This window comes from Notamacropus eugenii, chromosome 3 (genome assembly GCF_028372415.1).
Source record: "Notamacropus eugenii isolate mMacEug1 chromosome 3, mMacEug1.pri_v2, whole genome shotgun sequence".
Taxonomy (NCBI): Eukaryota; Metazoa; Chordata; class Mammalia; order Diprotodontia; family Macropodidae; genus Notamacropus; species Notamacropus eugenii.
This window is the reverse complement of record NC_092874.1, coordinates 384,999,036-385,287,393: the sequence shown is the minus strand read 5'-3', so window position 1 is coordinate 385,287,393 and position 288,358 is coordinate 384,999,036. Positions and strand designations below refer to the sequence as shown.

At 40.8% G+C, this 288,358-nt stretch overlaps 1 protein-coding gene across 4 annotated transcripts; it reads right to left on the bottom strand.

Moving 5' to 3' along the window:
- Positions 1 to 130,415: 130,415 nt before the first annotated feature.
- Positions 130,416 to 262,012, bottom strand: CARD11 (caspase recruitment domain family member 11). Of its 4 annotated transcripts, XM_072597687.1 has the most exons (25): positions 261,484 to 262,011; positions 224,477 to 224,579; positions 183,229 to 183,441; positions 181,053 to 181,190; positions 178,678 to 179,003; positions 177,256 to 177,435; positions 173,583 to 173,735; positions 172,668 to 172,793; positions 171,882 to 172,079; positions 168,497 to 168,673; positions 166,762 to 166,813; positions 162,421 to 162,488; positions 160,867 to 160,967; positions 158,919 to 158,971; positions 156,334 to 156,466; positions 155,120 to 155,321; positions 154,487 to 154,613; positions 149,466 to 149,706; positions 147,972 to 148,068; positions 146,334 to 146,429; positions 145,233 to 145,368; positions 143,082 to 143,261; positions 140,077 to 140,201; positions 136,347 to 136,462; positions 130,416 to 131,302 (listed from the first exon to the last, which is right to left on the bottom strand). In XM_072597687.1, the coding sequence occupies exons 3-25, from the start codon at positions 183,425 to 183,427 to the stop codon at positions 131,098 to 131,100; spliced, it is 3,429 nt and encodes a 1,142-aa protein (XP_072453788.1). In that variant the 5' UTR covers positions 183,428 to 183,441; positions 224,477 to 224,579; positions 261,484 to 262,011; the 3' UTR covers positions 130,416 to 131,097. The 4 variants fall into 4 exon arrangements, with proteins under 4 accessions (XP_072453788.1, XP_072453785.1, XP_072453789.1 ...); XM_072597684.1 differs by lacking the exon at positions 224,477 to 224,579 and having other exon boundaries at positions 261,484 to 262,012; XM_072597688.1 differs by lacking the exon at positions 261,484 to 262,011 and having other exon boundaries at positions 224,477 to 224,805.
- Positions 262,013 to 288,358: the final 26,346 nt, after the last annotated feature.

The window sequence follows — 288,358 nt, the reverse complement described above, 5'->3', positions numbered from 1 at the left end:
TGGCTCAGGAGAAGAAAGTGAGGCTGGTGACCCTGCACAGTCCTCACTCACTCAAAACCAAGTCAAGTTCATGTCATGTCATCATTTCTCTGATGTCATGGTCTTCTTCAAAAATGAAAGACAAACACAATTCCTCTATAAAATGAGTACAATAGTAACTATTTCACAGCCTTATTATGAGGATCAAATGAAATAACACGTCAAAAGACTTTCAAACCTACAAGGATTCTATAAATGCCAAATACTATTATTAATACATACATGTATATATATATATACCCTTGAAATTCATGTTAAAAAGGATCTATTTGCACAAAAATATTTATAGCAGCTCTTTTTGTGGTGACTAAGATTTGGAAATCAAAGGGATGCTCATCAATTAGAGAATGGCTAAGCAAGCTGTGGCATGTGATTACACCGGAATATTATTATGCTATAAGAAATGGCAAGCAGGATGATTTCAGAAAACACTGGACTTATATGAACTGCTGCACAGTGATGTGGATAGAACCAGGGAGAACTTTGTACACAATAACAGCAATATTGTTTGATGAAGAATTGAGCATAACTTAGCTGCTCTCAGCAATACAATGATCTGAGACAATCTTAAAAGACTAGTCATGAAGCATAGTATCTGCCTCCAGATAAATAACTGATATTGCTTGAATACAGACAGAAGTATGCTATTTTTCACTTTCTTTAATTTTTTGCATTTGAGTCTCCATGTACAAAATGACTAATATGGAAATGTTTTACATAATTGCACATGTATAACCTCTATTTGATTGCTTACTCTTTCAGGGAAGGGGGAAGGGAGGGAGGGATAGATTTGGAACTCAAAACTTTAAATAAAAATGCAAAAAATTAACTGCTAATAGGCAAAAAGGAGAGATCAATGGGTTAACAGACATGCCAGATGTTACATCAAATATAGATAAAAGATTAATGTTTAATAAGTCTATCAGAAATAAAAAAAGAAATTCATGTTGAAGGGTGTAACTGTGGAAGTGAACCCCTAGTTTTGAGAAGTTGGTAAGTGGAGGAGTGGTAATGGAGGCCATTTCCACACCAAGGAAATCCCACGCTTTTGAAGTATCAGAAGCATGAGAGGATAACAATGAGTAGGATAGGTCTATGTTGCCTTTCCCAAGGAAACAGAATAGAGGACAAGAGGATGAGTCTATTTGGGGATGTAGCAAGAGGGGATTGAGTTGTGTACCTGAGATTAGGACAAAATGTGCTTTCGACAGAGAAGTGTGATTGAGAAATTAGTTCAAAGTAAGATAGGTGGCGTCAGCATGAGGATTGTGCATGAGTGGCTCTCTAACATCGACAACAGCCCAACCAGAGAAGCAGCTCCCCTGTTTACTTTGGAGGGTCATTGAAGGCTTGAGAGAGCTTCCAGTGTTCATTTTGAAACTCTCTAGGAGTTGGGTATGAGAACTGCTTCCCCAATTCTATTATCCTGTCACGAGCTAGAGATCTTCTCTCCCTCCCCCAGAAGAAACAGGATCCAACATTGGCAGGGGTAGCTTGGTCTGGAATCCATGTGGCTGTGGTCCATTTGTCATGCATTGCAATCCCAGTACAGGCACTATAGGGCATGCAATATTTAATGCATCTGGTGTAGTGTGCTAAGGCATTAGGCCCTCCAGTGAGCTTGAAGTGAGATTCCAACTGAGAGAGCTATACTGGAGACTAGCTAGGAGATTTCTGTGAGCTGGCCACTACTGGGTTAGACAAAGGCTTGAGGTCATAGGCCCATACATTTAGAGTTGGAATGGATCTTAGAGGCAATCTGGTCCAACGCCTTCATTTTACAGATGAGGAATAATGAGAGCATAAAGTCAAGACAGATGGTAGCACCTGGTGGACCTTAGGAAACAATGGCAAAGAAGACATTAAGGTGTAGCTGTCCACCATCTTACTGAATAGACTGTGGTTACAACTTTCTTCTAATTCAAGTCCTTCTGGTGGGCATGTAACTAACCAAAGACTTTCTGGAAGGGGATAGTGGCCTCAAGGGTTGGATGGGAGCAGGGCTCTAAGTTACTTCCAGAGGATGGTGGATTGACTGGGGGTGGCATCCAGAACCCGGTAGACAATGAGAATTGGAATGGGAGGTGGAAATGGCAAGGGAGAAAAAGGTTCCCTGCAGCCTCTTAGTAGTGGACAATTCATAAGTGGGTATCACAAATTGGTAGAGGTAGCAGAGCTGGGATTCCAAGGAACAATCTTTTTAGACTAGCTGAGGACAAGTTTTCAATGTGGGAGACTAAGGAATTTAGCTTATTGAAGCAGGTCATTCTATCTCCACCTTGGCAGAAGATCTTAGCAATGTTCCTCTCTCACACCATGCTTAGAGAGGTAGAAAGGAGATATGGCCCCTGTAATTCTCCCATAACAAATGTAGCCCAGTTCCAAAGTCAATGGAGGGAAGAGGTTACTGATACCAGAAAGAGGAACAGAGGGTAGGAAAGAGTGGATTAACATCCTACTGCCCTGAGAAACATCTTGCATGTTAAGTGGAGAGACTTCAATGATTCCCCAGTAGCAGAAGTAGAGAGAACTGACGGAAAGTTTGGGGCTACTTTTTAGCAACACACAGTAAGAGATTGGCCAAGATTTTGAGCATGAATTCTTAAATTGGAATTAGTGAACTTTGATAATTGTATTTCAATAGAATTGGTTTTCTTTGTAATCCAATGTATTTTATTTTATGCAATTAAAAATATTTTTTTCTGAGAAGGGGTACACTGGCTTTACCAGCCTGCCAAGGGGTTCATGACAAACAAACAAGAACTTCAGAAGTCCTGAGTCTGAGGATGTCTTAGCAAGAAAACTGAAGATAAAACTTTGAGGAGAAGCTGCTGCTGAAAGGATGCACTGACAGAGGAAACAGAAAGCGGGATTGGAGGAGTAACCACAAAAACAGAGATAAGGACAGAGAAAATAAAGATCAAGGAATAGAATGGAATAAGGTGGAGAAAAGAGGGAATGGGAAAGAAAAAATTAAGTTTAGAGGAGGAAGAGAAAAGGCAGAGGTTGTCATGGGAAAGTTGAGGAACCCCCAGAATGTGCTGAATGTTGGAAAACTTTCACCCAGAGCAAAAGGTTACTTCAGCATTTTAAATTTCACTGGGAAGGGGGTGAAAATGGTCGCAGTTCCCTCTCCAGGGCCCTCATGCTGCATTCACCCATATCTCTTCTGTCTCTCCACCTAGGAGGTGAGGGAAGGGGAAGATACTGTGAGAACCTAGGAATATAGGCAAAGGGTGTGGACTTACATGCCAAGGACTGATAATAAAAATAATATTTATACAGCACTTACTACATGCCAGGCACTGTGCTAAGTACTTCACAAATATTATCTCATTTGATCTCACAACAGCCTTGGGAGGTAGGTGCTATTATTATCCTTGCTTTACAGAGGAAGAAACTGAGGCAGACTGAGATTAAGAAATTTTCCTAGGGTTTCACAGCAGGAAAATGTCTGAGATCAGATATGAAATCTGCTTTTCTTAACTCCAGGCCCAACACTCTCTCCACTTCCACTGGTGCCCCCAAATGCTAATTATTTCTCTAGAGCTATCCTTGAAAATGGAGGTGGAAGGCCCCTATGGGAGAGAGCCTTGGGTGTGTTAATGTGGAGAACATATAGCACACTGCCTGGAGTATAATCACTGGTACATAAATGTGAGGGAAAGGGAGTGGTCATGGGAATGAGTCAGTTTAGGATCTGAGAGAGTGTTTGGGAGCGTGGAACACCTTGGCAGATGACCTATGTGCACAGACAGCGATTCCAACTGAGAAGCAATTATCTGCAGAGACCCACCCACTGAGACTCCCACACTTGCCACCCTCTTACTTCAGCTTGCAGAGCTGAGGCTCCATTGGAGGCCTCAAAGGTGCTAGGATTCCATGCTTCCAAACACTCTCTCACAACATACAATCTAGTAGTGAGAGAGAAGCCACATACAGACAAAGAAATAACTAACTCTTTAAGGTAGCATGTATTGAAGTGAAACATGGTGATAGAGCACTGAGCTTGGAATCAGGAAGACTCATCTTTTTGAGTTCAAATCCAGCCCCAGATGCTTACTAGCTTTGTGACCCTGGGTAAGTCCCTTAATCCTGTTTGTCTCAGTTTCCTCATCTGTTAAAAGGAGCTGGAGAAAGAAATGGTAAACCACTCCAGTCTCTTTGCCAAGAAAACCCCCAATGGGGTCAAAAAAAGAGTCTGAAAGGACTGAACAACCACAACAAATTTAAGTGAAAGGCAGTGTGGAAGAGTCACTAGAGAGCTGGCCTGGGAATCAGGAAAGCCTGGGTTCAAGTCTCCATTCTGATGTTTGCTGGTTGAGTGACCCTGGGCAAGTTCCTTAATCTGTCGATATTCAGGTCAAATCTCTGGGACTATACATTATAGAGAAGGTGTTGCCTTGTATCCTTTATACCTGTGAAATCTAACAGCCCAGTACTTTTCCTTATGCATGTCAATGCTAAGGTATAAGCATTAATTGGTGATGAGTAAATGAGTAATAAGTGATCAGTTTAGGTTGGGATAGAAAGGGAAGGCTTCATAGGATGATAGATTTAGAGCTGGGAAGGACCTTTAAAGTTGTCAAGTAAAAGACCCTCATTTTGCAGCTGAGGAAAGGGACATACAGAGAGGATGTATGACTTTCCCAACGGGCACACAGCTCATAAATGTTTGAGGCAAGATATGAATTCAAGTATTCTTGATTCAAATCCATTCCCCTATCTAACTGACTACAAATGAAAATAAACATGTCATTGTACCCAGGATTTTAAAAGAGATCAGGCAGGAGAAGTGAACCCATTCTTCCCAAATTAGGCATTAGTATTATTAGCTGACATGTATACACATCTCCTTTGAACCTCAACCCTATGTGGTAAGTATTAAAGATTTTATAATCCTGCTTTTTTCAAGGAAGAACTGGAGCTCAAAGAAATTAAGCAATTTATACAGAGGTGGATTTGAACTCAGGTTTTTTTCACACCAACTCCAGCTCTCTGGCCACATACTGCTTTTCCTAAGCAATGAATATGGAACAGTGTACCCTTGGCTTTCTTTTCCATTCTGTTAGAGATGGGGATGAGGAGGAGTGGCTGAGGGAAAGAGTGAGATTCTGAGCACAGTAACATAATTTAAAATCCAAATCCTTCCAGGTTCTTCCTCTTCCAGCCTTCCTTATAACATTAGGAGTATGAGGGGGCTGTCAAATCTTTGACAAGAAGGCAGTTCCCCTCAGATTTACCATTGTAAAAGAGAAAAGAACTTTATGCAGACTAGATTTCTATGCCATATGGACATAACATATAAATGCCAAAATGTTTGCAAGGCATCCTTGGTATAATAGAAAGAGCACTGCATGGCAGGAGTCTTGAACATGGGTGTATGCTGGTAAAATGTTACCAAACCAACTCTTTGAAAGAAAATGTACATGACACACTTTCAAGTTTCCTCTGCATTGTTAACATTTTCTCCATATTATTAAGTCTAGCCAACTGACAAGACAATAAATTATACCTGAATTTGTAACATTTTCTGGTTTCTGATGTGCATAAATATTCACTCTCAAAATAGGTTCTTGTGAGCTGGTTTAAGCTGGCTCTGGCACATCAGCTTATTTATCTATAGTATACTGCTTTGCTTCTCAGAGTTCAGAATAGATAGCTGAGAAGTGAGTAGCCAAAAAGTCGATTGGCACATAGAAATTTGTATCCTTTCAGCCTATACTGTACATTTGTGCATTATCTTTGGAGACAAATGTATTAGACATTTGTTCAGCTCCTTTCCAGGGTCATTTACTCTGGGGTTTTATCTGAGGCAGCTCTTGAGTCTAATTCCAAGTACTACATCTGGAAACTGTTTACCAGTCAACTGGTCCATTGATTACCTTTATGCTATCTCCCCTTGGATTTTTCTGGAAGAGCCAGGTCTCTCAAGCCATAGGGCATCCTAGGACTATTTCCTAGTTTAAAGGTTTGAGTGGGTCATTGTGAACCCAAAGAGTTATTTCAAAGTCCTTAGATACCTCCTTGTCCCCTATCCTTAATAACCTCTCTCACTTGTCACTTAGAACTGAAACTTTAAAAGAGATAACAAAGCCTTTTTTTCTGTAGTCAGAAATGATGTGTTATAACCCTAAGGGAGGGGACTGAAATTCACATTAAGGTAGAAATGAGAGATATAAAAACTTTTCCTGACAATGGATTTTGATAGGAGGAAGAGAATGTATTAAGCACCTCAAGGGGGCAGGGATGCCCATTTGGTGCAGCTTCCTCTCAAGGAGAATCATAAAGAGGAAAACGGGTGAAGAAAACACTATGTAGTGGAACTACCAGTGACTTAGAAGTCAGGGGACCTGAATTCAAATTCTTCCTCTGTACCCTTAATACCAGATGAGATTGGGCAAGTTACTTAACCTCTCTGGGCATAGTTTCTTCATTTGTAAAATGAGGGGGTTAGGTTAGAAGAGGGGCTCTTAACCTATTTGGTGTCATGGACCCCTTTGGCAGTCTGGTGAAGTCTGTGGACTCCTCAGAATAATGTTTTTTAAAATAGTATTTTATTTCCCCCCAATTACATGTAAAAACAATTTTTAACATTTTAAAAAAAGTTTTGAGTTTCAAATTCTATCTCTCCCTGCCTCCTCCCACTCACTGAGGCAGTAAGTAATCTGAAATAGGTTATACATGTGCAATCATTTAAAACATTTCCATACTACTCATTTTGTTCAAGAAAACTCAAACAAGAAAGGAAGGAAAGAAAGAAGAAAGGAAGGAAGAAAGAAGGAAGGAAGGAAAGAAAGAAAATGAAGAATAATATTACTTCAGTCTGTATTCAGACAACATCAGTTCTTTCTCTGGAGGCTGATAGCATTTTTCATGAGTCCTTTAAGATTGCCTTAGATCATTGTATTGTTGAGAATAGCTAAGCCATTCACTGTTGTTCATCATACAATATCACTGTTATTATGTGCAGTGTTCTCCTGGTTCTGCTCACTTCACTTTGTATCAGTTTATCTAAGTCATTTTAGATTTTTCTGATATTGTCCTTCTTGTCATTTCTTATAGCACAATAATATTCCATTACAATCATATACCATGACTTGTTCAGCATTCCCCAATTGATGGGCATTCCCTTGATTTCCAATTCTTAGACACTACCGCAAGAGCTTGTGTAAAGATTTTGAAACTAATAGGTTTTCTCTCCCTCCCCCTTTTTTTAAAAAAAATATCTTTGGGATACAGGCTTAGCAGTGGTCTGAATAATGTTTTTAAATGCATAAAATAAAATGCATAGGATTATAAGGAAAACCAATTATATTAAAATACAATTTTCCAAATACATATATCAATGTGTATATCTATCTATCTATCTCTCTGTATAGTCATAGATACCTATGAAGATTTACGTGAAAATGAGGTTTATGGATTTCAGGTTAAGAATCCCTGGAGACAGTCTTTAAAGCTATGATTTCTAAGGTAGGGGACAGAAGAGACTACAAAAGATAAACCATGGGTTTTTGGGTTGGCCCTACCACTAACTAGTGAGATTAGGAACTGGAGAAGACATTGAATCGGGCTGACCTGGCAAGGAAAACACGACTGGTGAGTGTCTGGAAGGCTGAAGTGAATTCTAGTAACCTAATGATTTCTAGAAATCTAAAACTAAAATTCTACAAATTCTAAAACTTTCCATCAAGCACACTCAGCATGTCTGACCACAAGTTCCAGAAGGCCTTTTGTGAAACTGTGGTTAAAGATATTATCCACTAATGTCACTCAGTGTACTTTATCCAAGGATTCTCATGATAAATTGAGTTTTAGTTTCAGGGAAAATCAGGTCTTTGGATAGTACTACTCTTTGGATATGATTCTCCTCTAGTCAGAAAATAAAAACAATGTAACCCTTTTTGCTTAACTGATAGCTATCAGAGGAACATTTGGTGCTTACGTGTGGCATAGTAGATAGAGCATGGAACTGGGTATCTGGATAGACTTGAGTCCAAGTCCTAAATTAGATATTTACAGGGCAAATTACTTCCCTTTTATAGACCTCAGTTTCCTCATCTGTAAAATTCAGGGTTGGGATGCAATGGCTTATAAACTCCCTTCCTGCTCTAAAATCTATGCTCTATGTAGTAATTCATCCCATGCTGGTGCCTGAAATGATCTATTCTTTCAGCTTCCTCTAGATGGACTCCATTCTTTCTTATCTTAAAATGTCTTGTCTTTTGTGTTTTAAATTGTCAACTCCTATCTTATCAGAAACATCAAGGGAACAAAGCCTAAACACAGTCATTGGCAATCAGGAAGGTGGTCAAAGACTGGGCTCAGCACATCTGTGCAGATAGAATAATGCCATTCTAAAGGCTTGTTTCCAGATTCTGCATCAGTCATCTTGAAAATGAAATCTGCCCAGTGTACCAGGAGGACATGTGACTGAGCAGGAGATGCAAACTGGTTATTTAAAGACACAGAAAACATCAGTTCTGAGTAGTTTTTCCCCTTTCCCTGCCTCATCAGCTGTAGTTAATGGAATTTCAGAGAGCTGGAGAACACCTTAGATACTATCTCTACCATGTGTTGTGTACAATTCACATTGAAATATAATATTGTGCATTATGATTATCTGTGTTCAGTTTTATAGTCCCCTCCATTAGACTATAGACTCCATGAGGCCAGGGACCATAAGCTTTGTGTTGGCTTCAAGTATCTACAGTATCTGTTCTACATGCAATAGGCATTAATGAATGTTTCTTTTTTCCCATCTCTCTCTGTCTTTCTCTTTCTCTGTCTCTCTGTCTCTGTCTCTGTCTCTCTATTTTTTAGTTTTCAACATTCACTTCCACAAGATTTTGTGTTCCAAATTTTCTCCCCATCGCTATCCTCCCCACACCCAAGACAGCATGCACCCTTCTCCCAATCTGCTCTCCCTTCTATCACCCCTACCCCTTCTCTTATTCCCTACCATTCTATTTTCTTATAGGGCAAGATAGATTTCTATACCCCCTTGCCTGTGTGTCTCATTTCTCAGTTGCATGTAAAAACAATTTTTAACATTATTTTAAAAACTTTGAGTTCCAACTTCTATCCCTTCCTCCCTCCCCACCCACCCCTATTGAGAAGGTAAGCAATTTGATATAGGTTATACATGTGTAGTCATGGAAAACACTTCCATAACAGTCATGTTGTGAAAGACTAACTGTATTTCCCTCCATCCTATCCTGTTCTCCATTTATTCTATTCTCTCTTTTGATCCTATCCCTCTTTAAGTGTTTATCCCCTCCTCCCATTTGCTCTCTGCTGTCAATCCTCCCCATCCCCTTCCCTCTACTTTCTTGTAGGGTAAGATAGATTTTCATACTCAATTGATTGTGCATATTACTCCCTCCATAAGCCATATCTGATGAGCATAAGGTTCACTCTTTCCTTCTTATTTCCCCCTTCTTCCCTTCCATTGTAAAAGCTTTTCCTTCTTTGTGAGAAATAATTTGCCCCATTCTATCTCTCCCTTTTTTCTCTCAACATATTCCTTTCTCATCCCTTAATTATGTTTTTGTAGATATCATCCCTTCATATTCAACTTACTCTGTGCCCTCTGTGTATATATATATATATATATATATATATTACATATATACAATATTACATATATACAATATATACATATATATTATATATACATATATGTATGTATAATCCCTTCAACTACTTAATATTGAGATAACTCTCAAGAGTTACAAATAATATCTTTCCATGTAGGAATATAAACAGTTCAATATTAGTTGGTCTCTTATGATTTCTCTTTCCTATTTACCTTTTCATACTTCTTTTGATTCTTGTATTTGAAAGTCAGATTTTCTATTCAGCTCTTGTCTTTTCATCAAGAATGCTTGAAAGTCCTCTATTTTGTTAAATGACCATTTTCCCCCCCAGAAGTATTATACTCAGTTTTGCTGAGTAGATGATTCTTGGTTTTAATCCTAGCTCCTTTGACCTCTGGAATATCATATTCCAAGTCCTCTGATCCCTTAATGTAGAAACTGCTGGATCTTGTGTTATCCTGATTGTGTTTCCCTAATACTTGAATTGTTTCTTTATGGGTACTTGCAATATTTTCTCCTTGACCTGGGAACTCTGGAATTTGGTTACAATATTCCTAGGACTTTTTCTTTTGGGATCTCTTTTAGGAGGTGATCTGTGAATTCTTTCAATATCTATTTTACCCTCTGGTTCTAGAATGTCAGGGCAGTTTTCCTTGATAATTTCTTGAAAGACAGTGTCTAGGCTCTTTTTTGATCATGGCTTTCAGGTAGTCCAATAATTTTTAAATTGTCTCTCCTGCATCTATTTTCCAGGTCAGTGATTTTTCCAATGAGATGTTTCACATTGTCTGTTGTTTTTTCATTCCTTTGGTTTTGTTTTAAAATTTCCATCAATTCCAACAATCCATCAAAATTCCAACAATTATAATTATTTTATAGTTTCATAAAGATGAAAAATTTTATACTTTTTCATAAAGTCATGAGTTTCCACATGTTCCCTTCTAATATTTAAGGAATTATTTTCTTGCATGAGCTTTTGGATCTCCTTTTCCATCTGGGCATTTCTGCTTTTTAGGGCCTTCTTCTCCTCATTGGCTTTTTGGATCTCTTTTGACATTTGAGTTAGTCTATTTTTTAAAGTGTTATTTTCTTCAGCATTTTTTGGGTCCTCTTTAGCCAGCAATTGACTCAGTTTTCATGATTTTCTCACATCGCTCTCATTTCTCTTCCCAATATTTCCTCTACTTCTCTAACTTGATTTTCAAAATCATTTTTTGAGTTCTTCCGTGACCTGAGACAAATTCATATTTTTCTTGGAGGCTTTGGTTGTAGGAGCTTTGACTTTGTTGTCTTCTTCTGTTTGTATATTTTGATCTTCCTTGTCACCAAAGTAAGATTGTATAGTCTGATTCTTCTTCTGTTTTTTGCTCATTTCCCCAGCCATTTACTTGACTTTTGAACTCTTTGTCAAGGTAGTTCTCTGTTTCCAGTGGGGTGTACTGTCAGCGGCTCAATCTGCTGCTGCTGCTGCAGTTGCCATGGGCTCCTTCTCCCATTCCGCTGCCCTGGGATGAGGCTAGACCACACTACTCTCTCACACAAGTTGAACCAATTTTTTCCACTGACCTTTCAAGGTGTCCACTATCTTTGCCAGTGATTCAGTCCCCCTCCCCACCAGGCCTACTCAGGCCCTGTCTGTGCCAGTGCAGCCCATGCTGAACAATGCTCTGTTCCTAATCCAGTATGATAGATGTTTCTGGTAGGCCTTCCAAGCTGTCCATGGGGTGGAGATTTGCTTCACACCATCGTTTTGTGGGTTCTGCAGCTCCAGAATTTGTTTAGAGTCATTTTTTACAGGTATTTGGGGGGTTTTGGAGGAGAACTTAGAGCAAGTCTTTTACTCCGTCATCTTGACTCCACCCATCTAATGAATGTTTCTTGCAAGAATGGGTAAATCTTACATATGAAAGAAATGAAGTCTAGTGAGTGACTTTCCCAAGGTCACCTGGTGAGTTAGTGGCAAAATCTGGATCAGAATCTAGGATGTCTAGTCTAATTCTCTTTTAAGCTAGATCTCTATACTGAATCCAACTCTCTCTCTCTCTCTCTCTCTCTCTCTCTCTCTTCTCTCTCTCTCTCTCTCTGTCTGTCTTCTCTCTCTCTTATCCTCAACAGGTTTTACTTGTTTCTGTTATTAGAAGCAGGCAGCTAAAATTGAAATCATTCAAATTCCCTCATAATTATGGAAACAGAGTCACCAATAAGCAATCTTGTACACTATGCAGGTTTTGTCTTTAATCAGGGATTTGCATCTTTTTAAAAGCTATGTGTTGATGTGCATACCACCTTTTTCCTGGGGTACTAGGAGAGGTACTGACTATGCATATTGATCTTATCCAAGATTAGAGGGATCTGAATTGAATATACACTCTATATTGAGTGTTATGGCTTTTTAAAGAGAAATAGAGGGGATTTGTGGTAATTAAAACTGGCCCAGATGCTGTATTTAAAAAAGGCATCATAGTCCACCATCCCTGTCTTAGGCAGTTCTTGTGGGACAGAGGATATATCTCATATTCTGAACTTCCAAAACCTTAACAAAGTACAGTATCAGGAATAAATAGGAAAGTAAAACATGCTTTTTGGATAATGACAATTATCAATCATAATCTCTGTCGAGACTTACTAGGAACCAGTAGGCATCTTGATGGCATAATAGATAGAGTGCTATGCGCAGAGTCAGGAAGATCTGAGTTCAAATTCTGCCTCAGACAGGATTTACTAGTTGTGTGACCCTGGGCAAGTCATTGAACTTCCATCTACCTCAATTTCCTACTCTGTAAAATGAGGATAATAATAGAAATTATTTTCTTAATAGTTATGTGAGAAAGTACAAGTCACTCCTTATCAGTCTCCATTTCCTCATTTGTAAATTGAAAATAACAATAGTACCTACCTTACAGAGTATGATGAACTAATCAAAGGAGATAATATTTGTAGAGAGCTTTGCAAACCTTAAAGTACTATACAGAGTGTTCCAAAAATCTTAGTGTAGTTTTTGCTAGCTAATGTTAGTAGCCAAAACATACCTGATAAACACTATATTATCAATTCTGTGCCAGACTTCAAGCCTGTGAGTTGGAAAGCAGCTGGCTCTTCACCAACCTCAGTCTAAATGGCCAGTGAAGTTCCTTCCACTTCTGAAATTCTGTGATTCTATGTGATTATTTAATTTCACTGACATGGCACCAGAGGGGGAGATGGGAGACATACCAAGACCCTCTTTACTTCATCCTTTTTAACGAAGCCTGATATAGAACAGGGATATAGGAGAATAGAAAAATCTAAAAGAGAGCTTCTAATTATTTATTTATATTATATATAATATATTACATAACATATTATAATATAGTTTATATTATTTATAATTATTATAAATTATGATTAAAGTCTGCTTAATGATTCATGGTGGGACCTTTCTAGGTTAGTCTAAGAGGATTTGCCAGTTTAAAATGTAAGTTTCTAGTTGGAAGGAACCTTAGGGATCATCTTTATAGAGTGATCATAGGATTTAGAGCAAAGAAGAGACCTTAGAAGTCAGAAAGCTCAGCCCTCTCATTTTATAGAGGAAACAAATGAATCACAGAGAAGTTAAGTAACTTACCCAAGGTCACACAAGTAGTAGGTGGTGTCTGGGATTCAAATTCACGCTCTCTGACTCTAAATTTAGCATTCTTTTCAAAATGCCACCTTGTCTTGCCTATCCCCACATTTTGATGAGGGCACAGTAGCCCAAGAAATGAAGCAGTGTGCCTGGAATATCTGACTTAGTGACAGATGCAGGATTAACAAACTAGGCATTCCAACTCTTGGCTCAGTACTATCTCCATTGTATCAGGCTACTTTTCTTCCTTCCACCAAAGGTACATCCCAGCATCCAAGAGCTTAGTAGAGTGTATTGACTTCTTTAGAATGTTGCCATAGACTAGCAAGACTCATGAATGTCAGCACAGTGGAATATAAGGGAAAAATCACATCTGTCAACCTTCTTACTGCAGGTTCCAAGCTGCATGAAATGTTTTACTTTAGCTGTAGGTACCAAGCAATTATTAGTTTCCTCATCTGTAAAATGATGGTCTGGTCCAGATAATCTCTAAGGTCCCTCCTAACTCTAACTCTATGAACCAATGATCCTCTGGGGTTTGGCATCTAGTAATAGGCCATCTTTATTAAAATGATCTGAGATCCTCATCCTACATTTCCACTCACAGTAAAATATGAATTCAACCAATCTGCCCCTGCTTATGGGAAAGTATGAAAGCAACTCATATCTGTAGCAGCCCCTTCTTAACCCAGGGCAAACTTGACCTAGCTGGCTTCCAAAGTGGTTGCAGTAGGAGTAGTAGCTTTACCCTATTCTATGTGAAAGTTATGTCAGTATTGAGGTGGCACTATTTACTAATAGAGCACCAGGCCTGGAGGCAGGAAAATTCGAGTTCAAATCCAGCCTCTGATACTTACTAGATGTGTGACCCTGGGCTAGTCATAGCCTCAGTTTCCTCATCTGTGAAATGGGGATAATAATAGCAACTGCCTTCCAGGGTTGTTATGAATATCAAATGGGATAATAATTGCCTGGCACATAGTAACTGCCATATAAATGGTAGCTAGTTATTAATATTGTGTGAAGCCATTTCCATGTTTGAAAAAAAATTTATAGTCTCCTTTCCACCTATAAATACATACCTTTTCTTATCATGTAGAATAAATTGAATTATAGAACAATGAGTTGGAAGCTACTCCAACCAAAATACATTATCTCTGGAAAAGCATCCTACAATGCATGAAGACTTTTAGTGACAGGAAACATATAGTCTCCAGAGGAAGTTTATTCTACTTTTGGACAGTTCTAATCACTCAGTAAGTACACATCTATTGATTGAGCTGGATTCTTCTTCCCCATACCTTCTGCCCACTGTTCCTGCTTTGGCTGTCTGGGAACAAGTCTAGACTCTTTTCCACAGGACAACCCTTGAAGAGTACTTGAAAGTAGCTGTCCATCTCCATCACCCCTAGATCTTCTCTTGCTGACCACTTGCTACTGATGACACGAAGTAACCAGCAAGGCACTATGAGGGAGAGATGGGAGGAAACACAGGCCAGCCAAATCAAATCACCAATACCACTTTAGTCATCACCTTCCCTCGGACCCTAGTGGAGACAATCCAGGATCCTGAGCCCAAGAACCCAGAAACAGCAATATCTTCCAGAGCACTAGATCTACTTCCAGCCCAACCCTAGCATCCACCTTTGTAGAGATGAAAGTTGGGAACTGCTTTTACAATTATGGGCCTTGACTTCACAGCCATGATTACTAGAGATGCAGAAAAGAAAGTTCTCACCACCAGAGTCCTTGGCACAGACAAACATATCAACATCACAAGTAGAGAATGGTTTTTATTAGTGAAAATAACATTAAAGATGTATTACCATCTGCTTTTCTGCTGTGCTCTGAAGACCACAGACCCTTTCCATCTAAATTGCTACAGAAACCTCCTTTTGTGCATTGTTTCCCCTATTAAAGGGGAATCTGGGATCTAGGAATTTAAGTATTTTTTTTTGACAATTATATTAAAAAGTAGGTTTCCTTTATAATCTTATGTTCTTTATTTTTTATGCATCTAAAAACCTTATTCTGAAAAGGGGTCTCTATGTTTTACCAGATTGTCAAAAGAGTCCATTAAATAAAAAAGTTAAGAAAACCTATTATGAATTTGAATTCCTTGAGAATAGAGCCTGTCTTTTCTATTTGTATTCTCAGTGGTATCTCACTCAAAGTGAGAATGCTATAAGACCTTAGCCTTAAAGGGCCAGGGTCTCATATTGCATCCTGGGCCATCTCCAGCCATCCTGATGAATATCAGGCCACTGGATACAGATGGTTCAGGAGGAAAAAAGTGAGGTTGGTGACCTTGCCCAGCCCTCCCTCACTCAAATCAAAGTCAACTGCAAGTCATGTCATTATCTTGATGTCATGGTCCTCTTAGAGAACAAAGGACAAACACAACACTCCTCAATATACAGTACAATGTTTTACACATGACAGATACTTAACAAATGTTTTTTTTCATCCATCCATCCATTCATCGATTCTCTTGTCCAAGTCAAGTAATCCTTGATCATGTATCCTGGTAGTGAGTTCCCTCAACATACCATCTTTATTTTTGACCAATCTTCACTGGTCCCCATCTCTGTCAAATAGTAAATGATCTGTAAGTAGATCCGTAAGCAGTAAGGTGATGTTAGGAGAAAAGATATTTAAAGGAGGACCCTATTAAAAGCTGTAACAGTAGAAAGATTTTGGAGTTAGAGGACCTATGTTCAAATCCTTACTCTGTTCTTAATACGGATATGACCTTAAGCACGTTCCTTGGTTTCTCTGGGACTTAGATTCTGATCTATAAGATGAGGGGGTTGGGCTAAATAGGTTCTAAGTTCTCTTGTGCTTTTAGATCTATGATACCATGATCCCAGGATCTTTCTTGGAGGAGATGGGCAGTAAATCTGATTTCTTAACTACCTGTTGTCATTCTTCAGTTGTGCCTGATTCTTTGTGACCCCATTTGGGGTTTTCTTGTCAAAGATACTGGAGTGGTTTGCCATTTCCTTCTCCAGCTCATTTTACAGACAAGGAAACTGAGGCAAATAGGGGGAAGTGACTTGCCCAGGGTCACACAACTAGTAAGTGTCTGAGGCTGGATTTGAACTCAGATCTTCCTGACTCCAGGCTCAGTACAACTATCCACTGCTTAAATAGTGATGACAATATAAACCACTATAATAATCATAACATATAACCAGTTATATTAAAATTGGGGTCTAAAACTTGGGAGGTGAGTCCAGGTTGTTTGATATTTAACATCACTTTATGACCATCTGTACATATTTTGTATATCTAGGAATTACACCAGAACTGCTTTACTGTGCAGCATCTAAGGACTCCCTAACTCAATTGTTTTGAGTCTTTCTGTTATTGTTATAAAATAGTTATTTCTCTTGCCTTTGACAGGTGAACCAGATCCAAGACTTGCTATCTTTGTATTATTTATATGTAAATCTTGTCTTATTTACTCCTACAAGTAATAGAATTTGCATGTAATTTGATCTTCCAAGGGATAATGTCAATTTAAATAAGTAGAGAAAGCTAGGGAGGTGATGAATTTGGCCTAGCTGCAGAATGTGGTACTATGCTTTATGGTCTTTTTATGGAATAAAGAGATGTCATATGGATAATTCATTGGGGGAACTGGGTATGTTTAGTCTGGAGAAGATTTAGAGGGATTATGGTGGTGGTCTTTGAGGATTTAGATGGCTTTGAGGTAGCAGAAGACTTGTCCAGATTAGCCTTAGGAGGCATCTAAAGGATGCAGTTTAGAAAGAAGCAAATAGAGGCTGGACAGAGTTGAATTTGCTAACATTTGTAGCTATCCAAAAGTGGGAAAGGGCCTTAGGAGATAATGGGAATGGAGGCAGGCCTTGGAGCTTTTCAAAGGAGACTGAGTGCCCTCTTGTTAGTATTTCAAATCAACAAACATTTATTAAACAGCTATTAAATGTAGATCCAGGCACTACCATCACTGCTAGGGATACAAAAAAAGGCAAAAAACAAAAATAAAAAATCACCCCCTGCTCTCAACGAGCTCACATTCTAGTGGAGGAGACAATGTGCAAACAGCTATGTCCCAAAGAGATATATATGGGATATGAATTGGAGTCATCAACAGAGGGAAGACAGTATGTTGTAGGGGGAATTTTCATTCAGGTATGGGTTGGACTAGATGGTCTCTGAGGCTCCTCCCTCAGGGGAGTGCAGTGGATGAGTGCTGGACCTGGAGTCAGGAAAGAATTCAAACGTGACCTCAGACATTTACTAGCTGTGTGACACTTTACCTCTGTCTGCCTCAGTTTCCTCAAATATAAAATGGGAATAATAGCACATACCCCTGAGGGTTGTTTTGAGGATTAATTGCAATAATGTTTGTGCCCTTGTGGTAGCACAGTACCTGTCAAGCACACTTACTAAATGCTTGTTTTCATCTTTTCTTCAAGTTCCTGAATTTGGTGATTCTGATCACGAAATCTAAAGTTCCTTTATAAAAAGTGATGCCTAGAAATGACCACATTCTATTAGGAACATAAGACCAGAGACAGAAGGGAGCCAATTCTGAGGCCATCTAATCCAATTCCCTCATTTTACAGATGAGGAAACCGAGGACTAAGGAAGCGAAATGACTTACCAAAGTCATAAAGATAATATGCAGAATTTGAACCCAGGTTCTTACCATCCTCCTCTAGCTGTGGGTTGAATGGAGTGGAATGAAGTGGAATGGAGTGAAGTGGAATGATCATGTCTCTCTCTCATTCTGGATATGTAGCCCAGCTTTTAGGGAAGTCATGCTTCATTATGAAACTATGGGCTGCAAACTATGGGTCTTTTTCACATGAACTGCTTTCTAGCACAATTTCACAATCATGTGAGATTAGTACTACAGGTACTACCCCAATTTTACAGAAGAAGAAACTGAGACTGAGAGAGGTTAAGCGACTTTGACCACAGTTATAAAGTCAGAAAATCACTTGAAAAGGTGAGTCATTCTCTGGGTAACAGTAAGTGCACCTGTGGGTAAGGATGGAACCGGCAGGTTTTTTAGAGGTTCTATTATAGTATCAAAGTTGGTAAGGACTAGAATAAAGAGCTGTGGACAAGTGTCCTGGCCAGACCAGGAGATTAAACTCTACAGGGTAGTGTTTCCTAAAGGCTGGTTGCCGGTTAGAATCAAGAATTCTCTCTGTCTCTCCCTCTCCCTCTCCCTCTCCCTCTGTCTCTGTCTCTGTCTCTGTCTCTCTCTCTCTCTGTCTCTCTCTCTCTTTCTCTCTGTCTGTCTGTCTGTCTGTCTCTCTCTCTCTCTTTCTCTCTGTCTGTCTGTCTGTCTGTCTGTCTGTCTCTCTCTCTCTCTCTCTCTGTCTCTCCCCCCTCTCTTTCCTTTCTCTTCTTGTCTCTGTTCCTCTCCTCCTCTTCCTTCCTCTCTATTTCTCTCCCACTTCTCTCTCTGTTTCCCTCTCTTCTACCCCCCTCTTTCTCTCTCCTTCTGTCTATCTTACTCTATCTTTCTTTCTCCCCACACCCCTCCTTTCTTTTCCGCTTTGTCTGCTTCCACTGCCCTGCAGCCTGTTGGGTCCCAGCTGCTAGCCAGCAACAAGCCGATCCAGAACAAACAAACAATCTTCTCCCCTCCTCCACTCTTGGAGCTCTGACAGTATACACCAGGCTCATTATCCTCCCAAGCCAGTATCTGTCCAGCTCTTAAGTCAGTATAAGGTGCTCACGCTCTCTGACCTGGCTTAATGGGAACAGGCTAGGGAAGCCTGGTTAGACTGCTATCTCAAGTTACCTTTGTAATTAGGGAAACCTAGCCACCGGGGGAAGGAGAACTGCATTCCAAATCATTATGCCACCATTCTAGCATGTGGGGTTGTATTTAGCTGGAGTATTTAAAGAGAGGAAGAATTCTTACTGGTGGTTTTAGATGGTTGCAAGATTGGCTACAGTCCTGTGGTTGCTTGTAAAAAGAATGGACCCATTATGACTCTGGAGTGAGGAAGACCTGAGTTCAAATGCCATTGATGACACTTAGTAGTTTTGTAATTATGAGCAAACTCACTTAATCTCCCTGAACCTCAGTTTCTTTATTTGTCAAATTGGGATAATAAAACATATAATACTTACCTCATGGAATTATTGTGAGACAATAATGAGATGCTATATGCAAAATGCTTCGGCCCCCACAGAAGTCACTTAGAGCAGGACTGAGGTGCATGAAATGTGAATTCCCCAACATGAGAGGAGACTGTGATAGTTTTGAGGCCAGTCCCTAGAGAAAGTATTATCAAAAGGAAAGGAGTCAGAAAGTGAGCAATAGGGAAATATAAGTGGGAAAAGAAACTGAAATTATGGAAGATCTCAGGAGGAAGAAACTCAAAGACCTTGAGCACAAACAGCTAAACCAACAGAGAAGATATTAGTAATAGAAGGGAAAATAATAATTCTGGAACACCTATGGGGTCATAGGTGCTTTTAAAAAGGCAATCATGCATACCAAATTTTCTTTTCAGTAAATAGCTTCTGGTAATAATCATAATAGTAGGTGACATATTTACAGAACTTTAAGGTTTACATGTTGTTGGTGAAAAACTCTTCCTGACCCCATTTGGGGGTTTCTTGGTAAAGACACTAGAGTGGTTTGCCATTTCCTTCTGCAAAAGAGTTGCATAGTGCTTTACACACATTATCATAAGTGACTCTCCCAGATGACATATAGCATTTTATACATGGTTTTTCATTTCATTCTCACATCACCAACTTAGTGTAGTAGATAGAATGCTAGATATCAGGAAGTCTTGGATTCAAGTCTTACTTCATATACTAGCTGTGTGATCTTGGGCAAGTCATTTAACCTCTCTGGGTCTCAGTTTCCTCATCTATAAAAGGAGGCAGTTGGATTAGATGACCTCTGAGGTCCTAAATCTGTGATCTTATAATCCTTCTGATAGCATTGCTGACAATTACCCAACCTCTTCATGAACCTATTTTACCAAACTGTTCCATTGATGAACAACTCTAATTGTTATAAAGTTATTTTGTTTATTGAGATGAATTCTGATTCCCTGCAAATCCAGCTAGTCCCAAGTACTAATTCAGTCTTTTGGATCAATCAATGCCTTTCAAGCATTTGAAGATGATTGCCACATATCCACTTAGAGTTTTCTTCAGGCTAAAAATCTTCTTCTATCAGTGAGTGAATCACCAAGTATTTTTTAAGTATTTACTATGTGCCAGTCACTGTGCTAAGCTTAGGAACACAAAGAAAGGCAAAAACAGTTCTAGCTCTCATTCTAATAAGAGAGACGATGTCCAAATGATTATATACACTAATTTCTTGTGATAGATGTCTTCAAGAATCTTTCCGATCACTTTCCTAGTCATATTTTATTATATTGACATTGGTTGACCAGTGTCTTATTTAAACTCTGTGCAGAAATGGACAAGAATTATATAGGATGAAAAGATAGAAATGAGATGTGATCACCACAAGTGAGAGAATGTCCATCTGCATCTGTGAGATCACTGTTCTACCAGAATGGAGAGCTCAACAAAAACTGATTGATTGATTGACCACCTTAGGCTTGGTGTTAAGAGTTCTCCAATGAAATTCAATAATATAGTTTATTATCCATTCAGTCAGTAAATGTGTATTGAGAACCTGTATATGAAGGCAAAAAGTGGGACTTTTTTTTACCTGCTCTCAAGGAGCAAACAACCTACAATTAGGATGTAAATATTAAGATTTTAATAATCAAAGCTGTCATTTTTTGTTACAAAATAAAGTTTGCAAAGCCCTTTAAAATCATTAAAAATTTGTTGTTTTGACAGACCAAAAACTTTTACTTGCAGTTCACTTCAAGCGTCAACATTTAAAAAATGAGGTTTTATGTTCCTTTGGTTTGGGGATCAGGTAAGATCCTCAGAAATATCCTAGCACATGTACTTGTACATATTTTGGGAGACTGCTAGCTTCAGAGTCAGGAATCTCTATCTCTAACTCACACTGGCTGTCCCAGTATCATTAGGGAATACAGTTTTTATTCAATCAACTGTTCTGGCTAAGAAGGAATTACCACATATAACTACTCTATATTATTAAATTTCAAAGAATTTTTAATGCAAAAAAAAATACATTTAATATGAGAATGGCACAGCCAGTATTGACTCTTCCTTGGACCATTGAAGATCTCGCAGTGCCCCAGGGTCTTCATTTTGAACACTGATTTTCATTGTACCATAAATGTACCAAAGTGCCTCTTAATAGAGAGCTCTAGTTAATAGCTGTTGTCTTATAACAGAGGCCCACTGTCTTAGAAATCATTCATGATCTTTAAAGCAGCAGCAGAGTGCTAAAGAACACAGGACATGGAACCCATCCCCATCCCATGGTGAGATCTCAACTCCATCAATTACTAGCTGGGCAAGTCACTTAATCTCTCTGAACTTCAGCCTCATAGTTTGGTCAAGTGCAGTATAGCACAGTATTGTTGAGGGGATGTATTTGATCCCCTCCCCCCCATCTCCCAATTCACCCACACGTACATGGTAGACTAGTCACAAATAACAAGTAATGAGGTGTTAATATGTTACTAGGGTCTTACTACCCAGTGATTAATTTACAGTGTGAACATATTTTTTCCTAGTGAATCAGAAAGGGTAACATGATTAGTTGGGCTAAAAATGAACCACATCTTTGGGAGCTTTAAGCTGTAGGGAGAGTTTGCTAGTTTGGAGAAATGTAGGCTACCTGGGGAGAAAATTTCTGTAAGAATTTTCTGTAAACTACATTGTGGTTGCTGAGTTGTTTTTCAGTTGTGTCTGACTCTCTGTAATCCCATTTGGAGTTTTCTTGGCAAAGATACTGGAGCAATTTGCCATTTTCTTCTCCAGCTCACTTTACAAATGAGAAACTGAGGCAAAACAACGTTAAGTGACTTGGCCAGAGTCACAGAGCTAGTAAGTGTCTGAGGCCAGATCCGAACTCAGGAAGTGGAGTCTTCCTGATTCCAGGTCTGACACACTATCTACTGCACCATCTAGCTGCCCTGTGAAATACTTTATACTCTAAGATGAAAACTTCAATCCAAGGAGATTTTTATTTTGTCTTATACACAACCCCACCCTGGAGGATTGGAGTGACTCCTTCAGAAAAAGATACCTTAACCAACATCTGCAGTCAATTCCAGAGAGTCCTAAGCAGGTGAGAGATCTGAGACACACATACTTCAGAGAGACAGAAACATGGAGGCAGTCATTAAAAGGAAGAAATAACATTGAGGAATATGACCTCTGACAATAGAAAATACTCAACAGAAATTGCCCTAGTGATTGAGAATCATTATGGAGAGGAACAGATGGGAGCCCACCCACCCAGTAAAGGCTTAGGGGGCAGCTTCAAGAAGACTCCTAGGAGAAAAAGGGCCTTTGGGCCGTGGAGTATGGGGTAGTGAGAGATAATCTAATCCCCCTTATTTTACTGAGGTCAGTCCAGGCCTCTTTCTACTAAAAGAAATAAGATTATGGTCAAGTAAAATGTTAATAAAAAATTGAAACTAATGCTCAAGTCCTCAGGCAACAGAAACTTTCTGCTAGCAGATGCTGCCTCCTTGAAATGGGCAAATGTGGAGAGAGTTAGGGAACATTTGGTGAGCCAAGAGAACATTTTGTAGGCAGATAATTTTAAGCTGCCCTGGATGTAAAAAAAACTCTGAAATTTTATCTGGAAGAAACTTTCAAGGTTACCTAGTCAAAATCCCTCATTTTATAGACTAGGATGCCTAGGTTTAAACAAGATTGTATCCAAATCTTGCAGTTAGATAGTGACATGAATAGACCCCAGATCTACCAACTCCCAGGCCAGCAGGGCCCCTTCCCATCATACGCAGATGCTTCTGATAAAGTGAAATTGACCACCATGGTTGACGAAGACGCAAAACAAATAGATCTTCCTGGGTTGGGCTTGGCATCGCTTCCCAGTTCTCTCATATGAAGACTCTTTTTTCCCTTAGGCCTTATGACTTTAAGCTGGACAAGGGCAAAAGGGAATAGATAATGCTCACTCCTGGAAGGGTGAGTAGGCCTATTTAAAAATTGCTATTAGGGCCTTAAGTTCAATTGAATAAGTTTCCGGGTGCTAATAGTGAGTCAGATGAAGATACTTGTTTCTTGGCTGTGGGAACATCCTGAATATAACTCTTCCTTTTCCTCCTGTAGGGCAGAATAATTCTTTCTATTTTAAATTTAATGGACCAGAACCTCATTCTACCTAACTCTGTGGGGCATCTATGGAGAAAATTGAACATTGGTGCTCCAGTCGGTTGCCCCAAAGAAGAATGATTGTAGCAGTGGAAGTCTGTGTTACTCACAAGAAATCTTCAAATAGCAGACACATTTTGGCTTCTACACAAAATATGCCTCTCAGAAACATGATTCCTGACCCTGGCTTTTCAACATACTAGGTCATACGTTCTTAACCTAGGATAACTTGTTTTAAAAAAAATTTTGGTAACTATATTTCAATATAATTGGTTTCTTTTGTAATTGTATGTATTTTATTTTGTTTGTTTAAAAACATTATTTTGAGGAGGCTTCCACTGGCTTCAGTAGACTGTTGGGTCTTTTGTCTCTTTTTATATCCCCAGTGTTTGGCTGATGCTTGACATACAGTAGGTGCTTAATAAATGTTATTGACTGACAAAAAGGGATTCGGAACACAAAAATCGTTAAGAACCCCTGATCTAGGCCTTTGCAGGATAGCTCAAGGGGTAGCGTGAATTTTCACCAAATCTCAAAACATATATTTATATTTAGAATTTTAGAGTTAGAAACCAATGAAATGAGTTCAGTTCTAGATAGCAAAGAGTAGAAGCACAGCTGCAGGTTCTTCACATTTAAAGTAATGGTGCTTATTGATCATATGTAAACTTTGAGGGCCTTCCACTCTGAGACGGATATTTTTGTAACAATGAACTAAGCCATATTTTGTCTCATTTCTCGCTCAGCCCTTAGTCATTGAATGGGAATAACCTCAGTTAAACTGAGATCTGGGAAAGACCTTAATTGAGAAAGGTCAAGGCCACCCATTGCATCCTGGGCCATCACCAGTTATCTTGACTTTGTCTTGCCACTGGACTTTGGTGACTCTGGAGGAGAGAGTGAGGTTGATGATTTTGTACAATTCTGTCTTTCTTACATCCAATTTGTACTCAGGTCATGTCATGGATCCTCTTCTAGAATGAAGGATCAACGACCACCACCACTACAAAGTGCCAGTGGGTACACACCAAGAAGAGACAAAACATACACACAATAATTAGTGCCATGATCACTCAGTTTCTCAACTATTTTTTCTGATTCCTGAGATACAAAATAACACAACAAGGAGATAGTTTTGGGGAAATTAAACCTGTTTAAAACCACAGTCTAGATCTGAGTGGCCCTAGGAGATAAGGGAGATGCTGTTTTATACTTAAGAGCAAGAGAACTGGAATTTTTTTCAATTGTACCCATCCAGAGCAAAGAAACCCATTAGGAATATATGAATCAAGACCAAGGTAGATAAGGATGTATTCAGGGTGTGATAGACCAGGGTCCATCCCCTCCTTCGTCCCCTTGTAGATTAGGCTAGTTCTTTTCCTAAAGCCAACTAATCTCCCCCTGAGATTTGATCAGTCTGAGGTGCCAAGGCTAAAACTGCCCAGATATTGAAATGGCTTCCTCGTGATCTTAGGATATATTCATGTGAATTTCTGTACACCTAAGGGCATAATAAGTCCACCCACATAGGGTCAGTGCCCTTTGGGCTTGGTGGATGTCCCAGGACCTCTCAAGTCACCATCCCCTGACTTCTTGGCCATTTGTCATATGGGGATGAGGGGGGCCAGATCAACCCCAATTGAAGAGCTGTGTGCTTTCTGAGTATCCCTTGTATATATGATATAGTAAACCTCTTTTTAACTATCAAATGGCTTATAAGCATAGTCAGTCCAGCTACAACTTGTGTTTTAAAAGCATGAATTTGTTCCAACCTAACTGATATGTTAGGGAACACAATGTAAATTTAGAGAATAATGCAAATTTCAAGAAACCAAGCCTGATTTCTTCTAGGATAAGTGGCTAGAATGCAGAAAGCAGCACAGCTTCACAATAACTCATTTGCTGCAGGCAACTCTTCTGAATCTCATTTGCACAGAAAAACTTCAGGTCTTTGTCAAGGTCAAGGGTCATGGTTTTGTGGATCTTCTGGTGCACTAGGAGCAGTGTGTGGAGAAGGAATGGGGCACCCGGAGAGGTAGCCCATTCCTCCTGTGGCCTGCTGAACTTGGATCTCGGGGTATAGAACCTCTGTTTATTATAGCATGGTGCTTTTTGGGAAAGCATGTGTTGCATTATAGTAGAAACGACTATCTCATTTTGGTCCAATGTTGTATCTCAACTACAAGGGGACTAGCCACTCACTGCATGGGGTGGGTCGAATTTCTTTGGTATCATATAGGGACTGTGTTTCTGGAGCTATCAGTCATTCTAGTGAGTGGATTCTTAACAAGGACTACATGAATTTTTAAAAATATATTTTAGTAATAATATTTTGATATAATTGCTTTCCTTTGTAATACTATGTATTTTTCTATTTATCTGTCATCTATCTTTTTTCCCCTGTCTATCCATCTATCTATTGCTTATTTATTTTAAGTCTGGAGCTGGATTCATTTCTGACTCAGGCCAGTTCACTCCTCCTTAGACAATCCACTGGCTACTGTTGGGGGTTCATCATTTCGGTGACAGAAAGTTTGAATGCCTCATTGGCATGGCTCTGAACTCCTGTGCTCAAGAGATCCACTGACCTCAGATTCCTCAGTCAGTCAGTCAATAGACAATGACGAATATCTACCATGTAGGTACTGTGGTAAGCGTTGGGGATAAAATGAAAGATAAAAGGCAGTTTTTACTCTCAAGGAACTCACAATCTAACTGAAGCAACTGTGTACAAACAAGCAGTTTGCATTATAACATAGGATAAATGTGAAATATTCACCAGAGGGAAGAGTTAACGTTGGGACATGCTTCTTATATGTACAAGGTTGTATTTTGGCTAGGATGTGAAGGAAGCCAAGGAAGAATGGAGGTGGAGATGAGGAGAGAGAGAATTCCATGCATGGAAGGCAGTCAGTAAAAATACCCAGAGGTAGAATATGGAGTGTCTTGTGCAAGCAGCAGGAAGAAGCCCAGTGTCACTGGATGGCAGAGTATGTGGAGGCCTATCAGGTATTAGAAGACTGGAAAGTAAGGCGAGACCAGGTTATAAAGGACTTTGAATGCCAAAGAAAGGATTTTATATTTGATCCTGGAGGTGATAGGGAGCCATTAGAATTTATTGAATAGTGGAAGTGACATGATATTTACTCTTTAAAATCACTTGAGCAGCTGATGAAGGTATAGATTGGAGTGGGGAGAGACTTGTGGCAGGCAGGCCCACCAGTAGGCTATTGAAATAGTCCAGGGTTGAGATGATGAAGGCCTGCAATGTCAGATGAAAGAAATGTTATGAAGGTAAAATTGACAGGCCTTGGCAAAAAAACTGGATGTAGATGTGGGTCAGAACCCTGGGGGTTGATTACAGGTGAGTCACCATGTCTGGCTGTGTTTTATTTTATCCATTTAAAAACATTATTCTAAGAAGAACTTCAGAAGCTTCTCTCTACTGCCAAAGGGGTTCAAGATACAAAAATAGTTAAGAACTTCTGTTCTAGTGGTTTCTGTCTACCTGTTGGGGGAAGAAGCCCTGTCTGTTCAGATTGTATTAGGACTTTAGAGATCAATTCACTCCACCTCCTTATTTTTCAGACAAGGTCCAGAGAGAGATCAGAGTCCAAAGTCACAAAAGTCATAAGAAGTGGAGTCAGAATTTGAACTTGGGTGTTTTGACTTCCAAATTCACTACTTTTTATACTACATGGCATTGCCTGGGTATATCGATTCCTAGACCTCCTGCAAGTGCTTCTTCCATGTCATCTTAAAAAATAAATTCAGGAACCTATAGCTGATTGCTTACCATCTCAGGGAGGGAGGAGAGGAGGGAGGCATAGAATTTGGAACTCAGAACTTTCAGTAAAAATGTTAAAAAATTGAAAAAAACCAAGCCTATTGGGTGTTTGGGTTTAGGAGAGGCAGAGTAGTACATTGAAAATGGTAATGAATTTAGAGTCACAGGCCCTGAATTCAGATTCCACCTCAGACACTTTCTACTTAGGTGACTTTAGGAAAAGAATTTTTCCTTTCTCGGTCTTCGTTCTTCATGTGTAAAATAGGGAGGTTGCACTATATGTCTTCCAAATCTAGGTTCATGCATCTGTAATTCCATGAGGGTTGCGATGCTGAACAAATTCTGCTCCCTTCCTCTGGCCCTGGCCCTATCCTTTCCTTGCCCCTAAGGAATGTGGATAGTCTTTTGTCCTTGTCATGAGAGAGCGATTTTAAATAGATCTGATACCTATTAAACACCCTGAACACATTACCTATAGAATATTTCCCAGATCTTCCTTCCAGAAGTTTTCCTGCCTGGCTGCTGAGGGGTGCTCTGAGGGCCTTGGATGGAATGCTAACAAAGGCACCATCAGCTTCTAATATAAATAAAATAGCATCATGTATGAACACATGAGGGTTGAATCTTAACCAAATCAAAAACAACGCCCAGCTAGGCCATCCTGCTGACACAGCGGCTCAGAACGGGCCCTCCTAGTTTCCAGAAGATGTGTTAATGACTGGGAGGAAGGTGGCCTCCCTCCCCCATCCCCCAGAATGCAAGGCTTGCTTGCATCACACCACTGCTTCTTCCTTAAAATTATGCTGACTTTAGAGAAGCTGGAGAGCCTCAGCAGCAGACATTGCTTGCAGCATTACATAAGCATCCCTCTGCTCTACTTTGGTCCAAGAGGGAGAAGTGGGGGCATGCTCCAGGGTTTCTGTGTTGCAGAGGAGGCCCCTCTGACAACAGTCCTAGTCCCTTCCCAAAGGAAGGAATGTCCAGCAGCCTTTCCCTAGTAGTCTTGAACAGAGGTTAGTAACCTTTCAGACACACTTTGGGTTTATTTTTATTTTATATTTTATAAAGAATTTGACAGACATCAACAAACCTGATCATTTCTGTATAAAAAGAAAAACAGAAAAAGAGTTGTTTATGAAGTCATAAATCTCAGTTATCTACAGCTTGCTTTTAAAAGAAGTATATAATAAATTTACCATGGTAATTCCAAAGCTGACCTGTTTGCCTGAGCTTCCTCCTTCTCTATTCTGTGTATTTTATAAATGTTTCCTTCACTCTCTTTTCTTTTCCTTCTCCTGTTCCTCCTCCTCCTTCATCATCATTATATCATCACCAACTTCATCTTCTTCTTTTTATTTTGGTGTCATTAAACCTTTCCTCCCCTTCTCTCACCAATGTTTCTCTCCTAAAGAAAACAAATAAATGCCCTTATTTAAACAAATAAATACAGTCAAGAAAACAGCTCCACATGTTGGCCATGTCAGAAAATTCATGCATTGTCTCTCTTGGCCATTATCTCTCTGCCAAAGGTAAGAAGCATGCTTCCTCCATCCTTGCTCTTCTTTCTTTGCCCATATCAGGCACACCTTGTTTTGCATTCAGGTAAACACTAATCACACAGTAGCTGCCTTCCACGAAGTTATTTCTTCTGATATCCATCACAGCATGGAGGTGGCCCTGGGTTCTCCTAGACTATATCTACATTGCATAAACTCTGGATGGTCCCTTCATTTACAGGACCAGTGACTGCAAGTCTATTTTTCAAGGATCACTTCGGTTAAATTCAGAGAGGCTGATAACTGGAAGGTTCGCTACTAGGGCATGGCATTTTTCAGTTTCATGAATTCACAAAGATTAAGACTATGAGAGTTAGTTTTTGTCTTCAAGTCAAAGACCTAGAGTCATAAGAAACCTTAGAGGCCATTTAATTCAACTTCCTTTTCTTTTTATTGGAAACTGAGGCTTAGGGAAGTTAAGTGGCTTGCCCTATTTTACATAGGAAGTGAGGATCAGAGATGGGATTTGAACTCAGGTCCTCTGATTTTTTTCGCCATATCTATTATTTTATTGACATAGGAAATGCTACCAATGGCGATGCTGCTAATTGGCAACCTGCAGAGAGTTGCCTGGGGTACAAGAGTCAAACAACTATTCTGTGTAAGAAATAGGATCTGAACTAGTGTCTTCTGGTCTCTGAGGCTGGCTCTCTAGGTAGTACTTTCTTGACAATACTCATGATGGGCAGGTAGTTCGAGTATTATTGTCCCCATTTTGCAGAGGAATATATTTAGTCTCAGAGAGATGAAATGATTTAGCCAAAGTCACAAAATGAGTATATATTAGAGACAAGATCTGAACCAAATCATTTCGGATTCTATGTCCAGTGCGGTTTCTGTGATGCTGCGGAGAAGTGGGCATGGTTGTAGTCTGTTCCAATAGAATATCTGCCCACCAATGAAACCAGGAACCTTAATGTATTAAGACAAATGTATTTATGTGTCTATGTTTTCTCTACCTTTTAGACTGTAAGCACTGTGAAGGTAGGGACCATGTCTTCTTTAAACTGTCTATCTCCCTCAGTACCTAGGACAGTGCTCTTCAGGGAACAAGGAATAAACATTTATATAGTGCCTAGATGGCTCAGTGGATAGAAGGTAGGCCAAGAATTAGGAAGATCTGAGTTCAAATCTGACCTCAGATATTTACAAGCTACGTGACCTTAAATAAGCCACTTTAACCTCTGGTGGCTCAATGGATAGAGTGTTGGACCTGGAGTCTGAAAGACCTTAATTCAAATCTGGCCAAAGACACTTTTAGCTGTGTGACCCTGGACAAGTGACTTAACCTCTGTTTTCCTTAATCTACTAGAAAAGGAAATGGCAAACCATTCCAGTATCTTTGCCAAGAAAATCCAATGGACAGTATGGCCCATGGGGTCACAGTGTCAGACACAACTGAATAACAAAACAGTAGTGTCTGCTACTGTTGGGCAACCGTACTAAACATGTAAGAAATAAACCAAAACAAATGTGATCTCATTTTATTTTTGCAACAACCCTGTAAAGTGGGTGCTACTATAAATTCACACTTATAGCTGAGGAAACTGAGACAGACAGATGTTAGGTAACTTGCCTGAGGTCAAACAGCTGTTAAGTGTCTAATGCTAGATTTGAATTCTTGACTCCAGGCCCAGTGCTCTAACTGCTGTGCCACCAGCTGCTTCTTTACATAATATACTTCAATATACAATACATCTCATGTGGGGTACTCCTTCCAAAGACGCAGGTTGAGATTAAGCCATACCTGTCCATCCTATGAGGATCCTATCCTCCCAAAATTTCATCACAGCAAGTTCATCCAACCTTTTGGGGACCTAACTCATGTTCTCTGAACATCTCTAGATACCCTTAGAAGAAATGGGTCCATCTAGCCTGTCTTTTTTTTTTTTTAATCTACATTGTTTTGTTCACATCCTGTACATCACTTCTTCTGCAGGATGACTTGTTTGTAATGTGTAGAAGCCTGCTCCTACCCACCATATGGTATGTCTTCATTGGCCTTGAATGCTTAACTTCAATTTTTTGTAGAGTATAGTGTCCCATAACACATAGCTATACATCCCTGAAAAAGAACAATGTTAGAAAATATAGGCCTTGTATCAGGGAGAATATTAGAGTCATTAGAAAGAACTGGTCAATTTCCCAAAAGCAATGTGGCCCATTCTCCTATTTAATTCTGGGCCCAGATCATTGGACATTTGCAGTGTCTGTCTGGTTGCCCATCCAACTGTGGTTTAGTCATACTTGAGCTGAACTGAGCCCAAGATTCTGACTCTTTTTCTTCTGACTCTGAGGTCTGGGGAGGGGAGGATAAAAACTATATTACCAAGTCTACAGAGGTTCACTCTTGTGAGAGTGGCTGATGATAATTCATTGAGAGTCATGAGTAAGATGAATGATTAGGTGCCAGTCATTAGGTCTCCTGAAGAAGAGCTGTTACTATGCCAACTCTAATGACAAGTAGGACTCTTGGAAGTAACTGGCAGGGGGTTGGGGGACAGCAGCTGATTTACATGCTCCTGAAAACTGGTTGGCATCCCATTTCCCTAATTTATGCCCTAGGTCCCTACCTTTTATAGACCCTCTAGGAATCAGAAAGAAAAGAAGGAATCAATGCATTTATTAAGTATCTACTCTGTTCTAAGTACTTTATAAATATTATCTCATTTCATCTTCACAACAACCCTGGGAGGAAAGTGCTATAATTATTCCTATTTTACAGTTGAGGAGAATGAGGCAGATCATGGTTAAGTGACCCACCTGGGGTCACACAGCTAGTAAGTGTCTGAGGCTGGATTGGGAATCAGATCCTACTGACAGCAGGCTTAATTCTCTGTCCTCTGCATGTTACCTAGCTGCCTCAAGGGTGTTATAATTCAAAAGCGTACTGTCTCAATTCCTTTCCTCTATCCAGCTACTCAAGTCTCATATTCCCCCAGTTTTTGCCTTTGTGTGTTCCCTATGTGTATGTCTGCTTCCATGAATGTTCACAGATCATACATGTTCTCTATGCATGTAGCTTCACATATTGCTTCTCCAACCAGTGATCAGGGAATCTTCAGAAAAAAGTATACTCCTCTGTGTAAGGAAGCATTTTTCTTTTGTTATTTCTTTTGAAATGTCATTTGGTGTCCAATGAAGGCACCTATAAGTAGTATCCTAGTATCACTCTGTGCTAAATATGTAGAAAAATGTCAAGGCCTTTCTCAAAAATAGGACATAACTGGACAATGGGAAATAGAGACAAATTGTCAGGTGTGGCCTTACACAAAAGGGAAAAAAAAAGTGGTGTCAAAAGCATCCTTTCTCCCCAAACATTTCTGCTATTGGCCCGTTACAATTTCTGAAGTTCACACCATCTGAATCAGTCCTTTGGATGAAAGCATGAGGGATTATGTGTTGTCTGGGAGGAAGAGAATGTCCTTGTAGTCACAAACACAATAGCATGGGTTACTTGAATAGATTATGATATCTCAGGGACTTGGTCTCCTAATCTGTAAAATGGGAACAGAATATCCTAAACTTGATTCAGATAGCAGAATGAGATCAGAGAGTGGCAGTTGAGGTAAAATAAAAGGAGCTTGTAAGATACTTTTAATGTCTAAGGGTGTCTCTGGTTGAATGCAGTATAGTCTGAGTCACAAGAACTCAGATCATCAGTTCAGGCATACCTTGGAGATATTAGGGGTTTGGTTCTAGACCACTAAATTATTTGGTTTCCCAGTGCATATAAAACTTATGTTTATACTATGCTGCAATTGATTAAGTGAACCATGGTGTTATTGTCTAGAAAATGTACATGCCTTAATTAAAAAATACTTTATCGTTAAAAAATGCCAACCATCATCTGAGCTTTCAGGGAGCTGTATTCTTTTTGCTGGTGGAGGGCCTTGCTTCGATGTTGATGACTGCTGACTGACCAGGGTGGTGGTTGCTAAAGGTTGGAGTGGCTATGTCGATTTCTTAAAGTAAGACAGTGATGTTTGCTGTATTGATGGACTATTCCTTTCACTTGAACACTTAGAGGCCATTGTACAGTTATGAACTGGCCTAATTTCAATGTGGTTGTGTCTCAGGGAATAGGAAGGCCTGAGGAGAGGCAGAAAGACAAAGAACAGTGGAGCAGTCTGAACATATACAACATTTGTTGATTACTGTCTTATATGGGCATGGTTTGTGGGGTCCCCAAATGGTTATAATAGTAATGTCAATGATCATTGATCACAGATCACCGTAACAAAAATAATAATAGTGAAAACGTTTGAAATATTGTGAGAATGATCAAAATGTGACGCAGAGACACGATGTGAGCACATGTTGGAAAAAATGGTGCCGATAACCTTGCTCAATGCAGAGTTAATATAAACCTTGAAGTTGTAAAAAATCAAAATATCTTTAAAGCATGATAAAGCAAGGTATGCCTGTAATAGAGAGCAGTTCCTCGAGGAAAGACACTGCACAGCAGATGGAGACAGCAGATGGCGGCAGAGAGCAAAAAATGGTTCATGAATGTAGCAGAGAAGCCTTGCCTAGCATGCCCACTGCTGAATGACATCATCTGGTCAATATCAGACATCATTACCTCTATGGGAACCCCAGCAAGGGATGCTAGGAGTGCTAGGAGCATGAGTTGTCTTGGTTGCATGTGTAACCATTCATATTCCCTGACAATACTTATTCCCTATGCAACAATATATCCCTTCTCTAACTGGGGGTATAAAAATCTTTATGCAAATGTACCTTCTGTGTATGAGGAAAGGTATGGATTTCCCTTGTCATTTATTTTGCAATGCTTTTATTATTATTAGCTTTGAAATAATTGCCCTCTGGTTTGGCTTCGTGAAAGAGACATCAGTTATGTAGCTGTGGCTGTGATATTCAATAGATGTTGATTCAAAGTGTACTTTGAATTTAGGGTGGCTTTTAAAGGGCCCTCATGTTAGGGGGCAGAGTCCCAGGCTAAGTATCCTTTAGGCAAAAGGATCCACTGAAGGGTTTTTGAGCTACCTTTCACACTCAACTGTTATTGTAAAAACCTGTGGCCCAGGGAGAAGGATGCCCTCTCACACTCAGGGACCTCAGTCCTAGGCTTGTGCCAACTGGAGTAAGTCCTGGGGGAAGCTGACCCTCAAAGAGAGGGATTAGACTTTCTTCTGCACTCTCAAGTCCCCACTCCAGAGAGCCTTGGAAAATCTCTTGCCTCATGACTAGAGTTTTCTCAAAATAGGTTAATACCATCTCTTCTAGAAAGGTATTTTATGTGTAAAGTAAATTAGGTATAGGATGCCAATTTACTTCTTTTACCACAAAAGAAATGCTTAAAACAAAAGTCTCATAAATAAGCGTTGACAATATTAAAGCACAGCACAGTGGCCCACAATACCTATTGTACTCTCCCAATAGCCAGGTCATTAAAACACTAAACATTAAGCACTTTGTGGGACTGCTGTACAGACATTTCACTCTCACCTCAGACCTTAACTGTCTGAGTAACTCTGCCAAAGCCAGTATCTTCTGTCAAGCCAGGTAGGCAAGGTTATTCTCCGGTTGATGATCAGTGTCTCCGAGAAGTGTTGTGGTAGCAGGAAATACCTCCTGATGTCAGCAGCCCCCCAAACCAGAAGTTTCCTACCTGTTAAACTCACAAGGTTGACACCATGGCTGGAACATCTGTCTCAGGATCTCTAGTTAGTCACCTGTATTAACTCACCAAAAGAAACACAAAGTAGCCCGTCCTGAAAGGTTACACGTTATTAAGGATACACAGAAAAATAAATAAAGATAATTCGAGGAGGGTAAGAATACTGGCAGTGGGGGTGGGATCAGCAAAGACTTTGCCCAGGTTAAGGTGTCTGAACTAAGTCTTGACGAAAGCTAAATATTTTATCATGTGGTGAAACTTCTTCACATCCCAGGTATTAGGGATAGCCTGTGAGAAGATGCTGAAGAGAGAAATATAACAGGTTCAGGAAAGAGCTAATAATCTATTAGGAATAAGTAAGTTTGGAAAGTACATTGTGTAGGATCTTGAAGGCCAGGATAAGGAGGTTGTATTTAATCCTAGAGGGAGTGAGGAGCCTTCAAAGACTTCTAATTAGGGGAATGACAGAAGAGGCAGAAGAATGAGTCTAGATAACTCCAGGTTTTGGAAATTGGGTAACTGAAAGGGTAGTGGTGTTGTGAACAAAAATTTGGTAGTATGGAAGGGGGTAGGGAATAGTAAGCTCAGTTTTGGACAGGTTAAGCTTGAGATGTGGACTGGACATCCAGGTAGGGATGTCCATTAGATAAGCTGATGGTTCAAGACTGGAGGTCAGCAAAGGGAATATGGCTAGATGTACAGATTGGGAGACATCTGATTGGAAGCTTGAACCTTGAAGAGATGAGAGAGAGAGAGAGAGAGAGAGAGAGAGAGAGAGAGAGAGAGACAGACAGACAGACAGACAGACAGACAGACAGAGACAGAGAGAGAGACAGAGACGGAGAGAGACAGAGACAGAGACACACAGAGAGAGACAGAGAAACAGAGAGACAGCTTTGCAAAGATGGGCCATCTAATCCTTTAAGAGGACTGGTAAAGACAAAAGTTCTGTGGAGTAGAGATGAGAGATAAGGGAACTCTAAGATTTCATGATTTATTTTTTTGCATAGGAACTCCTAGTGAAAAAACTCCCTCTGCCAAAGCAGACCTGCCCTTGCTCTGCAGCTTGCAATCTTACCTGGAGAGTAGGGAAAAGTTAAATGATTTGCCCAGGGTCTTATAGCCAGTACGTGTTGAGGAAGGACCTGAAGCTGCGTATTTCTGACTAGTTCCATCATGCTTGGAAAGCAGAGACCTAAGAAGAGATTTGAGGGAATGGAACAAGAAACATGTAAGGCTAGAGGTGAGGGATGTAGAAAGGAGCTAAAAAATTTCACCTTTTTTTAGTTCTTTAAACCTTACCAAATATTTACTTTTCAACAGTTTGCCTGTCAATAAGTAGAACGACTATTATCCTATTATCATCCATGTTTTAGGTTAGGGATGGAATCTATGGTTTCACTGATATGAGAAAATCTCAGATGAGGTAACTTCTACCAATGCAGATTGGAGCCTTCTCTTAACTTATAGTCTTAGAGAATTATCAAAAGGTGAGGAAACTGAACTTCATGGAGGTAAAGTGATTTGCCCAGGGTTACACGCACAGTTGGCAAGTGCCTTGAATGAAACCCAGATGACCTGACTTCAAATCCAGTGTTCTATCTCCACCACCATAGCCGTGGGGCACTGCCTGGGGTGGGCAGGTCTATGTGTGTCACCCCCACAGGTGATCCCAGATGAGGTCAGTGGTTGGAGAGGATCAGAGGTGATGTGGAAAGGAGAGAGGAAGCCCTAAAGACAAATTCTACCTAATTAGCAACTTTGTCCACAGCTGACCTTGAAAATCGTTTAAAGAAAAAAGAAATTCTTTTGCTTGGTCTCAGAGGGCAGAACTGTAAGACAGTTACAGGAGGAAGATTTTTGCCTGATAGAAAGAAAAAATCCTAATGAATAGAGTTGTTAAAAAATAGAATGAACTGTTATAGGAGGTTGGGTCCCTCACCACTGAATCTCTTCATGTAGATGCTGAATGACTGCTGGCCATGGATTTTGCAGAAGGGATTCTTAGGTCAGGTGTGAATTGGACCAGATGGCCTGGGGAGAGAGGGAATTTCAGTTCTAAGATTCCATAGATGCAGAGGCAAAGGGATACAGAGGCAGATGTGATAACTCAGATGCACACACAAACACAGGAAGAGATCTAGACAGAGCTCTGGTGCAATATTATTTGCTAATGTAGTTAGGCCTGTAGGTGGACAATTAGGGACCTCTTCCTGATTTGCCCAAAGGTTGCCAGGGGGTTGATGACAGGTTAAATGAGTTGCCCAGGGCTCTGCATCCGGTATTTGTTGTAGGTAGGAAGGCTTTTAAACCCAGGTCTTCTTAACACTGAGAGTTCCTTTCCATTCTATGATTAAAAACTTGGGAGGTGAGTTTTCATCATCATCTCCAGAAAATCTTTGATCTTCCTCTTCCCTTGACCTATCCTAGGTAATCATTTAAAATGGTGAGGTACTCTCTTGATCCACAGAACCCCACAAAATCATTCAAGTCAAATCTCTGGGTCCACTTCAAGAGCACCCATGAAACAGCCCAAGCTACCAAGGGCATGCATATTCTGAAAGCTATCAAGTATTTAAAAGATGTCACAAGAAGAAACAATGTGTTCCCTTCTTTTGATGTAATAGTGGAGTTGTGCCTAGGCTAGGCAGTGGGGTTGGACACAGAGTCCCTGGCCCCAAAAGAGTGCTTTTGAGCATATGCTCAAAAAATGCCGAGAGTAATGCAGAACTGAAGGGTTTGGATGTGGATTCTCTTGCCATTGAGCATATCCAGCTTAACAATTTTCTCAAAATGGTTCTCCTTGCCCATATTGAGATGATTCTTACTGAAAAGGAATGAATTGTTCCCAAACCAGAAGAGGAGGTTGCTGAGAAGACAAAGATATCCCAGAAGCAACTGAAGAAACAAAAGCTTATGGCATGGGAGTAAATATGACTTTAGAGTACAAATAAAAGTAAAATGAAAACAAAACAAAACTTGGAAAGCAGAGGACTAGTATGTCACACCCATTGACCTTTTCTCCTTTTCCTCCCTTCAACATTTAACAATGATGACTATTCACTTTTTCCTCGAAACTCTCTCTCCCTTGGCTTATATGGCACTGCTCTTTCCCTCTTCCAGTCAAATACTCCTTCTGTCTCTTTTTCCTCTTTCCCACCCCACCCTCTAATTGTGGACAGCCCTCAAGGCTGTCTTTAGCCCTTTGCTCTTGTGTCTACAATCAATTAATTCATACACTATCTTGGCTTCAACAAACGTCTTTATGTCTATCAGTCACAGAATCTTAAAGTCTGAAACTTCCCCACACCCTCTAATTCAACCCGTACTTTACTGAGAAGCAAGAATTCTCTCCAGAATTGCTGACAGGTGAAGGTCCAACCTTCTTTTGATGACTTAATGAATAGGGAACTCACTTTTTCCAGGGACATTTACTTTTGGTAGTGCCACATATTCAAGGGTCTCTGATACAAACTGGTTGTGTGACCTTTAATGTCTCAGTATTCAAGGCAACTCTCCAAGACCAAATTTCAGAGAAGGTGCCAACCTAGATTGGTAGAGGGAGTTTCTTCCCTTGGGAGTTCCCTATACCAGTAAAATCACAGCTCCATGTTCTATCGCTGTTCAGTGCTCTATTGATTTGAGGCAGCTAGGTGGTACAAGGATAGAGCTCTGAGTCAAGAATCTAGTTTTAGACACTGGCTGTATGACCTTAGGTAAGTCATATAAACTCTGTCTCCATTTCCTCATCTGTAAAATGGATACTAGCACCTACCTCCTAGTTGTATTATAAGAATCAAATGAAACGTGCCTGACACAAGCTCTACATAAATGTTAACAATGACCATTTTTATAGGTTAAGAATTCCTCTCCGTGCAAATGACTCCGAAATTTTTTATCTCCCACTCTCACCATTTTTTTGAACTCTAGTCCTTTTCTAACTACCTGACCAACATATTCATCTAGATCATTCTTTTTTAAAAATTTGGCCCAAGTCAGCATTTCTGTTTTTTAAATATTTTACTTTTTCCAATGACATGCAAAGAAAATTTTTAACATCCATTTTTTAAAAAGTTGAATTCCAAATTTTCTCCCTCCCTCCTTCCTTCATCTAAGATGGTAAGCAACTTGATATGTTATATATGTGCAATCATGTAAAACATATTTCCATATTAGTCATGTTGCAAAAGAAGATACAAACCAAAGGAAAAGACCACACATACAAATGAAGTAAAAATAGTATGCTTCTATCTGAATCCAGACTCCATCCGTTCTTTGGATGTAGATAACATTTTTCATAATGAGTTCTTTGGAACTGTCTTGGTAGATCAGAGATTCTTAACCCAAGATCTGTAAGCTTAAAGCTAATTTGCAATAACTGTATTTCAATATAATTGATTTCCTTTGTAATTGCATATTATTATAACATAATATATAAAAAATGAGATATATATGAAATATATTTTATGCATTAAAGAACATTTTTCTAAGAAGAGTTTCCGTAGGCTTCACCAGATAGTCAAAGGGATTCACACAAAAAATAAAGACTAAAAATCTCTAATCTAGATGTCCTACTGTCACTTCAAATACTTCCAAACACCAAAGAGGACCTTAGAGATCATCTAGCCTGACCCACTACTTAATTTTACAGATGAGAAAACTGAGAATCAGGGAGGTTAAATAATATGTCCAGGGTTACATCGGTATTAAATGACAAGAAACCTAGACAGGGACTTGAGTTCTCTGAAACCAAATCCAAAATTCTTTCTAAATTTCTTTATATTCTGCTTCCTCCCTCCTCCCCTATCACACAAGGTAAATTCCTTGAAGTTAAAGACTGTTGCCTTTTTGGTTGGTTTTATTTTCTGTCTTTGTGAGCCCTGGTATCCTAGTTCTCTCCCTTGCACATTGTTGGAGCTTAATAAATTCTCACTGATTTGAATTTAATGGATTTTCCTTGAAGGTTAGATCCCCCTGTCTCCTCTCGCATCCTTTTTTTCCCTTCATTCCTTCTATTTAGTCTCTCATCACGTCCTGTCATGCCTTTTGATTTGTTCCTGACTTTCTATTTTTACTAATGAAATTTATTATGCCATGCCTTTATTAGTGCAGTAGACAGTCCCTCATTGTTCTTCTGCCTTTAAGCCTTCCCCAGTCAATCTTTTGTACCCACACTAAGCTATCTGAGAGGCAATGTGGCATAGAGGGTAGAGTGTTGGATTTGGAGGCTAATAATTAGATACTTTCTAGCTATGTGATCCTGGGCAAGTGACAATCTTTCTCAGTCGCAGTTTTCTTCATTTGTAAAGTGGAATAGGGGCATCTACTTCACAGGGTGGCCACATGTGGAAAGAACATTTCACTCTGGAATGTGGGTTCAAATCTTGTTTCTGACAGTTACTACCTGTAAATTTGTGGAATTTTAGGCATCAGTTTCTTCATCTGTACAGTGAGGGGTTTTGCCTACATGACCGTTGAGTTCCATCCAGCTCTCTGATCGTACGTTTAGGGTTATTGTGTGGATCAAGTGAGATAATGAAGGCAAGCCTAGATAAATGTCAATTGTTCTAAGACATTACTTTTAGCTCAAGGATCTACAGTGGTTCTCCTCCCTCATCAAGATCAAACTCTTCTGCCGGATGTGATGTGCTCTGACCCTCACTCACAGTCAGGTGGTTGTAACTGTCCTTCTGATGTTCCCTGAGGGATTGAGTTGGGAGATATGGATCCAAGTCAAACTCTTTCACTTACTGGTCATCTCAGGAAAGTCACTAAACATCTTCAAATCTCATGTCCCTCCTCCTGAAAATATGGATAATAATGCATCTACCATCTCCTTACAGGGTTGTTTGGGAAGATCATAAATATAAAGCCAGACTAGACTGTAAGAATCATCTAGTCTAGAGGCCTCAAAGCCACATGTGGTCCTCTAGGTCCTCAAGTGACACTCTTTGACTGAATCCAAATTTCATAGAACAAATCCCCTTATCTAGTCCAGTGCCTTTATAGAGGAGGAAACTGAGGCTTTGGAAGTTGAATGACTTGTCCAAAGGAACACATAGCAAAAAAGAGCAAAATTGGGATTTGAATTCAGGTCTCTTGACTCTTGGCATTCTTTTCTCTTCACCAACTGCCTCTGGCTAAATGTTGTTGTTGTGGTGTTCATCCTTCATTGCTGAAGAAGACCACGCCATCAGAGAAATGATGATATGACTTGTACTTGACTTTGTTTTGAGTGAGGAAGGGCTGTACAGGTCACCAGCATTACTTCTCCTCTAGAGTCATCTGAATTCAGTGACCAGATATTCATCAGGATGACTGGAAATGGCCCAGGATGCAATGGGAGACCTTGGCCCCTTTAGGCCAAGGGCTATTCAGTACATGAAGCAACTCCCTCTACTCCTCATCTAAAATCTCTAGTTTTCTTCAGAACGCAGCTTTGACACTACTTCCAACATAAGACTTTTCTTGGTTTCCCTTGGCAGCCATTGCCTACTCCCAGAATTTTCTTTCATTAATTTAGCATATATTTAGTATATAGTTAAATGTGTGCATATTGTCTCCCTTCATAGAATGTAGTCTGCTTGAGGACAGGTATTCTTTCATTTCTGTCTTAGAACTTCCAGTGCCTAGTATATAATGTTGTTCAGTTATTTTGGTTGTGTCTGACTCTTTGTGGCCCCATTTGGGGTTTTCTTGGCAGACACACTAGAGTGGATACAGTTCCTTCTCCAGCTCATTTTGCAGGTAAGGAAACAAAGGCAAAAAGGGTTAGGTGACTTGCCCAGGGTCACACGGTAAGTGTCAGAAGCTGGGTTTGATCTCAGAAAAGATGATTCCAGACCCAACACCCGACACTGTGTCATCTAGCTCCTCTTATGTGTAGTAGGTTTATTATTAATTTGATCAATTATTATGTATTATTTAATATTCATTATTAATATCAAATTAAACATTAATAAATGTTGATTCATGATAAAACCATAAAGTACGAGACATCATTGTCTACCATTATTATTATGAACAAAGGTCATAAGCGCTGCTTGAGATTATAAGTCAATTACTAATTAATAACTGGTCATTCATAAGTAATAATTCATTGACTTGCTTTAGCAGCTGGTGACCTTTAACTCTGGCTATAGTCTGTTACTGTACCTCACAGTGAAATGGGGTCTGTTGTTTATGCTTTGACCACAAGGTGTCACTTGTGCCACATACAGAAATAGTCTAAAAGAAAGATGGTGCACACCCTTCCCCCTCAACCCCACACTTGAGTCATCGGCAAATGAACCGGCTATTTCTCCTCCTTAGTAACTGTATTTCCTCCTCTAGGACAACAGATAGTCCCCCACATCTGGCTACAGATTTCCTTGACTGGTTGTAGTCATTCTCTCGGCCTTCCCTGAAAGATCCCTGGAGACATTCCCTAGCTGGTCAACTGGCTGCTGTGGACGAAAGACCCCAGCCCAACAGGCATCTCCTTCCACACTCAGCTTAAGTCTTCTAAGTACTGTTCCGGTCTCTCTGTCTTGACATATTGCAGTCAACCATCCACTTTCTCAGCCAGTTCCAGTGGCTGTCCATCTGCCACCTCTAGTCCATTAGAGGGGAAAGACCTATCTAGCTAGCCTCATCACTGACACTGCCTATTCATTCATTCATCAGCCTCATTCTCCTGAGGGATGGGAATGAGTTGTGGAGGACTGAGTGAAGGTCAGTTCAATCTCTCAGCTCCTTTAACACACACACACACACACACACACACACACACACACACACACACACACACACACACACTCACCCCAAAACCTGCTCCTGATAGGGGTTATGGATTCGAGGAGCAGAATAATGCAGAATGTTTTGGGCATGACCAACGTGAAAATTTGTTTAGTTTGACTGCATATTTGTTAGGAAGACTTTGGCTTTCTTTTCTTTCTCATTGAGGGGTGGGGAAATGGAAGTAAGGAAATAAATGCTTCTTAAATGAAAAAACAAATAAACAAATAAATCTGCAGAAGCTAATGTTATGCTTCCCTGCTTTCTTTCCCATCTCCTGCTTTAGAAAAGCAGAATTTCAGAAGGGACCTCAGAGACCATCCAGTCTAGGGTGGGGAACTTGAGGCTTTGGGGCCACATGTGGCCCTCTAGATCCTTGGGTGTGACCCTTTGATCCAGTTCAAATTTTATAGAACAAATCCTCTTATTAAGGAGATTTGTTCTGTGAAGTTTGGATTGCCAAAGGACCACACTTGAGGACGTAGAGGGCCATATGTGGCCTCGAGGCTGCAAGTTCCTCACCTTTGATCTAGTCCAACCTAAACCTAAAAAGGAATCCCTTCTACGATATTTCTAACAAGTGGTTGGTCATCCAACCTTTGCATGAAGATCTCCATTACAGATGACCCCATTGGGGCAGCCCATCCCCTTTCTGGACAACACAATTCTTTCGGAGGTTTTCCCCTATATTAAACCTGTATTTATCCCTTCATAAATTCCTAGTTCGGCCTTCTGGGGCCCCTCAGAACAATGCTAATTCTTCTTTCATAGGTTTGTTGTTGTTGTTGAGTTGTGTCTGACTATTCTTGACAAGACAAAATGGGAGTGGTTTTGTCATCTCCTCTAGCTCATTTTACAGATGAAGAAACTGAGGCAAAGAGAGTTAAGTGACTTATCCAAGGTCACAAAGCTAGTAAGATTTGAATTCAGGTTTTCCTGACTTCACGCCTAGTGCTGTGTCCACCTAGTGGTATCCAGTACTGGATCAAAAACTGCAGAAGTTGTTGGACCAGGGCAGGGTACAGTTGACCTTAGCCCTGATCAGCTCGCCCTTTAGTGCAACCCAAGATTGCCTTAACTTTCCTGGATGCTATATCACAACATTGAATATAGAGTTCACTGAACTCTCCGAATATTAGTAGTCTATGAATTTCCTATCTTAAATTCATGGAGTTGATTTTTTAAATTCAGATATGAGACTTTCTACTCATCCTTCTTAAATTGCATCATTTTTGACTTCCCTTGATGCTCTGGCCTGTCATGATCTCTTTGAGTTTTGCCATTTAGCCTCAAATAGAAGCATGCCACCCAAGCTTTTATCCAAATCACTGATAAAAATGTTACATTTATTTCATAGATCCTTTAGGCACTCTACTAGAGACTGTCTTCCAATGGAGCATAAAATTTTTAATGGCTATTCTTTGGGTTCTGCCATTCAACTAGCTCCAGATCTACCCAATGATATTATATCATCCAATGTACATCTCTCCATTTTTTCCCCAGAACAGCATGATGAGCTTTATCAAAGGCCTGGTTAAACTCTAAATTCAAGGCTCAACTCAGTTATCCCCTTCAAGAAGAAACCTTTCCTGATCCTCCCTGTCGTTAGTGTGCTTTCTCTCCCTTTCTCTGTCTCTTCTTGTCTCTGTCTCTTTTGCTCTCTGTGTCTGTCTGTCTCTATCTCTCTCTGCAAGCCAGTCTAGCTGAAGCAGCAAAGCACCGTAAGAGAGAAAGGGGAGGTGATATGTACCAGGCAAGTCAAACCACTACCACTACCTTGACCTTTTTCTACCTTAGACTCTGCTGGAGAGACCAGAACCCTAAACCCAAGAGCCTTGGGAATAGTAATATTTCTAGCCTAGCATCTGCAGCCATCATTTTGGGAAGCAATCCCTGCGGAGATATAACCGGGCAACTGCTATAGTCATAGCTACTGAAGAGACAGAAAAGAAGCTTCTAGTCATCAATGTTCTCAGCACTATCAAATAGGTCAGCATCAGAAAATGATATGATTTTATCAGTAGAAATGACAGTAAGGAAGAAACATTACCATCTGTTTTGCTACTGCACCCTAAGGACTATGGGGCCTTTCCATCAGACTCCCCGTGTTTCTCTGTAACATGGATTAGGTTCACTCCTTCTTCCCTCTTATGATAGAAATCAGTTTTCTCTAAAAGGAGATAAAACAGTCCTCAGGACCTGATTGGCTCCTGTTTCCCCGATACAGCTTCCTGGTCACATAAGGGGGTCACTTAAGGCCCAGGCAGAAGGAGTCCAAGCCTCTCAGACTCTGAGTCACCACTCTCTGCCCTGATGACCTGCTGACTGGACAAGTTTCCCTAAGGAGGAGAAGGAAGCTTCATTTACTCAAACTGAGGCTTGCCCCTATCCAAGTCCTGTCTTTCAGACATCTCTATGAAGATCACTGAGGGCCACATGGTAATCATATTCACCATTCCTTCTAGCACCTGAGGAGGAAATTCATTTGACTCAAGTCACTTGGAAATTTCCAGGCCCCTGTTTTTTTCCAGTCCAAAGATCATTCTCTCCTTGGCAGAGGAAACAATGATGTTTCATAATAATAATATGTTATTCGTATATATAATATATGAACATAATATATTCATGATCTATATGAATAATATATTCAATAATATATGAGTTGAGCAGCAATGCCTTTTCTCTAGGTGCCCCCAGTGCATAAAGTGCTAGACTTAGAGTCAGGAAAAGGTGAATTCAAATCCTGCCTTAAACATTTACTAGTTGTATGACCTTGGGCAAGTCACTGAACTGCTGTTTGCTTCAGTTTTCTCTTATGTAAAATAGTGACAATAACAGTACCTACCTTCCAGGGTTGTGAGAATCAAGGAAACTAACCAATGTAAAGTGCTTATAATTGATAAGTTACTATTATTATTATTACTATCTGCTAAAATTATTCCACTTGAGGAAGTTAGGTGGTATAATGGATGGGATACCAGGTCTGGAGTCAGGAAAACCCAAGTTCAAATCTGACCTCAGACATTTACTAGTTGTGTGACCCTGGGCAAGACACTTAACCCTGGATTGCCTCAGTTTTCTCATCTGTAAAAAAAGGAGCTGTAGAAGGAAATGGCAAACCACTCCATTATCTTTACCAGTCTGTCTGTGTTGGTCCTTTGTTTTCGAAGAAGACCATGACATCAGAGAAATGATGACAAGACTTGCACTTGACTTTGTTTTGAGTGAGGGAGAGCTGTGCAAGGTCACCAACCTCACTTTCTCCTCCTGAGCCATCTGGGTTCAGTGACCAGATATTCATCAGGATGACTGGAGATGGCCCAGAGTATCTTTACCAAGAAAACCCCAGAGGGCATCATGAAGACACAATTGAAGTGACTGAACAACAAAATTATTGCATTTACCCTGAGGAGCAGTTTTATCTCTTCATATCAGAAAAAGGGTAAAAGTTCAATAACACCTTTCTACAGAAAGATTTATGAAGCATTTTCTAACATCCTTTGCTTTTTTCACATCACTATCTCTTCCCATTGACTACTCTCTTACTCCCATACAACTTTCTCATTACAGATAACAATAGACAAGCAAACAGAAATCAGCACACTGGCCATATCTGAAGACATGTGCCTCATTCTGCACAAATAGTCTGTGATGTCTCTGCCACGACGGGTGACAGGCTTAACCAGTGATCCCTCTGAATTCTAGGGCAGTCACTGCAATAATCAGTGTTCTCAAGTCTTTCAATGTGATTTTCCTATATACACTGTGTAAATGCTTAGAACTGCACTAAGACTTTTGGGATACTCTGCATTAAGGTTATTGTGGTACATTGTGGTCTGGGTTCTCCTTAGTTCACTCGGTACATACTAATCTCCCAGTTTCCCTGAATTCTTCATATTCATCATTTGGCTCAGTGATATCCCTTAGTTCACATTTATTATTCACATTAGTTCCCCCAATTTATTCAGTCATCCCTCAATTGATGGAAATCTATTTTCTTCCCATTCCTTTGTTGCTACAAAAAAGTGTTACTCTATCTATTTTTGTAGACATGACATCTTTCCCATTATGAAGGTTCAAGTATCATTGACCTTATTTTATAGTTGAGGAAGCCAAGACTCAAAGAGTTCAAGTAATTTGATCTTGGTCACAAACCTAGTCAGTTTTTTAAATTTAAATTTTATTTCTATTTGCAGTTCAGAATTCTCTCCCTCCCTCTACCCCACTCCTATCCATTGAGAAAGTAAGAAATATAATTGTTGTTGGTTCTATTCATTTGTTTCAACCATGTCTAACTTTTTGCGATCCTACTTGGGATTTTCTTGGCAAGTGGTTTGCTGTTTCCTTCTCCAGCTCATTTTACAGATGAGGAAACTGAGGCAAACAGGGTGAAGTGACTTGCCCAGAGTCACTCAGCTAGTAAGTGTTTAAGGCCAGATTTGAACTCAGAAAGAAGAGTCTTCCTGACTGCAGGCCCATCTCTCTATCCATTGCACCACCTAGCTGCTCCTTAAGACATACACTATACATTATACATATGTAGTCATATATAGTCATGCAAGCATATTTCCTCATTAGAGCTAGTCAATTTCAAAGCTCAAGTCTGAGTCCTAGGTTAAAGTCCAGCACTTTCTACTATGCCAATAAGCCTCTCAAGCCCTTGAAAATGTAAGAACTAGTGTTTGGAGTATTAATTAAATTCTTTAAAAAATCAGTGATTTCCTTGGTTTGAATGACTCTTTCTTCACCTCCATCTTCACCAACATAGCTTGCAATGGTTTTGTGCCCCTGTAGATGCTTTATCTGTGTAGCTATGGCCAAAAGAAGTCATTACTTGATGGTCAACTTTGTAGTGATGACTCTCTAAATTTAGTTTGGCTGGTTCTCAAATCATAGACACACAGGCTCATGCTGGGTCCATATGCAAAACCTTCTCTGCTTGCTAGGCCCTGCCAGGGCTTTTCCCCTGCTAGCATAGCCAGGGTCACTTGCATGCCATCATGAAGCATTGAAGAAGGACATTAATGGGAGACCTTAGTTGGGTCCTAGCCATAATTTAGTCTCTGTTAATAGGATCGAGACAGATAGGTGGCTAGAGTGGATAGAGTACTGTGCTTATAATCAGGAAGACTCATCTTCCTGAGTTCAAATCTGGCCTCAGACATTTACTAGCTGTGTGACTGTGGGCAAATTGCTTAATCCTATTGGCCTCAATTTCCTCATCTGTAAAATAAAGTGGAGAAGGAAATGGCAAACTACTCTAGAATCTTTGCCAAGAAAACCCCAAATGATGTCAAGAAGAGTCCAACATGACCAAAATAACTGAATAACAATTGCATCAAAGCAAACCATCTTTGATGAAGTTAAGGAATACTCTCCCTTCTGGCTGATTTGCTTCAATAAAAACTTTGATCTGCAGTCTCTGAGTTTAACTAAACATCTTCTTGGAAGTTTAAATATTTATATTTTCAGTACATAAACAAGAATTCTGTAAGTTTTACTGTGTGAAGCAGACTAATCTTTTCTTTTTCTTTCCCTAAATTTAGATTTCTGTAAGTGTTACAGGGATATGAAGGAGACTATATTCTGAAGGATGCCTGGGCCCAGAGTGGGAATACTCAATGAGAGAACAAGAATTCCATTCCCATGAGGCCATGGGTGCCCACAGTGCAGGCAATTGTATGGACAATCACAAGGTAAAGGAATAATAGATATTTCTTCTGTGGTTTTGGATGATAAGAAATGAGATGAACAGGCTGTGCATGGAAATGACAAGTGGGAACAACTTTGGTACTGCTGCCTGAGGGAAGTCTATCTAAAAAAGAAGAGTGGGGAAGGTGAGAGCCAATTTATTAAGCACTATGTGTCAGTCACAACAGCCAAATGCTTTACAAAGATAATCCCATTTGTTCCTCACAAAAACCATGAAGTAATATTATTATCCCATTTTACAACTGAGGAAACTGAGGCAGACAGATTAAAGTGACCACTTAGCTAATAAGTGTCTGAGCCTGCATTTGAACTCATCTCTCTGAATCCAGGATCAGCTCCCTATCCACTCTGCCATCCTGTTGTTCAGTCATTTTTTCAATCATGTCCAGTTCTTTGTGACCCCATTTGGGGTTTTCTTGGCCAAGATTCTGGAGTGGTTTGCTGTTTCCTTCTCCAGTTCATTTTACAGGTGAGGAAACTGACTTGCCCAGAGTCACATAGCTAGTAAACATCTGAGGCCCGTATTGAAGCCATGAAGATGAGTCTTCCTGATTCCAAGCCCAGTGCTCTATCCATTGTGCTGCCAAGATGCATCTAAAACCTTTATTAGGAATGTTAAGCTAAGTAATATTTATTTAATAGAAGATACTAGGGAAAAGTTTTGAAAGTAGTGACACCATAGATGTTGGTCCTAAAGGGGAAAGGAGAAAGGAATAAGCATGATTAAGTGCCTGCTTGAAGGGTAGCTTGCCCTACTATATACTGCTTCATCTCAAGCCAAAGTCTAACAGCCCATTGCCAGGGATTTTGTTGAAAAGACATCTTTCAGGTGGGAGTTTAATGAGATGACCTGAAAGGTCCTTCCAATCCTGAGATTCTGTGGTTTGCTTCATTTAAGAGACACCAAGGTGGGGTAGTGGATAAAGTGTTGGGTCTGGCGTCATGAACACTTGAGTTCAAATCTAGCCTGATAGGTCACTTTGCCTCAGTTTCCCCATGTGTAAAATGGAGATAATGGTAGCATCTCCCCCTCAGACCTGTTGTGAGGATCAAATGAGTTAACTGTAAAACACTTCACACAGTACCTGGCACATAGTAAGTGCTATATTAATGTTGGATAGTACTATTATTATTGGGATTGAATAAGACATCCTTCTAACCCTGAGATTTTGCAGTTTACTTAATTTACTTAAAAGTCACCTAGGAGGGGCAGTGGATAGAGCATTGGGCTTGGAGTCAGGAAGACTTGAGTTCAAATCTGGCCTCAGACATTTCCTAGCTTTATAACCTTGGACCAGCCATTTTACCTAGGTCTGCCTCAGTTTCCTCATCTGTGAAATGGGGATAATAATAGCACCTTCTTCTCAGGGCTCTCTTCAGGGCTTTCGTGAGGATCAAATGAGATAATATGTGTCAAGCATGATATAATTGCTATCATTATCATTGATGTTAGCACACTCACAAATTCTCTGATAGCTTAGTTCTCACAAACTGTAAGTTAGATTCTGCCCGAGGGGCTCCCATCTTAGCATTCAGAGGCACAACTCTTGCTGCCTTCCCATCATGCTCTGCCTGGATAAGGACCTTCTTCCCTTCCACATATAGCAGCACTAATGTTAAACAATGATATTCCAGTGAAAGGCTCCCAGTTATGCCACTCAGAACCTCTTTGTGGTACTCAGACAAAGGTTGCTTTGTAAGTGTGCAGAATTATTATTATTGTCATTAATTTAACATGATATCAACACCCCAGGCCCTTCTATTCTGACCCTTTCAAATTGCCTGAATAACTTCAGGCATAATAGCCTCAGCCCATCACATTTCCCAGGTAACTGTGAAAAGGTGAAAGTGAGCCAAGAGATCTGCCCACTCCTTATGATACCCAGCTCTGAGAATGGAATGGGACAATGATGATCATAGGCTCATAGCTCTCAAGTTGGAAGGGACTTTAGAGACTGTTTAGGCTAATCCTCTCATATTACAGATGAGGAAACTGAGATCTCATGATTTACTCAAGGTCACAGGATTGTGACCCAAACATATATTTGGGTCTGGAATGAATCTTAGAGGTCATGTAGCTAACCCCCCTCCTTTTTACAGATGAACATACTGAGTCTCAGTGACTTGTCCAATGTCACCTGGGTATTAAGTGTCAGGGGTGAGATTTGAACCCAAGTGTTTGACTCTATAGCACCTACTCTTTCTTTTTTAAAAAATGTTTATTTATTTATTTTTAGTTGTCAACATTCATTTTCACAGAATTTTGAGTTCCAAATTTTCTCCCCATTTCTCCCCTCCCCTCCCCTCCCCTCATAATGCCTTGCATTCTGATTACTCCTTCCCTCAACATGCCCTCCCTTCTATCAGACTCTTCCCTCCCCATATCCCCACCTTCTCTCTTTTCTTGTAGGGCAAGATAGATTTCTATACCTCATTATCTGTATTTCTTATTTCCCAGCTGTATGCAAAAACAATTCTCAACATTTGTTCTTAAAACTTTGAGTTCCAACTTCTCTCCCTCCCTTCCTCCCCACTCATTCCTGTTGAGAAGGCAAACAATTCAATATAGGCTATATGTGTGTCATTTTGCAAAAGACTTCCATAACAGTCATGTTGTGTAGGATTAACTATATTTCCCTCCATCCCATCCTGTGCCCCCCCCATTTATTCTATTCTCTCTTTTGACCTTGTCCCTCCCCAAAAATGTTTACTTCTAATTACTCTCTCCTTCCATTTGCCCTCCCTTCTATCATCCCCCCACCCCACTTATCCCCTTCTCCCCTACTTTCTTGTAGTGTAATATAGATTTTCATACCAAATCAAGTGTGCATGTTATTCCCTCAAGCCAAATGTGGAGAGTAAGCTTCACTTTTTCCCTCTAACTCCTCCCCTTTTTCCTCCATTGAAAAAGCTTTTTCTTGCCTCTTTTATGAGAGATAGTTTGTCCCATTCCATATCTCCCTTTCTCCTCCCAATATATTCCTCTCTCACCCCTTAATTTTATTTTTTTAGGTATCATCACTTCTTATTCAAGTCACCCTGTGCTCTCTGTCTATATATATATGTGTGTGTGTGTGTGTGTGTGTGTGTGTGTGTGTGTGTAATCCCTCCAACTACCCAAATATTGAGAAAAGTCTTAAGAATTACAAATATTATCTTTCCATGTAAGAATGTAAACAGTTCAAATTTAGAAGGTCCTTTATGATTTCTCTTTCCTGTTTATCTTTTAATACTTCTCTTGATTCTTGTGTTTGAAAGTCAAATTTTCTATTCAGTTCTGGTCTTTTCATCAAGAATGCTTGAAAGTCCTCTATTTCATTGAATGGCCATTTTTTCCTCTGAAGGTATTATACTCAGTTTTGCTAGATAGGTGATTATTGGTTTTAATTCCAGTTTCTTTGATCTCTGGAATATCATATTCCAAGTCCTCTGATGCCTTAACGTAGAAGCTGCTAGATCTTGTGTTATCCTGATTGTATTTCCACAATTGTTTTTTTCTAGCTGCTTGCAATATTTTCTCCTTGACCTGGAAACTCGGGAATTTGGCTACAATATTCCTAGGAGTTTCTCTTTTCAAATATCTTTCAGAAGGTGATTGGTGGATTCTTTCAACATTTATTTTGCCCTCTGGTTCTAGATTATCGGGACAGTTTTCCTTGATAATTTCAGGAAAGATGATTTCTAGGCCATAATTTTTAAATTGTCTCTCCTGGATCTGTTTTCCAGGTCAGTTGCTTTCCCAATGAGATATTTCACATTATCTTCTACTTTTTCATTCATTTGGTTTTGTTTTGTAATTTCTTGGTTTTTCATAAAATCATTAGCTTCCATCTGCTCCATTCTAATTTTTAAAGAGCTATTTTCTCCTGTGAGTTTTTGAACCTCCTTTTCTGTTTGGCTAATTTTGCTTTTCAAAGCATTCTTCTCCTCATTGGCTTTTTGGACCTCTTTTGCCAATTGAGTTAGCCTATTTTCAAAGGTGTTATTTTCTTCAGCATTTTTTGGGTCTCCTCTACCAAGTTGTTGACTTGCTTTTCATGATTTTCTTGCATCTCTCTCATTTCTCTTCCCAATTTTTCCTCCACCTCTCTTACTTGATTTTCAAAATCCTTTTTGAGCTCTTCCATGGCCTGAGACCATTGCATATTTGTTTTTGAGGTTTTGGAAGCATTGACTTCCTCTGATGATATGCTTTGTTTTTCCTCATCCAAAAGGATGGAAGAAAATACCTGTTCACCAAGAAAGTAACCTTCTGTAGTCTTATTTTCCCCTCTTTTTTGGGCATTTTCCCAGTCAGTTACTTGAATTTTGAGTCCTTTGTCAAGAGGAGGGTATACTCTGGGGACCTGTAAGTTCTCAGTTCCTCCAATAGGGCACAGTCCTGGTCTGTGCACTCATCTGGGAGCAATCAAAAACCTTTCTGCCCAGAATCTGAAAGTAGAATTCCCTCTCCACAACCACCTCTGGCTCCACCATGCCAGTGCTCCTCCTCCTCACCCCAGGGTCTGTCTCAGGGCTGAGATTGAGATCAATGGCTCAATTCCCCCTGGGGCTTTTGGTAAAGGGCTTCAAAAATGGACACTGTCACTGTAGTGGCTGCTGCCAGCAGTCCAGACCACGTTCCTTTCTCCTGGGTGAAGGAGCTTTCTCACTCACCTTTGAAGCTGTCTGTGGTGTTTGTGGGTTGAGTGATCTGGGAACTGCTGTTGCCAGTGGCTCCCTGAAGGCTGTTCTGGGGCCTGTCCTTGCTGTGCTGCACGGCCCACACTAGGCTGTGCTATGCTCTGCATCTGGTGTCAGCCTTTCAGGCTGTCTTGGGATGGAAATCTCTTTCACTTTGTCATTTTGAGGCTTCTGCTGCTCTAGAATTTGTTTAAAATCATTTTTTACAGGTATTTTATGGGCTATGTGGGAGAGCTCCTACAGGTCCATCTTTCTACTCTGTCATCTTGGCTCTGCCTGTACCTGCTCTTTCTACTGAACCATACTACCTCTCTTCCTTGTGTAGGGCCTATCCCTGGCAGTACAAATCCCAAGCTTTTCTATTTGGTGCTTTAGAAATGCATAAATTCATCTTACAGTCTGAACTTCAGACATACTTTGTTAAAACTTGCCTCCTGAGAATACAAAAATCACAGAGACTCAGAGTTGAAGGGACCTCAGAGATCACTTAGTCTAATTTATACCACAATGAGAATTCCTTCAATAACACCCTTTCCATAGATTTGGAGCTAGAAGGGATCTTCAAGGCCATCAAGTCATTTTACAAAAGAGGAAACTAAGGCACAGAGGTGACCCAGGGTTACATAGCATGTAAATGTCTAAGGTAGGATATGAACTGAGCTCTTCTTAACTTCAAGTTCCAAGTCATTATTGCAGACTGCCACTCATCTCTCTCTCAACAATCTGTGTTAATGGCTAGCCCAAAGGCACACAGCTGGATTTGAACTCAGGTCCTGTCTACTTTAGGGCTGATGCTCGATCCACTGCACGATTTAGCTGCCCATGCTGCTAGTCTTTAACAAGCGGTCACCCAGCTTCCACTTTAAAACCTCTAGCTGCACTATCTTTTGATGAAAGCCTTCCACATCTGGGTAGCTTGTTAGGAAGGTATTCTTTACCTTAATCCTAAATCTGTCTCTGCAACATCCATCTAGTTCTTCACTCTGAGGCAAACATAACAAGTCTGAGAATCCCTCTTCCACATGACAGCCCCTCAAATACTTGAAGGCAGCTATCAGGCCTCCTCTAAGTCTGCTCTTCTCTGTGGTGTCATGACAGAATACTTGACAAGGAAGTCCTAACAGACCTCTTCCTAGTCTTTCCATTCAGTATCCCTATGTGTCATATGCTGGAGAGCATAGAAAGAAGCTTGTCTGACTTCAGTTCTTGAGCTAAATACTATAATACTGAAAAATTTAGGACCAGACAAGGCCCTTTGCTGGGTCCTTTGGCTATGGAGAAGAAACTGACTGGACCACTGATCTCAAGCTGCACTGTTCTCTCTTTCCCCCCAGAAAACATCTGACTCCTTCTGTACCAGAGGTTCTTAACCTACCGTCCATGAACTTGTTTTAAAAAAAATGTTCTGATAACTGTATTTCAACATAATTGGTTTCTTTCTAATCCCATGTGTATTTTATGGATTCAGTAAATGTCTAAAGGCAAATAGGTGGTACAGTGGCTAAAAGGCTGACTTACAGAGTACAAATTTGGCCTCAGAGACTACGTGAATCTGGGCAAATCACTTAACCTGTCTGCCTGATTCCACAAGTATAAGATAGGAATAATAAAGCATTTACCTCTCAATGTAGTTGTGAGGATCAAATGAGATATTTGTAAAACACTTAGAGTGATGAGCGCATAGTGGGCACTATATAGATGCATCCTGCCCCTTCCAATGACTGTATTCTGGATGGACTACTCTCTAATTGAAAGGTTGAATTAAAAGCCATATTCAAATTAAGCTCTGCTCTTATTACCTTGGAATTTTCTCTCCACTGATGAAATTGTAACCCACTTGTGCTTGCTGGTATGATGTGACTTGTGCCTATGTAATCCCAGAAATTGGCCCAATCCATGCTAACTGCTGAGGAGGCTGAGTCCAGTGAATTTCTTGAGCTCAGAAGTTCTGAGCTGCAGTAGGGTTAAAGCTGCTCAGGTGTCCGCCATAAGCTTGGCATTAGTATGGTCAGAATCTCTAGAGTGTAAGGTACACCATTCTGTCCAAAGAGGGAAAAGAAGGAAGGAAGGAAGGAAGGAAAGAAGGAAGGAAGGAAGGAGGGAGGGAAGGAAAGAAGAAGAGGAGAGAAGGGAGGCAGGAAAGAAGGAAGGAAAGAAAAAAGGAAGGAAAGAAAAAAGGGAGGAAGTCATTTGCCAAGTATCATATTAAGTGCTGAGAATACAAATACAAGCAAAAGGAAAGACTCTTCTTGCCTTCAAGGAGTTTACATTTTAATGGTGGAAGAAAATATACATAGGGAAAATCAGTGAGGTGGGAAGGCAGGGTGAAGAGGAGGAAGGTACAGGCAAGGTGGCATAGTTTTGGAGTCCCAAAAGTCTAGAACAGGACTGGGAGGAGAGTGAAGACAGGTTGTTCCAGGGCAAATCCCCAGGCCCTGAGGGAAGTTCCAGGATGAGCCAATAGTAGAGAAGATAAGATTTTGAAGTTTGGGGCAGAGGAAGAATTGGCTCATCAAAGCAGAGCAGATCAAAGCTCCCATGCCCATCAGACCTGTGAGTAGTTCTTATACTTCCAGCCTGAATAAAATAGGCAAACTCAGACTTAAGAAAAGAAAAAGAAAATGAGTGGGAAAGGTAGAGTTTTGCTTGACCAAATCAAATATTTTTTTCCATAATCAACAAATAATAAGCACTGCAGGATTTTATGCTCTCTAACACTTTTATTCAGTTATGAAGTGGTATAGATGTGGTCCATTGTTGACTATCACTTACAAATGCCTACTTGTTCTCTACCAAGACCCTGATCAAGGATATTCTCTTCATAAGAGTGATGGTAGAGCAGGGAGGTGATGGACTAGAGATGCAGAAGGAGACATGTATTTAAATATGTGGTTAATATAAATTATTTTTCTTGCTTGTTTATGCCTATTTGTTACAAGAGAGGGTTTCTGTTGTTGAGGGTGGGATGGGGTAGGACAGAAATGATGGTAAGAATGATGCCCCTTCAAAAGAAGAGGAAAGAAAGGGGAGTCATTGAAACATTAAGCAAATATTCAGAAAAGAACACAGACAAGCCAGGAAATTCTGTTACTCTTGTGTTAAGTTCAATATAAAGTATACATTTAAAGTGGTAAATTGTAGTTCACAATTATATGTACAATTCTCTTTTCCTGTTCCTTTTTTGTATGCTGAAAGATATTCATGGACATAACAGACGATGCAATTCTGAGCTGGAGGAGAATTGGGCAGGAATGGGGTAGGATGGGCTTACTCAGTAAGAAGGTACTTGCAGACCCTTGAGAATGAAGACCTAAGGTTCTCCAAATCTAGAGCAAATGGCAGTTAGATGGCGCAATGAATAGAGCTCTGGGCTTGGAGTAAGGAAGATCAAAGTTCAAAATGGCCCCAGAAACTTACTAACTGTGTGACCCTGAGCAAATTACTTAACCCCGTTTGTGTCAGTTTCCTCTTCTGTAAAATGAGCCAGAGAGGAAAATGGCAAATCACTCCAGTATCTTTGTTAAGAAAACCCCAAATGGGGTCACGAAGAGTTGAATATGACTGAAATGATTAAAAAACAACAGAGTAAACAGAAGGGAGGCAGTGAATCATCTTCTCCACCAACACATTTCTTACCTTTCCAAGCAGTAACTGTGGATCATTCTTCTACTTAACTTCAACTTCCTTCTATATTCTGATTTCATATATAGCAAGAAGGTCAAAGTTGATATGACCCAGCCCCTAAAGAAATCTGTCCACTTATAGGTCATTGGGCAATTATTTCGTACTTAGAATATAAATAGTCAAATTAAAGCTCAAGGGAGCTGAAAAACTGTGCAATTTATGCTCTTTATCTTTTTTCCTGCAGCTCCACCATGATCTTTACAGAAGTGGAAGGCAACTGCATTCCCTGAGGGCTATTTTGTAATTTTATTTGTTCATTTTGTGTATTGCCTTAGTAAAAAAAAAAAAGTCATCACCAGGTTGTGTCTCTCCGTATTTATTCCTCCAAAGACGGATGTGGTCTAATGCTGACTATGTGTCTATGGCTGTCTAAGGCTTCATATGTGAAGCCTCCCTAGCTGAGAGGTATAACTTCTCAAAGCTTCTGTTCTGCAGACATAGCCTTTGAGAACTCACCGGCACCTTTATGACATGATGGAACATAGAAATTAGATTTTGTAGAGGAAACAGCTATACTTGAAGATACAATTACCAGTGTTAGAGAGTAAATCTATGAAGTTAGATTCCCAAAGAACCCAAGCCACTATTGGTGGACTCGTAGGCATTGTGTTTTCAAAGGTTGTGGCTTTCACAGTTGTACATGCCATCTAAAAAGATGACAAGAATGCAGCACATACCTTCATCCAAATAACTGGTAAAAATATTAAATAAGGTCAAGGACAGACCTTTGTGGGATTTCCAGTTAAGACCTTTCTTTAGGCTGATTTTTTGGCCCATTAGTGTCTACTCTTTGCATCTAGTCATTCAACCAATTTTAATTCCTCTAAAATTCTTATTATCTAATCCAATCTGTCTATCTTATTCATAAAAATAGCATGAGAGACTTTGTCCAATGCTTTGTTAAAACCTAAGTATGCTATTTCTATAACATTTCCCTATCAAAAAAGGAAATGAAATGTCTGTCATGTATGTTCTTGAAGTAGTTCAAAATGAGCAGAGCCAAGAGAACATCGTATATCATGATAGCAATATTGTTTTAATAGTGACTTTGAATGAATAAGTTATTTTGACTATTATAAATAACCCAAATTAAAGATAAGGGACATATGAAGAAAGATACTGTCTATGTCCAGAGAAAGAACTGATAAATAGAAGTATGTATAGCATGATTTTACATATATATACATACACACACACATTCACACACATATATGCATACATATATACACATATGTGTGTCTGTGTCTATCTATCTATCTGTTTTTGTCTAATAGTAGCAATCTGTAGGTCGAGGGAAGGAAATAATTTACATAATTTTGTTTTTTATTTGAAAGGCATAGCAAATTCTACATAGTAGATTTATGGTTTCATATACAATCATATTTTTTTTTTACTGAACTATGTTTTGGAAATGCTTGTTTTATTCCATAAATTAAAAATAAAATTAAAGAAAAAGTTCATGACTGTTAGTGATCACTGCTTCCCTTTCCATGCACTTTAGTAATACTTCCTAGAATTTTGTTAGGAACCTAAGTTGAGCTTATTGACTTATAGTCTGTAGATGTCACTATTTTCTCTTCATTTGACAATCAGACCATTTGCCTGTCCACTCAGCACCTGTCCCATTCTCTAAGATCTTTTACAGATAAGCAACCATGGCTCAGCAAACACATCTGCCAGTTCTTTTAGTATCCTGAAATGTACTTAACCAGACCTCGTGACTTAAACTCTTATTATCTCATCACATACCCTCAGTTTTAACCTTCTGTTAACTATTTTTGTGTAGAATAGAGAATGCAGAAATAAAATAAGAGGTGCTTCCTTCTCCCTATTATCTATCTGCTTCATCTCATCCTTCCTAAATAAGTAGTCTTATTCCTTTTTTTTCTATCTCCCTCTTGCCCTCAGTATAGATTTCAAAAATCTCCTTTGCTGTTCTTAGCATTTATTGCCACTGTACACTCATTTTGCTGTTTAGCTCTTCTGACACTTCTCTTATGACACATGGCTACTCTTTTCTACATATTGCTCATGACCTGTGTTTGGTTGCCTCTTTTATATTCAGCCAGAAGGTGGCACTGTTAGCCACTCTCCTGGCCCTGTTCAACAAGAACTCTCAAACACACTTCCAATCCAATCCTCATTCCGGCAGTTATGGGACTCCAACTCATTAGGCAGAAGTGCTAAGATCTTTGTGGTTCTTGGAAAGTCTGTGATCATCTGCTCTCCAACTGCACCTCTGTGTGTGGCCATTCTGACTCTTCATCAAAGAAGTGTGAATTAATGTGGATTTATTCCACTCAGAATTGGTGCTTGAATCTCCATCCTGTAGCAAAACCCATTTTCTTTTTTGAACTTGCTATATTTCACTGAGTTCTAATCATGTGACTTTGGCAAAATGAGCTTGGTGTCCCATAGGAAAGGACTGACCTTTTTGGACACTGAACACAGTATTTTACTCTTAGCATTGAATTAATACAAGCAATAAAATCATTCAAAGAATGCATCTATTTTGCAGCTACACTCATAGTTTCTTCCAGACCCTGGCAATTTCCAGATAATATATGGTCTTCTGTGAAGCCAAGAGTTCAAGGAAATGCACACTTCAGTTTGTTTAGCTGCCAAAACCACACCTCCTATAACTGGGCAAAGCAGCATGGTCATGATTCTATGCACAAGTGATTCCATTTCACACCATCTTCTGCATCAGATTGCTTCCACTGTCATTCCTACTCTCTCACTAATCTTCAGTCTCCCCTTGATTACTGGCTGCTTCTTTATTGCCTGCAAACATGCCCATGTTGTGACCTTGGGCATATTATTTAACCTCTCTTTGCCTCAGTTTCCTCAACTATAAAAATGGGAATAATAAAGCACCTGCCTCTCAGGGTAGTTGTGGGGATAAAATGAGATATTTGGAAAAGAACAGTGCCTGGCACATAGTAGGTACTATATAAATGCTTATTCCCTTCCCTTCTCTCTTTCCCATCCTTGCTATCTATTGACCTAAATCTCTCCTCTATTTGTTGCTAAATTCCTTGTTATCTACAATTGGTGCCTGTACTTTCTTTCCTCTAACTCTGTTCTTAGCTCTGCAGTCTGGCTTCTGATCTCATTTAACTGAAACGATTCTCTCCAAAGTTACCAATGATCTCTTAATTGTCAAATCTAGTGAATCCTCATTCTCCTTGACCTCTCTGAAGGCTTTGACATTGTCAATTACTCTCATCTCCTGGATGCTCTTGTCTCTCTAGGTTTTCATGACACTGTTGTCTGACAACTCCTTCTCCAGGCTCTTTGCTGGCTCTCCATCCACACATCTGCTGGCCAGGGATGTCTTCCTTCCTTCCTTCCTTCCTTCCTTCCTTCCTTCCTTCCTTCCTTCCTTCCTCCCTTCCTTCCTTCCTTCCTTCCTTCCTTCCTTCCTTCCTTCCTTCCTTCCTTCCTTCCTTCCTTCCTTCCTTCCTTCCTTTTTTCCTTTCTTTCTTTTTCTTTCTTCCTTCCTTCCTTTTTTCCTTTCTTTCTTTCTTTTTCTTTCTTCCTTTCTTCCTTCCTTCCTTCCTTCCTTTCTTTCTTTCTTTCTTTCTTTCTTTCTTTCTTTCTTTCTTTCTTTCTTTCTTTCTTTCTTTCTTTCTTTCTTTCTTTCTTTCTTTCTTTCTTTCTTTCTTTCTTTCTTCCTTCCTTCCTTTCTCTCTTTCTCTCTTCTTTTCCTTCCTTTCTTCTTCCTCCTCCTCCTCCTCCTTCTCCTTCTCCTCCTTCTCCTTCTCCTCCTTCTCCTTCTCCTTCTCCTTCTCCTTCTCCTTCTTCTTCTTCTTCTTCTTCTTCTTCTTCTTCTTCTTCTTCTTCTTCTTCTTCTTCTTCTTCTTCTTCTCTTCTCCCTATATGTTATTTCACTTGGTAATCTCATCATCTCCCATGGATTCAATTATCATCTCTATGCAGGTGATTCTCAGGTAAGTTTGGCTAATTCTAATCTCTTCTCACATCACTAATTACCTATTGGACATCTTGAACTAGTTATCCTGTAGACCTCTTAAACTCAGTATATTCAAAGCCAAACTCATTCTCTTTCTCCAAACCTTTCCCTCTTTTGAACTTTCCTATTACTACTAAGGGCATCATCCTCCCAGTCACCCAAGTCAGGATCTAGTTGCCATCCTCAGTTCATTTTCTCTCACCTCCCCCTCCCCCTCATATCCAATCAGTTGTCAAATCCTTCAAAATATTTCTCAGGGAAGTTAGATGGCACAGTGGATAGAACATTAGCCCTGGAGTCAAGAGCACCTGAGTTCAAATCCAACATTTCTTATAGCACAATAGTATCCCATCACAATCATGTACCATAATTCAAGACATTTTTTTTGTCCATACCTCTTTCCCAGTACCATATTAATCTCTTTTGCTCACAGACTTCCTCTTTTGATCATCATAAGGAGTCAAAGCCCAGTCATACTATGTAGTAGGGGAAGGGAAGAAAAAGCAATATGCTTTTTAAAAGTGTTAAACTAGATTTTTTAAAAAAGGCATATAGGCATAAAACCTCTCTTGCTCAATGAATTTCTTGTTTGGCCACATTACTCTCTGTACATATCTCCACTTCTTTTTCCTCAATGAAACCAGTTATAGGAGTCATTAGAATTTTATTCTTGGGAACTTGCTATCTCTTGATTTGCCTTTCTCTCTGTATTAGAAATTTTAGCTATCTTTTCTCTGAGCTCTTTGAAAATGTTCTTCCAATATCTAGAGCACCTATGATACTGTGTCTGATTTTTCTCTCCTTCCCTAATATGAAATTTGAGATCAAGGGGTCATTTTTCTCAGGGTTCCCATAATTATCAATTAGTTTCATCTTATTTGTCTAAAATAGTACTTACCTTAGTTAATTCTTCCACCTTTTGAAGATAAAATTATCATTAAGGCAGGGCAAGAATGTATCAGTCATTTTACTTTTGGCAGAGAGAGCTCTAGCATATGTCTAGATAATTTGCACTATGTATCTGTCCAAGTATATAGTTGTCCAACAAAATAGTATGGGGGCATGTGTATGCATATAAGTATATCATGTGTTTCATCAAATTTGTGATCTGTTTCTTAAGTGCCTTATCTATCTCTTCCTTCTGGTCAGGTAGGCTATAGTATACTCATAGGGTAAAGCTGTATCTGTTTCTCCTTCCATATATACTTACCCAAATATTCTCCATTTTGTTTTCCCTCTCTAGTTCCTAGATCTCCTTACATGAATATATCTTATAAATTAACATACTATTCTACAAACTCTTGTACTTATTCTGTTTCTTTTGAATAAGACATACCTTTCCATAGCTATATCCAGGTTTTGTATCCCATTCTACCAACTCTAAGTAATTTTTTTTTTGAGACTGGGCCTATCTTGAGCAGGCTAGCAGTGCAGAGGCTGACCATGGGTTCAATCCCAATGCTAATTTTCATGGAAGCTTTAACTTGTCCTGATTTTGTGCAGGCTGGTTCATCTCTTCTTAGTCAGCCTTGTGACCTTCTAATCCAAGGGGCTCATTATATTGGTGGCAGATTTAGTATGGACATCCAATTGACTTTAGCCCAATATAATTGAGAAGACCAGAGCCCATATGTTCTAATATCCCCAGTTTCTTCTGTATCAGCAATTAGAAACATATACCACCTTTCCTCCATGATATTTATTTTACCTTATTCCTCATACTTTCTGTATGTGTGTATAAGCATCTGAGGCAAAGCATTTTATTGTTGGATTTCTTTTTTGATATTGTCTCTCTTGAATTACTGGTCATCTCTACTAATTTTATCCTTCCTATGCTGATAATAATAAGAATAAATAGCTAGCATTTATATAATATCAACTATGTACCAGTCACAATTATTATCTTATTTGATCCTCACAAAATCCCTGGGAGATAGATGCTATTATTTCTCCCATTTTACAGTTGAGGAAACTGAGGCAAACAGAAGTAAAGTAACAAGCCCAGAACCAGAGAGCTAGAAAGTATCTGAGGCTAGATTTGAACTCAGGTCTTCTTGACTCCAGGTAATAATAATAACAGCTAGAGGGGTGGAGATAAGATGGCAGAGTAAAAGCAGGGACTTCCCTGAGCTCTCCCCTAATGCCCTCCAAATACCTGTAAAAAATGACTCTAAACAAATTCTAAAGCCATGGAACCCACAAAATGACAGAGTGAAACAAATCCAGCCAAAGACAACCTAGAAAGTTGGCAGGAAGGGGTTTTTGCACCAGGGAAGGAGCAGAGCACAGTCCTGCATGGGCTGCATTGGCACAGACCAGCCAGAGCAGGCCTCAGGGGACTGGGTCATTGGCAGCAGTGGCAGTTTCCAGACTTCTCAACCCAAAAATGTCAAAAAGGTCAGTGGGAAAACTCTGTAGGACCTGGGTGAAATAGGAGCTCATGATCTGGCAGGATCCAACACTAGCCCCAGGGCAGTGGGGATGGTGGTGGGGGCAATAGCAGTGGCAGTGGCAGCAGTAGGAATAGCAGAAGCAGCAGAGGCTGCTTCCAGAGCTCTGGGCCCACAGATGGTGGAGGATTGAGTGGCTGATACAAAATCTTTGAAGCTTGGGACAGTACACCCCCCCCCCCTCCCCACCCTGCACTGGAAGCAGAGTTCTACCTTGACAAAGAGTTAGAAAGTCAAGTGTTTGGTTTGGTGACAAGAAAGATCAGAGCATGCAACCAGAGGAGGACAGCAAAATCAAAGCTCCTACATCAAAAAGCCTCCAAGAGGAATATGAATTGGTCACAGTTCATGGAGGAGCTGAAAAAGGATTTTGACAATCAAGTAAGAGAAGTAGAAGAAAAATTGGGAAAAAAATGAGAGCAATGCAAGAAAATCATGAAAATCAAGTCAAAAACTTGCTAAAGGAGACCCAAAAAATACTGAATAAAACAGCTCACTAAACAAAAGCTCACTAAACAAAATAATTCCTTCAAAATTAGAATGGAGCAAATGGAAATTAATGACTTTATGAGAAATCAAGAAATTATAAGACAGAACCAAAAGAAGGAAAAAAAATAGAACACAATGTGAAATATACCTCACTGGAAAAACTACTGACTTGGAAAATAGATCCAGAAGAGATAATTTAAAAATTATTGAATTACCTTGAAAGCCTTGATAAAAAATGTGAACCTAGACATCATCTTTCAAGAAATCATCAAGGAGAGGGGGGGTGGGGCCAAGATGGTGGAGTAGAAAGACACACATACATAGGGTCTCTCCACACAGCCCACAGAATACCTGTAGAGAGGGACTCTCAACAAATTTTGGAGCAGCGGAGGTGGAGAACAACAGAGTGGAGGAGATTTCCAGCACAGGGTAACCTGGAGGGCCCATGGGAAACATCAGTTGCACCTGACACAGAATGGAGCACAGGGCCCAGCCCAGCCTTGGCCGCGTGGCGAGGGCTCATGAACAGCCCTCAGGGTGGAATCTCCAATTGTGGAATCCCCAGTCCCAGGAGCAGTGGTTCCCAGATCCCTCAACCCACAGGTGCCAAAGGTCAGTGATGGGGGTTTTTCAGCTGGCCAGGAAGGGAGAAGGGCCTTCCATAGCTCTGGTAGCAGGCAGTGGCCACAGAGGCTGCACAGCAGCCCCTACAGATCCACTCCATTGTAGGAGCCTAAAAACCTCTGGGGGCACTGAGAAGCTGATTCTTGCCTCTGCCCTGTGTGGAGGCCCTTGGGGAAGCTGGTCTTTGTCTCACACTGAATGGTGGCCCTGCCCATCCAGCTTACCTGAAAATCAGCCCCTGGTGCTGACTTAGCAGAACTGGAGGCCAGGTGGCTGTGGAGAGGAACCTCTGCTAAGATTCTGGGCACAAAAATTCCTCTCTGTGCCCAGACCAGTACACTCTTGATTGTGCCACCTTGGAGGAACTGAGATCTTACAGATTCCTAGAGTATACCCTACTATTGACAAAGGACCCAAAATTCAAATAACTGGTTGGGAAAATGCCCAAAAAAGGGAAAAAAAATAAGACTATAGAAGGTTACTTTCTTGATGAACAGGTATCTTTTCCCATCCTTTCAGATGAAGAAGAACAATGCTTACCATCAGGGAAAGACATAAAAGTCAAGGCTTCTGTATCCCAAACATCCAAAATAAATATTCAATGGGTTCAGGCCATGGAAGAGCTCAAAAAGGATTTTGAAAATCAAGTTAGAGAGGTGGAGGAAAAAGTGGGAAGAGAAATGAGAGAGATGCAAAAAAAGCATGAAAAACAGGTCAACACCTTGCTAAAGGAGATTTAAAAAATGCTGAAGAAAACAACACCTTTGAAAATAGGCTAACTCAATTGGCAAAAGAAGTTCAAAAAGCCAATGAGAAGAATGCTTTCAAAAGCAGAATTAGCCAAATGGAAAAGGAGGTTCAAAAGCTCACTGAAGAAAATAGTTCTTTCAAAATTAGAATGGAACAGATGGAGGCTAATGACTTTATGAGAAACCAAGAAATCACAAAACAAGACCAAAAGAATGAAAAAATGGAAGATAATGTGAAATACCTCATTGGAAAAACAACTGACCTGGAAAATAGATCCAGGAGAGACAATTTAAAAATTATGGGACTACCTGAAAACCTTGATCAAAAAAAGAGCCTATGTTGGGGGACAGCTCTGGACCGGGGTCCCCCGTGAGGACCGTGAGACTCCTGAGGGTCCGAACCTGCCCCCTTGTGGGGTACTGGGATGGCCCTGGTAACAGGCTGGCTCCACCCACGGGGAGGCACTTGGGAGGAGCTCGCCCGCCCATGGGAGGTACGGGGGAGGAGACAGGGGATAATAAAAGGGGATGACCACGAGAGCTGGGAGAGAAGAAACACAATAAAGCTTGCTGGCTGCAACTCCTTTCGGGTGCTCTGCCTGTTTATTCCCCTCCCCCAACAGGGAGAGGGAATTCCCCTCCCCCAACCAGGAGAGGGGCCGGAGACGTCCGAAGACCGGGGATAGGTAAGTAGAAGGCGAAGGCCCGGGAGTCGCCCCGGGCAAGCCTAGACATCATCCTTCATGAAATTATCAAGGAAAACTGCCCTGAGATTCTAGAACCAGGGGGCAAAATAAATATTGAAAGAATCCACCAATCACCTCCTGAAAGAGATCCAAAAAGAAAAACTCCTAGGAACATTGTGGCCAAATTCCAGAGTTCCCAGGTCAAGGAGAAAATATTGCAAGCAGCTAGAAAGAAACAATTCAAGTATTGTGGAAATACAATCAGGATAACACAAGATCTAGCAGCCTCTACATTAAGGGATCGAAGGGCATGGAATAGGATATTCCAGAAGTCAAAGGAACTAGGACTAAAACCAAGAATCACCTACCCAGAAAAACTGAGTATAATACTTCAGGGGAAAAATTGGTCTTTCAATGAAATAGAGGACTTTCAAGCATTCTTGATGAAAAGACCAGAGCTGAAAAGAAAATTTGACTTTCAAACACAAGAATGAAGAGAAGCATGAAAAGATAAACAGCAAAGAGAAATCATAAGGGACTTACTAAAGTTGAACTATTTACATTCCTACAGGAAAAGACAATATTTGTAACTCTTGAAACTTTTTTCAGTATCTGGGTAGTTGTTGGGATTACACACACACACACACACACACACACACACACACAGGCACACACACAGATAGAGAGCACAGGGTGAGTTGAATATGAAGGGATGATATCTAAAAAATAAAATTAAGGGGTGAGAGAGGAATATATTGGGATAAGGAGAAATGGAAAGATAGAATGGGGTAAATTATCTCACATAAAAGAGGAAAGAAAAAGGTTTTACAATGGAGGGGAAGAGGGGGGTGGTGAGAAGGAGTAAACCTTACTCTCATCAGATTTGGGTTAAGAAGGGAATAACATACACACTCATTTGGGTATCTTACCCTACATGAAAGTAGGGGGGAAGGGAATGAGAAAGGTAATGATAGAAAGGAGGGTAGATTGAGGGAGGGGATAGTCAGAAGCAAACACTTTGGAAAAGGGACAGGATCAAAGGAGAAAATAGAATAAGTGGGGGACAGGATAGGATGTAGGGAAATATAATTAGTCTTTTACAACATGACTATTATGGAGGTGTTTTGCTTAACTACACATGTATAACCTATATTGAATTGCTTGCCTTCTCTATAAGAATGGGTGGGGAGGGAAGAAGGAGAGAATTTGGAACTCAAAGTTTTAAAAACAAATGTTGAAAAATTGTTTTTACATGCAACTGGGAAATAAGATATACAGGCAATGGAATATAGAAATCTATCTTGCCCTTCAAGAAAGTAAAGGGGAAAGGAATAAGAGGAGGGGATGATAAAAGGGAGGGTAGACTGAGGGAAAGGGTAATCAGAACACATGCCATCTCAGGGTGGGTGAGAGGGGAAACATGGGGAGTAAATTTGGAACTCAAAATCCTGTGGAATTTAAACATAAATAAATAATTTTAAATCTTAGAAAAATTAACAATAAGGGCCAGCATTTATGTTGTGCTTACTCTGTGCCAGGGACTGTGTTAAACTCTTTACAAATATTATCTCATTTGATCCTCACAACAACCCTAAAAAGTAGATGCTATCATTATCTCATTTTACAGTTGAGGACACTGAGGCAGACAAAGGTTAAGTGACTTGTCCAGGGTCATACAGCTAGTACATATCTGAGGTTGGATTTGAACTCAGATCTTCCTAACTCCAGGTCCAGTTCTCCATCAACTGGGTCACCCAACTGCCTATGTTGTACTCTCTATGGTTAACTTTCTCCCTTTGCTTTTCTTTTCAATTTCAAGTCCATTTGATAAGATTTTCAAGACTTTAGGCAAATACATTTTTAATAGCCCTTGTTAGGTGCTTGACCAAAAGCCTGACATGTTTGAACTTAAAATCATATTCCAGGAATCCAAATCTTATTCTCAGGTATGATCTTCTTAACCAGTTGTTCACTTCTTAAAGCTTTTTTTTCTCATCAGAAACCCTTGTCTTCAAGCAGTAGCAGTGATAAAAATAACCACTTGTCCCCCTAAAGTCTTTGGTTTCTCACTCCATACTTCACCATCTCTGGCAATGTTTTTGCTTCCAAGTTTCATCTGCAGATAGTCCCTTTAGTTGAATCACTAGGAATAAGCAATGCTTGTTAAGTATGGTGAGAGTAGGAAGTCTCTTTGTTATATCCCAGGTATATGACCCTGTGGAAGGAGTCTTTTTTTCTAGCCCTCAATACTAGTGTTTTAATCCACATTATAGACAGATGTATGAATTGCTTAACAGAAGTCCTGAATAAAGGTGAATATGTTTACTTTACCCATATGGCATGCTTTAGAGTTTGGAGACTGACTCAGGAGAGTCAAGAGTCAATTCATATACACAGAGAGTACATTAGCCCATGGAGAGATTTAAAGGTACCTTTTTTGGGGTTGTGGGGGTAGGAAGGAGAAGTGGTATTTGCTTTTCTTTTTCTATTTGTTAGCTTTGAAAGCCTAAACTCTGAGGTCTCTTGTTTGAACTCTCAAGGAACTACAAATATATAGATAATGGCCATCTGTATGGAGGTGTGTACCTCTTAGCTTGGAGAACATACAGATTAGGGTGAATCACAGATTCCAGGCAAAAGTCTTAGAAATGAGTTAAAAATTCTGATCCTGTGTTCAACTACTTCTCTTTTTGTCAATCATTGCCTTGAGAGGCTTAAATTACACAGTGGGCTCTGAAGAGGAAAATATTTGAGGAACATCATAGCCTATGTGGGGAAATGAGACTTGTCTTGCATGTTAGTTACAGAAACTCCAACCTTGGGCTACTGTTTTCCTTGTGAACCTGAGTCTTAGCTGGTAGTACTTACAGCAATAGGATTAGTAGCTTCCCAGAAGCCAGGGAACTGTACATATTTGGTGGAGTGTACTACTAAATGGAAGCATCTTGGGGGCCATTTCAGTAGACATGTTTCAATATCTTGCCATAAGACCAAGATTGAGTCTACTGTATCCCAGAACTTCATCCTAAAACTTTTTACTTCCGATATATAGACTTTGTGTATGAGCTGGCTCTCTTTCTTTATTTCTTTTTTTTTAGTTATGGCTTTGAAAACAAAGGATGAACAACCTCTATGACTTACCATAAAACTTTCCATTTAGAAAGCATTTACTGCTGGATGTTGGGGCAAAGAAAGTCACTTAATGTCTGTGGGACATTAAGACACACCGACATACTGTTGGTTGATGCATGAATTGATTAAGTCATTCTGGAAAGTTTTTTGAATTACATGTAAAAAGTCTCTAAATTGTACATGTCCTTTGATCCAGTGATACCACTTGTTGTTGTTAACTGTTTTCAATTGTGTCTGACTCTTGATCACCCCAGTTGGGGTTTTATTGGCTAAGATACTGGAGTGGAGTGATTTGCCATTTCCCTCTCCAGCTCACTTTACAGATGAGGAAACTGAGGCAGAGTTAAGTGACTTGCCCCAGGGCAAGTTCAGCTAGTAAATGTCTAAGGCTGGATTCGAACTCAGGTCTGGCACTCTATTCACTGAGCAGTAATAGTATTACTAGTTACATACCCCAAAGAGATCAAAGAAAGAGGGGAATATAGCAATATATTTACAAAAATATTTATAGTAACTCTCCTATTATAGTAGTAGAGACAGACAGAGAGAGACAGGAAGTACCCACCAATTGAAAACCCGATGAATAAATTAGGCCACAGAAGCATAATGGAATATTATTTTGCTGTGAGAAAGGACAAAATGGATGGTTTCAGAGAATCCTAGGAAGAATTACATAAGGAGATACAAAAGGAAATGAGCAAAATCAGGAGAACGATTTATAAATTTATACATTTATACATATATACCTTTATAGCATTATAAAGGAAAATATCTTTGAAGCATTTGAGAAGTCTGGCTGATGTAATGGCCAATCATAGTTCTCAGGACTGATGCTGTTGCTTGATACCTACCTCCTGACAGAGAGTTGATGGGCTCAGGCTGTCAAAGAAGACAAACACTTTCAGAAACAGATAATGTGGCCATTTATTTTGCTTGACTATGAATATTTGTTAAATTCAAAAGGTTTACTTTCTTCATTTTTTGCTCCACTGATTGAGGTGGGAGGGTGAAGGAAGATAAGGATAAGGTAGAAAAAAAAGAGAGATAAAGTCACTTGAGGTATGAGAAGAGAACAGGAGACAGAAAGGAGCACAGACAAACAGGACAGCTTTGAGAGCTACAGGTTGAACTTATTAAATACTTGGGAAGCACTGTACATAATAGATATCTGCAGTTACCAGTACAGTTCTCTTTTTTCTCTTCTGCTGTGTATATGGAAATACTCATTCTATTCAGTTTGTTAAATTGAGAATAAAATTTTCCCCCAATATATTTATTTACTTGTTTTCAATTTACAGGAATCACTTCCATAAATTTTAAATTTTCTACCTCTTTCTCTCCCCTCCCTCCTCAAGATGGCATGCAAACTTGTATGGGCTCTACATATACATTCTTATTAAACACATTTTCACATCAGTCATGTTGCACAGAAGAGTTAAAATGAATGGAAGAAAGCATGAGTAAAACTAAACAAAACCAAACATAACAAAAGAGAAAATAGTCTGCTTCATTCTATGTTCCAACTTCATAACTGTGTCTCTGGAAATGGATAGCATTTTGCATCACAAATCCTTTGGGAATGTTTTAAGTCCTTGCCTTGCTGTGGAGGACTAAGTCTATCAAAAACAGTTCTTGCATGCTGTGACTATTAACTGTGTATAATATTCTCCTGGTTCTGCTTACTTCACTCAGCATTGGTTCATATAAGTCTTTCCAGGTATTTCTGAAGTCTGCCTGTTTGTCATTTCTTATAGCGCAATAATATGCTATTACATTCATGTACCACAACTTGTTTAGCCACTCTCTAATTGATGGGCATTCCCTAGTTCTTGGTCAACACAAAAAGAGTTGCTATAAATATTTTTGTACATGTGGGTCCTTTTCCCCATTTTTATGATCTCTTTGGGATACAATCTTAGAAGTGGTAGAGTCAAAGGGAATGTAGATTTTTATAGCCCTTTGGGCATAGTTCCAAACCGCTCTCTAGAATGGTTGGATCAGCTCACAGCTCCACCAACAATGAATTAGTGTTCCAACTCTCACACATCTTCTCCAACACTTATCATTTTCCTGTTTTGTCACATTAGCCAATCTGGTAGGTGCGATGTTGTACCTCAGAGTTGTTTTGATTGCTGCATTTCTCTAATCAATAGTGATTTAGAGCATTTTTTTCGTATGACTATAGATAGCTTTAATTTCTTCCTCTGAAAACTGCCTGTTCATAACCTTTGGTCATTTATCAATTGGGAAATGACTTGTATTCTTATAAATTGACTCAATTCTCTAGATATTTTAGAAATGAAACCTTTATCATAGACACTAGGTGTAAAATTTCTTTGTCAGTTTTTGATTTCCATCCTAATCTTGGTTGCATTGGCTTTGTTTGTGCAAAAACTTTTCAATTAAATGTAATCAGAATTATCCATTTTGCATTTCGTAATGCTGTCTCTTGTTTGGTCATAAATTGCTTTATTCTCCATAAATCAGACAAATAAACTATTCCTTGATCCCCTAATTTGTTTATAGTATCATCCTTTATACCTAGATCATGTTCCCATTTGGACTTTATTCTGGGATATGGTGTCAGGCGTTGGTCTACGTCCACCTTCTGCCACACTATTTTCCAGTTTTCCCAGCAGTTTTTGACAAATAGTGAATTCTTATCCCAGAAGCTGAGATCCCTGAGTTTATCAAACAGTAGACGGCTATAGTCATTGACTAGTGTGTCTTGTGTACCTAATCTATTCCACTGATCTACCCTCTATTTCTTAAACAGTACCAAGTGGTTTTGATGATTGCTGCTTTATAATACAATTTAAGATCAGCTATGGCTAGGCCACCTTCCCTAGCATTTCTTTTCATTAATTTCCTTGACATTCTGGATGTTTCGTTCTTCCAGATGAATTTTGATATTATTTTGTCTAGATCTATAAAATAGTTTTTTGGTAGTTTGATTGGTGTAGCACTGAAAAAGTAAATTAATTTAGGTAGAATTGTCATTTTTTATCATATTAGCTCAGCCTACCCACGAGCAATTGATGTTTTTTCAGTTATTTAGATCTGACTTTATTTGTGCAAAAAGTGTTTTGTAATTGTGTTCATATAGTCCCTGGATTTGTTTTGGCAGGTAGACTCCCAGATATTTTATAGTGTCTATCGTAGCTTTAAATAGGATTTCTCTTTCTATCTCTTACTGTTGGGCTTTGTTAGTAATACATAGAAATGCAGATGATTTATGTGGTTTTATTTTGTATCCTGCAACTTTGCAAAAGTTGTTTATTATTTTGAGTAGTTTTTTAGTTGTAGGATTCTCTAAGTATATCATCGTATCATCTGCAAAGAGTGATGACTTAGTTTCTTCTTTGCCTATTCTAATTCTTTCAGAATAAAAATTACTTAAAAAAAGAAATAGGAAAATAAAAAAGAATCACCTACCTTAGCCTCAATAAGTATTAGATGGATTTTTTCCTGGTACCACCTGTATTTTCACATTTAGATTTCTTGGAGTTCAAGAAGTTGCTTCCTCTTCAGAGGACCCAGGTCCCCCCTCCAGAGGAGGAACATTATATTTTTTACATCTTGTTTTGTTTTTCAGTCGTGTCTGAACACTTCATGACCCCATTTGGGGTTTTCTTGGCCAAGATACTGGAGTGGTTTGCCACTTCTTTCTTCAGTTCATTTTACAGATGAGGAAACTGAGGCAAACAGGGTGAAATGATTTGCCCAGGGTCACACAACTAGTAAGTGTCTCAGACCAAATTTGAACTTAGGAAGGTGAGTCTTCCTGACTCCAGGTCTGGTGCTTTATTTACTGTGCCACCCAGCTGCCCCTACCTATTTCATAGAGACAAGTAATCAATGACCCTTTTTCTTTCCTTCTTTTCCTCTGTCACATTTTTCTGTCATCCAGCTTTTTGTATAGGGAAGGCTTTTCCTCTGCCTCTTTAGATTCTTCTTTGTTTTCCCTTTGGAGCACTTCTTTCATTCCTTCAAAGAACACTTCATTCCCCAAGTGCCTTAGACTAGTCATTATGAACTCCTTCACTCCATCCCCAGCTGAAGAGTAAACAAATACTGTAAACTGGTAAAAACAAGACTATACCATTAATGCATAAAATAGATTAGTTTTAACTGTCACAGAAAACAAAATCAGATTTAGTGCTTGCAATAAACAAAATTTCAGTCTCTAGGGGAAAAAGTCCTATCAGTTTATATTTTTATGGGGAGAGGCAGTGTGATATAGTCAAGAAGACTTAGGTTTGAGTCCTGCCTCTGACACATACCTACTGTATGACCTTGTGCAAGTCACTTAACCTCTTAGTGCCCTAGGAGATAGAGGTTCTTGACTTGGGGTCTGTGAAATTTTTTGTTAAATATTTTGATAATTATTTTTCAATATAATTGGTTTTCTTTGTGACCATATGTGTTTTGTTTTTATGCATTTGAAAATGTTATTCTAAAAAGGGGTCCATAGGCTTTGCCAGAATGCCAAAGGGGTCCATGTCACCAAAATGGTTGAGACCCTTCTTTAGGATGATAAGCTGGAGAGAAGGTGCCTAAATGCTTTGGTAGGAGTTTCTTTACTGGAGAGTTCCTTTTGCAGATGAAATCACTGATCTATATCTGATTGCTAACATTATGAGTGGGGAGGGGAGCTGTTAGGTGGTTCAGTGGATAGAGCACTGGGACCTGGAGTCAGGAAAATTTATATTCCTGAATTCAAATCTGGCCTTAGATACTTACTAGCTGTGTGACTTTGGGCAAATCATTTCACCTTGTTTGCCTCAGTTTCCTCATCTGTAAAATGAACTGAAGAAAGAAATGGAAAACCACTTCAGTATTTTTGCCAAGGAAACCCTAAATAGAATCAAAGAGTCTGAAAGGATTGAACAACAACAAAACATTATTAGGAAGACAGATGCATGTGAAATAACAGCCTGTGGCATAGTTCATTGAAAAGAATCCAAAGCTCTGCATTCAAATCTAGCTCTGACCCTCTTAGTCTCTCCGAAACTACATAATTCGTAAAATGAAGATCATGATACAAATATTTACCTGCCTAAATGTAAGGGGGATTTTAGTGTAGGTAAGGTGGATTTTTGTTATTCTTTTTTTAAATAGTAATTTCCAGGATCATAGATACTAGTTCCCAGGATCCATGGCCATAACAATTTCTAGTTCCCAGGCTCATGGTTTGTAAACATCTCCATCACACTTGCACATCATATTATAATCTTAAGAGAATGTAAACATTTGAGTTGAGCTGGTAAACATTCACTGCACTTGTGCTATGCTAAGCCATCATGATATTGCCAAAGTTAATGTAAACTTGTGAGGTTTTTGCACGCAAATTGCCTTCTTTGTCTGTTACCCTATAAATCAAGTAGGCACTGGTGAGCATAAGGGGAATGTGCATGTGTGCTTTCTTCCACTAGCCCCCACTGAAGCTACAACTTGTATGAGTTGTAGCTCTTACTACATTTTCCCCTGCCCCGTGAGAAGTGTAATTAGGGGGTGCTGTAGGAGTTGGTGCTCCCATTATCAGTAATCCCATTCAGAAGAATAGAATAAAGTAAGCTTATTTAACCCCTTATCATGTCTCCATTTCTGTCTTCCTGTCTGCCTGGATCAGGAATGAACCTGCTAGATCACCTGCTAGTGCTAGAAGCTCTTCAGTGGTTTCCACCTAACAATTGGCATAGCTGGTGTTATCTCTGTTGTATACTGTCATAGGGTTGCTATGAGGAAAATGCTTTTTCATTTTTTTTTTGGTAATTTAGCTCTTAATTATCACAGATTTGCAGAACTTCATTGTTGAAAGGGACTTTGGCATCCATCTAATGCAACCTGTCAATAAGTATTTATTAAGTGCCTCCCCAGCCCCAACACCACCTTGAACAAATGGTGATCTAGACTCTGCTTAAGGACCTGCAATGTAAGGTGTAAAAGAACAGGCAGCTAAGAGTCAGTCCTGGTCTCAATTCTTGTCTGGGGTCTGTCATTAATGTAGTGCATGGTGCCTAGGCAAGCCACTTCTCCCTCTTCTGGCTTTAAAGTTTCCTCTTCTGTAAAATGAGAGAGTTAGATTACATGGTCTCTGAGCTCACTCCTCCCTTTATGATTCTATGAATGAATAAGTGAAATACTTGTTAAGTATTTACTACATGCTAAGCACTAGAAACCCACAGAAAAAAGTCAGATAGTCCCTGTTCTCAAGGAACTTACAGTCTAATGAGGGAGAAGGTTTCAGCTGCAAGTCAGAAGGAAAGGTCCCTTTTAGGATACTGAAGCAAAGCAGATGGTTAATGTCACTCCTTTAATGCCATTTACACAGATAAAATCCTATCACTTTCTGATGTTGAATTGTTTGACAGTGCCTTGGATTTTGGTACCAAGAACCTCCTCAGCTGGGTCTTCAGTATCTGTGGCTGTAGTACCTGCAGGAGTGATTTCCAGGCTGCCTTTCTGTAGGGTGATGTCTAAAACATTGCTATTCTCAAGGTTCTTGGGTTCAAGGTCCTGTGCTGTCTCCACCAGGACCTGAGAGGAGATGGTGGTGAGTACGGTGGTGTTCACGCTGCCCCCTTGTCTCTGCCTTGATACTTCAGCTAGTTTGGCTTACCTGCCCCATCAGTGACAGTGGTAGAAAGGACTGGTCTGTTCTCCATAGGAATTGCCTACCTAGATAGTGGCCACGAGGGCTGGACTAGCAGCAGAGCAGGTGGTTGAGGAGGAGGATGATGGTCCTATGATTTAGGATTCCTCATTCTACTTTTTTACACTATAATAACTGCATATTTCTAGGCAAGTCTAATGGGCCTGCAAAATGTAAGAGATTAAAAAGCATATACTAAGAAGGAATACACTCAGCAACCTTTAACAGTCTATAAAAGTGAGGTACAAGGGTGGTGGTGGCAGCATGGGTGGAGAGTGGGGAGTTGGGAATGAAGAGGGGAGATATTGTAGTGGTAGATGGGAATGAAACAAGCATTTAAGTACTTACTCTACACCAGATACTGTGCTCAGTTCTTTACATATATCTCTTCATTAGGTCCTCACAACACTCCTGGGAGGTTGGGGCTATTATTATCCCCTTTTTACAGAGGAGGAAACTAAGGCAAATAGAAGTTAAGTGACTCACCCAGGGTCCCACAGCTAATGTCTGAGATGAGCTTTGAACCCAGGTCTTCCTGACTCCAGGCCCATCCCTCTATCCACTGCACTAACTGCCTGCAATCAACAGGGCTATCTTCAGCAGGTTGTTTATTAGTCTTCTCTCCACTGCCATACGCCACCCCATTATGACTTTGCCCTCCTTGCCACTGATCTGAGGATAATCCTTGATTTCCAGCACCTGTCCGTTGCCCCATGTTCCCTACCTTTTCCTTTCCTCTGTTTTCCCTTATGAAAACTTATCTGTCCTCTGTCCCATGCCTTTATCATATTGAAAAATCTACTCGGTAGACTTCATTGTCATTCAGTTGTTTCACTTGTATCCAACTCTTTGAGACTATTTGGAGATGTTGAAGTGGTTTGCCATATTCTTCTCCAGCTCATTTTTTTTACAGATGAGGAAACTGAGGCAAACAGGGTTAAATAACTTGCTCAGACTTACATAGCTAGCAAGTGTGTGAGGCCAGGGGTCTGGCGCTCTATCCACTGTGCCACCTAGTTGCCTCAACTAAGTTCATAGTACTATGTTAAAGAATACCAGTGACTTCATGCGCTACCCCTTAAAGATATTTGCAGTTATAGGAGGGCTTCCTGGAAATATCATATCTTAATCAGAGGAAATGAACATGCAGTGATAAGGATTTATTGTACTGTGGCAGGTAGGTGAGGGAAATATTATTAGTCTGGTGATTGTCTTTCCCAGCCCCATTCAAACTACACTTCTTGTTCAGGCTGTTCTAGAGCCAATAAATTCTACCAGGAAATCTTGTAATAACTGGTTCTGCCCAAGAAGAAAGCCAGGGCCAGGTAAATTAGTCCTTTGATAATAGGCTGTGAGGTAACTTGGATTCTACATTTGACTTCTCAGTGGCAAGGGCCTGTGGGCACCTGCCTTGTGCCTTTGTTTTGCCTGGCTATAAAAGCAGACTATTTGTACCTCTTTTGTGGAGTGGGCCCAGATTCCTAGTGATGGGAGTTGCCAAAGGGCAGAAGGATATTATTATAAAAGAGGGACTGCATGATTTAAGGCAACAACATCCCGGGAAACGCAGAGAAGGTGGACAGCAGGAAGATGGACGAGTGTTGGCAGGAAGCTAACAGAAAGAGTGATCTGTATTTCATTGAGATGGTATGTTGGAGTCCACATGGGGGGAGATTAAATATCTCATCCCTTGAATGCAGAAAGGCAGAGATAAATCAGGCTTTACTGCAAGCAGGGTGACAGGGAGTTAATTAGGAGAAGGAAAAAAATACATTTCAATTCACAAAGAAAAGAAGCAAGAGAAAGACTGGTGTCGATGGAGGTCATGTTATGTTGTCCAGGGTCTATAAGTACCCTTTAGCTTCAGCAAGCTGGAGGCAAGTTGAGCTGGTACAATTTAGTTAAATCCATTATCACCATTTGTTTCCTTCCCCTGAATGAGCAGCACTCCCCTACCCCCTACCCCCCACCTCTCATACCATGGTCACCACAATCATAGTACCATGGAAGGGGGGCAATGTGGAATAGTGGGAAGAACAAAGGATCTAGTTCAAATCCCAGTTCTTCCTCCTTTTATCTGTGTGACCTTGAACAAAATATACCACCTCTCTGGGATTCTGTTCTTTCATCTGTAAAATTGGAGTAGGTTCCTTTATAGCTCAAGGTTCATGACTGTTTGTATGACCCAGGGCTAAATAGTGAGGGCATCTCTCAAACCCTATTCATCTTTCCCCAATAAGTACTTTTCTAATTCTCCCAATTCCATCCATTGACTCACCAAACATTCTATCACCATCATTACCTATCACCATCAAGGACTGTGACTCCATCCACCAACTCGATGTGCACTAGCAGCCTTTCATTCCCAGTCACTTCTAAATACCTATGCAGAAGTGTTAGTGCAATCAAGTGCTGTTCCTATAGGTGTCAAAACTGCCCAAGGAACCTACCTAAGCTAGTGTTGTCTCTTAGATACTAAATTCCCAGGGACTAAGGATGGAGAATAAATGAGGGAAATGATTATTTCTTCAATATGTTAATAGCTAATTATTGAGTTAGGACCAAGGTTTTCCCCCTTTTCTACTTCCTCATCCAGAAATCAATCCGTGTGGGAAATCTTGGACAAAGACTTACCCAGCCAGGAAAGCTAAGAGCTAATCAAAGACAGTAAAGAAATTCTAAGTTTAGGCAAATGGGTGGATTTCTGTTCATTGTGTTTATTCAGACAGGTTTAGGAAAATATGGATTTTCCTTTTTGTCGGTTGGGTGATACGGAAATTGTTAAGTCTCTATGACCAAGATTTCAGTGCTCAGTGTCATATACCTTAAGACCCTCAATGGAATAAGCCCACCTCTCATTATAATAGTCATTCTCTCATTAATTTTTAACCAATCAGAGTTGACTCCCACGCTCAGGAACACTCACTCTTTCAAGAGCATTCCAAGCCCACTGCCATGAGTTGTCTTTGATCCAAGAGAGATGGTCAAATGACCATTTATGTTGATAATGATAATTGATAATCTGCTAGCATTATTCATAAAAAGATTAATTACTTAGAAATGTGTCTTGAACTTTTAAAATGTCACTTAAGGTAGTGAAGGAACATCAGATCAGGAGTCAAAAGACCTAAATTCTATTCCCAAGTCTGCCACTTATAAGCCCTGTGACCCAGGACAAACACCTTAACCAATCTGCTTCCTTATATATAAAATGGAAATAACAGAAGTACACTAATCTGCCTATCTCACATGGCAATTTTAAAGTGCAAATATAATAATAGTACATGTAAAAATGCTTTGGAAACTGTGAAGTTGCTTACAAATGTTGGATATTATCATTCTGAAGGATCATAGGCATAAAAAAAAAAACCTTAGAGGCTCCTTAGTTCTACCCCTCTCATTGGACCTATGACAAAACTGAGACCTAGAGAGAAGAAATTACTTCTTTGAGGCCATACAGGTTAGTGTTAGAAGTGGGATTTGAAGTCAGATTTTCCGACTTCAAATTCAATAGTTTCTACTGCCTTAAGGAGTCATTACACAGTATAGCATATGCCACATGTATTTTGTGGGTGCTTTGGTCAATGTTTTTTGATGAAATTGTAATTGCAATGTGCCTCCAAGCAATCAAAAGATGTTTATGAAGAGTCTATGTTCCAGATCCTGTCCTTGGTCCTGGGGATACTAATGCAAAGAATGAACAATTCCTTTTTCAAGGAGCTTATTATATATATGTATATATATTATACATATATATGTATATTCAGAATTAGTATAAGTAAATGCAAGCTAGTTTGCATTTGCAAAGATTTAGAGGGGAGAGGGAGCACTGGCAATTGATGGAGATGGGGGAAAGTCTTCATCCAGAAGATGATGCCTTGAGTACTTCTTATAATAAACCTTTCCTATTCTGGCAGTTTGGTTCAGTTGTTTCAGTCCTGTCTGACTCTTCATGATCCCATTGGGGGTTTTCTTGGCAAAGATACTGGAGTGGTTTGCCATTTCCTTCTCCAGCTCATTTTACAGACAAGGAAACTGAGGCAAACAGGGTTAAGTGACTTGCCCAGGGTCACACAGCTAGGAAGTATCTGAGGCCAGATTTGAACTCAGGAAGATGAGTTTTCTTGACTCCAGGTCCAGTGCTCTACCCAGTACACCATCTAGCTGACTCTCTGAAAGTAAATTCATGATTTATAAGTACTTCAATGCATAAGAGAAACTACTATTTGAGGGTTTCCCCATCTTGTGTATCTGCACCCCAAGGAATACAAGAAGCATATCAAAAGGGGAATGGAATAATTGGCAAATAATTCCATTATTCTGTTGAAATTAATCTATTTTAATTTTTGTGCATATATGCATGATAAACTAGAATTCATTTCCTTTCATTTGAATAGAGGGTTCAAAAAAGTTTTATTAAGCTGATGCGGAGACTCAAAAAGGTACTGACCTATTTGAAGGAACATTGAAGGGGGAATCTTTGGAAAGTGACTGACTCCTTCTGTAATGTAGATGAGACCTCTTTTTACCTCTGAGAAGGTTTATTCTTGGTGAAAGGAGGTGTGGCATTTATGAACTGAGTGCTAGACTTGCTGTGTAAGTGGAGAGAAGGCTAGACTTGGTGTCTGGAAAATCTAGCTTTCATTCCTCCCTCAGGCACTAATTAATTCTGTAAACCTAGGCAAGTTAGTTTAACCTCTCTGAACCTCAGTTTTCTCATCTGTAATATGGGAATAATCGTCATCGTCATCATCATCACCATCATCAGCATCAGCATCATATCACCCCTACCTTACAGGGTTGTATGGAGGATCAAATGAGATAATTAAAGTAATTAAGTTTTTAAAAAAGTAAAGTAAATAAGTAAAGTGTTTCGCAAACCTTAAAAACCCTACATCCATAGACATGAGTTAGGCTTGCCAAGAAGGAGAAAAGTACTAGGGTTTGATGGAAGACCAGCAGAAGCCTGAGATTCCGGAGGAGACCTGGGAACCCTGCCCTCCCCATTCCTCCTAGATTCCTGACCATCTCTCACTGCCCATATTCAAACTGTTGCCAAGGCCTGTTGGTTTCCCCTTTGCATCATGTCTGGAATACTTTTCCCTGTCTCCTCTGATGCTGCTACCGCTCTAGTGCAGGCCCTCTTCACTTCACGCTTGGTTATCCAATTAGTCTGCTGGTGGGACTAGTTGTCTCAAGTCTATTTCTACTCCAATTCATCCTTTTTTCAGCCACCTAAGTGATTTTTCTAAAGCACAGGTCCAATAATCCATCCCACTCCCCGAGCCCCCAAATCAATAAACTCTGGGGTCTCACTATTGCCTCCAGAAGTAATTACAAAATTTGTGCTTGGTGTTCAAAGCCCTTCATGACCTAGCTCTCTTTTAGTCTTACCTTTTCAGTCTCCTCATACCTTATTTCCCGACACATAGTCTTCAAATCAGGGGTGCTGGCCTCCTGGCTATTCCAAGACACTCCATCTCTCAGGTCTGGGCATTTTTTTCTGGCTGTCCCCCAGCTTGGAATTCTCTCTCCTCTACTCTACTGACCTCCCTGGCTTTCTTTAAGTCCCAAATGAAGTCCCACCTTCTATAGGAAGCTTTCCCCAACCACTCAATTCCAGAACCTTTCCTCAGTTAATTATTTCCTATGATATATATATATATATATATATATATATACACATATAGATATACATACATACATACATACATATATATATATCTTGCTCAGTATGTATTCATTTGCATGTTATTTGCCTCTTTTTACATCTCAAGCACTTTGCTCAGTGTTTGGCACATAGTACAATTATCCCTTCCACATCCTAGGGGTTAGGGATGTTGTGCCTCTGCAATCTGGAAAATCTATGTAAAATTTTTTGGCTCTCCCTTTATACCAGAGAACAAGTCTGAATTATTATGGTATTAAAAGATAAAATATGTTGATATTATACAACACTATACATAGACTTTATGTATTTCTGGGTTTCTAAAGCTTTTCTCTGTCATCTCCTGGCCTTTGTGTATTGTCTGAGGCTTCTGCAAAACTCCCCCCAAATTCCCATTTAATATCTTATGCCAACTTGCAATATATTGAAACAGAAATGGGAAAAGTTGCAATGTGGAAGAGACAACTGTAAGTGCTTATTAAGTGTTTATTGATTGATTAATAAATCAGTATTTTTTTCTGCCATAATGTTCTTCCTCACAGTGGTCTATGCAGAGAGATTGACTCTTGGTTTAGCTCCTTCAAGGAAAGCCTTTAAAGGCTGAATAAGAGTATCACACAAGAAACTCAGACTCATTCCTCTTTGTAGTCCCTTCATTTGGGCCTAGGTCGATCACCCACTTTTTCCCTCTGACTCGGTTCCAAATGACTTTTGGCTGTTTCCAAAAATCAATCGAATCACAGAACATTAGAGCTGGAAGAGACCTTGGAGTTTATCATAAGAAGAGCTTCCATTTCTATAGCATTTTAATCTACAAAAAACTTTGCATACATTAACTCCATCCTTGCCGAAATCCTGTGAAGGGTGTAGTGCAAACTTTATCACTTGAATTTTTACAGATCAGGAAACTGAGACTCATACGTCACTCATTTGGCCAAGGTCACATAGCTAGTCTTTTGATTCTGTAGGTATCTCAGCAGTTGGGTCTTCAACCCAGGTTACTTTAGGTCACTTTCAAGTGACAGTATCTGGGGACTGAGGTATCTTATAGCCTTATAGATCTAGATTTAGAAGAGACCTTAAAAATCATGAAGTCCAAAGACTTCTTTTTACAAATCAGAAAACTGAGAAAATTGAGACTCAGATGTGTTAAGTGACTTACCCAAGGTCACACAGCTAGTTGAGTATGTGAAGCAGGATTCAAATCTAGATCTCACAGATTTCAAGTCTAGCGCCCTATACCTACCTTCTGATCATATAGTTTAACAAAGGTAGAAAAATTAACTACCACTTAAGATATTAAAAAGTATTTGTCATGGGTTCTGAATGATGCTCCAAAGGAAGAATACCATATATGTTCTTATCAAGGGCACCATTGTTGGAGTAGGAGGCTGACTTCTCAAGGGGACTTCTTGGAAGGGACAATACTCATTTGGATGGATAAATTCTGGCATGTTGGTTAAAAGATCACTTACATTATCTTGTAATCATTCTTCTTTTTAAAGTATAAATTTTATTCTGATCTGCAGTGATAAATACAGATATTCAAAAATAGAACCATGAGTGTAAAATAAAATAAGGAAAACAAACATGAAAGCTGAAACCAACAAACCAAAAAACACAAGAGACTCTAAATGATTCTACAGAGATCTATAAATCTCATTATTTACTGAAAGTCATATTTCTCCATAGGTGTGTATACTGTCTTTGCATAGGTATATATGTATATGTACATAAGATACATCTATCTTTGTATCTATCTACATCTGTCTATTGATATCTACCTTTCTCTATATCTATCATCTGTATCTGTCTGTTGATATCTACCTGTCTTTCTCTACATCTATCTACATCTTTAAATATCTGCCTGTCTTTCTCTGTATCTATCATCCATCCATCCATCCATCCATCCATCCATCCATCCATCCATCCATTCATCCATCCATCCATCCATTCATCCACCCATCCACCCACCTACCCATCCACCCACCTATCTATCTATCTATCTATCTATCTATCTATCTATCTATCTATCTATCTATCTATCTATCTATCTATCTATCTATCTATCTACCTATCTATCTATCCGTCTGTCTGTCTGTCTGTCTGTCTGTCTGTCTGTCTGTCTGCCTGTCTACCTATCCATCTATCTATCATCTATCTGTCTTCCAAGTCAGGAAGACCTAGATTCAAGTCCCAGCTCTTGACACGTGCTCAAGGTTGAGTGATCCTGGGTAATTCACTTTACTTCTTAGTGCCCCAGGTGACTCTAAGGCTAAAAGTTGGAAAGCAATTACAGTTCGGCATTGATTGTTGCCTCACAGGGGAGTTCCCTACATTAATAAAATCATAGGTCCAGTCCAATGTATTCTAAATTCACTCACATACCTATACATTTATGTAATTATGTAACTATAGTAATGCTTCTAGACCTTTATCAAATGTATTTAGCCTGTCTGTATGTATCGATGTATGCATGCATGCATGTATATATGTATGTGGCAGCTAGGTGGTGCAATGGATAGCGCTGGTCCTGGAGTCAGGAAGACCTGAGCTCTAGTCAGCCTTCAGACACTAACTACCTTTGTGATCCTGGGCTAGTTTTGTCTATCTCAGTTTCCTCAATAGTAAAATAGGGATAACAATAGCACCCATCTCCCAGCGTGGTTGTGAATATTAAGATGAAATAATAATTATAAAGTTCTTAGCGCACTGCCAGGTACATTTGCTCTTGCTGTTCAGTTGCTTTTTAGTCATATCTGACTCTTTGTGGTCCTATTTGGTGTTTTTTTTGGTAGAGATACTGGAGCAGTTTGTCATTTCCTTCTCCAGTTCATTTTACAAGTGAGGAAACTGAGGCAAAAGAGTTAAATGACTTGCCTATGGTCACATAGTAATTGTCTGAGGTCAGATTTGAATTTAGGGAGATGTCTTCCTGACTGCAGGCCTGGCACTCTATGTACTGGGCCATCTAGCTGCCCACCTACCACATAGTAGGTGTTCTATCAATGTTAGCTAATATTATGGATTTATTCACGTACGCTTATTTATTTATGTATATGTGTGTGAGTATGTATACACACAGACGTACATATACATATATGTATTCCTTTGTTCATATACTATATATGTCTGTGTGTATGTAAGTTCTTTGAGAATGGGTTTTTTATTGTCTTTGTATCCCTAACAAAACATCTGTATATCTGTACGTCTGGCACACAAAAGGTACATAAAAAACGTTTGCTGATCAATTGATGTGTGTGTGTGTGTGTGTGTGTGTGTGTGTGTGTGTATAGAGTGTGATGGGGACAAAGGAGGGATACCAACAAAGTGGATTTGGAAAATTTGAAGAAAAAATGCCTTCTTCTTTACATATAATACACAGTACATTATAGGTACATGTATGTGTATGTACACATACATTTACACATATCCATACATGCACACATATATACACAAACTCTAGGACAGTCTGGGAACTATGGAATTTGTACAGACAGATGCTTGGCTCACTGGAAGACAGATGCCCCTGCTCCCCCTCCTCAATCGCAGTCCTTCCTTTTCTCCCTAAGCGCCTTTTGCTTGAAGGCCTTCCCTGTCCTAAAAGTCCCCGCGGAGCAGACAGGACAGCTAAGGGGCTTCCAGGAAAGGGAGGAGAGGAGGGGCAGTCCAGCTGAAAGCTCCTGGGCTCCCAGGGAATGGTGCAGGTGTTGGCGGAGGTGAGCATCTGGGAGCCTCCAGCAGCTCCCTGGTGGAGAGACGTCTGCGGCCAGGTGCCACCCGCTCCGGGCAGGTGCCACCCGCTCCGAGCCTGGTGGGGCTGTGCGGGGCTGGCCCAGGGGACAGCTCTTCCCTTCCGTACCCAGCCCAGAGCCTGATAAACAAGGGGCGGCTTGGCTATAGCCACAAGGATCTCCCCGACCCCCTCCCCGACCTCTCCCGGCGCTGTCACGGTGCAAGGATTAGATGCAGAATAATGCAGTCCCCGATCAAACCTGCAGCTGTAACTCAAACTCCAGACGTTGCCAGAGCCATAAATCTGGGCGGAAAGTGCAGCTCTAGCAGTTTGCGAACGAGAGCCGGCGAGGCCGATTGAATTACAGCCGTGGGAGGAAAGCAGAATCCCCCTGCCCAACATCGTTAGCGAGGAGAGCTGGGGATTGATTACTCACCGGCTTTAATGAAATGGAATTTTAATTTATAACTCAGCACCAAGGCGGGCTATGCCAAAGCGGTGGGTGGGCTCAGCCTGGTGGGGAGCCCCGCTGCCAGGTGGAGGGGGGCGACTCAGTGCGTGGGTGACGGGTAAGAAAGGGGAGGACAAGGGTGGAGGGCATAGGGTCCAAGCCGCTTACTTTGTGGAATAGGAAACTGGGGTCCAGAGATAAAAGACTTCCCTAGGCAGGAACCGGTAACCCTGAGATTTGAACTCAGGTCTTCTAACTAGAGGTGAACTGTCCTTCTATTCCACAATGGTTCCTTTAATTAGTGTTTTAGGAGCTGTCACTAACCTAGGTTGATGAAAGAGGCTGGAAGTTCTCTAAGATGACCGTTGAGTGAGGAAGAGGCCTTTCATCCTCTCAACTTTGTCTCTTCCTCTCTCTCCAGTTACATTTATCTATCTATCTAACCTGTCTATTTGAAATAGGATATTTTTTGAAATTTTATTTTGAAAAATTGATCGAAAAAGCAATCTTTCCCCCCCAATCCAAAAAGAAAGAAAGAAATCCTTCCTAACAAATATGCATAATTAAAAAATTCCCACATTGGTCATATCCAAGCTGTATGTCTCATTCTGCATGTTGAATTCATTACCTCTTTGTCAGGAGGTGGGTAGCATACTCCATCACTGGTCCTCTACTGCTCTGAGTAGAGTTGTTAAATCTTTCAGAGTTGTTTGTCTTTACAGTGGTGCTATTGTATAGCATCAGTTCATACAAGTCTTCCTAGGATTCTTTAAAACCATTCCCTTGTTGCTTCTTAAATTCCATTGCATCCACATACCATAATTTGTTCAGTTGAGAGGCAACTCTTATTTTCCAGTTCTTTGCCATTGAAAGAAAATCTTCTAGAAATTTTTTTCATTTTTTATTCTTTTCCTCCTTCTTTGATCTCTTTGGGGAATAGGCCTAGTATTATGGTATCTTTAGTGACTTTTTAGACATAGTTCCCAATTGATTTCCAAGATGGCTAGACAAATTCACAGCCCCCATCAACAATGCCTTGATATTCTTGTTTTTCTGAAGCCAAATCCCAGGAGGAGGTTTCTTGGAGATCTTCCAGATCTAGAGCTGGAAAAGACCTCGGAGGACATCTAATCCAAGCCCTTCATTTTACTGATGGGGAAACTAGAAAGTTTCCCTGTCTAGGAAGGTCTAGGGATGTTGCCCATATACTTCTCACATACGTTGGAGACTGGACTTGAGCCTAGGTGTTCCTGACTACAAAGCCAACTTATACTATACCATGGCTGCCTCTTCTGATTTCAAATCATTTCAATTCAACTAGCATTTATTAATCACCTAGTATTTCATATCATGTTAGATATTAGATACAAAGATAACTCTCCCCTTTCCTCTCATAGACCCTGCCCCCAAGGAGCTTAAATAATTAATATCAGAACAATAAATAAAAATACCCGACTCCCTTCCCCTGCCCCGTTTAAAGTCATTTTAACCTTTTAAAAATATCCCATCGTAGAAAACATGGAAAGACTTGGATCTATGAGGGAAGATGCTTCCAGAAAAAGAGCTCAAGATAAGTAGTATGTATAGTATGGTTTTATATATATGTAAGTATATATATATATGTATATATGTGTATATATGTATATATATTTTTGTATTGTAGCCTTCTCTAGGTTGGGGTGAGGAGGGATGGAGAAAAAAAAATTCACAGTAGAGAACAAAAGAAAATTTACTGGATCGCCTTGAAAACAATGTGTAGTATTTATTACATAGTGTTTTTTTAAAAAAGTAAATGATCTGAAATGGAAATTTATGATTTTATATTGAATATTCTCTTTGTGTTCCACTGTGTGCATGGAAATATTCTTTTCCCCTCATTTTGTATTTAAGTTTAAAATGAATAAAAATCCGCCATTGTGTCTATTGAGCTTGACAAGAAGCCAGTTTTTTTTTTTTGTCTCCACTCTACAGATCAGAAAACTGAGACTTAAGGAGGTTAATTTACTTGCAAATGTCACAAAACAGTGTTGGAGCCAGGCACTGAATCCAAGATTCCTGATTCCAAGTTCAGCACTTAGGGGAACTCTGTGTCCCACCACCTGAGCCCTAACTTGCTGTTTATGGGGAGCTCCTGATGTTAGAAGGGCTTCTGGCCTCTTTAGTTTATCTCCTTTAGTCTGAGAGAAGACTTGAATTTCTATGCAAAAATTATGCTATTTTCTCAATTTATTGTGGATTGCTTTGTACCCCTCCAACTGCTTATCAGTGTGATCTGGGGATAACAATTTACAATTCAATTCAACAAACGTTTATTACATAATTAAGCATACCTTCTGTGTACAGAGGGCAGTGGGAGGTGGGGGGAGGATGTGTAAAGTTTAGATAAGGTAGATACTATCTTAGCCTTCTTGGAATTTCTTGTCCAGTGATTTAATTATAAATACCCAAATTAACTATAAAGGACATATGAAGAAAGATGCTATCTGCATCCAGAGAAAGAACTGATAAATAGGTACATGTATAGAATAATTTTGCATATATATGTATATATATATTTTTGCTTCTAATGGTAGTTATTTCTGGTGTGGGAGGGAGACGAAAGAAAAAAAGGGGAAAAAAAGATATTTACATGACAACTTTAGTACTTATTTAAATTGCCCAGAGTCACACAGCTACTGTCTGAGACCAGATTTTGAACTTCCAAAGATGAGTCTTCCTGTTCCAAACCCAGTGCTCCATCCGCCGCACTACCTGCCTGCCCTATTGTGGCCTAGATAAAAAGATTTAAAAGATATAGCAAGTTGTATGTAATAGATTTGCAATTACCTTTATAAAAAATATATTATGGAAATGCTTGTTTTATTCCATAAATTAAAAATAAGATAAATTAAAAAAATTAATTGAAAGAAGATATCTATGTTGTCTATGCTAGTGGTGACCAGAGATGGGGCAAAGATAAAAGGAAAAAAGAAATTATTTAAAGCAGTGTTGTCAAAGTCAAATAGAAATTGACACCATTAAACCATGGATAAGGACATATTGACTTAGAAAACCATGAGTACTTATTTTTTGTTAATATATCATCATATTAAATTCAGAGAGGAATTATATTTTGACCAGGCTCTGGCCACACTCAGGAGTGCTGTGGGGGCTCACAGCTGCATGTTTGATACCTCTGGCTTAGAGAACCTGGGCTTCAGGAAGCAAAATTCTTTGATCCTGGTTGGAGAGCAGAGAGGAATATTAGGAAAGACTTAGAAAGACTGAACACCTTAGGCACAGGATATTAAATGTGGAGGTTGAAGGGATGGTTATCTAATCTAGTGCTTCTTAAACTGTGAGTCTCAATCCCATAGGTGGTCTTGAAAAATTTGGCAACAGTAAAAGGTTTCTGAAGGATCAATAACCCTAAATTTATGAAAAATCAGATGCATAATGAATCTGAGGTGTTTCTAGCAACCCTTGCCGGGGTTATATCTGACAACTTCACTGAAGCCTCAGTTCTAAACACAAAGCAGATGCACTTTGCACTGAGCATGTCCTCAGGCCAGAAAATGCCAACGAAGCAGTCAAACCAAAAAGGGATTGTGCGTGGAAAAAGTTTAAGTCCCGAATTAATCCAACTTCCTCATTTTATAGATGAGGAAACTGAGGCTTGGGGATGTTAAATAATTGGCTCAGATTCACTTTGGGCAGATAGTGAGCACCAAAGGCAGGACTTGTTTTCTGACTTCAGAGACGGTACCCCTTCCACTATTCCATGTCATTTAACCCAAAACTGTTAGAGACATGCTTGTTACCGCAGAAACTTAACTTTTGCTGTCTCTCACAAGACCATGGAGCCAGCTGCCATGACCCCTACAGACGGTCATTTGATAAACCACCTTTCTTCCAATGTTCCAAAGCCCTTCTGTTTGGACTTCAAACTTCATCCTCTCTGTACCCTGTCAGACCCCTAGCTAGTATCTCCCATAGAATTGGCTTCCAACAAATGTATGTTTAGGCAAAAAGAAATGCTAGTTTACAGACATGAGTAGGAGACCAGGGAATTTTTATACCTTAGTACGTGAAGAACTCTTCTGGGTGGTGTCTGGCCTGAGGTAGAGTAATTATTCAGAAAAGACCTTTCTTCTTCATTGGCCAAGACTGCTTAGGGAGAAGGCTTCAGTTTCCGCTGGGGTTGGAAGCAAGGGGGAACAAGGAAATGATGCAGAGAGAAAGCATAAAAGCCTGAGCGAGCATTGTGTTAAACGGAATAAGAAACGCAACCTCTATTAGCCTCAGTTTCACTCTCTGCTCCACAGAGTAGCTGTAAGGAAATCATTTTCCCCCCCAACCTTAGAGTGCCATAGAAATAAGAGCTGCTTTTTTTATTGGGGTTGGATGAAGGATGGAGAGGAAATATGATAGAATGACACAGATATGTTTGCATGGCAGAGGAATAGAAGAAAGAGGGAGAAGAGGAAAGGAGAGGAAAGGAGAGAAAGGAGGAAGAGAGGGAGGAGGAAAAATGCAGTATGATGTAGTGAAAAAGCTCTGTTTTTGACCTCTAGGAGGACTTCCCCCTCCCTTTCTTTGTATCCCCAGCACTTAGTCCAATGCCAGGCACGTACATAGTAGGCACTTAATAAATGCTAGTTGATTGACTGACAGGTTCAAATCCTGATTGTGTACTTTATTACTTGTATGACCACGGACCACTTATTTCTCCTCTTTGAGTCTTAATTTCTCTCAACTGTAAAATGAATAAAGTGGACTTTCGTTGTTATTAAGCTATTTCAGTCATGTCTGACTCTTCATGACCCCATTTGGGATTTTCCTGGCAAAGATACTAGAGTGGTTTGCCATTTCATTCTCTAGCTCATTTTATAGAAGAGAATCTAAGGCAAATAGGGTTAAGTGACTTGCCCAGGCTCACACAGCTAGTAAGTGTCTGAGACTAGATTTTGAACTTATGAAGATGAATCTTCCTGGTTCCAAGCCCAGTGCTCCATCCACTGTGCCACCAAACTGCCCCACTGTGGGCTAGATAATCTTCCTTTCCAGTCTAAAATACTTTGGAACGCTGTATTGGTAGATAATCTATGGACCAGTACTTACCTCACTGACTTTTTTTTTTTTTTATCTCTTCCTAGACTATTTTTGGGAAGAGATGTACAGAGTGACTAAGGATATGGATGTGAGTGACTGTGATTGACAGTAAGTATCTTGAGACTTCCTCATAGTATTTGTATCTTAAAATGTCTAAGTCCACATCATTGTTCAGGGAACCTTCTATGGAAGAAGAGGGTGGGAGAAAGGGAAGTGGACCAGTTGAAACCTCACAGGAAAAAACATTTACTTTATTCTTGAATGGTACTGATCAAAAGTTAACATTAGTGACATTAATTAGAGAACCTTCTGTTTAGGGTGCCCAATCCAATCAAATAAAGATTTACAAGTTATTGTACAAGATAGTGGGGATACAATGAAAAAAGGAATGCAGTTCCTCACCTCAAGAGGTTTAGTTTACTTGGGGGATACAACATGTAAACAGAAAAATCTATACATAATTATTTAAGGAAGGAGAAATTGCTAAGGACTACAGCACTCAGGAAAAGCTTATAGTAGGAAGTAGCACATAAGCTAAGCCTTGAAGAAAACCAGGAATTTAGGAGATAGAACTGAGGCAGGAGTGTATTCTAAGTATAGTGGGGGCAGGGGAGATAATTATTTCCCTAAGTTTGGGGAATAACTTGTAGGCCACTTTGACTGAACTTAAGCAAATATGAAAGGGGGTAATGTGAAATAAGTCTGGAAAGATATATTGGAGTTAGATTGCAAAGAGCTTTAAAGACCAAGCTAAGGTATTTAAGGTTTTTGTCCTAAAAGCATTAGGGAGTCATTTAAGGTTCAAAAGGAAAGGAGTGATATGGTCAGACATGTATTTTAGGAAGAATATTATTTTGGCAGCTGAGTACAGGATGGTTTGGAGAGAGGAAATATAAAGGTAAGAGAGTGTCCAATTAGAAATCTGTCCTAATAGTGCTAGAGAGGTGATAAGGGCCTGAACTAAGGTCGGGGAGGGGGTGGTGTTGTTGGAGTGGAAAGAGGGGATGGATGCAAGGTCATGTTAAAGAAATAAAAATGTCAAGATTTTTTTGTCCTAGGTCCATGCCTAGTTCTTCTCCTATTCATCCAAAGGTTTTTTTTCTTTATACATGAACTCCTTCAAGGTCTTAGAATACCTAACAGAATTCCTAGTAATAGAGGATTGACCAATACACACAGAAGAGTATTCTCACTGAAGGGGGCCTGCCTAAAACTTCAGGGCTGCCTGGTTAGGCTATAACACAAATGCCTTGCCCCCACAGTCATGGTGAAGACCCCCCAACTGTTCCACTACACCTCTCTAGCTAACAGTAAATCACTCTGTCTCTTTTAGGTTCAAGTGTCAAGGTACCATGATTTCTCCCAGCACACACTGCCAGGTGGCCATTATGCAAATTGATCTGAGATCACATTCAAACTGCCTGACTCACCACAACCTAATTTGGAGTCTCCATTCTCCTGTCTAGAGACCTGGGACATTAAGGTTAAATCCACAGCATAGAAAAAAAGAGATAGTCTTTCTATCATGTATGGAATGGGTCCATGACCCTGTTCCAGGAAGGTTAGTAAAAATTCCTGAGACTAAGAGAAATTAACAGTAAGAAAGTATCACTCATCTGATCTCCTAGCCTCAGATAATTAGAGAAGACTAAAAATTATTGATAGATTACATCTTTGCCAGGAGGAAATGATGTAGTCCCAATAGAATGTAAGGTCTTGGATCCTTTCATACTGTCTTTGGTCCCTAGCACCAGGGACAGTGCCTGGCATGTAGTAGGTTTTTAATAAATGCTGAATTGAATTGAAATGAGTACTTTATGTATGCTACAAAACACCACCATCCCCTTCTCAGTCACTTAACCTCTTATGAAACCCATACGTACTGTAATTTTGTGAACAGGAATGGTGTGCTATTCCTCTTTTTATGATTTTTCTATTTGAAAGAATAAAAAAAAAAGATGCCTGAAGTCATTGAGAAGTTCTGAGATATGGGATGAAATAGTATAAAACTCACAGAATCATCTGCTCATCCCTGATCCCATCAAAGGAGAGCAATGAAGGCAGGACTGGAGCTGACCAGCTCACACAAACTCAGAAATGGGAGAGCAGGACTCTCTACCCAAGATCATAAGATCATCACTATAGAGTTGGAAGATACCTTGGAGGTCTTCATGATCAGGTATGAAAGTGTGTACACTGAGTGCTGAGAACTTAGAGACCCTTTGCCAACCTTAATTGCCTTCCTACTCTTGTCTCAACCTCTTGCAACTTGGACCTTTTTCTTTGTTCATCCTGGGTCTGACCCTGCTTTGAGATCTTTCAGTTGCATGACCTGTTTCCACTCACTGACCTTGGGTTGGGTTTTATTTGCCTCAACCTATTAAAAAAGCTTTCTCTTTCTTCCACACACGCTGGGAAAATTTCAATCAGTACCATAGAACCTACTTAAGAGTATTTATGTGACACTTTAAAGTTTGCAAAGCAAACCTTATATGAGCTCATTTGAACCTGTGATGGGATAAGGTTGTCCCTTGGGATCTGATTAGCCTCGACTTCTAAGACACTGTTTTCTTTCCCACCCCATCAGCCAAGCTGGAGTAGGCCTAGGGCAAAGCTGCCCCGGAACCTGACTGACCCTGACTACTGGCTTTACCCTGTAACTCCCTAGTCAATTAAAGCAGATGCACACTATATTCCCCAATTGGGTCAGGAACCAAATGAAAATGTAATTTGGAAATATTTAGCCAAATAAGTAAAAATACACAAATAATGTTATTTTGTGGTTTTCTTAGTCAATATGCAACCCATACATTGTACAGTTTAGTAGCCCTGTTTTTATTTGAGTTTGGTACCGCTGATGGAGGGGCATTGAAAAGCCCTTTTATGTGGAATCTGGATCTTTCAGACTTGATCGTTGACTAAGATCATGTGAGTTGCCAAATCCTGAAAACATATTGACCAGAGGCATTCCTAAAGGGAGAAGAGGGAGGATTGTGCCAAGATAAGCTAAGTGCTATTGTGTTCTCTGGGATATTGGAATATTCTTCCTTTATTAGGGTAAACCAAATCTGCTTTGTTAAGTGTTCAATGACTTGTAAGTGTCTCATTTTGTCCCTACACTGAACCTGAACTAGTAGGTAACTGGTGTTAAGATTGCACCTACGATAGACTCACACAACTATCTTTTGACCTAGGCATCTTTACTGTAACTTCCATTTTACAGATGAGGAAACTGAGAGGGTTAAGTGATTTGCTCAGGCCCATAGCTAGTAAGTGTTAGAGGGAGGATTCTAATTCAAGACTTTCTGACTCAAAGTCTAATGCCACCCAGCAGCCTCAGTTCAAGGAGGGACAGTTTCATTCTTTGCATCTCCAGTGCCTAGCATAGTGCTTGGTGCATAATAGGTACTTAATAAGTGCTTGTGATTGATTTATTGATTGACAGATCCTCCCCTGGATCTGTATGTGTCTTTGTCCGTGTCTGCAGACACAGAAGGGGTCATCTCCAGTCATTCTGATCTTTACCTGGCCACTGGACCCACATGGTTCTGCACAAGAAAGTTAGGCCTTACCTCACTTCAATCCAGTTCACTTATGTCATGCCATTACCTTCCTGACGTCAAGGTCCTCTTCAAGAATGAAGGATAAACAACATGGGTCCCAGAGACAAGTTGCATGGGTTGCCCACCTCCCCTGAGCTTGTTCATTGGACCAACTACTGTCCAGCAGGGATTTTGGTAGAAATGCCATCATCCAGAGTTCAGGCAAGAGAGAGAAATCTCTCTCTGAGAGGCTGGAAGACAAACAGGCTTCTAGGGAAGACTCTCATGGTTGTCAAGGCAAGGGAGCTTTTATATATACATACTAAGGATGTGAGAACCTAGTTCCCTTCTACAACTCTGGGAGATGCAAGTACTTTCTGAAAGATGGAGGAAAGCCTGGAATGCACCCCAGGAGTGGAGTGGTTCTGGCTGCTTGTCACTGCTCCACCTAACATGGTCAGTGGGGAAGCTTAGAGAACAAGGGAACAAGTCTTTGCCCTCTTTTTTTTTTTCCAGTCACCTGTTCTTCTCCATAAAGTATACGAGAAGTAGTATTTGCTTGCATGGTGTTTCCCCATTAGCCCACAAGCTCCTTGAGAGCAAGAATTATTATTTCCCTTTCTTTGTACACTGCTGGGCACATAGTAGGTACTTAATAAAGGTATCTTGACTTGACAAGTGGAAAGACCCTCCCTGGACTGGGAGTCAGGAGACCTAAATTCAACTCCCAAGCTTTGCTCCTGCTAACTAACTGTGTGACTAGAATCAGGTTCATTTCCTTCTCTGGTTCATTTTTCTCCTTAGACTTAGTTAGAAGTTGTTAATTTGAGGTGCATGAATTTGGTTTTTGAAACATCTGAATAATTTTTCATAATAAAAAAACAATTATTTTCAAAAATTAAAGATAAAATCATTTGAAATAAAATCTTAATAGATTTAATTTAGTAAATTAATTAAAATTTAATAATGATTTAACATACTTCAGTATAATTGATCTCCTTTGCAATCTATATCTTTTATGTGTTAAAAATCAGTGTTCTGAGAAGGGGTCCATAGATTACCTGAAACTGTCAAAGAGGCCAGGAGACAAAAAATGGTTAAGAACCATTGGATCAGAGAGTTTCCAGGATGAACATTTTATGAGGGTATGTGGATTCTCCCCAAATGCCCAGAGCTTTAGCTAATTTTTGACGTTGCAGAGTTGTATAGAGGGAGTCAATGGTCAGAGGCTAAGTGTGATTTCTTTATCATTTCCTTTTATCTCTTTCTGTCTCTCTTTCTCTCAGCAGCATTCCTTTCTGCCATCATTCTGACATTAGTTCAGTGCAGCAGGATGGATGGATGGGGCCAGAAGGCAAATACTGCTACTATACAGAAGTTAAGGCAGACTGATCAGACATAGTCTGATGGGTGAGGAGTAAATCTTACAGGTTTGGGTGGAAACTGTTTTCTCCTGGCTTAAGCTGACAACTGAAGGTATTTATAGAGAGGGGTGTGTGTGTGTGTGTGTAGAGCCCAGTATCCTCCTCCATCCTCCACTGTGGACATAGGATTGATATAGGCAAGGCTAGTCTTACTATGGCTGAAGTAGCACCTATATGTGGGGATTTGAAGGGAGGCTCAATGTTCCCTTATCCTCCAGTATCTCCCTCCAAAATTCCCCATAGGGTGACCTTTGCTAGTTAAGGCACTTTACCTCCAGAAGACTTCAGTTAAGATGAAAATGCATCCCTTGGGAGAGGTAGCATCTTATCAAGAATTAGTTTCATCCAAATTACCAGGAAGGAGTAGGACAAAGAACAGAATAGTCTGGATTTGGGGATGAGAAGAAGGAAATATGCAAAATGTGGGAAATTACTTAAAGAATGGAAACCTGGAGCTGAAATGGAATGCAGAAGTCACTTAGTCTGATCCATTTATTTTCAGGTGAGGAAACTCAGTCCTATGACAGATGAAGTAACTTGCCACCATAGAGGTAGTAAGTAGCATAGTCAGGACTCAAACTCAGGACTTGTGATTCCAAATTCAGCACTCTTTCTGCTGGATCACATATCACACATAGGACCATAGATTGAGAACTGGAAGGAACCTTGGAGATCACCTAGTTCAGGAGTTAGCAACCCCTATGGCCCTTGAGCTTTTACATTTTAAAATAAAATTTTATTTTACTTAACAATAGACTCATCCAACTCCCCTCATTTGGCAAATGAGGAGATTGAGGCCCATGGAAGTGAAATGATCTGTCCAAGGTCACGTGAGTACTAGGTAGCAGAGATAGCATTTGAAACCAAGTTGTGTGATTTCAAATTCAGAGCTCAGGTCCACTTGGGTCAGAAATTCTAAACTCATTGTCTATGAACATTTTTCAAAAATATTATTGTAACTAATTCAATATAATTGATTTCTTCTGTCATCCTATGTATTTTATGTACTTAAAAACATAATTCTGAGAAGAGGTCCATAGATTTTACTAGACTGCCAAAGGGGCCCATGACACACAAAAAAATTAAGATCCCCTGACTTTGGGAAAGGGGGTAGGGCCTAAGATATGGGAGCAGGATAGGGTGGTTAGGAGTCAGTATGAATCTATCTGAGGGGGAGGCCCCTGATGATAAACTTTCTCATGTTTTTGCCTCAGGCCAGCCCAAGTCAGGAGGCTGAGGGATGGCTTGGAGAATTTACACTGTGACTAATGGACTAATGGACAGTCCAAGGGGAGAGCAGGGTACTTTAGCAGGGAGCTGGAAACTCCGAGTGCACCGATCAGTCAGGCGAGGAAAGGTGCCGAGACAGCCCTGGCTTTTTGGCTTCACATTATTTTTATAGAAGGTAAATCAATACTGACTTGCTCCAGCACACTTGTTCACCGTGTCTTTTGGCTACAAGGTGACCAGGGGTTGGCTATGTCTCTTCAGAACTAAGAACAGCTCAATCCAGGGAGATTTGTGTCATCTCATGCTATGGAGCTGCAGGTGAGAAGGGTGGAAGTGGGGGAGGGTCCAGTCAACCTGGCCACAGGTCTGGGTCAAGGACCTCAGGCTTGGGAAGGACAAGGGTAAGCCTCATTTGTAACACCAATGCAGGTCCTGTTGATTCAGCTTGTCATCCAGGCATTTCAATAGGACCTGATTGTACCAAGGGGCACTGTAATGGTTTCTAACAAAGGCACGCCTCTGAAAGGACAGTATAATTGAATGAGCCTGGTAATGATGGGTATAATGACAGGGCACTGTCTCCTTGGAGTTGTTACATCTGTGAGCAAGGCACAATTGCACATACATCAATACCTCTTCCCCTGATCTGCTTTCCCTCACCTGCCAATGGCTCCCACAAACCCACTTCATATGGTTGATTTCTAATAATAATTTACATTTCTATAGAGCCCTTAAGGTTTACAGTGCACATTTCTATGAGACAGGAAGGTAGCTAGGTTTCTAGAAGCTGAAGTTGATCTCATTGACCACTAGAGAGAGGTATAATTCTTTACAATCCAGAAATTAATCTGTTAAAACAAATGCACCAGAGTGAGAGTGAAAAGAGAGAAGGGAAAGAAAGAAAAGAAAGAGAGACAGAGAAAAAGAGACACACAGAGACAGAGAAAGACAGAGATGGTGAGACAGAGAGAAGCAGAGGCATGAAGATAGAACGAGACAGAGACAGAAAGACAGTAATACACACACACACACACACAGAATTAGAGAGACATAACCAGGGATGCAGAGACATAAACAGAGGAGAGAGACAGAGAGGCAGGGAGAGAGACAGAGACATAAAGAAATAGAAACAGAGACAAGAGAGACAAAGAAAAAGAAACAGAGAGACAGTGAGAGCAAGATAGAGACAGAGAAACAGAGAGGCAGAGAAACAGAGTGAAAGAGACAGAGAGAAGGAGAGATGGTGAGGGACAAAGAGAGACAGACAGCAAGACACACACACACACACACACACACACACACACACACACACACACACACACAATTAGAGAGATATAGCCAGGGACACAGAAACAGAGAAACACAGAGGAGAGAGAAATGGGAGGGGAGAAAGGAAAAGAAAAATCTCTGGAAAAATATAGTCATTGATACTAATCCAAGGCGAAGGCAGTAAATCACGAAGCGTACTAACAATAATAATAAAGTGCGAATGAAACAGTGCCAGATTAGCAGAGATATTTAATGCTTCCACTTTCAGATCAATAATGTTGAACTAAGTCTTTTCCCGACATATGGAGTCTGGGTTGAATCCATCACTACTATCTTATGCTTCTAAGGACACTTCATTCCCAACTGCTACCTTCTCATTTCTCTCTAGACTATCATGGAGCCATGTCTGTGGGGGAAAATTCACAATTACAGTTGGGAAGCCTTGGGATTGGAGCTGGCCACTCAGCTACAGAACTGTGACCCTAAATGCAGCAGAAAATTGGTCCTGCAAATGTTACCGTCTCTGCTGTCACCTTCTCTTGGCTGGCTGCCCTATTCAATTACCCTTTCAGCTGCTTCAGAAAGCTTGCTGGATTTTCAGGAGTAAGACCTGGTTCTCATCTACAGGAGGCTGAGCCCTAACCACAAAGTCCAGGATCACCTAACCCAGGCCAAAGCTGCCAGGACATGGAGATCCAGATTTAGGAAGATGGGGAAGCAGGGGGAGGGAGGAAAAGGGGGAAGGGGAGCGTAGGGAGGGGTGTCACCTTCAGCACTTGTCCAGCAGTGGAGATGGCTGTTTTAACTCTTCCGCAATGAACGGAACATACACCCCAAGGAACGCACCTAGCACATTCTGCATGGTCACACTCACATAAAGCACGTATTTCAATATTCCTTCTTAGCTTGTTTGTATTCAGTGTGTCACTGTACTCTCTCTCCTATATTTCACAATAATTATCCATGCGTCTGTTCGAATGTAATCTGTTTGAAGCACACGTGTTCCTAGAGTACCAGGAGGCTTTCTGCTGTCTTGCAGGTTCCCATATCAGTGCCTAGCACTGTGTCAGGTGCATAAACATATTGAAAAAAATTTGTATTTGATAATAAAAAGGCTCTTTAAAAATTATGTCAATAGCACAGACGTTGGTAATCCCATGTAATAATAGCTCAAGGTCTCAGCCTTCAGCAAAACTCTTCTTCCCCTGAGTTCCTGTAGTGCTTATTATGAGTAGCACTCCCAAGATCATAGTTTCAGATTTGGGGCAGAAAGGAATCTGAGACATCATAGGAGCTAAAGCTTGAAGGCATCATAGAGGCTGGCTAGTCCAACTAACTTAATTTTATTGATAAGGAAACCGGGGCTTAGGTAGGGTCAGTGACTTGTCCAGGATCACACAGATCAATGGAAATGGAAGATTAAGATTTGAACCCAGTATTTCTGAGACTCCAAACCCAGCAGTGTTTTCATTGTACAATTTGGTACTTTGCCTATGCTGTCTAGTAGTATTATATATTTTGGGGGAATATAGATCATGTTTTTCTTTCTGGATCATTAGCCCTTGAAAACAATAACTATATCTTATAGATTTCTGTACATACTTCATCCCATCTAGCAGCGTCATTGCTCTTTAAAATATATTTTTATTGATATATTTTGTTTTTATATCACCCTTGTATCCCTCTATACCCTTCTAGAAAGTAATTTCTTGTTGTTTAGTCTTTTCTGATGTGTCTGACTCTTTGTGACCCCATTTTGGGACTTTCTTGGTAAAGACACTAGAATAGTTTGTCATTTCCTTCTTTACAGATGAGGAAACTGAGACAAATAGGGTTAAGTGACTTGCCCAGGGTCACCCAGTTAGAAAGTGTCTGAGCTCAGATTTGAACTGTGGAAGATGAGCTTTCCTGACTCCAGGACTGTCACTCTATCCACTGTGCCACCTAGCTGTCCCTGCCTGGAAAGCTATACTTTATACAAAGAATTCATTTTTAAAAAGAAATAAAAAGAGGAAGAAGAAGAAAAAAAATTAAGTAAAACTTATCAACATACTAAAAAACCTGGTGATATTATACACAGCGTTTTATACCTTTGCACCCTGAATTCTGCAAAGAAGTTGGGGGAGGTGTCTTCCTTATCTCTTCTTTGGGGTTATGTTTACTTATTATAATTTTACCTATTATAATTACTTATTATTTTACTTATTACTTTACTATATTTATTTATTATAGCTAAAACCTTCAGTTTTGAGTGTTTTGTGGTGGTTGTTTTCATTTACATTGTTATAGTCCTTGTGTATATTTTCTTGGCTCTGCTTACTTCAGTCTGCATCTGTTCGTGTAGGTCTTTCTATGCTTCTGTGTGTAATACATCTATATGTATAATAATCTACATTACAATAACATCCCATTACATTTATGTACCCCAATTTGTTTGGTCATTCCCCAACCAAAGAACATTTCCTTGGTTTCCAGTTCATGGCCAGGACACAGAATACTAACGGAGCTGTTTTTGTACACGGTTAAGTGTTCCATAAATGTTTGTTGTTGATGATAATGGCAGTAATAATATCATCCCACTTCCTATAACGTTTTGTGCTTTTCAATACGCTTTCAGATATATTATTTCATTTGGTCTTCACAATAACCCTATGAAGTATGGAGCACAGGTTGAGAGGTTGAAAAGTTTTGAGAGGTTAGGACTTCTCAGCATTGATGACAGGCTGGTTATTTATAGTTACAAGACTGCTAGTCTCTTTCCCCTAACATGTCATGAAGCCCGAGTCTCTCCTTTGTACCGAGGTTCCCAGAATCTAAGTTGAAAGCGATGTCACTGGCCTCCAAGTCTAACTTGCATTTGAATAGCGATCTTTTCTGTGACATCCCACTTAAGTGGTCATTCAGCATCTTGAGGCTCTCTAGTTATGGGGAACTGATTACTTAATGGGAGAGTCCATTCTACACTAGGGCAGACTTCGTTGTAAGGAAATTTTTCTTTATGTTGAACCGAAATCTATATCTCTGAAACATCCAAATATTGCCTGAAGAGGCAAGTAGAGTGAATCTAATGCCTCGTCCATGTAACATCCTTTCAAATTACTACTACTAACGATAATTCACAATTAAATAGCACATCAAAATCTACAAAGCTGTTTACAGACTTTTGCTCATTTGATCCTCATGACATCGCTATGAAATGGACGCTACTATTATCTCCATTTTATAAATGAGGAAACTGAGGCACAGAGTCAAATGACTTTCTCATGACTGCAGAGCTAGCAAATATCTGAGGTGGGATTTGAACTTTCTGACTCTAGGTCAGGCCAAACATCTTCCTGACTCTAATTCTGGTGATTTATCCACTGTTTCATACTATTCCTTTTAAAAGTTGATATCATTGAACTCTGAGTGCAAAGTGAAGTATAATTTTTTCTCTTTATTTTTCTTGCTTTTTTCGGAAACATGGCTAATATGTAAATCCATTTTGCATAATTTTACATGTAGAATTGATCTTGCCTTCTAAATGGTTGTGGATGGGAATGGGAAGGAGGGAGAGAATTTGGAACTTAACATTTTAAAAGAAAAGACTGTTAAAAAATAAATTTTTTTTAAAAAGGAGAAAAAAATAGATAGACTGTACACTCAAATGCTTATTTTCAGACTAAACAACATTTATTTACTTCAACCAAACATCATATGGCTACTGTCCCCTCACCACCTTATTTACCCTCTACTGAACATACTTGTCAATGTCCTCCATAAAATATGCAGCACTGAGAACTAAATACAATTTTTCAGATGCAATCTGACCAGGGCAGAGTAAAACAAGACCATCACTTCCCTCATTCTGGCTTCTTTGCTGCCATCAATGTAACCTAAGAGTCAGTTACATCATAGTTATTTATTTAACCACTAGGACAGCAAGTACTGACCACTTTTGGCAATAATAAATAATAATAAGAATAAAGTGCTGTCAAATGCTAATTATCAATGGTTACATTGAAGCAGTACAGTTTAGTGGATTAGATACTGGACTTAGAAGACCTTTGTCCAAATCCCATCTCAGATATTAGCTGTGTGACTCTGGGCAAGATACTTAAACCACTCTGTTCCTCAATTTCCTCATTTGTAAAATGAGGGAGTTGGACTCTGTGGTCTCTAAGGTCCCTTCTAGCTATCAATCTATGAACCTGTGGTCCTATGTGCCCAGAAGGCACTCTAGGGGTAATGCTAAACTCCCTCTAACTGTTAGATAGCTGGTTACTTCTCTCCCCTAGTTCTACCCCATAAGAGTGGGTGGCAATACTCCTCATCCTGGTCTAAGCGTTTAGCATTTTATTCAATCACATTGTTGGCTCATCCTCAAATCCTACACCAGTGGAACTCCATCTCTGGTCCTATTACTGGAGTTTAATTACATAAGAAGAAGATATTTCATTCTTGAGAAATTTTATTAGAAAGGAGTAAAACTAAATATATCAAGTAACCAGTATGTGGTGAGACATCAAAGATCCCTCTCAAGCTTGGTGGTCCAACCTTCCCCTTTCCCTGATCCCCCCTCCTCATTTTATCTTCTGGTAAGTTTTGATCTAAGAGCTCAAAGAAGCTCAGTTCTGGTGCCCAGGTTCAAACCTTCCTCTCTTGCTACTGCAGGGAGGGAAAGGCATTGGTCACAGCTAATTGCCCAGCTAGATTGGACATTAGAGGTCCTGGCTGGATCCTGTTGGGCTGCAGCTCTTTCTGCTTTGCCTCCAATCTAGTCCAGCTCTGTTTGTTGCTGAGCCAAACACAGTGATTTGAACAGAGTAGGTTTATATGACCCTCTTACCCAAGGACTTGGAGTGCAGCTGAGGTGGACCACTCAGTCAGTCAGTCAGTCGTTTATTGGGTGATTTGTGGAACTGTGAGAAGTGAGCATCAGGGAAGGGATCTGAAGCCAAGTTCTCTGACTCTGGAGTCACTTCTATTTCTATGGTCTCATGTTTTCTAAAACAAGCCTCCAATTTCTTGTATTTCAAACTTGTTTTCTGTCCCTATTTGAGTCTCAGGAACTTCAGGAATGGTAAAGTGATTTGCTCAATGTCACAAAGGTAGCAAGTGGCAGTGATAGGAATTGAATGCTGGTCTTCTAAATCTAAATGCAGCCCTTCTAACCTCCCTGTTAATTCTCTTGCCATACCAGGTTCATACAGACTCACAGACATTCTGTTATCCTCACGTAGAATCCCACTTTCATATGACCTAGAGGAAGCACATAGTATCAGTCAAAACAAGATCAGAACCAAATAAAACATGTGAGAAGAAAGAAATTCCTGTGTGAGAGATTCATTTTCAGTCACCCCAGAGGCTCGGAAACTTTCAACATAGTTATAGTAAAGCATCCGATGCTTCCAAGCAGACTTCATTAATGAGAAGTTGATAGAGAGTTTTCAGTCCCTTCATTCACATACTAGGCTAATTTTAGTATACAAACAAAAAAAAAACACAACAAAACACCTTTCTCCTCCTCTTCTTTCTCTTCTTCCTCCATCCTCCCCTTCCTTCCCCAAAGCAGTTGCCTCTTACACCCACGGACAGTTGCAACCTCAAACTTCCTGTCTACACTAGAAACAACCCAGAGAGGGAAATAAATGTGTACCCTAGGTCTGGAGGCCTTCACTCCTTCAGATCCTCAGGGCTCTGAAGGGTACATTTTATAGGAATTGATGCTCTTTTCCCTTTGAAATCTCTCCCTACCTCCTTTCCTGTTTATTCAAGTCTAGAATTTCACCAGGGTATCTTTGCTGATCTTTTTATCCTGGTTTATGCCCACATAATTTCCCTCTCCTGATTTTCCCATCATAATGTTATGTGTGATTGGTGTTCCATCCCAGGGAATTCTACGAAAGTTGCTTGAAAAATAAAGCAAAAATTCCTGAAACTATGGCAAAGATTGAGCAGAGTGGATGGGTAGGGTTATAGGGTCTCTCTCTCTCTCTGTCTCTGTCTCTGTCTCTGTCTTGATAGGGTTTAGACTCTAGAGCAAGAAGGGACTTAGAGGCCAGCCCCTCATTTTACTCATCACCTTAGGTTCATAGAACTGGAAGGAACCTGAGTGTTCATCAAATCCAACATCCTTATTTTATAGATGAAGAAACTGAGGCAAACAAAGGTTAAGTGACTTGCTCAGAGTCATATAGCTAGTAAAAGTCTGGCGCCTGATTCAAACATAGGGGCTCCCGACTAGAAGTCAAACACTATCCACTGCACCGAGGGAAAGGAAGACAGGGCAAAAATTGTTGTCCCCATAATTGCCCAAGCCCAGCCTTTCCCTGCCATAGCCTTCTTCCTTCCCCAACCTAGAGGGAGCCAGGATCTTAATCTTTATAACAAGCAAACCATGAGTTATAGTTGGCTTAAGACCATTTGGCCCTTTTTCTCACTCTTTGGCATCTTGGAATTTCCTTCTCTTTTAAAGACATTCAACTCTCGGCACTACCATCACCATCTTCTAAATTGTCCTTGAACTGGGCATAGCTGCCATTTGGACAGTGACTGCATGAGTTCACATTCTTCTGGGCCTGCCCAGAACCCGCCCCTAGCTTCTCTTCAGCCAAGCTCTAGTGCCTTGGAACAAAGAAGAGTTAACACTGGCATTTGAAAAGGGAAGGAGGGAGGGAATAAACATTTATTAAGTACCTAAGATTTAGTAGACACTGTGCTAAATGCTTTACAAATATTCTCATATAATTGCATATTATCTAACATCTAATTAAACAAAGTTGTCTGTAGGTAGTTTTGTGCCTAGGGCAAGTACCAAAATCCTGTGCCCAGGCTAAGGGGTACAAAGTGTGCCTTTAGCTGTGGGGAAGGGGGTAGGGAGGAAGGGAAGATCTCTCTGGAGCCTATTATCTGATAGCTTCTAATTTTAACTCATTATTCTTGCTACTTAGGTGCTAATTTCTGTTGATTCTCCCCAGATGAAGGACTGCAAGTTTTGCCAGCACCCTCTAAATTTGGCACCCAGAGGAAATTTCAGCCTGGATTTGTCTCACTGTAGCTATGGCTCTGAATCCAAGTCAGTCCAAAGGCTGAGCCAATTCCTGATATATTTCAAAAGTGACATCTAAAGAGCCGAAGCTCTGCCTGTCTTGGGTCAGACTGGCAAAGTTTTGCTCCCAGAAATGCCACTGGTCTCTGTGAAGAGAGAATTCTCTTATTCCCCAAGTGTAGCTACAATAAGATCAGATCCCCAAGGAGAGTGGGAGGTCATTCTATAGGTTCAGACATCCCAGGTACCAAAAAGAGAAGGAAGTGGAAGATGTCTCTTCATACCCATTGAAGTCACACTGTTTCGAGCCTTGCACGAGTAAATAACAGTAATATAATGTGATGGGAAAATCAATGAGAACAAAGGAAGGCCTGTCGGTACTGCTGCATTCCAGCCCTGCAGTCCCATTGTTACTGCTTTGATTAATAAACAGAGATCTGATAACAAGGCCAAGGCAGAGTGCCAGGGCACAGGAGACTGCAGACAGAAGCAGATTCGAGAGGGCATTGGTGAGTCAGGCTCAGCTTCATGAGGGCATAGGGGAAAACGTGCTCTCCTATTCAGGGCCTGCAAAGAGAGAGGGTCCTTTAATCTGTCAGGCAGGGATGGGGCTCAGGGGGCAGCTTCCAAAGGGGCACAGGGTAGAGGGAGGGAGGGGAGGGACAGGCCCCAGGGGCTTTCACTCTCGGATTTTTTATGCATGAAAATCCAATAAAACACTTGGGTCAGAAGAAAAGTTTGGTCTGAGCCAAGTAAAGGTCAGAAAAGAGAACTAGCTTTGTGCCTTCTGTCTTTCTGTCTCTTCCCTGCCCCCTCTAGTTGCTCCAGCAACTGCCAAAATGTAAATTATTCTTCTGGTGTCTCTGCTTCCATTTTGTTTTCCTTACTTTCAGCAGATCCATCTGCCAGGGTTAGAAGTGTGCCAGTGAGTGGGGAATCCTGCTCTCTCACCTCTGTACTGTGGGTTCACGGCTCTATGGGGTGCTCTAACTCTCTCCAAACTTGGTACAGAAGGATTATATTAGATCTTCCAACTTTACATTTTAGCATTCTTTGATGCCCCCCACTCCCACAGTTTCCTAGAGATTCTTGGAACTCTTAAGGTTCCTCATGCTGGGATTTGCTATCAGATTTCGTATAGGCATCCAACTAGTTAAGTTCTACTTCAAGAGACAACCTCCTATTTCTGTGGAGGAAATGGTTTTTTACTTGTTTCTCCATAACTGTGTGACATCTCTACCACCACTATCACCACCATCACTATCACCACCACCACTGCCACCATCATCACCACTGCCACCATCATCGCCACTGCCACCACCACCACCACCACCATCACCACCACCACCACCATCACTATCACCACCATCACCGCCACCACCACCACTGCCACCACCACCACCACCACCATCACCATCACCACCACTACCACCACCATCACTATCACCACCACCACCGCCACCACCATCACTATCACCACCACCACCATCATAATCATCATTATGAATTCATCACCATCATTTCATATAGGATGTACCATGTGCCAGATACTGTGATAAGCACTTTATGATTATTATCTCATTTGATCCTCACAACTACACTGGAAGAGAGGTATTATTATTATTATCCCAATCATTATCCCCACAGTTGCCCAAGCCTGGACTCTCCCTGTCATAGCCTTCTCTTTACAATAATCAGACCATGAGTTATAGTTGACCCAAGACCATTTGGCCCTTTTTCTTACTCTTTGGCACCTCAGAATTTCCCTCTTGCTTAAAAACATTCAGCTCTACCCACTGCCATCACCATCTTCTAACTTTACCTGGAGTCCTCTCTCACACTGCTATCTTTCACATACTTTGGACTTACATGGAACCTGGATTCATCCTTGAGGCATTAAGTTTCTGTCTATCTCTCTGGTTTCTTATTCCCCTACCCTGAAATAGAACTCTGAGAAAATTTCTAGAGAACAGCCTTAGTTATGGCCATGTCTAGGTTCTCCCTGAAAGGAATGAATAGGGTCTTTCTAGAAAAAGTACTCAGTGTAAAAAATAGGTATCTGGTACAGGATAGAAATTCATTTCTTCTACTACCAAAGAAATGCTTAAAATTGTCAGTCAATAAATATTAAGTGCCTGCTATGCACCAGGTACTCTGCTAAGGGAAGAGAATGCAAAGACAGGCAAAAGACGGTCCCTGCCCACAAGGAACTCACAACCTAATGGGGGAATACAATATATTAAAAAAATAAAAAACTGAAAAGGGGAGGATACCTGGTGTGTGAGGTATGATAAAAGGCTTAAAACATAAAATACTCATAAGCAATCACCAAGAGATGTGTAAAACACAAATGATAACCCATTCATTAGAATCTCCCTGAAAAAGTACTTTGTAGGACTGTTCAGTTACTTTCAGTCATGTCTAATTCTTCATGACCCTGTTTGGGATTTTCTTGACAGAGATGCTGGAGTGGTTTGCCATTTCCTTCTCCAGCTTATTTTACAGATGAGGAAACTGAGGCAAATGGGGTTAAGTGACCTGCCCAGGGTCACACAGATGAGTCTTCCTGACTGCAGGCCTGGCATTGTATCCACTGTGCCACCTAGTAGCCTTTTTGTAGAACTACCAAACAGATATTTCACTTTCACTTCTGACTCACAAGGTCTAGATCTCTTGGCCAGCTAGGCATCACTTTCTCCCTTCAGGTTTCAGAAGATAGTATCTGTGGTCATCTACTCTTCTGAGAAGTAGTGAAGCTTCAGGAAGCTCCTTCTGCTGGAATAAGTGTCCAGGAGCTCATGAGTTTACAATAAAACTGGAAACATCCATCACTCAGGATTTCTGGTTGTTGGTCACAGACATATTCAGGGAAGAAACCCAAAGGCAGAGAAGGTACCGATGGACTCAGGTTCACTAAGGCACATGTTCTCCCTGCCAGGGGCTTAGAACCACGATTACCTTTTATGTGGAGGATCTGAGAGAGGGAGAGACCCATCTTATTCCCGTCACTGGAAGAGTCTCAAAGCAAGGCACTAAAAAAAAGGCGTGGAGGCTTTTTTCCTCCATTCTTTCATAGCTTACTGGGAGGAGGGAGGTTTCTTTTGACTCTGTGACCCATCGTCTTTAACACAACCCAAGTCACAGGGAACGAGAGATCAATCAAGAGTTGCTAGGTCAGCCGAGCCAGAATTCTGGTCTATTATCCCCTTCCACCAACCATGTATATTCCAACTAAATTATTCTCTATCCCTATGCTCATCCTGACCTTCATATCTGACCTCCGACATATGGGCTCATGTGCCCATACCTGGAATGGATTTCTTCCTTTTCTCTCTTCTCTCAACCTCTGCATTCAAATTCCTTGAGCTCCTTGAGGGCAAAGACGCTACATTTTTGTTTTTACATTCTCAGTATGTAGCACCTAGTAACCACTGAATAAATGTTGAATTAAGGTGAAGTTTCTCTCCCTCCTTCCCTCCTTCCCTCCTTTTTCCCTCCTGCCCTCCCTCTCTTTTTCTCTCTCTCTCCCCTCTTCCTTTTTTCCTCCCTCTCCCCTGCTCCTCCTTTGTTTCTTTCTCTTTCTTTCTTTCTTCCTTCCTTCCTTCCTTCCTTCCTTCCTTCCTTCCTTCCTTCCTTCCTTCCTTCCTCTTCCTTCCTTCCTTCCTTCCTTCCTTCCTTCCTTCCTTCCTTCCTTCCTTCCTTCCTTCCTTCCTTCCTCCTTCCTTCCTTCCTCCTTCCTTCCTTCCTCCTTCCTTCCTTCCTTCCTTCCTTCCTTCCTTCCTTCCTTCTCTCTTCTTTCCTTCTTTTTCTTACTTTCTTTTGTCTTCATTCTTTCTTTTTCTTTTCTCACTTTCTCTCTCTCTCTCTTTCTCCTGATCCCAATACTGATAGGCATAGGAAGTGTGACCTGCTCTGTTTCCAACCTAGCCCAGTTCACCTCTCCTTAGGCAGCCTGATATCTCCCTACTCATGGGAACTCACCACATTAGTTCTGGATTTAGTGCTAATACCAAAATGGTTTAGCCTATTGTGAATAAGACTGGAAACATTCATCTCTCAGGATTTCTGGTTGTTGGTCATAGACATTTTCAAGGAAGAAACCCAAAGGCAGAGAAGGACTCGGTTCACCGAGGCACATATTCTCCCTGCCAGTGACTTAGAACCCTCAGAACTCTGGAACTCAAGTGAGCCACCAGCTTCAACCTACCAAGTAGTGAGGTTGGTTATCATACCCAATACCTTCCTTTCTCTCAAGGACAATCAATGTCAATTCCTCCTTCCTCTGTGAGGTCTTCTCTGAACTCCCTAGCTGAAACTCTTTCTCCTCAGAGTCCTCAAAGCATTTGACTCTCCTTGTAGCATTGTTATTAATAATAATAGCTAATGTTTATTTAGCACTTACTGTGTGCTAGACACTGCATTAAGCATTTTACATTTAGCTATCTCATTTGGTCCTCACAACAACCCTGGGAGGCAGGTGCTATTATTATCCTCATTTTACAGATGAGGAAACTGAGGAAAACAAATGAAGTGACTTGCCCAGGGTCACATAGCTTGTAAGTGTCAGAAATGAGATTTAAACTCTGGTCTTCCTGAATCCAGGCCTGGTGCTCTATCCTCTGTAGCACCTAGCTGCTATTACCTATCCCTTCTCACACTGACATTACATTACTGTTACAAGGAACAGTCTGTCTTTGTATCCTTAGCGTTGAGCACAGGGCCTTTTTACACAGTAGTTGCTTAATAAATGTTTGTTAAAGAATGAATGGGTCTCTCCTGAAGCCCAAGGTCACAGATTTAGAGCTAGAAGGGACTTCCGAGGTTGTGTAGATCAACCCCCTTATTTCATAGATGAGGGAACTGAGGTCCAGAGAGCTTAAAAGACTTACCCAAAGTCACAGAGGTAATGAGGGTCAGAGGTCAGATTTGAACCCAAATTCTTAGACTCCAGAGTCACTGCTCTTTCCATCTCATCATACCCCCTGAATCCTAGCTCTCCACTGCTGTGACTTCAAAGTCTCACTGCCCTTTTTGGCTCCCAAGAATTTCAGCGGCACTCTTCAGAAACTGCCTCTTGGTGCTGTTTGGTTGGAGAAGTAATAAATGAAATTGCTCCCAGCTGCTTTGTAGCTTCCTTTTATTTCCCCAGTGCACTTGGTTCTCAGTGGAAAGGACTTCCCCTACCTCCAAGTCATACATTCTTGTTGGGGACTGGAGATTTCTGACTGGTGACCCAAGGCAGAAGCATTGTTCAAAGAGATGGAGGAGTCTTCAGCCAAACAAAGGCCTTTTGCCCAAAGCAAAAATAGTCACTTCATTCAGCAGGAGGTCTGGTAGATAGGCTGCTTCCCTGACAATTACTCTTATTTTGCTGAATAATATACTGGGCTGTAGTAGAAAACATTGGGCTCCTTGGGGTCCATATGCTCAGCTTCCTATTGATGCTAGTAGCACCAGAAGCTTCCCGATCTCAATTCTCACTCACCCCAAGTATGACCTTGGTCAAGTCATTTCCCTTCAAAGATCTCCTTGTCAGCATCTCAGACCAAGAGTTCACATTGTTTGGCAGCTCTCTGATGGGGAATTCTATAAAGAGGCGATTGTAAAAGACTAGGCCAGTGGTAATGAGGGCCTGAATTAGGGTGGTGGCAGTAAGAGAAAAAGGAGGAGATATAGCAGAGATGTAATCTCCAGGATGTGTCAGCTAATTCAAATTCATCCCTTGAAGTCCTGAATTCAAAACCAGTCTTGAACGCTTCCTAGGAGCATGACGCTGGGTAAGTCACTTAACCTCTACCTACCTCAGTTTCCTTAATCATAAAATGGAGTTAATAATAGCATTCACCTCCAAGGATTGTTGGGAGGATCAAATGAAATCATATTTATAAAGCTCTTAGCACAGTGTTTGGTACATAGTAGGCAAACATATAAATGCTTATTCCCTTCTCTCTAGTAACAGATTGGATGTGATAGGTGATCAACAGGTGAGGAAGATGTCAAAGATAGTTCTGAAGCTATAAATATGAAAGACTGAGTGAAAAGTGATATCACAGACAAAAAGAGTCAAAGCAGAGGAAGGAGCAGGTTTAGGGGTGAAGGTACTAGTCAGCCAACAAGCATTTGTGAAGTACTTACTATATGCCAACACATAGTAGTAAACTCCTTTTGTAGCTAGTTTGAGTTTCAGGTCCCTGTAAAAGGTCCAGGATGAGACATTTCGATGGCAGGTGTAAATTGGCTCCATAGTTCCAAAGACAGGTCACAACTAGAGATTCAGATTTGGGGGTCATCTGCATCCAAGGGTAACTACAGTTGGGGACTGAATGAGATTGCAGAGGGAGACAGTGTAGGGAGGTAAGATGAGAGAGTCAACAGCAGACTCATGGGGCAAACATCCGGAATGGGAAAAGGATGAGAAGTCCACAAAAGAGACTGAGAAGATCACTCAGAGAGGAAGGTAGAGAATCAGGGGATTGAGCTGGATCAGACACCGAGTGAGGAAAGATTTTGTGGAAGAAATTGGTCAGCAACATCCAAAGCTACAGAAGATCGTAGAGGACGAGGATGAAAAAAGACCCTTGGATATCTTGTTTCATTCGGATATGTAAGGTGACCTTGGAGGAGTCAGTTCCTACAGTGGCAGAAGCAGAAGCCCAGCCAAAAGAAGTTGAAATGTGAGAGGGTATTGAGAAAGTAGAGACAACTTTAGTCAGTCAATAATTTTCAAAATTTTTCTTTTTAAGCATTTATTATGTACCAGGCACTGTGCTAGGCACCAGGGATAAAAAGAAAGGCAAAAGACAGTCCCCGATTCCAAGGACCTCACAGTCTAATGGGGGGGCGAGGGGAAATGCAAATAAGTGCATGAGCAATCTATATGAAGGATAAATTGATCCACGGAGGGAAGGTACTAGCCTTAAGGAGATTGGGAAAGGCTTCTCATGGAAGATAAGATTTTACCTGGGACTTGAAAATACCAATGAAACTAGGAGGTAGAGATGAGGAGAAGAAGACCATTCTAAGCATGGGGGAATAGAGAGTGAAAATGCCCAGTATCATGAGAGGGAGCATTTTGTATGAGGAACAGCAAAGAGGCCAGTGCCCCAGACTGTAGAGTTTGTGAGGGTGAGTAAAGACTGGAAAGGTAGAGGTGGGGCAGGTTATGAAGGACTTTGAATGACGGATTTTCTGTTTGATCTTGAAGGTGATAGGGAACCACTTGGAGTTTACTGAATGAGAGGGTTAGTCATGGGCAGTGGATAGAGCACTGATAACGCAGACAGACCTAAGTTCAAATTTGGCCTCAGACACTCACTAGCTGTGTGACCCTGGACAAGTCACTTAAATCTATTTGCCTCAGTTTCATGTAAAATGAGTTGGAGAAGGAAATGGCAAAGCACTCCAGTATCTTTGCCAAGAAAACCCCACATGGGTTACTGAAGACTGGGGAACTACTCAGTAAACATAGTTAGAACTATGTTTAGGAAGATCAATTTGACAGCTGAGTGGAGGATAAAATTAAATAGCCTCTGCCCTGGAGGAATTTACGTTCTACTGGAAGGAAAAATTAAACATGTAGTGGAATGAGAAAAGGCTTCCTATAGTAGGCAGCACTTGAACTGAGTTTTGAAGGAAATTAGCAATTATAAGAGGCAGAAGAGAGGCATGGGGAAGAGCCTGTGCAAAGTCCCAGAGATGGGACATAGAATGTGGTGTTTTGGGGAGCACCAAGCTGACCAGCTTGGCTGAGAGATAAGGTGTGAGGGAGGATACAATGTGTCAAGGATGCCATATGCATTTTAACTAGTCACTTACCTTTATGGAACATTTGGTGGTGGATGTGGTGGGGAAAGAATCCGACAAGTTTTCAGATTTTATTTAGCAGAGATTCTTGAGGTCAGGGACTGTTTTTTGTCTCTTTTTGTGTTTCCAGTATAGCACTTAGCACAGTGCTTGGAACAGAGTGGGTGCTAAATAAATGCTTATTGACAGACAGATGTGTATAATACCTTGTACATTCTAATATATTGTGTTATTTGCAGATTTAAACAGCTGTAGATGTTTAGGGCAGGTCTACCCTGGGCTCACACAGTCCAGGCTCCATTCTGATCCCCAGAAGATCAGAAATTCTTGACTTCAAGAAGTTCTCTCTTTGGCTCATTGCTTTCACTCCTGAATAAATCTCAGGGAAAATTTGAGTAAAGCTCATGCATGACTCTTGTTTCCTTAAAATTGGGTGACAAGTTCTCCACTCCCACATAGGTACTCAGTGTTCAATATACCAGTCAGGGAGGAAATAGGTCTTATTTCCTCTACCCCAGAAAAAAAAAGATCCAGCAGATGAATTGATTGACACAGGACTCACTGGAGCCCATAAACAAATATTGAAACATAAAACACTCAAATAACCCATTAGACTCTTTAGACTCTTCCACTGGTCCCAAGATAAAGACACTTTGGGGTTGGTTGACAAATACTCCCCCATTCCACTTGCACTCAGAGTAACTTAATTATATCTTGGAGGGCTGGCAAGGTCCAAAGCTCCTGACCCTCCTTTAGCCTGTAGGGTGCTCTTCTTCCTCTCTAAATTGCATGCCATTGAGGAAATCTCCCACTGGGAGGCCAGTTCAAACTATTAAATAATGTATATTAAAATGTAAAAATATACTGCAACAAAACAGTCCTGGTGTGTTACATTTGTGCACTTTCTTAGTGTTAGCAGAATAGCATGTTTATTTGAAAGGAGTGGAAAAACTCAACTTTATCCATCATTTAGATACGAGACCTCAGATTTTTTAATCTGTAAAAATGGGAGGATTGGCTAAGGCTTATAAGGCTTATAGTTTAGAGACTACCTTGTTCACCACCTTTCCTTCTCCCTCTAAGCCCATTTTACAGGGGCAGAAACTGAGGCTCAGTCATTACTGCTATCACACTAGATCATTTATCTCTAAGGTTCCTTCCATCTCTGTCATTCCAACAGTTAAAGGATCACTTTTAAAGCTTTTTGCCAAAGGGGAAGTGCCAGGAATATCAAGTTCTTAAAAAACTTTGAAATGTAAAGGATGCATGCATGCTAAGTGCCAGACAGACAAGTCTGATTCACATATGCTAACTGCCCCAAGGGCCAGACAGGCCAAGATGGAAAAGCTCTGAACCAGACAAATCACCGGGTTCTGGGAACTGGAGTTTTTATCTCCTACTTAACCGAAGGCTTCATCCCCCTTGCAGCTGCTCCTCCAAGCTGCTGAGGCCTGAAATATCTCCCTCCTGGGACTTGGCCTGATAGAGGAATATCCGTCAAGGGCCATGCCTTTTTAACTTACTGGGTAAAGTGCTTTGAACAGCACCAGGGACAAGATGACAGTGAGAAAGTGTACGTGATGATGAAGAAGCTAGGGGCACATGAAGAAGCCATAAGGTACTCTAATCCTAATGTCAGAGGTCTGGGGGGGCCAGTCGTCAGCCCAGTTGCCATTCCTCATTATTCCCTTTAATAATCACTCAATAGCCAACATTTATTTAGTGCTTAATAACATGCCAGGCACCATGATACGTACTTTATAATTATTATGTCATTTGACCTTCACAACAACCCTTGGAGGCAGATGCTATTATTATCCTTATTTTACAGCTGAGGAAACTGAGGCAACTGAGTCAAGTGACTTGCTCAGGATCACATAGCTAGGAAGTCCCTGAGGTAGTTTTTGAACTCAGGTCTTCCTGACTCTAGGCTTGGCACTCTATCTACCGTGTCACCTAATTACACGAGTCCCATTGGCTTGGCTTACTGGTAACTATGTGGGTGGCAGATAAGGTGCAGCATCTGGAGTCTGGAAGATCTGAGTTCAAATCCTAACTCATTTACTTAATAACTGACCCTGGTAAGCCATCTAATCTCTCTCAGCCTCAGTTTCTTCATCTGCTAAATGAGGATGATTATAACAGCACTTAACTTACAGGGGTTGTTGTAAGGACAACAGACAGGACAATACATGTAAAGCATTTTGCAAACCTTAAGTGCAATACATACACATACACATATATACACACATACATGCATGCACATACATGCACACACATATATACACATATACATGCACATACATACATGCACATGCACATACATATATACATACACACAAACACACACATACATGTTACTTATGCAGAGAAGGCTGCCTTCTGAAGCCCTCCTCTGTTTGGATGAAGAATTCCCATCACCAATCTGTTTTCCCAGCATCCCAAATATGTGCTTGTCCTTGACAGGCATGCCAAGTAAGTACTTAATTCAGCCAATCTGGCCCAATTTTTACTATGCCACAATTTGCAAGCAAATAACATTGTCGTGTAGTTGAGAAGGAGCCCTGATTTGGAGTCAGGTGTGGGTTCAAATGCAGGTTTGGCCACTTGCTAGGTATGTGACTGTGGGTGAATCAGTCTCTCTGAACTTCAGTTTCCTCTTTTGTAAAAGAGAGGTATCAATACTTTGACTACCTATTTAATGATGAGTGAGTAGAGTGTTTGGAAAACCTCTTTTCCAACATTTTTAGTCTGTTAAAATATCACAAAGGGTAGCTAAGCAGTGCAGTGGATAGAGCACCAGGTCTGGAGTAAGGAAGACCTGAATTTAAATCTGACCTCAGGAATTTACAAGTTATGTGACCCTGGGCAAGTCACTTAACCCTGTTTACCTTAGTTTCCTCATTTGCCAAATGAGTTGGAGAAGGAAATGGCAAACCACTCCAGCATCTTTGCCAAGAAAACCCCAAATAAAGACTCATGAAGATTCAGACACCGCTGAGCAGCAACCAATACTTTGACTATCTACTTTGCAATACACTGTAAGAAAAGTGTTTGAAAACCCCTTTTTCAACATTTGTACTTGGTGGGTGTGGTATAGAGTTGTCAAACACAAGGTTTCCCTCATTGCCTGCAACACTCCCAACAGCAGCCCAAACGAGATAAAAATCTCATTCCAGAATGGCTGAACAAGTTGTGGTATATGAATGTAATAGAATACTATTGTGCTATAAGAAATGACAAACAATCGGACTTCAGGAAAACCTAGAAAGACTTATATGAACTAATGCTGAGTGACATGAGCAGAACCAGGAGAACATTATACACAGTAACAATCACGGTGTGCGAGGACTGTTTCTGGTAGACTTAGCCCTTCACAGCAATTCAAGGACCTAAAACATTCCCAAAGGACTCGAGGCAAAATGCCATCCACATCCAGAGAAAGAACTATGGAATTGGAACACAGAATGAAGCAGACTATTTTCTCTTGTGTTATGCTTTGTTTTGTTTTGTTTTATCTCATAGTTTCTCCCATTTGTTTTAATTCTTCTATGCAACATGACTAATGTGAAAATGTGTTTAATAAGAATGTATGTGTAGAACCCATATAAGATTGCATGCCATAGTGGGGGGTAGGGGGAAGAGAAGGGGAGAAAAATTAAAACTTATGGAAGTAATTGTTGAAAGCTGAAAACAAATTAATTATTTTAAAAATCTCATTCTATTCTGATTTTAATGTGTTAATATGTAACAACAAAGAAATATATAAATATATGGTTTTTCCAAGTCAATATGTGGCCTATATTCTTCTATATGGTCTTCCATATGGATTCTTCTATATGATTTAGTGGCCCCTATTTTCTTTGACTTGGACAACAGTAGCATAGTGGACAGAGACCCTGGGGTTAAGAAGACTCAGATCCTATTTTGGACACATCCTGGCTGTATAACCCTAAGCAGTACCCCTAAGACCCTAAGCAACCTGCAAAAATTGCAGAGAAGTTGTTAAGTTGCCTTGGTGGAGGGAACTCTCTCATTAGAAGTTTCCTTATAACCAGTAGAACCTCAGACACACAACATATTCAAGTATTATCTTACTCTGAACCATTTTGGATCCCATCTAAGTTCAATGGGCAGAAATACTAAAAAAGATTCAGTAGAAGGCAGTCTCATCTCTAGCATTGCTGCCAAAATAATTCTGTAGTGAGGCTCTAGTCCACTTTTTGGGTGTTTTTCCTCTGTTGCCCCTATAATCTCAATGTATTCCTTGGTTATAGAGAGCAGGGACTATGCCTATCTGAATCCCACTATCCAGTAACTAGCATAGTTTTCTTTGGCTCCCAAATTATTTGTTAAGAGGGTGATTCTTAAATTTTGTGTTGTTCAGTTGCTTCAGTTATGTCTGAGTCTTTGTGAACCCATGTGGGATTTTCTTGTCACAGTTTGCCATTTCCTTCTCCAGGTCATTTTACAGATGAGGAAATGGAAGCAAACAGGGTTAAGTATCTTGTCCAGAGTCACACAGCTAGTAAGCGTCTGAGGCCAGATTGAATTATTTCACTCTAGGGCCAGTACTCTATCCACTGTGCCATTTAACTGTTCTGATTCTCAAATAGTCTGAAAGAAAGGAACACCTCAGCTTTTGAAATCCAATGGTTTCTCTGTTGACCAATGATATTTTCTGTCTCCCTTTATTCACCCTACTACATGTTTTTGTCAGCTGAGTCTCTATCTCTACCTATGGCAAGCCAAGCTAAGCCACCTATTCTTGTCTGCATCTTTCTGGTTTAAGATTAAATCAATATGGCTGCTTGTTCTTCAATTATTAATTAGCTTTTGATACTAATAGCTATTCAAGTGGCAAGAGCAGCAGAAAAAGAAGCAGTTGGCTTGGTTTTGATATGTGCCCTCCCACTGTTTTCATATCACTCACCATCTGTTTTTAAAGATTTTTTTTTCCAGTGACTAAAGGCACATTTAACCCCAGAAAAGCTTTTGAGTAACATGAACATCAGTGTTTTCTAAGGCAGAGGAAAAGTAAGAGAAGTTGGGTTGAGCATGTGTGAGAGACAGGCCTGGGGAGGAACTTCCTGTTATTTTTAGTTTGGGTTCTTGGGGTTTTAAATTGAAACTAGAAACCAGGGTTCAACTAACAGCTGGAGAGTGATAAGCCCCATTTGGAGGTGCCTCTCAGGTCACAAGAGCAAAGAATCCAGAAACCTCTTTTCACTCTTTCCAGTGAGGGCCTCCCTGGTGCTGTGTTGAGCCACTGAAAGCCCACAAGTGGGAGTATCCCAGAAGCCCCTGGGATATGTAAATTTGGCATCACCAAGCCCTGCTGGCCGCTGCCCCTAAGCCAAAGCATTGCCTTTAGCCATAGACCTACATCCAGGAAAAGAACAGACAGGAAGTTAAGATCAAGGCCAAAGCACTCAGTCTCATTTCCATTATAGGTAATCAGGCTGAGCTTAGATGTTCTAGTTTGGATAGGAGGCTCTAGGCTGGACCTGACCGTAACATGAATCACTGTTTCTTTCTCCAATTATGATGCATCACTAATATGGTCCTGGAAGAAGACCGAACTTTGGCTCTGGACTAACATGGACACCAGACAGCACCATCATCCCACGGTGATGACACCAGGGCAGAAGGTCCAAGTGACAACAGTGTGATTATTGTAGTATCAATAGGGACTGTACATCCTGTAGATGTGTAGTAGACTAGGCAAGAAAATGATGTCATTTTGAGGAAGGGCTGTGCTTCCTTCTCTGAACATCATCACTGCACCTCCTCCTCTCCTGCCCCTTTCCCTCAATTTTGAGTTCCTTTTATGCATTGTCTTCTGGCTTTAAAATATGAGCTCCTTGAGGGCAGGGAGTATCTTTTGTTTTTGGCTTGTATTTGAATCCCTAGGACTTTAACATAGTACCTGGCACATAGTGAGAACTTAATAAATACTTGTTGATTTGACATGAGTCCCCAAGCAACCCATTTAAGGACATAGAGTAGGTTTAGGAAAGCAACATGGAGGATAGAGGGTAGATGGTCAGTACTTGGGGAGTGACAGTTTGCTGCATGCAAAGGTAGCCTGAAACAGCCTTCCTAATGGAAAACTAGTCACTTCTTCCCCTTGGTTCAGACAGTGAGTTGTCTCAAGGTCAATGGTAATGTCTAGGCAAATGGTGGTAATGTCAAGGCAAATCCAACTGATACATGTGATAGTGAGAGGTCTCACAGTACACTGGATGGAGTGGTGAAATCAGAGGTTCTGGGACTGAATCCTGTCCCTTATGCTTACTGACTTTTGTCACTTTGGGCAAATAACTTGCCCTGGCCTCAGTTTCATCATCTGTGAAATGAGGGGAATTGGACCAGATGACCACTAAGGTTCTGACAGTTCTAAATCCAAGATCATTTTTTTTTTCTTAGTAACACAGGGATATTTTCAGTCAGCTTCTGTATTGGTCACTCTCCTTCTTACCACAAGCTTCACTCACTACAACATATAGGTCAGTTTGATCTTGGATAAGCCAGCCTGCTTCCAATTATCTGGCTCCCTGGGGGGAATGCAGATGCAATCAGCTGCCATTCCAGCTGTTTAGCAATGCTTTGAGTTGTGTCCTAATGCAGTGGGAATGTCTCAAAGGGATCTCTTGCACCCAGACCAACATTCTGCCTGCACTCTCTACTATCTAGATACCTGGCATTGCCCCTCATTCTCCTCAGGGCCCTGCCCTATTAGAATTAACACTGGAAATCTCTGAAACTAGAAGGATAGTGGGGGGTCCTTTGTCTCCTAATAGCACCAAGTGGGGATTACAGATGGGAAGGAGGTAGAAGGCAGGAACTGCTGTTATATGTATTTTTGGTGAGGTGGTGGAGAGGGGTGTCTAAATCTGTAATTACTCAGTGTAAGAAACTTCTGATAGAGACACCCCACCTCTGCCAGTGCAGCTTGGCAGCCAATCTATTATTTAGAGTCTCAGAGAGTTGCCAGGGGGCACAGAGATCATAGGATGATGGATTTAGTGCTGGAAGAGACTTTATAGACCCTCTAGTCCAATTTAGGACTTTAGAAGGGATGCCATCATTTTGCAAATGAGGAAAGTGAGGCACAGGGTGGTCACAGGGTTTGCCAATACACAGTGTTAGAGGCAAGACTTGAATCGAACTCTTCCCAAATCAAAGTCTGGTCCTATATCCATCGTGCAACCATTGCCTCCCCTGTCAAATTAATTGGGTGATTGATAGCTGTGAGTTCATGGAATAGACAAATCAGCAGGACTGGAAGAGACAAGTCCTGGCCTCAAAACAATGTCAGTCAGGAAAAGCCACAGAGGATGCTATAAAACAGTCAAAGGTTAAAGGCAGGCATTTTTACCAGAGAGATATCAGATCTAGGGTCAAGGCAGGAAAATTACTCAAGTTTACAAATAGCTCATTAAAGGACACAGAGTAGGATTAGGAAAGCAACATGGAAGATAGAAGGTAGTGGGGGCAGGGCTTGGGAAATGATTATTTGCTCCATGCAAATGTATCCTATTGAGTGACAAGCTCATCACCTCTTCGTCCCCCATTCAGCTAAATGCCACACAACTGTGTGCTCAGACACTGAGCTGTCCCAAGGTCAGCGATAATGGTCAATCTTGCCACTCCTCAAGGCAATTCCAACTACGTATGTGATACTGGGATACCTCATCTTACAGTAGAAAGAAAGCGTGCTGAATCTGGAGTCAGAGAATCTGGGTTTGAATCCTGTCTTTAATGCTTATTCCCTCTGTGACTTTGGGCAAGTCACTTAACCTGGGCCTCAGTTTCCTTATTTGTAAAATGAATGTAGATGGCTTAGATGACCTCTTGCCCTCACTCTATGATCCTATATGGTAGGGTTGTAAAAGCAAGCACCCCAACATACACAGGAGGGCCAGCTAGCACGGGTTCTTTGATCTGCTTTTCTAAAAGGAAAGGCAACTTTTGGGGAGTCAACAATCACTTTAATCAAGCACATGTATCATTCACTTAGTTCAGGGGAAAAAGTCAGCACCCCGAACTTCAGAGAAAATACAGAGAAATAAAGATCAATAGACAGGGGTTCCAGCTGCCTGACCATAAACAATACATACATCAAACATCACAGATCAACAGACAGATCCAACTTCTGACCATTACATACATATATAGTTATGTATGTAATGCATGAGAAAGAAGCGCCAACATCTGGGTTTTCAAAACCGGGAGGCTCCTTAGTGGCTTCCCAGAGTCTCATCTGGCCAAACAAACACGTTCAATGAGTAAACCCCAAAGTAAAACCTCACCTCAGAGTATTTATACATTTCTCAGAGCCAGAGACAATCACAACCCTTGAGAGCCAGTGCATTAGAAAATAGAAGGTGTGGGCCTTCTCTAATCAAGCTTCCCATAATGGCAGGCCCATTAATGCATGGGGAAGATCTATAATCTCATTAACATTACAGGGGTCTTCTTTATTATACACAAGGATATTTTCAATCCGTTCCATATTTCTTGTTACATGGCACCAGGGATTTTTTCCCCATCAGCCTTTACAAATAAATTCAATGAAGTTTATTGAGTGGTCACTGTTAGTGGAGTACTAGGCAACAGTGTGGGGTAGGAGTGGGGCAGAGAAAGTGGGACAAATAAGAACTAAAGAAACAGCTGCTACCCTGGAGGAGCTTAAACAACTTAAAATAACAAGAGAGGAATAACAAAGTGCAAAATGGTTTATTGCAAACTGGAAACCCAAAAGGAGAGTAAAGATCAGATGAATAGGATTAATCTGGTAGAGTTCTCTGTAGGTAAATTACTTTTGTACCCAGTCTTGAAGGAGATGATAATTCTTTTGAATTTAGTCCTACAGAGTGGCTTTAATGGCAATCAAAATAGAATCTTTTGCTGTTTTTGTTTTAGCATAATCAAGTGCCTCTGATTGAATCTTGCCTTTATCAATCAAGAGTCTTTACAAGGAGGAAAGTACAGAAACAAGAGTTTGTTTAACTAGAAATAGTATATGTATTTGTATTGTTAATTATTTTAATGTGATTAAAGATCTTCCCCACCCATTAATGGGCCTGCCCATTAAGGGGAGTTTGATTAGGGAAGATTTGTGGGAAGGACTAAGTCTTTTGTTAATGAGGTACTGGTTCTCAATGATTGTGATGCCCCCTGGCTCTAATAAAGGTATAAATACTCTGAGTTGAGGTTTTACTTTGGGGCTTAGTTTTTGCAAGAAGGTTTGAGTGCCAGATAAGGACTCTGGGAAGATGCTAAGGAGTCCCCCCTCCCCTGGCCTTGAGAATCCAGATGTTGGTGCTTCCTTCACTGGTTACTATGGTCAGACAGTAGAGGTCCAATTGTCTGTTGAATTCAGGCAGAGGAAGCCATGTCTGTTGATCTTTAATTTCTCTGTATTTTCTTTGAAGTTCAGGGTGCTGACTCCCCTGAACTAGGTGAATGATATATGTACTTGGTTAAAGGAATGATACATGTGCTTGATTAAAGTGGTTGTTAACCCTTCAAAAGTTACCTCTTCTTTTATGAATGCAGATCTAAGAACCTGTGATAGCAGGCCCCCCTGTGTATGTTGGGGTGCTTACTGATACAGGGGCCTAAAGTCTTCCGTAGTTAGTAGCAGAACTAGTAGTTGAACGTGAGTCCTTTGATTGTGCAGCTGGTGCTCCTTCTAGTGTATCATGTTGGATGTTGGAAGCCATGTGGCCAAGAGGATAAAGCTGATCCCGTAGCCTGGAACATCTGGGTTTAAGTTCTGCCTCTGACTGCCTGTGTCACCCTGGGCAAGTCAAACTTTCAGTGCTTTAGAGTAGAACTTCTGAAACTTTTTTCACTTGCCACCCCTTTTCAGCAGCTGTTGGTTGGTGTTATTGACTGAGGGCTTTGTGTTAAGAACCAAGGCTGAAGTGAAGTGAAGTGATACAACCTGGGCAAGCACTGCCAGAAACACCTCAGATTCATTGTGTTTTATTTTGAATTAATTTTTGGTCCTAAACTTGATGCTCTTTTTTTTCAAGAGGTAAAAATTGAGCCAAACAATGTAGAGTAAGAGATCCATATCAAGATTTTGGCACAGAATCCAAGTGGGACTGGAAGGAAGGAATGAGTGACTGTAGGGATACAAGGAGAGTTAAGCATGGAGATAAGAGTAACATTTTAAAGTCAAATTAAAGGTCAATAAAACTAGTGGACCAAAGGAAGAGTCTGAGCTGGGCAAAGAGCTTACCATAATGTGTTAATCCCAGTGAATGGGGATCACCAGAGGACTTCTAAATTGGGGAGCACCAGGCTAACTCTGACCAGCTGATATCCCTAATAAATTATTCCTGTGAGCCTCTCTTGTTTACCTTTACAACCTCTTGAATGAAAGGCAGATGTGAAAGAAATGACAATCAAGAATGTTAACCATTTGTGTTAGCACATCAAGGAAAGCAGGTCAAGGAAGGTGTAAGGGAGGAGACAAAAACAAGGAAGCAACTATAGGCATGCACTAACTTGCACAGAAGTAGAGGTTCAGTCCTGGTGTTTTAAGCTCATTCTTGCTCTAAAACCTTACAGTTTTAGAGGAGGGAGAGAGGAGACAGGGAGGATCTTTGTTGTACCAATGTGGTTGCAGGGTTTGGGTGCTCCTGGGGCTTTCCACTGTGTGTTTCTGGTCTTGTTTCCTCTGTGCTGTGTTTGCTGCCCCCCAGGTAAGTTTCCTGTGCTAGACAATTGGGCAGAGCTCTCAGAGGTCTAAAGCATAGAAAACATCAAAGGATTTTGGTGGTGATGAATATGTCCCAAAGTCAGAGACAGCTACTTCCTTGACAGCATCTGAACTTCCTTCCCTCTTCCTTGGGTGAAGAAGCATCAGTCCTCAGGGGATTCTCCTGTCAGAAGCTATGGGACACTGACAGATTAATAGAGGACTGGCCTGGGGAAAAAACAAAGAAGGGAACAAAGAAGTGAACGGTAATTGCTTTGATTGGAGCTGAGCAACTGTGCTGGAGAAGAATGAAAATACAGAATGATAGGATTTCAGAGTTGGATGAGCTCTCAGTGGCCACTGATACAAACCATAACTGAACAAATATTCATCCAGTTTTTGGTCAAAGAACCCCAATGAGAGAGAGCTCACTATCTCCCAACATAGCCACTTATACTTTGGAACAGAGGTAGGTTGCTTCTTTGCAGTGGCTAGGTGACTTGGTTCATGATCACACAGTAAGCCAGTGACAGAAGCAGAATTCAGTCTCTGGAATTCTATACAGTCACAATATACTCCCCTCCTTGGCACTTGTATTTGTTTTTATTTTTAAATTTTTACTAGCCTAATTGCTTTATCTTCAATGCCGTGGAGCAGGAATACAGCTCTAGAGGTGAAAGAAACATTCAGAGCCAACTAACTTTTTTGTTGATGTAGTGGGTAGAGTGTACAACCCAGAGTCAGGAAGACCTGAGTTCAAACCTTGCCTCAGAAACAAATAAGCTATGGGACACTGGGGAGAATGATTGCACTCTTCTAAGACTATTTCCTCATCTGTAAAATGTGGATAATAATAGTACCTATCTCCCAAGGTTGTTGTGAGGATAAAATGAGATATTTGTAAAGCTCTTTGCAAGCATAAAAATATGTAAGTGCTATTACTACTACTACTACTACTACTACTACTACTACTACTACTACTACTACTACTACTACTACTACTACTACTACTACCACTAGTGGTAAAATGAGGGGAATGCACTGGATGACCTCTAAGTTCCCTTCAAGCTCTAAATTTTTGCTCTAAATATGATCTATAACTTTTGTTAGTTAAAAAACCAACAACCTTGGACTTACAGTCTCTGAGACAGTCCCTTATGTCTTTTCCAGGGACAATATAATATAAAATGGAAAAGGGATAAGGGTAAGAGGAGAGGAGGGCTAGAATCTCACATATAAAGGCACATTAAGTATTCAAATAATGGCTCATGGAATTAGAATTGGATGGGAACTGAAAAAATGAGATGCACATCTATGTTTGGGGATTGTTTAACTACAGAATAGCAAAATTCACCTTAAGCTCTTTTTCTCTCATCTGCTCAAAGTTTTTTGTTTTTTTTTTAACTGAGGACAAGCCCTACCTGGAATAATGGCTCTCTCCATTAGGCAGATCATGTGACCACAGACTTCACCATGGTGATGGTGAACTGAGCATTCTCTGTGCCCAGACACATTCACCAGAGACTGGACAAGGTATTTGTGTGCCCCAGGCAAGGTTTGAAAATCTTGCCCTCTGTATGTTATTGTCCACCAGAAGTTCTGAGCTTTTATTATGCGATATAAAAAATGCAATGTGCCTCATCCTAGCAGACATACTAATGTATAGGAAAGTTACCATCTACATGATACTTTTGCTAATACCCTCAGCAGTTATTGTTGCCCTCCCTCACATTATTTTGCGTTTATTTTGTGTATTTTTATATATACTTATATGCCTACATATCGTTTCCTTCATTGTCCTTGAGGACAAAGATTATATTTCATTCAATTTTGTGTATGTATCCCCAGCGCCTAGCACAGTGCTTGGCACAGAGCAGGTTCTGAAAAAATACTTGTTGGCTGAGAGGAAAAGCATGCATTTCCTTTCCTCCCTTGCAGAGATAGGAGACTGAGTCTAAAATAGTGCATATTCTGGATTGATTGATTTTCTTAACTGCTTTCCCTCTTTCTTTTAAAATTTTGTCACAAGACATAATTCACCGGTTAGGTGGGGGGCTGTATATTCTGAAATGAAGGTTATATGAAAACAAAATATATCCCTAAAAATTAAGAACTCAATAACTATATTTAAAACTGAAAATTAAAAAACCCCCTGCACCTTTGTAAATACTAATATTGACATGTATCCTTCATTATGTACTCCCTATATTTGTGCCCTACGTGACTGCCTATCCCTACTCCTAAATTCCAATGTCCAGGAAAGCAATCGCAGTCTGAAAGAGGGTAATGAAATCCTGTAGACCCTGGCACTGCCTCCCTGAAAATCCCAAGTTGGCAGAATTTTAGGATACTGCAGCGGCAGTCCCCAAGTGATACTGTGCTCCCTGAGTCTCCAAAGCAATGCCATTTGAAGGTGAACAAAACTGTCCCGCTTGTATTTATCAGCTTGGCACAGCTTGTCTCCTGTCATCCTAATCCTTGTGGCAGCCTAGGTAGGGCGTACGGGTTCCCAACCCCCCACTCCTCCAACCAGTCTGTCTAGAATAGCTCCTTGGCTCCCTATGGGGTCCCTGACATTCCTGGGTCATTTGCAAGTACCTTCATAGAAACTGCTATGGAAACAGAATCTTTTGGTGAAAACTGGCACTGATCTTCAGTGAGTTTGCAGTTGGCAGGGGCTCTATGGCTGCCCACACCTCACCCCACTCCAGCCCTCGCCCTAGCCACATTCCTTTCAAACCTGGCTACATGGGTTGACCGTTACTTATTTGCCAGCAGCCCCCATAAATGGGGCAGAGGGCTAGGGTAAGACCATGTCATGAACCTCCTTTGAAATTCCTCCATCAGCTAATTCCTCAGGCTTGTGAGCTTCCTCCTGCTCCCTTGGCGTCATTTCATGGGTGGAGCAAACCCAAATGGAAAGCTTCATTTCCAACAACCCTATCCCTTTTCTTCCCCAGATCCCTCTTCCTCCTTCATCTTATTAACATAAATAATACCCCATATCTCAGGATGCCTGAGCATGTTTTAAATTACTTGAAAATACACAAACTACCTTCCGCTATCATTCCCAAAGTTAAACCTCTTTCTGTCCCCAGGCCCTTTCCCCGCCAAATGCGATTTACATGGAAGGCATGTGTTTGGCCTTACTGCACACAATGGGATAGAGGATTCTGAAATGAAATAAGTAAAAATCAAAATAAATCAGCCAGCCTTTTACTCCAATGTTTTTTCCAAGCACGTCTGTCTCCTCCGTGCTAAGTGCTTTACAGGGAAACACTGTTTCTAAGTACAAACACAATGCCTCTGCTTGGAGAAAATTTACTGTTTAACTTCAGCTTTTAACAAGATAGAAGCTGAAGTCCTTCCAGCCCTCAACTCCCAACATTTAGCAGTTTATTTGGTCTTAAATAAGCACAGGAGGACCTTGAGAAACATGGCCTTTTTCTCTCCAAAACATCAAATTTGTTTCCAGGGGCAGTTCCAGCAATACAGAGGCATCTTCAATTTATTCTGGAAGGACATTTTGGTTCAGAAGAAATTTCCTTTGCATACGTGGCTTCTTCCACATTATACGGGTCTGCAAGAAATCCACTAGGCCTAAAATGGACCTGAAATGCAGATGAGATGGAGAGGAGGGGTCTTTTGAAACAACCATGCCATTTATTCATTTCTCTGATTTCTATTATCTTGATTTCTAAGGTCTTCAGATAATAGAATGTTAGCACAGAAAGGACCTGAAGAGGTTTGCCTTAGTGTAATTCCCCTTTATTCTGCAGATGAGTTGATGGTTTATGCCTGAGTAACCTAGACCATGAAGTCTTACCCTAAGGTCAAACATTTAGGAGTATCACAATTTGTCCCTAATGTCTGGGACTGCTAAAAGGATAATCAATTAGCAGAGCTCCCATGCCTAGTAGGGATCCTAGACACCTATTCACTTAAAAAAATTGGATCTGTGATTTCATTGGTGTAGGGAAAGCCCAAGGAGGAAATAGTCTCTTCCAATGCAGATTTGTATCAGTTCTGAAATTCGGTCTTAAAGGGTTTAAGTGATTTGTCTAAGGTCCCATGGTATGCCCGTGTCAGAGGTTTTTCTGACTCTGAGGCTAATTGTCCATCCCACTATAGCTGTCTCTGGACCCTTCTATTCTTGGTAGCTTCTCATCCCATCCAATCATCCACTGACCATCTCACTCCTAGAATTCCATTGACACTACCTGATCCAACACCCTCCATACCACTCCTAAGACCTGAACCTCCACATGAGACTTTCTGGATTCCCTTCCCTAGGGATGAATCTGGATGATTTAAGTCATTTACTTTTAGAACTTCTGCCCTAGGGCCTTGCCCTGCCAACATTTCATGCCTGACTAGTTTCCTTTCTTCCATTTATAAATACCAATGTCTGCCCCTGTGTTCCACGGCTGTATGAGAAACCAGTTCTTTCCTAGCAATATATGGGCGATTGGGTTTATACAAACTAGCTCGCTAAACTCACTGTATTTACTAGCTCACTCTAGATACCAGACCATGTTTCAGTTTCATATTCCATCTAGCCAGCCAGCCAGACCTCTTCACAATCTGCCTACCACCATGAAACTTTTCCCTTACCTCTACTTCCCATCTCCCAGAATGAAATACCTTTCTCCAATTGCCACTGCCCTGTGTGTATTGTCTTTCCTTGTTAGAATATAAGCTTCTTTAGAACAGGGACTCAGCACGCGCCACACACACACACACATATACACCTACACACATAAGTATATTTACATATGAATATGTAAATATGTATGGACGTATTTTTAGCATTCCCAGAGATTAACACAGTATATGACACATACATGACACGTACTTAAGTGTTGTTTTGTTTTTTTCTCTTTTCATTCATTTGTTTAGTTCAGTCAAGTTCAGTGTTTGGATATCCATTACATGCTACCTTTCTCTTTCTGGAGCACATAAAGACAGAACTGGAGTTCTGTTCTGAGTGCCACTGAGCTAAAGGATAGGCCCTTTTCCCTTCTAAGGGAGGTATATCTTTGCCTAAACATTCACAGCAACAATAGGGGAAGTCCCAGTAAGGTGCGAGGAGTTGGGACTTGGGAGAAGGCAGCTCTGGCTGAGCTTTGCTTCTGTGTGCTCATGTCTCTGTGCAACATGGCCAGAAGGCCACAGCTCCCACACCCAGCTTGGCTCAGGTACTCTTGGAGGCTGCCAAAGTCCCCGATCAATGCCGCCTTGCCCTGCCAACATTTCATGCCTGACTAGCTTTCTTTCTTCCATTTATAAATACCAATGTCTGCCCCTGGGTTCCAAGGCTGTATGAGAAACCAGTTCTTTCCCAGCAATATAGTACCCCAGGCCCAGAGTATTATGGGAAAGTGAGTCCTTTTGAATTTCAACTGCACATGCTCACTGCTTTATGTTTGTTGCTGTGAAGTCTGTCATTCCCCAGAGAAGCAGATAGAAAAGAAGGAGACCTTTTCCAATCTCCAAAGTACAGGAGAAGGTCCTGGCTGCAGGACTGAATGGCCAACAAGGAGAAGCTAAACCATGGTGAAACACAGCAGGATAGGGGAGCTTCACAGCACAGGACAAAATGGACTTTATGTTACCAAGAATAAATATCTCAGGTAGAAACTGTTCCTTTTATTGAGAACAAATAGGGTGAGAGTAATCTAGAGGGATTTTAAAAGCAGACAGGCTAGACAACTAACAATAGCCCCAAACACTTCCCAGCAGGTGGAGGAGTTCACAGGTTCTTTTCTCCTTAATCCTGTTCCTCCACTTCTAAGTAGGTGCAAAATGCTCCAAATGTTTCTGGCTCCCTCCCTTTCCCTTCCAGGGTTCCTTTCTTATACTCTAGTTTTTTCCTTTTCTTCTCTCCTTCCTTCTATCTGAAGTAGAGGACAGTTGGGGATATTATGACCAGGGGCTTGTAGTCAAGGTTGAGGGAGAAAATGGATGATTAGAACCACTTTAGTTCCTTGTCATCTGCTTCTCAAACTCCTACACACATGGAGAGGCACTGATCGAACGAGTTGAGTGCTATACTTGAACTGAGGAGTGCCTGGGGTTCTGCAGGCAGGTAGATAGAGTGTTGGGCCTGGAATCAGAAGACCTGGGTTCAGATTCAGTCTTGGATGCTTACTAGCTGCATGGTTCTGGACAAGTCAGCCAACCTCTGCTGCCTCAGTTTTCTCATTTGTAAAATTGGGATAATAATAGCACCTGCCTCCCAGGATTGTTGTGAGGATCAAATGAGATGTTATTTGTAAAGTGCTTAGCACAGTGCCCGGCACACAGTAGGTGCTTAATAAATGCTTTCTCTTCCCCCTTTGAACCCTCCCTAAGTCTTGCATGTCTCTGGGTAAGTCACTGAACACTTAATACCTCTGGGCCTTAGTTTTTCATCTTGGAACAGATGGCCTCTTAAGGCCCCTTCTCTCTCTAATCTATGATCCTATGATCCAAGCCTATAAAATAAAGCCAAGGGTTTAATTGGGCCTAATGGCTGCTTTTTAAAAACTGTATCTGATCATGGAATTCTGGCAGAGTTCTTTGGCTTAATGGGAGGAAGGAAGGTTGTTCTGGGCAAGGATGAAAAGATGAAAAGAAGTATGTAGAATGTTCATCCTTTCAGTTCATGGTTTAAATCTAGAGCCTCGAACCTGGTGGTGGATATTTTCAAAGGAGTGCCCAGATGAGTAGAGGGGTAATGTGCAGGGGGTGGAAGACACTGAAAGTGAGATAAAGACCAGGATTTATGATTTCTGAGGTCCCTCCTAGTTCTAAATCTATGATGCTAAGATTTTAATATATGTATATATATATACACACAAATATATACAGTATATATATATTTATACACATATACAATATACTATGTATATATATGATGCTAGGACTCTGATGGAGAATGAGCATGGAAGGGGAAAAGAGTCAAGGGAAAAGTGGCCTGGAGATCCAAATCCTCGTTCTCTCAGTGATTACCTCTGTAACCCTGGCCAGTCATTGCCCTTTTCTAGATGTCAGTTTCCTCTTCTATAAAACAAGGGGACTGGACTAGATGACCTCTAAGGTTCCTGCCAACTCTATGACCACGGTGGTCCTATAAGTACCATGCAAGTAACAAAGGAAAACTGCCTGCACCCTCCCTACTACCCAGGGGATCTTTTCATTCAGCAAGTAACAAAAAAGCTTAAAGCCCTTTCTGAAAGGGCTTTTTTTGCTGAAGTATACAATTTATAATACTGGGAAGGGGTTAGGGTGAGGAAATAGGGGATGCTTAAAGTTACTGCCAACTGGAAAAGGGAGGAATGGTAGAGAATACATGGAAATGAAGGCAAATAGAGGGTTTGGGGGACTTTAATGAAAAAAAACCCAACATCAGTACCGTGCAGTGCAGTGCAGTATGCCTCTTTCACTTCAGCCTGGCCAGGCTACTCACATGTGTAACTTGCAGAACGGACCACAGCTAAGAGAAGTGGTCTTGCTTTTGGGGGACTCCAGTATGACCAGGCAATGAGCAGAGTCCCTGGTGAATTACATTCAATCGCTAGTCTGGTCTGGGAGGGGACCCAGAGGCCTCAGGTTCAGTGTCCTTTGGCTGGGTTCATGTCTCCCTGAAGATTTCTGTGCTCTGATAATGTCAGGAGTGCTAAACGACTGGGATGGGGTCCAGGCAGTACGTGGAATAAATTATTCCTAACTCCCTCCCACATTTTCTTCCATCCCTACAGTTAAAGTAGCTGCTGCTGTCCCAGGAGGTAGGAGTGGGTTGGGGGGAAGGGGAGTGAGATACTGTGGTAGGGCTGCTTATCAGGGTGGAAGTTCAGTCCCTGGGGCTCCCATTACCCACAGGCCCGAGTAACTCCTCCCATTTGCATCTGCTCCATCTGCAGCCTGAAAACAGAGCCGGCAAAGGAACACTGGGGAGCCTCGGGCATTGCCCTGGGGGGCTCCACCTGCCCAAACTCTGCTTGGTCAGGGCCTGCGCATCACTGACAAGTCCAGTTCAATACAAGGCCTGTTCTACAGCTGATCTTCATCAATCCAGATGGTTTTTCGCTGTTCCTCTCCTATCTTCTCCTTGATGACCCGGATTAGATCCTCCACGCTGCTCCACATGTCAACCTCCACCGAGGCGTAGAGACAGGGGAGGGCTTCCAGTTCTTTCTCCTTCTGGCGGCACACCTTTAAAAATTCCTCCTCCGTCTCTGGCCTGGGCAGCAGTTTCCTATGGCCCAAGAACACACAATCAGTGGTGCCAGTGTAAAAGAAACTGGTCCTTGGAAGGAAAAGAGTACCAGGGCAACGGTCATGGTCGTAGACCAACTGCTCACCCACACATTTCATCTTCTCTCTTTAGGCCTTTGGTCCAGTTGGATCATGCCTGGACCATGAGGCCACGCTCCCTATCCAGTTCTTAGAATCCCTGGTGTCTTTCAAAGCCCAATGCCAACATCGCCTCCTTTACTGACTACCCCAGCCGCTACTGTCTTCTTCGCCAATTATTCTGAATCACACCTGAGATTTCTTTGGCATAGCTAACTCAGTGAACAAGTTCCCTCTCCCAATGCCCATTTATGTATTTTGTTTGTAAACAGTAGCTTGCATGTTGTCTCTTGTATTTGACTGTGAGCTCTTTTGAAGGAAGGAATGATTTGTGTTTTCCTTTCTTTGTATCCTTGGTGCTTAGCACGTAGTAGGTACTTAATAAATGCTTAGTGATTTGGTGACTTGACAAGATAAATGCAGATAAGCACCTGCTCAGCAATTTATAATCTTAGGGAGCTACCTGGGCTGCTGAGAGGCTAAGTGATATCCCTAGGGTCACACTGACAGAATGTGTCAAGAGGCAGCTAGGTGGCACAGCAGATAGAGCACCAGTCACAGAGTCAGGAGGACCCAAGTCCAAATCTGGTCTCAGACACTTCCTAGTTGTGTGAACCTGGGCAAGTCAATTAACCCTGATTGCCTCCACAAAACAAAAAACCTCCTCAAACAGAATGTCAGAGATAAGACTTGAACCTCAAGTTCTCTGAAACCAGTTCTCTGTAATAGCATAGTGAGTTCTTCAACTGATATTCCCCTATATTTATTTTGCACATATGTATATGCTTATATGTTTTCTCCTCTCATAGATTATAAACACCCTGAAGGCAGGGACAATATCACTTTTATCTTTTATACCCTTGGTGCCTAGCACAGTACTTGGCAGTGAAGTGGATAGCGCTGGACCTGGGGTCAAAAAGACTTGAATTCAAATCTAGACTCAGACACTTATTAGCTGTATGACCCTGGGCAAGTCACTTAACCTCTGTTTGCCTCAGTTTCCTCATCTGTAAAATGGGGACAATAGTAGCACCTACCTCCCATGGTTGTTGTGAGGGTCAAATGACAAGCTATAAAACCTGACACATAGAAGTCACTTTATAGATGTTAAGTATCATTATAATAATAACATGTTTTCAATTAGTTGATATTGTTCTAAAGTGTTCAGGACTAGGGGGTTGAATAGAAGTATTGAGAAAATTCAAAGATTCAGGAAATGGTGATCTCATCATTCAATAAAACAAGCAAATATTTAGCAAGGGTCCACTATGTGCTGGACATTGTGCTAGGCATTTGGGGAGAGGTACAAAGATAAAAATAAAATAGTCCCTGCCCTCAAGCAGCCTATATTCTACTGGATCCTGGATGTGTGATTTCATAATGCTAGTTCGTACATCCAATAGTAACTTTCTCTTTTACCCAGGAACCGTGAGGATCTTTCCCTCAGTTTGACTTTTCTTTTCTTTATTAAAAGGGGCCATCCCATGACTTAAGGAGGTCTATTCATTGAATGGGTGTATCTCACTCAAAGTGAGTGTCTGATAAGACCGTAGCCTAAAACAGCCAGGGTCTCCCAGTGCATCCTGGGCTATCCCCAGTCATCCTGATGAATATCAGGCCACTGGACCCAGATGTCTCTGGAGGAGAAAGTGAGGCTGGTGACCTTGCACAGCCCTCCCTCACTCAAATCAAAGTCAACTGCAAGTCCATGTCATCATCTTGATGTCATGGTCCTCTTGGAGAACAAAGGACAAACACACAGCAACAATAATCATAGTGCGTAAATTTAGACCTGGAAGAGGCCTTTAAAATCATTGTGTACAATTCCTTCATTTTACAGATGAGAAAACTGAGGCTCAGGGAGGCGAAGGAACTTTGACAAATTCACCTAGGGATTAACAGAAAGAGCAGAGATTTGAGCTTGAGTCCTCTGGCCCCAAACCCAGTGCTTTGTTTATGGCACTGAGCTGCCTCTACTTCCCCAGCTTGGTAGAATAATAAGTGACATTTATACAATGCTTTTAAAGAGTGTGGAGTGTTTTATATAGATTGTGTTTCTGAATCTCATAGCTACTCTGTGGAGTAGGAACTCAGGTGGACTGTAGAGTTGGCTACCTCCCCTACCTACCCTGCACCTACTTACACCCACGTAGGCTTCACCAAAGGTGATTATTATATTTCCTCTACCTGGCCCTGGCCTCTTCACGCTGGCCCCCAGTATATCCCAACAGGACACAAAGGAGCAGGCAAGGCTGTAGAGAAGGGGCCTGGCTTTCAGAAACCATCTTTCTCCTTGTCAGTGCCATTGGGGACTCCCATGAAATAGATATCAAAACACCAGTGAAGTACAAACAGTAACACTCTGGGTAAGTAGCCTGTTACTTATAGCATTTAGCATAGTACCTGGCACTTAGCAGGTGTTTAATAATTTATATAAGAAGTAACTATTGGATTAGTTGTTTGGGGAAAGGTGTGCAATAATACAGTGCTAGAGGGCAATGTATTATAGGGGAAGGAAACTGCCCTTGACATCAGGAGACCTGGTTTTTAGTCCCATTTCTGCCATTAGTCAGTTAGGAGATCTTGGGTCTGGCTCTTTGGGCTTTTGCTTTCCTTATGGCTAAAATAAGAAGGCTAAACAAGATCTCCAGTGCAGGGATTTTTAACCTTTGTGTGTGTGTGTCTTAAGTCCCTTTGACATCCTGGTAAAACCTATGGACTCAGAATGTGTTTTTAAATGCAAAAAAAAAAAAAATGAAGTACATAGGATTACAGAGGAAACCAATTCTACTGGATAGTTATTAAAAAGTCCCAATTAGTGCAAATAATGAACCCTGTGAAATGATTACATTAATACAATTTGCACTTATTTAAAATTATAATTATATGTAAAAATATGGTAACTGATTCCAGTCCAAAGGAAATAATGTGATGAGAATTTGAATAATCTGACCATTTCTTGGGAATTCATTATTAGCACTAATTGGGACTTAGTTATGTCAAGATGGCAAACAAAACAAAACAAAACAACCTCTTCACTCCCTTAAAAATTCAAGTTCCCTGATTTGGGGTTAAGAACCTGAGCAGTTGTCTTCTAGTTTTAACATTTTATGTTTAGGATCTCAGAATGCCAAGCCTCCTTCAGAGGTCAACTCAAGTTCCATCTCTTTACTTGGGCAAGTCACAGCCTCTGACTCAGTTTCCTCATCTGTAAAATGAGGTAATAATAGTACTTACTTCCAAAGGTTGTTGTGAGGATCCAATGAGATAATATTTGTAAAGTGCTTTGAAAACCTTAAAGGACCATGTGAATGTTAGCTATCATCATAATTGTTATTACATTAGTAATACATTACTATATATTAATAATTATGTTATTAATAATAATAATTATTATTAATATCTCTGAGTGTCTACTTCCCGTTTTGGCCCCTAAATTGTCTTGTGTACATATATATTTTCCATTCAGTGACATCGTCAGTATACAGTGCTCCCTGGTGAGGAACCTCCCACCCGTGCAGATGGGCAACTGCTCTCAAACGTAGTCTTAGAGAGTTGCCATTTTGTTGTTTAGTTGATTCTGACTCTTTGTGACCCCATTTGGGGTTTTCTTGGCAAAGATACTGGACTGGTTTGCTATTTCCTTCTCTAACTCATTTTACACATGAGGAAACTGAGGCAAACAGAGTAAAACGACTTGCCCAGGGTCACCTAGTTAGTAAGTGTCTGAGGTCAGATTTGAACTCAGGAAGATAAGTCTTCCTGACTCCAGGGCTGGTGCTCTGTGCCCTATGGAGCCACTTTGTTGCCTGGGGCAGCGACAAGTTAAGTGGTTTGCCCATAGTTAAATAGCCAGTAGGTCAGAAATACGCCTTGAAAATAGATCTTCCTGGGTCTGTGACTGGCTTTCTACTCACGACATCGTTCCACTTCTCTACCTTGTATTTAAGTAGATGTTTGGTTTCTACCTCGATGTGCATATGTTGTTTTCCCGGATAAAGCATAAATTCCTTGAGGCTAATAATTCTTTCATTTTTAACTTTTTTATTTTCAGTGCTTGGCAAACAATGGGCACTTAATAAATGCATGTTGATGGACTCTACTCTGGGTCTACTTTATATTCTTTTTTTTGTATGTGTGTATATATATATATATGTATATATGTATGTATGTGTGTGCAATATATATGTCATTTTTCTCAATAGCCAATCAGCACTTTGAGAACAAATTAAATTTAATTTTTATCTTCTTTTCTCACAGTAGATGCTTAATAAATGCTTGTTGATTGACACTAGTTAACAATTATACAGAGCTTTAGGATTTACAAAGTGCTTTATGTTTAAATCACTTGCTCTTCATAACAACCCTGTAGGAGAGCTGCTGTTAAATTTTTCCTCATTTTAAAATATAGAAACTGAGGCCCAGGGAGGGTAATCCAGTTGCCCAGCATCTGGACCCAGTGCTCCCTCCATGACCCCACTTAACTGCTGAGGTGAGTACTCTGAAAATGTGCAGCCATGCAATAGGGAGGATCAAGAAAGGCTTTGCAGAGGAAGTAAGCTCTAAGCAGGGTTTTTTAAATTGAGGAAGTTTGGTAAGCTGAGTAGGGAGGGCATTCTGGGTAGAAGGAGGGGTATGGGAAAAGGCAGAGTCTGGAGGCAGCAAGCTGTATGCAAGGGGGTAAGGGGAGTCATGAAGGAGCATAGAGTGATATGACTTGGGGTGCCTTCTGAGCAGGGACTAATCAGGAGGGCCACACTGATAGGGCAGTGAAGGGGGAGATTGTTTAGGGTAGCATCTGGGAAGCCAGCCACACCAACAGGGAGAGCAGGAAACATTCCAAATGCCCAGGCAGGCTTCCTGAGGCAGGGCCTGGGGGAAGCTTCACAGATTACAGACAGGACAGCTGGTCGACACACACAAAAGTAAAACTCTCTGAGACATACCTGAATTTCTTGATATTCTTCTCTGAAACTCTGATGAAGAGAACGATGGGGTAGATCTTTGCTTTGATCAGATCTTTTGTACAGCTTATCCCAGCCTCCAGCAGACAGTGTTTATTCTAGAAACAAAACCATCACAGTGTCACTGGAGGACAAATCTCCATATTGCATGGTATGTATGTCTGTGTATCTGCATGTGCCTGTGTATAATGGCAGACAGCATGTCCAACAGAGAAGCTGGCACAGGAAAAGGGCTGGTGTCAGCCTCAGCAGCTAGGGAACCTGTGAAAACCAGAAACTAAAAGCACCCTTGTGCTAGAGATGAAAAAATGAAAGCGCAGATCCAATTTAGACCAACACACCCGGAGACACACTTAATACGCCTCAGATGTCTATACATTATAGAGCATAACCACACATGGTAGTCCAGGAGCCCAGGGCCTGAAATAAATTAGGCTATAAGTAAGCTCTTTATTAAAAAATGGCAATGATGACTGGCAGCTCTGGGTGGCACTGCATATACATGATGCTGACTGCCTGTTGAGCATGTCCCTGGGATGACTGCACCAGGGTAGAAAGGGCTTGAGAAATCTGCTAGCCCATTTTGGTGGGCTAATTAATTCTTCAAACCTACCTTTAAGGCTATTGTATATGTCTCTTTTCAGCATGTCGTCACAGCAGTTCTAAAAGGGCACTATAACTCCACTTCCTGGTTAATCAGGGAGTGACTTCCCTTGCCTGAAGGGTGAAGAGATAGGCTTGGAATACCCTCCATTCTCACTTGTGCCTCTTAGAATCCCCTGGTTTCCTTCAAGATTCATTTTATATGCAACTTCCCAGTGGAAACCAATGTTAGAACGCTCTCTCTTCTCAAATAGTCATGTATGTATTTATCTTTGTAAGTGTTATATCCCTTAGTAGAAGGTAAACTCTTCAAGCGTAGGAACTGTGCCCAGCCTAAACTCCACAGGCTTTCCTTTGCTTTGATAATCAAATATGAACTAACTTCTGTACTTGCCATTTAAAAACCTTCTCAACCAGGCTTCAGTTTTAGTTATACTATTGCCTTTTATATACTCTATGGTCCAGCTAAACCAACCTTCTTGATGTTTTTAACATAAATAGTAATTCCAAAATTCAATATGTTATCTCTACACCTTTATATAATTTGTCCTCAATACCTGGAATGCAACTCTTTTTTTTGCCTCCACTTTTGAGAACTCCTCATTTCTTCCAAAGCTCAGATCAAGAACTGTTTCCTATAGGGGATGTTTCTAGATCCCTTAGCTGCTAGGGCCGGTCCCTGAAATTACCTTGTACTTATCCTCTCTATAATTTGGATAGACTTGTATGTGTACATGTTGTCTCTAAAAGAGCATAAACTCCTTGAGGGCAAGAGTTGTCTCATTTTTATGTCTCTGTTTCCAGTGCCTAGCATATTTCTTGACATATTATTGTTCAATCATGTCCCATTCTCTGTGACCCCATGGACCATATATGTCCATCCTTGACACAGAGTGGGCATTCAATGCCTTTTGAAATGTTCAGCTGGGTGGGGCAGTAGATAGAGTGCCTGGACTGGCCTGGTCTCAGGAAGAGTCATCTTCGTGAATTCAAATCTGGCTGTAGACACTTACTAGCTGTGTGACCCTACGCAAGTCACTTAACCCTATTTATCTCAGTTTCCTCTTCTGTAAAATGAGTTGGAAAATGAAAAGGCAAATCATTTCAGTATCTTTGCCAAGAAAACCCATGCAAAGAGTTCGACATGACTGAAAAACAGCTTAACAACAAATGCAATTTTTATTGGATAGAAGTTATTTTTAAGCTAAAAGTCATTTTGGTCCCAAACCCTTGGCTGTGCCACTTACTACCTGTGTGACCTACAGAACGTCACAAAATATTTCTAGGGCTCAGTTTCTTCATCTGTAAAATGAAGGCATTGGTCCAGACCAATGCTGTCAAACCATACAGAAAATAGAAATGGGGGTCATTAATCTCTATATAAGGATCCCTGTGGGCTGCACATTGACTTAGTTTTAAAATGTAATGTTATCTATGTTTTACGGTGCCTTCTACATTACATTCCTTGTACATTACGACTTTACCCATTATGGTTTCAATCTATCTTGGGTTAGCATCAAAAATTAAATGGGAATTTTGGGGGAGTTTTGCAGAAGACACATGAAGGCCAACTAATGACACAGAGCCTCTGACTAGATACTGAAGCCAAATTATATAATAAGGTGCTGTAAGCACTCCATAAAAGAAAAAGAAGAAAATCCGACTTCTTCTCTGGTACAAAGGAAGGGCCAAACAATTTTCCAGATTGCAAGGGGCACTGTGCCCCTAACTCCTGAGCTGTGGAAGGCATCACTGTATTTTTATTGATCTTGTTAAATATTTCCCAATTACATTTTAATCTAGTTCAGGTGGCACTCAACAATAATGCAGCTGCACGGGCCTGCTGGCTGTGTGTTTGACAATTCTGGTCTAGAAGGCTTCTAGCATCCCTTCTAGTTCTAAGCCTATCATCCAATTATCTTTCCTTGTCATTGCTATCACTCATGCCCCCAATGCTCTGCCATCAGAGTTCACAAAATTAGGGGTACAACCCTACATAATAACATATGGTATGTTAGCTTACTGATTGGTTTAGATGTTTTTCAGGCCTGTCTGACTTTTCATGACCTCATTTGGGGTTTTCTTGACAAAGATATTGGAGTTGCTTGCCATTTCCGTCTCCAGCTCATTTTGTAGATGAGGAAACCGAGGTCAACAGGGTTAAGTGACTTGCCCAGGGTCACACAGCTTGTAAGTGTCTAAGGCTGGATTTGATCTTTGATCTTCCTGACTCCAGGCCCAGTGTTCTGTCCACTGTGCAGCATAACTGCCTAAGTTTAATGATAGCTGTGTCCAAGTCTTTGTCTTATGTATCAAGATGGGAAGGAGACAGGAGATGGACATTAAATGTAAAATTCCTGGCCACTTACCTATATGTAACTGTTCCATTTCATTGAAATGGCCAAAAGCAGTTTGACATCTTATGTTTCCCACAGTCTAGGGTAATGCCATTGGCCTCAATTTGAGCATTTTTCTTGTCTAGGGTAAGGAATTGCTTCCATGCTTAGGACTGATAGACTCCACAATGCACAGGTACTTGAGGATCAGAAAACAGGACAACCAAAGTGTTTGTTTAAATTGCGTATGTATACTTTTTCTCATCCCCTGCCAAAGACCATTCTAATCTCCCACTTTCCACTTGTTCAGCAAATGTCGTGCCTGACACCAACTCTCTCACTTTGCCTGTCTCTCACTGACACATTCTTTCTCTATCTCTGGCCCTGTTATCACAACCAGACACACACATACCTAACAATGCAAACTAGGACACAAACACTGAAAACCATTAAAAATAGAAGATAGTTCTGCTAAATAAACACATACTGAAGTCCGGTATACAAGGGCAATGGAGAAGCTGGAGAAAGGGAGGAGAAAAAGGTTAGCACAAATGGAAAGTTAATTTGGATGTGTAAAGGAAGAGAGGGAACAATGAAAATGAAGGGCAAAACAGGGTAAGAACTTGGGAGTGGGAGAGGGAAAGAAACAGGAATAACTCTTCCAACTCTGGCCTTTACCAAGATGGTAGCAAATGGATCATTAGATTTGTAAAAAGAAAGAAAGAAGCATATACATAGATAACCACAGATGGCTCAATTCAACCCTAGGTCACCTTGGCAGCTACAGCTTCGATATTGGCAGGAACAATGCATTCGAAGGTGTTTGGATTCTTTTCCCGGGAAAAGATGATGGTTTCTGTTCTTTCTTTCCTCAGGAACTCCTCCTTTGTTACAATATCTGGAGAGAAGAAAGACAAGGCTTCAGTTGCAGTGAGGCACAACGGATAGGGCAATAGACTTTGCATCAGGAAAACTTGTGTTTAAATTCCACTTCAGACACTAATTAGCTCTGTGGCCCTACAAAAATTGCTTAATCTCTCTCAGTCTCAGTTTCCCCATCCATAAAAGGGGAGTATTAACACCTGTAGTACTAGCTATATGAGGTTGTTATGAATTAAACGCTTTGCAAATGTCATTACTATTGCATAACATCCAGGACCTGCCTATTCTTCAAAGGCTCAGATCATGTACTACTGCTGCTGTTAAAAAGTTTTCCCATTGCCTAGCCCGCAGTGTCCTTTCCCTCCTCTGGATTCCTGTATCACTTATTTTTTGCCTACCCCACTCATTGGACAGTTATCATGTATGACCTTACAACTTATTCTTAAGGTCCATGGCAATGTGGAGATGACCTTGGATTCCTGAGAGTTAAGCCAGCAGAGTGCAAATTCTACTGAATCTTATTAAGTTGGAAAAGCTGTAAGTAAAAGTCTGAGATAGACCATTTGTCATACGTTCACACACACACACACACACACACACACACACACAGGGGTCTTGACTGTTGATCCTACAAAGCCTAACAATGGTGCCCTGAATGCAGTTAATGGTAGTGTTCCATCAGGGGATGAACGTCCACTCTCTCCGTGATAATGCAGAAAGAATGCTGGCAGTGAGAGAAGGCTTGAACTAAGTGACCTCAGTTTTTTGTTCATTGACTGACATAGCAACAATGAGTTTTCCTTAACAGTGTGGTTCTGGATTCATGGTAGTGTGAGACAGAGTACAGTGGATCTGATTTCTGTCCATATGGAATATTAGACCTACTGTGGGAGTCTTTTCTTCTACTCAAACCCTTGGTTGCCTCCTCCTCCCACTTTTTAGTACAGTCATCTCATCTGCTCAGAAGATTCTGCTTTGACCTACTAGGAGTAAGCCATCAACCAATAAGCAATTGTTAAGGACCTATTATGTGCTAGGCACTGTGCTAAGCATTGGAGAATACAAAGAAAGGCCAAAGAAAAGTTCTCAATGGTAGAAAAATGGCCGAAAAGACTGAATTAGGAGTCAGGGCTCCTAGAATTTAGTTCTAGTTATTGAATGCTACTAATTGGCTGTGTGATCCTAGACAAGTCATTTCACCACTAAAAAACGGAGAAGTAGGCTGAGATATCCTCCAAGGTTTTATTGAGCTGTAAAATCTTATGATTATAAGTCCCACTTAGCCCAGATCCCACACCAAAGTACTGGGTGATCCACACCAAAGAGACAAAGTGGTCCATGGTGTGTCATGTACTACTACTGAGAGGTCCAAAGCTCACAGCTCAACAAGCAGCTGTAGAACCAGATGGTAAGAAGAGATTATGAGGAAGTTAGCAAGCAAATTTTCTAGGCCACTGCTGGTCACTAAGGCAAAATGACTTACTATGGAAGGATAAGACTATGGGAAAGACCCTGAAGAGCCAGCATGTGGCCCTGGCAAGGAGCCCTCAGGTACAAACAGGTCTGGATGAATAACTGAGGGGAATCAAGCAGGTTAAGGTGGAATGCAATGAGCATTGCAGTTCAGCTTGGTGAAATGGGATTTAAAAATAAGGTTTACAAAATGCACATCGGTCAGGACGTCAGCTGGAAAATACTTCTGTCCTGAAACATGAAATGAAACCTCCTTTCTTTTTACACATGTCCTTGTGGTATGCATGTGAGTCACAGGTGGCAAGGCTGTGGCCAGGCCTGGAGGGTTGCGGGGAGGCGGGGGAAGGGAAGAGGCTGAGAAATTCATGGGTAGTCAAGGTGCAGAGGAAGCGTTTTGGGGTAGTCATCTCCCTAGCCAGAAAGGCAGCTCATGTGACTTACAGTTATTATAGTTATCCTGAGAGACATGGCCCCTCCACATCGGCTCATAAGCACTAAATAAAACCCACGCTCTGCTGTGTGGGATACTTTTCCTTTCATAGAGTCATTCCATTCATTCATTCAAGTATTTATTCCATGCTTACTATAGTGTCACAAGTCATGATAGATGCTGGAGAAGATACAATGACAAATAATTTATTCCTGTGTATATAAGAGTAGCTAGAAATCTCTACTATCTCTCCCAGCTCTCCACGAGGAGAACATCACAGAATGAGGCATCTAGAGCATTCTCACTCTTTTTTTCACCCCATTGTCAGGCAGCATGGAATGGTAGGAACAGCATTGGGCAAGGAATTAGCAGGCAATGGAAGGCAGACTGGATTTTGGGTCATAGGCCCTGGGTTCTAAGCCTTCCTTTGTTTATTACATGTGTGACTTTATATAAATTTCTTAACTTTTTTGAACCTCAACTATAAAATGGAGGGGGGTGGACTTGGCTTCCTAGCTCCATATCTGTGACCTGGATTTGAGATTTGACTCTGACCTTGAGCAAGTCACAAAATCCCTTGTTCAGCTTTCTGACCTGTAAAATGGGTATGGTATCTACCTACCTACTTCACATGGTTGTTTTGAAAAGTAAATGTGAAAAGGTACATGAGAAGACTTTGAAGCTATACAAAGATGAGATATCATTATTTTAGCCAGCTTGGAAAGCAGCCGCTCATTCACTCCCTGAGGGTGAATCATAATTTAAGTCAAGTGAGCAGCAGACAATGCTGACTTCATCCATTTTTCTATACTAATTCACCTCCACAGGAAAGGGATGCTGGGGGATGTGTGCGCATGGGTGCGTATGTGTGTATGTGCATATGTATTTCTTCACAAGGCTGCAACCCAGCACAGGGCTGATATAGACCCAAAGGAGACCCAAGAGGAGAAACTATTATCCATATCCTGGGGCTAAGCTCCCCATGTCACTCACCTGGCTTGCACATGTTGAACTCCATGGCCCCTCCAGAATTCAGCAGCTTTTGCACCAAGGTCTTGGCTAGCATGGTGGGGGTAAAGAGGACGGGCCTTCGGCGCTCAGAGTAGAAGGAGCGCACCGAGCTGTATGGGATCAGGTTGAGTCTCTTGTTGAGGTCATTTTCTGAGTCCACATCTGCAAAAGAAGAAAGATATGCCAGCTTAGTCTGAGCCCTACGAGTAGTGGGAAAGGAAGGCACTGCAGAGCCAAGAGTTGGAGAAAATCGATGTTCTTGGTTCCCAACATCGCTGTGGCTTGGATCTCTGTAGTTTCTTTCCCAGCATTTCTCTCGGTCTGATTTTCAATTATATGATTGACAGAAGGCCTCTTATTTGTTCCTGGAGATAATGTCATAATCTTACAGGCTGTCCATAATGGACCCTGAGCTTTCCTCTGGGGACGTTTATTTTGGCTGGGTCCCATTCATCCCTCCTCTCTTGGTTCTACCCCTTCAGATTTGGGATATGGAAACAGTTCTCAAGCAAATAGTTGGCAATGATGCTAGAAATGCAATCCCTTCTTTGTTTCCTCCCTGACCCTGAGCTGTGCCCATGTGGTGCACATCCCCTTCACCAGCCTGAGGAATGGCAAGAGGCTCTCAGTGGGAGGGGAAAAAAAATCAATAAATAAACACTTCATAGCAAACAACTCCAATTAATATCAGCATTCAGGTGCTACTGGCTGCCATAAACCTAGTGTGATGGGGGAAGCCTGACACAAATAATGAGGTTGGGGTCTTGCTCCTCTGAACAGTGTCTTCATGATCTCACTGAATCAGGAAGGCACATAGAGAATCTGACCCAGGACCTTGCTGGTCCGGGGAGGTGTAAGGAGTACAGCAGGCTACCCAAAAGGAATGGAACTGTGGGGAAATGGGTGGAGTTAGACAAAAAGTTGCTATGCTCCATATCTTGCTTCCTGATTCATTACTATCTTTCCTGCTTGGATTCCTACTCTAGGAAACAGATTTTCCTGTGCTCATCTTCAGGAAGCTAGAGACAACTAGGTGGTGAAGTGGAGAGAGTGCTTGGCCTGGAATCAGGAAGACCTCTGACCTTAACACACTTATTAGCTGCATGGGTGTGCGCAAATCATTTAATCTCTGTCTCTGTTTCCTCAACTGTAAATATCTACCTTGCAGGGTTGTTGTGAGGATAAAATGGAATAATATCTGTAAAGTGCTTTGCACGTAGTAGATGCCTAATAAATGCTAGTAACCTGGATTTCGGATTTGTGCTTATTCAGCTTTCAGACTCATCTTGTCTTTCCTCACCCAAGTATTCTGGGTTCTATATCCCTCATTTTAAAAGTCCTGAACTTAATAAGCATTAGCTAAAATGATCATTCTCACATACATAGGACAGAAAGAGAGGGATGTATATGAAATCATGAATTTCTATTATATGCAGCTGGCTTTTCTTAGTAAGCATATAATCGTTTCAACATGTTTGTTTTCAGAGTTGTCCTGCTGGTCTGCGGTTCCTTCTAGACCTTCTTTCTATTCTCTTTTGTGCATTTTAAAAAACATAGTTTCAAAGTTTCTCTTTTCTTTCTTTTCTTTTTTTTCAGCAACCCTATCCATAGCTCCCCCTCCCCAGTCATCCCTACCCTTATCTCCCCACTGAGAAAAAGGAAAAAAATGAAACCCTTGTAATACATACATACATATGCATATGCAATACACACACATACATACATACACACATACACATACGTAGTCAAGCAAAACAAATTCCCATACTGGCTGTGTCTGAAAACCCATGTGTCATTCTGCACTTTAAGCCTATCACCTCTTGGTCTGAAGGAGCTCAGTGAAGTATTTTTCCCAATCACCAGTAGTTATATAGATGTCAATCCCAACCTTGAGGATATAACACTTCACCCTCAGGCAAATGTGTCCAATTACTGCTCCTTTCTTTCCCAATCTCACCAACCCCAAAGTCCATCATCCTTGATGAAATCATTCCATCCAGGGCATGGTGAGCATTTTGTGTCCACTAAATTCCCTGCTACGGACAAGTGAATTTAGGTTTTATGGGGTGGCTTTCTATAGACATCTGATCTCCAGGCTTCTGGTTTTCCTATGTCTCCAAAGGCATTTCTTACCTTCATGCTTCTCTGACAAGGGCTTCATAACATCGAGTGAGGCCCGGGTCAAGTTCCCTGAGTGGCCACTAGTGATGATACGGACTCGTTCATTACTGTTCATCCTCTTGTATTTGTTTTCAGATCGACTAACAAACTGAAAAAAAGAACCAGAAAGAAGAGGATTGGTCCCCTCGAGGAGTGCTGAAACTAAATTCCCAGGCTTTGGTCTCTAACCAGACTTGAATGGATTTGTTCTCTATTCTGGGTGGGTGTTGGGGGTGGTTTGGGAAGGACTGTGAATGAGTGACCTTCAATGATGAGCAGATTTTTAAACCTGTCTAGATGGTCCTCCTTGACCTTCCCATCACCTCAGGAACAGCGACTTTTTCATTTTTGTTTGTATTCCTGGTGCCTATCACAGTGCCTGACACATAGTAGGTGCTTCATACATGCTTACTGATCGACAGATTGATTTTCTAGAATAAATAGCCCCAACATTAACAATCTAGATCAGGTAATAATAGCAAATGACCTCATTTTCCAACTGTCCTCATCATGATGTGATATCATTGAAGGTCTCTTTTTCTTACCACCCTCATTACAGTATGATAGAGGAACACTAACTCTAGATTCATAGAAATTGGGTTTAAATCCTCCATCTGACACCACTTGTGTGACCTTGGATGGTGTCTAACTTCTGGGAGGCTCAGTTTCTTTGTCTGGGTAATAGAAATGATAATAGTATACACCTCATAGGACTATTACGCAACTTGGGTGAGATAATGTGTGTAAATTGTCTTGTAAATCTTAAAGTTCTCTATAAGCGTGAGCTATTACTAATGTTAATTTACTAGTCAACTAGACATAAAAATATCTGTCCTAGAAATATGTGAGATCTTTTCCAGAAATGGTTCTATGGTTCTGTGATCTTATGATCTCATGGGTTTGTTGCAGAGATAAAATGAGATTATAGATGTCAAAGGGCTTTGGAAAGTTAAAACTATTGTTATCGTTTTTATAAAAAGCTTCACAGAGCAAGCCCATGGAAATGCCAAAGCCCCAGAGCAGATCAGGATGGGGGCTGTGGGGGTGGGAGTGGGGGTCTCTGAACAGCCTTACCTGTATGAGCTGACCAAAAAGGATGCTTGCTCTTGAGAGACGGGGGCTTACTCGGGGGTCATTCATTGAAACAGGCTCCTCAGGCTGCAGTGTGTTCTGAAACCAGTGTGTCAATCAATTAATCAAACTCTCCTGAGGATGGCATGATAGGTGAGATACCGTTTATCATTTTAGCAACACTTCTAGCCTTAAGACATTTAGGCTGAGGGAGAAGAAACTCAACTCTCACAGAAGCAGAGGATTTCAAAGAAGGAGAAAACATAATGGGATGAATGGAAGGTGTCCAGAGCTCAGGGGAAGGTGACCTGGGCCTGTTCGTGGAGATTTCAGAGACCAAGAAAGGATGGAATGAAGGCCACACATCACTTGCCAGCAGACTTGGCTCAGTCACTGCTGCTTCTTTTCAAAGGTGAAGCCTGGAAGGGAAGCCTATGAAAAAGGGGCATCTTTAGGGCAGAGTGTCCTGCCAACATCTGTAGCCTGGAGAGAGAGGGAAACCAGGTGCCAAGAAAGAAGGGACCTGAGATACAGGAATAAATCAGTCGGTTTAGGCTACCTAGGATGACAAAGGAACTTTAAGACTGACAACCAAACCTTCCCTTACTGAGAGACTGAGGAGGATTGGAAGGTAGATATGTGAGGAGATTACCCATCTCCTCCTCAGGTCTTAACATGGGATGAGACTCTGGAAGGCAGGAAAAAGTATGATCCATTAGACAGATAGGGTGCTAGACTTGGAGTCAGGAATACCTAGATTCAACCTCTACCTCATCTAATCACTGAAAATTTTTTGGGCCTCAGTTTTCTCATCAGTAAGTTGGGGACAATAATAGTTACAGTGTGCCACAGTGGATGAACAGTTGGCCTCAGAACTAGGAGCCCTGGGTCTAAGTCTTGCTGTATGACCTTGGGCAAATCCCTTCATACTGAACTTTATGGCAAAAGTGTCAAACACAAGGCCTACCACACTTCCAAGTGTGTATAACCCAGATTAAATGTAACTTGGAAATATTTGATGAAATAAATAAAAATACAATAAAACAAAGATAATATTACATTCTAAAACCAAGGCAATTTGCAGTCCTCAAGAATCCTTACGTAATATTCAGCGGTCCCCATTTTTTTTCTTTTGAGTTTGACATCCCTGCTCTAGGCAACTCTAAAACTAAGTTAAAAGAGAAGTTGCCAACCTGCCTTAGTAGAAGGAATTTCCTCATGAGGGAGTTTTCTATCCAGGAAAATTGTAGGTCTAGAGTTCCCATCTCTATCATTTGCTTTATGAGGTTACTCTGAAATGAGATCACTTGTATAAGGTGCTTTGCAAAATTTAAAGCAATATATAATTGCTAAATATTATTTTTAGCTCTTTGCTCATCTGAAAGTGCCATTATAATGCAAGTTGTTATTACCCAGGCCTAGGAGCCCTTGGGGAAGGAGAGGAGTAGGGGCATTTGTGTCCAAGAGAGATATCCCATGGAAGATAAATGGCAGATATGTATAGCATGAGGGTAGTGCTGGTTAATGGGGTCTTCTCTGCCTTTGGAGGTAATGAACTGGCTTCTCCTAGGAAGATGAAGACAGAGCTCCTTTGCTTTCTCTGGAGTTGTGGAGGCTTGGCAATGTTGGGGGCAGACCTACCCGTAGAGCCTTTAGCGTATGGTGAGAGTTCTCTGATTCATCCCTATTCCCTCTGTGCATCAGCCGCTGGAGCTTCACCAAAAGCAGCTGCTGGGCTCTGGGAGAAGGAAGTAGAGATTATCTCAAGGCTGTGGTTACCTCCAGGATCAAAGAAATAATCCTGTTTGGCTTTTAAAGCCCTTCACTATCTGGTCTCTTCCCACCTTTTCTCAGTCTTCTTACACTTTGACATCCAGCAACATTGGCCTTCTTTGTGCTTCTCACACATAACATCCAATCTCCTGACTCCTTTCCTTTCCATTTGACTGTTCTGCATGCCTGGTCCACCGTCCTTCACCTCTGCCTTCTGCTTTCCTAAGCTTTTTTAGTTTACTTTTATGCATTTTCTTCCCCCTTTAGCTTGTAAGCTTCTTGGGGGCAAGGACTTTCTTATTTGTGTCTCCAGAAATTCCTGGTACACAGTAGGTGCTTAATAAATTATTCTCTCTCTCATTCTCTTTCTCTCATTCTCTCCCATCTTACCCCACTCTGATCAATCTATCTATCCATCTACCTATCTCAGCTAAAATCCCACCTCCTGCAGGAGCCTTTTCCCAGTATCTTGTGCTCGTAGTATCTTTCCACTTAAAATGTATACAACTTGTTTGCAATATAGTTGTGTACATATTGTCTCTCCCATTAGAATGTGAGTTCTTTGAGATTTGGGTCCAGGTTTTTGCATTTTTTTATATCTCCCATGATTATCATAGTTCCTTGGCACATATTAAGTGCTTAATAAAGGTTTGTTCACTTACTGACACTGACTTCATAGTATCAATAAATTTAGAATCGGAAGTGAAACAAACAATTCTAATACCCTTCATTTGACAATTGGGAAAACTAAGGCCTTATAAGGTTAAATGACTTGCCTAGAGTTGTAATGATAGTAACTGTTCCAGGCAGGATTCAGACTCAGGTTTTTCTGACTAGTACTCTGTCCACTACACCATACTTCCTTTCTCAGTGTCCTCATCTGTAAAATGAAAGGATGGTACTAGACAGCCCGTGAGGCCTTTTAGCTCCAGGTCTATGATCCTATGAACATATGTACCCTCTTTCTTCCTTTACACTCCCATTTCAACCTTTGCACATTCCTATGATTCCTCAGTCCCTCTTCTCCAGTCCTCTGGACATTTGCTCAACGCTAGAGGTGGCAATATGCGTTCAGACCAGGACAAGCCAGGAGTAGGATCAACCCAGAGGGGGTACTGAAGCAAGCACACACTAGCTACAGAGAGCCAACTGTTGGATTTTCACTGCGAGCATCTTACACCACAGAAATCAGCAAAGGCTATAATTTGGGGTTGACTTTAGATTGTCTAGATTTAAGAAAGTGATGGAGAAAATGCTAATGAGGCAGATGAAACATGAAAGTGAATCAGATGCACATCCCCCTGGTTGTTAAACATTTACCAGAATACCACTGGATAGATTCCTTTATATTTCTAGGCTCACCTTCTGTAGCTGGGGATAGTTCCCATTTCCAGGTCCCTGTTGCTGAATGGATCAACCCGAGCACATAGCCACTCATATTTATCCTGGTACATTGTGTCACGAACATGTACCACTTCATCGCATTTTACTGACATAGAACAGGAGTCAAGCTGACTAGAGATGTTCAGGTTCAGCCGGATGTAAAATGAGTCCCCTGATGTGATCAGTCCATCTTCCATGTCCTTTAGCAGCTTCCGGTAACCTGAGGGGGAAGAAGAATTAAGAAAACATGACCCCTACCCTGTGGCTCAGCTGTGTGTGTGTGTGTGTGTGTGTGTGTGTGTGTGTGTGTGTGTGTATGTATGTGTGTGTGAGGAAGGGATTCAGAAAATCATATCAAGGTGCTATTTTCAAATGTAACACAGCATGGTAACCATGGCTCCTGATAGATTAGTAATAGTGGAATAGATCCTGATGAAGACAATCTGGGACCCTGAGCCCAAGAACCTTGGGAAGAGCAATGATTTTAACCCAGTGTCCACAACCACCATCCTGGGTAGCAACTCCCTGTGGAGATGCATCTTAGCAATGGCTCCTGATGGTGCTCCAGCCATTGCATGCCCCCAAAAAGAAAATTTTTGCAACTAATGCCCTTGACACTATCAAATAGGTCAACATCAAAAACTGGTATTATCAATGGAAATGACATTAAAGAAGAGTACTGACCATCTGCTTTGCTGCTACACCCTAAGAACCATGGGAACTTTGTGTCTAACTTGCAGCTGAAACTTTCCATGTGTTGTCACCCCCAGTGGAATATGGATTCTTTGAACAAGGATTTCTGTTAATGCAGATTTCAGTCCAAGACCATATTGTTGTGGCATATTGAGTTTGCAGTGCACTAAAACCACATTTTTTCCATATGAACTGCGGTCTAGCCATACCTTCCCTACTCTGTACTTGTTTGGATGACTTTAAAAGAAAAAAAAATCCAAACCAATTTAGGTGTAAAGCCTCCTTGTATCCCGTTGCTTGCAACATACCCACCTCTTCTCCACTGCCTGATGACTCCAGTGCTATCCCTGTCATTTTTTAGACCAAACATAGCATCATTGATTTAGAGCTAGAATCTGGAGATCATTAAGTCATTAAGCTAGGTGGCCCAGTGGCCTGCAGGCCTGAAGTCAGGAAGAACGAATTCAAATCTAGCCTTAGACACTAGTTGTGTGACCCTGGACAAGTCACTTAACCCTGTTTGCCTCAGTTTTCTCATTTGTAAAATGAGCTGGAGAGGGAAATTGCAAACCACCATAATATCTCTGCCAAGAAAATCCAAATGGGGTTACTAAGAGTCAGGCACAACTGAAACAACTCAACAATGACAAGTTCAACCCCTCCTTTTTACAAATGAGGAAACAAAGGCTCAGTAAAGTCAAGTGACGGACGTGGTAGTTAGTGTCTGAGGCAGCTTTTGAACTTAGGTCTTTCTGACTCCAGGTTCAGAGTTCTATCCACCATGCCAACTAGAGACCTTCCTTCTAAGGGCAGGCTGTTTGAGCCTAGGTTGAGGTGTTGTGCATTGCTAATACTTTAAATTAAATGAATCAGATACTACTTGTGGCCATACATTCAAGGCAATGGATAGCAAGAAAGAGGTATAATATTTGTCTTCTAGATAACCAACCTTATCTAAAGCTTGGAGGAAGAATTGTCTAGCATTATGGAAAAGACAAGTCATTCAAATTCTTGTTATTCAACTATCTGAATGAATACTTGAATAGATAGTTGAATTCAATTATCTGAATGCTTAAGCAGCTTAAAAGTGAGAGTTAGGTTGGATGAAGCCTCCCACTGGTTTGGAATGAATGGCCCTAGGCTCTCACCCTTAGCTTAGAGAACTTGTTCTCCCCTCCCCACCCCCCACCCCCACCTCTAGTTTAGTACCAAGGTTCCATACCTTGAGCTCCATTCCTGATTCTCCTCCAAATCTTCCTCATCCCCACCAGATAACATTGATAATAACTGGCATTTACACAGCACTTCAGGGTTAGCAAAGTACTTTATATGCTTAAGCTCTCTTATTCTCACCATAAACTTATGAACTAGGTACTATTATCATCCTCTTCATACAGATGAGGAAAATGAGGCTCAGATTACTCACAGAGCAGTATTGGAACCCAGATCTTCCTGATTCCAAGTTAAACAATCTAACTACTATGTCAGGGGAACTAGATGAGGGTCAGTAACAAGGGTCAACCATGGACTTTGTAATTTGCAAGAGTGAGACTGAACAAGCTTAGATAAAGGCATCACAGTGCAGTGGAAAGTGCTAGACTCAGAGTCAGGGTACTTGGTTGGAATCCAGGATCTTCTACCTACTACCTGGATGACCTTATGGGAGTCCCTTTATCTTCCTAGGCCTCAGTTTCCTCACAGGTAAAATGGGAGAAATAGACTAGATGACCTCTAAGGTCTCACTTAACTTTTAATCTATGCTCCAAACAGGAATTCTCTGTTACAGAGGACTTTTATTTTCATGGAGGAAACCTTCTGAAGAGCTGATATACAGAAAGCATCTTTTATGATTTTTCTGTTAGCATGAATGTCAGGTCATGGAGTGAGAAAGCTACTCTCTACCTGTGAAATTTGACCTGTGTTTAGGGGCAGAGCATTATTATGGTTATTTTCTGCACTGACAGGACACTGCTGGGAGGATGCTTTTGCTGGTGGAGAGACTGTCTGGAGAGAAGCTGGCTATTTATGCTCCGTTTAAACATTCATGAGCCCTAGTAGTTAAAAATAAGATCCAGCTGCAGAGATAATCATCCAGGAAAATTCAGAGGTGAGAATGGTAAATCAGACGTTGGAAATGTAAAACAAAGCCCAGCGCACAATAGCTAAGCGACTTAGGCAAGATACGAGTAATACTATTAAAAAGCCGCTGGAGGCAAAGGGAATGGGCCATGCTTGTTATAGGGATGCTTGAGGAACCAAAGAGCCAAAGGTCTGTGAGTTTTAATCTGATGACAGCCTAGCCTCCCCAGGCAGAGACCAGCCCTGGACCAAGAATTGGTGCTTGCAGCCAAGTGATTGCTTTAGATCCAGGAGAAAGTGCATTCCTCAGTCGTGCATGCAAGGAAACAAAAACTCCATTTTGCAAGAAGCCATATGTGCCATTTGGTGTTTAGCATATCGCTTGTTCTGTCTGCCGGTTCTCATCTAACCCACTTTCTAACCCGGGCTTGCATACCTGCGGGACATGTTCTCCATTTGTGGCCAGGTGGGGTGCAAAATAGCAAGTCCACTGTCCTGCCTTTCCTCTGATTATGATCACTCAGAGGCCTGGCTGGTCTGTAGGATGGAGGCCAGCTTAGGGAGGGGGGAAATGACAGTGTGAACACAGAACTTGTGATTCTGAAGAATAATCTAGAGTAGAGATTTGTGGAAAGATTTCAGGGAGGCAAGGAACCTGGATGGGAAAAAACACATCTTTCTTTTCACTACCCTTTGGTTTCCTTCTTATCCCTACGCATTTTATTTTATGCATTTTAAAAGTCACCTGAGAAAGGGTTCTGGCTTCACCAGACTGTCAAAGGGAACAGGGACACCCAAAAAGATAAAGAGCACTTGGTTTAGTATCGATGCAATTCAACAAGAAAACAATATGGAAAAACTAGAATGTCTAGAGTGCTTTGGGGCTGATGAATATTTTGTTCACAAAGGTCTGTGAGGTAGGCAGTACAAGTAGTCTGACGTAAGGGAAAGAATACTGAATCTGAAATCAAGAGATGCCCAGGTTTGAATTCTGGCTCTACACTTGTTAGTTGTGTAACCTTGGGTAAGCTCTTTCTGAGCTTATTTCCTCATCTGTAAAATGGGGATAATAATACTCAGACTATACGTATATATATGTGTATATATGTATATATGTGCGTATGAGTGTATATAGTTGATACATACATATATAGTATGAATATTATATATATATACACATATATACATATACATACATGCATCTATTTGTATTTATATCTATGTCACCTATATCTACATTTATATCTTCTGCATATATCTCATTTATATATAGCTGTTTACATGCTTCCTCCTCCATTAGATTGTGAACGGTTTGAAGGTGGGGACTGTATTTACCTTTCTTTCTATCCCCAGCACTTAGCACTTAGCCTGGAAAATAGTAGGAGTTTAGTAAATGCTTGTTGATTTGATTTATTTGAGTATCCACTTGGTACAATGAATAGAAACTTGGCCCAGGAATCAGGAAAGTTCCACTTTGGACACACATTGGTTGGGTGATCCTTGACAAACCATTAAGCCTCTTAGTGCCTCAAGCACTGTAGTCTCTAAAACTATAAATTAAAGAATGGGTGCTGATCTTCATTGGTAGGGGAAGTTTCTTCATCTGAAGTTCCCTACACCTTGGAAATGACAGATCTTTTGGCTTCCTCTCCCCAAACAACTGTGATACTTGGAGACATAATCAACTGAGGGGAGTAGGAAAGGCCTCTTGTGGAAGATGGTGTTTGAGTTGATATGCACAGAAAACCAGGGCTTTTAAGAGGCAGAGATGAGGATGATGTAAATTATAGTTACAGGGAACATAAAGCCTATGCAAGGGCATGGAGAGAGGAAGTGAGATGTCATTTGTGGAAAAGAGCAGCTTGTTGCTCTGACCAGTGCTTAGTAGAGGGATTTTCCTTATGGGGGTGACCTTCACCAATGAAAGTCACATTAAGTCCCTTCCTCCAATCCCTCCCTCCCCAATGGCTGGGAGAAAAGCACTTTGTAAACTTAAATGTGAGTGGCTATTATTATTGTCCCCATTTTACAGGTGAGACTCTAAGAAGTCTGGTAGCTTGCCCTGGGTTCTACAGCCAGGAAGTATCAGAGCCAAAATTCAAACCCAAACTTCCTGACTCTAAATCCAGTGCCCTCTCCACCATGTGCATGAGAGGACTGGTGAGAGATGAATGGGATGCCACCGGAGCATTGGCCGTGGTGCTGAATGGGGTTTACTCAGGCCTTACCTTCATGGTTGAATTTATAGTGCAGTGTGACGGGACCATTACATCTCTGAATTGTCCAGTGTGCTTCCTCCTTTGTGCAAGTATCCAAGGGAACGCTCTGCTTCTCGCCTTTGATGCAGCCCTCCAGCTAGATATCAAAGAAACACTGTTCCTCACTGTGGGCTCCATGGGCTGGCCAAGCCTCGTGAGTAGGATTATTCCACATATGAAATAAAAGCATCTTTTTCTGAACAAACAACTTGCCTGGTGCTGCTGGGAGCGAATAAAGCTTCCTACTTAAATTATGCTTGTTAAACTTTCTTATCACCCGCCTCTCTGAGCATGTGCATGCATGTGTGCAGGGATAGGGTTCTGTTCTAGAAATACAATCAAGAACATTAGATGGGCTGGGGAAGAGGGGGCTGTGACCTTTCATAACTCCCATCCCCTCCCAAAGATGGTATTCTTGGGAGGGGGGAACAAAAGGGGCCAGAGAGTAGGCTATGCCCTTTCACATTTTTTTCTTTCCATTTAGGCAATCCATAACAAAACACAGGAACAGATTGTCAGGGGACCTTGTATTGTGTCAGTGGTATAAATACAGAGAAGAAATGGAGGGGAAAATAATGAGAACTTTTTTTTTTTAAGCCTCACCAGTAGCAGCTGGTGTCCCTCCCGGAGGCCTTCTTTTTCCGCCAGGGATCCTGGCTTGACAGAGTGAATGAAGCTGCCTCGATCATTTCCCCCCAGCAGGGTGATTTCGGTGATGAGGTTATCTCCGTTCAGGGTTGTGTGCTGCACCGGATGGCATGTGGTCTTGATGTGACCAACAGATGTGACAGAGGGACGGAAAGGTCTAGGGCCAGGAAATCAAGAAGCTGCTTAGATGGGCCTGTTTTCAGATGCACTGGACTAAAAATAGAGCGCTTCTACTCAGGAAAAGCCAAGAGGAGACAGAACCTGCTTGCACCAGCTTCCTGTATTTATCAGGAACTGAAGTATGGATGGAGAAAAACTGGTTTTAGTGGCTTAAGTGATGGGAGAAGGCTTTCCTAAGTCCTTAATCAAAAACACGGGCAGGAAATGGAACCGATTTCCCATGACTAGAAGGCACTGAATCCAGATGCTGTCAGGACTGAGACATGAATGAGGTCACTGGAGTCAGTTTAGTTCAAGCAAACACTGTCCTTTTCTTGGCCATGACTCTTGAAGCCACAGGACTTCAACTGGAACAACTGGTGACTTTACCAAGCAGGATTTTGCTGGGACTTTGAGATGTACTGGGGAAAGCATTGGGTTGGGAGTTGGGAAACTTGAGTTTATAGGATCATAGATATATAGAGCTGGGATGCACCTTAGAGGGTGACATATTTCCAACCACCCATTTTATAGATAAGGAAATTGAGGCCCAGATAAATGCGGAGATTTTCCCATGATCACACAGCTGACAGAGTTGGAATCTGACAGAAATCAGAACTCTTGGTTTCAAATTTAAGTTCCACTCCCCTATCTGACACACACACACACACACACACACACACACACACACACATGCGCCATTTTAGCTCTGAGTCTGTTACTAACTAGCTGAACAAGCTGGAGAAAGTCACTCAATTTCCATGGACCTCAGTTTCGTCATCTGCAGAATGGGTGGAGTTGGTCTAAATAAATTCTAAGTCACTCACTACTAAGTGATTTTAAAGTTCTGTGGCTTCAGGATAACTCAGGAGTCCAGGGTAACATGCAGCTGTCACAAGTTGATTCACCTTTCAGACTACCAGGGTGGGATTTATCTCCATAAAACCAGCTACCTCCCTTCACCACTACCCCCTCCTCACCCTTTACTCTCCCATTTCCCACTGTAATACCTTTCCAGAGAAAACTTCCTAAACATGATGTTGACTTGTTCGAGATCAAAAGCATCCAGACTCTCAGACTGGTGGGAAGAGGAAGAAGAGTGGATGGAGGGGGGTCCAAAGGAGTAGCGGTCATGGTTGTCATCTGAAAAGGGGGAGAAATAATCTTGATTGGTTTAATGAAGTAGCTGATAGTAGTAGTGACCAATTACGGAGAGACACACAAAGTAAAGTATATGGAGATGGCAAAACCAATTCACCTGTGTCAGTCTTGTCAGATGTCAACGATACTCCATAATCACAGTTAAGTTGACTCTTTTGCTTTTTTTAAAGCCAAAACAAAACCCCAGAACCATAAACGGAACCATAGCAAGATGTCCTTATTCCCTTTGGAGGGGCTGATGCCACTGGGGAAGATGTCCCCTCTAGATAAGGAAGCTGGGAGGGAGAATGCAGTTGGATCACACTTGGTCTCAACCCATGATCCAGAGGAGAAGATAACCCTCAGAAGCAGAAGATGGTGTTATTTTTGTCCATTCTAATAGTGATTCATACGGTCCTTTGACATTGGGAGTCATTGCAGCACAATGTCTGTTTCTCAAGAACTCTAGAAGTTCAGGTATCTCAATCAAGGTTAATGAGTCTTTCTATGACCAGTTTTTCAATGGTTCCTGAATTTGTCATATTGAAGCAAATTTTGCTTTTACCTTCTACTGTACAATTACCCCCTCACCCAGGGCAGTTCCCATCAGGCCAATGCCAATTTCCCAAGTGAGAGCTGGGAAAGGGGGTCTATGAAGAAACTGAATGATAGGATCACAGATGTAGAGGTCATCTAGTCCAACCCATTTTGTGGGAGAGGAAACTGACGCCACTGAGGTGAAGTGACTTGACCAGTGTCACACAGGGAATAAGTAGCAAAGTCAGGATTTGAACCCACGCCCTCTCACTCCAAACACAGACCTATTTCCACTGGACCACACTGCCTCTCAGTGTCAGAAAGTTGCTTTTTTCCATCCTGTTTTAAAGCATGTGACACCTGGGCTATCGGATACCTCACCCATTCAGAAAGGGCACAGTCCAGAGATCCACAGAACTGAGAAATCTACAAATGCTTCAAAGCATTAATAATAAAGATTTATTTGCAAAGGGCTCTTTATTCCCAACTCAAAATGGTTTAGACAGTGACACATTTCTCTCCAAAGTTCTCCCTTTTATTTTCTAACGCTTTTTCAGTTCTTCTAATTACACAGCCTTTGTTAGGGGCTATTGCTTTTCTGAAGTATTTTTCAACTTATGACTGTCTCTAATCAAGGAGGATTTCACAGTGCCTTTTAATCCAGAGGTCTCTGTGGGCTGTTGCAAATGAGAAATAGTGCTGGAGTGGGGGAAGGCAGCTCAACCTCCTGTGGGTTGAGAGGGCAAACCTTTGAATATTTAAAATCAGGAATCTTAAATTCAGGAATGTGTAGAGTTTTCTGTAGTTTTACTACAGGTCACAAGACCTGTTGGTTGAGAGTGATGCCTTCTTCATAGCCTTGATGCCTAGGTTACCTCTCCACAAGCCCTTTTGGCTTTTCCTCAGCCACAGCACCTAGCTTAGCAGGTTGTGACAATCACATTCTCTTCACCCTCTTCCCCCATAGAATCACCTTTCAGTCTCTCTCCTTCCTGCATCCTACTTTCTGAAAATGGCATTTTTGTTACATAATATAACCCTTCCTTCTTTCTTTCCTTCCTTCCTTCCTTCCTTCCTTCCTTCCTTCCTTCCTTCCTTCCTTCCTTCCTTCCTTCCTTCCTCCCTTCCTTCCTTCCTTCCTTCCTTCCTTCCTTCCTTCCTTCCTTCCTTCCTTCCTTCCTTCCTTCCTCCCCCTCTCTCTTCTTTCTTTCTTTCAAAGGTATAACCTGTTTTTCCACTGATGGATCTTGGAGTCCTATGCTTTTAGGTTTTAAACTAGTTAACTATGCTACACTTTCCCCCTCTTCCTGTTTTATCTCTCTTCCCTCCTCCTCCTCTTCTTCTTCCTTTCCTTCCTCCTCTTCCTCCTCCTCTCTGTCTCTTCCTGTTTTCTCTTTCCTATCGCTTCTCTGAAAAAAAAAAACCCCATAAATCTACAGATGAAGCCTCCAGAATTAGGCCTTACCCCGGTGACTTTCCTTCTTATATCTTATGGTAAGGAAGTACAATTGTAATGTTCTCCCTATCATGTGAACCCCTTTCCCCTCCCTCCTCTTTTTCTTCCTCCTCCTTTTTTTTAGAAGCTAGTTCTCTCTATCTTGCCCAGGCTAGAAGTTCAGTGTCTACTCTCAGTTGAGAATGGTACACAGACTTTGATCTGCTCTCTCTGACCTGGGATGGCTCACCCTTTCCTAGGCAACTTAGTGGTCCTTTGCTCTCTAGGGGCTCATCATATCAATGCCAGTCGTAGTGAAGATGTCTGATTGACTTAGTTCAAGAGACCTTCAGCCTCCCTGGTAGCAGAGATTACAAGCATGCATCACCCCACCCAGTTCCCCTCCATTCTTGTACCACTAACTGGTTAGAGAGGTGTCCACCTCTACACTTGCAGGAACCCTTCAATTAGCCATTCACTTACCATCTAGATCTAAGGCATCAAATCCAAAACTGTCGGTGTCTTCTTCAACTATACTGTAAGACAAAAGAGAGAGATGATGGTGGTAGCAGAGTGTGTATGTGTGTGACAGCGCCTGAGAGTGCACATGTTTGTATATGTGGAAGGAGCAGTAAGGAGGAGGAGAAAGAGGAAAGAGAGAGAAAGACATAGTAAGAAATTTTCAACTTTCTAATAGGTATTGATGAGGGGGCCTTTCATGACAAGACCAGGAGATGACAAGCAGAAGATGAATGTACGATGGCATGGGGACAATGAGAACAAGACTGAGAAGCAAAATAAACACCCTCATGAATCCCTATACTGTTCACTGGAAGGGGACGTCTTTAGTAAGGCATCCTTGAATGGGAAGTAGCTCTGGAGACTGAGGTATACACATGGAAGAGGCAACAAAGTGTGAAAACTTAAGGGTGAATGATGGGGGGAGGAGTACAGGGAGCATGACTGGCATAAGCTGAAGAAATGGGTTTGGTAGGCAAGCAGAGGTCTCTGATGGCCTGAGCCTGATATTTCCACTCTGATTCTAACTTCTCTGAGAGACTAATTGCATAATATCCATTTGTACTTCAATGGACTTTTATTCCGTGATGGGTTGAAAATAGCTTGAGTGCTCTGGTCGGCAGAATGAATGGAAGACAGTGATGCTTTATACTGTTCTGGCGTTCCCAAAAACACCCTCCATTTTTCATTTGTGGTCCTTTCAAATGGGGCATCCAGGGACACTAACAGCAGATCAGTGTATAAGAATAACAACAGTAGCTACCTAAAAAAGAAAACTCAAACAACTCCCAAATCCCATGTTATTTGTCTTGCTTCCTGCACCAGGGAAAGAAGACATTGTGGGATCGCTAAGGGAGTTCATGCGGAATTTCAAGTGAAGTCACTGGCATTGTAGACAAAGTTAACACAGAAATTCTATCCTCTTCCCAAGTCATTCTCCAGAAAAGACTATGGAGTAACTCTTTAGTCCTACTGCCCAAGCCAATCATTCCTTTTAATAGATGACCCCTCCCTCAAAGAGAAAACAGGATGCTCAACTATTCTTCTGAATGCCCAATCAAGAGGGGGAAGGGAGTGGTGGCAAGGGACCCCACCAGAAAAAAAGGACCAGTCAATAGTTAACCACACAGGCTGCCTAACATCCAGATGTTTCTGAGCATCTGTATTCTTGCCAATATTCTTCTATTTTCACTCTGGTGTAGGGTTAGTGAAAGCATAACCCACACTACAGTCTTGCTTTCTGGTGGGGTTGGTGGGCTTCCAGTGACCACTCCTAACCCATCTCCTTGGAGATACCTAAGAATTCCTCTATGGAAGTGGTCTGAATTGACACTAAACAGCAAGGTGGTTGGTTTTTTTAGGGAGTTCTTCTTCTTTTTCTAGTCACTTACTGTAATCTTAATTATGTTAATGAGAGTTAGAGATCTTCCCCACCCATTAATGGGCATGCCCATTAAGGGAAGCTTGGTTTTGTAGGAAGGCTCACACCGTTTGTTAATTTCTAATGGTTTCAAGGGTCATGATGCCCCCTGACTCTGAGAAGTGTGTATATACTCTGAGGTGAGGTTTTGTTTTTGGGCTTACTCATTGGAAGTGTTTGTTTGGCCAGAAGAGACTCTGAGTAGCTGCTAAACAGCCTCCTGGCTTTGAAAACCCAGATGTTGGTGCTTCTCTCTCTAGTAACTATGTATGTATTGTCTATGGTCAGACAGTTGGAAGCCCTGTCTGTTGATCTTTGTTTCTCTGAAGTTCAGGGTGTTGACTTCTTCCCCTGAACTAAGTGAATGATATATGTATTTGATTAAAGTGATTGTTGACCCCTCAAAGGTTGCTTTTCTTTTGGAAGAGAAGATCTAAGAGCCTGTACAGCAGACCCTCCCATGTATGCTGGGGTCCTTGCTGTTATACTTACCTACGATGAGGTGTGTCTTCTTTACATCTTCTGACAATGGAATCATTTCCTGGAGGCTCTGCAGTGATAGACATGATGCTATTCCGATTTCTAAGGGGCAGCTTTAAAACACACAAATATATAGACACATTATATATATATATAAACATACATATACATATACATACACACATATATACATATACATATATATGTATGTATCTATAATTATGTGTGTAGATACACACACACACACACATAATTTAGTACATCTTTAACTTGGGCCTACATCCTTGGCCAAATCTATATCCCTTTTGACTCAGAAAAGTTTTTGAGGGCAGCTATGACACTCTCTGCCTTTCCCTTCAAATCCTGGCTAGAGAAATGGAACAGGCTTAGTTCATGACCACTGAGATTAGCATACATCTGCTTACACATCTGTGTGAGTAAGTGGGGCAGGGAGGGGAGGAGGGGTGATATAGGCATGTTTGCCAAAGAGCAGGATGCCACATTTTCCTCTTCAGAGACTGGAGAGCTTTCTTTGCTGACCATGGCCAGGATCTTCACTGTGTGTTCCAGGACCAATTGCCACTTGTAGTTGGCTGCCTGATGCTTAGCAGGCTTGCACAGATGCTGATGTCAGGCCCATGTTAAGGAGGCCACCAGCCAGTATGCACCACAGCACATGAATCTTGCCTTTTAGAGCTTGCCTTGGAGATATTCTATCCTACACAACAGTCAGGCAGGAATTCCTTCATTACACACATCCTTGCCATCCTCCCCTAGGGGCTTATTTTGAATGCCAAGCTGACAGGCTTTCTAGGGCAGGAATTCTTAATCTGGGGCTTGCGAATTTTAAAAATATTACAATTATAAATCAATATAATTGTTTTCCTTTGCAATCCCAGGTATTTTATATTATTTACCCAAAAATATTATTCTAAGAAGGGGCCATAGGTTTCATCAGCCCTCCAAAGGAGTCTATAACCCACAAAAGAGATTAAGAACCCATGTCCTATGGAGTCTGCCCCTTTTAGGGGTGGAGTTTCCAATTTCCAGGAGTTGCTATTCCTTATGAGGTCTGGGTGTTGGTGTCAGGGCAGCTTGGTTCATGGTTAGAACTGCCTGGGCAACAGCTCAACTCACCCACAATGAGGGAGGGAAGGATGGGGAAGATTTGCTTTGATATACTTGAATTTCCCTCTAACAGAATTACCACCCTGCCTCCCCAATCCTGGCAAAATTGCCAGGGGCTGAGAAGAAAATCCCAGGTTTTCAAAGGTATGTAGGTCTCATTACAGCCTCTGGGAGACCCATCATCTCCTCTACCCACTGAGTGTTAAATTGGGAGAGGAGGAGGCAAGAAGGAGTATATGTGTCTTAAGGTTGTGTTGAAATACCTTTAAATAAACCTAAGACCTGCATAATGACCGTGGAAACGTGAATAGCATGGCTCCAAGAACATGCCTATGCATGAATAGGAAGCAGGAGGAAACACGACTTAGTTACCTATTGGAGCTAGGGATAAAGGTTTCAGATAGCTACTAGGGAAAGGAAGGGACTGGAGCATCTTACCATTTTGTTGAGAGAGTTGTCGATGGAAAGAGGATTGGAGGAGTTGCTACTGGCATCTATTCCATTTTCTTCATGGGAGAGAGAGAAAGAGAGAGAGAGAAAGGGAGAGGGACAGAGAGAGAGAGCGAGAGAGAGAGAGAGAGGAGAGAGAGAGAGAGAGAGAGAGAGAGAGAGAGAGAGAGAGAGAGAGAGAGAGAGAGAGAGAGAGAGAGAAAGGTCAGTGCATGTAGATGTTTTAATTTCACCATTTAACTCACCTGCTCTGGAAGTATTAATGGCTCCCTATTGATGAGAGGCAATACCAACTCTATTGTTTGACATTTAAAACCCTTCACAGTCTGACTTCAGTCTACCTTCCCAGACTTATTTCCCATTACTTCCCTTTACCACTCTGTGTTCCCAGTCACTTTGGCCGCTTGCTCTTCTCTGCAAGTGATCTTCTATCTCCCTCCTCCATGCCTATGGTAAGGCTACCTCTTGTGCCTGGAACACATTCCTTCCTCATCTCCATTTCTCAGAATTTCTAACTTTCTTCCAAGCTCAGCTCAGATTCCACATCCTACATACACAAAGCCTTCCCTAATCTCTTCCACCCCAGTTGTTATTGCTCTCCATACCCTCCCCCTGTTTTTATTGTTCATAGGGAGCCCCCAGTGAGGGCCTTCTTCTCCTGATGCAGGTCAGCACCTTCTCTGCAGCTTAGTCTTAGAGACAAAGATGTTAAGTGATTGCCTAGGGTCACATGGTTAGTATATGTCAGGAGTGGGACTAGAACCCAGGTCTACCTGTCTCCCAGGCCAGTTCTATCAACTCTGCCACACTGCCTCTATAATATTACTTTATTTTTAATAGATTTTTATTTTTTCCAATTATATCTATATATAATTTTCAACACTTGTTTTCCATAAGATCTTATTATTTTATTTTTATTTATATGCCTTTCCTTATTTACTTATCTGAGTATACCATGTATGCCTCAGTAGGATATAAGCTCCTTGAGGCAGGGACTGTCTCATTCTGGTCTTTGTTAGCTCAGTCCCTACCGCAGAGCCCTTCCACAGCATACAATATTGCACATAGCAGATAGTTAACAACCGCTTATTGAACTGAATTAAATTTCGCTCTAAACTTTCCTAAATTTCAGCCTTTCATGACCCTAGGGACTTAGTGCTGGTGGATAAAGTGCATCCTCCACCTTAATATTTTCACTTTCTTTCTTCTTACTGTCCAGAGGATGTATAAGAGATCAGGGAAAAACATTCTTCAAACATGGCCCCCACAGATGGAAATAGGAGTCATTTGCTAGGGGTCTTTTCTGCTCAGTGAGTATCACTGGGAAAGACAACTTGGAAAGGCAGACATTCTGAACAGCAGGGACGTTCCAGCATTTCCTCTGAAAGTCAAAGCCAAATCAACCTTGTCCCTTTAAAAAGAGAGGAGTAGTAAGGGACCAAACCTAAAGCTGTTAAGTTGCCTCTGGACAAAATCTTAAAGTAGCTAAAGGCTGTCATGTGAAAACATTTGGTAAAGTATCATAGGATATTTTTTTAAAAAACCTTCACCTTTTTATTTTTCAAAAATCAAATGTGTTGTTATTCCTAAATCATCCCCAATTTTGATTAAAGTACCATTATCTTCCCTGGATATAAAATTATGAGATCTCTTTGGAATACTGATTTCATGTTTCTAAGTTTAACAAAACTTCAAGACTTTCAATTCCACCCTAGTTCTCTGGATAGTTAAATAGTAAAATATTGCTATTATTATTATTGCTAATCTATTCTTAACTCCTCTTTTCATGTCTTATTCCTTTCATCAGTGATTCTACCATATCTTGTAGGCATTCAATGTATCACCACTGACCAGAGACCCCACATTTATATTACCTTAAGCAAATTCTTTAATATATATGAATGTCAGTTTCCTCTGTACAATGGAATTGGACTTGTTAATCAATGTGATTCCTCCCTAAGGCTGCTAGATGGTACAGTGGTTAGAGTACTGATCCTGAAGTGAGGAAGACTCATCTTCCTGAGTTCATATCTGGCCTCAGACACTTGCTAGGTGTGTGACCCTGGGCAAGTCACTTAACCCTCTTGGTCTCAGTTTTATCATCTGTAAAATAAGCTAGAGAAGGAAATGGAAAACTCTTCCAACATCTCTACCCTAAATGGGGTCACAAGAGTTGGAAATGACTGAAACAATGACGATGATGATTTCTCCTAGACCCACCAATCTAAAAAGAAGGTATCTGATAAACTGGTTCAGAGTGACTTAAAAATTCCCTTTTTAAAAAATTATTTTTATTATATTGCTATTTTATGATATTGTATGATATTAAAAGATGCACCTAGAGAGAGTAATGGCTAACATAAAGAAATGAATCTCTAATGGAGAAATTTCAGGTATATAATACTGAATGAAAAGGGGGGGGAGAAAGAGAGAGAGAGAGAGAGAGAGAGAGACAGAGAGAGAGAGAGAGAGAGAGAGAGAGAGAGGGAGGGAGGGAGGGAGGGAGGGGGAGAGGGAGAGGGAGAGGGATAGGGAGAAACTATGTGTCTATGTATGAGCTTCCTGCCTTCTGATATCCCCTCATAGGGAGCTACCTATTCCACCTTCAGGTAAAGATGGTCCTGGCAATGAAAAGTTTAGGAGGCAAAAGGGTATAACCTGGAATTTTTTAACATTCCCTTCAATTCCCAAAGTGTTCCACTGGGGGGTGGGGTGGGATGACAGCATGGAACAGGGTTAGGGATATGGTAAATCTAGGGCTGGAAGCATTCAGATTCACAGAATTCCAGCTTTAGAACTGGAAAGGACTTCAGAGGGTGTCTTGTCTAACCCTTCACTTTACACTTGGGGAAGCAGAGCCCCAGAAAGGGAAAGCCCAAGGTTGCACAAGTAGTAAGTGGTAGGTTCAGGACTTAAACTCAGGTTTTATGGCTCAAAATCCAGCACTCTTTCTACTGTACCATGGCTCCAGCTATTTAAAAGGAGTTACCATTACCTAATCTTCCTATAAATCATTACTGAGGAGAGAGTACTCTGGGTACAGGGAAGGAGGACAGGCAGACAGCTCAGGCCAGATCCTCTTTACATTTCCAAGAAGGAATTGGAGTTTAGAACTGTGAATTCTAGAATGTTGTTGTTCAGTTATTTTTCAGTCATGTCCAAAACTTTGTGACCCCATTTGGAGTTTTCTTGGCAGATACTGGAATGGTTTGCCATTTCCATCTCCAGTTCATTTTACAGATGAGGAAATTGAAGCAAACAGGGTCAAGTGACCTGTCCAGGGTCACACAGCTAGGAAGTGTTTGTAGTTGGATTTGAACTCAGCTCTTCCTGACTCCAGGCTTGGCGCTCTATTTACTCTGCCATTTAGCAGCCATTCTATTCATTCTGGAATGACTGGCTCTAAACTCTATTGCTCAAATGTTGGCATCTGGTAAGAGGTCTAGCAGTTGCAGGGACTGAATCCAGGGCTTCATGAGTCACCCTGAGGTATCACTGCCCCAAGAGTGGTGGTTATCCAGTTTAATTAAAAGACTAGGAAAGAGCATTGACTCTAGGGTCAGATGATCTGGATTCAAATTTTGCCTCTGTCACTACCTTACTGTGCCTTTAGATGAGTCAATTAACCTCTCTGATCCTCAGTTTCCCCATCTGTAAAAATGAAGGGATTGGATTAGATGGGCTGAGGTCTCTCCCAGGTTAAAATTTATGCTCCCATTCTTTTGTGATCCTATGGCAAATGGGTTGGGGTGCTAGCTTTCCTTAGGTTACACTCCCAGCTCTATCTTCCTTTTCCTCAGTTACCTTCATCTGTAAAGTGTAAATTACTATACCTAGTCTTTCTTTCTCTTGCAGAGTTGCTACCAGAATGAAAGAATTGAGGAATATTAAGAGGACTCTTTGTGTCTCAGAACCAGGTGTTTACAGATCTCTCAAGTCATTATTCTCTGGAGTCTCACATCCCTGGGGATGTTCCTTGGTTGAAGTTTTAGGGGGAAGGTCAAGCATCCTTCCAAATAGTAACCCATTAGCAAAAATGCAAAGTTCAGCAGAAGTAGTTAAGGGCCCCAGACAGACCTACCACGAGGCAGAGGAGGAGTGTAGCTCGAGCCACAGATGTTACGTTTGATCAGTCAGGACTCTTGCCCATTTCAGATGACAATTATCATTAATTATTGTCTGAAACCTGCTCCCCCCTCCCAAGACGGGGGCTTTCAAGCCTTGTCCTGGGTTTACCCTGCCGGATTGATTACTGCATCCGGAGAAACAGATGGACTGTAAGAGACAGATTGACAGACAGTCAAGAGGGATCTGGGTTTTCTCACTAACCTTGAAAATCTGATGCCCGCTTCATGCTGACGGGGGATTTAGCTCTTTGCAGCTGAAAGAGAAGGGAGGGATGAGAGAGAAAAAAAAAAAGTACGGGATAAGAATCAAACAGGACTCTAGACACATGTCACAGTCACTGAGAAAGAAAGAAAGAAAGAAAAAAGTCAATGTTGCCATTCTGTCCTTTGTCAAAATGCAGTGTGGGCCACCCTCATCAGACAGAGGCAGGGAGAGAGTCCCTGGAATCATGGAGCATGCAGGGATGTTCGACTCCTGCGGCAGGAGTGACAAGACTAGAATAGGTTCCCTTGGGCTCAGATTAGGCAGCTGCTAATACAAACAAGGCTGCTCTGCTCCCCAGCCCACCCCATCCCTCACATAAAGGCAGGAAGTATGGCTCTGGGCAGAAGATGCTACAGGATCCCAGAGAGGTGGAGTGGGGACAGACAGGATTCAGAAGTCTCCAAATAGAGAGTGAAAAGAGTAGAGCCAGGTACATGGCACAGGGAAATGTTGGATTGGGGAAGAGGAGGAATGGTTCCAAGATGTGGGAAAGAACAAAGCACTCAGGCATCATCTCTATGAGATGATCTCTGGCTGCACACAACCCAGAAGGTTGTACCCAGATGGCCCAGTAAAAATGGGGTGAAGATTACATACTTTTGTGCCCTGATTGGCACAGATTTTCTTCTTCTAGATCATGTACAGAATGTCAGTTGATCACAAGATAGTCAATCATTCGATCAACAAGCACTAGATAGGGAGCAGGGCAGTGTGAATGTGATTAAAAGTCTCGACTTCACTTTATTTTTTATTCTCTCCTGGATCAAAGCAGAAAGCTGGGCATAACCTCACCCCCAATGGAATCCTTACACCTGACCTTCTTATTTCTGCCAGCGGCACTGTTATCTGATTCTCACTAATAGGGAGGAACTAATTATCACATAGAAATGATGGGAACCTAGGAGGGGCAGGAATATGACCCCTGCCTCCTAGAATTTGTGATAGAGAAAGAGAGGGAATCTGGGTATGCTCTAGATTCAGGGAAAGCAGATTTCAAGTGGTTCAAAGGTTGGACAAGTAGGAACCTATGGAATGAAACTCTATAGGGGAACTCAGTCCTGGAGGGATAGGAAATTGTCAAGAATGAAATTCTGTAGACGCAAAAGGAAAACAATTCCAATGAGGTGGATAAAAATCATATTGCTTCATCGATAATCGCTGACTCACTGATTGATATTAAGTATTTGGGAAACATAATAAAGAGCAGTCTGGGTTCCCCTCCCTCTCCCAGCTTGCTCCCTTAAAACACATGTGACTGTGTCAGTAGCCACGGAGTCCCTGAAATCAACCTTTTCATTAACAATTTACTTGAGGTAAATAAGCATTGTTCTTTGGTGAGTGGAAACGTTTTATTTTGTTATTATCCAATAAGCATGAAGGAAGATAGATTAGAAGAAACAAACCAGCAGGTATGCAAGCAAGCTGGTAGGTTTTGAACTTCTATTCATAAGTTTGAATCGAGACCAGCCACCCTGCAACTGCTGAATCCTTGTCTCCATCTCACCTTCCCCTCTCCCCTCCCCACAAAGAAATAAGACTCTTCAAGGGGAATGTTTATATCTGCAGGGGCAATGTTAGCTACCCCTGATTGCTTCCCTTTCATTCAGTCAGGAGAACCAAGTAATTCAGAACATGGGTGCCAAGAACCCTGGTTTCCCCAATAAAGAAATACCTGGATGCCCTTCAAGTTCATTCTCCGCTTTGGGGGATGATAGGGCAGGAAATACTTGCTGTCCTCTGGTGAATCCTCAGAAGTTGATGAATCATCTGCCTCCTGACCATTGACTTTTGAGCTGGAATCTCCAAAGGTCTGAGAGATAATAGTTACTGGCAGATTCCTGGGAAGACTCTGGAAACAGGGATATAAATTGAGGGTAGGTAAAGGTCACAAGTGAGAGACATGGATGGCATGTCATCACTGGGACTAGCAACCATTCTCAAACACTTCCTAGCCATGTGACTCTGAGCAAGTCCCTTAACAGTTTCCTCATCTATAAAAGAGGGATAATAATAGCACCTACCTTCCAGGGTTGTTTCGAGGATCAAATATTTGCATAGTACTTGCTTATCACTGCCCCTAGCACCTAGGGGCTATATCAATATTATTGCTATTATTGTTATCATCAATTACATCTTGGAGTTATCTTTCATTCTTTCCTCTCTTCACATCCAATCTGCCATCAAGTTCAATTGAGCTTCTCTTTACCACATCATTCTTATTTCCTGTGCATCATAGCACAGTCCCTCAGCCCTTGGGTAAACCTCAATGCCCATGTAAGGTCTACTGTGCTTCACATCTAGGCTATTATAATAGCCCAATAATTGGTTTCTCATTCCCCAATCTCTCTTAGTTCTAGCCCCTTCAATTGTCCTTGACACCAAGGAAAGACTGATCCATCTTAAAATACTGTTTTGCATGTGTCATATGTAACACTCCTCACAAATCTTCAGTGGCTCCTTACTACCTATAAAAGATAAAGCCCATGCTTCTCTGTCTTTGATTTAAGGCTCTTTATAATCTGATTCCTGTTTACTTCTGCAAATTGTTTCCCACTATTTTTTTTTTTGTACAATTGATGGGATCATAGATTTAGAACCGGAAGAGATCTTTGAGGCCATCTAATCTAACCTGCTTCATTTTGCAGATGAGGAAACAGGGGGCAGAGAGGTTAAGGGAATTGCCCAAAGTGGCTGAGCTGGGATTTGAACCAAATATCTCTGAATCTAAATCCAGAGCTGTCCAATGTGCCCCTGTACCTTCCATTCAATTCAACTAAACATTTATCAAGTGTCTTCTATCCACCGAGGAAGTAAGGCTTAGTGTAGAAAAAGATGATCTTTGAGTCAGTAAGACCTGACACATAGTCCCTACTCTGACACACACTGGTTATGTGACTCTGGGCCAGTTAGTTAACTTCTCAGTCCTCCAGGCAACTTTCTAAGACCGCAAGTTGCAGAGTAGTTGGCATATGTATGTGTATATCACACACACACACACACACACACACAGTGCTCTAAAAGTTTTGGCACAGTTTTAAGCTTTAATAAGCTTAATTTTTAAAAAATTTAACTAATAATTTTCTGAGCTTTAATAAACTTATAAAACTGCACCAAAACTTTTGGGTATCCTGCATGTGTATATACATGCACATTTACGTATCTATATATCTATCTACTCACACAGAGCTAGGTCCCAGTTAGTAAGAATAATGAATCCTATGAAGTGTTGTCATTATTTGAATCTGTCCTGCATACTTCTATTGGGCTAGAACCAATGACTATATTTTACATAATTCAAAGAGAGAACATTTGAAAATGCGATCACTTCATGGGATTCATTATTTGCACTAACTGGAACCTAAGACTTGTGGGATATCCTGTACATATATACATAGATCTAGATATAATTTGTATATCTAGATATGCAGCTAGGTTAATTACTCTATTTTACACATTATAACTTTAAAGAGTCTGAATTTGAATACAAGCGACCTCTTCATGGATTCATTATTTATACTAATTGAGACTAAGACTTTTGGGATACTCTGTATGTGTATATATAGATTGAGATATCATCTACCTATCTATATGTGCAGTGAAGTCAATCATCCTATTTTACACATCCTAACTTTAAAGAACGTAAATTCGAATAAATGGGACCACCGTATGGAATTCATGATTTGAATTCATTGGGGTCTCACCGCATATATGTATAGAAGGTAAGTGACTTGTCTAGGGTGACACAGTAAATGTCAGTTTGGATTTGAACCCAAGATCTTCCTGACTTCAGGTCTGGTGCTCTATTCATTGTGCGGTACGAGGATGACAAGAACTATTTTTAAAACGGTAAGCAGAAGACTGGGTGACCTAAGCACAGCGTGAGACTCAAAAGGTCCTCCTGTTATAGTCAGTGGTAGTCAGAGTTTTACTATGTCTTATGCTCAGTTTGGGGTTCCCTATCTGAAGAGGGACATGGAAATCTTGGAAAAGTTTCAGAAGAGAGCCAAGATGATTAAAGGTTTAGAGAATATAGCAGGGTTATCCTTTTGTGTATGTTAACAGCTAAGGACCAAACAGCTAACACTATAGGGAAGAAAGATTAGCAAATTAATGAATCAGAGCATTGTTTGTACTGGTCTTAAGAAAGGCAATCACTTGTTCCCTAAAGTAAGACTGCTCTGCCTTTCTCATAGATGTTGGTTGCTGAAAGCCTGGGTCCTTGCTGTGAAATAAACTATCAAACTGAGACCACCCCCTGGAAATATAAACACATTATCATTTACCCAGGCACTAATGGCTTCAGTGAAATTATTAAACAATAATTGGCCTTGATGATGGAAGTGTAAACAGGATCCTAATTAATGACTTAACAATTTTTCTATTGCTGACGCATGATTATAGGTTCATAGCTTTAGAGCTGGAGGAGAACTTAGAGGTCATCTAGACCAATCTTCCCATTTTGTAGATGAGATTAAAGACAGGATTATTAGTATGGAGAAGAGCTGAATTTCTGTCTTTAACTATAAGAAAGGCAAGTCTTAGAATAATGATAATCAAAATGTGGTCCCAGGACCCTTGGGAGTCCCAAAGACCCTTCCAGGGGGTTCATGGTGTCAAAACTATTTTCCAAAAAACACTGAGGCATAAACTCTTTGGGGGATCATGGACACTTTTTAAGAGTGTTGAGATCAAAAGTTTGAGGACCACTCTTAGAGAATGATGGATCAGTTTCAATAATGACTTTTATATTAGCATTAATATTGTTATTATGCATTTTAAGGTTTGCAAAGCACTTTTCTCAAAAAGTACCTGTGAGATAAGCAAGACAAGTATTATTATCTCTATTTTATAGAGTAAGAAACTACGTGACTCACCACAGTCACACATCTAAGTAAGTATCTAAGTCAGGATTTGAATCTAAGTCTTCTTGACCTAGATTTTCTATATCATGCTGTGTGTCTCTTCTAATTAGCTACTAATTGTCTCCCATCAAGGCAGTGTTGTGGTTTCCCAGACAGGAGACTGTCTGGAGGGAAAGATCAAGGACTTCGTCCTACCTGGTCAAGGCCAGTGATATCTTTAGAAAGGCGCCGGAGTTTGCTCTCTAAGTTCACGATGCAGGCTTCCTTTCGGACCATCTCAATCCTGAGTTCATCATTTTTCTCCTCCAGCTCTCGGATCTGCTTTCTGTACTTGTCCTTCTCAATCAAGCATTGGGAATACTGTGTCTGTGCTTCGTCACGAGAGTGGAATGCCTATCACAGACAACGAAATGTGACTGCCTGGGTCAGTTACATGGCTCAAACCAAATTGAATCCCCAAACCCCCAATATTTCCCGACCTCCAATTAGGAGAACCTCTTTTCTTCATTCTTCTAGCTGGAAACCATGACTATACTTGGTGTTGTGACTGTCCAGATGTCCTTCATGATCATTCTTTGCTCATCTTAGCTGTGATTACAGCTCTTTCTCTTCTCTACTAACTTAAAAACTTCATCTTTCCCCTTAGTTTTCCCCATCTTTAAATCTGAACTGTCAGAGCCTTAATGCAGTATAAAAAATCTAGGTGGCAGTCAATTCAGAAAGTTTCCTGAGTAGAAAAATATAATTTAGGTATAGAAAGAAGTGATAGAGATTTACAATTATCTACCACTTATTACCACTTAGTAACACTGCACTGACCAAACCCCATGATGGGAACAAATGGCCTACGTAATGAGGGGGACGACTCCTCTGGTCCCATTACACATAATTCTGAGGTCAGTACATCCAGCCCCTGATGGAAATAGAACTCTGCGTTGTCAGCCACCCCTGACTCCCTGGAAATGTTGATGCTTCAGTTACCTGGTCTCGTTCTTTCTCTACTTCCTCCAGTTGTATCATCACAGTATTCATGCGATGTTTGTACATATCACAGTCTTTCCCCAGGGTGGAGCACTTCAATTCCAAATCTTCTTTCTCTTCTAAGTACTATGAGAAAGCCATGAGGAGATCGATAAACTCATCAAATAATCAATAAGTCATACCTGACAAGAGTTTCCTAGTTCCTCCTCCTCCAAAAGAGGTAGAGTCCACTGCTCTTGGCTCAGCTGGTGCTAATAGGACATTGTAATTCAGAGATTTAGAGATTTGAATCTGGAAGGGATGTTACAGGACATCTAGTTGAACTCCCTCATTTTACAGGTGAGGAAACTGAGGCCCAGAGTGGTAAAGTATAGTTCAGATTCTATCAGAAAGTAACAACACATATTGTACATGTTATCTCTGCCTCTCTTAAATCTAATTCGTGTGCAAATATCAACCTCATGATGCCACTGGTCTTCTTCAAGAATGAAAGACAAACAACAAGCTGTCATCAGATCAAAGAATTACAAATTGAGATCTAGAAGGGACCTTATAGGACATCTATTTCAACTCGTTCATTTTGCAAAGCAGGAAACCTAAAGCCTAAAGAGTAATTTGCTTAAAGTCAAAGAATTTAATCCAGGCCCTCTGAATCCAAAATTGCATTACTACAATCTATCCTCTTTAGCAAAAAAAACAGGATTGAGGGAACTATCCTCATCTCAGGCAAATGGGACAGACCCAGGTACCAAACAAATATGCAAAAAGGGATGGAGACAAATCAAAGGAAATTATACTCCACTAGGGGAATGACCAGCCTTCATTGGCCCAACTACAACAAAACTTGAAAAGTCCTTGGCGAGGCCATGACTCTGGGCCCCTCCCTAGCTGGTTCCCTCCATCTCTAGTTCTCACCTTGTCTCTTAGCTCCTCAGCCTGACGCATCTCTTCCTGCAGGTTATAAATCTTGTTGACCAGCTCCTGTCTATCTTCCAGAGCTTCTTTCCGATCATGTTCCAGGATATCCAAAATAGCCTTGTCTGAGTCTGGCAGGCTGCGCTTTCCAGCCTGGAAAGAAGAAAGAAGGCTTTAAAGCTGTAGGTGGGGTAAATGATATGGAACTGGAAGGAAGGGGGAACAAGAGTGAATGACAGGCTTACAGACAGCCTGGTTTGTAATGGGGAAAGTGAGGAAGGAGGAGAAGGCTCTGGGGATCTCTAAGAAGCTTATCACTTAAGAAGTTTATCACCTGGAAAGGTGAATAAAACCCACCTCTTCTCAGGAATATCTTGACTCCCATTGTTCTGCACAGGCTCTTATCAAGAGCTGACAGAAGCAGTTGCAGCTACTTGAAACATTCTGTAGGCAACAACAATGAGAAAGCAGATCTGCCTTCCAGACTTTACATCTGAAATATCAATTAATCTGCACTGTTTTAACCCAGTATTCATCTTCTGCCAGGAGGAAAAAATTAAAACATTGGCTAGGCAATCTAGGGAGAAAGAACAGTGGAGAGAGCACGACAAAACACATCTCCCCCCACTTCTGTTATGGATAGTTGTGGAGGATGAATTTATTTGGTTTATAACTCATGCATCCAACAATGGTGTCACAGAATCATAAACTCTTGAGCTCGAAGGAATCTTAAAAGGCTTCTAGTCCAACCGTTATCTGAAATATGAATCCTCTCAACAACATCTCTGACAAGTGATCATTAAGTTCAGGAGTTCTTAAACAGTTTTATGTTATAGGGTACCCTTAGCAATCTGGACTACTTCTCAGAATAATGGTTTTAAATGTATAAAATACAAAGGAAAACAATTATATTGAAATATAGTTATCAAAATGTTAAAAAAATCTCAGACCCTAGGTTAAGAATTCCTGATCTAGGCTTTGCTTAAAGACTTCCAGGGTCAGAAAGCTCACTAATTCAAAGACAAACCCATTTCAATTTTGTATAGCTTTGTTAGGGAGTTCCTTCTCATTTTGAGTTGAAATTTACCAAATATTAGCCCTAGGTCTGTCCTCTGGAGTGCTACAGAATCAAACTAATTCTCCTTCCACATGTCAACCAGTATTCCAGTATCTCAATATGAGTACTACATATCCCTCAAACCTTTTCTTCTCCAGACTATGGTTTTGAATATCCTCATCACCATAGTTGCCACCATTTTTGGGGATGCAATTGGGGTTAAGTGACTTGTCCAGGGTCACACAGGCTGGATTTGAACTCAAGTCCTCCTGAGTCCAGGCCTGGTGCACTACTCACTATGCCACCTAGCAGCTGCTCCCTTAGTTGTCTTTTGAAGAACATAGTATGATTTGTTAATGCCTCTCTTAAAATGAGTTATGTAATTGAATATGATAGTTTCACTGGCTTTCTTCAAGACAGCTCAAATTCCCCTTCTACAGGAGGCCTTTTCTGGTCCTCCCAGGTCCTGGTGCTGTCCCCTATCTGATTACCTTCTATGTACTCTGAATTCATTCTTTATGTACCTAGTTAGCTACTTGTTGTCTCCCCCATTAGAACTCCTTGAGGGAGGGATATTGTTTGCTCTTTCTGTGTATCCACAATGTTTAACATAGTGCCTAGCACATTGTAAGACCCCTAATACATGTTTGCTGACCGATTGAATAATATTCCAAATGCGGTCTGACCAGTATGGAATACAATAGGATTCCTGCTTGTATTTTTCTGAGCAGAGAGAGAGAGAGAGAGAGAGAGAGAGAGAGAGAGAGAGAGAGAGTATGTGTGTATGCATGTGTGAAGAGTTCCTGATTTCATCAATGTAGGGAACTCTCAGTGTGGAAACTCTCCACCAATGCAAATCAGGAACTCATTTGTAACATAGTCTTTCTTGTTCAGTTGTTTATGTTGTGACTCCATTTTTTGTGGGGGGTTTTTTTTTGGGTAAAGACACTGGAGTATTTCCTTCTCTAGCACATTTTACAAGTGAGAAAACTGAGGCAAACAGGGTTAAGTGACTTGTCCAGAGTCACACAACTACTAAGTGTCTGAGGCTGGATTTGAATTCATGAAGATGAGTCTTCCTGATTCCATGCCCAGCACTCTATCCACTGTGCCACCTAGAAATCCACAGTCTTTCTTGCCCATGATCAAATACACAGTGTGTATCCGAGGCAAGACTTGAACCAGTGTTTTCCTGACTCCAAATCCGGCTCTTTTCACTTCACCATACTATGAATCTATTAACTCAGCCTGATATAGTCATATCATACTAGTGACTCATGTTAAGACCCTTAAGTCTTTTTGAAATAAATGCCCACTAAGCTAAGTAATCTGTCTCTCCCCTTCCTGCCAACTTCTGTATTTTGCAGTAATCTTTGGAGCCAAAATTAAGGCTCCATTTATCCTTTCTTAAGTTTTATCTTAAAACCTAATTCATATCAGCAAACACTTATTAAGCACCTATTAGGTTCAAATCACTGGACTGGGTACTAGAGAAAAACAAAAGTATCTACCATCAAGAAACTCCCATTCTCCTGTGAGTTTTGATGTAGCCTATCATGCCTTGAGCCTATCGATAATTTTGCATTCAGATGCTTTCATTTGATACAATGGCTGTTCTTCTCAGCTTTGTGTGATCTACAAATGTGATACCTTCTACGTTGGAGCCTGAGTTATTAAAATGTTGAATGGGACTAGGCCAAGGAAAGAGTCTAATGGCAAAGCAATAGAGACTTCCCCTTGAGTTGATGTTGATGCAATAGACAAAACATTTTGGGCATGGTATTTAACAATGTGATGTAGTAGATACAGAGTAGTCTTCAAAACCAGGAAAACTTGGTTCATAGGCTGCTTTGATATACGTTGACTATGTGATAACTGGCTGGGCAAGTCATCTTGGTGCACTGGGCAGTACTCTGGCTATAAATTTATCAGGAGGTAATAGAAGAAGTTTCACCAACAGAGTCACAGTCCAAACTCAATCCCTCTTCAACCATATGTACCATATAGCTTTCATAACCCTGTTTTGTCCTTGAAGTCATAATGGAATATGTGGTCAAATGTTTTGTTAAAATGCAGCATTTTTTTTCAGATCTAGTATCTCAAAAAATGAAATAAGGTTAGTTTGGCATGATTTGTTTTTAACTAAACAAAAACCAGTTCCTGTCCTCTTTCAAAGAACTCACAAGGATTTTCACAGAATTTGAAATTTAGCTGATCATTTTGTTGGCTTCAGAATTAACCTCTTTTTTTGAAAATTGATTTGGAGTCACCAATGCTGAGGACTGGATGTGGTTATAATAAACAAACTCAATACCTATTTATCTATATAGCTATTCCTATCTATATATTAAGCTTTAATAGCTTAAAACTTCATGAGACTTTTACAACATCCTATATATGTACATATAATATACACATGTACACATTCATTGTATATATCCATACATGTAAGTATAAACACATATTTGTATATGTATGTTTGCATGGGTATACTCACAATACCTATATGCATGCATACATGCATGTAAAATCTGAACCTGTTCAAATCCTGAAGGACAAGTTTATTTCCCTAATGTGCTTTCTATATTACCTTGTACTGGTCTTCCTTGGACTCACCTGAATAATCGATTGTAACTCCTGGATTTTCGTTTTCAGCATCTCATTTTCCCTCTCCAATTCCAGAACCTGCTCTCTCTTGGGCCGATTCTCTATGTCATTCTTTAGTTTGAGTGATTGATTCCTCTCCAGTTTGCATTCCTCCTCCATCTTATTTAACCGGTGTTTCAGTTGATCAATCTGAGACACCCCCAAGAAGCCAGGAAGAAAAGGACAAGAAGCCATAAGCGATACACAAAACCCTCACGTACAAACAGTCACGTACAACTGGCCTGCAAACCAACTACCTGTGTTATAATCTGGTTCTTTTTTACACAGGCCCCTTCATTCTCTCCATGAGAATGAGAGTCCTTTTAATGAATAAGTTTGTACATTCACCCCTTCCACTTAAGCAGGTCCAAATAGTCTTGGCAGGTGGCAAATTCTTGACCAATTCACGTTGAGAATGGGACACGAATGCTTTCTACAGGTTTCTTTATAACACACAATTTATACAACTGAATTCTATTCTAACCTCTTTTCTTTCAACCTGCCCCCAGGAAAATACAGTCAGGCAGTCAGCCAACAAGCATTTACTAAATGCTTACTGTGTAGCCGGCACTGTACTAAGCACTAGTGATTAAAAAAGAAAGAAAAGGGAAAATAGTCTCTGCCTTTGGGGAAGTCACACTCTAATAGATAGGGGAGACAAACAGAAAAATAACAAGGCACAGGACAGGCCTAATACAGTACCTGGACAGTTCACATGGCAATTTCCTAGAATGCTTTGCCAGGATCAGAATAAAACCCATCATTTTCATTCAAGGAAAAAAAGGTTTTATTCCCTTCTCATTCCCCATTCATGAGATCACAGGGTTATAGGTCATAAAATCACAAGACCTAGAGCTGGAAGAAACTTTAAGAGTCATCTAGCCTAATTCTTTGCTTTTTCAGACGAGGGAACAGAGGCCTATGAAGGTGAAGTAATTTGTCTAAGATCATACAAGTAATAAGTGGAAGAGGTGGGATTTGAATCCAGATCCTTTGACTCCAGTTAGTATTCTTTCTATGGCACCACAAAATATAGATCCCTCCTTGGTACCATGTACCTACACAGGTCTGTATTGACCATGACCCCTGATGTGGGCATCCGAGCACAAAGAAAGGTGGATTTAGAGTTGGAAAGAATGTCATCTAATCTCATTTTACAGGTGAGAAAACTCAGAGAGGAAAATAACTTGTGCAAGATTACACAAAGAGTAAGCAGCAGAATTGGATTCGAACCCAGGTCCCTTGAATCTAAAGACAGCCTTTTTCCATTCAACCAAACTGTCTCCCATAGCAAAGTTTCCTTAGCTCATCAAGTGGGGTGTAAAAATAGCAACTGTATCCTACCATTGTCTCTGTGGTCTTAGTTTAAACCCAGCCCCAGGGGTATCTCACCTCCAGTTGGAGGTCCCGGCTCCTCATCACCGCCATGTTCTTCTCCTCACTTAGCTGGGCGTACCGCATTGCCAGGTTGTAATTGTCATCCTTCACCTTGATCAGTTCATCATTGTAGTTGTCTCTCTCCTCCTTCATCTTGTGGTACCTTTCCTGGAAAGTCATTAGCTCCACCCGGGTCAAAGTCAATTGTTTCTTTTCATCTTCCAACTGACGGGACTTGGCCAGGAGCTCACAGCGCTGCACGTCCTTGGCCTTCATTTGCTGCTGCAGCTTGATAACCTCATTCATCAGGAAGTGAGTAAGGCCTTCATGGCCTTCCTCCACTGGAGAAAAGGGAAAAGACTTCATGTCCTTTGCTAAGGCCCAGGGCAGGATGGAACATGGGAAACGGAAAAGAATACCCTCTCTCTTTGTTTCTTTCTCTCTGTCTACCTCTGTCTCTGTCTTTGTGTCTGTCTGTCCATCTCTCCTCCTATCTACCTACCTATCTTCTATCTCTCTGTTCATCCATCCATCCATCCATCCATCTATCCATCCATCCATCCATCCATCTATATCTATCTATCTATCTATCTATCTATCTATCTATCTATCTATCTATCTATCTATCTATCTATCTATCTACCTGCCTGTCGGTCTGTCTGCTTGTCTGCCTATCTTCCTGTCTGTCTGTCCATCTATGTCTGTCTATTGAAGGGATGAAAACAGCAAGTGAACCACACTGACTCCATCTTGTGACTCAATTCTGGAGCTAGCTCAGTTCCCTTTCTATTGAATTATGGGTCTAGTTCAATTTCTGTGCTATGAGAAAGCTTTATTCAATTGTGGAAATTGTGAGAAAATTTAATCCCATTGTTTGAATCTAGTTCTGCATGGTTGGGAAGCTGGACCACTTCTACCTTAGAGATCCTTACCTCAGGACCTAGGTTATAAAACCTAGTCAGATACAAAGATTGAAGCAAGAAGTCTTCTCACAATCATATATCTCAGCAATATGTCTTATTTGAAAACTGGCCCCATATGAGTCAATCAGACCACAGTTTCTGTGCTTCTGTGCTTGAATGTAGACACTTGGGGGAAGTAGGATACTTCTTTTTTTTGATTTCAGGGAACTGAACTTATTTGTTCTTCCTCTCCCTACTTGGAAAGTCCCTAATCTTTCCTCTATTTAGAAATCATATTTCCTAATTTTGTATGCTGGTTAATTGTTTTCTTTTAATTAATTGATCTTATTTGGTTAATTACTTTTAATGTACAAAAATCTGTCTCCCCCTGTATTTGGGGCCCAGCATTAAGTGGAGGAGGTCTGGTCCCAGTTTGTTAGGCAATTGGCATGCATTGCTTAAGAAATCAATATTTCTGGAAGCTTGAACCTTTGTTTCCTCAGTCATTTCATCTTTCATCTATCTATCAATTATCTATCTATCTATCTATCTATCTATCTATCTATCTATCTATCTATCTACCTGTCTGCTTATCTATCTAGCTTATCTATCTATGTCTGTCTATCTATATCTATCTATCAAGTTATAAATATATCGATATCTATTTAGATCTACCTCTATCTATCTATCAATCTACCTATCTATCTTTATTTACTCGTCTGTTTATTGTCTCTATATCTATCTAGATAGAGATATATCAATATCAATCTATATATACCTGTCTATATATATTCATCTCTATCTACCTGTCTGCTTGTCTATCTGTCTCTGTCTATCCACATGTATCTATCTAGATAAATACAGATACATCGATATCTACCTATATATACCTAAATATCTCTATCTATCTAAGTCTGTCTATCTATGGGGTAGGAAAAGGTGAATCACCATCACCACAGGGTTTGACCTTGATGCTGAGAGGGTAATTTTCAGGTCTTAGATGATGAAACAAACTCCCATTCTACCCTCTAGATTAAATAATCTTAGAATTTTAGAGCTTAAAGGGATTTTAGAAGTCATACAATATCACCTCCTCATTTTCCAAATGAGAAAAATGAGGCTCATGGAAGTGAGTGACTTATCCAAGGTCACATAGATAATTAGTTTTATGTCTCTTGACAACAAGCTCAGCATGCTTTCCACTGTGCCATGTTGCTGGTGCAAATACCTTGTAAGCAATAATGCTCCATGAACATCCTACTTCATTGTGCTTTTGTTTTTATTTCCTAGTTTCTCCTTTCTGTACCTAATTTCTATTAATAATTAAAAATAAGTGGCTAGCAGGGCTTGGGGTATCCCATCACAATTCTACATATTCCTCTGTCACAGACTCACAACCTTGCAGACAGATACAGTACCCTGGAATTGTCACTCCTCTATACACACATGCATTCTTGCCTCTACCCACCAAGCCTGAATGCCACTCACCAACAATGGTAGAAAACCTTCGGGTGGGTTCCTTCCCTGTCACCAGCTTATAAAGTTCTGGATAATAAAACTCCAGGCTCTCCAGGAAAACCACATATCCTCTTTCTCCTTTGGTATGAAGAATGTCCAGTAGTCGGCCTGAGACAAACAACATGATGACAAAAGACACAGAAGTGATGAGACTACATTCTATAGTTAGTCAGTCAACAAACTTTTATTAAGTGCCTACTTTATGCCAGGTACCGTGCTAAGACATGGGGAAAAAAAACAGGTATAAAACAGTCCCTGTCCCCTCATCACAATCTAATAGGGGAGATAAGCAAACAAATATGTACAAGCTACATATGTAGAAAAAATAGGAAACAATAGAGGGAAGGTACTAAAAATAAGAGGGGCTGGGAAATGCTTCCTGTTGAAGATGGGATTTTACTGGAGAATTGAAGGGATCTAGGGATGCCAGGGGTGGAAATGAGAAAGGAGAACATTCCAGGTATGGGCGATAACCAGAGCAGAGAGATGGAGTGTCTTTTTTGAGAAGGCTGGTGTCACTGTATCAAAAGTATGGGGCAGGAAGTAAGGCATAAGGATGGAAAGGTAGGGGAGAAGGGGTTAAGTTACGAAGACATCCGAATGCCAAACACTTTGATCCATCTTGATCTGGCTCTAATACCCTTGACTCTTACTAAGAGCAAACATTAACATAATGCTTGAAAGGTTAAAAAGAACTTTGTCTATATTCTTTTATTTGACCTTCACAATAACCCTGTGAGTTAAGTCCTATTATTTCCCCAAGTTGCAGATGAAGAAACTGAGTCAGAAAGAGGTCACATGACTTATCTGGAATCACATAGCTTGGAAATGTTTGAGGCAGGGCCTGGAGTTGGATGGCCTTGACTCTAAGTGCTGCACCCAATTGACTAGCTTCTTCTTCACACAGGAAAACTGTGCTAGCACTTTTACTACCTCTGGGTTTAATACAAACTCCAGAGAACTGGCCTCAAAGGTTACTCAAGAGAAGCAAAGCAAATGGACATGGAAGTCTGGAAAGCAACATAATCAGTGTGACTTCCCAATGGATTGCAGATACTAGATGAAGGAGGTTGGGACCAAAGAGTCCCACTGATCAAGATGACTATAGTATGGCTTCTGATTCTCTGGGAAAGGGTAGGAAAAATGATGAGTGTACTGGATGGGGAGTATGTATATGGGAGATAAGCATGCATACATGCATATATTTTGTGTGACTATCACGCTATAAAAAGTAGGGAGATGGAGGTTTTATGCCAGCCAGAATATTGCACAAAATGAGGGCCTTTTTCTTCCTGCAGACCTATCTACATAATAAAGGCAGGACTGTGGGCCAATAGAGAAGAATGTGATAACTTTGCTTCTGCGATTGGTCCTTTTTCTTTTCTTTGCTCAATATCATTTGCATACCAGTCAATGAAGATCTTCAGAGGAAGCTGGATTACATAATCTCAATTTACCAAGAGTTTCTGTATTTTGGGAGGTTAGAGTTTGGGTTTTTTTTTGGGGGGGGGGCAGGAAAGAGTATAGAATACTATAAATTGCTTAATGGGAATAATAACAGATTTTTCTAATCCTAAATTAGGTAGTCATATGGGACAAAGGACTTCAAATTACCAACAAACACAGAAAGTTAAGAGTAGACAATTTTTTTTTCTGGAACATTCTGACTGGTTTCTACTTGGCTTCCCTCTACTGAGTGTGGCAACTCATAATTTTGGCCATAGAATAGATATCTTTTGCCTCATCCTTATCAGGGAAAGGCTTTCTAGTTGTCATGACCAAGATAGCTTTTTTGGAGAACTCACAAATGAGGAATGCACCAGGTGCTCTATAAACTAAGTGCAATTATCTCTAAATTGTTCCCAAATTTTGTCTCTCATAGATGTTAACTGTTAGCTAGCACGTTCTTAACATTTCATACTTGGGTTTCCTTTCCCTTCATAGTTCATAAACCATACTCTATCATCTAATAGATTTTCTCACTCCCAACTTACCTGTGACTTTCTATCCGTGAACAGAAGAACCACATTGGATGATGCCTGGCATACCCTTACCTTATTTTGGGAAAACCACCTAACAGCAGCTATTATCTGATGTGACTTGATTTTCTCTCCCCAATCTCTGTGATGTCTGGGAAAGAGGTTACCTGATCGGTTGATCTTGGAAGGCAACATAGGAGCACTGAGCACTTCATCTTCATCCTGTTCATCGATGACCTTACACTGGCGCAGGTAAGGGGTCAGCTTGGCTGGGTTGATGTATCGGCTTAGCATATGACGGTTACACTCCACATTTTCCCAAAGGGCATCTTCTTCATCCTTTAGCGTCTCCATGTAATCACCCATCTCTGGCTCTCCTCCTTTCATACACAAACACACAGACACATTAAACACCAATAATCATAATCAAAATACATGGAGAACACCCATTTAACTAATGTTAACTGACTGGACCAGTAACTAAGCAGATTAAATATAGTGCCATTGAAACCTGAGGTCACAGATTCAATCCTCATTTCACCGAGTTGCCATTGCACAGAGAAGCCTGCTGTCTGGATGCAGGCTGAATTCCAGCCCCTCTCAGGATGCTTATAGTTCAGTCAAAGGTTCTCTGGCATAGTGGATAACATAGTAGACTAGAAACCAGGAAGATATGAATTTGAATTCTACCTCTGACACTTACTAGCTATGTGTCTTTGGGCATTTTAACCTGTTTCCTCATGTTCAAAATAGGAATAATAACTGAAGTGTCTAGATCACAAGTCTGTCACAAGGTTCAAAGGAGAAAATGTATGTAAAGCACTTTGTAAACTTTGAAGCATATACAGGGTCTCCTAAAAGTCTTAGTTCATTGGAAAGCTATTAAAGCTTTCAAATGCACTAAGGCTTTTGGGACACTATATAAATGTCAAATATTCAGCCATGGGGACCACTCAAAATAGCCTACTGGCAGTAAATAAATTTCATCACTTCCGTGTAAAAAAGACAGTTTGAAAAACTTTATTTTTAATGGACTGACATCCTGAGAAAATTCAATTAAAGATTTCTTCAACACCATAAACATATGTGTATATACCTATATGTGCATACACATATACACATGTGTATGTAGAGATATGTACATGTATGTATCTACACACACATATACACACAAACATATATACACAATGTATATATGCATGTGTGTGTGTGTGTATACACACAGAGTTATGTGGATAGCCAGGCCTGGAGTCAGGAGGACTCAACTTTCTGAGTTCAAATCTGGCTTCAGACACTTATTAGCTGTATGATGCCGGGAAAGTCACCTAACCCTGTTTGCCTCCGTTTCCTCATCTGTTAAATGAGCTAAAGAAGGAAATGGCAAACCCCTCCAGCCTCTCTGCCAAGAAATCTCCAAATGGAGTCACGAAAAGTTGGAAATGACTGAAATGACTAAAAAAAAATTATATAAACAAACAGACACACATATACTGTGTGTGTGTATAGATATGTGTGGGCACATACATACATATACACACATACCTACATGCATACACATGCACATAGGCACACACACATATACGTAACACCTACAAAATTCTATATGAGTGCTATAGAAGAAACAGGAAACATAGTCTTTGCCTTTAAGGATCTCAAGACTTAACTTAAGAAGCAGTTGAACAATACAAGGTGGTTTGACCAATGGATGTACTCGGGATGAGTTAAGCTATTTACAGTGACCTTCGCTTGCAGTGTAGGCTTATATTTTTCAAATGCAAAGTTCTCCTTTCTGGTGTGCTTGGTGAAAAAGGTTTGGGAATGGGGGTGAGGTAGTACAAAGCACTTTGACCCACTTGGGCATAAATTGATGCTAGCTTTGGCTCCTGAATAAGAACAATGTGATCATGGGGAGTTTCACTATCCAAGGAGAAAAGTGACGTAGGAAGAAAGGAGGTTTGTAAGATTTAGAGCTAGGAAGGGGCCTCCGTGATCACATAGTCCAAACCCCTGAGTTGTATAGACAAAGAAACTGAGACTCAAAGAAATTAAGTGACTTGCTCAAGGTCACACAAGTAGTAGGAGGCCATGGTGGAATCTGAACCCCTATTCCCTGACTCCAGTTCAGTGGAGCGGTTTCCATGTACCATACTATCTCCTTCAGAAAGATGATCCTTTGCCAAGGCAAAGAACAGAGCCCTTTGCTATATCCCTCTATTTAGATCTATACTTTTCTTCAACTTCTGTTTTTACTCACCAGCAGAATAAAAGCTTTTTATTGACAGGGACTATTCATTTTTTTGGTCTTTTTATCTGGATTGTCTGAAAGACAACAGATAGCAGATAGAGCCTTGGAACTGGGAAGACTTGGGTTTGTGTCCCACTTCTGTTAAATACCCTCTCTCAGCCTTGGTTCCCTAATCTTACAGATTAGTAAATATGACCTACTGATAAGCAAATATCACATAAGAATATACTGAGGATCAAATGAGATAATGTACGTAAAGGACTTTGTAAAACTTTAAAGCTTTCCATACATACTAGCAATTATTTTACATGTTAGCTTTGTGACCCTGGACAAATCCCCTTACCTAGTTTCCCCATCTATAAAATGGGGATGATAAACTTACACTTCTTATCTCCCAGGGTATCAAACTCAAATAGAAATGGATCCCTCTTACCTCTTATTAACGTAGAAAACCACAAATTAGCATTATCTATTTTGTATTGTATTTTTATTCAGTTTGTGAAACATTTCCCAATTTCATTAAATCTAGTCCAAGTTGGCAGTTTTGCAGGCAATTCTTTAATGCTGTCATTTGCAGAATTTTGAAAGAAGGAGTTTCCTTTCCCAGTAAAAGGTCCAGATATTAAGAAATCTCTAGCATGTAGTACATTGCCTGGTACATAGTAGGCACATAATAAATTTATATTGCATTGAACTCAGTGACAATGCTTAACACAAGGCTAGGCATATAACCAACATGCAATAAATACTTGTTAAATTAGTTCTTTAAATCTGTGTATTAATTGAGTGTCTCACTCATCATAAGACACTATTCATATTTGTGTCAATGTACAGAGACTGGAAGTGGCATCACAATACCAGTGCAAGGATGCCAGCTCAGTGCAACCTCTGTAAGCTAAAAGGCACATCTGTTATAATCTAGACTGGCAGAGAGATTGATGCAACTTGAAAACCAAGAGTAGATACCTATGTCATTTGTCTGTCATTTGAAAAGGACTTTCTGGCTAAGCAGATCTTAACAAAAATAACAAAAATGCAAGACACATCATGAAAGGTACTTCCCCCTCCCTGGGGGTGTCTGTTCCCCCCACCCACTTCACTGTAACCATAACTGAATCTGATTCAAGTCTCCTTGTCACACAGAATGAACCTACTGGTCCGTCTCAGTCACAGGGAAGCTTCTCTGTCGGAAAACAATTTGTGCAGAAAAGCTACCTGTCCACAGCTCATCTGAGAGGTGTCAGCTCTGAAAGTTGATCTCTAGAATGTGAATTACCAGCACCGGCTGCCCTTGGGTGAGGAAATATTACAGGGATGGCTTCACAGACCTGTTACTTCTCTGCATTTAGGATGGTCTCTGTCCAGCCAGAATTTTTTCTCAGGGCTTTGTTTGTACTTAACAGGAAAGGGGGCAGAGGTGAAAACAGATGTAAAGACAAGGATGTGACAGTGAGTCCATCAAGGGCTGCCCTTGGAGTCAGGATTTCATAGCTTCATGGATCTAAAGTTGAAAGAGATTGAAGAGGCCATCTAGCTAGCCCAATCCCCATTTAAGAAAAGATGAAAACAAGGTGAGGGAAGGGGTTGTCTGAGGCCATGCAGGTAACAAACATCAAAAGGCAGACTTGAACCCAGGGCCTCTTTCTTCAGAGCAGGCATTCTTTCCCCTGTTGCACATTTCTTTCTTGAATCTCACCCAGTCAATGGTTTTGTGATCACTTCACCTCTCTGGGCATCAGTTTCCTCATTTGCAAAATGGGGATGATAAATTTACACTTCCTACCTCACAGGGTTGTTGTGAGGAAAGTTCTTTGTAAACTTCAAATTGCTATTTAAAAGATGAATTATTATTAAAAAGAAAGCTTGGAATTCATAGAGTTTATGGCAGAGACACGTAATGACTGGGATTTTCACCCATCATATTAATCGCCAGGAATACTGCTCCTGAAGAATTTGCTATTGCTTTTATGGGAAAGTCATCACTGAACTTTCCAAGAATCAATTTAGAAGATGACGATGATGATGATAATTGATAATGATGATAATAATAGCTGACAGTTATATAATGCTTTAAGGTTTGCGAAGCAGTTTAAATAATGCCTAATTCCACTTGACCCTTGGAACAATCTTGCTATTAATTCATTCCATTTTGCAGATGAAGAAACTGATTCAGAGAAGTTAAGGATCACAGTCAGCATCCCAGAGTCTATGGTAGGACTATGTTCATGGACTCACAGAATTCGTAAAAGGAATTTTAAGGATCATCTAGCTTGGCCATTCTCTTTTACAGCTAAGGAAACAGAGGGCCGCTTAGTAAACACTGAAGTGCCTTGCTCAAGGTCACATAGCTAGTTATCAACAGATCTGGAGTCAGAATTCAAGGCCCTCTCTAGTCTAAAGCTCTTTTTACTTTAGGACATTGCTTCCCTCACCACTTGGTCCCAACCCTGTCCCTGCCCTTGTCATTGCCCAGCTTCCAGATCCTGGGCCAGGACACTTTAAAATGCTTTCCACTTAGTAATCAAGGCCTCAGACTTTTGAAAGATAGCTGCTACCCTCATTGTGACCATACTGCTCCCACAGTTGGCAGTATCCCCGCCTTTGGTCTTTCTCAGATACTCCCCACTGTGCAGTCTCAGATTAGATATCTTTTTTTTCTTATACTCAAGGGTAAGTGAGTCTGAGCTACCTTACCTAAATCAAATTGTGTGGGAACCAAGATTTCATCACTAGAAGGAACAAACAAAGCAAATAATAAGTGATAAGACCCCTGTGAAATAGGTACTCTAGGTATTATCACTCCATTTAACAGATGGGGAAACTGAGGCTGAGAGAGGTTAAATTCCAGGGACATGGTCACAAAGCTAATAAATGGAAGACGGGATTCCAACCAATGTCTTCTGTGCTCTAAATTCAGTACTTTGACATAGATATTACATGATATTTCCCAACTTTCCTTGGTTAATGCTTGGCAGGTAGCTCTCAAGAGGAGATGGAAGAGGTTCCATGGTGGTATTATGTGTCCAAAAAGTGTATTGGGGTAATCAGAGGAATGCCTGATTTGTTGACCTGGGGACTCAGCAGGAGATCCCTATGTCATTCCAACAAAGCACATGACCCATGGGAGGCTTCCCAATCCAACAAGAATTCTCTGATCACCTTGGCTAGATTACCAAAGGGCAATTTCCAGGTATAGAATTCTCTGAAACTTCACAATCCAAGATAGAACTCTCTTAAGAGTTCTGCAACAGGTCTGATTTTTACATTTTCCCAGTTGGGTCTAGGTCCTCCCCTTCAAATTGATAATGCAGTCTGGGGCCCAGTTTGTGATGGGTGATTTGAAATCTAGAGGGAAAGAAGGAAAATTCTTGGTGCGCCTTAAGATACTTTATCTAAGAAGGTGGCCAGATGAGTTGAGAATGACACAGGCTTCAGGATGGATCATGTAAGCTTCAACATGGCACTTTGCTTTAGAAAAGTAGGCCATCCCTAAGGGAAGTCTTCCATGTTCTTTTCAATTGATGATGACAGGAATGGACAACTGACAGGAAGCACTGGGAGCGAATGCCTTTTTGCCCCTACCCAGAGAAACTCCAGCAAATACAACTATGAGCCCCAAGACACTGGGGACAGAGAAAAGGTCATCCGGGTGCCTCTGAGGTCAGCCCTGTTCACTTTGGAAGCTCCTTCTGGGGCCTTCCTAAAAAAATCAACCTGGATTCTTCAGCAGCTCTGCTTTGTGGAATGGGGACATTTTAATCAGTAACTAATTCATTAGGTCAAGAGCAGTGAACTATTTCCTTTTGCCCAGAAGAATTCCCTTCACTGTGAATTATGTCTTCAGCCTCCAGCTCGCCGTAGGTTTCGGCAGCCACACGCCGTGGCGTACACGCTCTAATTTCCCAGAGGTGGCATTTCTTACAGTGACTGGCAGGTTCTGCTGGTTCCTCATCGAGACCATTATTAATGTATGACCAGATCACTCTAACGACCCAGCAGGGTTTCATTGGCTTGTGTGGGACATGGTGGGTTCTCCACCTTGGAAGAATCAGGAGACCCTAGGGTAGGAAGAGTGATGGTAAGAGGGATGGGAGGGGACACAGGAGGGACAGAGCACACTGCCAAGGTGAACCTCTCCTGGATTCTCCTGCAGATTCTGACATCTGGCAGGCAGGGCCCACTACAGGAAGAACCACAGGAGGCTAAGCAAAGACATCTTCGCTCATACACATTAGGAACTGCAGCTTTCCTAAGATATTGCTGTTTAATCAGGAACTTGCCTGGATTAGGCTCTTAGAGTTAATTACATGTGACATTAGATCTCCCTATGCTGACAAAGGCTGCTCTTGTCGTGTGTCAGCTAGGATCATGGTAGGCTGTCAAAGATGCTGGTCTGGGAATAACTCTGAGCCCCAGGGGATGCTGGAGATGCTCATCTTTAGAGGTCACCGTCTCCTTGAATTCCTTATAGCTCTTCTGCACAGTGACTGAAAGAAAGATAGCTATACTTACTGCTCCCCAGCAACAGTGATGGGCCTAGTGGATGGGAGAGGGTAAGAGGCAAATAATGGAGGGACCAAAAGGTGCCTTCCTGACCCCAAGCACTCCAGCCAGTCATGAACCCACTGAACAACTAAATAGCAGCATAGTGGTTTGATGGAACAGCTAGCTAGTCAATCTCCAGGAGAGGGAAGATGGATAGGAATAACTCCTCCAAACTGAGAAAAGATAGGCATCAGACTTGGCTTCCCCTGTGTCTTCACAGATGGGGAAATCGTCTGTGAAGCAGATGTGTAAGAGGACCAAGGACAAAACAGTCATCACTGAGAATCCCTTGTTTCTTTTTTCTCTTCCCATTTTGGATTCTGTTTGCAGCCTTTAGGCTCCCAGTTCCAAGTTTGGGGAAAATTCATAGAATATTTTTTTAAGGGTTTCACTTATAGGTTCAGCATTTACAAGAGATAGGATAATTTACTTTGCTTCCAAGTTCCTCCCTTTTAAGGGACGATAATATTTTTAGAAAAATCTTTGGTGCATCACCATGACACATAAGCACACATTTAAGTTGTTCTATGTTGATACTGAGAACAAATGAATAGTCAAAGGCTCCATCTATACGCAGGCTTTGAATTTTGCAAAATGCATTACATACATTAGCTCATTTGGACTTCATACTAATTATTATTATTATATAAATTTGAATGGGGAATTCAAATTTAAATAGTGCTCTGAGGCTTACAAAGCACTTTTTTATATTATCTCATTTGATCCCCATGGCAACCCTGTGTGGTAGGTGCAATTATTCTCTCCATTTTACAGGTGAGGAAACTGAGGCACAGAGAGGTCAAGTGACTTGTCTAGAGTCACACAGCTAATAAGTGTCTGAAGTAGGATTTAAACTCAGGTCTTCTTGACTCCAAGTTCAACATTCTAGCCACCATACCATATAGCTGCCTGACTATATAAGGCAGGTGTTACACATTCTATAAGCTTCATTTTACAGATGAGGAAACAGGTCCAGAGAGATACTCATGGTCATACAGCTGTGCGTGTTTATCCTTCATTGCCGAAGAAGACCATGTTATCAGAGAAATAATGACATGACTTGACCTTGACTTAGTTTTGAGTGTGGGAGGGCTGTGCAGGTTACCAGCCTCACTTTTCCTCCAGAGCCATCTGAATTCAGTGACCAGATATTCATCAGGATGACTCGAGATGACCCAGGATGAGACAACTGTAATTAAGTGACTTGCCCAAGGTCACACAGCTAGTGAGTGTCAAGTGTCTGAGGTGAAATTGAATTCAGGTCCTCCTGACTGCTGTACTGGTGCTCTATCCACTGCACCACCTAGCTGCCCAACAATTATATGCTAGTGTATATCAGAAGTAGGTTCTGAATCCAGATCTTCCCAACTCTGATTCCAGCACTATTTATTCATTATGTTCCCAAGTGAAGAAGTGAAGGGAAGTCTATTTCCCCCCCCAAAAAAGAACTTTCTAATAGTTGGAACTACTCAGAAATGGGATGGGCTACTATAGGAGGTAAGGTGCTACCCCACCACTACGAACATTCAGGTGGGAAATACTGGAAGGGATGCTATGGAAGGGATTCCTATTTGGGTCAGAGGTTGTTTAGGCATCCCTGCTACAAGAACCACCTTCACATGATGGGGAATTCATTTCTTTAAGAGTTGGCGTATTTTACCGACTATTTTTCCTTAAATGGTGCCAAACTCTGCCTCTCAAAAGTCTCTACCCTTTGCTCTGAGTTCTGCCTTTTGGGGAAAAGCAAAACAAGCCTAATTTCTCATCTTTCTTTGTAACCTTTAAGACCTGGAAGACTGCTAACCACTTCCTTCTACTCCTCCCTTCTTTTCCCCTTAGTGGGGTAGCATGAGGTTCAGCACTCGCCTCTGAGTCAGAACAGTTTGGGTCCAAGTTTGACTCTGACACATACTGGTGACTCTGGGCAAGTCACTTACTTTCTCAGGATCTCCCAATAATTCCCTAAAACTTTGAGTTGCAGAACAATGGGAATTAGTTATTCATTGGTACAGGGAATTGCCTTGTCAGAGAATTCCTCAGATCAATGGAGTTAGAGATCTGGACCAAAACACCTACAACAATCCTCAGTGTTTCTGATCAATCCTTGGATCATTGACTTTCAAGTCCTCTTGCCATTCTTATTCTTGAGGACAGTCTTCCTTCTCACCCCAAACCCAGTCCTCTTCTCCTAATACTACATGGTTTCTCAGGAAAACAGACATATCTTCCCCCTTACATTTCTTTTCTTCAGGATAACCCTCTCTAGTTCCTTCTTCCACACTTCATATGGCACTGACGTTAGTACTTCCATCATCCTGCTTGGTCTCCTTGGAATGTTCTCCAGCTCATCAATACTCTTCCTAAAATGGGGGACCCTGACCGGAACACATGTGGCAAACACAGTTTGGCTGAGGCAGAGTACAGTGGGACCACTGCTAGAATCTCTGTTGTCTCACTCCAAGATTCTAGAATTCATTAAATTCAATTATCCAGCACTATATATGTTTGTGTTTCTATAGTCTTAGTGAAAGGAAACGTTTCTCCTGAAGGTCATGGATACCAAATGAAAGAAAACTACTTTTGATAGGAGTCATCTCTTATTATTATTATGTATGTAACATATTTTTTTTGAAACAACTCTGTAGGGTTTACCTGAAAGATGAATCATCATTGGGAACATGGGAAAGTGGGCAGAGCTGAGAAACAGAGGCAAGAAATATTAGTTTAGTCATTGAACATGGGACCTATCAGTCATCTGGGCTCTGCAAATGTGCTGAGAACCAGAGTCTTAGAGTTGAATGAACCTCAGAGTACTAGATTTAGAGACAGAGACCCTAGGCTCAAATCCTGGCTCTGCTATTTATTACCTGTGTCATTTGGGGCAAGTCATTATGTTTCCTCATTTGTAAATTGAGAACCTTGGACCAGATGAGCCCTAAGACTAATTCCAGGGATTTATCCTGGTGTGCTGATATGGAACCCTACTTTTTCCTCCAAGCCATATTATGTCCCTGATCCCCATAATCCTTTGCTGGACCCTATTACCTATTCCCTTGTCACTTGTCACTGTGGCACATTATTCACAAGGCCAACTTTCTGGCTATTACATTCTTTTCCTCTGTTCCCTCCCTGTTTGCTGTCAATACCCTTCTGATTCCTTCCTCCTAGGAGATGGGGAAGATGGAATCGTGGACAATGCTGTGGAGGTATAGACCAGACAGGCCTGGCAGATGGGCCACCATCTTTCTCAGTGCAATGATATCTGCAGCACACTGGATCTTCTCTACCCTTCCTGTAACAACAACAGCAGTAGCAACCACTACCACCACCCCCCCCCCCCCCCCCCCCGCCATGACAACAATAATAGATATCATTCTGTCTATTGCTTTAAGGCTTACAAAGCAGGTAAACATGTGGTATCTCACTTGAAGCTCACAACAACCCTTGAGGGTAGGTACAATTATTATCCCCTTTTTACAGATGAAAAAACTGAGGTATATAAGTCAAACTTATATAGCTAGTAAGTCCTGACTTTAAGTTAGGAGCTCTCAGTACCGGGCTAGCCTGGGAATAAGAATTTCTAATTATAGCTCTGCTTTGATAGGTGTGTATTTGTGTGGGATTGGGGGTTTCCAGTTTTAGTTCTGAGCTGGCCAATTAGCCACAGATTATTAAGACTAAGTGATTTCAATTTATGTCTAAATTAGTACCCAAGTGGGTCTGTCTTCTGAAGTCCCTATTATGAAGGACACTTGCAGCATAATGGGGTCATAGAGCAGCAATCCAATGAAGCCTGGCTTTAGGAGGGACAATCTGGGGCTCACATTTAGAAAAAGAACACAAAATAAGTGCTAAGAATCCCACCAGACCAGTAGACCTACAAGATGCTAACTTTGGTTACAAATCTGATTGGCTTTGATGGAGCAAACAAACCCAAACAGGACTAAGATTAGATTAGAAATAGGAGCTTGGAGCGCCATTAGCCATGCTAGATAAGCTAAACTGTGACGAAACTTTAGGATGAGAAATCTGTGCTCAGTAATGACCTTCCTTGATTGGACTATTGATTCCTCAGAAGAGGATTGACTCCAGAGACAAGGACCAACAGATAGCCGTGTGAAGGAAGCTTCAGATCTATGGAGAACGCACCTTTCTCCCTTTTGTGCAGAGGTGAGGGATTATGGGTATAGAACACTAAATGTCAGACTTACTGGTTAATTTTGGTGAACTTAACCCCCTCTTTTTTATTTTTTATTATAAGGGATGGTCACCGAGGAGGAGGAGAAGAGAAAGAAAAAAACAAAAACCCTAACTGATTTCATCGTAGCTGTATTTCAATGAAGACCTGGAAAACTTACAACCATTTTAGGCTTTTAAGACTTCCTATAATTTACAACTACTCTTTTATTTTATTATTTTATTAAGCTTCTGGGTTTTTTCCTATAGCTACTAATGGTAAAAAAAAAAATCTCTCAGAAACCTTGAAAAGAAAGACTATGTTTTCATTTCAGTGACTACAAGTAGGGGAAGAAGTAGAAATTTGTGCACCATTCTGCAGAGAATGAAAGAAAAAAAGCAGATGGGGCAATGGAAAGAAAGCTGGATTTAGAGTCAGAAAACCCAGATTTTAATCCCAATTTTGCTACCTACTCCCTGCACCATATCAGATGAATCTCTTAATCTATAGATGAAAGAAACTAGTACTCATGGCAGAAAAAAATGGCCTTGGGGAAAGAGTCCTTAACACCTAGTATAAGAGAAGATCCTCTTTGATACCAAGAGGCTACACAGCTGGTAGAATGCAGAAACTGGGCTGAGGAGTATCTTTCTGGTGCTATTTTAACCAATTACTCTTGTTTACTAGATGCTCAGTTCTTTCTACCTGTGGAAAGGGAGTAGGTGTTATTGGCATACTCTAAATTTTGGCACCTGGGGCAAAACCCTATTTGCCCCACCTTAGTTATGGTTTTGAATTAACGGGGCCCCAGTTTCCTCATCTGTAAAATGTAGGAGTTGAATTAAGTGACATCTAGTATTGTGCAGATAGCCAAAACTCTGGGCTCCTGAGAGGGAAGAGAGAAGGCAAGAAAGATAGTAAAAACCAAGAAGACCAAGGCTGAGAAGTGTCTGGGTAATTGAACACGAGAAGGGGACCCAAGCACTGCTGTTTTAGGAGTTAGTAAGACAGAGACATTTTAAAAACAAAATAAAAAATTGTACATGACACCAAACTCTGAACTGACCTCTCAGTCTCAGGAACAGAGAGGCTACTTTCTAGTCAGAGCCAAGCAGGCAATGCTGAACTAGCCCATCTTGGAGAAGAGCAGCCCCCTGAATCTCAAAGAGCTGCCACTGAATAAAATCTTTGGAACAGAAAGGGGGGTTGGCTGCCAGTTAGATAAATGTGTGTTTGATTAATTGATTTGCCTGTGTAATTGGAGTGAGCTGCTTGATATGGAGAGTTTAATTATTCTGAAGAAATCTCCACCTAATTGAAAGAACTTGTTGCAAAAAGGGGAGAAAAAGATGATTTGAAAGATGAAATATACCCCATCAGAGAGAGCCTCAGGAGGTAATGGGACACACCTACCCTCCAGGCTTCCAGAGAATATCTGCTTTGAAGCTGCCGCTTAGTGCAGGGGCCAGGAGGGCAGCATTGGCCTTAAAGAGAGCCATTCTCTTAAAAAAAGTGGCCCAGTGACCCAGAGCCCGATTCCTTAAAGAGGAACATTTATCACAGCAGTTTGAAAGTGGCCCTTTGCAAAGCTGACCAGGAAAAACAATTTGGTCTAATGGTGAGAGAACTGGTCTGGGAAATAAGAGATTTTAGATTCTGCCCTGGTGTGTAGGCCTTGGTGGAAAGAGCTCTGAATCAGGAATTAGGACTTCGGGGCTGGACCTTGATTGTACCACTTTTGCTAACTGCATGGCCCTAGGCATATCATCTAAACTTTCTGAACCTTAATTTCCGTATTTGTAAAGCCAGGATGGTAACACTAGCACCAAGTTTATCACAAGGTTGCTGTGAGGATCAAATGAGATGACGTAGGTGAATTTTATATATACATTATCTATCTATCTATCTATCTATCTATCTATCTATCTATCTATCTATCTATCTATATACAGCATGTATTATGTACATGTACACGTATGTATGTATATATGTGTATATATATATAGATATAGATATATTTCAATTCAAGGATCGTTGATTAAGCTCTGGCTATATACTTAGATCAGCTCTAAGAAGTATGAATTTGTATAGGATTGGATGTTAGGTAGCTCAGTGGACAGAATGCTGGACCTGCTGTCAGAAAGTCCTGAGTTCAAATTTGGCCTTGGACACTTATTGGCTGTGTGACCCTGGGCAAGTCACTTAACCTCTGTTTACCTTAACCTATTAGAGAAGGAAATGGCAAACCACTCTAGTATTTTTTCCAAGAAAACCCCATGGCTTATGATCCATGGGGTTATGAAGAGGTGGACACGGCTAACCAACAGCAATAATATACTGGGCACTGTGATAAGCATCAGATATATCAAGACAGAAAAGGAAACAGTGCATTTCTGCAAGTAAAAGCTTATATTCTACTAGATAAAGCCTGGATCTGTGATTTCATTAACACATGGAATTGTTCAGATAAGAAAAGTTCCTGTAGGTTCACATCTGTAATAATAAAGGTCTGTAACTTGTTCAGGGTCATACAGGCAGTGGGAGGATTTGAACTCAGGTCTTTCTCACTTTGAGGCTGGCTTTCTATGCCATGCTGCCTTCATACAAAAATTTGTTTTGCTTGACTATGCATATTTGTTTCAAAGGTTCTTCTTTTCTTTCCCCTAATAGTGGGGGGAGGTGGGAAGGACAGAAAATAAATGCTTGTTAATTTTTAAGAAATGACTAAATGTAATAGACTAAATGCAAATGATTAGAATGGTTTAATAAGAAAATTGAGATGATCTTGTTTTCCATTCATGAATATTTATGAAGCAGTTTCCAGACTGTTGATGAAATTTCTTTTGAAAATAGCAATCGTCATTCTTGTATTAGGTCACAAATACTATTCAAGCCTTTTAAGAAAGGCTGGTTGGTCCCAGCCCAAAAAATTGGTTAATGATTAGATCCCTCAGGCTTTTTCTTTCATTTCCTACTTTCAAATATATAAGAATCAAAAAATCAATCTAGTAAGTCATCAACACCATGTACATGTACTGGATTAGAGGCATGTATAAAACATGGTCCTTGCTCTCCAGAAACTCATAATGTAGTTTGGGAGATAAGACATCCCACATGGAAAGCTAACAGACTCTACTATTATCTACATGTTACATTATTCACAGCTTCTGGTACATGAGCTGAAGGCCTGTTCCATAACAGAGTTAGACTGTTGGTTATTCTCCCCAATACAGGGCTGACCTCTACCTTTGGCTCCATTTTTCAGTCACTGTCTATCCATTTCCATGGTCCCCCTAGGACCCCTTACAAATTACCCACTTCACCTCTACTCTCCTCTCTGACTTAACATTTCATGTCTCATTACTACCCACCCCTCCTCTTATCTAATATCCTGACCAAACTTCTTGGATACCATCCCAGGCTGTACAGGGACTCCCCATCTACCCTTGCACCTCTCTTCAATCAGTACTCTATCTACAATATTTAATCTGAAACCCACAAAGGCCATTTAATCAGTTCATTCACTCTCCAGTGATTTCAACAAAGGACCAATGGTTTTTGCCAGAAGAAAACTTGTCTATTTTGTCTCTTGCTAAGGAAGCATCAAGAAAAGGTCAAGATTTGAGGCCTACAATCACTGAGCGCCTATAAATCGATCAATCAACAAACATTTATTAAGTGCCTTCTATGCCTTAAGTACTATGCCAGGTGCTAGGGATACCATCATAAAATTGAAACAGTTCCTTCCTTTAAGAAGCTTATATCCTATCTGAAATGTAAGCCTGATGAAACCATGCCACTCCCCTTGTGCCTGAATCATTACTTTACTTGTGTCTCCAAACTTAAATTGACTCAAAGCATTTTTGGAAGAGTATGCATTCTGAAAGAAATTAGTCTTTCTGCCTCTGGCCTTCATTTCTCTAATATTGCTGCAGAGAAGCTGATTTCACTTAAAAAAAACCCAAAACAATTAGGAATGACAGATTGAAATTGTTCTAAATTGTGCACCAATTTATCACATTTGATCTGTATGAACATTCTTTCCATCCCATTCCCAATTCCAGAGCTGAGTAAATTGCAACCTGACATTACTGGTGCCTCCAATCTGCCAAGAGGTAGGATTGTACCAAATACAAAGTGAGGGTGTGAGGTCACCAACTCAGACCATCTTGGACAGCAGTTTCTTGGCTGGAGCAGGCCATAGGGAAATAAGGCTGCCCATAGTGATAATGAGATATTTCTCTCCTGCTGGGCTTTTCTGTGTATGCATGTGCATTTTAAATTTTTAAATGACTGGTTGAGCAGATATTTCTTAGCTCCAGGAGACTATGAAAGTAACAATAATTTCTAGTTAGTTCCTTTTTGAAAGGCATCTGTGCTTCCAAAGAAAAACTCAGCTCCCAACATGTCTTCTCCATTAAAAGAAACTTTACCTCTTTTTGTACTTGACTCACCCAATGGGATTTTTCCCCCTTCTAAAAGTCCCCTTTTCAATATGCCGGTTATTATTTCAGGGAGAATAGGACCTGATTGAACCAAACATCTCTCTTGATTTTTAACTCTTTGTGCTGGCAACTGTTCTGGACTGATGAAGAAGAGCCCTATTCAAACAGCAACCAACAAACATTTATGCAGTTCTCTCTCTGTGCCCAGCACTGATGAATTAAATCTCTTCCATCTCAGAATTACAGATAAACTAGTGGATCTAAGCAGACAAAATGTTTGGGGCTAGATTACTATTTCAGCAGCATCTCCCAAGAGAGTGAAACCTGAAGGCTAGAGGTATTGAAATAAAGTGGAAACCCCACAGTAGACAAATAGAAAAGCTGCCTAGCTATGATTATAGGGAAATAAAATTCAGGAAGAATTATAGAGATCCAGGTAAATTTTTGGTTGTCTGGGAACCGGTGAAGTGCTCAAAAGGGAATAATCTTTGTCAAGACAATGGACCTACCAAACAATCCAAAATGTCCACATTATGAAGGACAATCTACTCCCAAAGCCTGAAGAGACAGTCCAGGAAACCTGAGATACTTCTAATTGAAAAGGAGTGTGAATATTTGCCTTTTTTTCGAAAAATATCACAGTAGCCATCAAGAACACCATTCAATTTCTCCCTCTCTACTAGTTTCTTCCCTGCTGCCTACAAACAGGAATTTGACACTGATGACTCCTTTGTCTTGAATACTCTTTTCTCAGTAGTGTGTATGACCCTGTGGTTTTCTGGTTTTCTATTTGTCTGACCACTTCTCAATTTTCTTTGCTGGATCTTCATTCAGTAATACCCACTAACCATCAGTTTCCTTAAGTGATTGTCTTGGACCCTCTTCTTTTCTTCCTGTAAATAATCTTATTAGCTCCCACAGATTTAACTTATCATTTCTATGCAAATGATTTCCTGATCTATATATATAGCCCTAATCTCTCCGATGTACTAGTCTTGCACCACCAACTGCATGTTGGATATTTATCACTGGATATCAATCGTTGGAGATACAGGCATCTTAAACTCAACACATCTGGAAAAAACCTCATCATCTTTTCCCTAAACCTTTCTCTCTTTCAAACTTTCCTATTATTGCCCAAAACACCACCATCCTTCTAGACACCCAAGCTTAAAACCTTGTCATCATTCCATTCTCCTCACTTGCATTGACCCCACACATCCAGTCTATTGCATCTCTCATAAGTGTCTTCTTCTCTCCACTCTCAAAGTCTCCACTCTGATAGACTGCTGCTGGTAATTGCAGTTTTAATCATGTCTGACCCTTTTGTGACTCCATTTGGGGTTTTCTGGGCAAGGATACTGGAGTAGTTTGCCATTTCCTTTTCTAGTAGATCCATTTTGTCAGGAAATCAGAGGTTAAGTGACTTGCCCAGGGTCTCACAGTGGGATCCTCAGGTGACAGTATCCAGTCCGGAAGGATATGATCTTCAGCAAGTATTTATTAAGTAAACATTTTATTAAACACTGTGTTAAGCGCTGAGTATACCAAGGAAAGCAAGAATGCTCAAAGAACTCCCATTATAATAGAGAAAATAACATGCAAATAGCTGTGGACATTAAAGACAGATATAGTATGAATGGAAAGTAATATCAGCAGTAAGGAGGACCAGAAAAGGCCCCCTGAAGAATGTGGAGCTTGAATCGAGTCTTGAAGGAAGGTAGGAATGGAAGACGTGAAGGAGAGCATTTTAAGTATGGGGACAGCCAATACAAATGCCCAGAATTGGGAGGTAGAGTATTATGTGTACAGAATAGTAAGAAGACCAACGTAGCTGGATTGTGGTGTGTGCAAAGGGAGTAAGGTGAAAGAAGACTGACAAGGTAGGAAGGGACAAGGTTGAGAGGCATTTAAAAGCCAAAGAACATGTTATATTTAATCCTAGAGGTAATTGGGAGCCCTTGGAGTTTGTGTGTGTGTGTGTGTGTGTGTGTGTGTGTGTGTGTGCACGCGCGTGTGAGTGACACAGTCAGACTTGCAATTTAGAAAGATCACTTTGGCATCTGAGTAGAGGGTGGACTGGAGGGGAGACACTTGCAGTGGAAGACTAAGTGAGATTACAAAGGTCTATATCAGGATGTAGAAGAAGTCAGTGGCTACTGGGCCTGGTGTCGGGAAGACCTGAGTTCAAATTCAGCCTTAGACACTTACTAATATGACCCTGGGTAAATCGCTTCACCCTATTTGCTTCAGTTTCCTCATCTGTAAAATGAACTGGAAAAGGCAATGGCAAGCCATTCCAGTATCTCTGCCAAGAAAACTCAGATGGGGTCATACAGAGTTGGATATGGTAAAAGCCTTCCTACTGCTAGCTAGCTAGCACTTATATAGCTCTTTAAGCTCTGCAAAGGGCTTGACAAATTTTATTTCGTTTGATCCTCACAACAAACCTGCAGAGTAGATGCTATCAATTATCCTCATTTTACAGTAGAGTACAATGAGGCGGACAGAAGTTGAGCGACTTGCCAGGACTACACTGCAAGTGTCTGACGCCACATCTGAATTCAAGTCTTCCCTATCTGAGTTCTAGCCTAGTGCTCGATCCACTGCGTTACTCAGCGGCAGATCAGCGATGGGCCCAAATGATTCAGCGGCAATATTCTTTTGGCAGGAAGGCCTTCTAGAACTCCTGGCTTCCTTCTTAGCACAGTTCAAATTTGACCTCTTACCGGAAACCTATCTGGGTCTCCTCAACTGTTAAGTGCTCTTCCCTCCCCATAAATGACTTTGTATTAACTCTGATTTGGGTGTGGTTTTCCCTCAGTGGAATGTTAGCTTCTTGAAATCTAGGACTATTCTATTAAAAAAAAAGATTTAGAGAATTATAGTTCTAGATCTGAATGGGACTCAGAGGCCACCTAGGCCAATCTACTCACTTTACTGATGAGAAAAGTTGAAGTGGTATGCCCAACGTCACACTATTCCCTCTATAGTAAGTGGCAGAGCTAGGGCATGAACTCAAGTCCCCTGACCCCTGAGCCACTGAGTCATGCCTCTGTTTTCATTTCAATGTAGTTTACTGAATTGAGAGCTAGCTTCTGAATCAAGAAACCTTGGGTTTAAAATCCAGCTCTTGGACACGTACTCAAAGTGTGACCTTGGGCAAGTGACTCATCCTTTCACTGCCCCAGGCATGTGGGATTTTCTCACTGGTTCCCTATAATGAGAAACCCCAGGAGGGGGATTAAAAGAAACAGGTTTAGTACAGTGCCTAAGGAGAAGGGGATGTTCTAAAAATGCTTGTTGGATTGCATTGAAAGTGGAAGTAACCCAAACATCATCAGTGAAGAAGAAGAGAAAAGGGGTATCAGTGAAGAGGGAGAGGAGTCAGGACCCCAAGACAACAGCTAAAGAGAACCTGGGGAAAGGGCAGGACTGGAGAAAATAGAGGTAGGTCCATTAAAAAAAAAAAAAGAACAAGAGAGGCAGCTGAAAAGACAGTGAGGGAAAAGATGTAAAACAAGTTCAGAGAGAGAGAGAGAAAAGGAAGAAAAAAAAGGAAGTGATAAGTGACTTGGGAACAGAAGGAAATTGAAAAAGGAGAGAGGAAGGGATTCAGGGACCCTGAGTTACAGCCCATCTCTGCCCATATATTACAGGTGCGCATTAGTTGAGAGAATTCAAATTAGAGTAAGAGCACCATAATTTACCAGGGGAATTTAGCATAGTTCACCCAGGTCACTATCACCACCGCAAATGAAGTTATCTCCTTGGCCCAGAGCTCCTTTCCTCAGCACTGCAGGAATCCTTTGAGCTCTCAGAAACCCAGGCACACACAGACCAAATACCAAAATCTCCTTTAGCATTCATAAAATGCACTGAAAATATACTTAGAATCGATGTGACGATCAATTTAAAATGTACTGCTACTGGTGGGGCCAGCCAGGGTTTTATATATATGCAGGAACACTTTGAGGAGGCTGCTTGGGCATTTGAAAGTAAATCTGTCATATATTTCAATCAACTAGAAGGTTAATATCTGGGGGAAATGCAGTTTCCTAGTTTCCTTATGTTGGGACTGAGAATGAGGTTTCCTGTCTCCTATCTCTATCTCCTAAGCTCAGGAGATGGGAGGGAGAGGAAAGAGAAGGAAAATAGTAGAAATTCTCTCAGATGTTGGGAGAAATCAAGGGGTCCTGGTAGCAGTAGAGCTTGAACCGGTCTTTCTTAAAGGTGGGGAACCCTAGGAGCATAATGATAGAGTCATAAGTCCTGGGTGAGAATCTGAACTCTGCCACTTATTCCCACCTGTGTGATCCTGGTCAATAAGTGAATTAAAAAAAATATATATATATTAAGCACTTACTATGTGCCAGACTCTGTACTAAGTGCTAGGGCAACAAATACAAAAGCAAGAAAGTCATCTCTCTGGGTCTCAGTTTCCTTATCTGTAAAACTAGGGGGTTGGACTAGAAGACCTCTAAGGTCCATTCCAGTTTCCCATCTATTATTTCAGGGCTGGTGAGTGGGGGTTGCTTGGGTGAGGTCATCAATTCTGAAACTAATGTCTTATTCAAATCTCCAACTTCCCCATTTTCTGCTAAAGGGTTGAAAGTAATACCACACATTTTCTTGCATAATAGTTCAATGGACAGGTGCAGCCAGAGTGATGAGATGATTTCTAGGGTGGTAAGCTCAAACTGAGACTACTTAATTGTTGACTGTTTTATCTGGTGATCTTCTAGTTGGTCAAGGTCACTGCTTCTTAGGATCAGAGTCAATGGTGAAGATATTGAGGTCAGTAAACGTTACAAGTTTGAGGTCAACCCCCACATAATTTCTGCATAAAAAGGAAAAATGGAAGTTTCTAGTTCTTACTTCCATTCAAAAGAAAGAGAGACAGAGAGAGGGAGAGAGAGAAATAGAGAGAGAGAGACAGAGAGAAGAAAAAGAGAGAGGAGAGAGGAGAAAGAAAGAGACAAGAGAGTAGAAAAAGAGAGAAAAAGAGAAAAGAGAGAGACAGAAGGAAAAGAAAGAGAGTGAGAAAGTAAGAGTGAGACAGAGAGAGAAAGAGAGAAGAGGTTTTTAGGCTAGAGTCTTCTCCATATCTCAACAACCAAATGCACAATATGTAAACTCATTCTCAAGCAATCCAATTAATTCATCAATAAGCATTTATTAAGTGTAATATGGGTCAGGATAGTGCTAGAGGAAAATATGAGAGTTCTTGCTCTCAAGAACTTTAATTCTTTGGGGGATTCAGCCTCACTGCTCACCCAAAAGGATACCTCCCTCTTTATCAACCATACATTCATTTGTTTTTTATAGGTCAATTTCTTGGTCAGACAATGAATGAGGTTGTTATATCTTTGTATTCTTCTTTGTATTCTCAACAGAATATAGAACTGGACTTGAATATCATAGGTACTCAATTTATGTTGTTTTACCTGTGTAAATCTTGTATCCTTTTGGTAGAAGGTAAGCTGCTTGAGGGCAAGTACTAGAATTCATTTTCCCTTTGTATTCTCAGCACCTATTCAGCCCTTTGCATACAATAAGGGCTTAATAAATGCACATTGAATAAAAATGTATGGATTGACTTCCAATAGATGTCATTAGATGTCTGTTTACATGAAGGCATATGTAAGAAATTCCTCTTAACATGCCTCCTACTTCTACCTGCCTGGATAGGACCTTGGTGTTTAGGTATGGTACTGTATTCCACTATTACATTAATTATGTACCCTTCACTGGCTTCAGGACAATAGCATCCAGTTTACCTTGGTTGTGCTTGAGGTTTATATCTAAGCTTCCATCTGACTTTTGCTATCAATCAGTCATAGATTAGAAGTATGCAATAGTGCTTTTCAAACCTTCTCTTCCATGCAATGCCAAAAGGGATTCATGGGAAAATGTTAATGCTACTGAGCTGTTCCTATCTCCCAACTATGCCTGGGAAATGTCATTGTGGTAACTCCAACATTCATGCTGATGACACTTTGAGCCTCCCAATTTATCAACTGCCCCCATTCCCAAGGCATCTACTTCCACTCTCTTAGCTACCCAAAAAAGTGGTCAATTTTAGACTTCACCATCACTTGAAACTATCTCACTTCTGAAAGTCCCTTGTTGAATCATGATCTTCTACCCTTCCCATTGCACTATTCCTGTCAATTCACCTGTCACCATCTTTTGCCCTTGTCACATGACCAGGGCATTGTTCCACTTATCATGCATTTTCTTGATGATATCTTATTCTTGTTCTTCAAAATTCTTCATAGGTTATATGTTATAGTCTGCTCCCTCCTGCCATCTGCCCCTCCATCACTTTCTGTGTAGTCATCATTTCAAATATCTTGGATACTGTTGTATTTTGCATGCTACTGACATGCTGGTAGGATGATGGACCATTGTTTCTTGAAGAAGGTTGGGGTCATTAGAGGAACTTTGAAATTTTCTGAAGGCAAGACAACCTACTCTTCTTCCATAAAATTCAATTCAATGTGCCCAATTCAATAGTCATCTGATATACAAAATGATAGATAAGTTCCATAGGTTTTCCATCTAAAGGAAGGTCATAATCTGTGAAACGGACATTTTTCATCCACTTTCATTCATCCTCTTTGGATCTCAGGACTTCTATATCAGCAGTCAAATTGAAGTATATAGATCATTTAAAATCCATTTTATTTGCAGTCCCTTCTTCCCCCTTTCTATCATGCTGCCACTGTTACTGCAGAACTAGAAAGCTACAGAGGAACAAGGGTAGATTTAAAATTTTCTTCATTACTTGTGTTGCTGTGGCCAAAGATGTTATCACCAAGTAGCCAGACTACTGATCAGGAGCCTCTCCTTACTTAGTTGGTCTAGTCCTCAGAAATTGGACTCAGTCTATTGCCAGGTCTTTGCATGATGATAGAACCTACAAGAGCTTACATTCCATTGGCAAAGCTTTCAAGAGCCCAAGGTCACCTCCATGCCATGAAAAATACAATACACACCACACAGATTAGCTTGGAATAGCTCCTGGACTGGTGATTTCATTGGAACAGAGAATTCCCAGGAGACATATTTCCCTCTACCAATGCAGGTTGGCATCTTTTCTGCAACTTACAGGTTTTAGAGAGTTTCCTAGAGCACGGAGCAATTAAGTGAAGTAGGATTCTGTGAAGGATGTTTTGATCTATCAATATCAATATTCTATCAATATATTTCATGTCTCAAAATACTCTGGGGTCAAATTAGGGAAATGTTGATCTAGACCTAGAATATACTTGTTAGTGCCAGCTGAAGCCAATGCATTTACTCACTGATTCATTAATTCAAGAAGCATTTAAGCACCTACTATGTGCCAGGGACTGGATAGGACAAAAGTGAAATGGTTCCCATCTTCAAGGAACATCTATTCAAGAAGAAACAACGTGTACGTGGATAAGTAAATGCAATACACACCTCACTGCCTCTATACAAAGTAGATACGCAGTAACTCAGTGAGAAGAACGCTGTAATAACTATAGGGACCAGGAAAGTTCTGGGGTAGGAGTTAGCATCTGAACTGTCTTGAATGAACCTATGGGAGTCTAAGAGGGGGAGGTCAGAAGAAATAGAGTAAAGCTTATATGAATGCACAAAGAGGGGAGCACAGTGGATAAAACACTGGATCCTGAGTCAGGAAGACCTGAGTTCAAGTCTGAGGCACTTTAATGACTGTGTAACCTTGGGTAAGTCAATTAATTTCTATTTGCTTCAGTTTCTTCATCTGTAAAATGGGGATAATAATAGCGCCTATTTCCCAAGGTTGTTTTAAGGATCAAATGAGAAAATAATTATAAAGCACTTAGCACAGTACTCGCCATACAGAGTAAACATTATACAAATGTTAGTCATTATTATTTTATGTATAGGGGTCAGCATGTAGGACAGTTTGACTGGAACATGAGTATATGAAGGAGACAAATGTGCAATACACTTGGAAAAGCAGACAGGAGCCATACTGCAAAGGGCTTTAAATGACAAATGGAAGAGTCTGGCTTGGCCACTGGCGCTTTCTGAACCAGAAGCTATGTGGTAGGACCATGTTTTAGGATTATCAATGAGACCATACTGTTCTCAAGGCAGTTTTAAAAAGCAGACAGCTTCCAGGAAGCCTTGGATAGGCAAACATATAATAGCTATCTATAGTTTTAAGGTTTACAAGGGGCTGTAGAAATATTATCTTATTTTAGCCTCACAAACAACCCTGAGAAGCAGGGGCTATTATTTTATTGATGAGAAAACTGAAGCAGGTAGAAGCTGTGTTGAATCTGAACCTAACTTCAAGACAATGAGTGGAAAGATTCATCTTCCTGAGTTCAAATCTGGCATCAGACACTTACTACCCATGTGAGTCTGGACAAGTCACTTAACTCTGTTGGCCTCAGTTTCCTCAGTTATAATGTGGGCTGGAGAAAGAAATGGCAAACATCTCAGCTCCCTTGTTACTTCTCTTTCATATTTCCTTCTTCATTTCCCTTGTGAGCAAACGTCATGGGTGTACCATTAGTCTGATGTGATACCCGACTCTGCCCCTGAATCTATAGTATGGATCTGGCTAGGCTACCACAATACTTTGCTCATTTAGAATCTTCAAAGATACAGAGAAGCTTCTAATACTCCCCAAATCCTAATTTATCCCACATTGGTCTACTGGGCATTGGAACCCTCTATTGACATTTCTTTTAAAAAGTTATCCTAGGTCAACCATCCCTTCATTTCCCACCAGGATGTTCTTCTTTGGACTGGACTCTGTCATGATCATGTCTGCAGGGACCTTATTATCTGGAAACCCATTATCCAAGACACTGCAATGATCTTAGTACTCACATTTCATCAGTGGTCTCTGACTGGAGAGCTGGAGGTTGGAGCAAAGAACTCCCCAAAGCCTCTATTTCAAGGGGGCTCACAGACCATCCATCTCCTCATTTCCTAGCTGGCTGTGCTCCTTTGGACTGGACTCCATCAGCATCATGATCTAGCCCCTTACTCCCTTTGTGCATCATCTTCCTACATTAGATTGTAAGGTCCTTGAGGGCAGGGACAATTTTTCTTTTATTGCATTGATATCTTTAGTGCTTACCACAGTGCCTGGAACACAGTAGGCATTTAATAAATGTTTACTGACTGACTGAATGGCTGACTCTTGAATAGCATCACTATGATAGTTGATGTTCCCAACTGGACTCCAAAGCGCTACAAAATCTTCAGAGGTTTTTAGAATTATCAAAGAAAAATCATTACCTTCCTATGATTCTAGTGTTACTACAATTATTTTTTTGATCCTAATGCACTGAAAATCAGTAATTCTGTAGTCATTAGAGCACTGAGTTAGCCATAATAGTGTATTCTCCCTTTACAAGTCAATAAGCATTTATTAAGCACTTACTGAATGTGTTACACTATACCAAGCACTAGGGATGCAGATAAAGGCAAAAATCAGTCTCTGCTCTGAAGGGGTCACAATTTAATGCAGAAAATAATATACACACAATGATGTACACGTAAGATATATACAGGATAAATAAAATTACACAGGATAATGACAATTTGCTGCAACTTCCACAGCTGGTGACCTTCCAAACAGATGTTCTTGTAAAGATGAAACAGAACATTTGTCGTTTGCACTGTGGGATGCCTGGTACATTAGTGTGGCCACTCAGTCAAATGATCACAGTGATTGGCTGAAGGAATTGAGGACATTAAGTTTGTAAAGGAGAATAGCTATCTGATGAAATAGGGATTAGACTTTTTCTGCTTCAGTCTAGGAGCCGGAAATTGGAACAGGGGGCGGAAACTTCAAAGAGGCAAATTTGTTCTTGAGATAAAGAAAAGGTGCCTATTGAGAAGGGCAGCTAGGTAGTGCAGTGAAATCAGAAAGGCTCATTTTCTTGAGTTCAAATCTGGCCTCGTAGTAACTGTGTGACCCTGAACAAGTCACTTAACCCTGTTTGCCTCAGTTTCCTCATCTGTAAAATGGGCTGGAGAAGGAAATGGCAAACCACTCCAGTATCTCTGCCAAGACAACCCCAGCTGGGGTCACAAAGAGTCAGACTCAAGTGAAGTAACTGAACAACAACAAACCAATTGAGAAGAGGCAATGAGGTGTTAGGGAAAGAATGTTCAACATGGGTAGAGCCAGGAAGCTATGGGTTCAAATTCAGCATCAGATTTATTTGCCACATCATCACAGGGAAGTCACAGGATAATTAACTTAAGGCTACAAGGAATCTTAGAGCTCAACTTCATTTTACAGAAGAGAAAAACGAGACCCACGAAAGTGAAGAGACTTGTCCAAGGTCGCTTTGGTAATGACAGAGCTCAGGTCCTCTAGCGCTTTATCCATGGACTTAACTTCTGAGCCTCATTTTCCTCACGTGTAAAATGAAACAATAAAAGCACCTCCCTCATCAAGTTGTCCTGATAATCAAATAAGATAGTGTATTTTAAAAGTGTTTTGTAAACCTTAAAGAGCTATATAAATGGGAGTTATTAATTACTGATGAACATGAGAATGTTCCAAGAGTAGAGTGAATTGCTAGAGGAGGCAGTGGGTTTCCCCTCACTGGAGATATTCATGCAGAAGCCGGATGATTACTCATTAGTATGCCATAGTAAGGACTCCTGTTTAGATATGGGTGAGACAAGAGGTCTCTTCCAGCTCTGAGATACTGTGATTCTGTAATGCTAACAATCCCCCCCCCCAACACCCCCACCACACTGACAGCAAGGGAGGAAGCATCTCAGCAGATTCTGCTGTCGTACAGAAAGGGAGAGGAAAATCTTCCTCTATAAAATTATAATCATTGTGTGGACATTGTTGGCTAACCAATCCAGAATTCATCCAGAACACAGTGGTGCTTACTAAGAGAAAAGAAATGATCAAAACTGTGACCCTGGCAAATTGCTGGACAAAGTAGCAAAGACAGAGGAATGGGGAAAATTTTTGTTTCTCATCTTATCGTGTCCCATCATTTAGAAAACTCATGGGCATTTTGCAAATAGGAATGAAGCCAGTGCTTCACTATTCAAGGACTGATTATCCCATGTGTTAATTATCTAACCAGTCCCTCTTCTTCCCCTCTCCCCCCACTTTTTTCCCTTCTCACTATGAGCTTTGGATTCTTAGATGAGTATACTTAGCGGTAGTCCTGGTTGTGTGGTAACAGCACAAATAGGGAGTCGGGCTTAAATTTTGTTTCTGTTATTTATTAACTTACTTGTCCTTAGGCAATTCACTTATCCTATCTAAGCCTCAGTTTCCTCCTCTGTTAAATGAACTGTTTGGAATAGATGATCTCTATAGGTCCTCCCAGCTCTAAATTTGTGATCTTGCAAAATCCTTCTATCTATAAGGTGTTAATAATCGTTGTTCACTCTTTGTGGCCCCATTTGGGAGTTTCTTGCAAGAGATCCTAGAGAGATTTGCCATTTCCTTCTCCAGCTCATTTTGCAGATGAGGAAACTGAGGGAAACAGGGTGAAGTGACTTACCCAGGATCACACAACTAGTAAGTTTCTGAGGCTGGATTTGAACTCAAGAAGATGAGTCCCCCTGACTCCAGACTTGGTATTCTCCCATTGTGCCACCTACTTTCTCTAGTTAGTAGTCATCATTATTACATTATTGCCATAGTCATCTTTGTCTTGTTTTCATTTTTTTAGTTTTTCTTTTTTTTCAGTGGAGTTGTCTGCAACAAATGACTATCCTTCTACTATTCTCTTAGGTGGAGATAACAACTGCTCATTGTTGTTGAGTCAAAGTACTAGGACATGATCTCATCCTCCATCAGCATCATAGGCACAGCTCTGGTAGCAGACAGGACAAGGATGTTTATCCTTCATCCTGCCCCCACGCAATTTTGCTATTATGTGTCTGGTACACAGTAAGCACTTAAAATGCTAGTTTCCTTGTTGAGTGCTCTTCTTGCTCAGTTTGTAAATTTTGAGAAATTTTCCTCCCATGCAGCTAAGAGAGAATAAATATTCGGTATGGTGAAATCTATTGAAAACCCTGTTCTTGAGTTTTGGGATATCATCATCATCACCAGCATTGCCATCACCACCACTACCATCATCACCATCCCTGCCATCACCACCACTATCATCATCACCATCACGGCCCTCACCACCATTATCATCATCACCCCCACCACCACCTACACCATCATTCCCATCAAGAAGCATACAATAGGGAAGAGGACAAGTGAAATTCAAACATTTTTGTTCTCTCCAGTTCTCCTAAGCTATGGTGAGGGCCTAAGTTAGTTAGCAAACATTGTTTGAGTAAGTACTATTTTTTGGAACGTGGATTAAATTAAAATTCTGACCCTCCAAGCAAAAGAAATTCAGAAAGGACCTTCAGAACTTCTTATTAAATACAAAATAAACAGTTCTCCCCTGGAAAGGGCTCCCCCCACCTTCCATGGCCACTGCAACACACATTTCAATCATCTATGTTATTCCTGTCCCCCATTAGCACAGATAATCTAGAGTTGGCTATACTTAATTCTTATAACACCCCAAGGAGTCAAGTTGGACTGAGGCTTTGGAAAGCCTGGCATGTACACATTTCTTCTATTCACCCCCTCACTAGCATCATCTTCCATCCTTTCTGATCAAAGACATATTTCCCAGCTGAGTGGGAGAAAAGTAGAACATAGAACAGAGTTCTCGGGAAGGAGAAGATTTCTACTCCTCTGTTGCATCCTCTTCTATACTACAATCCCAACTTGGTCCCCCATCAGGCCTCAACCTTCAGTAGTCCCTTATGATGGAGAATTAGGAATATTGTACTTCCCAAAAGGCATGTCTAACTGCTTTTCAGAGGTTTGACCATGACTTCAAGATTGGTGAACTCAACATTCAATACTTACTAAACACCTACCATGTGCAAAAATGCATAGGCATGGCACAGTGGATTAAATGCTAGGCTTGGAGTTCAGCCCTGCTTCTGGCCCTAGTTTATGTGACCCTGGACCAGTCACTTAACCTTTGTATACCTCAACCAACTACTTACAACTTATGTGCTAAGCAAAACATTGCCTTTTATGCTTAATACCTGTGTGACCTTGGGCAAATGACTCAACTATCCTGGATCAGAGTTTCTTCATCTGTTCAATGAGGGAGTTGGAGTAGAGAGTCCTCCCAGCTTTCTACCCATGCTCCTATGATATCTTCCAGCTTTAGAGTTATGATCTTATAATTCTTTCATCACAGAGGAGATGTAATCTGTGTTGATGGAGGAAGTACCCACAATGAGGATTCCCCACAGTGCTGAAATCACAGATTATTTATCTAGGTACAAAGAGAACACTGTACTAAGTAAGTACTAGGGATGCACATAAAAAATGATATCGTCCTTGATCTCACAGTCGAATGGAGTCAAAAAGCTCCATGTCAGAAATAGGATCTGATCTTAGACTTTGCATAGCCTTTGGTCAATGGGCCATCCTGAAGGTTTTCATACACCAATCACCAAAAATAAAAAGAACAACAAGAGATCCAGGAGGAAAAGAAGGAGGGATGAGGAACTAGGGATAGCTGGGTGTGTGACAAAGAGGAGGAACAATCATTCCATTTTGTTTAGGACACACAAGTGTATAGTCAGGTGCAAGTAACAAGGGCAAAGGAGTGGGGCATGAAGAAAAGAAAAATGCTGGGTACAAGGAGACAGGGGTGCAAAGTAGGAAACCAACAGCATGCAAGTGGGAAGAACAGTCTAGCTACAATTGATCTGCCCTGGGACTGAACGTGATTGCTTTAGTATCTCCTCCCACGATTTACTCTTCACTCCTTTCCCCAAAGAGCTACACTGAACATAAGCCCTGGGCACACACATTTGAATAATTCACCTGTTTTAAAGGGATCTAAGAAGCTGAGGACTTAACACTTCACAAATATTTTGACTCACACTTTCCACACTTCGGTGCAAGATCAGGAAGGCCATGGAGAGAATGTAACAATGCATATCAAAACCTATGAACCTTCCAGTAAAAAAAAAAGTTATCTCTATCACCTCCCTTTTAAATTATATATTGGAAAAAAATCTTTTAAATGAATGTGTGGGTGATGGAACACTGTTAAGTTCAAGACTATGCAGCCCTCTTCTATAAGCTGGGAAGGCGAATTCTAAATTGCATTTAAATGAAGAAGGCAGTTAGGTGGCAGATGGATAGGGTGCTGGCCTGGAGTCAGAAAGACTCCATCTTCCTGAGTTCAAATCTGGGCTCAGACATTTACTGGCTATGTGACCCTGTGCAAGTCACTTCACCTGTTTGCTCAGTTTCTTCATTTATAAAATGAACTGGAGAAGGAAATGGCAAACCATTCCAATATCTCTGCCAAGAAAACCCCAAAGGGGAAACAACTTAACCATAAGAAAGAACTCAAAACAATATGTACACACACTGAAGGCAAGTGAATAAAGATGAATGAATGAGCATTAAGGAAGACTGGAAGAGAACTTAGAGTGAGGGGAAGAATATTTAATTTTCATCAGGCTTATTTTATGTATAAACTGTTTACATTCATAAAGTATAACATATACTAAGATAAATTTTGGAGGGATTAAGAATTTGTTTTTTACCCTTTTCTTTAACATTTAAGCTACAATAAGGGAAAAAAGTTTCAGATTCACTTTACAATGAATCTATTTAAATTCTGTGTTAGAAATAGGCAGTACCCCCAAGAAATCTGTGATTTCCTTAGCATGAGGGAACTCCCAGAGTTGGAAGTCCTTCTGTCAGAGAAGATCACAGATCAACCATGAATTAATAGATGAGTTGTAGGGATTTTCTTAAGGTTATATAGATGTTAAGAAATTTGTTCAAGGTCAAAAAATAAGTATGAAATTTCGGTGGAATGGAACCCAGGTCTTATTGAGTTCAAGTGCAGTACTCTCATCCACTCTAACACTGATGCCTCTGGAGTGAGATCAACATAATTGATATTAGTATAGGGTTTTCAGTCTGCTAAGTGAGTTCTCACTTTTACAGATGAGAAAACTGAGGTTATTAATAGGCCATGACTTACCCATGGTCACATAGTAGTGTCTGAGGTTAGATTTGAACCCAGGCCTCATAGATAGATAGATAGAAACTAAAGATCTAAGTTCTCTAATGCAAACCAGTTTAGAATCCTTTGGTGGGGAGATGATCCCAGACTTTCACAACAGGACCAGCATCCCAAGTGAAGTCACTAGCAAATGACTGGAAAGCATTTGAAAACCTGAAGTGCTATGATATGGGACAGCTCAATAATGAGACTATGAATAATTAAATTAAAAGCTCAACCAAAAAAATCTGACTCTTTATTACCCAAAGGACCATAACACACCAATACCGTCCATGGGGTTTTCTTGACAAAAATACTGCAGTGGTTTGCCATTTCCCTATCCGGTGGATTAAGGCAAACAGGTTTAAGTGACTTCCCAAGTGTCACACAGCTAGTGAGTATCTGAGGCTGAATTTGAACTCAGATCTTCCTGACTCCAGGTTCAGTGATCTATCCACCGAGCCACCTTGATCTGGTCACTGGATCTAGATGGCTCAGGAGGAGAAAGCGAGGCAGGTCACCTTGCATAGCCCTCTTTCACTTAAAACAAAGTCAAAAGCAAGTCATGTCATCATTTCTCTGATGTCATGGTCTTCTTTGAAAACAAAGGATGAACACAACAACAATGGAGCCACCTAGCTGTCTAATGATCAATTTTTTTTTTTTTTTGTGAGGCAATCAGGGTTAAGTGACTTGCACAGAATCCAGCTAGTAAATGTCAAGTATCTGAGGTCAGATTTGAACTCAGATTAGTAACAAAAAATTGCAGTAACCAACTGAAATTCAGAATAGAATTGGGTTTCTACTATAGGAGATAGGCTCTGCATACCAGAAACGAACTGGAAGAACCAGGCAGGATGTATGCTCCTGTTTTTTTTTCTTTTTCTTACCATTTACCTTCTCTCATGCCTGTGCGGGCCTCTAAACGAGGCCAAGATATCATTTAGGAACCCAACCTTGAAGGTCAACATCCCAGCATGGTGTGATGATGTATCAGGCATCGAATTCCACCCAGGAGGATAATGAGTGCAAAGGCCCGCTCTGATGTTTAAAGTAAGAGCAAGAGGCATTTGTACACCGACGGCTGCTTTTTACTCCCCTGCTTGGAGCCTGTGGGAAGGGATCATTTTATTTCCTAGCATAAAGGACGCAGTCAAGAGCAAGCCACGTTTTCTCAGTTCCAGACAGGCCAAAGTAATCCTCTTTTTGAGATGTCCACAGCATCCCCACATGGCCCGCCAGCAACTCCCAAAGGGCTGTGATGTGGCCTTGAAGATGCAAGCCTTCTTAACAGAAACCATTTTCCAGGAAATTATACGTGACCCTTCCTAGTCAGTAATGATTTCTTCCCTCCTGGATCTCCCATAGCACCTTCCTGACTCCTCTTTTATGCCTTTATGATGTACTGTTTTGCATCAGATTTATCTGTGCAGACATCTTAACTATCCAGATTTTAAGTTCCATGAGGACAGGAACATCGTCTTTGCTATACTTGTTACTCTCTGCATGCCCCATGATGCTCTGTACCCAACAGGAGTTTAGTAAATGTTGAAATGAATTTTTTTTAAAAGTGCTTCATTAGAAAACCAGAAACTTTCTCAGATGGCTCTATGAAATCTCAGAAGAAGATGGAATTCCCCCTTGGTATCTATCCCTCATCCACCAAATTTTCTCAGAAAACTACCTTTATTTCTCTTTGTTCCTTTAATTCCCTTGAACTTTGGATAAAATGTTTCCTTACACCATCAAGAGCCTCGTTGTTTCATTCTGTTCTCTGAATTAATTTTTGTGCTGCATTTAGCAAAAAGTCATTTGTGGGGTCATAATAAATATCAGGTATTCAAGGGTGCCCCCTTAGGAAAGCACTAACCATTTCTCTCTTTTGTGCCTTTGCCTGGAATGCTCTCCCTTCTTGTCTTCTGACTCTTGCAATCCCTAGTTCCCTTTTAAAAAAAGCTTAGCTTCAATGCTACCTCCTGCACGATGCTTTTCCTAAATGCCCCTGAGGTGTGAACACTCTCCTCTGAGATGACTTTGTGTATTTTTTGCACATATTTAGTATTTATTTCTCTCTATGTATATTATATCAGTAGAATGTAACTTTTTCAAGCAGGAAACGTCATGTTTGTCTTTGGGACTTTAGCATCTAGAATAGTACTGGATCTACAGTAGGTGTTTAATTAATCAATCAACTTGCATTTATTAAGTACCTATTATAGAATAGGCAGGTAGGTGGTGAAGTTGATAAAGTGTTGGGCCTGGAGTCAGGAAGACTTGTTCTTCCTGAGTTCAAATCTTACCTCAGACATTCCCTAGCTGTGTGACCCTGGGCAAGTCACTTAATTCTGTTTGCCTCAGATCCTCATTTGTAAAATGAGCTGGAGAAAGAGATGACAAACCACTTTAGTGTCTTTGCCAAGAAAACCCCAAATGGAGTCATGAAGAGTCATACATGTCAGAAACAACTAGAGAACATATCAGGTATCGGACTAGGCACAGGAGGTGTTAAACAATGAAATAATTCCTACTTGCAAGGAGTTTTCTAGTGCTTGCTGAACTGAATTGATGATAGTGGATGCAGCAGTGGGTCTGAAGTGAAGAAGACCTGAGTTCAAATCCAACCTCAAACACTCACTAGCTGTGAGACTCTAGGTAAGTCACTTAACCTCTGTCTACCTCTAAATTATAACATGAAAATAATAATAATACCTATTCCTCAGGGCTGTTGAGAGAATCAAATGAGACCATATTTAAAAAGTGCTCAGCACAGTGCCTGGTACATAGTAGGCACTTACTAAATGCTGTGGTTGGTTTTGGGGTTTTTTTTTCTTTTTTCATTGAACTAGGGGACCTGAAGCAGAGAAATACAGTAAGACGATTCATGGGAAGTGCCTTTCCTTGTCTTGCAGTTGTCAGCTCAAATTATGCCATAGAAATATCAAGAAAAATGTGCCCAGTCCTGGTGGAGCTATAGAGCAGAAATACTGATTGGCACCCATCAAGGGGCTGACTAAGACCACACGAATGCAAGATAAAGCCAAGATCCTTTGAAACACTCTTTTCCCCTGTTCCAAGCACAAGCACAAAGGTGGAACTAAGTAGAAAAAAATTGGATTGTATCTGATCAAGTCAACAAGTATTTACCAACCACCTGCCTTTTGCTCCAACAAGCATTTACTTAGTGCCTACTGTGTACATAAGTCAGTGTGATATAATGGATAGAGTATGCTCTCTAAGTCAGGAAGCCCTGGGTTCAGTTTGGGTCCCTGACACATAACTACCTCTATAATGCTGGAGAAGTCATTTGTGGGGCCTGGGAAGCCTTTTGGGTCCTGTTTTTTCCTCATGTGGAACATGGAGAGGTCAGCCTACAAAACCTCTAAGGTACCATTTAACATATTTGTTAACATAAAATGCCATTTAACAATTTAACATAAATGTTCAGCACCCCAGCCAACTGTAAGATTAGAAATTGCTGAACAGGTGCCAATCTGCCCCATGAAATAATGGCTCAGATCAAAGGTCTGGACCTAAAAAAAATAGTGCCTGCCCCCAAAGAGATTACATTCTCCTCCTGAATGTAAGGTTGAGCTGTTTACAATTTCATCCAGGAGAGCAAAGTTAATGCATGCAGGCAGGCATGCATGATGTTACCTGCACTATGCTAAGTACCTCGGATGAAAATACAAGCACAGCAAGTTCCTATCACAGAGGAGGTGACGTTCCAACATGAGATGGCCACACATAAAGGAGAGGTCCATGAAGCACATATGAAGCCAATGGAGAACGTGACAAATACATGACAAAGTCTTAATCAGCTTGCTTAGAGGTTCAGGGACTTTCTCAGAATAACAAAGCAGCATAAAAGGCAGAATTTGAACCTTGGTTTCTGACTCCAAGCCCAGGCCTCTGGCTCTGGGACAGTCATTATATAGGAGAGAAATATAATACAGAATATAATAACATCGTCATCATAACTCATGCCTTAAGGCATGAGGAGCTACGTGCAGGCAGGGGAGGCAGCAAGAATTTGGGGAAAGGGGAGATTACCCAGTAGATCTCCATACCACCTAAGATCCAAGGAAATTCACTCAGAATAGCTGACACAGGCTAGTCTAATAAAAGACATATGCTGCAGGGTAAAAGAACTGGCTGGTTGAAAATCTTACTGCCATAATTTAAAAATATCTATGCCCTGAGACTGAATCTTTTGTGGCAGGGTTCTTTTCTTGAAGCCCCATCTCCTTTCACTTGCGACTTTGGTGTATAAGATGCGAATGCTGTGGAACCATAAGGCCTCCCCTGAAAGCCACAGCTTTCCACCCCCCTTTCACAGAGGCTGTTTCTATAAATGGAAGATACCCAGGTTGGGGGAGGGGGGCAGTGTGTGGCTGTACTTCCTCCTACCCTACCCTTTGTGTTTGTCTCTGGAACTGTGGACAACGTTTAGCTGAGGGGGTGGAGGGAGATGCATGAAAATAAAGGGGAAATATTCTTTTGTTGACAAAGTTCAGTGTCTTAGAGAACTCCCAGGTCAGCTGTGGGGGAATGGGTAATGAAGAGTGTGGGGTGGGGAAGGGAGAGGTGTGACTCTGCAAACAGGTCTTCCCTTCCTGGGCTAACAGTGGTTTGCCACTTCAGGTACAAGAAATAACATTTTGATTTCCGTACCAATGTTTAGTAGTCTGATTTATTAATGCCTGGACAATTTGGCAAACCTCCAACCAATCCCCCATAACCCTATCTGTGTGTGTGTGTGTGTGTGTGTGTGTGAGTGTGTGTGAACCAGCACTTCTTAAGCACTGCGCAAGGTATACAAAGAAAGTGTGTGTATGTGTGTAGATGTGTATGTATGACTGGAAAAAAAACACTGACTTGGGAGTGAGAGGACCTGGGTTTAAATCTAACTTCTGATGCTACCTGTGTGACCTTCAGCAAGTCATTTAACAACTCGAGGCCTCAGTTTCTTTATCTGTAAAATGAAATGGCTTTTGAGATCCCTTTCAGTTCTATATCTGTATCTGTTATCCATAAATGTGTACACATACATATATGATCTCCCCAACACAGTGCTTGGCATATAGTGGTTGCTTAATCAGCGTTGACTTCCTTGCTTGACTGCTTGGCAAGGGTGGGGCATGTAGAGGAGAATGGGCTGCTGGGAGGCCTTGAATTAATAGGCAGTCAGCCACCCACCCCCCTAGGCAGGTACAGGGACATAGTGGTCCTTAAGTGACAATTCCTTCAAAAGTATCTGGTCTTTCTTGTTCCTTGATGAGGGAGAACTAATCCTGATTCTGTAAAAAGCTCTTCTTTTATATCTGCTTAATCGGCGGCCTCTGCAGTGGGAATGCTTTGTCCAATGTGGTGCACTTGCTGAATAGTTATACAATTACTGCTTAATAACTGATGCATCTGGGGAATTGGGATCCTATGGAAGATAAATCCCTGCTCAGAAGTCATTCTTCCTTGAATTTCACTTAGACTCTATTAAAGCTGGAAGGGCCCTTAGCCATCTCCTAGACTAGAGCACCTTAAGCTGGGATCCTTGAATTTATTTAAAATATATATATAAAACTATATTTCAATATAATTAGTTTCCTTTGCAATCCTAGATCTTTTATTTTATGCATTTAAAAACATTTTTCTAAGAAGGAATCCCTAGGCTTCACCAGACTGCCAGGAGTCTACAACATAAAAATGGTTGGTACTCCTTGACCTAAACAGATACCCTCATGTTACTGAAAAGGAAACTGAGTCACAGGAAGTTGCTTACAGTCACTGAATGTAGAAGTGGGACTAGAACCCAGGACTGTTGGCTCTTAATTTTTTTTCCTACCAGAACTTGTAGTTTCATCTTCCTTCAGGGGAAACTGACCTTTTCAGAGTCAGATTTGAGAAAGGGCATTGCCGATACAGAGAAATATTAATGTTGATGTAGGGCAATCTCCATCCCTGTGGATCTCTAAGAACACAATACAGAAGCACAGCCTCGTGAAATTTCAAAACTGGAAGGCACCTTAAGAGTCCCTTAGTTCACCACACAGCTGAACAAGAATTCCTCATAGAGTATTGCTAACATGTGGCTATATAGGTTTGACTTCAAGATCTTCAGTGAGGTCACTGCACTCCTTCTAAAGTAGGCCATTCTACTTACTCTCTTACCATTGGGCAGTTCTTTCTAACCCCTAACCTCAATCTGACTCTAGGAGCAAAGCAGGAAAGCTTTCTGTCTCTTAGGGGAAAGGCGGAACAAGTTGAAACCCTCTTCCAATTTTTGACAATTTTTAGAATACTCCAAAGACAGCTATGATCTCGTGAGTCTTCTTGGGGCTGTTGTTCAGTTATTTTAGTCATGTCTGACTCTTCATGACCACATTTGCAGTTTTCATGGCAAAAGGTGCTGGAGTGGTTTTCCATTTCCTTCTCCAGCTGATTTTATAGATGAGGAAACTGAGGCAAACAAGGTTAAGTGACTTGCCAAGGGTCACACAGCTAGCAAGTATCTAAGGCAAGATTTGAACTCAGGAAGATGAGTCTTCCTAATTCCAAGCCCAGTACTCTGTCCACTGTGCCACCTAGCTGCCCTTTTTTGGATCTAATCATCCTTATTTCCTTTAACTAGGACTCTCCAAAGTGGGCCTAGAATGACTTCCTCAAACATCCTTTTAACTACAAAATTCTAAGATTATACTTTGGAGAAAACTACCTTGGAGAGGCTGGGTGGCTCAATGGATAGAGCATTGACCCCCCTGAGGCAAGAAGACCTTAGTTCAAATCTTGCCCTGGACACTTATTAGGTACGTGACCCTGGACAAGTCAATTAATTTCAGTTTCTTCATCTGTAAAACAGGGATAAAAATAGCACTTAAAACCTGGGTTTGAAATGAGACAATATTTGAAAAGTGCTTTACAAACCAGAAAGTGTTATATGAGTCTTAGATAATAGCATTGCCTTGTTTTCTATCTCCAGCAGTTGGTATAGTGCCTAGGATGAGGTAAGTGTTTAATAAATGCTTGTTGGCTGCCAACTGGCAGGACTGAGGCTAAAAGCAAGTCAACAAACTTTGTTAAGCACCTGTGATACGCTCCATATGGTGCTAATTGTTGGAGATGCAACGAAAGGTTAAAAAAAATTGTCTCTGTTTCCAGTGAGCTCAGCATCTAATAGGGAAGACAGCATGTAAACAATGATGTAAAAATAAGATCTATACTGGGAGAGAATCTCCGAGGGATGGCGCTAACAGTTAGGGGGAAGGATTCTTGCAGAAAGGGGGCATTGTCGCTACGATCTGAAGACTTCCAGCTCGGGGAGGAGGTGAGCAGGGAGAGAATTCCAGGCCTATGGGGACAGCCCAAGAAAAGCAACGGTTGGATGAAGTGTCCTGTTCAAGGAGCAGCAGGGAGGCTAGTGTCACTGGATTGCAGGAGACACGAAGGGGAGTAAGGTGTAAGAAGATTGGAAATGGAGGAGGAGGTTAAATTATAGAGCACTTTAAAAGCCAAACAGAAGATTTTCTATTTGATCCTGGAGGTAATAGGCAGCCAGTGGAGTCTGCTGAACCAAGGGCTCAGACTTGCACTTTAAGATGATCGGACAGCCTAGAAGACAATAGAGAGTGAAGAGATTTGTGGGGTCCCTAATGGGAGGCTATTGCATTAGTCTAGGCTGGTCAGGATGAGGGTCTGCACTGACATGGTGGCAGTAGCAGAGGAGAGAAGGGGGCAGATATGGGAGAGGTTGTGAAGATTAAACTGTTTTCTCCTTGGATTAAAGTCAGGAGATTCAGACTGGGTTCACTGGGGAAATAGTGAAAAAACTTTAACCTTGGTGATGATGGAAAAGAAATTTTCTTTTCTCATGACCAAAAAAAGGAGGTGGCTACTTGAGTTCCTGATTTAAAAAGGTACGTCAGTGACGACCACCCCCAACCCCACCCCTATCCTCACCCCCACCCCCAACTTTAGCAAAAAACTAACATATATGAAAAGGAAGTGGCATTGGAGAGTTTCCGGCATGCTAACCCCACGCTGGAGGATTAGTTTGCATCTGCAGGGAGTGAATGATGTGTCTGGGACTCTATATCCATATATATAAAATCCAGGCCTTGCACAGGGAAAACCTCCTTGGGAGCACCACTGTCAACTCCACAGGAAGCTGGGGGACCCTGTTCTCTACTGAGATTGACTGTTGGAGACCCATGCCAGTGCTGCCATCTCTGAGGCCTTTACATATCAGTAAAGACAGAGGGAGCATGGGAGGGAGGGAGCCCACTTGCCTCGAGCTACTCTTTTCTCAAATGGACAAAAGATTGTTCTGCTGATGGCCAGAAATTAATACAGCTACAGAAGCTTTCTAGGACTTAAAATTCAACGTTCCCCATGTCATCATGTTCTAGTTATCTTCTTCTTGAAACAGGAGGTTTAAACTTTGCGGGCCTTAGACTGCTGACTCAGCTGCCTGAGCCCAAACTCATAAAAATCTATTTAAAAAAGGTCCAATGATTTTATTTTCTGATCATAAATATGAAATTTAATTAGCAGCTCGCTGCTAATGAAGTCACTGTGGAAGATGAGGCTCAAGATGCCGACAGAGGAAGAGAACAGAACTTCAAACACAAAAACAAAGCAACCAGCCTACAGGAAGGAACTTAACTCTTGCCATCCCACCTTTCTTGGAAAACTTGTTGGCCCTTCTGGCCTATAAATAAAAGGAAGAGTGAATCTGTGCATGCTGGGAATTCAAATTCAGATTCTGACTTTGATGCCAGCCTCTCTAGATCAGCGGGATGCTCTACCACACCGTGGAAGACATACATTTAGTCCCCATGGTTGGAGCCCAGACTTTTGTCATTCCCTAGACCCAACTTTCAGCTTGTTTAAAGAAAAGTCTGACAATCTTATCAAGTGTTGGAAAGGAGACAAGAAGGAAAATGAAGAGTGGGAGGGGGATCCTTCAAAGCACAATGAAAGGAAAACCAGTACGGTGCAGAAAAGCCCAAGGTATCGTTCCCCAGCACTTAAAAAATCCATCAATCCTCCAAGAGTATTTATTGCGGCCAGACTTTAGTACTAAAGGACTAAGATAAGAAATCCTATTGGGTAAAAATCTGTTCCCCATATCCAGATCGTTATTATCTAAAGGGCTAATGTTCAAATCAAGTGACTATATGCAGAGCTGTGGATTTCCCAAACACGTAGGAAGTTATCCAGTTCTAGCTGTCGCCCCTGTTGAGATTAGCCAGATGATACTGACATTAATCACAGGTCAGATTTTAGCTCTACAGTTGTTATGTTTGTGAACACACATGATATCTGCATTTGTAGTTCTTAAAATTCATATATGTGCAGTCAGGTTTAGGATTGTGCACGTATCCACTTATATGTTCTTTGGATATCAAGCCATGTCTGTGTGTACATGCATGTGAGTCTATGTTTCCATGGGAGAGAGTATAAGAAATATTGGCCCACAAATGCCTGGGAGGAAGAGGTGCGATTCATGCTGATTGATTCTGCAGCACGATCCTTTAAACTCAGTTTGCAGTCAGGTCACACAGGATTACATTCTTGAAAAGACATTTATGGCTGAAGGTAATAGGGTATTTGAGGGTGTTTTTTTTTTTTTTAAACTAAAGCATATTGTAATTCTGTTGGCTTCTCAACTCCAGCTCCTTAGTAGAAGTATGCCTGTGTTCTTGGAGCTGTGGACTAATTTCTCCAAGTTTCATCACTTACCCTGCTGGCCAGCAAGGAGCCAGAATTCTTGTTCAGGCTCATTTGTTTAGGCTGAAGGAGTGCAATAGATGTGTTCCTTAGAACATGTATGTAGAGTTTTTGCAAATCAAATATTCTTCTGGCTCATTGGTTTACATTAGTCAGTGCCCCCCAGGCCCCAGGCCCTGCCATTTGCCCTGTCACAGAACCCTAAAGGCCACCAGGCCTCTCTATCTACCTGCAGCTGAGCTCTCCTATAGGCTTTGCCTTCTTCAATTAAAATATGAGCTTCAGAGCAGGGACTGTCTTGCTTTTCTATTCTATCTCTAGCCCTTAGCACAGTGCTTGGCACAGAGCAAGGTCTTAATAAATGTGTTGTTTCTTTCATTTACTCTCATGACAGTGATGCTTCGTATTCATCTGTAGCTATCTTCAAATGGAAAAAATTCTAATCATTTTAGATTTTCATCACCCTCTATTTTGTCAAACAGTGATCCGCTAAAACACTTAAATACAATAAAGGAATTTTCTATTTAAAGGAACTCTGTATTGAGGTCTTTTGTAAAGTGAAGAATTTTTCTTGTATATAACTGCAAATTATATGCATAATTATATAAAAACGACCACATGTAAATGTATAATTACAAGTAACTTGTATATAAACATAGAATCACAAATTATTAAATAAAACATAAATTACATATATCTATAAATATAAATTATAATAATTATATACATGCACACAAATATAATTAATATACTCTATAAGGGTTATGCTTTGTAAATTTAAATTTTCATGGATTGTTGAGAGTTGCTAAGGGGTAGATATCTTTAATCTTGTTTGGAGAGAAGCTTGAAAGGCACCACGTCTGACCACAAATACCACCCCCAGCCGCACATGAAGGTACCACCCTACCTTGACTGAAATTTCCAAACACCGTAAAATCTGAAGGCTGAAAGAAACCTGATTGGTCATTTAGTTTGATCAGTACTGAAATACGACCCCCCTCTACAATATCTCTGACAAGTGGTCATCCAGGGTCTTCTACCTGAAGACCTTCCCTGGTGGAGAATCCACTATCTTTTGAGACTGTCCTTTTCTCTTTTGTACAGCTGTGATTGTAATCAGAGTTACTCCTTTTGTTAGATCACAAGGGCAGAAGCATTGTCTGCAGAAGGTCACTGTAGAAATGCGTAGATTACCTGGGAATAGATGGAGGTCTCTGGGGATCACTTCTAGCCTTCGCCCATTAGGATGGATTAATTTATCAGATTGTCACCTTTGAAGGCCTAGACAGCCTTGACCCTGAGGGGATGAGATAGAGGACAGGTAAGTTTCAATCAGAGTTGGAAGGTGGAGAAGGAGAGGAAAAACACAGGGGCAAAGCAGGCAGCAGCATGGGTCATTCTAAGGCTTAGGCAGAGTATAGGCCATAGGGCAGCAAGAAGATTGGAAGACAAGAGAGGTAGGCCCTGGACATTGAGGCAGAGAGCACATTTTACTCCCCACCTCCCCACACACACACCAAGCCCACCCCCTGCCCACCTCCTAGAATTCTGCCTAGAGTTGGTCCTGGTCTTATGTCACTGAAGCTGCCCCTCTGTGATACAGAAAAAATCTATAGCTTAGACAAAGTTGCCTTGGACAAACATTTTTTAACTTCTATCTGAAAAGCCTGTACGGGACAAAACTATTTAGAATTGTGTAGTTTCTGATACCAGGAAAGAAGTTGGATGCACCATGTATGGAAGAACAAGAATGGGGAAGGGTGCTATCAGAATTCCTGGAACTACCACGTTGGTGGCCATCTATTCAGTTTATCCTTAAAGCCAGCCTTATTTATTTTGTTGTTTTTAGTCATTTCTGTCATATCTGACTCTTTGTGACCCCACTTGTTTTCTTGGCAAAAATACCAAAGGGGTTTGCCATTTCCTTCTCTAGCTCATTTTACAGATGAGGAAACTGAGGCAAACAGGATTAAGTGACTTGCCCAGGGTCACACAGCTAGTAACTAAGCATCTAAGGCCAGATTTGAACTCACAAGACAAGTCTTCTTACCTCCAGGACTTATACTCCACCCACTGTGTCATTTCACTGAAGGGGGTAATTACTGTTTATAAGTGCATTGTGTGATGAACCATAAGAGTTCTTTGCTTTAATAGGTACTCTTAGAATTCCTTCCTTTAGAAGTATTCCACCATGTCTTTCAAACGAAGCATCTATACAAGATACATGTTTATTATAGAATAAATACATCTGCAAGAAAATGTAATATAGGGACCATTTGAACATTATTTTGCTTGTGAGGAGAGCATTCTAACTTGTTGTACCTTATGCACTATCCACATGAAATAATTCTTGCTTTCACACACTTCCTCCAGTCCAAACATTGGCAATTAATTTCCCCCAAAGACATCATATGACACTTTGCTTTGTAACTCTCTAGTGCATTTCTTATGCAATATTGTGTATCATCGCTACAGGTTTTAGTGTCTCAACCTCCTATTGGACTATAAATTCCTTGAGGACAGGGGATGGGTCTTAGCTAAATTTTGCATCTTAGTAAGTAACATAGGGTGTTGCAAACAGCAGGTATCACAAAACACGTTTGTTGATGTATGTAAGTAATGCTAGTTTTATTTTTTAACAAACATATTAGTTACATAGTTAAATGAATTTTAGTTCCTTCAAAGTTGTCACCGTGGGCAACCATCCTCTTATTCCAACAAATATTCCTGCCATTAATCAAAACATTTTTGAACTTTTTTTATTGCTTTCAGATCTATTTTATGAGCCTTACAAGAAACTCCTTCTTATGACCTTACTTTGTCTTTGACCCCACTTGCTATGAGCCCAGTTGCTATGAGCCAGCTTATTCATCAAATTTGGCTGGCTATAAAAGACTTTTGGTTATTTTTTTTAAGCAAACAAAACAAAAAACAAACCCAACCTCAAAGGACAATGGCAATTCCAAGACAGAAGGTGCTAATGAGTTTTAAGAAATGACATGATTGGTGTAAATGTATGACTGCTTTGGAAAAATGACATTTATCTGTGTATACACACACTCACACACAGATTTTTTTTGCAGTAAGTATGAGTTTATTAATGGAAACCTACATTCCTAGTTTTAACAACTGAAGATAGAATGTTATCCTATGGTATAGGCAGAGTATATATTCAGAATATATATGTGTGTACATATACATATATACACATATACATACATATAATGATGATGATGATAGCTGGCATTTATATAGCATGTTAAGGTTTGCAAAATGCTGTATCAAATATTATCTCATTTGATCCTCACAACAATCCTGGGAGGTGGCTGCAAATGTTACCTCCACTTTATGGAGGAGGAAACTGAGGCAGACAAAGGTTAAGTGACTTGCCCAGGGCCACATAGTCACTAAGTATCTAAGGCTGAATTTGAACTCAGGTCTTTCTGACATTTTGTATATAGTATATATACAGAGATAACTGGCTATAACTATCACGAGTTGTGTCCTTCATTCTTTTAGAGCAATTTTGTTGGAGCACACCTAGGTATTTCCTCCCCAGTCCACAAATAATGCAACATAGGTTGACAGTCGTGTACAGACACTACTCCCTTGAGAAGATGAAATTCAGCAATGGCAGCTAGAGATTTATGGACAAGAAAATATGGCTCTTGAAACATGGTAAGTGCTTGCTGGCTTGAGGCTTCTAGGGACCTAAATGGGAGATTGGAAAGAAGCAGTTTTGTGTGGAATAAAACAAATGATCAAGAAGGAGATAGAAATCTAGGACCCATGAGTCCTAAGGGCACAAAGGCAGAGTGTTGCCCCTTAGTATCCCATAGGTTTTTGTTTCAGTCCCCATATGATCTAGATACTGGACTGGTCTCTAATCTTACATCTTTGGTAATAAAACAATGAGATTGTTGCAGAATCAAACTAATCACAGGGATTACAGATCTAGAGCTAAAAGGGATTTCAGACGTCATCTAGCCTACCCTTCTTATTTTACAGATGAAGGAAACGAGGTCTACAGAGATATTATGACTTGGTTCAAGAATACACATATAGTATGAAGCACAGTTCAGATTTGAACCCAGATTCTTTCACTCCAAATCCATTAGTTTCCCTTATTGTCCAATTATTTCAGTTGTACCTGACTCTTCATGACCCCATTTGGGTTGGCTTTTTTTTTTTTTTTTTGCAAAGGTGCTGGAGTGGTTTGCCATTTCCTTCTTCAGCTTAATTTACAGAAGAGGAAACTGAGGCAAACAAGGTTAAGTGACATGCCTAGGGTCATGCAGCAAGTGAGCATCTAAGACTGGATTTGAACTCAGGAAGATGGGTTTTCCTGACTCCAGGTCTGGCACTCTATCCACTATACTACCGAGCTGCTCATTAGTTTTTTTTACTACACTATTCACTAGAATTCAACATCCACCCCAAAAAGAAACTGAGGAAGTATTCTTTTGAACACCTCTTAATCTTTTTTCTAGTATTACTAACAGCACTTACTTTTCCTAGATACCACAAAAAAATTCTCAGAAGACCATACTACCCCTACGTCAGAATGCACCCCCCCCCCCAAAAAAAATAAACAAACAAACAAATTCTGGGATATATAGATACATTTGTATCTATATGTATATCTGTCTAGATATCCACATCTATAACTAGATCTATACTTTTTGCTTGTCCTTGCCAGCTGCAGAATTTATCTTAGGAGGGGATAAGCAGGGGAATGGTAACCCACCAGGAATTACAAAAATGGAGTTAACAAAGATAGAGGTGACTTTTTGGGTTCTCTCTTACCAGGAGTGATTAATTTGCAGCCTTTTACATGCTAATGTTTCCCTGCTTTCTGCCAGTAATAAATAACCAATATGCTTTAATACCTAGTTATTATTCATTCCTCTCCGATATTTGGATTTTGATTCTTTGCTGAGCTCAATCACATTGGATTCCTTTAACCGGGACAGCTCCATTAAGACTCCTCTCCAAGGACATCCTGGCAGCTGGGGTGACAGTAATGGATAACGGGTGACATAAAAGAATGGGAAACTGCAACACGAAATATTAGCAGCCATGGGGAAAGTAAGGGAGAACTATAATAGAAGGCACCCACCAAACTACATTTAAGCAACGGTAAGGTTGTGACACAAACCAATAAAACCAGAAAACTCACAGTTAAGGCTGACACACCATTCTTAACTTGTCCTGTTTTGCCTGGTTACTGCCCTGCAAAAATGTGGTTCCCTTTAATCACCATTCTGACAACCCAATGTTTCTCGTGTACAATGGAATGAGTAAAGGATGGCGTGCCAGCCCCTAACTGTGTATTTCCTTGGGGTTTTGGGGGTTGATTTAGTTCTCATTTTCTGCACGTTAACTTCTTCCTGTTGTTCCTCAAACAAAAGGACAGTGACACAAATAAAAGATCTTTAATAAACTTGTTTCTTCACTGACCATCTACTCTCCAAAGGATTCTAAATCTTCCTCTCCATCCTGATCATCCACCATCTTGAAACACCCCATATTCTCTCTCTGGAATGGGTCCCCTTCAGATGAAGAACTGGAGTTGGTGGCGGTGGTGGGCAACTAGTTTAGAGCCCTTCATGATGGCCAGTGATAGTGATACAGTTTCATGGTGTGTTGTGGGGGTCGTCTCAAAGAATTCAGACTTGGACTACCTCCAATTCAAGTGAAGGCATTTATTGAGGATTACGCTCTCCAGGGGGCTGAGTTCCAAGAGGAACTTCAGTAAGATGAGACAGACAATTTTATAGGGTAATGGTGCTGATTACGCAACAGAAATTATGAATATTAAAAAGGCAGGAGGGGTTTGTTAAGGGATTATGGATTTGTGATTATCCACAATGTATACAGAAAAATCCATTGGGGGGTAGGGACTAATATATAACAATGATATTATAATAAGCCTCTCTACTTCATAAGTTTACTCTAGGTCAGGTCTTTACTATTACTGCTCAGGTGCCTGCTTAGGGAATGTCTCTTCTATTGTTTTGGGGTCCACATCCTGCTGAGGCATCCTGGTGGTGCTGCTTTCTGATTGGCTGACTATTGTGGTCCTGCCTGAGATTAGATGGATGTAGTTGTGGTTGAGAGTATAGACACACCTGCTGTTTCTGTGGGAAATATAAGGAATGGGTCCAGGGGCAATGGCTAGCTAGAGGCAGTGACTGGGATTCCATTACATGGACATGCCTGCTGTTGTGAGGCAGTGAGGCATATATGAGGAAATTAGGATATTGAGTTGAGGCAGGGGCAGTGGCTAGACAGTGGGCCTGCTGTTTAGTGAGGCCTGTGATTGAGTCTGGGGGCCTGTGGGGTGGTTAAAGCTAGATTGTGTGGTTAAACTAGGACATGCCTGCTGTTCAATGAGATCCATAAGGAAGTTACGATATTGAGGCAGTGGGGGGAGGCAGCTTTATTAGAATTCCATCAACAGGAACCTCACTATTTCATAACGTGGCCTATTCTATTTTTTGGACAATTCTAATGCCCAGAGAATTTTTAGGATCCTAGAATTATAGAACAGGTACTGGATTTTATTTTCCCAGAACTCCCAACTCATTGCTACTAGTTTTGCCCCATGGCATCACACAGAATAAATTTAAAACCTTCCGAAGGACATCTCATCAGATACTGAAGACAGTTACCATGTTCCTTCTAAGTCCACAAGCCTCACTTCACTCACAAACTCAGAATTTAGAACTGGAAGGGATTGTGGAGATCATATAATCCATCCCCCTCATTTTTGAGATTTCTCGGCCCTATGTTCTTCTGCTACTTTTCCAAAAACAAAAACTGCCTTGGTTTCACTCCGGGAGGGTAGATGTATTGGGAAATCTACAGCTCTCCTGGGACAAGTCAGCCTTGATTTGTAAGGTCCTTGTTTTCTCAGCTCTAATAACCATACACAGATTCTGTGAAGGAGGCAGACAGATCCGTGGGGGCTCAGATAGGAAAGTATGGGACAACCTTGACCTTGTCGTCCATGACCCATAATGGATTTTCTGCATTGATTTTTATCTTTCTTTCTCTCTCAAGGAAACTGGACAGCTCTAATTCTTCACATCTGGCTGTATCTACCTCTGTTTCCTCCAGTGTAAAGTGGGAGTTATGATGCCTACTCTTCCTACTCAATAGAGTTCTTGTGAAGGATTCACCAAGTTCTTTGAAAAGTAGAAAAGACTTTAAAAATGCAAGGCACCACTGCCATCATCATCATCATCATCATCTTATCTGGTACAAACTCTCATAATAAAAAAAGTACCTACATAATAACCCTGTAGTCATGAATGCATTATTAGGTTATGCAAGTTCATATTCCACCTGCCACAGTTTGCTGTGCTCTAGCCTGATTAATTAGGGCTGGCTGGCTGGCTTATTCATAATAGCTCTGTACCACAAGAATAGACTGGCCCTGCCCCTAAGCATCTCTAACAGGATGTGGGAGCACCAAGGTGAGAGGGTATGCATGACCTTGGTAGGGCCAGAGATCAGGGGCCTCATGTGACTGCCTAAGGGCAATCTGGGAAGGGCTGGCCTTTCCCTCTTCTCCACCCCCCAAATTAATTTCTCTCTCATTTGGATCTATTCCACAGGAAAGGGGATTGCTTCCAAAGCATGCAATATGTAAAGCTTCAGTCTTCAATTCATTACTGGCTTATTCCAGCAGGTTACTATGGAAATAGTGTGTCAAGTCCCTACTGGTCTGAAACATTTATTGAATCCCAAGTGAATGAGTGTTAATGGTATGAGGGCCACAGGGGGCCAACAAGACCCACTCCTAGGCAGACTTAACAATTTCAGGGCTATAGACAGGTGGGAAAGAAAATGACAAGAGAGGGTCAAGAGAAAAAAAGGCAGCAGCACATAGAGCTGTAAAAATAGCAGGGTGTGATCAGCTGCTGGGCTGGAGAGACGTGTCCTAGAGAGATTCAAGGATAGTCAACAGCTGTACCTCTGAGAATTAAAGGAATGGAACCCAACTATATGATAACCAGTTCTGAGGACTCACAGTTTCTTGCAAGTTCACAAACCACCATGAAGTTCAGGACACATACTTTACTTGCTAGTAAATGAGGCCATCGAGCTCTGGATTTGAGGTCTGAGGAGCCAATTCCTGTCATTTACTCATCGCGTGACATTGTACAAGTCACAACCCTAGCCTAAGTATTCTTATCTGCAAAATGAAGGGATTGGACTAGAAAACCCCTAAAGTCCCCGATCTTGTAAATAAATATCCCCAACAGCTTCTAATCAACTCAAGTTCAAGTATATCAGACATTTACCAGAACTGTGCTAGATACTATGGAGGATAGAGAAGAGTTTCAAATACTAGTCTGCTACTTATAGTTTGTGTGACCTTGGGAAAGTCACTCTGTTGCCAGTTCTCTATGGGTCTCAGTTTCCTCAACTATAAAATATTGGGTTGAACCCCAAGATGAATTCAGTAAAACTGTGGTAATTCATCATGGTGGGAAGGTGATCCTAGCTTTTCAGTCTATGCCAGGAATACAAGTTTGGTAGATCCTTCCAAGCTGGAAAGGCTTTGAGCAGGGGCCCAGCAACAGATTGTGTGTATATCACAAGAGGGTGGATGACCAGCTATATATAACAATAAGGTATAAGATTATTACACAGGTTACACAGCAAGGCTGTGGTTGTTGTTTTTGAGGATTTGGAGGGAGTTGCAACTGGCATTAGTGGAGGGAGAATCCACCCATACAGTGGAAATCTGTTGAAATACTATAGAAGTAATGAAAAGAGTGTTTGTTTCAGAGTCCAAGGATCTACCTTAAAATCTTGGCTCTGAACTTAGTATCTATATGACCACTTAACCTCATTGTACCTCTGTTTCCTCATCTGTAAATGACTTCTAAGGTTCATCCCAGCCCTACTTGATCTTCAAATTAGAGAGAGATGCAACACTATGTAATTATGTATTGACAGACCAATTCAGTGATTCTCGATTTCACAAAGCATCTGGCAAAGCCTCCTTGTAGATATCCTTATACATTAGATGATGGAATATGGACTGAGTAATATTAATGTTAAGTTGATTCATACCTAGTTGAACACACATACTCAAGCAATGCTTGAGTGGTCATGGAACCACTTGGAGCGAAGATTCCAGTGGATAGTCATAGAGTTCTGTCCTTAAGCCTATTCTATTCAACATTGTTATCAATAATTGGGATGAAGACAGATAGAGAATGGACACCTATCACATCTGCAGAAGGTACAAGGCTGAAAGGATGACTGATGTGAATAACCAATCAAAATGGATTGCCAACAGCTAAAAACAAACAAGATGAAATTTGGTAAGGATAAATACAAAGTCCTCTATTGAGGTTAAATTATTATTCTTCAAAGGTACTAGCACAGGATGGGGGAGACCTGTTTTGTGGGGAGGGGAAGAAACTTTGGGGTGTTTTGTGGACCACAAACTTAATGAGTCAGCTATGTGATTCAGCAATTAAAAAAAACAAACAAACCAAAAGCTAATGCAATCTAAGGTTGCATTAATTGAAGTACAATATCCAGCTAAAGGGAGATGACAAATCTACTGTATTTTGTGCTGATCAGACTATAAAGAAATTGCAAGATCACAGATTTTAAAAAGACTGTAGAGCTCACCTTGTGACCCCTTTGTTTTATGGATGAGGAAAGGGAGACTCAGAAAGGCTAAGTGATTTATCCAAAGTCACACAGCTAGGAAGCATCTGAAGTGGAATTTGCACCCAGATCTTCTGGACCCAATGTCCTTTGGACTTATTTTCCGAGATAAAAAACAAACAAACAAACAAAAAGCTTTCTGTTTGGTTTTTAAAGCCCACCTCCAACCTGGCCCCTTCCTCACTTTCCAGTCTTTTGACACCTTACTCCTCTCAAGCACTTCATTAACTGTGCGACACTGGAAAAGTCGCTTAACCTCTGTTTGCCTCAGTTTCCTGAACTGTAAAATGAGGATAACAAAACCACCTACCTCGAAAGGTTGTTGTAAGAATCAAGTGAGATATTTGTAAAGTGCTTAGCATGTTTTCTGGCACAGAGTAAGTGCTATATCAATGTTTATTCCCAACTCCCCCCTCCACTGGCTTCCCTGCTGTTCTGGAACAAGACATTCTATCTCCTAACTCTGTGAATTTTCATTGGCTGTCCATTATGCCTGAAATTCTCTCCCTCCTCATCTCTTCCTACTTTTTTCCTAGGCTTCCCTCACATCTCTGCAAGAAGCCTTTCTTAGTTCTCCTAAAGCTGGCACCTTCCTTTTGAGTTATCTCCAATTTATTCTGTCTACATCTTGTTTATATACAGTTGTTTGCACTTTGTTTTCCCATCAGACTGTAAGTTCCTTGAGACTAGGGATTGATTTTTTTTAAACCTGTGAATCTCCAGTATATATCACACAGTACCTGACATATAGTAGGTGCTTAATAAATGCTTATTGATTTCTGTTGATCTTAACTCTCCCCTGCACTGTGCTGCCATTTAGAACGCTGGGTTCAGGTCTGGGAACCACATTTTAAGAAAGACATTGACAAACCAAATTTCATATATATGACAGTGATGAGGATCTGGAAATCCTGTCCTATGAGGAAAAGTTGGGGCAAATGGGCATATTTACTTTGAAAAAGGGAAGCCAGTCTATAGCTAAAGAGCCACCATATAAAAGAGGAAGCATACTTGTTCTAAATATGTTCCAAAGGCGAAACTAGAACCAATGGGTGGTAACTACAAAGAGATAGATTGTAGCACAACATGAGGAGACTGTAGCACAACATAAGAAATGATTTTCAATAGTGGGCTTCCCATGACTGTAGGTATTCAAAGACTGGATGACTGTCTGTGAAGGATGAGTGGAAGGTTGACTTCATTTGATCTCAAGTCTCTTCCAATGATAATATTTTATAATTATGATTCTCTGACTATAAATTGACAAGGAATTTAAAGAGCAAAGAGGTCAGCGTGGATTGAAATCATCAGAGAAAACTTCCTGGAGGAGAGGGGATTTCAACTAAGATTTTAAAGATGGGTAAAATGTGGATACACAGAAAGAAAGAGAAAAAGTGCTCTGGGTGGGGCCAAAATGCACAAAGGTAGGAATGAGACTGCATGTGTGGGGAAAGCAGCCTGTTTAGGGTGGTGAATATGTGTTGAGTAGCAGTGGGAAACAGGTTGGATAGGAAGGATAAGGACAGATTACACAGGGCTACAAAAGTAAGACAAAAGAATATTCAACTGTGTACAGCCCACCATTAGTTGGTCAACAAGGATTTATGGAGAGTCTACTATGTGCCAGGCACTGTGCCAAATGCTGGGGATGCAAAGATAAAAGTGAAATAATAGGAGAGACATGTACACATAGTTGAGCACTACTTGCCTTCTCTCCTCTACCTGTACATTTCCCAATACAGGGATATGTTTAATTCTCAGCTTTGGCTCTCTATTTCTGATGGAGCAGAGAGAATGAGGGTGACAAAGTAGATAGGGAATGAAGAAAGGCAGCTTGCCATCGTGGATTTGTGAACTTGAAATCAGAAAAGATCTGGGTTCAAATCCCAACAGACACTTAATAGCTATGTGACCATGGGCAAATCACTTAACTTCTCTTGGCCTCAGTTTCCCCAAATGTAAAATGAAAGCATTAGATTCAATGACTTCTAAGGTCCCTTACAGCTCTAGATCTATGATTATACAGATGGAAATGGGGATGATAGCATTTCATCAAGGCTTTATTTTATACAGAATGGCTTTCATATCCAAAGGCAGAGCATCCACACCTGTTATCCATGAGCTTTCAACTTTAATGAAAAGAAATGTTCCAGGCAGGGAAGGAGCCAAACTAGATTTAACATGCAACTGAACTAGGGAATTATCCAAGAACTGTTTCTTCCCTCTATGACTTTTAAATGAACCTGTGAAAGCTGCCTGAATAGGTCAGGCTGTGCCAATTTTTTAAAAAATTAGCTCAGTTCCATGTCCACCTAGGTGCTCAATAAGAGTTGGTGATGACAATGATGATGGTGAATCCATGAACATTAAGCTCTCTTTCTACAACAGACTCTTTGGGATCAAAGGGCTAAGTGTTAAATAATCTCTACTGAGGCTCCAGCACCAGCACTCTGGGGAACTGGAATATTTAATGTTTCACTGTGGTGAAAGAAGACATCTTTCCTAACATAGAGGGACTTTTCCAAAGGACTTAGAGTAGCAGCAAGATAATCAATCAGGAAACATTTATTAAGCACCTACTATGTGCCAGGCACTGTGCTAAGGGCAAAAGACAGCCTCTGGTCTCAAGGAGCTCACAATATTCTAATGGGACATGTTGTAACTTCAGAGATGGGGATACTCCAGAATGATCCACAGAGTACATTCATGACTCAATCAAAGCCATTCCAATTGTCTTTCTGTGGTGAAAACTGATGTGTTTAGTATGGTACAATAGAAGGAGCCTTGAATTTGGAGTCACAGGATCTGAGCTTGAATTCTGACACAGAACCCTTTCCACCTAGGTGACTTTGGGCAAATAATACCATGGATAATAACATCATCCATCTGGACCACGAAGGGACCTCAGAGGGTACCTGGTACAACCCCCTCATTTTACAAAGGAAGAGGGTAAGGCCCAGTAAATGACGTGATCAATATGACACAGGTTGTCAGCGTCAGAGGCAGGATTTGGACCCTGGTCCCTTGATTTCAGTGTTAATGCTATTTTCTCTGTAGCACTATGCCTCATCTCTCTGAGCATCAGTTTCTCTGTTGTGAAATGGGAATAATTCTATTTGTCCTACCCACGCTCACAGGGTTGTTGTCAGCATAAAATGAGATAATGTCTGTCAAGGGCTCAGAAAGCCATAAAGTGCTATGCAAATGTGAATGATGATAATAGCTATTACCATTACTATTAACAAAGCGATTATTATTAATGTCCTGGATGCACCAAGTCACTTTGTGATTATATGATCAATTGGCAACCTTTAAAGGTGGCCTGAATGAACTATTCAAGAACCAATCCTGTGAAGGAATTAAATATATGGAGACTCAATTACCTGAGATAAGCAACATTAGAGGCTTCTATTTCAATAGGCTTCACTTAAGAATCTCCTGGCTGCTTATTTTCCTCATCTCTGTCTTCTACTCTTCTCCTCCTTCATCCCACTATCTGAACTCTGAGGTCAGAGTTTCATGTTGCTGACAGAAGCTAGAGCACAAAAGAGACTGAACTGGATTTGGAATTAGAGGACTTTGGTCTAAATCTTCACCCTCCCAAGAGTAGGTATGACCATGGGTAAGTCGTTTTACTTTCATAAGGCAGCTAGGTGACATCATGGATAAAGTCAGGAAGACCTGAGCTTAAATCTGACCTCACCCACTAAGTCACTTACCCTCTGTCTGCCTCAGTTTCCTCAGTTGCAAAATGGGCCTGGAGTCAAGAAGACTCATCTTCCTGAATTCAAATGTGGCCCCAGACTCTTCCTAGCTATGTGACCATAGGCAAATCACTTAACCCTATTGGTCTCAGTTTCCTCCTCTGTAAAATGATCTGGACAAGAAAATGGTAAACCATTCTAGGATCTTTGCCAAGAAAATCCCAAATGGGGTCACAAAGATTCAGAAACAACTGAAAAATAAAAAAAATGGGAGGTAATAATAGCATCTTAGCATCTATCTTGCAAGGCTGAGTGAGGATCAAATGAGATTATATTTGGAAAGCTCTTACCACCGTGTTAGCTATTATTATTATCTCGGTTTCAGTTATGTTTTATGTGTTATCCTTATGTGCTAAATGAGAAGGTTGGGCAAGGTGATCCTTATGCTAAAGGGCATGATGTCACAAATTCAAAGGGAGATATTTTAAGTGTTCAGGTGAAACACAGAGCTACTTGACATCTGTCAGAGACTAATCAAATTACCAGCTCAAGGTAGTTTACAGTTTAGATCATGATATATTCCTTTTGATGATATTTGCGAATGTTTGAGATATGTCTTGTTTGCTTGCACTTTTGGCTACACCAGAATTTGTTGGACTTCCTTGTTTTTGACCTACCTTTGCAATGAGGGGGGCAGAGCACAATCTGATTCCAAGGTTTGAGAAGTGCTACCCAATAAGCATACCCACTCCATTAGTAACTAATTGTGGTTAAGAATGAATTAAAAATATTATTTTTTTCTTTCAGTTTATGTATATTATTTTTTAAAATGGCTCCTAAGCTATAAGGTCAGAATTGCTTATAACTCTGTTTGAATCTAACTACTTAATCAATAGAATGGTTAGGTGTTTCTTTTGGACTAGAGATACTGGGGACACCTTGGGTGGGGAACTTGGGAACCTCTGCTCTAACATAATCTCTAGCTCTAAATCTATGATTTGAAGTCTTCCTTGTCTGGGGGAAGGGAGTGGGGCAATGCTACTACCAGGAAACTCCTGTGCAGGCAAGGGGCCAGACTGTTCAAGGTCAAGGTCATTGATTGGACATAGGCTGAAGTTCTGGAGGTGGAAAAGAAGCATCTGGAGTGGATTGTGGGTCAAAGATCATGAAAAAAAATCATAGAATCACAGAATTTGAGAACCAGAAGTGACCTCAGCAGCCATCTAGTCCAATTCATACACGAAAGGAATCCCCACTATAACATAACTCAACAAGTTCTGTCTGAAGACCTCTAAGGAAGGAGAACTCATCCCTTCTCAAGGCAGAGCTCTGACTGTTAGGGAGTTTTTCCTGATATCAAGCCTAAATTTGTGCCTCTTTCCTTCTATGGGATTTTAGGACTAGCTGCTGTTTGATTCTGGAACAAAGGATTGGGGGGTAGTTTGACAAATTTCTCCATTTGCAGCACTCAACATTCTATAGACACATAAGCAGTTTTTCTTTTTCTTTTCCTTCCTTCTTTTTTCCTTTTTTCTCCTTTCCTTCCTCTTTCTCTTACTTTCTCCCTTTGTTTCTCTTTTTTACCCTTCCTTCCTTTCTCTTTTTCTCTTCCTCTTTCTTTTTCTCCCTTTGTTTCTTTCTTTTCTCCTTCCCTCCCTCCTTCCTTTCCTTCCTTCCTTCTTTCCCTTTTTTCTCTCCTTTTTTCTTCTCTCCTTTCTTTCCTCCCTCCTTCTGTCTGTGTTTGTTGTCTGTCTGTCTCTCTTCTTTACTGCCCCAGTGGCAGACAGCCCCACCCTTCAGCTTCCTCTGTTGAAGAGCTCCCAAAGCTGATGCCTTCAGTGTTCTCCATGGCAACAGTCTTCTGTAAGCTAGGGTGGACGGAAAGCACTCCACAATCATCAGTAATCAACCATTAGTAATGAAAACTCCCAGCATCTCTGTAAGAAGTTAAATGATCTGTCACGGTAGAGGAATGAGTCAGTGGCAGTGCTGGGGAACAGAACCCAGAAAGTTTGCTCTCCCCAACTCTGTCTCTCACATATTAACCTCAAGTTATGCTCTTACAATGTAATACAAACTAACACCCAGATTAAAAGGATAAGGAGTATCACACAACTCCAGTGAAGAACCAATGTAAATGAAGTCAGCTCACACTAATGAAAACACCATTGTCTACTATGAGGGTAACCCTTAACCCCCTTCCCCCCAAAAAGGTGAGGACATGCTCAGAACAAAGTTCATTATAACAAGCAGAAGGGAAATAAACTCAAACCCTGCTGTTGATCTCTCCACAGCTTTCCACTCTGCTTCAGCCCCTTGCCTTGTTACTAGGAGTAGCAGCAGCTGTCAAAACAGAAGCTATAGCCAACCTCAAAAACTTCCAAAACACCCAGCAGGGTCACTGAGTAATAAAGGACACTCCTGCCTCTAAGGCAAGAATAAAACAATCCTACAATACTGTATCCCAGAGTAGGGAAGTAGCAGAAGACAGAGCACCGGACCTGGAGTCAGGAAGACCTGAGTTCAAATATGACCCCAGACACTTAATAATCCTGTGACCCTGGGTTACTAACCTTTCTCAGCCTCTATTTTCTCCTCTGTAAAATGAGGATAATAATAGTCATATAAAATATAATAATAATAATGTAGTAATGTCTAAAGAAGTTTGTGAACCTTCAAATGCTATATAAATAATAGCTAAGATTTATAAAGAACTTTATAGTTTGGGATGTACTTTTCATGTTCCCTCATTTGATCCTCACAACCACCCCGAGAGGAAGATGCTATTATTATCCCCATTTAATGAATGAGGAAACAGAGGCATAGGAAAGTAAAGTGACTTAGCCAAGGTGAACTCAGGTCCGTCTGACTGTAAAGTCAGTTCTTACTCTAGGCGACATGCCAGCTAATTTCCTATATATGACTATATATGCAGTGTTCCAAAAATGTTACTACAGGGGCAGGAGTGTGTGTGTGTGTGTGTGTGTGTGTGTGTGTGTGTGTGTGTGTGTGTGTGTGTGTGTGTGAGAGAGAGAGAGAGAGAGAGAGAGAGAGAGAGAGAGAGAGAGAGAGAGAGAGAGAGAGAGAGAGATACAGAGACATCCCCCCCCCCCACACACAAAAAGGTATGAGACAGACACACACACAGAAAGGTATATAGGTATATATGCTGGGCACCGTTATTCAAGTTCTTGGCTCAGAAATAATTTGTAGAGTTCCTTTGTTCCTTTGACATATAATTTAAAGATTAGTATATGTTAAAATGCCTAGAGATCCACTCCTTACCCCTCAAATGCTAACACAATGAAGGAGGAAGGGCAGTGGAGTGTGTGGGAAGAAGGCAGGCAGGCATCTGTTGCTAATAGTACTAAGGAGGGCACCACTTTCACTGAGACTTCCTTCAGGGAGTGGATCAAAGCAGAGAGCTATAATTTGGGGGCAGGAGCAGCTAAACTGGTCCTTTTTATTATGATTGCAGAACTGATTGTTTTGACAAGAGGGAGAGAAAGAAAGTCAATTCTTTGTGGCAGAACACTGCACTGAGTCTCTGGGGCTCTGCTGTTCATGGGTAGATTTCCTGTGTCTATTGTGTGTTGTTTTTTAATCTGGGTGTTGCTGGGAATGCCTCTTGCCCTAAGCTGGGCTCTAAACTGCTCATGGTCTTGGGTGCAAAAAGTCTGTGAAAGGTTGGGCAATGATGACTCTGTATCACAAGGTCAATGACTCCTGTTTTCCTTGGCAACACCTTCCGAGCCCTTTCCAATTCTCCCAGGAGTCCTATAAAAGAGGCTGTAGGAATGGAAGTCAACGAATCCCAACAGGAATGTTAACACTGTGGAAGTGTGCCCTACCCCCTAGAACTCTAGAAGGTCTGATAGAGGTTATTTGTGAGCTAGGGTGGTTTTGGAAATGTTATGGGGCACCCTACTTGCCTTCTTGCACAGCAGGCACACCTCACATAAAAGACTATATATATGGTTGCTTCATTGGGAAGGGAAGCAATGTTGTTACCTCACCCTACCATAGTTTTCTCACCCATATTCAAGAAGAGGAGGGAGTAGATATCAGCCTTCCTTGGCCAGTGTGAGCTGATTTTTAAGCACTAGTCCCTAATTTTTATAATAGAGGATATGCCCTTGGGAAGTTGGGAAAAGGTTGCTTTGGCGTAAGAAATTCTTCTGATTGGAAGAGGGAAGCTCTCTGTTATGAGAATTTAAAAGATGAGTTCATGGTAATTTGGGGGTACCTGCACAAGACATAAGCTGATTTTCAGATATACAGCAGAGGAACAGATCATTCCTCAGGTATGTAAAGACATTTCACCAGCTGAGGCTAGAGGACCTAGAAGGATGTGGTGTTAATAGAAATCTCCAAAAAGGGGTTAAATGAGCAGTTTCAGGAAAAGTTGACTGGGTGCCTGATAACCTGGCAGGTCTTCTAATGGACATGTTTGTGCAGCTAAATGACAAGTTGGAAGAGGGATACAATTGGACTGAGAGGAGGGGAGAGATGCCTGCCAATAGATGGGCAAGAGATCACTGAATTGGTGCAGCTGGGGCACAGTCATCAAAGGCAGGCTTCCTAGGACTGACAACACTAGACATGCCATGGTTTGTGATTATGTCAGCTGCTTGGTACAGTAGATGGAGCACTGGACTTGGAATCAGGAATATATATGTTCAATTCCTACTTTAGCTTCCTATGAACTGGATAACCATGGGTAAGCCACTTAACTCACTCAGTCTCAGTTTTTCATCTCTAAAATGGAGTTAATAATAGCACCTAGCTCACGAAGTTAAGATGATCAAATGAGATTACATAGGGAAAGTGTTTTGCAGATCTTAAAATGACACATAAAGGCAAACAATTATTATTACTGAGGATGATGATATAAAGAAGAAGAAAGTATGGTTCCCATGATCATCTGGCCTGGGACTTATAAGGAAACTTGGATTGAAATAATGGAAAGAGAACTTTGGAAAGATAGGAGAGAATCACAGAATCTTAGAGTTGGAAAGCTTTCAGCCTCAGCATTTATCAGATGTGACTCCTGTCTGCATAGGTACATCCTCAACAATTAAGAATAATAACTCACTTTCACAGAGTGCCTAAAGCTGCACAAAGTATTTTCTATACATTAGAGTGCTGAAGTCAGAGTCAGGAGGTGCTAGTTGTGTAACTGGCAAATTATTAAAAATAACAACTGTGCCTCAGTTTCCACATCTGTAAAATGAGTCCCTTCTAGATCTGAAGCTATGATCCTACCATCTTCACAACAGTGGGCTGTGGGATAGAGAAAAGATGGAAAAGGATCAGGAAAAACAAAGGAGCTTCTTTCTCAAACTCCAGCTTCTCCATAGCCTTCTTCTCCCATTGACTGCCCACAGGTGAATTTTTTGACAAGTGCATTCAACAGGCAACCACGTATCGAGTCAACAAGTGAAACACCATTTTATTTTTGAAGGCCCATAATGCATGTTTTCCTGAATGGACTTGGGACACATCCAGCTTCTTCATACTGCATCATAATGAAGGCAAAGCTCTGGGCTATCAGGCTGCTACAGTTCTTCAGCAAGTGTTTGTTCTGGGGAATTTATAGGGCCCTTGTGACGACTATAAAGTTTCTTCATCTTACCATCTTTGTCCTTTTTTTTTAACTGAAAAATCTACTTCTTTTATCACAGAATTTCTGAGGTAGAAAGGACCTTAGTGTCTATCTAGTCCAAGTGATATCTTTAAAGGATTCTCACCAAAAGATCATCCTAGTTTTTCTTGAAGATCTCCCTCCACTGAGGAAGAACTCGCTACCTTCCAATGGAGTCCATCCATTTTTTTTTGATAGCTCTAATTGTTAGGAAGTTTTCCTTGATATCAGTCTAAATTTGTCTCTGCAAATTCCATTCAATACTCCTAGTTCTTCCCTTTGGGGCCAAATGGAACAACTTCAATTCTTTTTTCAGGTGACAATTCTTTAAATACTTGAAAGCAATAGTTCATGTCCTCTCTGAGTCTTCTTCTCCAAGCTATTCATTTCTGTTTCCTTTAAGTTATTCCTACATGGCATGAATTCAACAGCGTTCACCATCTTGATTACCATCATTTGGACACTCTCTAGCTTATCAATGTCCTTCCTAAAATGTGGTTCCCAGAATATAACATAATATTACATATGTGGCATGACCAGGGCAGAGTTCAGAAGGTGTTTTTCTCAACGTAGTTCAAAAAAATCACATTTTTTTTTTGATTGTCAAAACACTGTTGACTTATATTGAGTTTGTGGTCCACTAAAAACTTCAGATCTTTTCTAAAGATCCCTCATCTTGTATTGATAAAGTCAATTTTTTAAGCTTAAGGATTTGTACGTAATTCCATAAAATTTTATCTTGTTAAATTTGGGTCAATATTCTGGTCTGTAAAGGTTTTTTTGAAACTTGACTGTTAGTCATATTGTTAAGCTGTCTCTCAAAGTTTTGTGTCAGCATCAAATCTGAAAAGCATATCATTTATTTCTTTAGCTAAGTCACTGATAAAAATGTTAAACAGCATACTGTCAAACATAGATTCTTGGGTGTATTCTACTGCTAAGGTGAAATCAAGATATTAATAACTATTCTTTGGGTCTGGTGGTTCAACTTATCCCAAATACACTCAATTGTATTTTCATCAAGTCTACCCTTATACCTCTTTTCCACATGGTGACTATGAGAGATTTTAGAAAATGCTTTTCTTAAATCTAGATAAATTATATTGAGAACATTCATCTGATCTTTCACTTTAGTAAGCCTGTCAAAAAAAGGAAATAAGGCTACTTTTAGTAGGCACTGTTTGCAGCGAAGTTATTCTGTCTCTTAATGAGATCACTTTTTCTATATATTCACTAACCATTCCTTTAATAGTATGTTCTAGGAAAAAAAAGTATGTTCCAGAATTCTCCCAGGAATCTAAGCTAAAAATGAAAAGAAGGAAGGAAACAAGCATTTATTAAGACTTACCATGTGCTAGGTGGGGCATCTGGGTGGGGCAGTGGATAGAGTGCTGGGCCTGAAATCAAGAAGTCTTATTTTCTTGAGTTTAAGTCCAGCCTCCAACACTTACTAGTGGTGTGGGCCTGGGTAAGTCATTTAACCCTTTTTGCCTCAGTTTTTCATCTGCAAAATGAACTGGAGAAGGAAATGGCAAATCATTCCAGTATTCCTGCCATGAAAACTCCAAATGGGGTTATAAAGAGTTGGACACAACTGTTCCAGGGTATTGTGCTAAGTTCTTTATGAATATCATCTTATTTGATCCTTGAAATAACCCTGGGAAACAGGTATTATCATCCCTATTTTACAATTGAGGAAACAGAGGGAGACAGAGGTTAAGTGACTTGCCCAGGGTCATACAGCTAGTAAATATCTGAGGCCACATTTGAACCCTAGTCCTCCTGATTCCAGATCCAGTACTCTATCTGCTGAGTCACCTAGCTGCTTCTGTCAAGGGCAGTAAGATAATCAGGTGGAAAGCTAAGCTGGAAACAGCTTGTGAAGAACTCTAAATGCCCAACAGAAGCAGTAGGGAGCCATTGGAGCTTTTTGAGCAGGGGAATGTGGAGTGGTCAGATCTGTGCTTTAGGAATAAGAGCTCCCTTGCAATCATTTTCGTGATGGCTGTTTTTCCTTGAAGTTATTTTCCTTGGCAGAGAAGTTGAAGTCAATCAAGAAGTAAGCCTTCTCTCTGTCACTAGTCATCATCTTATCCCCTCTAAGCCCTCATCCTTTTCCTCCTGTGATCCACATCTTTTCCTCATTATAGCCAAAAACTACATTAAAAAAAAAAACCCAAGCCAAACCAAGCTTCTTTTTATGTGTCTGCTCCTGTTTGGTTCAGCAAATACAATGCTCTGGAAAAATTAATGGTGGAAACAACTGTAATTAGAGAATCACTTTTCCCCAAGGAACATCAGGTTCTCTATGAACCTCATTTTGCCTGTCTTTTTGATGACATCCCTGAAAGGAACAGAGGAAAAATGAATTATCTTTCCACTGATGGGGAAATTAAGGATCAAGTCAGTGATGGAATAGGAAGCAGAATTCAATTTTGTGTCAAATGAACCACACACAGGGGAAGGCCTAGTCTAGTCGGTAGGTCATCTAGTCTGACCTCATTATACAGCAAAAAGGAGACCCAGAGGGATTGAGAGACTTGTACCAGGCCACAGAGGTTCTAAGTGGCCAAGTTGGGATGTGAACCCCCATTGTTTGACATATTTTGTCTCTCCACATCACAGCTCTTCTCCTACTGCTCATTCTCCTTATAGTTTACAATATGACAGTGGATAGAAAGCTGATCTCAGGGTCTAGGTCCTATCTCAGACATACTGTGACTCTGGGCAAATCATTTTACCCTCAGTGTGTCAGGCAACTCTAGAAGAATACAAAGGGTGGTGGAAGGGCCCATTTGTATTGCAGAGGGAGTTTCTTCTTGCTAGGAATGGGACTGGCCACATAGTTGGCGAAATTCTCTAAAAGAGAAGTGTTAGACCCTAAGCATGAGAAAAGAAATGTGCCAACTGTAAGATAAAATTGGTTTTCTGCACCCACTATTCCTCTTATCACCTCCAGGCACCCAGGGTGGGTTCCTCTCCCAAACCACCCACCCCCTCCCAGCGTGGGTAAATAGAGCTCCAAAGAACCAGCAATAGCCATACCTCCATCCCAGTAGCACAGGGATCTGTCAGCACAGAAATTAAACTCATGGGACCTTTAATTATGGCTTTGGGGAAGTGATTGAGAGCCGACTATAAAAGAAAGCACTAGAGTGAGGTTTCATGGGTAGAGGTGAGTCTCTAATGGCCACATTTTTTCTAGGAGAAGCAGAGCACATCTCAGCATCCTTTCAGTGCTGCAAGCTGACAAGGGTTGGGCCACAAGCACCTCCTATATTCAGGATCATCTAAGGGGGTGCTGTCCTTCATAGCCTCTTCTGTTCATCTGTGATCCCAGCCTATATCTTTATGAGAGAATATTTAATCTCTGGGGAGTAATTTTCTGTGGGCACTTCGGTGGTTCAGAGCACTAGGACCAGTCAGGAAGACCTGAGTTCAAATACGACCTTAGACGATTATTGACTCTGTGGGGCAACTCACAGAAACCCTGTTTGCCTCAGTTTCCTCAGTTGTAAAATGGGGATAATAATGGTACCTACTACCCAGGGTTGTTGTAAGGATATCGAATGAATTAATAATTGTAAAATGTTTAATACCATGCCTGGCAAGGATATATAAATGTTAGTTATTATGATTAGTGGGAATAAGCTGGAAATACAAACTGGGTGTCAATTAAATCCAACAGAAATTTGTCTTAGATGAGATCTAAGCTCAGCCTGAATCTGAAAGTGATATTTTTGGGAGGAGCTGTCCCTCTGTACAACTAAGAATGCAGTATTGGAGGGTGAAGGGGAGATTTCCTCCTGAAATTTCTGTTTAAGAAGGGTGTCCAGCTCATTTCACTTTTCAAAAGCTTCACTTTTCAGGACTTCTCCATTGTGCTCCAGGGCTGGGTACCTTCCCTTTCCCTCTCCCCTTCTCCTCCATTTTCACCTTTCCCCCATTAGACTGAATTTAGCTCCTTAAGGGCAGAGACTGTCTTTCTTTCAATTATTTGTATCCCAGTCCTTAGCACGTTTGTATCCACAACCTGGCACGTAGTAGGCACTTTACAAATCTTTAACTGCCTCACAACATTCTATCCAGTCCCCTTTCTTCTCAGAACCTTTAAAGCTTAGCTGTCAATCAAACATATATATAACCGAGTCCCATTTCTTTAGGGGATGAGTCTTTGAGCTGAGATCCATGAACTTGTTTTAAAAAAAATATAATACATAAAATATGGCTAATATCTACATAGAGCTTTAAGGTTTGCCAGAATGTTCACAAATATCTCATTTTATCCTCCTAACAACCTTGGGAGGTAGGTGCTATTATGATTTTACTATTTTACAGATAGGAAAACTGAGGCAGGCAAAGGTTAAGCAGCTTGCTCAAGGTCACAAAGTATCTGAAACAGGATTTGATAGTATAGTAACTGTATTTCGAGGTAATTTGTTTCCTTCATAATCCAATGTCTTTGTTTTATGCGCTTGACAGCCTTATTCTGAGATGGGCTCTGTGGACTTCACCCGGCTGCCAAGTGGTCCATAACAAACAAAAAGGATTAAGAACAATCTGCTTTAGAGCCCTGCTTTTTGCTGGAGGGAAGTGCTTGGTAATGGATCAATCAAATGAACTTCAACCTCTGAACTCCTAACCCCAGCCTGACAATGTAAGACCTTATTTAGTTACTCCTTTACTTCACTGAGGTACAGAATGCTTTAGGGATCTGTACTAGATGAGAGGTTTCATTTATTCTTTTAATTCTTCTAGGCTACAAATTGACTTAGAAAACCATAGGGTAACCTTATCTATGTTCTATTGTATTATTCATTTTCTTAAATATTCCCAATCATATTTTTTTTTCTTTTTGAGAAAATGGGGTTAAGTGATTTGCCCAGGGTCATACAGCTACTAAGCATCTGAAGCCAAATCTGAATTCAGGTCCTCCTCACTTCAGGGCTGGTGCTCTATCCACTGTGCAACCTAGCTGCCCCCAATTACATTTTAATCTGGTTTGGCTGTACTTGGGAGTGTTGAAGTCCACAATACCATGTTTGAAACTTCTATATAACTCTCTAAGATTAGAAGGTGAAGTCCTGCTTTGGTACAGGAAGTTCCCTGCCTGGAGCAAGCAAAGATTAAATGACTTACCCAAGGTCATACTGCCAATACATATCAGAGTCAGAACTTGAAGCAAGGTCTTCCTAACTCTTTAGATACCATGACATGCTGTCTCTCAAGTAATACTTTACACTAGTTAAAATGTACTTGTTGGCAGAACTAATCTGTGGACTGGGTCTACTGTGGAGACAAGCCTGGGTGGAACAGAAAGAGATAGCTAAGGTGAGTGGGGTTTGGGAGAACATCCTCAGTGAGGGCTAGCAGTTCAACAGTCCATGTCAGAATAGGTGAGTTGTGGTCTGAGCATCACGGACATTGGAAGTCAGAGAGTAAGGAGCAGGAAGGTGCATGCGGGACAGATGAAACAGGTATATATATATATGTATATATAAACATACACACACACACATGCATACTCCAATCAATGGTGGATTTTAACTTGTGAGGATACTGGGTATAAGAACTAGGCAGAATGATGAAATTGTCCCAGAAAAACGGGTGGAACAGAACAGGTTAATTTTCAAGGTGTAGTGGATAGGGTGTACTGAACTTGGAGTCTGGAAATCCTGAATTGAAATTCTACCTTACACACTACTTATGTGACCATTAATATCTCTGCCTCAATTTTCTCATCTATAAAATGGATTCTAAGACTCTTTCTTTCCAGACCTAAATTTATGATTGTACTGACGCAAGTTCCTTCTTCATGTAGGTATTGTCTCCACCCACTTGTGGTTCTTAAAGACAGAGATGGTTTAATTCAAATTTGGCACCTGTCTCCACAAGGTCCTTAAGGAGTAAATTTCGTGGTAGCATTTTCAGGCAAGCTGCTGGGGGAGATTTTTTTTTTTTTGGTGAGACTTTAAATTTAGACTCAAATAGCCACCGATTCCACCTACAGAATCGGCAAACCCTGAAGGAGCAAGGCAGAAAACACTAACAGATTTAGGAAGCATCCATCTGGGGAAATGTCTGTGGCTCCATTTGTTTGCTTCTTTGGGGGTGGGGTAGGGTAGGGGATAGGGTTGGAGAATAGAGGTTCCAGAACCACAGCAAAGAGATCCACAGATTTTTCCTCAAAAAAAAAAAAAAAAGGCTTTCTGTTTTGAATGCTCCTTGTCTCACATTCTACCAACATCCTTCATGACAAAGGCCGCAGAATAAGGAACTGAGTAAAAGACAGAAGGAAATGAAACTCATTACAATAAAACCCATAAACTAATAAATAAGAGTCCAAGTCATGAATCCAAATAGAAATATACCATTGGCAAGAAGAAATGCCCCAAAGCTTTCCCAAGCCAAACAGGATAAGGATAGATGGCTCCCAAGGGTCTCTGGGAAAAGGTAATGCAAAGAGGAGACAGCAAATGGAGGACTTTGTCTAGGGCTGTAGCAGGAGAACCAGAAAGAACTCTCACAGTGTTCAAGGTGAAAGAAGGGAGGTCTCCAGATTCAGGGACAGATAAGGTTTCACAGTATAATGCAGAATCATTTTGGTAGATTTCAGCAGACTGTGGCGCAATCCCCACTAAAGGAATTATCTAGGGGATTCATCCAGCAATGCTTCAGGGAACCTGATTGCCTCCTAACTACCCAACTGGAGAATTAACTTAGCTGCAGAGATGTTGGCAATGAGGGTAATTTCACTCTGAAAGATTCCCCTCTCCAACCCTCCCAGCCCCACCCCAGTGTGGCATGGACATTAAAGAGAAGTAACTTTATCAAGTGGTTAGGACACAGGATGTGGACTCAGGAGTCCCTGGGGATTATTCTAATGTTTTCCTAGGAGCTGTTGAGTGCCTGTGAATATGCCTTCATACCTCAGCTGCCTCATTTGTTTTTAAAGACTCCGTGATCTTCAGAGCACAGACACAGCCCAGCCAATATATCAACCACATTAATTACCTTTCTAATCATCACCACCATTGTCCAAAGATAAAAAAAAAAAAAAACCAAAACTCAAAGGATGGTGCTAAAGCTAAGTCTATTGTTTGGGGGAAATATCAAGGCAATTTTGTCATGATTTTGTTGGACTCTAAGTATCAAGTCTATACTAAAAAATATTTTTTGGGATAAAAACAGAAAAAAAGTATCTAACTCCCCATTCTGCCCCAACACAAAAAAGCAAGTAAAGGTATTCTTAGTATAGTAGGATTGTACTAACTGCTTCTGAAACCAGAAAATGTGGGTTCAAGTCCCATCTCTGACACTAGCTAAGTGACCTTGGACAAAGCTCTTCACTTCTTTATTTCCTAGTCTACAGAACAAAGAGAACATCACCCAGCCTGCCTCTCTCCTGAGGTGTTGTGAGATGTGAGACAATGTTGCTGAAGGTGTTTAATAGATTATAAAAATTGCTATAAAGATTTAAACTATTCTTATTCGGATGGGTTACAGGGATTTGAACAGAAATAGCATTTAGCATTTATACAGCACTTGCCTCAAAGCAACCCTGTGAGGTGATTTGTAATAGAATTATGATTATTAGAAAATAGTAGAACTTTATTCAAATTTTTCAGGTAAGGAAACTGAGGCTCCTAGAAGGGAAAGCAATTTGCCCAAGGCCATACAGCCAAGATTCAAATTTAATTGAGAAGAAATCCTGTGGAAGTCGTTACACATGAAGTCTAGGGATGTGGAACTCCCAGCTGAGCAAACTCGCTCTCCCAATGAAGGTCAGCACCTTCTCTGTAGCTTATGGCCTTAGAGCAGACAACCTTTTTTTGTGCTATGGATTCCTTTGTGAATATGGTGTACCCCTTCTCACCATAATGCTTTTAAATGCCCAAACCAAAAGCATAGGCTTACAAAGGAAATGAATTACACTGATATATAATTATCCAAATATTTTTTAGAAATTCACCTATGCCCTGAAATCTGCCCACAGGTCCACTGGGAGTCCATGGACCCCAGGGTAAAAATTCCTGTTTTGAAGGGTTTACTGAGATGAAGAAAAGTTAAATGACTTGTGTCAGCTCTGTACATGTCAGAATCAAAACTTGGATGCAGATCTGTCTGGCTTCAAGGACAGTTCTCAACCCACTGTTATACAGAAATACCTGAAGATGACGGAGCCATGATTTTATTTATGTAGCTACTTCCTTCACTGATGCAAATTACCCCTCCCACCCCAAGCAGACACCTGGGCATGTTGGCATGTTGCCATATTCATGTGGCACCTTTTAATTTTCAATATGCTTTTACATCCGTTTTCTCAGGCATGTCTCATAATATCACTGGATGGCAGGCAGGGCAGGTGTTATTAACTTTGCTTTATCTATGAGGAAACTGAGTTTCAGAGAAACTAAGAGGTCTGCTTAAGGTCATGTAAGAAGTTCGTACAGAAGACTGGGCTAGTGGATCATCTGTCTTGCCTCCCAGTCCAATGCTGTTTCTTTACTATGTTGTTGTCCCTTTGGGAGGGACCTACCTACTGTGTGCCAGGCACTGTGCTAAGCATTATACAAATATCTTATTTAATCGTCATGATATCCCTAGAAGGTAGGTACTATTATTATCCCTATTTTACAGCTGAGGAAACTGAGGCAGAGGTTAAGTGACTAGCCCAGGATCACACAGCTACTAAGTGTCTGAGGCCAGATTTGAATGTAGGTCTTCCTGACTGCAGGTCTGCCACTCTATCTACTGTGTCACCTAGCTGCCATGTAACTGCTTCCAGTATAGTATTAGTAAATAATAACAGTAAAGATGTGGTAACAACAGGAGCATTCTATCACTTCTGCGGAATACACCAGTATTTACCCAGAATGTGTGAATCAATAAGCATTTATAAAGTACCTATTCTGTGCCAGGTCCTCTGCCAGGCTCTGGGTATACAAATGCATAAATAAAATGCTGTCTGTCCTCAAAAAACTTACATTCCATGGGGAGAGAAATGTACACATAAAAAAAAAAAGCATATACCAGACAAATAACAAAGTAATTAGGAAAGGGTGGAGATATTTACAGGTGGGGATATCAAGAAAAGCCTCCTGTAAGAGATAATATTTAAGTTGTGGGAAACTTGGTGCAGGGGATAGAGTGCTGGGCCTGGAGTTGGGAAGACCTGACTTCAAATCCAGCCTCAGACCCATACTAGCTGTGTGACTCTGGCCGTCATTTAACCCTGTTTGCCTCAGTTTCCCCATCTGTAAAATGAGCTGGAAAAGGAAATGGAAAACCACTCCAGTATCTTCAGCAAGAAAATCTCAGATAGGGTCACAGAGTCAGACATGACTGAAACATCTAAACAACCACATAATTGTAGGAAGCTAGGAATTCGAAGAGGTAGAGATGAGGAGGGAGTATATTCCAGGCACAGGGGAAATGCCATGCAAAGACAGAGATAGGTGATACAATGTCATATATGAAGAACAGTGAGTAGACCAGTTTGGATGTACCAAAGAATGTATTGAAAGGAATAGTTTGTAACAAGTTTGGAAACCAGACTGTGAGGGGCTTTAAATGTCAAACAGAGGAATTTGTATTCATTTGATTCTAGAGATAAAAGGGAGTCCCCATAGTTTATTTAAGGGTAAACTGCTATCTCCAGGTCTGCAATAGGATAATGAAACTAGCAATGTTCTGATTGCCTGGATAATATCTGCCAATGAACCTAGGATGAACTTTAAAATATAACACAACTACAGTCCAGTATTATAGTGGTAAATGTTTAACAACTTTTCTCTAGAAAAAAAATCTACAGGCATGAAACACTTTTAACTTTCATCTATATTATTATCATTTTCCCCCATCACTTTTTTAAGTCTAGACAATCAAAATGAGAGAGAAGTCAAGATGGCAGAGAAAAGGCAGGGACTCTCCTGAGCTCTCCCAAATTCCTCTCTAAACAACTTTAAATCATGCCTTAAAACGAATTCTAGAGCAGCAAAACCCACAAAAGAAAGGGGTGAAACAATTTTCTAGTCTAAGATAACTTAGGTCAGCAGGAAAAGTCTGTTGTACCAGGGTGAGAATGGGGCTCAGTCTAGCACAGGTTGCACCAGTGCTGGCCATGCCCCAGCAAACCAGTAGCAGGCTTGGGAGTACCTGAATCAGTGGCAGCAGCAGCTCCCAGAGCTCTCCACCCACAGATAGTAAGGGGGAGGGCGTGGCTCAGATAACTGATCAAAAGGAGATTATAGGGGTCCCTTTGCTTGCACTGGGTGCATTGTCCACACTTAGATCTGGGCTGAAGTTCACACCACAGCTTGCAACCACAGGGGAACAGGGAACCTGGTCACAGTTCCATGACAGAAAAGAGTATTCATGGTCACTCATAGACCAGAGCACAGGCCAGGAGAACAGTGAACACACCTCTCCTGGATCATACCACCTTGAAAGAGCTGAAAACTTACAGACCCCTAAAATGACTGGACAAAAAACCTGAAGCTTGGAACAATACCCCTTCCATCCCAGGAGCAGAGCCCAACATTAACATAAATTTAAATATCAAGAAATTGGCTGAAAAATGAGCAAATAACAACAACAAGAAATAAATCTGATTATAGAAAATTACTATGGTGATAGGGAAGATCAAAACACAAACTCAGAAGAAGACAAAAAGTCAAAAATGCTACATGAAAAGACTCAAAGAAAAATGTGAGTTACTTTTAGGACCAAAAAGAATTCCTGGAAGAGTTCAAAAAAGATTTTAAAAATCAAATAAGAAAAGTAGAGGAAAAATTGGGAAAAGAAATGAGAAATGATAGACAATCAACAAAACAGTAGGTCAAGCCCAGATTTGTAACCTTTGCTAATTTTCCAAGGTGTAAGTGATCACAATGAAAATTTAACATTTGGCTTGCAAATATAAGCTTGTTCTAAGATCGCATCCCTAAACTGTCCACTTCTGTATCTAGAATTCTTCCATTTCTCATATGGTACAGATAATAGAGGAGAACAGGCTGGTTTGATGATGCAGACCATCTGTCCAAGACTCAGTGCACCAGTTGCTCAGTGGGTACTCAGTAAATCTTTATTGGCTGACTGAATGAATAGCCCTTCTTAAGTATATTCAGAAAATCTTCAGGACTTTCTTATTTGATGCTCCTAATTTCTGTGAGGTGGACTCTTCCAGATTATAGGGGAAATTGTATGCCACCATTCAGAGAACATATCCAAATAGACCACCTGAATATGCCTATAAAGTACACACCTTACATCTTTATAGCACTTTATACTTTTCAAAGTGTTCTTACACATCTATTATCTCATTTGATTTTGTCTCATATGCCCAATTAGGCTGACTCTGCTATAATATATGGAGGCTTTTTTATGCATCAAAAAGCTATATTTCAAAATTAGCTAGTGAAAAATGTGTCCATATAATTTGAAAGGAAAAAAAGGGAGCAGATCCATTAAGCGTTCAGAGCACTTAGCTCCTACAGGAGCCATATGGCATTCTGTACTTGTACATCTTCAAAATTCTTAACTATTATCTCTTTCCATCCCCATCCTTTATGTCTCCCCCTACAAAAAAAAATCTCAGAAAGTTTGCATTTCCAGAGTGCTTAAAAAAACTAAAAAAACACGACAGTTTTCCTCTGACCACATGGGAAGGAACACTTTCTAATGGTCAGAAAACAACCCTGGATATGAAAGGTCCTGCCCAGTCTCTATGCGCCTCAGCTTCTCCATCAGTGATAAATAGGCATAATTTCTCAATTCCCCAAGGTACCATAGAGATTAATGATTTACTTTTTGAAAAGCAGCTGAGAACCCTTAGACAGAACATTCTATGTGAGAAAGTATACGGTATCATTATTATTCAAACTCACTATTTTAGAAATTGAACCAACTATACTCAATTCCCTTCATAATATGCCTGGTTTTTCCCTCCCTTGACTCTCAATGAATTACACAGACTTTACTCAAAGGCAGAAACTGAAATACTAATGTCAATAAAATGCAGTTTTACTTCAAACCAACATTTATTCACTGAAGTAACAATTTATAAAACCCTTAATAATACCTACACTGTGCTTTTGTTTGCCCTTAGATCAAAAAATGGGACATCCATTTTGCTATTGGATGGCACCTCTGAGGCCTCTGTGATTTCTGGCATAGCCTGTTATTGCCATTCAAAGTTGGTACCATAACTCACTGCAGCAGAGGGTGTGCCAGAGAGGAAGCTCCCCCAGGCAGCCACACTCGTATAGAGAACTATAGGGCCAATGGGGAAGCTAGGCCATAAGGGTTTGTTGGGCAGTGAGGTGTGGGATGATACAACAATTGTTAGTCTTCAAAAGCCACTCATAACTAAATCTAGCTCATGGGAAATGACCTCCTCCCTCCATCCCCCACTAACCCACCCCTCTTCCCCTCTTATTTGTTGGGGAAAAAAAGCAGAAGAAAGACTTTGGTTGGAAACAGAAAAAGAGCTAGAAAAGAAATGTCAATTCTCTCTCTTTTCTGAACATCACAGACCAGGGCAGTTCCAGTGAAGACTTCCAAAGGCACAGCCCTGCAGAAGCTATAACTCACTGACATAGATACCTACTTTTGGCTCCACTGGGTTACAAGGGAAAAACTCAAAAGGACAAAGAAGAGAATGGATGTGGGTCAATGTGACATAGTTGTAGATAAGACCTGAAGTCATAAAGGAAACCCTTCTTAGACACTTGTAGTGGCTGTGGACCCTGGGCTAGATCATGAAATCTCTCTTAGCCTCAGTTTCTCCATCTGTACAAAGAGGATCATCATTTATGTAGGACTTACCTCACAAGGCTGTTGTGAGAGTTAAATAAGCTTCTAGTGCCTTCCTCTCAAAATTTCCTTGTACTTACTTTGTGTTCATATATTATAATGCGCACACACACACATACACACACACACACACATACACACACACCCTCACATCCACAGAAATGACTTTAATCTTTCCATTTAATCACACTGACTTCTTCAGTGGATACTGAAGTCACAGGTTAAGTTGGCTTCAGGGCAACATTAGGAAGACCTGAGTTCAAATTGGACAACCTCAGATCCTTTACTAGCTGGGTGACCCTGGCCAAGTCATTTAACTTTAATTTCCTCAACTTTAAATGGAAAAGATGGTGTTTAGTGCAGTGCTTTACACATAGGTGCTTTGATAAAGGCTTGTTTCCTTTAAATATACTTTTAAACGCACCCATAGCCAGGTTACATGGATCTTCTCTCTCCTCATAAAATGTAAGCACAGGGAGGGCAGAGGCTGTCTTTGTAGCTGGGCCTAGCACAAAGCAGGCTCTTTATTCTGGTTGACTGAGAAATATGTAAAGAGTTTGCCACACTCTATATGTCAGCTATAGGTATCATAATCACCTTGTCAAATTGCTACTGGTCGTTCCCGGCTACTGTAGCGTACAGATGTTATACACAGGGGTCAAAGAGATAGGGTTGGGTGGAAAAGTTTTTGTGAAGTAAACAAGCATTTATTAAGTACCTTCTACAGGCTAGGTACTCTGATAAGGGCTGGGACTATAAAGAAAGCCTCCTTGCTCCCCGCCCAAAACAAAATAAAACAAAATTAAAATGTCAAAACTTAACAAAAACAGCCGCTGCTTTCAAGGACTTCATAGTCTAGGGGAGACAACATGAAAACAACTATAATTATTATCATTGTTCAGTTATGTCTGACTCTTTATGTCTGACCCCATTTTGGGGTTTTCCTGCCAAAGATACTGGGGTGGTTTGCCATTTCCTTCTCCAGCTAATTTTATAGATGAGGAAACTGAGGCAAACAAGGTGAAGTGATTTGCCCAGGGTCACACATCTAGTAAGTATCTGAGACCAGTTTTGAACTCAGGAAGGTGAGACCTTCTGTCTCCAGGCCTGGTCCTCTATCCACTTTATCACCTAGCTGCCCATCCTTGGTATGGAAATTCCATAGAGAACTGAATATCTTTTTTAGGGAGGATATCTTATATGAAACTCCAAGAAATCATTTTTGCATCTTGCTGACACCCTCCAAATAAATGCCCAGATAGAAATAATTCACTAACCAAACTGAGAACATAGGAGGACCTAGGTAACCTTTCTCAGGGAAACTGTAGTATAATAGACTGGTAGTAGGTTCATTCTTTGTCAGTGAGGGGCAAAAGTAATGGAGTGGGGGATGGAAGAAGGTGGAGGAGGGGAGAGCGAGAGTGAGGGGAGAGGAATGACTGAGGAAGCTGAAACAGAAAAGCTTTTATTACTCATTGGATCTGTGCCACAGACACCAATGACATAAATTTGACAGAGCCATTATAATCCCTGAGCCCTTGAACAAATCACAACTCAAAAGGCTACCCTCCCTAAAATGTTCACCCCATTAAAACCACTGACCCAGAAAGGAGGAGTACCTCAAGGGCGTAGGCAGAATCTTTGAGGAGAATGTTAGGGGAGAGTTTTTGGCAGCCCTACCTGCGTCTGGAATGTGTGCACCTGTGAGATGCCTAAAATCCAGAGAGAAACTTGGCTTAATTCTTCTCTTTCTTGAAATAGGATTAATAGGAAGGAAGGGTTTTTAAGGTAGTACTGTAGTGGATCTCTCTTTTAAATTTCTGCATGCCTACTTTAAATTCACCCAAATATTTCTCTTTCTATATCTGATGACACAGTCAGGTGAGGGGAAGGTACCTCTGACAGGAAACATCCAGGAACAAAGGAAAGGTCCCTACACTTTCGTAGATGGACTTGATTGGTTGACTCTTTCGATCAAGTTTTTAGAATAGAGGGCAGGTTTAGGTTTGTAAGAGAAATATTTTGTTTCCTGTGTTGAAGTGGTTACCCCAGGGATGTCGTGACTCATCAGACCAAGACAGTCAACCTCTATTGCAAGAAACAATTGGCTTAAACTTATAGTGCCTATGTAAAGAGAAAGGAACATTGAAAGGTATTTTAAAAGCTGGCCCCATTGGTCCTTGGATTGGAGGAGACTTGGCATTTGATGACTCTTTTCGTTATAATCATCTAAAAACCCTGACTTGATTTAGCCTTTGATGTATGAAGAGAGATAATCTGTACTTCTGAGACCTCTTTCTTTGGACTCCATAGGCCTTTCCTTCTCCCTCTCTTCCTCCAATCCCCAAACTACCTCTAAGTATCCTCTTAAGCAGACCTTTCTGAAAAGGATGGTAGGTAGCCTGATGAAACGCAGATTTACAAAAATGAAACTGGTATAAGTTTCAGACACATTGATAGTCTGAAATACCCTCCATATTCCTCTCTACCTATCCAAATCCTATCTACCTTTCAACTCCAAACTCAAGTCCCATGAACGCCAAGAATCTTTCTACTACTATTCCAGCCTCTAATGATGTCTCCCAATTCTGCACTAAAGCACTTAATTAATTAGCCTATCACAGGTTCACTGAATTTAGAATTGGAACAATCATTGGAGATCATCTAATCCAACCTCCTCACTTTATAAGAGAGTTAATTGAGGCCTAGAGAGGCTACCTGTATGACCTTGGGCAGATTACTTAACAAGCAGCAGAACACTTGACTAAACCCCTTTATAAGATCATAAGATAATAGCTCTAGAGCTGAGCTGGGAGGACTTTCAGATACCAATCAGCCCAACACTGCTTTCCCCCATTTTACAGATGAGGAAACTGAAATACAGAGACGTCACATGGCTAGTGAACATAAAGGGAACCCAAGTCCTCTGACTTAAGAGCCAGTATGTCACACTGTCTTCTGATTCTAGACCTAAGTAGAATGGGACAATGGAAAGAAAACTGGACTTTGAAGGCAGAGAATCCAGCTCAAGTCCTAGCTCTGCCATATACTACCTGGATGACCTTGTCCAAGTCTCAAACTATTTGAACCTCAGTTTTCTCATTTACAAAATGAGGGGATTATGTTAGAAGACCTCTAAGGGTCATTCCAGATTGAAATCTATGGTACTGTAAACCAATGTTCGTTCCACTACACCACACATATCCTGCTCCCGTGGGCCAGATACTGTCGTCTAAGCATCAATATTAGTTGGTAGCAGAGAATATCATGACTCATCTCTCTTATAACCACCATAGTCCTTAAAACAGGGCAAGGCAGACAATCAAAGCTCCAAAATGCTTTATTGATTCAAACAAGTGTCATCCCTGAAAAAAACAGGACTGAATATTTAAAGGACTGTGCAGGTTATGAATCAGCAAACTCCATCTCCTAAAATGAAATATTTCTTATTTAGGGGCAAATGATGGGAAGAACTTAGAATCATATAGAGACTCAGAGTTGGGAGGCATTTCAACAAATACCTGAGGAAGAATCTGTTCTTGACAAATGGTCATCATCCAGGCTTCAAAGACCACTGTGACAGGGAACTCATTTTGCCAGAGGCAGCCCATTCCACTTTTGGATAGTTCTAATTATCGAGACATCTTTCCTTAGATGGAGTCAAATTCTCCCTTACTGTAATTTCCACCAGTGGCTCCTTGTTCTGTCCTCTGGGACCAAGCAGGACAATCTAATCCCTCTTCCATATGATGGGCCTTCATATACTTAAATCATGTCCTTCCTGAGTCTTGCCTTCTTTATGCTAAATGTCTCCAGTTCCTTTAATTTATCCTAGTATATTGTGGTTTCCAAACACTTTACTGGTCTGATCACTGTCCTCCTGGGATGTGCTGGCAAATGTTTAACAATTAGGTCTCCAAATACACACACACACACACACACACACACACACACATCTATTGTACCTGACAGATGATTGATTTGCATTATAAACATTTTCTCCATCACTTTCTTCAGTCTAGCAATCAACAAAACAATACATCAAGCCCTGATTTGCAGCATCCAGATGTGAGCTCAGTGCTCTGGATGTGGCCTGACCAGGAGAACAAGGATTTCTGTGCATGCAGATTTGAGTTCAAGACCATATTGTTGTGGTATGTTGAGTTTGGAGTGCACTAAAACCCTCACATATTTTCCATATGAACTGTGGTCTAGTCATTCCTCCCCTACTTGGTTGGGTGACATCAAAATAAAAACAAAAACAAAACCAACTTAAGTGTAAAACGTCTTTTATCCCAATGCTTGCAGTGTACCTATCTCTTTTCTACTGCCCCATGACTCCAAAACTATCCTTGTCACTTTCTTAAAGCAAAACATAGCCTCATTCATTCAGAGCTAGAACCTGGAAGTTATTAGGTCTAACACCAGGGCAGCTGAGTGGCACAGTGGATAGAGTACCAGGCCTGGAGTCAGGAAGACTGAGTTCAAATCTAGCCTCAGATATTGGCTGTGTGATCCTGGACCAGTCACCTGTTTGCCTCAGTTTCCTCATCTGTAAAATAGGCAAGAGAAGGAAATTCCAAACCACTCAAGTCTCTCTGCCAAGAAAACCCCAAATGGTGCCACAAAGAGTCAGGCACAACTGAAACAACTCAACAGAAGTACAAACCCTCATTTTTACAGATGAGGAGACTGAGGCCTAGAGAAGTTAAGTGATCTACCCAGCTTCTCCTGGCTAGAGTTTGAGGCAGGTTTTGAACTCAGAACTTATTAACTTCAACTCTTACACTTTCCCCATTACACCACCTAACTCCCTCTAGCCGGCCTTCCCCTCTATGGATTGTCTTCTTGTCATACTGGACCAGGAGTCAGGGAGGCCAGAGTCCAAATCAGGTCTGAGACATCTACTTACATGTTTGTGACCATAGGCAAATCATTGTTTAACTTTTTTTTTTTGCCTCAGTTTATTCAACTGTTAAATGGGGATAATAATTGGACATATCTCCTAGAGTTGCGAGAACAAAATGAGGTAATCTTGTAAAGTAAACTGCAGACACTAAAGCATTACATAAGAGCTAGCTATTATTAGAATGTAAGTAGGCTCCTAGTGGTCAGAAACTGTTCCGATTTTGGTTTTTGTATCCCCAGGGATTGGCAAAATGCCTGACACATACTAAGTTCTTAATCGATGCTTTTCATTCATTCATTCCATCTGGCCTCTTGTTCTCATCTGCTAAGACATATTATCTATCTAGAATGCTCCTAGGTTGATACCATTGACAAATCTGAGGAATGAGGGTGCTCTACCTTCTTCCTGATCTGCTAAACCCTCCCAATTTTCAACCAAGGTTTTACAAGACTGTTATTGTTTGCCAATTTATCCCCCGATTTCGAGGTCTGCGCTATCGTTTCTCTACACCTGCTTTGAGGCTAAGTAGAGTGGGAGATTAGGGGTAAAGCTGGGAGAGGATTCTAGCTAAACTCCCAATAGCTTGATTAGTACATAGCCCAAGGGAGTCTGGTCACAGGCCTCTGCACTCGGGGAAAGTTAAGTGACAGGCCAACTCGCTTCTTTCGGGTGGGTTAATCCATAGCCACCTTCAACGCCCGGGACAAATGTCAGCAGAAAGAAAAACAGCAGTATTCAAGATCCACACGTAGCCTATGTGATGTTAAATCGTAGCCCTAGTTCTCGTCGTTGAAGGCTCTGGAAGGCGGGAGGACCCGCACTCTCAATGAGCCCAGCAGCTAAGTGCGCCCAAGTTCAGGTTTGAAGCATCTCCCCCAGCCCCAAGTCTGGCTTCCTACTCGCCCTCAGTCTCTCCCAGGGGCAGGGCTGGGGGCTGTAACTAATCCCTACCCTCTCCCGCAAAGGGCGGCGGCCCACTCCCGTCTAGTCCGGGACTTGCTCCATTTCTCCAAGTTTTGGATCGCCCCTTCTGCCTCCCCCCACCCCCTGTCCTAGTCTGCCCCTGAGTCCTCCAAAGTTTCAGGCTTCCGGGATGTCTGAGGACTTTGCTTTCCCTCGCGGGCAGGTGCGCGGAGGCCGTTCCTCGCCCGGCAGTTTCTTTCCCCCGCACTCCATCCTCCTTGTCCCCTTCAGTGTAACTAGATCCTCTTTTCTTACAGAACGGGAGGAAAAAGAGAATGGGGAAGAGACAGAGAGGATGCCAGAGACGGACGGACATCCACAGGGACCGAGACCGAAATAAAGAGACAAACTCAGAAATAACTAGATCCTGGGGGCTGCGAGGAGGGATTCTGGGACTCGACCCAGACATTCCACTCTCCGAGCCGCTAAGTCCCGGTGCCCCCAATCGGGTCTCGGGCTTTCCTACCTCGAGCACTCATGCTTTGCGCTTCGCAGGAGGTCCCGGTCCGGGTCTGTGGCACTCTTCCTACATGCCCCAGCACTGGCTGGCTCCGTCAGGCCCAGACCTCCTCGAAGACCCCCCCCCCCCCTCCTGTAGGAGGGCGGGCGGGCGGGCTGGGGTGCCCACTGAAACCCAGTGGTGATGGGAGAGGCTGGGGTGCGGTGGTGGAGTTTCTGGGACTAAGCGCTTCACCCAGGGCTCCGGGGAGAGCAGATGGGGGGCGGGGGGGATGTGGAGAAGGAAAGAGAGGTAGGGGGCTTATGCGAAGGCCCCGAGGAATGAGCTTGGAGCAAATAAAAGAGAGGAAAAAGGATTAAAAAAGAAGAGAGAAAGTGTGTCATAGGCTGGGAGGGGCGGGGGAGGGAAATGCAAAACCCAGACAGGAAATGAGACTAAAAAAATGCAAAAGGTTAGAAAAAAAGATTAAGAAAGGGGAGAAAAAGTTGTTAAGATCCGAAGGAGAATTTGTTGAGGGACTTCGAATGAACCAGAATTACCCTGGAGAAAGAGGAAAGTGAGATGTGAGGAAAGAGAAAGCTGGAGCAAAGACGGGGGAGGGGGGCGGAGGAGGAGGACGTGGCTCCTTGGGGCCCCTCTGGAAGCTTTAGACTGTCTGTGTCTTAGTTTAAGAAAGCTCGGCTGTCCTACCTGCTGCAGTAGGCCTGCCAGTGCCCATGGAATTGAATTGTGCAGAGCCCCCCAGTGAATGGCACATTTCTGTCCTCTTTATCTCTTCAGAGGCAGAGCTTGGGAGCCTCAAAGTACGGGCCATCCTTACCTCCAGGAATTTAAGTCACTTCTTAAGACGTTTGTCGGTGCACTTTTCAGCCAAAATTATGTGAGAAATTGAACACAAGGCTTTCCCAAAGAAAGATGAGAAACAAATAGGTCTACATTTTTGAACATCCAATAGCTTCCTCTACCTTCCTTTTCTCCACCAGTCTCTTTAGATATGACTTGCAATCACCTTCAGCACTTTTAATTCTGACAGAAAAGGTCTGTATCCTCTGACGTCCTAACCACTGCCTAAGGCATTTTCTCTGTTGGAGCTACACTATCTCCCCTTTTTCTGCCTTTGTTGGGAGTTATCTCCCATGCCTAGAATGCATTCATTCCCTCCTTACTTCCACCTCACAGAATCCCTCTCATCCTTCAAGATTTAGCTCAAGCGCCACATTCTGCACGAAGCCTTTCCTCACTCCTTGTCCACTATTAACTCCCTCCCTCTAAAAGCACCTCACATTAACTATTTGTATTTATTTTTGCTTTTTATCTTTAAGATATTCACTAAATACGTGTATACATATTGTCTACTTCATTAAAATGTTAGCTCCTTGAAAGAAGTGATAGTTTTGTTCCTTGCATTTGTATCTATCCACTTATCTTTCTGCCTTTCTGTCGATCAATGTGCCTATCTGTCTGTCTGTCTATCTGTCTATCTATCTATCTATCTATCTATCTATCTATCTATCTATCTATCTATCTATATCTATCTATCTGTCTGTCTATCTATCTATCTATCTATCTATCTATCTATCTATCTATCTATCTATCTATCTAATCTATCAATTTATCTACCTAATTCCCCAGAACCTAGCACACTGGTTGGCACTAAGTAGTTGCTTAACAAATTATTGCTGATTGGTTGATGGTAAAAACATGTTGGTTGCATAAAATTCTTGTATATAATATTTGCAGGTCTGTACAATATATAGTTTTCATCATTTCTCTTGAAATAAGTTTAAATTCTCATTTTCTTTCTTCCTTCCTTTCCCTTCTTTCTTTCCTTTCTCCCTCCCTCCCTCTGTCTCTTTCTTTTTTTTCTTCTTTGTTCTTTCTGGAAAGTAGTGATGAGTTTATCCAAATCGTGACCTTAAGCCTCATGTCCCTCCATTTAGAAAATCAATCAACTCTACATTCAGAAGCGTATTGTGAATTGCCTGATGAGAAACATCCTAGGAGTTTTACAGATTTCTTCTTAAAGACTTGACTTTTCCATTGCAAGCACTTCCTATTCAACAACCTGCCCTTCTCATTGGTATTCACTTTTGTTATTTTCCAGCTCAACTTTTCTCCCCATTCCTATTTACAACTTTATAGTATTCAGATCTTCTAGTTCTTCATTCTCCAAAAAACAATTCCCTAGATTCTTCTAGTGGAAAGGCACTACCCAAATAAAATAACTAAGAAAAAAGATGAATAAAATATGAGAAGTATGGTCCAAGTGTATAAGATCATGAAATCTTAGCTACTTGGAGGAACAGACCTATTAATGTCACTTCTTACTCGACCCTCTCAGCAGAGAAATTAGATGCGATTTGTCCTGAGTTTCTTCTCTCCTCCACCCTCCCCCCCCATCTACAACCCCAAACCCTTCTTCATCCTTCATTTAATTATGCTCTGCTCCTATTTTTGGTGGACTTTCCAGTCAAGGTTAATCCTTCCACGTGTGCCATTGATCCCATCCTCTCCCACTTCCATCATTTGCTTTTTCTAATATTCACTCTCATCGTATTTACTAGATCCTTCTCAACTACCTTCAAAAATGCCCATCTTTTCCATCAAAAAAATCCTACGTTAGAACCTTCCTCTCCATCAAGATATATAATTATATCTCTTCTCTCTTGCATAGCTAGTTTAGAAAAGGTTGTTGCCTCCATTGCCTCCCCTTCCAGTCACTTCTTAATCCCTTCCAATCTGGTTTCTTAGCCCGTCACTCAACTGAAACTCTCTCTGTAAGATTACCAGTAATGTTTCAACCTTTCTGGTAACTTCACAGAGAGTGAAATCCAGTGGTTTTTTTCTCAGTCTTGCTCCTGAGGTACTCCTTGACCTCTCTGAAGCTTCCTCTCCTTCTGAATATTATCTCCTTCCTTGGCTTCCATGATGCTATTTTCTATTAGTTCTTGTCCAACCTGTTTGACCTTTTACAGTCTCACTAATTTTTTCTAAATCATGGTTCTTTTCCTGCCCAGCCCCTCCTACCCCCTTCCCTCCCCTCCCTTACCCTCTTCTCTCTTTTCCTTTCCTCTTCCTTCCTCTCCCCTTCTCCCTGTCTTCTCCCTCTTCTCTTCACCCTTTCTTTCCCTATCCTCTCTCTTTTCCCCCTCCCCTTCTCTCTTCTCCTCTCCTCTTTCCTTTCTGTACTCTTTCCCTTCAATTGTCATCTCTGCAGATGGCTCCCATATCTAGCTATATCCAGCCCTAATCTCTAGAGTGAACTCTAGTATTATGTTACCAACTGCCTACTGGATATTTCTACCAAATGTTCAAAAGGCATCTTAATTTACCATGCTTAAAATAGAACTCATTATATTTTCCCCTAAATCTACCCTACTTCCAAACTTCCCCATTTTTTGAGAGCACTATCTCCATTTCATTTATCCTTCCATTTTAGGAAATATTGGCATGCTCCAAAGGCCCCTCAAGGGCACCTCCATGTTAGAACTAGGCATGGCCCAGAGAAGGCTGGGTTACATATAAAAATAGTTTTGACATCAGGGACACTTTAAAACCGTCTTTGTGGACGGCTCATTCATACAAGCTTGGAGTCTTCTGTGACTCTTCTCTTTCTTTCAAGTTCTAAATCCAATAAGTTGCCATGTCTTGGCAATCTCAATCACCTTTGCTGCATTTCTAGCACCCTCCCCTTCTTTCCACTCACATAACCTTTCCTTACTTCTCTTCAGACTACTGCAATATTCTCCTAATTGGTCTCCATTTTCAGTTGCATCTTTATTCTAGCCATCCTTTATACAGCTACTAAAATAAGCTTCCTAAAGTATAGGTCTAACCATATCACTTCCCTGCTCAGTGGATCCCTATTGCATCTAGGATAACATTAAAACTCTTCTGTTTGGCATTTAAAGCCCTTCACAATCTGGCTTCAGCTTCTCTGCCTAGGGTTGTTGGATATTACTTCCCTTCACATCCTCCATGTTCCAGCCAAACTGGCCTACCAGCTGTTTCCCATATGTGATATTCCATCTTCTGCCCCTATACCTTGGTGGAAGCGATCCTCTGTGTGGAATGACTTTCTTCTCACCTCAGCCTCATAGGCTACCTTCTATGCACAGCTCAGATACCATCTCCTACATAAAACTTTTCTGGATTTCCCTAGGAAATCGTATACTTTCTGACTCAAAATTATTTTGTATTGAATTTGTGTTTATGCACATGTTATATGCCCCAGAAGTAGAATGGAAACTGCTTGAGGACAGGAATTATTTTTTTTGTTCTCTTTGCACAAAATAGGTGTTTAATAAATGTTTATTGTTATCATTGTTGGTCATACCCCCAGCTTTTAAAGGTATAGCTGTTAAATCACTATTCTGGCAACGGGATAGGAGAGTTATGGAGGTATGCCCTGGAACATAGGATTTAGAGTTAGAAGGGACCATTTAGTGACTCCAATTCCTTCACTGTATAGATGGAAAAAAAAAGGGCAGAGGGGAGAGTGATTTGCCCCAAAAGAAACAGACAATAAGTAGTTGAGCTCAGATTTCAAGATGCAACCTCACAAGAGTCTCGTAGGAGATCATAATTGAGACCCAGAGAGTTTAAGTGACTTGCCCTAGAACAGATCCAAAATTTGAAACTTAAGTCTTCTGAACCCAGATGCAATGTTATGTTTTATTCTGTTTTTCCTCTGTATGAGCATAATATAGTATAATATACTGCAAAGAACACTAGATTCTATTGTTGGTTTGGCCATAGAACTCATAGAGTCTTAAGAGTTGGAGGAGGTCTTAGCTGTTACATAGTTCTTTGGTTCTCAAAGTATGGTCCACAGAGATCCTTTTAGGATGTCCATGACATCAGATCTATTTTTTGCATGTAACCTTGACTTCTCTGGGCATGCCCAGTTCCAACATTTAGCTGCCCTTGAGGGGCCTTTGGAGTATGTCTAGATTGCCTAAAACGGAAGCCTTTTTCATCCCCTACCACACAGTAGCAAGTTATACTTTGGACAAACTTGGTGTGCCCCAAAAGCTCCCTAAGGGCACCTCCATGTTAGAACTGGGCATGCCCAGAGAAGGCTGGGTTACACATGATAATACTGACGTTTGGATTTCTAGTTCAGTAAATATCAACAGCTATAACCCACATAAACACAAGCTCTTTGTGGGAGGAAGGCATTTTCAGTAATTTTTTAGAGTGCAAAGACATCTTGAGACCAAAAAATTTGAGGTCTGCTGATATAGTCTGCTGATTCTTTTGTAGAAGAGGAAGCTGAAACTGGAGCTGGATCACACAGTGAGATTTCAGATCCTTGTTCTACTTGGAGTAGTGTCCTGAATCAAACTGCGAGGCTATGTTTGAGGGTGTTCTGTATTGCTGAAAACAGAATGGAATCAGGCAGGGAGTCCAGAGGGAAACTGTGATGCAAGCTCCTAAATGACCCTTCCCTTCGCTATTATTTCTTCTTTTCCTCTACCTTTCCCCTCCCCACCCTCCAGAGAGTAATCTCATCATGTGGTGGTTGCCCTTAACTGGAAGAAAATCATTCCTTATCAAGGAAACAGTCACACACTTGGGACAGCAAAAAGGCATTTCACAAACTATTGATCTGAGAATTAATATATTGCTTTTTCCCAGATGTCATACCTCACCGGGGCTGTATTTATTAACGCACCCTCCCCTTGCAAATAGCTTTCAGAGAAAAACGGAGCTTTCAAATTCTGTAATTATGTTTTGCATTTATATAAACATAAATGTGCATATATATATACATATATATGTATATATATACATTCTTACGGTGGTGCTCTCATATTCCCTCCATGCTCATCCTTATTAATTTCAGGTTGTTTACTCGCTACTTCCTTTTGCAGAGCAGATCCCAAGACTGGCATCCAATTACTTCAGGCCTCCCTCCTTTGAAGGCACCTCCTTTTACCTTACCCTCAAAAGTGACCTCTTGATCTTACAGAAGTCCCATGTGGGTGTGGAGGCAGATCAAAGGGAGAATTTGTTTTTTCTCCTCTTTCATGGATAATAGCTTAAATGCAGGAAGAAAATGTGTATCCATAATACACATCCAACACTTTTTGTTTTTTACCAATCACCTGAGCCATGAAATGTGAAGATAGCCTTTTGCATGTCTCATGGGCAACAGATCCTTTGAAATTCTTTCAGCTACAATATTGGACCTGAGGCAAATTTGCACAAAATCTGCAGTTATTTGAGACTCTGAGGAGTGTGGTCCTTTAGCTGGGATGGGATATCCATCCTATTAAGCATGCATGAATCATCAATCTATGCATCCTGCTATCCTTCAAGCATTTATGAAGCATCTCCTATGTGGCAGGCATTAGGGATACTGAGAAAAGAATGAGACAGCTCTCAAGAGGCTTTCTAAGACAGAAAGCACATACCCATCTGTACCCATAGTTTCCATTCTTGTATGAGAACAAGCAACATGGATCCACACCAGAAGTTGCCTATGTACTGTCTTGGATTACAGCTGCTTTCTCCCTTTGATCCAAATGGACATCGAATCAATACCCAGCTAGCTTCTTCCTGAAGGATGCCCACTGTCCATTTTCCCCAAGTAGATGATACTTTCTTTGTAACTTTTTGTACTAATGTTTTCATTCTCCCTTAATTAAGTTAGGGTAATTGGCACATTGTATCTATTTTACAGTTCTGGGAGGGGATTTGGCCTTACAATGCTGTACAAATGAATGAATTATGATGAATAATTGTCATAATGATCACTAGTATGAGCATGAGCTCTTCCAGCAAGCACATAATGGATGCTTTGTTTACAGGCAGAGGGACTGTATTACCAGCATGTAACTGATTAGTTCTGAAAGTGCTCTGAGTTCCCTGGAATAAAAGGTGCCTTATCAAATAACGTCCAATCCCACTATATAGCACAGCTCAAGGGGCTTGATAAGTTTTTGTTCCCGGGCTTTAAATTTGAAAGTTTTTTAGCCTGTATGATCATCAGTCACCATGATGTTAAACTGCTTCATCCTTCCCCTTTCCTATTAAAGGAAACAACTGAAGACATCCAAGCAATATAAATGAATGAGTTCATCTTTTTTCACCCCACCTCATTTTTAATTCACCAAGTTTGGGATGAGTCAGCATGGCATATCAAAGAAAGAGCTGGCCTCAAAACTAGGAAGACTTAAAAGGTTGGTTCAAGTCCTACCTCTGACACTAGCTGTGTGATCTTAGACAAGTTACTTAACTTCCCTGAGACTCAGGCAACTCTCTTAAGACTCTAAATGCGGTGCAGACGTTGATCTGCATTGGTAGAAGGAGTTCCCTCACTGGGAGTTCTATATAGCAATTATATCTTAGGTCCAATGCAAAAATCAAGCACTGTCAAAAAATGTTTAGCCTGCTGGTTGTTGGAACCTGCGTCAGCTGCCATTTCCTAGAATATTGTCATGGCTGTGGCTGGTAGGATGTCAGAATGTGCTTCTTGGTAACCCAAAGTTCTAGGAGGAATGTCTCAGGATTCCCTGAAAGTGAGTTCAGATACCTGCAGGCGTTGTTACTGCTTTACCCCTCCAGTACCCTATCACTGTACCATCCCAAGGTGTAAGGACTTGGGTGGTGATAATACTGAAAGCTGATTCTACAACCTTAAAGGGTTTGTAAATCCTTCATCTAGGGAGTCAGTCTTAGAGTCAGATCAGGAGTGTTGAATACCTTAATTCAATGTTTGAGTCATTGTGTTTTGGGCAGACAGTTTTAGGTCTCCATTTCTTGGTTTCTCCATCTGTAAAATGGGGATGATGGTGCAGCTGGTCTTACAAACTCTGCATGCTTCTGCACGCCTCTGCACGCCTCTGCACTCCTCCTCACACTCCCTCCCCACTTTTCCCTGCACCTCCTTCACTACCTACCTCAGAGTGGAAAGTTTTGTTTTTTGTTGCTTAATTATTAAGCCTTCAGAAGAAACTAGGTACTATGAAAGAGAACAAAAAGCCACATAGTTCCTGTCCTCCAGGAGCTTATCTTCTAGGAGAGAAACATAAATAGCATCTTGTTTTAAAAAATACTTTAAAAATGTGTTACATCTATTATGGTTTTATTAAACGCTTAAAGCGAAGAGCTGTTTGTTTTCTCCTCTCATTTCATTAACTGGAGTTAGCTTTAAGAAATGAAATAAGAAAGTTTTTTTTGAATAAGTGGAGGAAAGGGGGAAGCTGCCCTGAAAGAGGTGAACTCAAGAAGTCACGGGGGAGAGAGTACAGGTGTCTTTGATAAATGAGGAAATCTATTTCTGGCACCTCTGGGCTAGAAGGCCATGGGGGTGGTGGGCTAGAGCTGTGGGATTCTTTCAAGTTGGCCATTTTTTTCTCTGTGGATCTCAAGATGAAAGGGCATGTGAAAACATGCCACCTTGCTCTGATGACGATAAATCTCACATGAGGTTGGGCTCAAAGGGAACAGAGGTGACAGCAACAATAATGAAGAAAGGGGGGGAAATGAGTATAGAAAAAGCAAAAGAAACCAACATCTAGGCCCCACAGGGAAACTTACCAACCAAACACGGAGGATGCCATGACTGGATGGTAGAGGGTAGCTGAAGGGATGAAACAGGACCAAGGAGAGGTATCTTACAGCTCCTTACACACTTCTGTGTGGCAGTATGGACATGGATCCAAGCAATCAGGTGCATTGGCTTTGAGAAGTGAAATATTGCTTATTTGGGGGCAGCAAAAAATAATATATTCCATGAAAGTAATCTCTCTTGTAGTCTGTGGATTACATTTGAAAGAGTAAGGAGTTCCTAAAAAAGAAAAAAAAAAGTGTGTGTGTGTGTGTGTGTGTGTGTGTGTGTGCATGCACATGTGTATATGTTAATAGAATCTGAGGGTTTACCCGTTTCTGCTTGGGGAAATTACTTTTTTGAGGGGTGTGATTGATTTGCTACTTTGGGACCCAGATTTCCCCCCAGAGTACAATGTTCTGCGCTTGTATTTGTTTTCTATTTTTGACTGAAGTTGAGAGTTGTAGTGGAAAATGATTGTCTAGGGAATAAAAAAAAATAGTTCACCATGGGATAGAAAGACTGAAGTTGAAAAGTGACAAGGGAAAATAGAAAGTGAGGGAGAGTACTGGCTACAGGGGATGCCATCTGAGATGCTTCCAGTTTCTATTATTTTGATAATAATTTTGTCATTTAACATCTCTCCCTAAACCTCTTAAAATGAATAGATTAGTAGAGAATGATGTCCTTGGAAAGCTTATAAAGAGTAGGAAAAACTGAGGAGAAGACCAGATCTGTTGTGGTTAGAGTAATCTACTCGATGCCTGTGTGACCTTGGATAAGTCTCATCCCTTCTCTGGGCTTCAGTGGTGTTCTACAGTGGACAAAACAATGGTTCCAGAGCCAGAGAACTGGATTTCAAATTCCATCTCTGCTATTTCCTACCTATGTGACATTGGACAAGTCATGACCTGCCTTGGCCTTCATCTGTAGAGACTAGAGGGTCCCGAAGGTCCCTTTTAGCTCAATATCTCTGTAATCTTCCTTTATCCAAAATGAGAGTTGGCCAGGATGTTCTCTAATGTCCCTTCCAGCTCTAACATTCTATGATGCTATTTGGCACTAGTAGGATTTTGGTTTCTTTTGTTTGTTTGTTTCCCAAAATGGATCTGGGTAGATGAGACCATTAAAGGTAAAAGATGCCCCTGTGTACCTGAAAAGTGTTGGAAAACAGGTCCAAAAAGTAATAGAAACACAAAACAAATAGCAGCTGTGGGCTTTTTCTAGTATTGAGGAAAATGAGATCTGACACAGAGAATATGAAGTGACAGAAGTCTTCGCTGGATGCAGAGGCCACAGACTTTTCACCATGACTCTTTTCTGCTCTCCATGCTTTCTGGAAAATCCTACTTCAGATGCAGATGGCAGACCCTTATTGAGGGACTGGAAATGTGGGACTTTAATGAGGTATAGTTCTCATTCATCTTTTCCTGTAGTTGGTAATGCCCTCTCCCCCATGTCACTTTGTATTTCTCTTTTCTCCCTGGCTCTAATTTCCATGTTTAGGATGCATTCTCTCCTTACCTCTGCTTCATAGAATCCCTGTCTTCCTTCAAAACATGACTCAGTCACCACCTACTATAGAAAACCTTTTCTGAGGGTACCGTGGAAGGAGGCCTGGCTCTGCAGACTAAAGAAACTGGGTTCAAATCCCATTTCTAGTACTTGGTACTTGTTTGACTTTAGGCTTAACCTTGATTTTCAGTTTTCAATACTTTAAAATGAAGGGGTTGTAGTAGAGGGCCTGTTAAATCCCTTGCAATTCTATAGCTCTAATCCTAGGAACTGCTAGTGGTCTCCCTTCCACACCACCTTATATTTACTTTATATTTTTGAATGGATTTGTAAAAAACTATTTATTAAGCCCTTATTATGTGCTAAGTGTTGTACTAAATTCTAGGACAATACAAAAGTGAAGACAGTCTCTGCCCTGAGGAAACACCCCTTAGCAGGCAGGTGGCCAAGGAAGGGCAAGTTGTGGCCGATCCAGAAATTTGCAGGGATGGGAAGTGGGGCTATAGAGAAGGAGACTGACCCACAGGAACAGTGACAGAGCTGATTGAAGCATGGTTCCAGAATGGGAGAGGATGGGAAATGGCAGGGGTTGAGGATGGGGCAAGGAAGTTATTGAAGCTGTGGAGAAGATGGCCTGCAGAGTAGGGAGCAGAGTGAATAAAGTACCGCTCTTCTTGCAATAGTGGTGCAGGAGAGGTAGCCACCAATGAGGGCAGGAAGGGCCCTAGAGCAGTCATGCAAGAGAAGAAAGGGCTAAACTTTCTGACCACAGTCTTTGTATATTTATTCTTTATATTCTTGTATTTCCATTCACTTGCCCTCCCTTTAAAAATGTAAGCTCCTTGAGATTAAGAATGTTTTCATTCTTTACACTTGTATCTCCAGAGCTTGGCCCAACAATACCTGGTACATAGGTGGCACTTAATATAAATGCTTGTGTGCTTTAGTATTTTGTATATATCCTGTATCTTCTTATTTATGAACATATACCTGGGACAGTAAGCTTAATAAATGTTTGTTGATTGACTGACGGAGTGTTTTAGAGTTAAATAGAGGTTTCTGCAGAGCTGGTTTTCAACATAATCTCAGAAGACAGAGAAACTTGAGAAATTTTTATTCAATTTATTTAATTATGCTTTTACAAGTTCAAGCTGGTAGGTGTAAGCTTAGGACACCCACCTCAGTTAAGAGACAGAGGCTAAAGAAAGCAGTTTTTGTTCTGAACCAAATGAATCCCTTTGTTGTTCAGTCATATCTGACTTTTCGTGACCCCATTTTGGGGTTTCCTGGGCAAAGATACTGGAGTGGTTTGCCATTTCCTTCTCTAGCTCATTTTGTAGATGAGGAAAATGAGGCAAACAGGATTTAGTGATTCACCCAGGCTCACACAGCTGGTAAGTGTCTGAGGCCAGATTTGAACTCATCAAGAGAGTCTTCCTGATTCCAAGCCCAGTGCTCTAAAGTGAACCTGTAGAGAAGCAATATTTAGTGGGGAAGACAGGTTAGTGTGGCAGGCAGATAAAATCCTGGTCTTGTACTCCTTTCTCAGCTTTATGGCCTGTTATACTGCTCTCCTTAAGGAAGAAATCAGTCTCCTTTGGAGAGGAGTGGGCAAACCCCCAAGAATATCTGTTAATGTCTCCCCCTGAGCCACCTGTATATATGTTTAGGCATCCCATGTGGATGTACATGTCTTACATAGGGCGCACACACTTTACAGAAATGAGAAAAAAAAGCAAAAAAGGCAGCAAAATATCAACAAAATAATACAGTTATTTCAAGTGCTAGAGAACACAAATCACTGAGGGAATCAGGGAATCCATGTAGCAACGGAGCTAACAAAGAGATCTGAGGGTGTTATGAGGTAAAAGGAAGGAAGAGTATAATCCAGGTATGAGGAAATGCCTATGCAAAAACACAGAGATGGGAGGATTGCAGTGCAATAGAAACAGATTAGTTTGACTGGTATATAAAGTACAAGCAGGGGCTGATACACAAGACTGAAAGATTAGTGGGACCCAGACTGTGAAGGGCTTTTAATGCCGGGTTAAGGAGTTAAGGTTTTATTCTAGAGGCAATAGTGAGACACTGAAGATTTTTGAGTAAGGATCACAGATCCATATTTTAGGAGTATCAGTTTGGTTGGAGGATGGATTGGAGAGGGAGAAAGGGAGAGGGATCATTAAATTATTAAGCCACTGCTAAGTAAGATATTTACAAATACCTCACTTGAGCCTCACAACTACCCTGGGAATTAGGTGCCCTTGTGATAATCATTTTATAGTTGAGGAAACTGAGGCAGAATGAGGTTAAGTGACTTGCATAGGATTATGAAGCTTGTAAATATCTAAGATTGGTTTCAAACTCAGATCTTTCTGATTCTGCCCCTAATGTTCCATCCACTGGACCATCCATGTTGCCTATGTGGAAAAAGAACTGGAAGCAGTGAGACATGATACTACATAGCTCACAGCATTGTTGTCATGGAAATACTGTAAGATTTTAAGGTACTATATAGATGTGAATTTCTTATTATCTTCGTTTTACACATGAGGAAACTGAGATCCAGTGAGTTGTCCAAGATCACGAAGCTAGGAAGTAGAAATAGAATTTGAATGTAAATTATCTGATTTAATGTCTAGTGCTCTTGCTAGTAACCTTGAATCACGGTCACAATCTGCTGTAAGAAGATGGGCAATCTTTTCCAAAAGCCCTGAAATATTCCATAATTAGTTGATTCTTCCTTTTTGGATTTATTCCATTAGCACGAGACCCAATTAAGTCATATTATTTTGTTGTTGAGTCGTTTCAGTTGTGTCTGACTTTATGACCTCATTTAGGGTTTTCTTGACAAAGATATTAGAGTGGTTTGCCATTTCCTTCCCCAACTCATTTTATAGATGAGGAAACTGAGGCAAACAGGGTTATGTTACTTGCCCAAGGCCACACAGCTAGTAAGTGTCCACATCCAGATTTGCACTCAGGTCTTCTTGACTCCAGGCATAGCTCTTTATTCATGGTGTCACCTAGCCTCTCAGGTGTCAAAAAGATCTGAGTTAAAATCCTTCTTCAGCTTACTATCTATGTGGCCCTGGGTAAGTCACATAAACCTCTCTGTGTCTCAGTTTCCTCATCTGTAAAATGAGACATCAGACTGAATGGCCTCTTTTGATGTCTTCCAGTTCTAAATCATATCATCCTTTCCTATAGAAGGTTGTTATGGTATAGCCGAGAGAACGCTGAATTTAGAATTAACACTCCTGCATTTGAGTCCTGACTTTGACTCTTACTAGCTCTGTGACCTTAGATAATCAATCAACAACAGCATTTTATTAAGCACCTACCATGTTCCAGGTACTGTACTAGGTGCTGGAGACTCAAGGTCCAAAATTAACCAGTCCCTGACTTCTAGGAGCTTACAGTCTAATGAAGGGGGTAATATGTACAATATTTGCTTCTTTTATACATAGAAGTGCAAGTGACTGCACGTCTTCAAACTTCATTTCTCTCCTTTTAAAGTGAAGAAAGTCCTGAGAGATTACCCTGTCTACTTTACAGGGTCGTTTTGAGGATTAAATTAGATAATGCATGCAAACTGTGAAGTGGATGTAACTAAAGTATCTTTATCTGTTTGATCTGGGACTTTCTCATTATAAAATATTCCTTTCTTGAAGACTCTGTTGCTTTTTTTTCTCTCCAGATTTGATTTTCCCCTTTGGATTTTTTTTTTAGTTTGGTTCTTTTTTCAGCATTACTTCCTAGAGATCGAGGCGAAACCTATGAAGGAAGTATCCATTCCTTTGTAATGCTTGTGTGCCCTTGATAACTATAATTACATGGTTTGAACAAGGTCGTTAAACTCCATAACTGTTGTTTATTAAATCATAACAGTAATTCTTGGGGGGGGTGGTATGTTAAAAATGTTGTTTTTAACAACGTTACTGAAAGCAACAATCCAATCAAAAGAAGGCTAAAGAAACCCGAGGTGGTATCTCACATGGCACTTGAGCCATTTAACACTTTCTGCGCCAGAATCAGAGAGAGGTAGCATAGTGGAAAGAACTGTGAAGGTAGCTAGTTTTAGAATGCCCTCATGGGAGCCCCCACTTACAATTTCTGTGGTCTCAGGCAAGATACCACTCACCCTTCGGAGTCTTATTGTCCTCATCTGTGAAAAGAAAGGATTGGGCAAGATCATCTCCAAGATCCCTAAGTCAATTATGACTTAAAAATATATGAATAGACTCAAAACAGAGTCATAATAGACTCAAACATTGATGAATGTTAGAACTTGAATGGGGCTTAGAGATTACCCAGTTGCATGCCTTCACTTTCCAGATAAGAAAACTGAGGTCTAGAAAAGTAGAGTGATTTGCTTCAAGTCAATGGCAGAAGCAAGGCTTGAGCGCAGGTCTTTTCACTCCAAGTCCACTATTCTTTTCCTAATCTCTGCTATCTGGAGTTTGATTTATCCAGGGATGGAAGGAAGGAAAAAAAGAACAAAGGAGGAGGGAAGGAAGGAAGGAAAAAGGGAGGGAAGAACAAAAGGAGAGAGAGAGAGAGAGAGAGAGAGAGAGAGAGAGAGAGAGAGAGAGAGAGAGGAAAGGAGGGAGGGAATAAAGGGAGGAAGGAAGGATAGATGGAAGGGAGCAAGGGAAAGAAGGAGAGAGGAAGAAAGGAAAGGAAGGAGGGAGGAAAGAAGGTAGGGGAGAGCAAAGAGGGAAGAAAAGGAAAAATAGAAGGGAGGGAGGAATAAAGGAAGGGAGAGAAAGAGGGAAGGAAAGGAGAAAGGAAAGGATAGAGGGAAGAATAAATAGAGCAGGGGACCTGGAGTCAGGAAGATTTGAATTCAAATTTGACCTCAGACACTGACTAGCTATGTGACCCTGGGCAAGTCACTTGACATTTCTCAGTCTCAGTTTCCTCATCTGTAAAATAGAGACAATTATAAGACTTACCCTGCAGGGTTGCTGTGAGCATCAAATGAGCTAACCTGTGAAAAAAACATTATTGTAAACCTTAAAGCATTATAAAAATGCTTGTTATTATGATTATCTCTTATGCATTCCATCAAGATATAACCATTCCAGGTTTAGGTCCTTAAGCTGTAGGTTGGTGCCAACATGAAGTCAGAAATCTCAGAAAGCACTCTTCATCTGTCTTTTTTTTTCTCATCCATCCCCTTTTTAATCTGACTAGATCATTCACCAGACTACAAATTGACCTCTATAAGCTTTGCAGAGTAGTTAACTGGCTCAATGGATAGAGCACTGGGTCTGGAGTTAGGAAGACCTGAGTTCAAATTCAGCTTTAGACACTCACTAGCTTTGTAACCCTGAGCATGTCACTTCACCCTGTTTCCCTCAGTTTCCTCATTTATAAAATGAGCTGGAGAAGGAAATGGCAAACTTCTCTAAAATCCCTGCCGAGAAAACCTCAAATGGGATCACTTCACATTTTCTATTTACTGAAAATCAATGTGCTAAACTGAAAAGCATATTAGACTTGAAGTCAGGAATCTAGGGTTCCAATCTTGCCTCTGACTCACAATAGCTAAGTGATTGACGATGGAAAAACCACTTGGCTAAGTTTTATCATTTGTAAAAATGGAAGCAATGACACTTATACTACTGACCTCAAAGGGCTATTGTGGGAAAAGCACTTAGTAAAGCTTAAAACACTGTGTACATATCAACTCTTATTGGCTCACCATCCTGAAAACCCACTTTCCAGTGGGAAAACTTCATCCTTGAGAGAAATCCTTTTCCTTTTGTCCTCTCTGGTTCGTGTTTCATGTTCTCTCCCTCTCTCTTTAAATTTATTTCACATCAGCTCAAACATGTCAATGTGCCAAAAAGGCCAAAAAAAGAGAACTGCATATAAAACCATGAAATTTTATTACATGTAGTTTTTAAAGTGTATATTAGATTTAGCAAAGCACACTATTTTTTTAAACAAGTGTTTTCTTGATGCTTTTTTTTCTTTTGTATGTAATGGGGAACGGCCAATGAGGAGCTAGTTCTCTACCTGAAGGCTTCCAGCACTCCTTTCCCGGATCACCACCAGCAAATATAGAGATCAAACCTGCCAATTTATACATTTTATATGCAGACTCAGTTCTATCTTAGTAGGCAATCAAAAAACTTTTCTTCACTCTTCAGTAATTAGACAGGAAATAGTTATAGAATACTTGTGCAAACATTGATATAGAGAGCTGAGTCCCTCTGTTCTTCATCATCTTGCATTTCCAGAACAGGTTCAAAAAGACTGGGTCTTTTCTGTCAAGTTCTCCATTACACTTATATCACTGCCACTTCCCAATGACTGTCTCCCCAGACTTCTTCGAATACAACCCCATTCCTAGTAACAAAGAAGTAAAGCCAAGAAAAATAAACCACCACCACATATGACAACATAGGCCTAATGCTGAAGTTATCATGTCCCATCTCTGTCAAGACTAGAGAAGGACCCTTCACTGTCAATCTCCTGGAGTCAAACGATTGGTCACTGCACTGTTCAGAGCTCCAAGTGTCTTTTATCAGTTTTCCTTCTTATTATAGTCAATATATGCATTTTTCTCCTGATTCTGCTTATTTCACTCTGAATCAGTTCATACAAGTCTTCCCAAATTTTTTCTACATTTTTCATGTCAGAGATCAATGAGACCTGGGTTCCTGAAGCATGCACAAACATTCTCTCTCTGTTGCCAATCCAACACGTGGAATTTTAGAAATTAGTTCCAGTCTCAGGGGTTTCCTACTTTGTGGTGCCTAAAAGCTTCCTAATTGTCTTCAGCATCAGAAGAATTGATGGCTCAGGAGGCATGTAGCTGGAACAGAAGTCACATGCAGAAGGATTGATACATCTGCCCTTCAGCCTTTCTGGCTGTGAACAAGGCAAGAACTGCTGTTTGTGAGCTGCTGGGCAGCAGAGGTTGGCTGCCCTCTCAACTAACTGCTATTTGTCCAGAAACACAAGAAATATGTTTCTGTGTCATTTATCTTTTCCTGATGTTTAGCAAAGGAATAGCCCAATTGGGGAATGCCTAGGAGGCTGGCGAGACTGTGGTATTCACAAAAAAATCCCACTAGCAACTAGAATCCATAGCAGTAGCACCCAAGACCCTTGAGTGGCCAGCAGAGCAGCAGAGTACCCTTCCTGGCCCACTCCAATAGTTGACTGATTTGTTATCTAGGACATTGCATGCCCCATGGACCCAGACAGGCTAAGGGCAAATGCCTTGCTTCAAAGTGAACTTGATAGGAATGCTGAGAAGGGAGAGAAGGGCTCCCAGAACCGAGTCTCAAGGCATCCCCTGGGTCCATATGTTCTTTATATGTATTCTTCACTGTCTTTGTGCTCCAGGTTTGAGTCTATTCTCCCCAGTGACCTTGTGTAATGTGTAAATTGTGCCTCCCATTTTAGAGGGATTGGTTTATAACTACAGGCTTACCTTGGAGATTTTGTGGGTTCAGTTCAATCCCACTTCAATAAATCAACTATCACAATAAAGTGAGTCACGAATTTCTTGGTTTCCTAGTGCAAATAAAAGTTTTGTTTACACGCACTATATTGTAGTCTATTAAGCGTGCAATAGTATTATGTCTAAAAAATGTACATACCTTAATTTAAAAATAACTTATCGCTAAAAAAAAAATGCTAACCATCATCTGATCATAATCTTTTAGTTGATGGAGGGTCTTGCCTCTATGTTGATGGTTGACTGATCAGGATGGTGGTTGCTGATGGCTGGGGTGTCTGTGGCAATTTCTTAAAATAAGATAGCAATGAAGTTTGCCACATCAACTGATTCTTCCTTTCATGAAATATTTCTCTGTAGCATGCAATGCTGTTTGATACCATTTTGCCCGCAGTAGAAATTCTTTCAAAATTGGAGTCATTTCTCTCAAACCCTGCTGTTACTTTGTCAACTAAGTTCATGTAATATTCTTCAAAACTGTTGCATCTCTTGAGATAGGGAGAGGCATGAGGAGAGGGAGAGAGACAAGGGGATGGCAAGTCGGTGGAGCAGTCAGAATGTACACAATCTTTATCGATTAAGTTCATCATCTTGTATGGACATGGTTCATGGTGCCCCAAAACAATCACAATAGTGACCTCAAAGATCACTGATCCCCAAAACAGATATAATAATCATAATGAAAATGTTAAAAATAGTGCAAGAGTTACCAAAATGTGACACAGAGACATGACATGAGCACATGCATTTGGAAAAATGGTGGCAAATAGACTTACTCAATGTAGGTTGTTGCCACAAACCTTCAATTTGTAAAAAAGAAAAAATGCACTATTTGTGAAATTCAATAAAGCAAAGTATGCCTGTACTACTCTTGCTATATACCTTTTCAGTAAATATCCCTTCGTAAAAGTTAATTGATGTAAACTGGTCAATTGGTATTGAGGGAAGCACACCAGATGGGGGCTCATGAGGAATTAGTATTAGAAATAAGAATTCCACAGGGTTATCTTTATAACCCTGAAGTGAGAAGTAGCCAGCTCTCCTCTGGGAACTCAATCTGCCAGCGAGAGTGGGAGTTAGGAGAGTGAGCCTAGAGGAGCTGCTATATTCATATTTGTCATTTCTTATGACTCAATAATAATCCATTACATTCATAGAACACAATTTATTCAGCCATTCTCCAGCCAAAGATTTTCAAAACCTGCTTTGTTTCTAGTTCTTTGCTACTATAAAAGAAGTGCTCCCTGGATTCTCTTGCACAAATAGTCTCCTTTTGTGTCCCACTCATCCTTCTGAACTGTTCCTCCTGCTACCCTGAGCCTTTTACACACTTACAGCAATTCCATGTCTAAATGAATGACACTCTTACATTACAGAGACAGACAAAATTAGCATTTAGCAGTGAAAGGGGCTTCTTTTTTTTGCTCATCATATAACTCTAAATTACCTTCAATTTCCTAAATGGAATCTGGCTCGAGATTCACTCTACATTGGAGTAGTCTGTAATGAGATTATATTATATTTTAGGGAAAACATTCAAATGACCAAGATAATTAATTTTGCATAATAACCAACATATAGTGAGGCACATGACTGTATCTCAAAGTCTAAAATCTGCCAGGACCCCTGAGCGTGACAATGTTTTCACAAAATATGGCAACAAAGGCCCAGTACCAGGGACCCATGAAACAGAGGTTGAAGCTGAAAATGTCTGCTCTTTTTGAAAACAGCTACAATTTTAATATTTGCAACAGCTGTCATTTACTCCAGCAAAACTCCTGGGTCTCAGGAATAAAATTATGGAGTGATGGAAAGAGTGTTGGATTTGGAAATATAAGATCATAAGATCATAGATCTAGAATTGGAAGGGATCTCAGGGGCCCTTAAGTCTAACTGTATGCTTTTTTTTTTTTTAAAGGAAGATTGCTTCTTTAATCCTGATAACCACAAATATAATGGTTCTGCCACAAACAGAAATGAAATACTAACTGCTGTTCATATTATTTCTTTTCTACCAACTTCATAGGTCTGTAGCAAGGAAAAAAATTCTCTCTATTTTAAGTGCCAGAATCATTAAGCATCATTTTTCCTATACATTCCAACATATCTATGATCTCATCAATGTGAGTATTCCCTCCGGTGACACAGGTCACCTATCAGTTCCTGCCCATTCTGTGGCATTTTTGTCCATGTCTTCCTATAATACAGGGAAGTTTGTTCAACATTCTGGGGGACCTTTCTTGAGTTCCTTCTATATTTGAACAGTATACATATACATTGTTCCTCATATATTTCCATTATTGAGAGAACATGGGGCCATCCATTAGTTGATATGTGAAGGGCCAACATTTATTGCTGGCCATATGTTTCTCCTTTACACTCTGTCTCCTGTACTATTTCTCACTTGAAGCCTGCCTATGTTCACCATGTATCTCTCTATTTTCCTTTGATGTATATTCAATTTCCAATCTTCTGAGACTGTAGAATTCCACAACTTATAGTCATGCAACATCCAGATTATTTTATATTATTATTGTTATTTGCATCTGTGATTTCATTGGGATGAGGAACTCTGGGTAAGGTAATTCTAAAAATGCAAATCTGTAATATATAGCAAAGGTGTCAAATATGGGGCCCAGAACACTCCACAGTGTGGCCCCGACTGAAATATTAATTGAAAAATGTTTAACAACATAAATAAAAATACAATCAAATATAGAAGATATTAGTATGTGGATTTCTATGTCAATAGGCAAACAGTAGGAATCTTCAGTAGGGTTTAATGGTCTTTGTTTCTATTCCAGTTTGACAACACTGAAATACAGTCTTAAAGAATTGTCTGAGGCACTGAGAGGTTCAGTGTCTTGTCCAGGATCACATTGCTTGAATATATCTTTCCCAATCCCTCTTAATTCCAGTGCTTTACCTTTGTTAATTATTTCCCATTTTTCCTGTATAGAATTTGCTTTGTATATATTTGTGATCATGTTGTCTCCCCCATTAGATTATAAACTCCTAGAGGCCAGGGACTGTCTTTTGCTCCTCTTTGTTACCCTCAGCACCTAGTACAGGACCTGGCACATAGTTGCATGTATACTGGTTGTTTGATTGATGTGCCAGAGGTGAGACTTGAACTGGGACTTCTAACATGGAGACCAGATTTTTATTCACTTAGTCCCAGTGTTTCTAACCAGAAGAATATTGTTGCTTAAAAATGGACTTTTGTTTCAGGGAGAAGTTAATTGTCATTAAAAGCACTGGGTAATTGCCCAAAGACAATCATCCAGTATGTCCTCTTGCTTCTGTCTGATTCTGGACATAGCTTATTGTTGATTTGTAAAACCTATTAAAACTACTTGTATAGATGGATGAGTTTTCTAGCTCATATGTTCAACTAGGTATCACTGTCTGAACAAAAGGTATTTTTCATCCATTTGTTCTTTCCTGTGTGGATAGTTATCATGAATTATTATTATTATATAGTCATATATCTTTACGAGAATCAGACAACAGAGATTCAGTCCTGATTTTTTTCTGCTTTAATGATGAAACAAACATTTAATTAAGTTCCTACTATGTATAAGGCACCATATTTGTCAGTGCATATATAAAGAGTAAAATTAAATGATCCTGCCCCTTGAGGGAACTTTCAACGCAATAGGAGGGACAAAAAGGATACATAAAAATGTATAGTACAAAGAAGAATGCGGGAGGGTCAAAGAAAGGATCCCAAGGACTCTAAGAAAATTTGAGGAGAAAGAGAAAACTTTCAGCTTTGGATATTAGGAAAGGTTTCATGAAAAAGGAGGCAACTCAACTGTGCCTTAAAGGAAGAGAAAGCCTTTAGAAGGCAGAGATGTAGAGGGAAATGAGTTCCAGACATGGAGGAAGACCTTGTAAATACATCATTATAAGAATTGACAGAATATATTCAAGGAACAGTCAGTTGTCTATGTTGGTTGGAATTTAGAGTATGTGAATAGGAATAGGTGAAATAAGGCTAGAGAGATAGATTGGAATCTGATTATGGAGGTACTAAAATGCCAGGCTATGGATTTTGTATCTTATCCTATAGGCAAGGACTCCAGCAAACTATAGCCCAAGGGTCAAATATGACCCACTAGATTGTTTCTAGTTTGGCCAGATGAACCAAGAATGGTTTGGGTTTTTTTATTTGCATTTTAAAATACAATAACATTTTAATTAAAAAATGTAAGAACCATACTTAGCTGATGGGCCATAGAAAAGGATGTTGGATCCCCCCTAAACAAACCATAGTTTATTGACCCCTATGTAGGCAACTGGAAGTCATTAAAGGTTTGGGGGGTAACAGATAGGCATGGATTGGTCAGATACATGCATTAGGAAGATTCTTTTGGCAGATTTGTAAAAGATGAACAGAGTATATAGTTAGGAGGCTATGCAATAGTTCAAGGAAGAGGTGAGGAGCACTTGAAGTGTAGTGGTGACAGTATAAGCGGAGTGGAAGATACAGATTTAAGAGATATTTGGGAGGCAGAAGCCCCTAGACTTAATTGATTGGAAATGGTGGGCATGGGGAAGAAGCATTAGGTAAAGAGTCAAAACTGATTCCAAGTGTTCAAGCCTAATGGTTGGAAAGATGGGCATGCCATCAACAGAAATCAGGAAACTGGAAGAAGGGACAAGCTTTTTGGAGAAGCTGGATTAAGACATTGATGTTGAATTTGGAATGGCAGTAAGACTTAGAGGAGGTATCCAGCAAGAATATAAGGATGGAACTCAGGAACTGTAGATTCATAGGATCTTAGACGGAGAACTGAAAGGGACCTTTGGAGTAATCTAGTTCGGCTCTCTCATTTTACAAATGAGTTATCTGAGGCAAAGAGAGGTTATGTGACTTTCCTAAAATCAAATAGTCAGTGAAGGGCAGACTGAACTCAATTTCTGTGACTCAAGAGACTGTTTTATTTTTTTCACTAAACCAGGCAGCCTACAAGAATCTCTCCACTGGCAGAGATTCATAATGAAAATGTCACAGGAGCATCAAGGACCTAGTCTCCCTCTGTCTTTTGGTTGCTTTGAATTCTCCCAGTCATCCAGACCTAGTCCTACATGTTAAAAATGTGTAAGTATCCCCTGCAGGGTTGGGGAACTCCAAAGCATGGATGGAAAATTGAATTTCAGTCCTCCCTATCAAGGGATGCTCAAAATTCAACTTGTGAAAGCTGACCTGGCCTTGGTAGGTAGAGGATTGCATGGGATAATGGAACATCTTTGTGTTGGAACATTTTTATAGGTGAAGCCACTTTGGCAAGGCTTAAGGCTGGCTCTCACGTTAGGGAAATTGAAGTCTTCAAGAGGATGGTATATGGTGGAGAAACAGCCTATCGTTGATTTGTGGGCATGGTCTATTTTCAGCTGCTTCAGTTTCTCGACCTTACAATCAGAAATAAAATGTGCATTATCTGTAGCTGCCTGCCTAATGTGGTTCTTGTCCTTTATAAAGCACAGCCAAGGAACGACTTGTGTGCTCTTCATACTAATCCTGAGGATTGAATCTCATGCTGACACCTCCCTCTCCGCTTACCCTCTTCCCTCCCCTTGCTTCCTGGATAATCAGTCTGTGGTACCATCAGCGCATAGATATGCTGCTGTACAGATTGCTGCCCTGGTGGGAGAAGAGCTGTGCTTTCTGATGATGGGGGGCATGCAGACCTATCCCAGGGCACCATGCCGTGTGAGAGCTGCCTCACTTTACACACAGACGCAGAAAGGTGTGTTGAAGTTAGCTACCAAATATGGCAATTCAATAAAAAGAAAGTTAATTTAAAAAGAAAAGGCTGCTTGCCTGGGGGCAGCAAAATGTAACTGCTTCTTGTGAGATTGCCTTTAGGATACAAGGGGATTATAATTATTATTTTTTCTTTCTTTCATTGGAAAGAGAATGGGCTGGTTTAAGGGTCTGGGTAGTGCTTATTCCTGGTACGGGGTGCCATGCTTTAAAAGCACCACCCCTCAACCCCTCTAGTCAAAAGATTACTGTCAATTCAGTACAAAAATCTGAACTGGAAAACAGATACATTAGGAAGTGATTATTCAGTTAGAAAAGAATTGTTTGCTTTTTGGGTTTGTTACTGGGTTCCCTTGAAAAAGTAAGTGCCTTTGCACCCACCATCTCCCTTACATGGAATGTACTCTTTCCTTATATTCAGCTCTTGGACCCCTTTCTCCTTTACAACTCAACACAAATGCTATCTCCAACATGAATCCTTCCCTGTCCTATCCTCAGATATTGATGCCCTCTCCTATCCCAAAATTACTTGGTAGTTTCTCCCGCATATATTTTATATATAATTACATGGCACACCCTCTGGGGCATTCCCCCAACTTGCATTCCCTTTGCTGTGTTAACATCCCAGAGAGTCGACCGGTTCTGAGGGATTTCCTACGGGTACTTAACTGTAACACCGTAACTCACAAGCCCCTACCAGTGTGCTTCTAATGAATCTCGTAGACACAATTAGGTGTTAGCAAAGACATTTGTCGTTGTTGTTGTTGCATAGTAAGAATAGTAAGTGCAAAACATCTTTTAAGAAACCTGGAGATTGATTTCTCACAAATACACATGGCATCCATGGGAAGAGTGGGTACAGAGTACAATGTCTGAGAAGGGAACATATGTACAAAGCTTCTCACTTTTCCAGTGCTAGAGTCCCAATTTTTAAAAAATCCCTTCAAAGAGCACAAGGAAGCCTACCTTTTAGTGCATCTGATGGGAGAGGGGGAAATGGAAGGGATACCTGCTAGGTGCTCATGTAGCCTCAACCATGTACGCTGGGGGGTGGGAGTGGCAAAAAGAGTTGTAAAATCCAATCCCTCCCCCACACTTATTTGTGTACAGGTTGTTTCCCAAGTTCTTTCTGGTCAGAGACTGTTATTTTTTTTTCCTTTACAATCCCAGTGCACAGCATAGTGCTTAACACATAGTAAAAGTTTAGTAAATGCTTACTGATTGGTTAGTATGCGTAAGCGATCATTTGCAAACAGAACAAATAATCTCTTGCTCTGTTGTGCTATGGGGTAGGGGGGATGGTGGTGGAGGGGGAGACAGAAAAATTTAAAGATCAATTAATCAACACTTATTAATTGTAATCCCTGCTGCATGTTGGGCACCTTGGTAGACAATGGGGATATAAGGACAAAAAAAGTAACAGCTCCTGCTTTTAAGGAGTTTACATTTCATTGATAAAACCTTAGTTTTCTAAGCCAATTGAAGATTATTTAAGTACGAAGATGAAAGTCTGAAATATACCTGCATCGATAGCAAAATATAACTCACTTCACTGAGAGTCTACTAATATGCAGCATTTTTTTTCAGGAATACATTGGAATTTAAGGCAAGCTATGCCTGTAAATGTGAAATAACATTAATAATAACTGATTTGATCCTAGCAGTCCAAAGTCTGCTTTGTATGCGTGCTGGTACCACTCAGACTCTGGGCCTATCAGCCCAGTCCCCGCCCAAGAGCTCCCCTCACCTGAGCACTGACCTCACCTCCTCTCCAGGCAGAGGTCACTAGCCTTTGTGAGTGGCATGCTCTCCTCTCTCCAGCCTTGGCAGCTCCATTCCATTTGGGCAGACCCAGGGAGAAGGGAGAGATTTATTTACAAGGAATGAAAAGGTTTGCATTTCTAATGGGCTGGGAAACCTTAAGCGGAGGCCATCTTTACTCCTGCCTGCCAGGGTTGTGAGGGAGACAGATGGTAAAACTGTGATCAGCTTTTGAAGCTAAAACAAAGGACCACCCAAATCCTGTAAGGGCACCAGCAGAGGCACTCCCTGGGGGGTCCTAAAGCTAACAGTGCTTTGGTTTACGGCTTTATTCGAACCTGGCTTTGTCCGGCAAGATGTTTCCGAAAGGACCCTGAAATACGTGCGTACATTCCTTGAACACTTGTAATTTAGTTCAAATTGCTGCTTGCTGCTGGAACACTGCACATGAAAATAAACAAGATTCATACTTATTTTCAAGCGTGTTGCAATATGAGCAAAATTAACTTTGGTAAATAAGACCCCACTGAAAAGCGAGAGTTTGCAGAAACCACTCTGTAGACTGAAAACTAATTCTAAGACTGAAAGGACCCAGTAATCAAGACAAGAATGGCAATTTTCAAGATTTTAATACAGCAGACACAGAAGAATGGGGACAGGGAGTGGAGCGCTCTCCCAGGAGTACAATACAATACGTTGTAATTTATTTTAAGTTATAGCATCTTCCACACAGAAGTTTAACAAAATGCCTCACAGCTAATTATGGCCTTTCTGTGCAAATCCAAGAGAAGGGCTAGTTCCCCATTCATCATACAGATAGTATCAGCACACTGGTAGGGCAGGAGCAGGCTTAGGGACTCAGGGACAGGAGTTCCAGGAGGTTCCAAGAGAGCTGTTGGATGGTTTCATTAGACAGGTACAGGCTAGAGTGGGTAAAGGGAAGAGTAGTCAGAGTGAATCTGGAGATTACTCAAGAATCTGAACATCAACAATGATTAGACAGAGGAGAGTTCCCCAGAGAGAATTAGAAAAACATGAATTAGGCATCTAATTAGCATAGGGAATTAATTACAGTCATGCTTGGGGAGGTGTGGGTAGTTGGGGCAATTCCTTTAGGGGAAGATTTTATATCAAATTTTGAGCTAAACAAGAAATGAATGGTTACAGGGATTCATTAGACTCCAGGCTCTGACTGAAGGTAAGGAGAGAAGTAGCTGAAGAAGTCTTCCTATTGGGCTACAGAGAAGAATTAGAGGAATTAGTTAGAAGGAGAGGAGAAAAAAAGATTTGGAAATGAGGAGAAATTAAACTGGTGTCAGAGAGACACAGTTCTGAAGGAAAGAAAAGGGTAGGTCTCCAGAAGTGAGTCATGTGGGAGGCAAGAGTCAAATCAAAACACCTGTAAGAGGTTCCCGACAAGAGGGGAAAATATGAAATTGAAGAAGAGGAGGAAGATTGAGGTGGGGAAGTTTCAGTTGACAATATTCTAATTACATCACATTAGGATTACTGGAGAGGTCAAATAGGAAAGCAGTGGTTGTGGCATGAGCAAATTCCAAGATGAATTTAAGAAATGTATCTAAGAGGAACTAATGGCAAATTACTCTAAATGTATGTACATCGTAATTTGACAAGGATTTATTAGGCAGCTAGGTGACAAAGTAGATAGAGTACTGGATTTGGAAATCCAACACTCGACTTGAAAATTCTTATTTAGACACTAGCTCTGTCAAGTTCACATTTATTAAGTGCTTACTATGTGCTAAGTACTAGGTTGAGGATATAAAAAAAGGTA

Coding starts and splice junctions, on each gene's coding strand:
- CARD11 (XM_072597684.1), bottom strand. Junction 166,814..168,496: donor TGAACTTGAAGGGCATCCAG/GTATTTCTTTAT, acceptor CTTCTCTTTCAG/CTGCAAAGAGCTAAATCCCC. Junction 155,322..156,333: donor AGGAAGTTTTCTCTGGAAAG/GTATTACAGTGG, acceptor TCCTGGCCCTAG/ACCTTTCCGTCCCTCTGTCA.